The 288358-nt window shown below is 43.1% G+C and overlaps 1 protein-coding gene across 2 annotated transcripts; it reads left to right on the forward strand.

Moving 5' to 3' along the window:
- Positions 1-50710: 50710 nt before the first annotated feature.
- On the forward strand, positions 50711-162117 carry MDFIC2 (MyoD family inhibitor domain containing 2; the record flags this gene model as incomplete). Of its 2 annotated transcripts, none has more annotated exons than XM_081159997.1 (3): positions 50711-50798; positions 154830-155081; positions 161858-162117. In XM_081159997.1, 3 exons carry the CDS (start codon positions 50711-50713, stop codon positions 162115-162117), a joined length of 600 nt encoding a protein of 199 aa, XP_081016123.1. The 2 variants fall into 2 exon arrangements, with proteins under 2 accessions (XP_081016123.1, XP_081016124.1); XM_081159998.1 differs by having other exon boundaries at positions 154860-155081.
- Positions 162118-288358: the final 126241 nt, after the last annotated feature.

A 288358-nucleotide genomic window follows, 5' to 3' on the forward strand; every position in this document is an offset into this window, starting at 1 on the left:
TCAATTAAAAGACACTTTGGAAAAAGGCAAAAACACTAAAAAAAGAGACCGTCCCAGGTGTTCGGGGGAGGCAGTGGGGGTTGCACAGCACCGGGTGTTTTCAGGCTGGCACACTCTTCTGTGTGGCACGGTGATGGCAGGTGGGTAACACATTGCATTTTTCAGAACATAGAAATTTACAGAATGGAGAATGATATTTGATACATGCTAATAAAGAAAACACTGAGGTCAGGACATCACAGAATAGAATGAAGAATGTAACAGAACAATCTGGGTGCATTATAAATGTTTAAAAACTTGCTGAGGAGGTTGGGGGAAGGTGTTGATCTAGGTAACAGGAAATGAGTAAACTCTTCAAGATGAAAGACAAGAGAAACCGTACGTAAGCTCTACGCTCTAGTTGATTCCGTTATTTTCTACAGGGCTGTGGCAAACAATTCTGAGACCTTATGTTTACTGGAATTAACAATAAAGTAAATTAAATGGATAGCAAATGGTAGGTATCAGTTGTCTCTCTGTTAAATGGGGGTTTTAGAGATAAGAGAGGGGAGGAGGCTTTAATGATATAGTTGGACAGAGTAGTATGAATTTGTGTTAGTCTAATATAGATACAGGTAGTCACATGTAGAAATGTTTTATGTGTCTATATATACATACAGGTTTTAGTACACACACATATGAGGCAATACCCCAATAGCATTGACCACAGCTAGCACCCATTATTTTGGTTTTCAATATCATTCTCCGATTAAAGGAACCAGCAATCCTGTCAGGAATAGTTGATTCTAGAACTTGGATGGTAAACATACAAAAATACAACCAGGAGCATCTTGTAATGTTAGAAAATAAAAAAAGTGCTAAAAAACCCCCCACAAACCTACGTTGGTGGAGTTAACAGAAAGAGCTTCCAATGACCAAAGCAACGAAATAAGTAAAGTCATATTAGATTGTAGCCCAAAATGTAAAAGAGATATTATTGAGCCACACTGTTATAAACAAATCCTTAAACATGTAAATAAATGCATAAATAGGGAGAACAGCCAAGAGTACAGTGTGAAAGGGAGTAAGAGGAATACTTAAGCTAACAGTCACCACTTCCATCAGGTGAGCAAGGTCAACATCAATCTGTTGATCGTATGTACCCTTGACATGATGTGATAAAAATGGCACTTTACCCCTGTGATCTTCCTCCCCAAACCCACAGCCCTAGGCTGCTCATGAGAAAATTATCAGACAAATTCCAACTGTGGAACATTCTATAAAATACTTGACCAAGTATTCCTTAGAACTGTTGAAGTCATTAAAAATGAGAAAAATCTGAGAAATCGTTACACTCAAGAAATGCTTAAGGAGACACAAGGACTAAACATGACGTCCTGGATCAAATCCTGGAACATCAGGGACATTATGTCCAAACCAAAGAGATCTTAATAAAGTGTGCACTTAAGTTAATGACAATGTGTCAAGTTTGTTCATTAATTGTGACAAATGTACCATACTCATGAATGATGCTAATAATGGGGAAAACTGAGTGTGGGGTATTGGAAAGTGTAACATCTTTGCAATTTTTCCATAAATTTAAAACTGCTCTAAAATAAAAGTTCATCTAAAAATTATTGTAAAGGAAAAATAATCAGATGATAGAATTTTTAACATGTGCACAAGACATAAATAGACATTACACTGAGGAGGATACACAAATGGCAAATAAGCACATAAAAAGATGTTCAGGCCCATCTGTTTGGGAAATGCAAAATAAATCCACAATGGGATGTAACTACACACTTCTCAGAACGGCCGAGAGAAACAGCACTGACAGCACCCGACGCGAGTGAGGATACGGAGACTGGGGCTCTCGTACGTCACCGGTGGGAATGTAAAACGCTACAGCCACTCTGCTCAACGGTGGCAGCTTCTTAGAAAACTAAATATGCAATTAACATAAAACACGGCAATTGCACTCTTGGGCATTTATTTATCTGGGAGAAATGAAATTTTATGTTCATATCAAAACTGTACGTGGATGATTTTAGCAGCTTTATTTATAATAGCTAAAAACCAGAAACAAAGCAGATGTCCTTCAGCAGGCAAATGGTTCAACAAACTGTGGTACATCTATACCACTAAATGCTACAGAGCAATAAAAGAGAAAGAACTATTGATGCATGCAGCAACTTGGATGACATCCCAAAGGTAATGCTGAGTCAAAAAAGCCACTTTCAATAGGTCACATACCCTGTAACTTCATTTGGACAGCATTCTACTAACGACAGAATTCTGGAGGACAGCAGCAGTTAGCGGTTGCCAGGGCCAGGTCCGCACGGTGGGTGTAGGTCAGCAATGAGGCGGGTGTGGCTATGAAAGGCCGCAGGAAGGGCCTCTGTGGGGCTGGAAGCTTTCGGTATCTTCACTGCATCGACGCCCACGCCTTGGGCAGTGTTGCATGATAGTTCGCGAGGCTTTATCATTGAGGGTGTCTGGGTACCAGGGGCACAGGCTCTGCATACCATTTCTTTCTTTTTTAAAATTTATTGCTGGAAGTATTACAGATGTCCCCCCTCATTGATCTTTGTATTATTTCTTACAGCTGCATGTGAATCTATAATTATCTCAAAATGAAAGGCTTAGTTTAATACCAAAAACCCCACAAAGTTACAAGAGAAATAAATATAAAGTTGGAAGGATTCCAAGGGAGATACCACTGTGGAAAACATGGTAAGATACGTGGAGATGAGAGAGAAAACAAACAAAATTAGCTATAGGTTTAAAAATAATAGCTACAGCCTAGCTGGTTGGCTCATGGTTAGACCATGGGCCATGGACTGAAAGGTCCCGGGTTCGATTCTGGCCAAGGGCAAGTACCTCTGTTGCAGGCTCGATCCCAGGCCCTGCTTGGGAGGAGTGCAAGAGGCAACCCATTGATGTGTGTCTCTCACATCAATGTTTCTCTCTCTCTCTCTGTCTTTCTCTCTCTCTCTGAATAGCAATGGGAAAAAAATCCTCGGTTGAGGATTAACAATAACAATAATAATAATAATAATAATAGCTATAGAATGCACAAAAAGGAGATGCAACATCTCTATTTCTAGAGCCCCCAGAAGAAGATCAGAATTGAGAAGTCGATGCACATGTCTTTAATGTTTGATGCAAGAACCATGTCCTGCATAGAATGAGACTTGGATCGCCCCAAGAGAGGGTGCACCCCGGACACAGAAAACGGCCTAGGAACAGCCAACACCAAGACACGTCTTTGAAAACTTTTTGAAGGTAGAATTTAAAAAAGGAAAGAATCACTCTGGTTTGTCTCAGTGGTTAGAGTGTCGACCTGCAGACCGAAGGGCCGAGGGTTTGTTCTGGCCAAGGCGCGTGCCTGGGCTGCGGGCTCCCCGGGCCAGGCCAGGCGCGGGAGGCAGCCGGTGCGTGTCTCTCACGTCAACGTTTCTCTCCCTCCTGCTCCCCTCCACTCTCTCTGAAACAATCAATGGAAAACTATCTTCGGGTGAGGATTAGCTAACTAACTAACTAACTAACTAGCTAATGATTTAAAAACCAAAAGGATCTTGGGCACACAGTTTTGAACATTCAAGGCCTCAGAGATGATTCTCCCTCCCCATGAGCCCTTGTCGATGAAGCCACCAGAAGGCAGGCGTCCTCTAGTGAAGAGACAAGGTGAAAATTATGGGAAAGAAAGGGGTGGGGATGAAGGTATAGGCCTAACAGCACAAATGAATGGAAACAAATGTGGAAATTAAACACAAAGGCTGTATGTTCTCAAATGTAAGAATGATAGAAATAACAAATATAGGAAGGAAAGGGGGAAGGAGGAATGAAAATATCAACCGATAGGACCTCAAGAAAATTAAAAGTATTTATATATTTTTAACAACCCATAGCCAAACTAAACAAAAAAAGGGAGAAATGTGTTTGCAGCTCATGCTATATTAAATGTTTTTTTAAATTTTTATTGAATTTATTGGAGTGGCATGGATAATAAAATTATATAGGTTTCAGGTGTACAATTCTATAATACACCATTTGTATATTGTATTGTGTGCTCACCACTCGTCACCTCTCCTCCCAACACCTCTTACCCCTCCTTTACCCGATTCTACATCCCCCACCCCCATTTCCCTCTAGTAATCACCACACTGTTGTCTGTGAGATTTTTTCCTTTGTTTAATCCCTTCACCTTTTTCACCCAGCCCCCCAGCCCCCCTCCCCTCTGACAGCCGTCAATCTGTTCTCTGTATCTATGAGTCTGTCTCTGTTTTGTTCCTTAGATTCCACATATAAGTGAGATCATACGGCACTTGTCTTTCTCTGACGGGCTTATCTCACTCAGCATAATACTCTCCAGGTCCATCCACGCTGTTGAAAAGGGTAAGCTTTCCGCCCAGCTGGGCGTGGCTCAGCGCTTGGGCACCGACCTAGGATCCAGGAGATGGCAGTTTGATTCCTGGGCCGGGCACATGCCCGGGTTGTGGGCTTGATCCCCGGTGGGGGGCGTGCAGGCGGCAGCCGATCAATGACTCTCTCATCATTGATGTTTCTCTCTCTCTCTCTCTCCCTTTCTCTTCCTCTCTCTGAAATCAATGAAAATATATTTAGAAAAAAGAAAAAGGTAAGATTTCCTTCTTTTTTAAGGTCAAGTAGTACTCCATGGTGTGAATGTCCCACAGCTTTTTTATCCACTCATCTACTGATGGGCACTTGGGCTGCTTCCAAATCTTGGCTATTGTAAATAGCACTGCAATGAATATAAAGATGCATATAATCTTTCAAATCAGTGTTTCAGGATTCTTTGGATATATTCCCAGAAGTGGAATCAATGGATCATTAAGGCAGTTCCATTTTTAATTTTTTGAGATAATTTCATACTGCATTCCTCAGTGGCTACACCAATCTGAATTCCACCAACAATGCACAAGGGCAAGAAAATGTTAAAATTTCAACAAATATGTGAGAATAAGTCACAAACAGACAATCCCTCTATCCACACACAAGCACACAATGCAATAATGCAATTTAAAAATGCCAGCTTTTAAAAAATGATAAATTATACATGTTAATGAGGGTCAATGAAATGGATACGCCCAAACAGTGCTTGTGGCATTGCAAATTAAAATGATTCTTTGAAAGGCAATGTATCAAATGAAAAAAAAAAACTTGCACTAAGACCTTCGAATGTTCATACAAAAAAATGTGCATACACGTAGACCAGTGACTCTTCTGGGCATCTATACAAAGATAATTCCAAGCTGGGAAAAGACATAAAAGAATGTTATGATTTATTGAATACAGTGTGCCCTTCATTCTATTAAGTTTTACTACATGTTTTAATTGTCATTCCTCGGTGGTACTATAATAAGTACTATAAAAAGATACGTAACAATGAAGAAATGCTTATGAAAAAATGTAAGAGACAAAGCAGAATGTAGCAAACATATACAGATATATTCTATGATTGCTGCTACATAAAACACCTAACAAAGGACCAGGTAGTGCTAAAACTCTGGAATATGGGCACCAAAAACCTTGCAGAGTCTTCTTTATAAAGCTCCAATAATGTCTTTTAAAAGATAGGAGGGGGAGAGGGAGAGAGAAAGGAAGAGAGATACATACAACTTGACTAAATGCTTGTAATTCAGAAAAACATACGTCAGAACCTTTATAGGTTTCTTTGAATTACTGGCCTAACGCAGAGGTAGAAACCGGGGTCCACTTCACCACGTGACATTCCTTCGTTGGCATTCTGCAGTTAATGTACCCTCTCCTTATCTCTCCTTTCTACTCTTTCTTTCCGATTTATTATTTTACTCTTTCAATCCTGTTTGTCTCCCGCGTGGTCTGTGCTTTAGTCTGTACGCCTGGTGGCCGGCTGCCCCGGCATTACCTGGAGCGCGCTGGTGCTCCTGGGGACACCGGGCTCTGCCCAGGCCTAGAGGTGTCAGGTGCAGGAATCAGCATCCAACACGGTTCCCGGGCGCTTCCTGCTCACTGCACTTTGAGAGCAACTGTAGAACCTACCATGTAACACTTGCGACTGAAGTAGCCATTGGAAGAAAGAGATTAAGGACAGATGGCACAGAGCTTCCCTGCGTCTCCATCTCCAGATTTGCTCCATGGATCAGGGTAAGCACACTGGGTTAAATACAGAGTCCTTCAGATACAATCTGTGGGTAAAAATCAAAAAGCAATGCAAGCAAGTCATGGACTCAGAGAAATCACACACACACACGCACACACACACACACACACGTACCCAATTTTTACCAAGTCCAGGGATTTTCAAACATTACCAGCTAAGTGGTCTTTTTCCCCTAGCCCTCACTTCAACCAGACTAGCTTTTCTGCCTTTATCTGTTTCTCACTTAGTACTCCATGAAATATTTCAAATACAATTTTCTGCATCTCAAGGAAAAGGTGTAAAGCATTGGCACGGTGCTGCCATGCCCTCTTAAACTGATTTACCATCCCCACGGCACACAGAAGCAGAAGGTTTTTGAAATTGAAGATGAATCCCCATTGAAAAATCCAAACATCTTGGACTTTATGTGTTAGATAAATTAATTTCTAATATTTGATCTTGGATTTGATCTGTGAGGTCAACCGATTTCTACCTTTTCTAATGTTTGATACAAAAGAGTCAATCTAAATATTATATCCCCAAGTGAGGATCATCCGATTTCTTTAGTTAATTTAAAGAATCCTGCCTTTTCACGACTGTACATAACAGGCATTTAACGTGGACCTATAAATGCTGGTTTACATCTCTGTATCTCCTCCAGGCAACAGCCAAGGTGGAATTGTTCATCTTGTGAAATCCCGGCATAACAGGGACATTAAAATGATTGCACGAATCTAATTATAGAGTGAAACAGTCAGTGCCCTGCTCTAGATGTTTCTATACTGTCTTCAGAACATATTAGTAAATGTTGCCCATTTAAGTGACTTATTTTCTGGCTTTTTGATCTTCGTTTGTGGTGAAATGTTGGAGGAAAGATGCTGCCTGCCGCGGGGTTCAGGTTGGAGAGGGCTCTATACTGTGGCGCCACAGTCACAATATTCCACAGAGATGCTGTTCCGGCGCAGTCTGAAATGTGACAGCCTGCGTAAATGTGCTGGTGACGCTAAAAATACATGGATAAGCGATGCACGGAATACGCACAACTCCGTGTTTATATGGTACCTGCGTGTAGACGGCAGGACTCTGTTGCGCGTTTGCCAGGAAAGGGAGGCGCGGGCACATGTCTCGTGAGTCTGGGGGGCTCTGCCCGGGGCAGACGCTGCAGAGCCAGGGAGGCCGCTGGCTGGGAGCAGGCCCTTCCCGGCTGCTCTGGCTGTGCCAGGGCCTTTCCCCAGAACACGTCTCTGGAAACAGCAACAGAGAGGCCCGCAGACAGCTGAAATTTATCCAAAGGGAATGAAAATGTTTCCCATAGTATTTCAGTATTGTGTAGGATTTCTTATAATTCTTTGAAAATTGGTAGTGTAGAAATGTTATACATGGTATTTCAGTTAGAAGAACCTCAGCACCTACCCTAATTCGCCAAGGACTTAAGGACCTGGGAGCCCTGCTAATTCCTCGTCTGTAACCAGGACAGTGACCCCAAGGAGGCGACGAGAGATGATGTAGCTGCTGCCGCCTGTGTCTGATGCTTTGTCCTGAGAGCGAAAAGCTGGAATTAGAGTCCTGATTTCAGCACTTGATGCCTGTGACCTTGGGCCTCTGAGCCCAAGCTTTTCTGTCCGTAAAACGGGTTTGATTAAGTTCCCACCTCATGGTGCAGCGTTTGGAAACTAAATGATATAAAGCTGGTAAGTGCTCAGCACAGTGACAAAGCTCTTTCAAAGGCAGTGCATTGGAGCTAGTCCTTGTATTTATGGTCCCCTAATATTTCTCCTTTGAGTAAAAGAGAGATTACTTCTTTACTTAGAGTAAAATTAGACTAAATGCATTTAATATCCTCACTCTGAAATATGAATGCATAATTTCAAAAAGCTTAGTGGACACAAACTTTCCCAAAATTCTGGATCCCGTTTATATTATGGAGTTTTCTCATCCCTCACTCTGAGAAGTCTCAGGTGGTGTAGCCCACTCAGACTTCCGTGGTTAAGAGTTCATCTCATGACCCTCGAACGGTAAATCACATTCCTTGTCTACCACCCACGCTGCCTTCGGAGCTTCATTTCCCAGAGCAGCGAGAACGTGCGGGCCGTGTGACCGCGGGGCAGGGAACAGGGCGCGTTCACTGTGGGGAAATGAAGCTTCTGCAGTTGCTGTACTTTCCCCCTCTCTCTCAGTGTGAAGCATGGAACTGCCATTTTTTTTAAATAGGAAAATGACTTACCTATAAAATTACTAACTTTTACTGCAAAAGAACCAGCATCCATGTCAACTTGATTAGCATTGTTTCCAAAAAGGTCCTCTCTTTATTGTATATCTGAGTCGTAATGTTCAATGGTGCAGAGTCCACACCTTGAATTTGGAAAACTTGGCTTTTTACAAGTTTAACATTGCAGAACCTCATCCAGGTGAGGGACGAAAATGACCACAGTGTGGGGACAGAAAGGGCCTTTGGCTCCTGTTCTTCCTATTGAGCCTGCGATTTGCATCACCCTCTGCCCTCTCCCTTCTCTACCCCGCTTGTTCGTGTCCTGTATGGACGCGACCTAGAGGGATACATACGGTGAAGGAAATAAAGACTCAGACTCTGAGCAGCGAATGTGTGTTCCGCTGACTAGCTCCAGTTCCTCAGATAAAGGATCTGATCCTTGTAGTAAAAATATTCCATAGAAAGACTGTTCAGGTGCGAGTCCCACGGTGCCAATCAGCCCCAGCTCCACCTGTTCGGCAGCAGCTCTCTCGTCTCCCGACCCCGATGGCCCCACAAGCATAGAGGTAAGTATACGCTAAACTAGTACGTTGTCAGGTCTGGTATACACAAGCCTTACTCTCTCTAAAGTATTTTCCTCTAAATATCTCAAGAAATATATTCTTACTAAGTACACAGAAGCAGAATCTTTTATCAGAATTAGTAATAAATGAGAAACCTAAATATTTTAAACAATTAAATGAATATTCTTAAAGGTGGTGGTTTAGCTTACAAAGCAGAGAAGAGGCTCACTATAGTTTTAAATAATAGCAATATAATTTTAATAAGGCTGTAGTTTTTATTAGGTACATTTAAACACTCTTCTAGTCTCTCATATCATACTCAGCAGTTAAGCAGCTTTATTTGTAAGCTTTTTTAACCACCTAATTTAACTTTAGGTATATCTTTTAGTTTAACTAAAGCATTCCTTTCTTTCAGTAATAGTCAATTGTTTTCAGTTCACCTGTTATGTATAATTGTGTGGTTTTTTTGATCATCCCAAACTCAGCTATTTTTCATGGCTAATTAAATCAACACTTGACCACTGCATTTAATGCTTACCTCAGTTTTATTTCTAATCTTGCATATCTGGGCTTCTGCACAAAATCTGCCTTGAAAAAAACTGCACACAAGTTACATGCCGCCTACAACTTGTAGTAGAGGCTAAGTGTATATATCAGGAATTCCAGCAGAGGGCAGTCAAGCAAGAATAATCACGTTAGCAAGAGGAGAAATTGATGATGATGTTTCCTGATATTTTTTCAAATCAAATTAACATCAGTGTATGTGTGTGTGAGTGAATATGCGTGTTGGGGGCTGGGGGCGGGTGGAACAAATGTATCCTTGGTGAGCCAACTCATTTCTCACTTAACCTCTTTCTCGGCTGAATAAGAGCCACTGTGTGCACAAGATAAGAGACAAGATATTTTCAAAACACTCCCAGTATTAAAACCAAAGCCATAAATTCTGTTACAACAACTGACATTTTTATCGCTCTACTTTGGCTTCTTTTACATTTTATGGATTTAAGAATAACTTCACATCATTGAGAAAATAATCGAACTTTTGAAGAATATTATTTCTTCCCAAGAAATTATTGAAATAACACATTTAATTAAAAAGTAACAATAGAAGCAAAAATAAGTTGGCTTCAGTTTTCACAAGAAAAAAAATTAAAAGATATAGTCGCTATCCCTATTTAGGAGATAGGAGGTGGAATTTTTTATCCACAAAATGCTCAGTTATAACACAATTAACAGACAGCTCCTCCCTGCATTCCTGGCCAGTGCATTCTCAATTACTTCCCATCTATGCCTTTCCAAGAAGGCCTTCCACACAAACTATTAGCGTTGCACCAGGAGTCATGTGGCCAGAGATATGGATGTTCGGTTGCTTTTACGCTTATGTGCAGTGCTGTGCTGGCAAATGTTTAAAAATCACCTCTCCAGGAAGAAAAAGCCCTCAATGTAGATTTGCCAATTTCCATGGTGTAAATACTCCCACCTGATTGATTTCAAACTACCAACATAAAGTCAGTGGCCACGGAGCTGGGAAGAGATGCGTAGTAGCACACGATTAGATCACATTTCCAAACTAGAGATACAGGAGACATAAATAACGTTGAGAGTAAATGCAATCAAGTAATTGGGGACTGATGAGCTTTGAATATTTATTACCTTTGTTTTTAATATAATGTATTTAATTGTAAGTTTGTATAATTTAATTTTTAATAATGGCTATGTTTAACAACTGACTCACAGAATTACTGAAAATTTAACAATCAGCTCCTGGCAGCTGGTATGAACCTACTCCAGCACTCCATGAACACCAGACCTTTGGTTCTTTCAGCTAAGAGAAGCATAAGGAACAAGCGTGAATCAAGAGAGACTCAGTGTCCTTTCCACTAGATGACCCGTCCTCCTTACACACCCGTCCTTTAGCCAGGGAAACCCTACCCCTGACGGACTGTGCTCTACTTAAAAATTTAGTTTTTCTCCTGCTAGATGCATATTTTCATATTTAATAATTCATATGCCACCTTCAGGGTTTTTCCTGTCATTTTTGTGAATATCTACTATCACTCAGCTCAATAAAAATCAACTCAACTTTTAAAATTTAAATAACTTTATTTAAAAGGAAAAACAACACATCCCTAAAGGAAAGTCATTATCATGTTTATAAACAGACATTAACCCTACAAATAAATGATGAAAGCAAACTGTTAGTAAAGTCTAGCTAGATACTACTGCTTAGTGAAAGCTCTATATACCTGAGGTCTGATCTCTTTTTGTCAAAAAGTTACTCTAGCAAGTTTTAATAGGTGTTAAAAACATATTAATACTCATTGAGACTTTCTCCTTGACACCATAAAAAAATCTGAAGCTGAATTAAGCTCACCATGTAATTCAATGTTGTTTGTTTTCATGTTCACATCCATGTACATAAACTCCTGTAGAATGTACCCTAAAGTTGTTTGCCTTCCATTAGGGGTGCATATTCCTAGTTCTGAAAACTATAATCGTCCTACCAGAATATAAGTTTTCTTCACCAGATTTCAGGTTCTTTCAATTCTGCTTCAAAAATTAGTGTCTTTGTGTAATTTGGGCAAATTACTTAATCTCTGCTAATCCTGCATTTCCCACTCAGTTATTATAAAGATTAAAAGCACTTGCTTGGGATAAAGTTAAATGCACAAAAACAATAGCTACACTTACTGTTCTGGGTGGAGTTACGATGTTTTGTAAGCTTAGCCATGTGGTTTCCCAGCCCACAGCAAATCAGACACATTAAGTTAGAAACAGAGAAGCACTACCCAGGATCAGGACATTTAGGGCACAAAGAAATGTCAGTTAATTGAGCATCGTTCATGAAAAACAAAACAAAAACATTTAAATACAAACAAGAAGAGAATCATGAACAGGACTTTTAAAAGCAAAGAGCAGTGAGGTGATAGTGAGCCCAGAGCAAGGAGCTGATGCCTCTCAGCAGATCTTGAGGATGCCTTTAAACAACTGGGGCTGTAGCCAGGACTCAGGGATATCAAGGAAAGCTGACAATATGCTCAGTTATCTGTATTTAGTGGGCTGGTTACAGCACATTTTGGAAATCTTATGCACATATTTAAATTTATTAAAATTGGTCTATGTATGTAAAGTTGTTTTATATATATACATATAAAAGCTGATGATTTTGTTTTGTACACTAAAACAAGATTGGAAAACTATGCACTAAAACTTTAATATTTATTTCTGGATTTGGGATTATGGGTGTTTTTTTATGTTCTTTTGTGTGATAATTTCAAAATTTTCTAAAAAGAACATGTGCTTTTCTATGCTCCATGAAAAAAAATGTATATTATAAACAAAATCGTTTTAAAGGAAAACACTTGAGTTCAGAAACTTTTGTTCAAAATTACATCTGCTTCCATTAATTTCGCTGATAGAGTCATTATTGTTAGACTTTCAATCAAGTGTTAGTAATCCAGATTCATAAAAATGTAAGGAACACATCATTTCAGAACTGTTTCCATTGGTGAACATATAATTAAACTTTTTATGATTTTAACAAATCTATATGTGTCATTCTTTGCTAAGCACTTTTCTGTTCAGGTTCACATAAAACATGTGAATAATTATAAATCAAATGTAACAAGGAAACCTGGGTTACACAACTCAAAAGACTGTTGAAAGGTCAAATAAAATTGTGCTGTGGTTGTGATTTATAAACACTATCATAAAACAATGCCAGTTATTGGTGTTATCATATATTTGGCTTAGTTCTAAAACTCTCCAATTTTAATATTTGGATTTGTGACTGTGTTCTGAATAGATGATATGGTCAGATAAAGCTCCTTACATAAGTGTAGTGTTAATAATATTTTATTTAGCTTTTGTAATGTCCAGAAAAGCCCAAATCCTATAATTGAGCTAAAAAGTAAAAATAACATAGACAGTCCCAGTCAAGATAAAGGAGTAGGTGAATGCTGTGCTTGCTTCCTCTCATGACCACATTGAAATTACAACTAAATTATAGAACAATCAACCTGGAGAGTAGATGAATAGAAGTCATATAATTAAGGATATAAAGAAGAAGCCTCATCCAGACTGGTAGGAGGGGCAGAGATGCAAAACTGGCTGGCCCCACACCCATGTGTGGAAATTGGGAGAATCGGAAGGGATAGCTCAGCTGCAGAGCAAGGGGTCCCAGCCTCATACTGACCTCCCCTGCTCAGAGCACCAGTGCCAGGATGAGTTGGCCCTACAACATCTGGCTGTGAAAATCAGTCAGGATTGCATACATCCAGGTAAGATGGAAGGTTGCAGGAGACCTCTTAAAGAGCCCGCACACAGACTTACACACAGACATCACACTGGGCTCTGGAGAAGGGATGGCCCACCGGTGTACACCAGGGACATACAGGGAGAAACTGACTTGTGTGGCTTTAGGGTGAGGGCCTGAGGGACAGACTCCATTGTCCCTGTGTTGAGCTTTCTTCTCATACAGCAGGAAAGGGGTGCCATCTTTCCTGCGTTGAGCGCTCCCCTTAATCAGGGGCAGGCAGGCACTAAATCTGACTCTGCATTACCATGGTGAACAACATTTGTCCCACCCTGAAGATTGTGAGATCCCAACCTACCCAACTCGTGTATTTCCAAGGCTCTTTCAGTGGCTGAGCTTTACAGGCAGGAGGCAGGTGGCAGCAGGCCTCAGGGTGCCCTGTGCCTTTTGCTTACCTGCCCTAGGCCTGGACAGGAGGCTGCTGACGTCAGTTCACAGCATGGCCTCTCCCACATGCCTCCAGGCCCAAGACAGGCAGCTACCAACTGCATACTGCTTTGTAGCTCTTATTAGCTAGCCCCAGGTCAGTCAAAGACAGTAGTTGACCTTTGTCTATCCTGGAGCTTCTTGCAAAAGGACCCAGAACTAACACACCTGGTCACCAGCTTCAGAATACAACAGAGCACCATCCAATTAGCTCCCCAAGTGGCACACCCAAAGGGTGGTCTTGGCAGGAATCAGAGCTGATTAGATTAAGCAGAGAATCAAATTACTGATTTGGAAGACAAGGTAGCAGAAAACACCCAATCAGAAAAGAAAAAGAATGAATAAAAAAACAAATGAGGATAGTTTAAGGGGCCTCCTGTACAACATCAAGAATAACAACATTTGCATCACAAGGAGAAGAGAAAAAGCAAAGGATTGAGAACCTACTTGAAGAAATAATGACTAAAAAGGCTCCTAACCAGGCAAAGAAATAGACAAATAAGTCTAGGAAGCACAGAGTTCCAAACAGGATGAACCCAAAGAGGCCCAGGCTGAGACTCACCATAATTAAAGTGCCAAAGGTTAAAGACAAAACAAGAATCTTAAAAGCAGCAAGAGAAAGGCAGTTAGTTACCAATAAGGGAGCTCCCATAAGACTGTCAGATGATTTCTCAACAGAAACTTTTCAGGCCAGAAGGCACATAATATTCAAAGTGATGAAAAGCAAGAAAATCTACAGCCAAGACTACTCTACCCAGCAAGGCTATCATTTGATAAGTTTGTCCTGATAGTGAAAAACTGGGGAATTAGAGGAATTTAAAACTGAAGGAAAGATAAAGAGCTTCCTAGAAAAGAAAAAGCTAAAGGAGGTCATCACCGCCAAACCAGTGTTACAAGAAATGTAAAAAGGAAGTCTTTAAGGAGAAGGAAAAAAAATCCACAAATAGGAATAATAAGTGGCAATAACTATGTACCTATTGATAATTACATTAAATGTAAATGGATTAAACGCTCAAATCAAAGGACAATGGGTAGCTGATTCCATAAGAAAACAAGACTAATACATGTGTTGTCTACAAGGGATCCACTTCAGATCTAAAGACACACATACAGACTAAAAGTAAAGGGATGGAAAAAGATATTTCATGCAAATAGAAATTTAAAAAAGTTGGGGTAGCAATACTTATATCAGACAAAATAGACTTTAAAGCAAAGTATATAATAAGAACACTTTATGATAGAGCAATCAATCTGAAAATAGGATATAACCCTTGCAAACATTTATGCACCCAACATAGGAGCACCTAAATATATAAAGCAAATAGTGATGAGACATAAAGGGATAGATCAACAGTAATAAAGTCATAGAGGATGACTTTAAAACCCATTGACACCCAGCCTGTGTGGCACAGTGGCTGAGCACTGACCTATGATTCAGGAGATCTTGGTTTGATTTTGGGTCAGGGCACATGCCCAGGTTGTGGGCTCGATCCCTAGCAGGGGGCATGGCACGTAGGAGGTGGCCAATCAATGACTCTCTCTCATCATTGACATTTCTATCTCTCTCTCCTCCTTCCTCTCTCTGAAATAAATTTAAAAAAATATTAAAACAAAAACAAAACCCATTGATGTCAATGGATAGATCTTCCTTAAATAACACATTAGGCCAGATGTATTTAATAGGTATTTTTAGAACTTTAACCTCAAAGCAGCATAATATACATTTTTTTCAAGTGCCCATGAAACATTTTTTAGGATATCTACATTAGGCCACGCAAGTCTCAGTATACTTAAGAATATTGAAATCATATCAAGCATCTTCTCCAACCACAATGGTATGAAAATAGTAATAAATTACATACACAAAAAGAAAAATACACAAACACATGGGGTCTCTGTAACATGATGCTAAACAATGAATGGGATAACAATGGGGTCAAGAAAGAAAAGATACCTTGAGACAAATGAAAATGAAAACACAGTGACCCAAACACTATGGGACACAGTGAAAGCAGCACTAAGAGGGAAATTTATCTCAATACAGGCCTATTATGTAAGTCTCTTCCTCAGCTGGGTCTCAGTTGGTAATTTCAGGTGAATGTTCCCCAATGTAGTTGTATTTCTGTTGTAGGCTGTGGGAACAGCTCTGGGTGTTAGTCCAGTGGGGTCAGACAGGACTGGGTTCAGCAACCTCGGTACTTGAGTTCTGGAGAGGAAAGAATTCAGAGCCAAGACCCAAACTGTAAGAGAACATTTATTTGGTAAATCACAGAGGGAGAAAAAGTAATTCCTAGAAGAAATGGGCTTAGGAAACAAGTTACAAAGGCAAAGGAAGGGGCCTTGGTGCTTGGAAGCGAGGAAGCTAATGGTAACTCTCAGTGTGGGGCGGGGGGGGGGGGGGGGTGTGTGAAGTGGGGTGGGCAGGGCATGTGGAGGAAGGGAAAGACAAGGCTCAATCCCTGGAGGGAGAGCGCTGGGTCCGCTCTCCTAAGGATTTTGAGGGTGGAGATTTTAGGGGAGGTCCCAGGGGGAGACTTTAATAGAATATTTAGCAGCTTTCCAGGTGTGTCCCTTCAGCATTGTGGTCCCCACTGATTGATTGGTCTGCGCCGGGGCAGGGGGTCATCATCCAATGCAGCTGGTCCTGAGGGCAGCAGTGGCTGGTTTTGTTGCTTTTCTGGGCCTGGAGCTGAAACATGACTGAGGCCTAAATGTCATCTTTAGGGAGGAAAGGTCAGGGGGTCCCAACCACGTGACCAGGGATATGCTAAGGGAGGAAAGACCACCCTGGGGGCGAGGTCCCACCCTACAATTGTCCTTTGCTAGGCATCCAAGCTCTCCACCCTGATGACCTTCTGTACCTGGCCTCGCCCTTGCTCTGCTCATGTTTACCTAAAGGCCTATCACATTTCCAGTCTGGCCCTGGGAGGAGGTGCAGGAAAGGTCTGCCTATTCGGCCGCCATCTTCTCCCACATTTGTTCTTAATACCTTTTTCTTTTAGTGTTTGTTGGGTGCATGCACAAAAGGAGGGTGCATTTGCAAAGGCAATTATGCATTATTATGGAATAGCTTAGCAGGCCTCCTGAGTAAACTCATGCATAATTTGTTTGTGCATAATATACAGTCTACAGTACTTTACCTACCCCTGCCTGGGGGAGGAACCCCTGGGGGCTTCATGCTCATATTGTTTCTTCTATGTTAAATGACCTCTTCTCCCACCCCCACCTCCACCCCATCTCCCTACAGCCAAATCCAAACTCTTTTTCAAGCTCATGTGCCCCTCCTCCCCTCAGACATTACCAATAGCCCTCTTATTAGTTACACTGTGGGTGAGAAAATACTTGTAAACATATTTATTCTGTTAGATTGTACCTGTCAGGGAGTAAACAACCAATGTGTTGTCCCTGCTTACACTTTTTGCTCCAATGGTGCTCTGCTTTCTGAAAACTGCTATCCCATGCCACTCCTCCATCTCTCAGCACAAGATCTCACGGAAGCAAATAAAATATGCTCCAGCCTTTAGGCGTGCCTGCAAGTGACGGCTCCTGGGGAAGCGGCGATTGGCCTGCGATGGGCGTGTGACCTTCCCCTCTGTAACAGACTGAAAGAGTGGGGGAGAGACTGATTGCTTCACTACCCTGACCACGTATCTCAGACAGTAAGATCTAACCTTGAAAGTGAATCATATTATTTATTACCTGAAATCCTTGTCGTTCCCATTTTCTTCGGAGGGGAAACCAGTTCTTATGTGGCCTCCAAGGTTTTACGTGAACTGTGGCCCTGGTCCCTCCATGGTTTCAATCCTCATGGACAGACCCCAGCATACTGGCTTTCTCCCTGTTCCACCACACCCTTGGCACACTCCCCCTCCGCCCATGACACTCCTCCCCGGATGCCTAAGTGGCCAGATCTCACGTTGCTTCCAGCCAATCTGCAAATGTCATCCTGTCAATAAGGCCTCTTGTGACAGTCTGTCTAAAACCGCAAGTCCCCTCCGCTCTCCCAGCGCACTCAGTCCCCTCAGCCTATTCTAATCCTGTTACCTTGAGCCCCGGCGCTGCTGGCATCCTGCTCACCTCCTCGGTGATGCTGGGCGCTTACTGTCGTCTGTGTGCGTGGGGACAGCAGAGGGCAGGGGTTAGTCGCTCCGTCCTTGCTGTTTGCATTAAATGCCGAGAGAGCGGGGCTTTCAGTGATGAGCACTCGATAAACATTGTTGGGTGAGGAAACGGGCAGTTATTTTCCAGTATGTGGGCAGGAAGCAGAAAAGGCAGTACTGAAGCTACAGACAAGCACAAAGTATATATAAAGAGGAGAGTCAGAGAGGATGGGCGGAGGAAGAAGCTGCCCTCCTTTAGCGCCCCAGTTCATGGCTCCGCAGCCTCCCGAAGCTCCTCCACCCTTACGCTTATTGTATAACACACTCCTGTAAACTCATTTTTCTCTATTTTTGTCAGTTCCAAAAAATTACTATGGCTTGATCTACAAGTCTAGTGAACACATTTAAGTAGGCAAAAGCCAAGTTTGCTTATTTCTTTCTTTTAACCACCCTCCCTTGTTTTGTCACAATGCTTTGCATACAATGGATGTGTTTATGTTAAATGAATAAATGCAACTTTGTTTAAATGACATCTAGCCTACTAAGCTATTTGCTTCACATAAGAAGTCTTGCATTGCCATCGCTTCCGGTTAGAAATCCAGACTGGTGATGTATTTGCTTGCCTGTGTTATCTTATCCCGGTTTGCTGTTAAATGAATGTCTGTACACTGCAGGTCAGTGTTTGTGGATCTTATTGTAATGTGTTGCAATCCACCTAATGGCCCAATTCATGTTTTGGGTGTTGATGTCTATTTCTATTCTGCTTAGATCTGTAATCAATATACCATCAGTGTGTCATCAGCACATGTCTTTGTGTAATGGTTATGAATTAATTTCATTGCAAGATCTACTTGTGCATTCCTGAAAGGAGTTAGCAACTCAACGCTAACGCATGACACCTCAGAGACCATTATTTCACCCTTGAAAAAGGGATATTCCACAACTGGATCACAGTTACCCAAAACACCACCTGCACATTTATAATGTCCAAGTTTGTTCTTGAAAACAAAGACTGTAATACATATTTTGTAAGAATTTTAGAATTAAAAATTATATTATAAAAAGGTAATTGTTACGTAGTCCATCAAAAAGGAGAACTTGGAATATTGAACCAACTTTCATTTCCTCCCTAGGAATTCCCATTGAAGAAAATTTTTGTCTTTAAATAAATATATGAGACAACTTTTCCTCTTTTTGCAATGTACCTTGTACAGAGAAAAGTTTAAATGTAGTTGTGCTGATAGTTTCTGAATAAAAAAGACTCCAGAGAAAACATAAGAGAGAATGTGTAAAAGATCTTTCGTATTTTTCTGTTATATTCTAGGACTTTTTGATTTTCTGATGTTAAAAAGTGTTAAAGGGAAGAAATAAAATTGTCTTTATTCACAGATCACAGACTATCTAGAAAATCCCAAAGACTCTACCAAAACACTTCTGGAATGAATAAACGAGCATAGCCAGATTGTAGAATACAAGATATAATATATTAAAATCACTTGCTTTCATAGAAAAAGCAATGGTTTTCAAAAATAGGAATTAAAAATTATTAAAACACTAAAATTTATATTTATAATAGCACCAAAATTAAAATACTGAGGTACAAATCTAACAATATGTACAGCCCTCTATGTGTAGAAAATGACAGTGAAAGAAATCAAAGAGCTAAATAAATTAAAAGGCATTCTATGTAATTCATTAGGAGACACTGTTAATTCTTCCAACATGATGTGAAGATTCAACATAATTCCAATCAAAATTACAACAAGATACCTTGTAGTTATTGACACGAGCTCTAAGGTTTATATGGAAAGGCAAATACCTCCAGTAGCTAACAACACTGAAGGATAACAAAACTGGAGGACTCACGCTATCCAGTTTCAAGACAGTTCAAAACTACAGCAATCAAGAGCTGGTGTGCTTGTGAGGGAACAGCACATGGACCAACGGAACAGAGTAGAGAACCCGGGAGTAGACTCACACAAATACAGTCAATTGATATCGACAAAGGAGCAAAGGCAATTCAGTGGAGAAAAGATGGTCTTCTCAGCAATGGTCTTGGGAAAACTGGATATTCATATGCAAATAAATAAATCCTGGCACAGCCTTTCATCATAGTTTACTCAAAATGTATTATAAACTTTAATGTAAAATGCAAGAATATAAAACTTCTAGAAGAGAACATAGGAGAAAAACCTGTTGCCCTGGGTGTGATGATGAGTTTTTGTTCACAACCTCAAGAGCTAAAACCTGCCGGCTGCTGTGGCTCAGCGGCTGAGCGTGAACCCGCGGACCTGGAGGCCCAGGTTTGATCCCCGGGCAGGGCACTGCCCCGGCGGCAGGCGCATTCTCCAGCAGGGCGTGCGGCCGCAGCCAGTTGGTGTTTCCCTCTCATCATTGACGTTTCTCTCTCCCTCTCCTTCTCTCTGAAATCAATAAAAACATGTTTTTTAGATAAAGCTAAAAACCTTATTCATAAATGGGCAAATGATCTGAAAAGATACTCCACCACAGAAAATACGCAGATGGAAAATAAACATATGAGAATATGCGCATCATTTTTATTACGGATATACAAATTAAAACACAGTAACCACAGTAAAAGACCTCACACCTACTAGAATGGCTAAAATCGAAAACCCTGACAATACCGATCGCCTGTGAGAAGGCAGAGCCGACAGACTCATGTCGCTGTGGGTCAGAGGACAAAATCGTTAAATACACACTTGCTGGCAGTCGGCAGTTTATCCCAAAGCTAAACAAGGTTTATCACATGATCCAGGAATTGGGCTCCTGGTATTTACCGAACTGATTTGAAATGGATGCCACATAACCCTGTGCAACAGAAACTCACAATGTTTCTAGAAGTTTTAGTCATAATCACCAAAACCGAGAGTTCTTCAGCCGGTGAAGGGATAGTCAAACTGTGGCACACGCGTCTAATGGAGCGCCGATTGTTACGGAGAGACGTGAGCTGCCAAGCAGCGGAGCGAGGGATGGGCAGTAAATGCCGGCGCGAGCCGGAGGAAGCCAGCGGCAGGCTGCAGCTAGGCCACGCTGCGGCGCGACCCGGGAGCGCAAGGCGCGCGGGGCCGCAGCTGCCGGGGTTCTGAGGTGAGGGGGTTCGCTAAACGGGAACGGCACAGAGGGCTTTAGGGCAGTGAAACTACTCTGTATGATGCTGCGACGGTGGATAATAACCTCACGTATTTCTCAAAATCCAAGAAATCTATAGCACAAGAAGTACACTTTAATGAATGGAAACTTTTAAAAATCTGGGAGTTCAGAGAATCAAAGAATGAAATGCGAAATGTGACAAAACTGTTTGGGTTACATACGTCTAAGCAATTTCGCTGATGGGGGTCAGGAAGAAAGGTGCTGACCTAAGTAACACTAGAAATAACTGGACTCTGTAAAACTAGAGGCAAAAAGAACCGCACGTAGGCCCTGAACTGCACTGAGAGTGCGGGTTATAGCTTTGAAAGCCACCGTGCGAGGCGTGCACTATGTTCTGCAAACAACGAAGTAACAATGGGTGACAGACATTAAGAACCAGGTTTCTCACTGTGGAAACAGAAGGTTACAGGTAAGCAAGGGGAGAAAGTCGATACGATCCCTGTGATAACGGGTTAGAGTTGGAGAAATGAGTGTGAAATGAAGTTTAACTTAATAGAGTACAGGATGCTACACGTAGAAATGTTTATAGGCACAGGTACCTACAAGAGTTAGTATACACACCTATTTCCTCGCTGTGCCCGCTGAGGCCGGGAAGCAGGCACCCCAGTGCTTGGTTCAGCAAGCACACTTAGCACCCAGGGCTTGGCTTCTATACTGTCCTGTAATAAAAGGACCCAGAGACCCTTGAAAAATGGTGCATTCCAGGGCTGGGTGAGCAAATGTTGCAGATGAGCCTGGGGCATGTTGTAGAGCCAGAAAGTGAGGAAGTGCTCAGTGACCCCTGGGATGGAGGTGTGTCAGAGGGACACGGGAACCAGCTGGCAGAGCTCCTCGTAGCCAACCATGGGGCAGTTTGAACAGCAAAATAAATAAACTAGTGCTGGTTTATAATCTAAAGAATTAAATAAATATTCATGGGTACAAATAAATAAATAAATAAATAGGTGGGCAGAAGAGATAAATCCCACGTGCAGGAGGTGGAGTCTTTCTACCCTTTAAGTGTGAGCTGGTCACAGCGGTTTCCTTTCAGAGAGCACAGTAAGGACAGGTGGGTAAAAAGAATAGCCCTAGGCTGGAAACTTGGCAGACGTTACCTAAGTCAGGTAACCAAGGGAAACAACCATGGCGAGCCATTCGGGGAGTGCCTGCCCTTTATGTGATGTGATGAGAATCACCCTTCACCTCTGTGGTCTTCCTCCCCAAAGCCCACAACCTCAGTCTACTTATGAGAGACACATCAAAGAAATCTCCATTGAAGGGCATATAATACACCCAACCAGTGCTCCTTAAACTTACCAAGGTCATCAAAAGCAAAGCAAGTCTGAGACAGTCCCAGCCAAGTGGACCGTAAGGAGGCCTGATAATGAAATGTAAAGTGGTGGCCTGATGGGCCCTGGAGCATTGAGAAGGACACGGGGTGAAAACTACGAAACCTGAACAAAGTATAAACTTCAGTTAATAATAACGTACTGATACGGGTGCATTAATTGTGACAGTGATAAGTGCCATACTAATACAAGGTGCTACTAGTACAGGAAACTGTGAGATATTTGGGAACTTTATACTATCTTCTCTCTTTTTTTGAAACCTAACACTGTTCTAAAATAAAAAGCTATTTCTAAAAGTAATAAGGAATTGGCTTCAAGTACAAAACTGTTTTCCTTAAAAGAGTATCACACCCAGTTCTTTCTTGCTTGGCACTTGTAACCCTTCAGAGCATTTTACACCCCCTGCTAACTCTCAGTAACTACTGCTCGTGTTTGCCAAATGCTGAATAGTTTGAACCACAGTGTAACAAGAACAAGCCACCTCTTCACTCCTAACTGCTGCATTGGCCAAAGGAAAAGGGGATGGGAGGAAAGTCTGAAGATGAAAGGGACAGAGGAAAAGAAACTCACGTACATTTATGCTGGAGGTTCTAGGTTGCCGCAGGGACCTCACGCAGTGGCTAGCTGGCCTCAGCCATGGCCGCATACCAGTGCCCAAGGCGGCATTTCTGGAAGGGTTCACGGCTCATCACCTCCCTGCTACGTTCTTCAGGAGAGTTCTACAGGGCACTGAGGTGCCTTTGGGAAATGTAGCTTGCATATATCCATTGATCAATCGATTTAGTGAAAGAGAGGTGGCTTTTGGTTCCTTGGAAGTTAATCAGACACTAAGATGAATACTTTTGAGAGGACAGTGTAAAGTCAACCACGCCTGTGTGCACCACAGCTGTATCTCAGCTCAAAACTTCCATCCATTATTCACGAATTCTAGGCAAGCTAAGCCATTATGCCGAGGTATTTTAAAAATTTTCCACTTAATAGCAAGCAATGTCTAATATGACAGCAGGTGTTTATTGCAGCTACTGACGACGTGAGTTTGAAGTGAGTCACAGGAGGTTTCTTATTATAGACATATATGATCTCAGTTTTTGCACAAAAAAACAACGTGCTTTCTGTCATCACTCTATCTGCCTCCAACAAACTGACCCTGAACACCCAATGGGAATAGTGTTTTATAACCAGAAATGGCATAAACAGAATAAAGCATTTCTATTAAATGGTATATTTCAGAATATGCTTTGCTGGTATGGCTCTAAAAGTGTTTGTTTTCCTTGAAATAACCCAACAAAAGGTCTTTTTTGGGATTTAGAACAAGGACAGTTTTACATCAAGTGTCCAATGGCCACGTATGCAAATGTTTGCTTTGGAGTTGACACTTCTGCTAGTTTACAGGGATGTCCATCAGCTGCTTTACGTATTGCTGACGTATCACAAACAGGGCACGTGCCGGCATCAGTAAGGCAACAGTTTAAAGTGCCTGTCACTGGGGCGCCTGCCACCTTTGGGCGCTGTCTCCATAGGGGACATTCCACGCTCGCGGCGCCCTTCAAGGCCGTTCTCTCTGTCCCCCTTTCTGACAGCCCTGCTTTGCGGCTCTGTCCTGCACGCCGCCGGGCACTGTGCCTCCAGCCGTCACGCCCACAGCCCGGGCAGGAGAGAGTGGAGACCAGGCGTCTGCCTCTTGGGCTCGGGTTCCTGGGGGACGGAGCCCCTCTGAGCGGCCGCCTCTGCAGCTCAGCACAGGCCATCCCTTACTCTGGGCCCGGCAGCGGTCAAGGGGCCTGAGATGGTTTCATCGCGACTTGTTTTGACCAAGCAGGGTTTGTCCTGGGGGCTGGGGGGTCCTCCCCGAGACGAAGCACCTTTCCCTCCCTCGAGGGCCCGGGCCCCAGGTGGAAGTGAGGGTGGCGCTGGGCGCCCCGAAGCAGGCCCGCAGCATGGTTCTGGGCACGCCCCAGCTCCACCGGGGCCTCTCCTGGGCCGACTGCAGGGGCCAGGCTGAGAGGGAGTGACCTGGAGGCCTCTCCTCCCCTCCCGCAGCTTCCAGAGCCGGTATCCCAGAGCACCGGGGAGAGGTCTGCCCAAAGGGCGTGGTGACGGCGATGGTGACCATGAGGACAGGAATGGCAACAAGTGAGCCACATAGGACACTTCGCAGGTACACACAGCCACATGGTGACTGCACAGTCATCCTGAAAGAGAGATGTCAGCATCATGCACATTTAACAGAAGAGGGAGCAGACTCAGAGCTTGATTAGCTTGTTCAAGATCACTGTCAGGTGTCCCCAAACCACGGGAGGTTCAGTGATGTGCCAGGAGGACTCACAGGACTCAGCACATAGTCGTAGGACAGTGATTTTCACAGTGGAGAGATGCAAAGCAAAACCAGCAAGGAAAATGCACAAATGTGGAGGAAACCAGGTGCCAGCTTCGGAGATTGTGTCCCAGTGAAATGCCACGGCTCGCGTTTCATTCCCTGAGCAGCACTGTGACAACACCTGCGAAATGCTGTCTCCAGGGAGTTCACTGGGGATCCCTGCCCAGGGTTTCCCTGGGGGCTGGTTACGCAGGCGGCCGATGCCCAGCACACACCAACATTCCGACTCCCTGCAGGAAAGCAGGTGGCCAGTGAAAACCCCATTGTTTATACAAACAATCTAGGCCAGCCAGGCACTTCAGCGAGGAGGGGTGGTGGGCCAGCGCCCCCGTGCGAGCTCCCACACAGCAGTCACAGGCGCCCGTCCCCACAGGACCTCTGCGGGCAGCAGTGCCAGCCTGCTGCTAGCTCTTGTCTGCACACACCTAGGCTGTGAAAAACCTGGACTCCAACCTGGGCCTTCTGGTTCCATATCCCGTCACCCCCTCTTTCTCTTTTCAAATACAATAAAGGGAACGTATAACAGTAAAAAGAAAGGGGTAGATATAGGAATATCTGTATCTAATTATGACTATGAGAAAGTTGGGGATCAGAGGGTTCCTTACATCTTGCCCAAGATCAAAAAGTAACCTTTGTGAGGGAGCTACGGAACTGGGATTCTAACACAGACTTCACCCAAGAACGTCGAATTTTCTCCATTAAAACACGCTGCTTGCCCTGGCCGGTGTTCTCAGTGGTTAGAGAGTCAGCCTGGGCACAGAAGAGTCTTGGGTTCAATTTCTGGTCAAGGGCAGATTTCCTCCCTGGCGTCGGTCAGGGCAAGTGTGGGAGGCAACCAATCTATGTGTCTCTCTCACATCGATGTTTCTCTCTCTCCCTTCCTTCCACTCTGCCTAAAAATCAATGGAAAAATATCCTCTGAGGAGGGTTAAAAAAACAAACAAGAAAAAATACACTGCTTTATGAAATTGATCATGTGATAAATATATTTAAAATATATTATAAATTTTTATTAATAAGTATAAAATACATGAATGTAATGTTTACACATTGGGAGGTATACAAGCAGAAGGGTTTTATACTTTAACTATAATTTTTGGTATCTACAAATTAATACATTTCAAAATAGCTAGAGAAATAAAGTAAAATTGAATTTTAAATAAAAACAAGGCAAAAAGATTGATTTAAAGCTATAGTATGCAATGTGATATACTGAAAAAATATAAAAGCAAAACTAATTACTAAATAAAAGATTGCATGGTAAATGTTACTGTTTTGAATTTTATTTGTGTAAATTTTCATTGAGTACATGAGGAGTGGAATTCCATTTAAAGAATCATATTTTAAGATCAGTTTATGAGCTGCACACTCATTATTTGAGTTAGCATACAAATCCATATGCTAGCAGGAATAGAGGTACCTTCAAATATCAGCTATGGCATATGGTTATGCCAAGAGATGACAAAACCTCCCTAAACAAAGCTAGCAAAGTGTCTATCATCACTTTAAGAAATCACAATAAAGTTTGGACGTGCAAGATGTCGAGCACTGACTTATTCATATCCTCTGCTGGCTGCTCTTCCCTGGGGAAAGCTAACAGCTGAAATGCGGCCACAGCGCGGAACAGACAGCAGGGCCGACGAGCACTTACCAGGAGCGGCGGGCTCGCACAGGAGTCCGCGTCCTGCGTGGTCCCCACTCCTGCCGCACAGCAACAACCATTTTACATTACGCACCTAAGAGCAAGGGACATAGAATTCCCTCTTAAGTTTAGATATTATTATTTATTCTAATTTTCTGTGACGTGAAGACTATCCCTGGCGGTGGTCGGGGAATAGTTAGCAATAGAGGAAATGTTTTCTCTTGGTAAGGACTCTAGTCTTCAGTGAGATCTCTCCCTCTCCCTCCCTCTTCCTTCCTCTCCCTCCCCCTCCCCCCCCTCACTCACACACACACACACACACACACACACACACACACACACGAGCACCCAAGCACACAGCAACATCAACAATGAAACTGTGCATTACATTGAACTCCTACAACAAAACATTTGAAAGGAGAGGTGATGAGCCTCTTTAGAGAACGGATTTGTTAGGTGTGGGAATCGAAAAAAATGAAATGCTGCTCATCAACTTCCAAATTCTTCTGACAAGTCCCACCTCAGGTATCACACTCACGTGGTTTATTTATGTTTTACAAGACCGATGGAGAGCAAAGGCCACTCATAAGTGCATGTCCATACCAATCAAAGGAATCAGAAAATGTTGGTTTCCTGAAGCTTAACCTTTTCTGACTCTCACAAGTTTCTCCCATGAACCTCATGATTGACAGATATGTCTGTGAGTGGGAAAGGGAGACTCTGATAACAAAAAACTCCAAGAAGGAAGTAAATTCTTGTTTAACTTTAGAGATGCCCACTGCTGCTCTGGTTACTTTCATCTTATAATTGTCAGCACAGAGTACTTGTGAAGCACTCAGTTTCCAAAGAAACTACAATAAAATTGTAGAAAGCCATCAAATTGGTCTTGCCTTCAAACATTCAGACTCTACTTACTTTTTTATTTCATATAATTTACCATGCAGGTCTCAGATACGCAAAGCAGATGGTCTCTATTTCCAAGTTAAAGCCACATTATATACCTATCAATGAGTCAAGCTGTAGGGTTGGAAGATGCCCAAGCTCCCATGTTTTCTGGGTGCTCAGTGCTACTTTGTATAGTGATTCTTTCAATACAAAAATACCTTAATTGGGGGGCTAGTAATTTCAAATGTGAGGTTCCTTTCTTAGGAAGAACGTTCACTCTTGCTGGTAATGTCAGTTTCTGACATCAGCCTGAAACTGCGATTATTCTAGAAGGATGCGTAGTCTGTGGCACCCTCCAGTCGCTGAGTTCCCTTCTGCTTTCCAAGACGGAGGTCCCTGTTCTGGTACAATTATAATAACAATGGGAAGGATCAGTGTGAGACTTACAGCACTTTTCAAATCTATTATTTGAGGAGTTTGAAGACTTAGTTCTTCACTCTCAGAATGGTCCATTCTAAGTGAGCTCTTTCTCTCAGAAATACTGTGCAGTATCAAAACAATACTTCAATAAATTTTGATGAAAACCTTAAATATAATCATGTGCTGGTCAAAGAGACAATAGCTAAGCATATGTATTTTGTTCTGTTTCACAGCCATTCCCAAGCAAAGCAAAACAACGTTTAGAGATTGGAGGAATCCAGGAGCTGGTCACAGCGCTGCACCAGGCACTGGGTATATACTGTGTGTAGGATGTTGTGAGTGAAAATACTAAATCATTCACACCGCGATCTCCAGGACCTTGCAGTTTAGTTGGAGATGAGATGTAAGCACTGGTGAGAAAATAACGCCCACTGTCTTCTTACCTGAAGAACGTGTCAATGTCCGTTCTCCATACGAGTAAACTGTGGCTCCCCACCCAAAATGACTTACTTATGGGCGAGGCACTGACGGTAGATTCCAGGGCGGCCGGGAACCAAATCTGCTTTCCCTCTTTACGTTACACTGGCTCCGATGAGTAAGATCAGGAGCAGTTAGGTCCTCACTTAACATCCTCAGCAGGTCCTTGGAAACTGTGACTTTAAGCAAAATGACATGTGAGGAAACCAGTTTCACCCGAGGCTAATTGCTATAAATGAGTTAAGTTTTTACGACATATTTCTGGTCACAAAAACATCACCAAACTTTTAAATAAAGACCCAAAAGACATCTAATATTAAACATTGAAATAAATGTATAAAAACAAGTAAGAGATTTATTTTCCCACCCGTTTATTCCAGTTCAGGGTTGCGGGTGGCCAGAGCCTATCCCAGCAGCTCAGGGCACCGGGCAGGACCCCCTGGGACAGGAGGCCCCTCCAGCGCAGCCACTCGCACACTCAACTCAGACGGGGACACGGGGGCGCCCGCTAACCTGATGTGCGCAGCTCTGGGACGTGGAAGGAAACCAGAGTCTCTTCGAAACACATGGGAGAGCCCTGGCTGGGCGGGTGGCTCAGCTGGTTGGAGAGTCATCCTGTACACCAGGAGGTTGTGGGTTCAAATCCCCTGTTGGGGCGCATACAGCAGGCAACTGATGGATGTTTTTCACTCATATCTCTGTTTCTCTCTCTCCCTTCCACTCTCTAAAAAACAGAAAAATTTAAAAACAAACGTGGGAGAAGAAGCAAACTACGCGGCCTGTGCCCCCTCAGCCTCGCTGGGAATGGCTTTTTGTTCTCATCAAAGTTATAATGAAAAGATGTTTAATGAAATGAGGTTATTTGAGGGCTTGATGTCCTAAATTTATGTCACCAGAAAGGACACAATTAAGTGACAAACAAATGGTAAACGTGCAAAGCTCTCCGAAGAAGGAACGGTTGTAGGGAGACAGAGGCATTGTGGTTTCCTTCCATCAGAATCAATGGGGACAATGCCCCCGGCTAACGGAGGCCCTGCAAGTGTTAAATTAGAAAGTGCTTAAAACACTGACTACGCTCTTAGTGCGTAGTATATGCTTAGTTTTATTTAGTTAGTTTTGTTGCTTTATTTGCTGCCACCCCCGGGGACACGAGTTGAGATGAGATAAAGAGGGCCAGGTTACATCCCCTTTCTTCAACTTATTGGCAGGGTAGCTCTGGGAAAGTTTTTCAAATCTCAGTTTCTTTACCTATAAATGGGGGAACAATGTTTAGTGTGCAAGCTGCTTCCAGGGAACACTGAATGAAACGCAGTTTTCACGCATAGGGCTTAGCACGACGCTGGACATACAATGAGGCCTTCGGCGAAGGGGAAGCTCGTTCAGAGCCCTGCGATGTGAGGAAGAGCAAGCGGGAAGGGAGGCGCGGCCGTCCACCCGCCTTCCTCTCCTCCAGGCCTGTGCTGGCCAAACACTCCCTTGGGCTCGCACTCCCGATGGACATACACTTATTCACATATTGCATCCATATACCTCCATCATCAGCTAATATCTCAAGGCATTCTATCCCCAAGAGGGAGTTCTATCATTAATAAGGAAATATGAATCCGTATTTTAAATTGTCTTCCTGAGAATTCGGAGTTTATCTGGCTGGTCCATGTTGAATTGGTTGGATGAGTGGCATCTCTGCCCTCCAGCGAGGCTGGCAGAGCTCAAGCACTGGCTGACAGGACACTGACGTCACTATACCAGCTTCAAGGACTGTGGTTTTAACAGAAATCTGTCTAAGCATATTTTAGCATTAGTTTCAAAACATTAATCTATATAATGTATAAATCCACTTAACCAAGCTCAGGTAACCTTCAATATCCCAAGTATTCTAAGAGCAGTTGACCTGTTGAGGGTGACTTGTTTGCAGATCCCCAGCATAGAATTCCCCCCGTGTGTGATCTGTGACCATCAGAAAAATGGACCAGGAGAAAGCCATTGTCAATCAACATGTAGAATATCGCAAAGCTCAATTTCTCTGATTTATAGATAATTTCCAAGAGTTTCTGCCCATGCTCCACTGGCTTACCATGGAGACCGCCCCTGTGGAAACCCAAATCTGTGAAGGGTGTTTGATCAGACTTGAGGCATAATGAAAAGGGGGTGCGGAGTGCTATCAGCAGCCACGCATAAGGCAGTTTGGAAACTTGAAAGAATGAACACGCAGACCAGCCATTAGACCAACTCAGACTCTAGGTTCTGTATAAAAGTTTGTACATAAAAGTTTGAAAGGAATATAATAAAGTGAAGAGCCAGGTGGCTCCCATCTGTCCCCCAGTCACCCTGTGCAGAGGTGATGTCTTCTTGCACAGCATCAGGGTGGCTGTAGCGGTTCCAGGATGCCATGGGATGTCCATGGGATGGTTTCCAGTGAAGAAAATAGCTGAAGTTTCCACATGTAACTCTTTAAAAATAGGCTTCAGCATACAAGTCTTTTTTACACAATTTTTCATTATATATTTTAAATTATGTTTTTATTTATTTATTTATTTTTAATGATTTATTTTTAATTTACTGGCTGACTCAGTCACAGGATGCCGTTTGGGTGCCAGGAGGATGGGATGGGAAAGGGTGGCATTTCAGTCCCCAAGTGGAAACAGGCTCCGTGAGCAGGAAGGAGGGGCGGCCACTGGCGACTGGTTAGCAGTATCTGAGCAAGAAGGTACAGGACCATCGTCCCAGTCACAACAGGAAAAAATGCCCATTTCCCAAAAATAGAATGTAGAGGAATTTGTGGCCATGAAGGACAGCCTGAGTGAGGATGACAAAGGACTGAAAGTGTTCGAGTTCTCAAGCTGAGTGGTCAAGAAAATGTAATAACAAGGAGATGGCAGAGAACTCAGGGAGACCCACTATTTCTAGGAATATTATTAATCATAACAGCCTCACTTAACAGGTAGTAAGAAATTACACAGTGCCACTTGCTGTGCGAAGACCCTCACTGTCTCATTTCTTTCTCACTCTTACCCTTTCGATGATGTATTTTAAGGAACTCCTTCCCAGAGGAGGCAATGAGCTCACTTTGGGGGACAGTTGGTCTGAAGTGGCTGCTGGACACCCACGAGGAGGTGCCCAGGGCTCATTCAGAAGGGGCTTAACCCAGGTTGAGGGCCAAGGAGGGAAACAGAGTGATTTCTACATCGTGAATGAATTCTACAGGAGTCAGGCTATTTATGGGAGAGTTTTAGTGAAGAGAAAACACAACACAAATCGGAAGTGAGCTTCTGGTGGCAGCTTTATTTTGAACCTGCATGTTAGATTAAAGACAGCCGCCGCCAAGTGTCTGCCTCTCCGACTTACATCGCCGCGTCCTTCACTTTGTGCCTTTGTCCAGTGAAAGAGAGCAGCACTGAAAGGACTCACATCCCCCGAACAATGGAGCTTTTCATTTCCAGATCCTTCGTGAGATCTATCGAGGCTGAATTCACAAATGCCACACTCTCCTTTGTCTGCACAAACAGCAGTGACATAGTCATCTAATTGTGAACTTACTGAGCCAAGCCTCATGAGATTTCCCCCAAATCTCACACGAATACCATTTTGTTCCATTAACTTTTATAATCTCCTGGCACTTGATCAACTCTGAATTGTGCCATTAACTGAATATGACAGTCTTCTGTGAATAGAAACAGATGGGACCTGTTCCCCTAATGCCTCAATAACAGCACCAAGGAAGGGCAGGGATGAAAATTACCTGACAGTTTTTAGAAACAAAAACAACTGTGTTTTATTCTATAATCTATATAAACAAGCTGCTTCGGGAAGTTTAATAAGTGAATTCTATATTTTACAATGATGAAATGTACTTTTCTGGCAAGACCTGAGTGTGCAGACTCGGTTGCTTTATTTCCACCAGCAGCGCCTGAATGTGCGCCTTGTCCGCCCGAGGCAGCGAGGCCGAGGCCCGGGGGAGGCCGAGGCTCGCTGGGCTGGGCGAGCCGGGCTGCGGGCCGGGTGGAACCGGGGCTCGGGCATCAGCAGACTCAGAGCCTCGTCCCGATGAGAAGGGGCAGGAAAGGCCTTGCTGCCGAGGCCCGCAGGGAAGCTGTGCGTGAGCCCCCCGCCCTGTCAGATCACCCGCCAGTGCCAATGCCTTCGCGGGACAGGGCCCGAGGCTGCGGCTGGGCAAAGCCCGAGGGCTGTGGGCCGCAGGAAGTCGTGCATCGCAGAGCGAGTAGAGGAGCCCTGGAAATACACAGAACCACAGGAGTTACTGTGACGGGACAGGCGGCTCGGCGGCACATGTGCACATCCTCGGAGCTCGTGCTTTGAGATGCTTTGCTGTGTTTAAGACCACAAACTTCACTGTTTGGATTTTCATTTTCTCAAGTTTCATATCACCATGCGATAGTTATGCATATTATTATCAATAGAAATAAAACTAAATTAGGATATGTAAAATTTTACCTCCTCTCAATTTAAAAGTACTGATGCTTTGTTTTCACTCATAAGTACATAAAATCATATATAATGAATTGTCTATAATTCATTTTTAGTCATGCCAATAATTCAGATTCTGCACAATAAATGTCTTTTTATAGTATTTTTATACAAATTTAAATCATTTGTTTAGATTTTATTTAGAATGTTTTATGGAGATGTGGAGGAGTTACAGGATTCAATTCACTAGATTTACTATTATTTTTATATTTAATTAAAAACACAAAATCTTTTCTTCCTCACAATTGGCATCGCTGACTCAAAGAGCAGGATATTACAGCACATAATTATCAGGTACAAGATATAAACAACAATTTCTAAGTGGGATGAAAACATCATGCATGAAAGAATGAATGAACAGATAAATAAGCAAATGCTATAATGCAGGAAACGAATGTTGATTTTTCCCCTCCTTTGATTATTTCCTGGCATTTTCTCTTACCTATAAAAGACCTTGGGAAACCTAAATGCTTTATTCCATAGCATTGTGTAAAGGCAAATACAGATATATCACAAAGATAGAGATTGTCTGAATGTGCTATTTAATGTCACTTGTTTATTTCACTTTTCATGTACGTCAGATTACTGATGCATTCTCAAAGTTCTATAACTAACTATGGAAAAAGGCATGTGGGTTTCCAAAGATTTAGATCAACTGTCAGTTCATCATTAAGATTTTTACATCATTTAACATTTAAAAAACTGTAAAATCACATTTATACATATAAATATTATTAGTTATTCGTTTTATCACTTTTGAAGTTGCTCTTAAAGTTTTGATTTTTTTTATGAATTAAGCTTGTGTTCAGTTAATATAGATTAGAGGATTTATATACTTATTTACAGATTATTTTCTTTTTCAAGACAGAGTGAGTAGTCCTTTTTCACACTGGAATCAAGTATATAGCTTTTTATATAGGCTTCAATTGTGTCTTTTTTCTGAACTTTTATAATTTAAATGTCCAGTTACTTTTTATTGCATATCAAATTATTTCAGGTTCTACCAATACTTGATCGGTGTATGAATTATATCTAGGTGTTTTTGATAATTTGCAAAGTACAAGGATGAAAGTCTGTACTAAAATATTTTTTATTATTCAATTAAACCTTTTATTTTAATGACATTTGAGAAACTTCAAGTAAGCAAACCATGAGACACATGGTTTTATTAATTCTATTAAAAATTTAAAATAAAGTAAAATTTAAAGAATCTTTTAACATGTGATTTTCCTTTAATCCCAAATAATGTGTCTAAATTTAGATGTGCTAAATTTCATATTATCATTTTTCTCTCATAAGCAATGTTTTCTAGTTTTTCCAGCATATCAAAATCACTTATTTTTTTTCTTAAAACAAAACTTTTTGTGTGTAAGTTGTTTTTTCAATGATATAAGCCCATGGATTTTCTCTATGATGCAATACTTTAACAATAATTTTGCACAAAATCTTACTGAAGCTCAGTGTGTAGGATCAAGTTACTCTTAATTGATTAATGCAACCAGACATAAATTGAGTTACAAACCTCTCTTACAGTATTCCCAATTCAATAGGGTTTAGAAAAATTGAGTACAGGAACAGCAGAACAAGGTACAGAGATCTTCCTGCCCTACACAGCCTCCCCCATGGTCAACAGCCCCCAGCAGCCGGTACATTTGTTCCAGCGGATGAACCGACCCTGGCGGCAGCAGCAGCCAAAGCCCGCCCTTGGCACAGGTTCGCTCTGGGTGTCGTGCGTCACACGGGGCTAGGCAAGTGTTTATAAACGTGGCTGTCATTACGGTCACACAGAGCATTTCCACTGCTCCAAAAATTCTCTGTGCTCTACTCACCCCCCTCACCCCTGGCAATCACTGATCTTTTTACTGTCTCCACAGTTGTGCCTTTTCCAGAAAGTCCAGTGGTTAGAGTCACAGAATACGGGCCTTTCGGGTGGGCTTGGGCCTGCAAGCGCGCTGGGGTCGCCGCCCCCGGGGTGGCCTGAGCTCGCCGCCCTAATCCCGACTCCGTGAGCGAGGGGCTGGGACCGGGTGCCATGGAGAAAAGCACACACACTACTGGTCGTGTTTCTGCCCGCGTATTTGTCATGATGGTCTGCTGGAGACAAATCCTCTTTGCTTTTGTATGTCTGAAAAAGTCTTTATTTTACCTTCATTTTTGAAAACTGTTTTTGCCAGGAACAGAATTCGAGGTCGACTTCTTGCTTTCCCCGTTTACGCTCGTTGCACCTCTGCCTCCTCGCTTGCCTTACTTCTGCTGAGATGGTGCCTGTAATCCTGTCATTTACCTACTTTACTCGATTTGTAATGTGTCCTTTGCTCCCAGATACCTTTCAGATTTTCTTTCAAAACTAGTTTTAAGTAATTTGACGAGCTTTAGTATAGTTTCCCTTCTGTTTCTTGTGCTTGCGATTTATTAATCTTCTTCAAACTGGGTATATAATTTTCATGAAATTTGGAAATTTTATTTCCAAAAACTTGGATTTCCAGCCACATTTCTTTGAAATATTTTTCTGCCTCTCTACTTCTCCATCTTCTCTGAGACTCAGTTGTACGTAGATTGTGCTGATCAAGTTTTTCAAAGCTCACTGATACCCGGTCGTAGTCTTCCCCAGTCAATTCCTTGTGTTTTATTTTGGGTAATTTCTATTGCTATGTCTTCAGAGTTACTGGTCTTTTCTTCTTGGATTTTAATGCCTTTTAAACCTATTCAGTGTAAATTTTTTCATCTCTAGAAGTTCACGTTTTGATACCTTGCGTGTCACTGAAACGCATGCTTTCCCCTGTGGAGCATATGAGGTACAGTTCTAATGCCTGCGCTGAAGGTTTTATCTTCTAATTCCATTTCCTGTGGCATTTCTGGGTCTGTTTCTAATAATTCATTTTTTTCTTATTACAGATCATGTTTTCTTGCTTCTTTATTTGCCGGGCAATTTTTTATTGGATCTCTGGTATTGTAGGGGGTAGAGACGTTGATCATGTTCTGACGGTGATTGTGGAAGGGGGAGGGCACCGAATAAGAATAGGACCATAGTTTAATGATGATTCACCTTACTAACTATGGAGAAGAAGTTTTCCTACAGATCTTGGGAAACTGGAGGACGTGCTGCAAGGAGAAAAACAGAGCTATAAAAAGATAAGACACCTTGGGCCTGGATAGGTCCATTGCTCAGAAAAGAAAATGCATTTCAAGAATGAAGGACAGGATGCACTTTGATTTGGTTGCTGTGCCTGGAGCCTGACCCCCCGCTGGGAGTTTACCTCAGGAATGCCGACCATTCTCAGGTCCTAGGAACTGACAGAACTGGGTGTTAACACTATTGAAAATTGACTACCTGTTATTGGAGATCCTGGAAGGAGACACACAGACCTTGGGCCCTGCAACCCCCTCTCTCCCTCTCCCCCCACCACATGCAGCCCTACATAACCAGCCAGGTAATAGGGGAAGGGCAGAGCAGATTTTATGAAATCCCTCTGCTCTCCCATTTTGCCAGCAATAATGAAATAAATGCTCATATTTGATTCAATCTTGTCGCTGCTTAATTGGCCGAAGTAGCGACAGGCAGCCCGAACCAACTGTGCCCCGTTTCAGTATTGCCTCTTACATTGTTGAGTGCTGGGGACTCTTTATTCCTTTAGTATTCTTCATCTTTGTTCTGGACGCAATTAATTTACTTGGAAACAATTTGATCCTTTTGCGAGGCTGAGGACTTACGCGAGGCCCGTGTGTTCTTTCCACTCTGGCTGCTGGGGACATAAACCTCCCTGGCCCTGCATGAGCGCCAGGCCCTGACTGCTCGGCCTGAACCTTCCCGAAGGTCCCCCCCTGGCTCTGACAGCTTTCCGCACATGTCAGCCCTGGGCAGAGGTGGCTGAAACTCAGAGAGTTAAGTTTCTCTGCGCGTGGCCTTCTCCCCAGTACTCTGCATATGGGTTCTATCTGTTTGGGCTTCCCCGACTTCTGAACCCTGTCTCCTCAACTCTGAAAGACTCCTAGGCTCTGTACAGGTTTCTCCACCCTGCACTGAACTTTTAAAATTCTTCTCGGCAGCCAGCTGGGGCAGCGAGAGTGCTCCTCTTGTTTGTTTCCCTCCGTCAGGGTCACTGTCCTGTGCTGGCCACTGCAAGTGTCTGGCTGCTGCCGTTTGTGTTTGTCTAGAGTTACTTTCAGTTGTTTAAGGTGAGAGGGTAAATATGGTTCTTATTCCCGTATGCCTAGAAGTGGAATTCCTTTATAATATACTTGATGAATGTTAATACTAATACTAGTTTAAATCATCATCATCAAAAATGTGCAATGATGCCTAAAAATAGTAAAACGACTTTCATCCATGACTGTCTTGCCATCGTGACATAAACTACATGTTCATGAAATAGCCCCTTACGGGGTAGTTGAATAATGAGAGTAAAGGAAAGGCAGGGAATCTGAACGGGGCAAAATTGTCCAAACTTGGATAAGATGCGGAGGAAGAAGGCATGAGAGGGTGACACCTCTGGCATAAGTCTTTAGCTCTCCCATTGTCTCCTGAGACCCTGAGGCAACCAGTGCACTGAGCTGCTTGCCCAACGGCCATGCACTTCTGCAGGTCAACTCAGAAGGAAAGCTTGTTTTCCCTCAGGGAGGCAGGGGAAACTGCAGAACAGTAGCCACCAACATTTATATAGTATTTACTATGCTCTAGTAATTGTTCTAAGCCCTTAATAGTTGGTAATCATTTCACCCTTCAGTGACACCGTGAGATGAATACTGCTGCTAATCTCCATTTAATAGATGAGGAACCTGCAGCACCGGGTGGGGGATTAACTTACCAAGTCCGGTAACAAGTAAGCGGCGTAGCTGGATATCAAACTCATCATTTGGGGGCTACACTAAAGATCCCCACTAATTGTAAATGTTACACACCACGGGTAGATAAGAAAAACAAAAAGAATAACATAAAGGAAAACACACAAAAACAGAAGGAAGGAAGGATAGTAGGAAGTCAGAGAGAGAAGGAAAACCAGGGCCAAAGGAAGAAAGGAGAGAGAGGAAGAGAGCATTTTAGAAACGAGATTAGAAATCTAGAGAATTCAGAAACGCTCTGCAGTTATGCTGATCCCAAGAAGACCAGGCTGTGGTTGAGCTCAACTCAGTTTTGCTACTATTTGGAGACTGGTACTAGGAAAGCAAGTGTGAAAAGGTATACAAAAAAATGTTGTAACAATTGACTAGGTTGTAAATATGTGAAGGAAACAGGTCTATGAGAGGAAAGATGTCTATACAGATCTAGAAGAAAGGAAATCAATAGTATCTAGCATCTCTGCCCATCCAGGCTACGGCAAGGCAGCAATGGTAGCCTGGTCTGATTCTGGGTAAAAGAACTGAAGGCTGGCACAGACGGCTACGTGCCCTTAATGGTACTTCAGTGAGGTTTGCTGAAGCTGAACTCACTATTCATTTCTTCATTCACTCATCCAGCCCCTCCAGATTCTTGTTACCTAAGGTATGGTCTGTGGAGCAGCAGCATGGCCATTGCGTGGACCCTGTTAGAAATGCAGACTCTCAGCCCTACCCCAGAACTCCTGGATGACAAATTGCATTTTAACAAGGTGATTTGGCAGGCATATAAAATATTAGCACCTGGGGAGGAAGGTCTCTGTCCATCCCCTTTACCACTCTATTCCCAGGGCCTAGTCCAGGTCTGCACGTAACAAATGCTCACCACACTTTTTCTCTGAATGAGTAGGTTGTGACTACTATGAGTCCCACTTCAAGTTTGAAAACCAACCTTGGTTTCTTTCTCGACTACCTCAACTCGTAGCTCTTCCCTGCTAAAATCCTACAGTTACTGAATGTGTATATCAGCTGTTACTACCTAATATGATGCCATGTTTGTCTAGTTACCTTTCCATGTGCATGTGCCATTGTATGTATGAAACCTCTCCAACTAAAGTGAAACCTCCCTGATGGTAGGGGTTACTTATACTTCCGCTAAGGTAGCCTGTTAAATAGCTGCTTATGCTCAAAGCCACGTAGAGCACGCATACCATGCAGGTTACCTTATAGCAAACCAGAAAGGCCTGCACCCTGCAGGGCATAGCAATAAAGTACGAGCTTAAATGCTTAGCTGACCTGGGCTCATTTCTAGCTCCCACTATTTCTTAGTGTTAAATGCATTAGAGAGTTAAGCCTTCTGAGCTTCAGGCTTCCACCTTTAGGATGGAGATAATGGTACATTTCCGAGTGTAAATCTCCCATATATGTGCACATACGTGAAGCAGGGAGGGCTGCCACTCACCAGTTACCCTTATTCTACCTTTGGAGCTTTTACTCCAGATATGAAATAATAATTCAGGAAGGTATTATTATCCCATAAGCCAGGAAAGAACATTAAATATTTTTGTTTTGGTCAGGTAGAGGCAAGAAAGATAGGAGGCTACCATTTTGTCTGGTCACCTGTTTTTCGTAGAGTTTAAATGCATAGTTCAGACAAGGCTTCCTTCACTTTTACAGAGACTTGATTTACAACACGATGTACTTACCCATTTTCCTCAAGTGCTGGCCCTTTGTTTTTATAAAAATGTATTTACAAAGGTTAAAGGTTGATGTTGTGGAGGGCTGGTATTCATCGGAAGGGTGGTGCTCGTTGGAAGGGTGGTGCTCGTTGGAAGGGTGGTCCTCGTTGGAAGGGTGGTGCTCACTGGAAGGATGATGCTCGTTGGAAGGGTGGTGCTCATTGGAAGGGTGATGCTCATTGGAAGGGTGGTGCTCGTTGGAAGGATGGTGCTCGTTGGAAGGGTGGTGTTCGTTGGAAGGGTAGTGCTCATTGGAAGGGTCGTCCTCGTTGGAAGGGTGGTCCTCACTGGAAGGATGATGCTCGTTGGAAGGGTGGTGCTCATTGGAAGGGTGATGCTCATTGGAAGGGTGGTGCTCGTTGGAAGGATGGTGCTCGTTGGAAGGGTGGTGTTCGTTGGAAGGGTAGTGCTCATTGGAAGGGTCGTCCTCGTTGGAAGGGTGGTCCTCACTGGAAGGATGATGCTCGTTGGAAGGGTGGTGCTCATTGGAAGGGTGGTCCTCACTGGAAGGATGATGCTCGTTGGAAGGGTGGTGCTCATTGGAAGGGTGGTGCTCGTTGGAAGGGTGGTCCTCACTGGAAGGATGGTGCTTGTTGGAAGGATGGTGTTGTAAATAGAATAGACAGTAGAATTTGAAATGAGCAAATCACAAAGAAGGACATGTCTCAGAATTTCTCTCCATATAACAGGACTACATTACTATTCCAATAAAATATTTTAATATATTTTCCCCTCTTGGAGTATCAATCAAGTGGAGACTCTTTGAAGTTGATTATTTCCTCCTTTGAAATGTAAGTGAGCACTTGAAAGTGCAGCCTATTCAATCTTTCTGCAGTAACTTTTATCAGTTAATCAGATCCACACCTGGCTGAGATACACACGGCCCACATGGTGAGACAACGGGAATTCAAAGGAAATACAGGAACCAGGTGAAGTACACTCAGTGGGTCTCAGCGAGGCAACTCATTTGGGGCAGGTAATTCCTTTATTGTGCAGGGTCCTCTTTGCGTAACAGGATGTTTGGTGCCCGAGGCTCCTGTTCGCAGTCATTACGGCAACCCAAGGGCTCCTTTTGAGAACCACTGCTTGTTTCCCAGAGAGAAAATCAGTGCATCAAAAATTAAACTTGATGATGATGATGGCGATGATGATGATGATGATGTCTGGGCTGTCCCTGCGGCAGCTAGTGTGCCACTGACATATCTCGTCTACATGTGAACAGCTGAGTTAAGATACAAGAGAAAGGTGTGCTCTGCTCTGAGCCTCATTTCCCCCATTTCGCTCAAGGCTAACCTGGGTCTCGCCCCGGTGCCTTTCTTCCCGACTACGTTCCCTTTGTTTCCATTCACACGTCCCCGTCTAACTTCTAACGAAGTGGGAGGAGGAATGGAGAGAGGAGAAACGTTCCCTCACGCGGCCTTTCCCAACCATTCGCTTACAGTTCAGGATCCTCGGAAAAGAGCTGGGGATGAATTACTCTGCATATCAGCAAACATTTTTCTTCATTACATTCTTATTATCACATCCCATGGATGCATTTAATTTTGACTGCTTAAATGGGTTTTTAAGTTACATTAACTTTGTACTTGGATAGCACTTAGAAATGATGAGTCGAATGTTAAATGACTGAGCCTATCGGAATATATTGCAGTGCTTTCCAAAGTGTGTTTTGTAAACCACTAGCTCCAGGACTATGTTAACAGGCACTGCCTAGGAAATGGTTCAGTGGTCCAGCAAGCGGGGAGGCGGCACTGAACAAATGACTGCAGTTTATGGCTTTACAGGGCCTTTACTGCGTGCGTGTGGTAGGACCCCAGAGCAGTGTGGGGACATGCTCGGTGTTTCCTAAGTGTATTTGACCATGGAGTCGCGTTCCCACCAATTCCTAGAGCTATAATCAAGAAACAAGTGATTCCAGTCTCCGTACCACTTGTGGGTTATGAGCCGCCGAGCTGGTTCCGACGGCGGGCAGCCTGCGGATGAGTGACGTCCACAGTGCCCCGTCCTCAGCGGCCTGCGCAGCTCCTGCGGACTCAGCCTGCGGCTTCAGTTCATCTCATGCTGAAGGTCTCCGTCTTTTCCCGCTGCCTTCTGTTTTCCAGCATTACCGTCTTTTCCAAGGAACCTGCCTTCTCATGATCTGCCGGAAGCTGGGCAGCTTCAGTTTTGTCTTTTTTGCTCCCAGCAACGTGTCAGCCTTAATTTGCTCTCGGACCCACTTGTTTGTCTTTCCGGTGGTCCAAGGAACCCAGAGAGCTCTCCTCCAGCCCCGTGTTTCCAATGAATCATTTATTTTCAGCAGCTTTCTTCCGCCCAGCTCCCCCCACAGCTGGGAATGCGGGCTGTGGATTACCTTCGTCTCAGTCTCTCGGGGCATGGTTTTGCTCTTGGTGCCCTTTCCCAGTTGGTCCATTGCTGCCCTGCTGCGTCTCGGCCTTCTGATCTCTGGGTGCCATGCCACCTCAGCTGTGCGGATACAGTTTCAGGCCCTCGAGCCCTGCGCTGAAGGACTGCGGGGCTGGTGACATTTACACGGTGGCCGGTGAATGGTCCTCTCCGTGAGCCAGGTTCCTTCAGAAACGCAGAACCACTAGGAGGTTTGTACATTAAGGGATGTTACAGGGATTTAACTTACACAGTTTTGGGAGGAGCTGGTTAGTGCCAGTAAAGCTGTTATTTTTTCTTCAGAGGCTGGCCTTCGGGTTGGCAGAGCAGGGCCTCGGCAAGGCCAGGACACACGTAAAGGGGGGCGACAAGGACACGCTGAGCCACGAGCGTGAGCGGGACCAGGAGTCTGGCCTGGAACCAGCGTGCTCACTGCCTCGGGCCCTGAGGGGGTGCCCTGCACCATACACAGATCACACCCCGAGTGGGAGACGGGGGAGTGGCGCCGGCGGACAGGGACCCAGGGCGGGAGCCCAGCCTTCCCGGCCCGGGGGGGGGGGGGGGGGGGGGGCTCAGGTCACCCACGTCCCGCACCGCTCGCTGCGAGCTCCGGACCCTGCCACTTAGCATGAACCGCGCGCTTTCCTGATCTTGCCTCCCAGCTTTCTCAGTAACAAAACATCTTGGGGTAATCTTCCCTTTTTAACTGGAAACAAGATGTCTGAGGGCAGGGACAGCTTTTCTTTTTCTCTCATGTCCTGTGCGACTTAGAGAGTCACAGTCCAAGAGAAGTAATCTGCTACTTTTCATTGATCGAAATGGCAAAGAAAATAGCATTTTCAATCTCATTTGTGGAGGAGGAATGTCCCCTTTTATTATGGTCACTGTGCCCGTCTGTCCCGCGGACCGTCGTGTGTTGAAGCTCTGCCCCTGAGACACCCCCCGTCTGGAGGAACCCACCTCCCCGCAGGATTCTACACTAGTAAGCGGCCCTCTCGGGCACCACGGTGTTGCCCGCGTGGGGCCTGATTTTAACTTTGTTAATCCTCCAGTTTAGGAAAATACTGATTTCCTTTTCCAGTCAGTCTCGATGGCTCTTCAGAGAATTGCCTTATCTCAGATAACATCAAGTAAAACAGCTTACGGCTCTTTATTTGCTTCATAGTCTGTTAAAGGCTGTGAGGACACCATTTGTGAACAGCTGATGAAATGTTAGAATTTCTCTTTGTACCTAAAAGTCCTGTTAAACTGAAATTGTATTTGAAGTTCACCGTATTTAAATGTCCTGCCTTAGGAGTGGCCCGTGAGAGGTGGTGTCAGGGAAAGACTGATCAAGATAACATATTTCTTCTCTTTCTCTCCTGGGTTTAAAAACACATATTCTGATTGATGTCGGTAGAAGACCAAACACTGTATGAGAGAAACTGTGGTTTTCTGTCCTACTTGGCAGAGGAGATCTTGGAACTATGAAAGCAAAGACACAGCCAAGAAGATGGCAAAGAACTGGACAATTAGGAAACTAAAACAGGAGGACAGTAGCTGCACGTGGTCAAAACACGCCACTCCCCTGAGAGAGGGACATTTCCAGATGTTCATATTTGGGGTAATTTACTGCCATATTTTATTGATTGAGGAGAACTTTGTTTTGACCATCACAATACCTCCATCAATAAAATCTATTAGTTTACATAATTATTTTAAACAATATTAAGAATTTAGTGAAAGGTATTGCACTGTAAGAACCCAATAAATCAATACCTTATTAATAAATAATTTTAAAGTACTTTTAATACAAACTCAGTAAACAGTCTATATTGCTAAAATCACTACCATGCAAACAGTTCACAATATCTAGGTTTTGAGTGAGAAAGCAAGGCTGCTATTTTGGTAATTTATTTTTAAAATAAAATAAGTTCAACTTGCAAATGTACTAAAAGTTTAACATCTTTAAAAATAGCCCAAATTTATAGGAAGACAGTATGCCTCTTCATCTCCACAACCCAGTTTTGAGAGGTTAAGGGGAGTATCTAGTTTATTGTTTTGAATTTTATAAGCCTTTTTTCCCCCCTTTATAGGGTTTTCCAGCAGGTTTTAGTTAAGCAAAGACTTCATAGTAGTCAAATATATAAAGACCAGACCATTGTAAACTGTCTGGATGTCAACAGTCCTTTAAAGGTAAAGTTGTGTATTCTAGGATAAGATTAATTTTATAAGTCAATTAATACTATTCTTAAAACTATTTCCTAAGCACAGTTTTATTTATTTTAAGGTTTTCTTATTTTCACCTTAAATTTTTTAATTGGATGAATACTGAAGCCACAAAAAAGTAAAATCATGAACTTGTATACAAGTGTTTATAATAGCTTTATTTATAATAGCCATAATGGAAAGCCACTCAAATATCCCTCCATGAGGGACTGGACAGACACATCGTGGTGCTGTTAATCTAAAACTAAAAGGCTTTCCAAAGGGGCAACAGCCATTTACTGTTGATTGAAGAACAGCTATTCAGGAAGCCTGATTCCAACAGAAGCCCAAATAATGTCCCAACTGGGAGACCAAGGCAGGGAACCTTTGTGAGAAAGGGAAGGGAACAATTACATCAACAGAAGGAAGGCATTTCTATTGGTGCAGAAAAGCTTACATGAGGACGCTAATTTTAAACAATGGTTTTACCTTACAACCCAGTAGTGATTAGCCTGGGAGTCATAATATCTGCTTTCTTGTTATTTTGCAAACAATTCTTTGGGACACAATGTTGGTTTAGGCCCAGTCCAAAGGTTATTTTGCCCTGTTTTAACATCCAGAGGTTTAAGGCGTAAGACAAGCAAGGCAGTTCCTCTGGCACAGCAGCTCTCACTCCACTTATAGGGGCTTCATTTATTATTCATGTGCACATACAACAGGATGCAAAGAGATATGTAAATCAGTGACATACAATATGGATACATTGCAACATTACTATGCTGAATGGAAGAATTTAGCAAAAAAGGATACATAGTATATAATTCCATTTATATTTAACTCTAAAAAATACAAACTAACTTATAGGGAATGACAATAAGTGTTTTTCTGGATATGAGGGTGCAGGGGGTTTGGATTACAAAGGTATGAGGAAACTTTTATGGTTATGGAGGTGTGTGTTGATTATAGTGACAGTTACATCGTCAAAACTGATCGGATTTCATGCTTTAAATATGTGTCATTTGTTGTATTTCAACTATGCCTCAATAAATTTGAAAACAAACCATTCATAACAAACATAATTGCTGTCTTAACTGAGTATTTGTTATATACTCAGGCTCTTTCCCAAGCCCTTTACATTAACTCACATTTAACTCACCCCCACCCCCAACAACCAAAGTAATACCATTATTAGTATCTCTACTTTATGGCTAAGAAACTAGAACAGATGAGTTCCTCACTTTGCTCTCCCCTAATTGCCCAGTTTCTCCACTTTTCCATAACTCAAACTGGCCACCCTAGATGACTTAGACAAACCTAGCTGACTTAAGCTGATAAATCCTACTGACTGGACCTCAATTCAGAATTTGGGGAGAGAGAATATTGAATTGGCCAGCTTAAATCATCTATTTCCAATGCATTCTGTTATGGCCAAGGAACAGGGTCACCTGGTGGTGCAGGAACCACCCCTATGAGTGATGTTCATCAATATCTAAGAGGGAAGCAATTCTAAATAGGACTCCTAAAGTGTTGACTACATTGAACTCATGTTATGGGTTCCGGGAGAGTTGAGGGAATGAAAGTATAGAGAAAGGTCATGTGTTCAGATCAACAAAATATGTAATGTTTTTATTTCTCCATAACTGATATTAACTTAACATCTGAGCCCACTCATCTGCTGATGGTGGAAAACTTGCATATTCAAGTTCACTCAGTCTCTTCCTGCTTCAAAGAGAGGTATTCAGGCTACATACAACCCCCTCTTGTTTTCCCTTGGGTAGAAAAGCTAGTGCATGGTAATCCTCTGTCATTGCTGGTCTTCGCTTAGGGAGAGCGCTTCCTGGAGCCTTTGGGGATCATTTCTTTCTCCACTCTTTCTTCTCCCAAAGCCAGTGGCCACTCCATTGGCTCCAGCGGGTATTGTCTATGCAGCATCCACGAATGGCATCTCTTTTTGTCACAAAGAGCCTTGTTCTTGTTTGCTGGCCCTCAGCACTTCTCTCAAACTTAGAGAAGTTTGGGACTCTCCCTAGGTGTCCTCAGAATACATTGTATTATGCAAATACTCGAGTCTTTCCACCTAGTCTTTCCATCTGCTGTTGGTACTTAGATATCATGTTAGATGCAGAGATTTCCTCTAAATCTTAAAAACCACTGAGGTACTTATAGGAATCTGGGCAAAGATCTATTCTTCTCCAGTATCCCCCAGATTGTCCAGGGGTCTCACCCTCCCAACCTTTCCAGGATCATCTAAAACAATAATGCACTAAGTTCCTGATCCAACCAGAGTGAGGATTTACCACTGAGCACTGTGAGCATGCAGTTGAGACCTATGAAAGAATATGTCTGGGCCATAATGACCAGATGCACGAGATACATCATACAACTAAGAGGAAAAATAAAATTAACTCAACCTCAACAAAACATAAAACAAGCCTGACAGGATCCAGAGGATATATTAGTAATTTAACTGTTTGTTAGAGAAAAAAAATTCAACACCCTTTAAAATAATGCAACATAGTTCAGACTCTTTATAATATATCATCCAAAATTATTAGTATGCAATAAGAAATTATTAAATATGTGAAGAATCAAGAAAATGTAAGCCATCCAAGAAAGCAAGCAGTCAATAGAAGACCCAGATATAGAAGTTTTGGGGCAATGACTTTAAACTAGCTATAATAAAAATGATAAAGAAAATAAAGGAACAGACGGTGACAATAAAAGAGAGATGGATTTTATCTGCAAAAAAGTAGGAACTATTAGAAAGAACCAAATGTAATGTAAAATTTGTAACTGGAAGTATATTTAAAACGAAAAAATAAAAGATTGCCTTAATAGTATATTGGAGACTATAGATGAAAGAGTTAGTGACTGACCTTGAAGGCAAATCTACAGAAATTATTTAATCTGAACAAAAGCAAGAAGGGGCTGACAAAAATTAATGAGCCTCTGTGACCTGTGTGAAAATATTAACTGGTCCAACATATGTATAATTGGAATGCTAGAGGGAGAGAAGAGAAGGGAGCAGAAAACATATTAGAAGAAATAATGGACCAAAATGTTCTGAATTTAGTGGAAAACATCAATTGCAGAACTTACAGTCCCACCAAAACTTAAGCAGAATAAAATACACAGGAAACTACTTCTAAATGCGTTATAGTTGAGTTGCTAAAATCCAAAGGGGAAAAATTAAAGTGACCGAAGAGGGTGGGAAATGCATGTTAAATATAGGAGGAAAATTAGAGGAATAATGACAAAAGGAAGGAAGGAAGGAAGGAAGGAAGGAAGGAAGGAAGGAAGGAAGGAAGGAAGGAAGGAAGGAAGGGAGGAAAAAAAACCTTTCCATCAAGAATTCTATATTCAGCGTAAATATCCTTTACAAATGAGAGTGAACTAAAGACATTTTTAGATAAACAAAAGCTGGAAGAGTTTGTAACCAGCAAACCGGAACTTCAAGTGCCCATTAGTAGATGAGTAGATAAAAAGATGTGATACATTTACACCATGGAATACTACGCAGCTGTAAAAAAGAAGGATCCCTTACCCTTTGAGACAGCATGAGGGACCTGGAGAGTATTATGCTAAGTGAAATAAGCCAGGCAGAGAAAGACAAGTGTCACATGATCTCACTTATATGTGGAATCTAATGAACAAAACAAACCAATGAACAAAATAGATCCAGAGACATGGAAGCATGGAACAGACTGAGGGATCTCAGAGGGAAGGCGGGAGGGGGAGTGGGAAGAGGTTAACCAAAGAATTTATATGCAGAGATGCATAACCCATGGGCACAGACAATAGTGGGGTGAAGCCTTGGGGTGGAGGGGATGGAAGGGGTCAATGGGGGAAAAGGGGGACATCTGTAATACTTTTAACAATAAAGATGAATTTTATTTATTTATTTTTTAATGTTTTTCTTGATTTCAGAGAGAGAGGGAGGGAGGGAGAGGGAGAGACAGAGAGAAACATCAGTGATGAGAGAAAGTCACTGATCAGCTGCCTCCTGCAGGGCCCACACTGGGGATGGAGCCCTCAACCCAGGCACGTGCCCTGACCGGGAATCAAACCACGATCTCTTGGATCCTAGGTCGATGCTCAACTGCTGAGGCACGCTGGTTGGACTCTAGATCAGATTTTTATTTGGAACTAGATATATTGATGTGTGAGTCAAAATAAAAGGACTAGGTTATAAAATAAGAGTATATTCAAACTATCTTCATTTAGACAAGAAAACAAAAACAGAATTTATGAGGAAATCTGAGCCTGGAGGCCACATCCCAGGGTCTGCATTGTTTAACTCATTGTTTAAATGGATACAATGAACATAATTTAGACAGGGAATTCTTTTTAAAATGTGTTTATTCTCCTTGGGTTCTAGTCAGACCAGCCTGACTTCTGAGTCACAGCCTGGCCCGTGACTTTCCAGCTGTACTTTGGGCTGTCTATTGTTTCTCCGTCTGCTCTGCCTGGGCTTCATCAGACTTGGTTTCTCCTTGCCTCTTACCATCACTTGTGGTTTATTTCATTCATTCCAAGTCCCAGTCCAGCTCAAAGACTAAAACCCCAGTGTAAAGCAGACTCCGTCACCCGGGTGGAGACTGTGCAGCCCACGTGCCTCCTAGGTGGATGAGTTGCTGGATTAAAGGTTGGCATTTGTATGGAGCACACCCAATGCAACGTCCAGTGAAGGCACGGGTCATATGCAGTTGATGCAAGAGGAAGTTCTTGGTGCCTGTTCTTATCATTTTTATTGATGAAGTAGATGAAAAAGATTGAATCTGCTGCTTAACATCTACAGTTCTCACAAAGAGTGACCGCAAATACAAAGACAGGAACAGAATTAAAAATGAGCTGTCTAAATTAAAAAACATTGCTCTTCAAAATGAAAGAAAAATCCATATAGAAAATTTAAGTAATGTCACACACTCTGTTTAAAAAAAAGATGACAGACCCCGAATGGAGCAACTTGTGTTAAGCTCACATCACCAAACCAAGACTTAAAACCAAAGTTAATCACAGTTTTAATCTCTCCCAGGAGTGGACTTGAAACCAGTTCCTCTGAAATCTCCTGGTGAGGCACCTGCCTGTAGACGCCTGCCGTCCCCAGTGGAAGCTCACCTTGCCTGGAACAGCCTCGTCTTTGCCAGCAGTCAGGTGTACCCCACCACTTTGGGACAAAGGATAGCACCATGGTTTTTGATATGTTGGTTCTGTTTAACTATTATTAATTGTTTTGTGACCAGATCCTACACTGAGCAAGATGCATGAAATGCGGAGGTAGAGGCCAAGCCCTCGGGGTTTAAAGTCCCGTCAGGAAGGTGGGACAGGCTCACATAAGACCAAAGCTCAGAGGCCTCCCCAGGAGTCCCAGTGGGCCAGGGAAGGGAGTGACCGTTTCTAGATGGGAGACCCACCAAGGCTTCCCGGTGGGTGCAGGTGAAACTTGAGGAAACATTCCTGTTAATAACAGAAGCAGGAACATTCAAGTGATGGAGCATTATGACTAGGTTCACATGAAAGGGCAGGCACCTCAGGGTAATCGTAACTTTCAGCCACAGTTTGAAAATCATGTTATAAAATCTAACCATTCAAGGTCTTCCTTAGCTGCCCAAGGAATCTGAAATTTATCTTACTGATAGTAGGATACAACGAAAGTTATCTCAGTATGAAAACTGGCTGATCAAGGTAGTTTTTAGAGACAATGAAACTGGGAGCAAAGTACCAGGTGGAATGGATGCGAGGAAATCAGAGGATAGATGGTTGTTCAGGTGGAGACACTGGAGAAGGCAAACACCGCGGCCGAATAAAGATGCTATTCCACGGGGAAAAGCAGGACCGCGCTTAGAGGGGCCGGATCCCCGTCACGCTACTCAGGGCCAGGCCTCCGGTCCTCACCTTCTGTTGAAAACAGCATTAGCTTTGACTGAGAATCTAATGACAAACTTCTTTGCAATGTTATTTCAAATCCTTTTTGGAACATCTGCAGACTCTCAAAAGAACCTGATCTGTTTTCTTATTTCCTATAAAATATTAGAAAAACCTGTTTTTCAAAATGTCTGCTGCAGGATGAGCCTGTAGAGAATAACGCTTGAGAGGTTCCCTTTCCTTTCCTTTTAACCCGAATGGTGTCTGTATATTTTCCACACATTTTCCATCACCCATCAATATTAACCCTAAGCGGTGAATGGCAGGTGTGGAAGGAAGGGGACTGAAGAGGCTCCGTCAATTTGAAAATGGTTCATTATTTCCCCCAATTCTGCAGAGTGTCATTTTAAATCCGCGCTGGCCTGAGAAGGCTTGCATTGTTTGGAACCACAGGCTTTATATTACCTTAAAAAAAAGCTCTCAGCCACAAGTTGGATGCTTTTGGCAGCATTACAGACGTAGCACCACCCGGCAGGGAGTGCGTTTGCTTCCTTGCTCCTCTGGCAGGGAGCGGAATGCTGGGCGTCCAGAGGCAGGGAGGAAGGCTGCCCCGCACCGCTCGCCCCGCCGCGCCCGCCCGCCCGGGCCTGCTCTTCGCGAACACAGGTGAGCACTGAGGTGCGGGCGCGGGCGCGGGCTCGGGAGGGGCCGAGCGGGCGCCTGAGGGCAGGCGGGCAGACCTCCGCCCAGAGCCGCCGCCTGGGCCAGGGCGCTCATTCAACCCAGGACAGTGCTGAAAAGGTTATTTTATGTTTTATTATTATGTTTATCTTTGTATATCACTTTGCAACATGCTTTTCTACAGACTACTAAAAAACATTAAAACAGCAACAGAATGTTTGTTTTTCAAATCTGTGGCCAGCTGTTAATCTTTATTCTTTCATATTCATAAATTATAAAATCATAGCGCTCTTTCCTGCTGGAAAATGTAATATTGCATAAAGTTTAGTTTCAATGTTAATGCTTCACAATATTACAAATGGATAAAATGGAAGACAGCATTAGACAGTGAACCGCAAAACTGTAGAGAAAACATTTTCCTGTAATATGGCAGCAGTCTCTACTATAAAGCTCCACGTCACAAGTTTAGGTTCTTAATAAATTTTGTATATCACAAATTTTGTTTCCTCTTAGATGTCAGAAACTGAGCTGGAAAAGATAAAAGTAAGAACAGCTGAGCATTTCGAAAATGATAAAAATAACATTTCTTGGTTGAAGGAAGGTAAGCCCTCTTGCTGTTGATTTTCTGTGAATGTGAAAATTGTGGTTTTGTTTATAAGCAAGAGAGAGTGTGGGAGGTGGAAAAATGCCTCAGCAATTCAAATAATATTAGTCCTTCTGATTTTTTAAAGTTTGTCTTCTCTGACCTGAGTGTAGTTTGAAGATGTTTAGTATGAAAGCTCTCTGTGCCCCTTGGCAGGAAGCACAGGCTGTTTTGTGGGAGAGAATGTACAGTTTCAACTTATGTGTATTCTCTGTGAGGTTCTGGTTGAGCTGTAGCATTTTCCCTTTAGCCAAGGAGACTGAATACTTTGAGGACGAGTGTTTTGTAAATAATAATCACAGAAAGGAAGGTGTGCTGTGGGAAGTGATGTCTATAAATAGTCTTGCCATTCACTGCAGTCAGAGCCACCTTCCCGGGAGAGAGCGGCCGGCCAGGGCACAGCGAGCGCAGGCCGGCCCTGAAATACACGTGAGGTCGATCAGGCTCCCAGGAGGCTGCAAATTCGTGCACCTTTGAAAATGTACGCTCATGATTATTGACTAGAAGGTTTGGTTTTATGATCCTTTCATTTTATGAACATCTTAATGTTTCTTAAAGTAAACTGACTTGATATTTTATCAAAATAGCTGTGTCTTTTATACTGTCTCATAAATTTATTCTATTGTAAAGTAACAGCTTTTAAGTAGTTGCCATTCCTCAAAATTGTATTATGAGGTCACGGGAAACTTTAATATATGTATCAAGTAAGTTCTACAACATCGAAACAATAATAATAACATCAGCCACGCTGACCATGTGCGGCGATGATTATGCTGAGTCATCATAACAGCCTGTGCAACAGTAATTATTCCTGATTTTCAGATGAGAAAACAGAGTCACAAAGGGTTGAATTAAGTGGCTAAAATGATAAGATTAGGAAGTGTGGCAGAGCTGGGATTTGATCCCGGAGTGGGTGACTCCACAGCATATGAATTTAGCCACTACCTTATACAATGTTTCAAAGAAAAGATGTTTAAATGACTTGTCAGAGCATAATCTGTGCTCAAAAGTTTCCCTACAGTGTTTAAATCAACACTTTACCTTCACACATACCCTCCCATCCACTCTTATCCCCCATCCTGTCCTGCCCCCACTTTTATTTTTAAAAACGTGTTTACTTTTTTTTAAGATCCTTCCTTCTACCCCATGGCCTAGTGATCAAAATTAATAGTGGGAGCTGGTCTCTGCCTGAGATTCTATTTCAGGAGAAAAGTTGGTGTGGACATGAAGTATGATCAGAATCATTTCCTTCAAAAGCCACAGGCAAGAAAATTCTCTAACTTCTCCTTATTAAAAGATTTTTAAATAGAACATTTAAAAAAACACTGAAGTAAAAAATTGAACTTGGATCAGAGATTTCCCTTTGCATTTCTCGCAGACTCCAGATCCGTAAAGACAAGGCATTCACTGCTACTTACAGTGATGTTTATATTATTTATTTTTGCTATAATTATTTCATTCTACAGCCTAATAGAGAAACTGATGAAATTGATAGGCCAGCCAAGTGTTTACTGAAGTACTTTCTTTTTTTAAAAAAATTGTGTCCATTAAGTACAGTTTAGGCATTAAATTCTTGTAATCTACAAACTCTATAATTTCCCAGGTGACCTGTTTTATCCCATTTGGACACTTCATTTAAGCTACACACAAATTATGTTTACTGTATTTCACGAAAGGAAACTGAGCCAGGTTCTAGATGGCAACATCTTAATAGGCAGTTATCAGAATGAGCTAGTTTTCAAACATGAATCTCTCTTTTTTAATGTTAAGGAAAAATACATGTGTTGGTTTATTAATTTTTTTTAAGGCAACTGGTGCACTGGGAAGAGCCGAGTGTTTGAGGTTAGGCAGGTGCGATTCTGAAACCTCAGGTCAGCTGCTTACTAGCTGGGTTATGACTGGCTTGTTACTGAGCCTCCCGAGCCTCAGAGGCCTCAGCTGGGGATGCTAATGCCTGCTTTGTGTGATTATGGAGATGAGATTTCGTTATTTCTGTGTGTTCCCCCTCTTTAAAGCATGATTCAAAATAATATAGTTATATTTTCTGAGATTCTCATTCACATTTTGAATAATTATTAATAGTACGAGCATTCTACATTTTTATGGCATTTTATATGAATTCCATCATTTGGTTCCTACAACAACTTGATATGCAGTAGCATTGACTTCATTTTATAGATTAAAGGACTGAGGTTCAGATTGACTCTGAATCTTGCTCAAATTTGCAGAGCTGTTAAGTGGCAAATTGAATCTTGAACCCAGGTCTTCCAGTTCCAAATTCTGTTCTTTGCATTAAACCACTTTATCACAGTGACTTTTCCAATGGTTATTAATCAACCCTCCCCCCCAAAAAATAAAATAGATCCTTTAAATTTGCTCAAAATTTTTTTTCATGAATGACAAAAGTAGTTGCTTCTCATATCACAATGTGTCTTTCCTCCGTCTGCAACTCTGGCCGAATGCTCCCCATTGTTAACATACAGAGCACATAGCAATGCCTCGCTTACTAGGGTTCAAGCAAGGCGCTCGCTGGGTAATGTGCACAGAGCCCCGGGGGGCCCTGACCTCGGTGAGCCTACGGCCAGGGAGTTACCACCCTCACTCCGACCCGTGCTGAGGGCCTTGCCACCTGTCACCCTCAAACGCTCATTCAGCTTTCCCACTGCAAGTCACACTGTCAGCCCCGGGGCTCCTGCAGACGAGGCACAGGAGGGGCAGGAGGGGCAGGAGAGCGGAAGCAGCCCTGCGCCGGGCTGGCCCTCAGTGCCCTGCGTTTGCTGAGGTGCGGCCCTCACCACCTCGCTCTCCAGCCGGGCGGGGCGCTGGGCACAGCCGCACCCAGAGCTATTATCAACAATCAGGGTGAACGGTGTCTGAGAAACACGCGGGCCCGAAATGCACTCCTTGGGAACTTAATTGAATCCAGCCTCGTCGTCTTCAAGCCGTCAGGCGATGCTGTGTCACTGTTAGCCCCGTTGCCTTTACATTCTCACCCTGTCGGACTTCAGATCTGTCACTTTCGTCCCAACGTAAGGCAGCCGGGAGGGTGCGATGGAGCCAGGAACGAGTGCTTAAGCACCAGACAGGTAATTATGAGTAAGATATCCAGGGGTCATACCTGGGGAAACCCCGTCTTCAGATAATCAGGGACACAAAATATGATTTTGGAATATGAACCAGGCAAGATGAGCTGCATCGTGCGATTCCGGACCACGGTGGGCTAGAAAGGCCGGTTCTGAAGGCGCTGGCCCTCCACCTGCACAGGAGGAGAGGGGAGGGGGCGTGGGAGTAAGGTCATCAGGGACTCGGGTGCCTGCGTTGGTGCTGGGGACCTGGGCCGCTGGCTTGCTATTTGTGTGGATTAACACAGAGCGAGAGTGACACGCAGACTGAGACGCGGGTTCTGGACTCGCTGCAGCACCGAGGGCAGGGCTGACCGATCGGAGCATGCTTAGGGCGTATAAATTCGTAACTAGATCGCAGAGCGGCATGGGGCAGGCAGGGGAAAGGCGAGGCAGAGGGGTGCTGATGGCGAAGACGGAAACTAATTCAGTAGCCCAGGCGAGAACACATGCCCTGGACAAGTCGTAACAAGGAGAGGAGGGAAAGAGCCCAAATGTGAAAAGCTTTGTGAAGGGAAAACTGACATAGCAGAGAGACTGGGGGACAGGACAGGTGGCATCAGGTGGCATCAGGTGGCACGCAATGCCCGTGAGGCCAGGGAGCGCTCGGGTGAGCTCCGCAGCCCCTGCCGCCCGCCCCACCTGGCGTGGCAGAGAAGCACCGGGAGGGGGGCTGGAGCCTTTAAGTTGCTCTATTTGTAGTTTAAAATCAGAGCATCACCTGTGCTTGACTGCCCACAATTCCTTACAATGTCTCCTGATTTTTCAGGAGAAGCTGGAAATCTGGATTTCCATGTGCAATCTCCTAATTTCTAGAAGCTAAGTAATAACAACAATAATGAAGCACCATGCAGAAGAGATAAAGCTGGGCTCTGTGACTCAGGCCAGGGGCTACCAGGTCGTAACTTCTGTTCTAAAAACTTGTATCCGTAAACAAAGCCTACTACAATTTCCCCAAAATGGGGTTTCCATAAAAACTGCTTCATTGGCAAACACACAGGCACACACACACACATGCACACACATATACACACATACATATACACACATATTTATATGTATGTACAAAGTCAGGTCAACTGTTCAACTTTTAAAAATGTGAAGTTAAGAGCACTGAAGTGAGGCTGTCCTGAAATCGCCTATAGTTGTTTGGATGAAGCTCCCCTTGTGGTTGGAATAGCAGAGGGACAAACAAAATAACCCCGGTTACAAGTGTGCCCTCAGTGTTTCTAATCATCTCATCAGGTGTTGACTCCGCCCGGTCACTGCCGAGCCGGGTGGGCATTGATGGGAAAATTCACACGTAGGCAGGAGGAGTGATTTAAAAGAAAGGAGACGGGGGCGATGAACCAGTTTTCCGCTCACCTTCCAAAAATGCCAGGGAGAGAAAAGCTTGGATGTTGAGAATTGTGTAATCATTTTGAACTAAATATAAGCAGTCATATGATGACTACAGTCTTTGGTGATTTCAAAATCACTATTTAAATACATTTTGGAGGAAGCTCTCTAAATTTATTTAGTATTATCATAGAGAAGTTGGGTCACCAATGACTTGGCATCTTGAATACATTGGTTGTCACTTAATCAGAATTAATACATATTAGGAATTGATATATCACGATACTGGAAAACAGCCTAGACGTCCCAAAAACCATGTTCCAAAAATTATCTTCCTAATAAAATGCAAAACCTCAAATCTGTAATATAGGAATCTCATCTCATTCCTGATCATTGCAAGTGAGGTGGAGAAAGTGAGAATCTTCTACTAATATTCACAAATTCACCGAACTTTCTTAATTCTCAGTGAATGAAATTTTCTTCGTTTGCTCAAACATAACTTCAGATTATAAGCACTAAAACAATTCCAAAACATATATTTTATTCAATTTAGTAACCATTTGATGAGGCTCCTCTTGAACTCACAGACAACATACTAAGCAAAGAAACAAAGATGTCAAACAATGAAAAGGCCATTTCTGCCCTCAAGGAACTCGTGTATTTAAGTGCTTTATAATAATGACTGGATATTAATCCATGCTAATTCTTTCACTCAGACACTTCTCATTTTTAAAAGGGCTCCTTTTTCTGACTAGCTTAAAAATTAAGCCAGGCTAATGCTTATTTTAAATTGGTAATTTCCACAAATAGCATATCTTGAGATTCCTGTTGTTATGTATACACAGGAGACAGGATAAATCGCTCTTACCTCATGGGTCTTCATTAACTCGTGAAAATGTTACCTAATAACCAACATGCAGGTGAGGGAAGAGTAACAGCCAAAGAGGGTGCTATCTTCTGTTTACACTAGTCAAGAGAAGGAACTAGGTGGGAAAATATGCCTTCGCAAACCACAAACAAGTAAACAAGTAGAACAAGGTACTTTTACAAGAGCAGTGTTTTGGAAGCTTTGCAAGAATCTGGAAAGAGCCTTCCAACAGGGAGAAGAGCTTGTGCGAAGATGGGGTGCTCAGAGTTCAGAGCGGCTGGGAAGGAAGGGAGGAAGCCGCCTCCCTTGGAAACACGTCGGACGCCCTTGCTGGCCTCAGGAATTTCGATGATTTTTCCTAACTGGGGATGGAAGCCACTGGAGATCCTAAGACAATGTGAGCAACCACTTCTATGCATGAGGTCAAGAGTACACAGAAATAAAACAGCAGACAGTGCAGCTGAGCAACGAAAGGTGGTAACTGAAATAGGATAAAATCGTGAAAGGGAAAGAGGGGAAGCAGGATGTGGGCCCTATTTTAGCGGTAGAGGCAACCGAGCTGGCTGGTGCCGTGGGCGGGAAGAAACGAGGCGAGGCTGCCTCCCGGCTGGAGGCCCGAGGCGCTGCGTGACAGTGACGGTGACGGTGACGGTGACGGTGACAGTGAATGGAGGGTGGGAAACTGGCTGGGGCTCAGGGCGTCAGATCTGGGGGAGTCGGGTTAGGTGTGAAATGCCCAAGAGGCATCCCCGATGCAGGTTACCAACAAAGCATAGCATATATGAGGTCAGATACTGACAAGGAAGATCTGCTTGAGATTTGGTTAGACCTGAAGATTGAGAAGACATTTGTTGATGGAGAGTAAAGTCAGTGAAATAAAATTTCACATAGAAGGAATGGGGCAGGAGAAAACATGTCATGTTTCAAAAAGTGAATGAAAATAAGAGTGGCTGGAGCATCTTGGCCAAAAGAAGGTTAGCATTCAAAGAGTACAGGGAGTTTGCCCAGGAATAGAGCCAAGAACCATTCATAGACTTAGGTCAGCATTTTGGATTCCAATAAACACTTTACCCTGGAAATGCCTACTAAAGATATATTTTACATTGCAGTAAAATATATCTGACTATATTTTATTTTTAAAAGAATATAAGATTAAGGACTATCAGAGGATAATACACTACGATCAAAATTTAATAATTATAAAACAAAGCTTTAATAGTTTGTATTAGGTTCTGAGGAACAGAATCAACAGATGGATAGATGGATGGATAGATAGATGATAGATAGATAGATAGATACATAGATAGATAGATAGATAGATAGATAGATAGATAGATAGATAGATAGATGATAGATAGATAGATAGATGATAGATAGATAAATGGATAGATAGATAGGTAGATAGATATAGATAGATAGATAGATAGATAGATAGATGATAGATAGATAGATAGATAGATAGATAGATAGATAGATAGATAGATAGATAGATAGATAATAGACAGAAGATTTATTATGAGTGACTGGCTCACACATTTATGGAAGCCGAGAAGTTCCATAGTCTGCTGTCTGCAAGCTGGAGGCTCGAGAAAGCCAGTGGTCTAGATCCAGTCAAGCCCAATTTCTGAGAGCCAATGGCATAAGTCCTGCTTCAAGTAAGACAAAAAAACCCAGGGGTGCTGATGTCCAAGGGCAGGAGAAGATGGATGTCCTAGCTCAAGTGGAGAGAGCACATTTGTCCTTCCTCTATCTTTTTGCTCTATTTAGCCCCTAACAGATTGGATGACGCCCGCCCACATTGGTGATTTGGTGAAAGTGATTTTTAAAAATCAGACTACCGATTCAAATGCTAATATATTTCTGAAACACCCTCATGGACATAGTCAGAAATAATGTTTTTACCAGCTACCTGGGTATCCCTTAGTGGAATCAAGTTGAGATATAAAATTAATCTTCACATAGCTCTTGAAAGGAAAGTAACAGACACTGATTCTAGCTAAATTAATGAGTAGAGGAATGTATTGGATGGCTTGGAGGTGGCTCACAGTCAAGAAGAAAAATTCAGGTCCAGAGAGACAGAAACTAATCTAGCTCTGGGGCTCCAAATAGCCAGATAACAAATATATTCGGGTCACCACTCCTAGAACAAATTAGCTCCACATACTTTTTCTGTCCTCTCATCTCCTATAGTCAAGACTCCAAACCCCAAAGAAGAAGGCTTAATAGCTTTGGTGATTTGCCCCGGGGAGGCAGGGCGGGAACCTTGGCTGAGAGCACCACGAGGCTACCTGAAGCGTGGGAGACGCTGCTTCCGCAGGAATCCAGGGCTCTAGCCCCAGAACGCAGGGAAAACAGATGCTGTACGGCCCCCAAATACTGTCTACTCTAAAAGCCAATACTCATGGCCAAATTTTCAGTGCTATCCTCCGTAGAGGATGTTTTCTTAGAGCCTGACATGTGTTGTTGACGGAGTGCTGAACACTTCAGGAAGGAGAGTACTTAGTTTAAATGTATTGCCCTTTTACTGAAGTTCAAATGTCAGAATCATTATGATTCTCTGATAACCTTATTTTATGTTTAGAAAGATCAGTAAAATATGAGGTTTTCTGTGTTCTCATAGGTCAACAAATTAAATTCCAGTGGCACAGCCTACAGCTGACGATTGAAATTTCTTTCCAACTAGGCCTATAAAGTAGTAAGTTCATTTCTTATAAAATTATGACATTGATCCCAATGGAATGGAAGGCCTAGAAGATGCCATGTCAGCCTTGAGACTATGGCCCGATGAATTAATCAGTGCAAAGTCCCGGCAAGTTGTTAAACAGCAGATTTAAAGACTCTCTTTCAATGATGATAGAGCAGTACATCAAATCCAGAATGGTCTTAGCTCACCATATTAATCGCAGTTTTATGAACTCGGAGTGAAGCGATCTGTAGAGACTGGGAACCAGCGTCTCCTGTCTCAACAGCAGACGGAAGCGGGAGAGAACTAGAAGCTTCAAGAGATTTACTCCCTTGAGTTGAGATCTTTCCGTGGACCCATTCGTTTCCCTGTCGCACCAGCTGCTGATGCCACAGGCTTAACATGAGTGTGAAGGGCCGTCGCGAGCGAGCGAGGCCCCTGTGTCTGTGCGTCAGGAACGAGGCCCTTCCATTGCTTGGGAATGCTCCGAAGAGATACTTCACTTTTATATGATTATGGCCCATTCCTTTCAGCTTGGGAACAGCATTTAGAGGGAATGCCCTCTAATAAAATGCACCTACGCGAGGTGCCCAGGGGCCCGCTAGTTAAAAGGGCTGTGCTGGGCCCACGGAGACGTGGCCCTGCAGCGAGGGGCGCCTGCGGGGAGGCAGGGCCAGGGCCACAGCCGGGCGCCACCGCGGCTTCGCCAGCCTGTGACTTCAAGGAAAATAGAGGACCGTGCCCAGAAAGGCGTCAGACCATTCTTCCCCCTGCGCCGAATATTCATACCAACACGGATTTGAAAAGAAATGGCTGTATTACAGAAGGTGAGACAGATGCTTCGTGATGTCTCAAGCAGCAGGCAACAGGAGAGGAAAAGCTGCACTTTAGCTCTTCCTTCACTTACCAGTTTTACTTTCTGTTTTATATTTAGAATATTCAGCATTGTAGATATGAAATCAAATTTCTACTAGAGTTAGCAAAAGATATATGCGAGTACTAAAACATCTTGAATATAGTTTTCATACAAATATAAAAAGTTTATATAAATATAATCTTCTGGAGAATTAAAAAGTAAATCAAAAGTTATATTCAGACCACAATTAATAAAAAAGAAGAGATTCCACTCTATGCATGTCTTACCTCTAATTTCTTGGACTAATATATAACACATCAAATTGATATGGTAAACCATTCATAACACAGGAAGCATTCGTTTTATAAAATAATATAAAATTAAGTAAACCAAATCAACAAATGTTCGGATTTCTCACAAGGCACAGACTTACACAAATAATATACTGTGACTCTCATGCCCAAGGAATTTATAATTCAGTTGGGGAAACAAAATAACAGCAACACATCCTGTTTGCCACACGATTCAGACAAGAGCAAGCTCTTAAGCTATATTTGAAACAGAGTAGAATATACACAACCAATTTGGATGGAATTGTTTTCAGTATCAGATCTTACCCACCAAACCATATGGATACACCCAATTTCTTAGATAGATGCAGATTTCTTTTCAGATTAAATCAGAGCTTGTTGGTTTGTGTTGTTTTTAATGAATTTAGCAGATTTGGGCTAAAACTACTATTCTAAAGAATCACTTGAAAACAGCAGGATTCATTTAAAAATATTAACTTAGATTTCTTACATATCTTAAAAGCTCTCTCGTGTAAATGTTTTTTAATTTATTACTCAGCCTTTGTTTTTCTTTTTTAAAAAAGGAAAACAAATTATGTCTTCATTTTAAAATGAGAAAAAACTATAGCATAAAAAGATAGAGATTCTTAATAGATAGTAAGGGACTTCACTTTTCCAAGGGAAATTTTTAAGTGAATAATTTAGTAAAGAGGGAAAATTGCACCAAAGACAAACAAAAAGTAACAAAACTTGGTGGCACAGTATATTTATAGATCATGAATACTTTGGAGTGTCCAAATTCAGTATGATGTTAAAACTGTAAATTCTGTAGGTCACTGTCCGTTAGTTAAGAAGCCACTTTCAGGCCTCTGAATTCTCAGTGACGTTTTCAAGCCTGGGTTCTGCGTGTTCTCTAATAGAAAGCTGAATTCTTAGCTTCAGTGTTACTTAAGGAAATTAGTCCCATTTGGGTCTCTCCTGGATATAATGAGCCAAAATAACTTGTTTCCATCATTTTGGAGACCAAACTAGTAATGCTAATTAGGAATCAATTTTAATTTTCACAAACACTAAACAGGAAAAAGTCGCATGGTTAAAAATATATAAAATGCACACCTGTATTATACATGTAACCATGTTGCTGGAATAAAACATTCGATTCCACCCTTCTCGCTGGCCTGCCAACCGTATCATACGTTTACTGACAACCTTCTGTTCGTAAGACAACATAGTTTCTATAAGACAGTCACACATAACACTCAAGGTACCTGCAATCAGCCTCTGTGTGACGTTGCTGGGGGAGGTGGTAGTTAAGGAAAGTTTACCAGAAGCCAATAGATTAAGAAGGAGAAACGTTAAGTATTAGATTGTTCATCGCAAGGGTGTATCTGGCTTGTTTAACTCCATATTTTTGACTATTTAGATAGCCACTGGGGGATAGCAGATGCTCAAAAATGATATAAATAAATGAATGAATACAGAAATAAGTATTGAGGATGATGTGAATGCAGAGGTAGGGAAGAACATACCTAGAATTCAGAAAAATTGGGAATTTAGTTGGGCTATAAATCATGAGTAGAACTTCAATAGGCAGTCACATTACAAACTGATGAAATGTGATGATCTATGGTGGAGACGGAGAAGTCTGGGGTGTTCAGAGAACAGGAGTTATGTTTGGCTGGAGAATAAGAAACAGACCTCGGCCTGGCCGGCATGGCTCAGTGGTTGAGCGTCAACCTATGAACCAGGAGGTCGCAGTTCGATTCCTGACCAGGACACGTGCCGGGGTTGCGGGCTCGATCCCCAGTGGGGGGCTTGCAGGAGGCAGCTGATGGATGACTCTCTCACCATGGATGTTTCTATCCCTCTCTCCCTCTCCCTTCCTCTCTCTGAAATCAATAAAAAACAAACAAACATTTTTTTTAAAAAGAAAAAAGACATAAGCCTTGGCTATACTATCAGCGGCTTTTAATACCAGGCCTAAGAGCTTCAACCAACTGTCCTAGGACAAAGGGGAGCCATCAGATCCACCCAGGGTCAGGAGGGGAGATGTGTGCTTCAGCAAACATCTGTGATTTGAGAATTTTGTGAAGATGAATTGGGAGGTAAAATAGAGGTGAAGGGGGAAATAGAGTGACTAGTTAGAAGCTTTTTGCATCCATGGATGAGAAAGAATGATTTCTGAATTGGGATAATAGTTGCCAGGGCACTGGAAACAAAGAGGCTGGCACCTAAGACAGTGCTGATCCCAAGGCCTTGACCATAGACTGGATGTTAAGGGGTAAAGGAGAGAAAGAGTTGTTGGGGATTAAAGAAAACCTCTAGATTAAAACAGAAAGTGTGTGTGTGTGTGTGTGTGTGTGTGTCCTTATATAAGTAATCTGTTTAGAAAAATTTAAAAATGCAGGTGGAAAAAATTACTACAAATCCCCACACCTAGAGATAGCCACTGTACATCCTGTATGTTTCATACTTGTGTATCAATGTGTGTACGTGTATTTGTACACACACATGTGATTTATTAATTTTAATAAAATCTGTTTATACAATATATTTAATAATGCATTTTCTGTACTCATAAATTAATGCAAATACCTTTCCTGGTTAATAAATATAGATTTATAGCATTATTTCAATTGTTATACACATAGTATTACACTATTAAAGTCATAAAATATATGTAACCCATCCCCTATTTTTGGATATTCAGGTTGTTTCAAATTTTTGCTTTTAAAACTCAGAGAAATTAGATTGGCGTTTCCTCTAAGCAGACCAACCCAGCGCCCCAGGCGGTGTCCTCTTACCGGCCGTTGGCTCGGGCGGTGATTTACAGCCGCGGCACCGCAGTGCCTTCTTCCGTTTCATAAAGGCGCTGTGCAGAAAGCCCTACCGTGTTCTTCTACCGAAAAGAAAGTAAAGCGCAGAGAAGTTTAGGTAATTTGGTCCCAGTCAACGGATAATAGACGATAGGGCCAGGTGGAAGTCAGGTATTCTGACCCGCATCCGGTGCACTTTGATCATAGGCTCTGCTTTGACACATTCTTGAAGGTACATAAACAGTAACCCCTAATCTGCTCTCATTTTGACAATTAAAATGGGAGGCTGACAGAGTTCGGGACGTTATGCAGATGCTGCCTCTTTAAACCTATTGCTCATCCCGTTGGATTCTCTGAACAGTGTCGCCTGGGAAGGGGGACATTGGTGTGACACCAGGGGAAGACTCAAAAGCCAGTCTGTCTACAGATTGCAGCGATCGAATAGTTCAGAATGAATTACAACTTCATAATATTGCTACATTCATATTTAAGAGGTAAAAATTGGAGATCAGCTCCCATGATATCCATTCATTTAAGACACAGCGAGTTATAAGGATTAATCATTTAATATCTTCCCGTTGAAGTTGGCTAACTAAACAAAACCAAGGCTGATGGAGGGGGAGGGGGAATATTATTTTGTTTGCTGATCTCTGTGAAACAAGCACTTGAAGATAAAACGTATCATATCAGAGTGTGTGTCGGGGCGGGGGGGAGGAATAATTCCAGCGGCAGAGTGAACTGTGATCGGATTAAGAGGCGGCAGTATATTTTTGCATGGCTAATAAGCCGGTCAGAAACCTGCAGACCTAAGGACATTTGGATGCCAACTCTAAGTTTAATCTTCCGATATCCCTATCTGGTCACACCATCTCCCCAGCAAGCAAATTACATTGCACAGCCTTGCTTTCCAGTGTTCAGCAAGCAGCACCCCACTGTCAACCTTAGATGTGACCTTGATTGTCCTTGTTACATTTAGAATTTTTAAAAATGTGTCTCCTTAAATCTTTAAACAGTAGGATTTAGCAAAGAATAAAGACACTCTGTACAAGCCTTTTTTAAAAGCCAGAAACAAACAGCATCTTTCAGGTAGTGCTGTGGGCACTGCACCACTGCGCTTCTCAATCCGGAGTTCAATTCAGTTGCACTTCGGTGATCAGAAGACTATGAGTTTATAACAATAATATTTTTAATTAAAATTATAAAGCTATATTTAGGTAATCAAATGATGCTTTACAAATTACCTGATTTCTTAACATCTGCCACTCAAAAGGAAATAACAATTAAAAATGCTTAAGGAAGGAGTTTAAAAAACTAAGTCAAATATTTTTCCACCCTCCAAGAAGAAATTTAGTGCAGCTCAAAAAATTATGATTGCACAAGTATACTGTTGCTCCACAAGGCACCCAGCCATATGGAATAATAAGCGTCCATATTTCTGTCTAACCAGTTGAAACGACAGAGATTGCATGACTTTGGCATTAGTAGTAAGAGAAACTAGATAAATAACTTTGGAGTTAAACAGAGGTATAGTTTAATTACAGCTTTCTAGTGGTTCAAATATCAAATATCTAAACTGTTAATTTCCACCAAGACCTCCAGTCTTTCTGTGGTCCGTAGCAATTACCTTACCACCTCTATTTCAACTTTCCCTAGCATATTTAAGTAAACCGTAGGCTCTTTGATTGTTTTGCTTTGTTTTTGTAAGTATTCATTTTACAATAACTAATTACCTAGAGCCAGGCAAAATAATTTGTACAATTATTAAAATTGTCCAATGTGAAATTCAACAAGCAGAGAATTATGCTTAAATATAAATTTAGTTTGTTTTCTTTTTTAAAGTAAACAACATTCAGAGAGAAATAGGTTTCTATCATTTCAGAAAAACCTTCTGATAAGAAATAATATATACTCTGTCAGTCAATCAACCAACAGTAGCAAAGCTGTAATAGGCTGTGCAGGATATTGGACCAGGTCCTGGCAATGGACTGGACCAGAAAGCCAGATCACACAGTACTTACTGATTAGCTTGTGCAAGAAGCTACTCTAAGGACAATGGGAAAATTAAATGGCATTAAGCACAGAGAAGCCACTATTAGGATCTGCCTTTTAAAAGAACACTCTGGCCGTGGGGATTGAAGAGAACGTGGGCTGGTGGGACGCAGGGAGCGGGGCTCGCAGTAGCTGAAGTGAGGCTTACGAGGGTGACACCGCAAGTGGGAAGAGAAACCCTGAGCTTTCATTGAAAAGAGAGTTGTCAGGACTCCCTGGCACGTTGGTTACGGGGATGAAGGAGACAGAGATTCAAGGACAGCGTCCAGCCTGCTGGGTAAACGATCCAGCTCTCTCCCTCTCCTTCCCTCTCTCTGAAATCAATAAAGATATCTAAAAAAAAAAATCAAATTAAACAACTGAAAATTAAAAAAAAAAAGATATATATTTTTTAAAAATGTCAGAGAGTATACTGCCTATGTTTTTTTCTAGAATTTTTATGGCTTTGGGTCTTATATTTAAGTCTTTAATCCATTTTGAGTTTATTTTTGTATATGGTGTAAAAATGTGGTCTAGTTTTATTTTTTTGCATGTATCTGTCCAGTTTTCCCAACACAATTTATTCAATAGAGTATCTTTACGCCATTGTATATTCTTGCCTCCTTTGTCATAGATTAATTAATCATATAGGCATGGGTTTATTCTGGGCTCTCTATTCGTTCCATTGATCGATATATCTGTGTTTATGTCAGTACCATGTTGTTTTGATTACTATGGCCTTGTAGTATAGTTTGATATCAGCTAGTGTGGTCCCTCCAACTTTGTTCTTCTTTTTCAAGTTTGCTTTGACTATTTGAGGTCTTTTGTGGTTCCATATAAATTTTAAGATTATTTGTTATAGTTCTGCTAAAAATCTCATTGGTATTTTGATAGGAATTGCATTGAATCTGTAGATTGCTTTGGGTGGTGTGGACACTTTAATGATGCTAATTTTTCCTATCCATGAACATGGTATATGCTTCCACTTACTTGTATCTTCTTCATTTCTTACTTCAGTGTGTTATAGTTTTCCAAGTACAGGTCTTTTACATCCTTGATTAAATTTATGCCTAAGTATTTTTTGTGCAATTGTAAATGGGATTTTGTTTTTAATTTCTCTTTCTGATTGTTGGCTATTGGTGTATGAAAATGCAGCCAATTTCTGAACATTAATTTTGTATCCTGCTTCTTTAGTGAATTCACTTGTCAGTTCTAATATTTTTTGATGAAATCTTTAGAGCTATCATGTTATCTGAAAATAATAATGCTTTTCTTTCTTCCTTTCCAACTTGGATGCCTTTTATTTCTTCTTCTTGCCGGATTGCTGTGGCTAGGTCTTCTAATACCATTTAGAATAAGAGTGGTGAAAGCAGACATGCCTGTCTTGTTCCTGATCTTAAGGGAAACACTTTTAGTTTTTGCCCATTGAGTATGATGTTAGCTGTGGGTTTGTCATATATGGTCTTTATGATGTTGAGGTATGATCCCTCTGTTCCCACTTTGCTGTGAGTTTTTATCATAAATGGGTGCTGAATTTTGTCAAATGTGTTTTCGGTATCTATTGAAATGATTGTGTGATTTTTATCCTTCACTTTGTTTATGTGATGTGTCACATTAATTGATTTGTGGATATTGAGCCAACCTTGTATTCCATGAAAAAATCTCACTTGATCATGGTGTGTGATCTTTTTAATATATTGCTGGATTTGGTTTGCTAATAATTTGTTGAGGATTTTTGCATCTTTGTTCAACAGGGATAGCAAAATGCAACGTATTCACTGTGGATTAAAAGATACAGAACTTTAAATATTTTTATTGCTCTGTTTATGTCATTGAGAATAATGCTGGCAAGAACCAAGTCTTTGGAAGCACAGTGATCTGTATTTAAATCAGGATTTGCTACTAATTAAAAATTGGTCTTAGTCAAAAGTTAACATCATTGAGCTCTGATTAACAAAGCTACAAATCAAAAATAATAAAGGCTGCTGTAGCAGACACAGCTGATTGCCTACTCGTCATCTATTCCTCTTTCTTCTTAAGGAACCTTAATTTTCATCAGAAACCCACCTATTTCAATGCAACCATGCATTTCTAGGAAGGCTGGTTCTATCATCAGTCCCAGCAGTGGGGATAATTCTGATTGATTTAACTCAATTATAGTGGTCCCATTGCCATTGCCAGTGTTCAATTTAGATGAGTTTCTGAAATAATTCAGGACAATGTGACAGGAGGGATTATAGGCTGGGAACTTTCAATAAAGGTTTTTATTTTGTTTTATTTTGTTTGGGGGAAGGTGGGTTGGTTGGTTGCTTGTGTGTGTATGTGAGTGTGTGGTTTTTTATTTTTGTGTTTTAGCTTCTAAGAGAGTTCACAAGAAAATATTCTTTCCTCTTTTGGACACTGTCAAGTCTTTATGTGATATTTGAAAGTGGAGAAACCATCTTATTATCATAAAGGAAAGCAGACTGCTAACAAAGCCACACACCTAACCTAGAACAACACAGAGAAAAAATGGAAAAAGATGTGTGTTCTTATAAGTGTTGTTGAGGCACTGATTTGATCAATCCTGTAGCCATCCTACTTCTGAAATTAACATGTGAAATATAAACTACCTTATTTTTAAGCCAGCTTGGAATTCTGTTATTTGCAACTGAAAGCTGCTTTGCAGAATGAGCAATGATAAGTGAAAAGTACTGAACACCCAATAATGACTACTATTAATTTACCTTTTTTCTCATAGTCACTTTTTAGTCTTCTCTTTTTACCTGACCATTTGAAGCCATCAGGAAGTGTGTGGTTTCTTATTTCCTTCTGTATTTTCCCATACACCTAGAGCAGTGATTGTCAGCAGTAAGTGCTCATAAACTTTGTCAAATAGAAACAAAATTGAATCCAAGCCTCTTCATGTGCTATAAGGTCTGTTAATGAGCTCGAGCGGCCAGATTTCATTAGCAAGAAGAAAGAATGTTTTATAAAGAATAGTATGAGCAAAATCAATGTAATTTTCATTCTAAAGAATGATATATTTCTCATTTTAAAGTAAAAAATGTATTTCTATGAACTGAATTTTAAATGCTAGGTTGATATTATTTTGAACAAATGACATTTTTAAAGCACTAAAAAAGAATCTAAAATGACAAAAACTTAAAACATGACAGTATCTTTGTAAGATCACTCTTTGTCCTTAACAAAAGTTGATGAATATTGAAAATTCATTGACTGTTGACTAAAGTACCATCCTTAAACGTACATGCATATTTCTGAGTGGGCGCTTAAGCCTTTTATGTTTGTATGCTCCCTCTTTCATCAGATAATTTTGCTCTTTCTCTGACTCCAAAAGTCTTTTTAGGGCCCAATGTTTAATACAAAAATAAAAAAAGTGATGAGATAGGAAGTGGCACAGTTATTTTCACCAATTAGCAAATGTAACCAGGCTCGTAAAAAGGGTATTTGTGTCTTTCTTTTCAGTAAGGTCAGGTAGCTATTTACCTGTTTTTATTTTTAGCTTAAGATTCTCTGGATGAATATTAATGTTATATAGAAATTCCTATTGCTGTGAAGTTGAGTGTTGTGTTGAAAAGAGAAACTGGGAAGAAAAACAGAAGACCTACAAGTAAGTTTCATTTAGGGACAAAAACCAAGCTAACACCATTTTCTATCACCAGAGCAGAGAAGTGTTTTGTTTCCACTAATCTCTAACTAATATCACAATAGTAGTTTTGAAAATAACTGTGCTTTTGTGAATAACAGAAATCATGATTATTTTAATATAGCATTACGATCATCACCGATATCTCAAGATACTGTTTATTCTTACCTCATCATTAGTCATTCAATAGCTAGATCTTATTTAATTTATTGATAAAGGTGAACATATATTATTATAACAAGATTTTTTAAATAGTTTGATAAATGTATGTAACTGGTTTCCTTATGCTCCTGTACATTTAATTTTGTGCATTTAAAATATTCCGTGGCAAAAAAAAAAAAAAAAAAGAGTTAAGGACCCTTCAACTGAGGAATGCAAATGAGCCAAACACTTCCAGAAATCTAAAAGGGGGGGGGGCTGGGTCGGCTACCACTAAGCCTCTGCCCCTACCAAAATATAATATGCTACTTATGTCATGTCGAACAGCAAAAATTCAAGTCCTGTAATTGCACTACCAAAAAACAGTTTTACTTCTTTTGAAAAAGATAAATGCTTAAATTTTTAGTAATCAATTTTGCATGTTTTCTTGTTAGACTATTTTGAATCTTTTTTTAAAGTTTAAGTATAGTTGGTATACAATATTCTGTTAGTTTCAGGTATAAGATATAGTGATGTAACATTTTTATATTTTGTAATGTGACCATAAATATCTTAAACTTATTTTGAAAAAGTTGATTATATAGGATTTATATCCACTAGGGTAATTCTACCTTCAAAAAAATTAAAACAAAAGTGCTATGAACAAATTTAAATTCCATTGTGTAATCATGGAAAGGTATTCTTTCCTTTATTTAGAAAATTATAGATGATAGATAGATGATAGATGATAGATAGATAGATAGATAGATAGATAGATAGATGATAGAGAGATAGATGATAGATGATAGAAAGGTGTGTATAGAGATACATATGTAATACATATATCATCAAATACATAGTCTTAAACATCTGTACATTATTAAAGAGAACATTTTATAGACTATTATACAGAAAATGAATTTTGATTTTTTATCAAATTATTAGATACTTTAAAAGGCTTATGGCTCAAAGAGAAAAATTCATCCCAATACAAATACTCTTAAAATCTTTTTTTTTTTTTTTAATATATCTTTATTGATTTCAGAGAGAGGAAGGGAGAGGGAGAGAGAGAGAGAGAAACATCAATGATGAGAGAGTCATTGATCGGCTGCAGCCCGCAACCCGGGCATGTGCCCTGACCGGGAATCGAACCCTGATCGCCTGGATCCTAGGTCGACGCTCAACTGCTGAGCCACGCCCGGCCAGGCCAAAATACTGTTAAAACAAAGTAAAAATACACACAGATACAAAGTACTCTCACATAAAAAAATCACATTTATGAACTTTTTTCTCTCAGTGTTTCTCAAACTAAAGGAGCCAGACACACAGTTTGAATCCACCTCGCGATAGCTTCCAGACTGGCCCTTACTAGTGGTGACAGTGATTAGCTGTGAGCTGCAGTAAGCGAGCTGTGCGCCTGGCACAGTGTCTGACGCTGTAACTATCAAGAGGAGCAAGGCAAGTGCAGTAACAACACTCAGAGGCTCCAGGCTACTAAGGTAGATATTACATATCACAAATAATGGTTACATACGATTATTCTCAATATTGTGAAAGAAAATCTTAGGGTGTAGTATTTCAATTCTTACAACTTTATGAGGTAGGTATTATTATCTTCATTTTGTAAGAAAATAAACTTGAATTCAGAGACGTGGAGTCACATACCTCTTGTCATGAGGGGCCACAGAATGCTACCAGTGTAAAAGGAGAGTTTAAAATATGCAAAATTAATCATAAAGTAATAGCATTTCATACATTAATGTTCGCCTTCTTGAGGGAAGAGGTAAACATTACATAAATGTTTATTAATCTTTAAAACAATTATGTCTTGTATATGATAGGTAAAAGTTAACAAATGAGTGACTCAATAAAATAAAACATCGGACAAAATTTAAGTAGGAGGCGAAGGGTGGGTGAACCGAAAGTATTACATTCTGCCAGGAAGCCAAAGACAAGATCTGCAGAGTACCCATCTTGCAAGAAGGTTAAGTTCATCCTTGAGTTAAAAAAAAATTACTATTTTGGTGAGTGATGTTCATAATAGAAAAGGCTGTGCATACGTGGGGTGGGGATGTATGGGAAATCTCTGCACCTCCCTCTCAATATTGTTGTAAACCTAAATCTGCTCTAAAATAATTGTCTTTAAAAAATTTTTAAAAATAAATAATAAAGACAAGGGAAGTCATGTATTATTCAATAGTTGATGAGACCTACTATATGGGTAACAAATACATTGCATATTTTTAAATATAATAGCTTTATTGAGACATAATTCACATACCACACAATTAATCCATGTTAAGTGTACAACTCCGTGACCTTTATATATTTTTATTGACATATAATCAACACACAATATCCCATTAGTCTCAGGTGCACGTCATGGTGATAGTTACACACTTTACAGAGCAATCCCCACAGGAAGCCCGGCTGGCATCTGCCACAGTTACCGCGGCGCCGTTGCCTGTGTCCCCGGGCTGCGCATCTCCACGGCCTGTGGGTTTCATACCTGGGACGGACGTTGCGCCTTGAGCCACTGGTTCCAGCCTGCTCCCGGCGGCGCGCGCTCAGGAGGCTCCTGCGTGGGCCGAGCGGCCCGCTGCCGTCGGCCCGGCGCTCCCAGCGCGGGCCCAGGGCACCGTCCCGGAGCCTCAGAGGGGGCGGGGAGCGCGCCGCCCCGCGAGCACAGAGCGAGCTGCGCCGCGGCGCCGTGGGCCCGGGGAGCGAGGTGGGAGCGCCCGTGGAGAAGCAGCGACTCCGCCCCGCAGCTGCCGCCGCCGCGAGGCCGGTGCAGACACGCACGCTGCCCAGCCTCCGGCGCCGCCCCGCAGCCGACATGTGTGCATTCACTGAATATGCTCAGAATCCATGCGATGGCTGCCATTATTATCCCACTTTACAGATGAGGAAACTGAGCTTTCCATAAGGCAACTGGCCCAAGATCAGCATGTGGTCGGGTGGGGAAGCCGGGTGTAAACGCCAGGCGTCTTAGATGTCAATTATTAAAATATGTGGAAGAACACGTTTTGCACTAGGTGTGTTTCCTACGAGGTGAGTAGATGAGTCCAGTGCGCTGGCTGGTGCCCTCGGTGGCTGGAGCATCGGCTCACCTACCGAGCCCCGTCTGATCCCCGGTCAAGGGCAGGACCGGGTGGCAGGGCGGACCTGGCCCCGGCGGGGAGCGCAGGAGGCAGCCCCTGTGTCTCTTTCACGTCGATGTTCTCCCCCCCCCCCCCCTCCAAACCAACAAACAAGCAAAGGACGAGCCCTGGGAAGGCGCCCGTCAGGGAGGGTTAACAGTGTAACAGGCGTTGGCACTTGGCCCTATTTGCCTGAACCTTTTTTCCTTTGTAAGAAATTAATATCACACACTCGTTATTCTCTCTTTCTCTATGAAACTCAGGTTTTAACTCGAAACCCCTTGAAATTTAGTCCCCCAGCCCCGCCCTCACTGTGGTCCTCTGGGTGGGGACGTGACGGTGGCAAAGCGACAGGGACTGAGGCTGCAGGAGACGCGGCCTCGAACTCGCGATGTTTGTGTCTCGGTGGCGAACGGCAGGAAGCGGCCAACACGCGTCTAGCCCGTCTGGTGATGACAGTGCTCAGGCGGCCGGGTGTAAGCCCGGGTCGGGAGGCCTCCCTGCTTAGGTGACACCCAGAGGCACCGGGTGAAGCGAGGGGAGAGCAGTGTTTGCACCCCGAGGGGGAGCATCGGCCTGGAGAGAGCAGCTGCGGGGTCTGAGCCCGGGGGGCGCAGAGGTCGGGGTCTGGAGCGGGGAGGGTTCGGAATTTAATCAGAGGGGCAGGGCAATCATTAGCATGGGTAAGTAACATGATACGATCGACAAAATTTCGGTTGCATGGATAGGATTGGGGCCGTTTGGGGATTTGGTGGGAGAAGACGGCTTCCCGAGGCGCCTGCCCAGGGGCGCCCTTCCAGGCCGAGACGCAGGGCGCAGTGCACGGGGCGCTAGAGTGGGTCAAGGAGCCACCCACACTGGCATCCCCCAAAAGCTTTTACAGCAAATATTTAATGAGGTCCCCGTAAGACGTGCTGAACCAGAATTTTTGTGATTGGGGCCAAGGAATGAGCATTTGAGCAAGGTGCACAAGATGCCTTACATACGGCAAGGACTCTGAACAGCTGCAGGAGCCAGGGAACGCGCCGCAGAGGAGAGAGTCCCTGAACTGAGTTCAAGACAAGAAAGAGCTGACCGCAGGGGAGGGGCAGAGAGCACGACGGTGGGGATCCCTCAGGGAGAGGAGCCGCCAGGGGTAAGTGCCTAGAGACATAAAAACATCTTGATTCCTGCATTTGATTTGATGTAACTGGAGCAGTTTTTCTTTTGAACTTTCCCCCTGTGCCAGGCATATAAGTGTCCCAGTTTATCAGCCCAGTTACTGTGAGAGCCTCTAGGGAGGTAAGGGCCAGAGACTGGTGGCGGGCCCATGGTTCCCCGCTAGTAAATGGTAGGGGCCGAATTCAAGCACGTGGTTCAACGCGGAATCGGGTGATCTTAACCACCGGACTGAGGAGAGTCCCGCACTGAAGCTCCAGAGGCAACAGGGCAGATCAGGACGGGCCCGAGTGCCTTCCTCCAAGCCAGGGAGCTTGGACTTGACGCATAACCCCGAGCGGGTTCCCTGAAGAAGTGTATGCGGGGCAGAGGCCGGGCAGGACCCCAGGAGAGGCAGGAGAGCAAAGAGGGCCTTCCCGCAGCTGCAGGGAGCCGAGCCTGAGGCAGAGGCGACAGTGTGGCCGCCGGTGAGAGGTGCGCCCGAGGGTGGGGACAGTGTGGCCACCTGTGAGAGGTGCGCCCGAGGGTGGGGACAGTGTGGACGCCCTGTGAGAGGTTCGCCCGAGGGTGGGGACAGTGTGGATACCCTGTGAGAGGTGCACCCGAGGGTGGGGACAGTGTGGAAGCCTGTGAGAGGTGCGCCCGAGGGTGGGGACAGTGTGGACACCGTGTGAGAGGTGCGCCCGAGGGTGGGGACAGTGTGGACACCGTGTGAGAGGTGCGCCCGAGGGTGGGGACAGTGTGGACACCTTGTGAGAGGTGCGCCCGAGGGTGGGGACAGTGTGGACACCGTGTGAGAGGTGCGCCCGAGGGTGGGGACAGTGTGGACACCCTGTGAGAGGTGCGCCCGAGGGTGGGGACAGTGTGGCGGCCTGTGAGAGGTGCGCCCGAGGGTGGGGACAGTGTGGACACCGTGTGAGAGGTGCGCCCGAGGGTGGGGACAGTGTGGCGGCCTGTGAGAGGTGCGCCCGAGGGTGGGGACAGTGTGGCCGCCTGTGAGAGGTGCGCCCAAGGGTGGAGAAGGTGGAGAAAGAGGGGAAGTGCAACAGGCTGAACACAGCAGGGCCTCATCCCTGAACCTGTGCACGTTACCTTGTAAGAAGAAGGGCTTTGCAGCCCTGGCCAGCACGGCTCCGTGGTTAGAGGGTCTGCCCATTTACCGAAGGGCCCTGGGTTTGACTCCCGCCCCCGGTTGGAGTGCTCTCTCAGCACTCCCTTCCTCTCTCTCTCTCTCTCCCCTTCCCACCCTCCCTCTGAAAAACCAATGGAAAAAATATCCTCAGGTGATGATTAACAACAACGACGAAAAGGATCTTTGCAGATATGATTAAGTTAAGGATACTGAGTGTGGAGATGAACTTGGCTTACCTAGGTGGGCCCTAAACTCAATCATTAGTGTCCTTGTAAGAGAGAGGCAGAGGGAGATGTGACACACAGAGGAGGCGTTGTGGCCATGGAGACAGAGATGGGAGGGAAGTGGTCACGGGTTACGACACGCTGGAGCCACCAGAAGCTAAAAGAAGCCAGGGGTGGAAGCTCCCCAGAGCCTCCAGTGAGTACAGCCCTGTGGACACCTTGACGTTACAATAAACCTGACTTCAGACTAAGTCTGGAAAGAAAGGATGCAAAGCAATGAGATGTGATGTATTATGATGCCCTACTATGTGGGCACCACTCCACAAAGAACCACATCACCACACAGCAGGTTGGCTGGCAGGTGGAGTTGTGCAGCCCCAGAGACTTCTGAAGAAACAGTGCTCTAGAGCAGCCATAAAAGGAAAGTGGGTGAGGGATTACCTGCTGACTGCGTCATCCAGTCCCTTGGAGACTATTCAGGAAACTCCATTCCACACCCCGTGGTGTGCATTTCAGGTAAATGCAGAAATGCAGGAGCTACTCAGTGCACTAGGACTCGGCATGCGTTGTGAGGGACCCATGCAAATCTGAACCTTCAGCTCTGATTCTGTTCGGATTGGGAACTCACCAAGGACGCCAGTAAAGGTGATGGTGGGGTAATGCACTTGGCAAGAACATTATCCAGGGAACCCGAGGAGGGGCACGAGAATTGCAACCAAAATGGGAGATAATGATGAAATTATATACTCAGGAATGTGTAGTAGGAAAGTCAAGAGGACTTCCTGACAATCTGTGTATAAAATTGTAGTTAATCAAATGAGCATTGGAGTCAAACAAGTGTGGCCTTCACTCTACCATCCCCTCTATATGTGATCAAGGATAATTTGATTTCTCAGAGTCTCAGTTTCTTCCTTCTGTAAAATGGAAAAATAATGTCACTTTCAATGGTTCTGTGAAAGATTGTGTGTAAAGCATCTGTCACAGTGTTTGGCACACAGCACAAAGAAAGAGGTGGAACGGTACTCACTGTTGGCTCCATTGCTTGGAGCAAAGAAGCAGGGAAAAGAGCAGAGGAGGACACGCAGGAGTCCTGCTGGGGCAACTGAGAGGAGATGGGGGGGGGGAAAACTCCACAAAGTAGAAAGTGAGAGCTGCTGGCATCCATATAGAGACAAATTTTCTCAGAGCAGCTTCACTGTTTTGCTTGGCCACTGAGACCACTAGGAAGACAAGAAAGGACATGCTTATTGGGCCTCAGCTGTGTCCAAGACACTAGCTTGTTACTCTACATGCACTATTTCACTTGTCTGTATAATAACCCTTTAATTTGGGGTGTTTTACTATGTTATACAGAACCAGAATCTGAGACATAGGGAACAGGAGTAACTTTACCAGGGCCACTCAATTATGAATTGGTAGATAGTGATATCCACCAAAATCCCTGATTCCAAAACTGCTATTCTCACTACCTCCCCATGGCCCGTCATATTCTTCACACATGCTTAAGTGTACATAGGAAACATTCCAAACACAAGTATAGTATTCTTGGGTTTTCTGTACATGCAGCATATAAAGACATTTATTAAAATGATATTGCAACTGACAATATCAAGTACTGACGACACAGGGCAACTGGAAACCTCATAGGCTGATAAATGGATGTACAGATGGGAGCAATTTTGAAAAAGTGATAAGCGGTATCTGACTAAAGCTAAAATATACCCATTCTGCCACCCAGAAATTCTACTCCTAGGTTTATGCCCAATAGCAATGATTGTGTATGTCTCTTGTACAAAACATGCATAACAGTATTCAAAGCAGCTTTATTCAAAACAGCAATTACTGGAAACAACCTCAATGTCCCCCAACAATAAAATGAGCAAATAAACTGTGTCCTGCAATGGAACGCAACACAGCAATGAAAAAGAATGAAGTACTGGTACATATAAAAACATGAATAAGTCTTATGGACATGGTGTTGAGCAAATAGATATAAAAATACACATTGTATGATTCCATTTGTATAAAGAACAGACAAAAGTAATCTGTAGTAATAGAAGTTAGAATCGTAGTTACTCTTGGGGCAAAGGTTCTGGGAAGGGGGCACAAAGGAGCTCTCTGGGTGCTGAAAGTGTTCTATGTCTTGATGGCTAGTGGTTACACGGGTGTGTACACAAAAAATTAAATCAATCTGTACACTTAGGATTTGTGTCCTTCATTCTATATAAGTTATATCTCAATAAAAATTTAAAATATGAGGGAGCCAATAAAATCTGGCCAATACGTGCTCAGTTGTCAACCTCTGGTTAAAGCTGAGTTCCATCTAATCAAATTCATCTCGTCATTTCATCCCCTGCACCTGGCGCATAGTAGGACTCAAGAAGTATTTATGTAACAAATGAGCACATGTCTAAGACATTAAGCAAGTTTCCACCGGTCTTTAAGTGCACCTCTTTCTTTTCCTCAGGTGAGCCATTGGCCGTGGTGGCATTGGTTCTGCCCCTGGGAAGAGGGTGGGCCATCCCCATACCTGGCCACATTTTCATTAGAAGAAATAAACTCTGAACCAAGCCGCCGTGTTGTCGTAGGACGCAGCAGCGTCGCTCGCGTTAGGCCAGTTTCCCACTTACGACAGCGGTAACAGCACCGAAAGCCAATGAAAGCGGTCTGTTCGTTCAGAGATCGGCTTTTATGCTTTATTTTAAATATTATCAAATGAATCAAGAGCCGTCATTATAGTGTCTAAAAAGCCTTCATACGTTGTAAGCAAACAGTGTGACTTTGACAAATACCTATTACTGTGCCTGCATGAGACCAGTGCCGGGAGAAAAAGTCAAATAGCTGCTATTTCCGTTTACATAAGTCATTAGGTCCTGTTGGTTAGTTTCAGAATAAACACAATGGATTCATATGTAAAATGATATACAATTGCTTTCAGCAGTTCCAGCGTTTTTAACGTCTTATTTCCAGGCAGTGGAAGACATGAGCAGCTTAGTGTTTATTCAAAGCTTCTCAGCATATGAGCCTATGAGGAAAGTTGTATAAGATGCTGGGGCTCAGCTACTGCTTCTCGTGTCTCATTTAAAGGACATTTCAATGATTTCCATTCCACTCATTTCGGACTTGGTGGTTGCTCATGCCTGCCATGCCCAAGATGACTTGTTTTGTACAAAGTTTCTTAAGAAAAAAATAAATCCAGTGAAATCCAAGACATGTTTGCCTTGTTAATGTGAAGATGTCTTCTGGATTACAGTTGAAAACAGAAAGTTTCTGGAGGGTAATTTGACAAAATTACAACCTACTAGGTCAGGGGCTGGCGCACTTGTCTATAATGAGCCAGCTAGTAAGTACCCTGGGCTCTGCAGGCAGTGCAGTCTCCATCGAAACGACCCAGCTCCGCCACTGCACCGTGAGCCCATAGGCAACAAGTGAACTAGAGTGTGGCTGTGTTCCCATACAACTCATTCATTAAAAAACAAGTGGCCCGGCCCGGTGTGGCTCAGCGGTTGAGCGTCGACCTAGGATCCAGGCGATTGGGGTCGATTCCCGGTCGGGGCACATGCCCGGGTTGCGGGCTGCAGCTGATCAATGACTCTCATCATTGATGTTTCTCTCTCTCCCGCCCTCTCCCTTCCTCTCTCTGAAATCAATAAAGATATATTTAAAAAACAAAACAAAAAACAAGTGAAAGGCGTTGGGCTGTATTTGACCAGGGCCGTAGCTCACCACCCTCTGCAGTGGACTAGCAGAGCCACTGGGCAGGACCGCACCCGCGTTTTCCCTCATGGCACCCCCAGGGTACAGGCTAAGGGGCTGGTAAATACAGGGTGGGACAAAAGTAGGTTTACAGTATTCGTATGGAAAATAATACAGTAATTAATAAATAATTATACAAGAAGAAACTCTGTTTCACACACTCACAACTGTAAACCTACATTTGCATTTGCCCTCCCCTGTATTTCCTAAATAAATAGTGAATGAATCATAATCCTTAACACTGCATGTAATTAATTAGCCAGCCACCACTAGGCTCTACCCTAAGAAAATAATCAGAGATAAATGCAAATATTTTCTATGAGTACTTGTCACAATATTTGTTTTTAAATGTAAGACAATATAAGTAGCATAAATGTCCAGCAATAGGAGATGAAGAAAGTGTATATTAATAAGATGGAATGTTAATCACTCATTAAAAATGATACTATGTGATGTTGGAAGAATAATATGTAGCACTTTGAAAAATCTTTAAATGTATTAAGTAAAAATTTGTATTAGAAACAAGTATTTTCCAACGAACAAGTATTTAATGAACACCTACCACACACCACACATCGTTTCCAGACACTGAAGTGCAGCAGGAACAAAATAGGAAAACTCCCCCTCAAAGCTCATACCCTACTATCTTAAGTATTAAGATAAAGGGTACTGTATATAAATGTTGTTTTAAAGTTTGAAAAGTTCATCAAAATGTTGTTTTAAATTTATTGTGGGAGAGTGAAATCATGGGTAATTTTATCTGTCATTTTAGTTAAGGATATTGGAGCTGGTTGCATGCTCGATCCCTGGCCCCGGTCAGGGGTGTGGGAGGCAAGCAGATGATGTGTTTCTCTCCCACTGATGTCTCTCTCTCGGTCTCTCTCTCTCTGTCTCTCTCTCGGTCTCTCTCTCTCTATGTCTGTCTCTCTCTGAAAAGCTATGGAAAAAATATCCTCGGGTGAGGATTTAAAAAAGAATATTAAAGCTGATTAGTTAACATGAATTGCATCAATAATGAATAATCTGATTTTAAGTAATTACTGCCTAATTAAATACTCACAGGGTAAAAAATGGGCTTTAGAATATTTTAATAGAAAATTTTTTATTTCAAATGAAATTTATATCATTTATTAGGTTCTCAAGTAACACTTTTTGTGTCATATTTTTATAATACATATATATTTATGCCATACATGCTATCTATATGACACATATACATGCTGACACTGCTCTAAGTACTTAACCAATATTAACTTATTAAGCCCTGCAGCACGAGGTAAGTAGTATCAGTATCCCTGATTTACAGATGGGAAGCCTGAGGTAGAGATGGGTAAGCGACATGCCTGAGGTCACAAAGCTATCCAAGGGCAAGGCCAGAGCATGAACCCAAGCTGTGCAGTTCTAGGGCCTGTGTCTTGAATCTTGATTAATTCTATTTGGAAGCACAATATATAAAACAGATAATAATTTGTTAATATGAACTTTTTGAAGTTAAAATTTCTAACATTTATGTAAATATAAGGTCAGCGAGGAAGGCGAGGGGCGTGGCTGAGAAGTGTAGGAACTTTGGTTGGAACTTGTGAGTGGCAGCTGCCGGCGTGGCCCTGAAGAGCCGGCGGGTTCTGCAGTCTGCTCTGGAGGGCAAAGGCCTGGGGTTTATTCCCACATATCAGAAACTTCAAATGCTAACATATTTTATTCCCCCCATTTAACTCATTTTGCAAAACTGGTAAAAGTCTTTAACAAACATAATTCAGATCTTTCAGGAAGAATGGTAAGAAATTGGGATTTGAAGTTAAATCACTAGCAACATCTAATAATTTTTATAACATCTCTTAATGCATATTTAATTTGGACACTTTGACAAAATTTTCAGCCAGTTTCATATTAATTGTTTGCAGGAAATATTTTTCAAATGTATCTTATACATAAGTTGATAAACAATGTCAATTAAAAATTATATATCAGTACTTATTTGTGTCAAATATTTACTCTCTATTTCAAAAGAGTTATGTTTATTTTGTTAAAATGATTTCAAACCTTGTTTCACTTTCATCAATCATAATTTATCTGTAACTAAAACCACCAAATATTATAATCTGAATTGCCTAATTAAACTCCCTGGGAGTAAAATAAACAGCCCCCCCATTCAAGGGCCAATAAATTTTGGTATCGAAAGCAAATGCTGGCCCTCAATGAAAAAGTCACCCTTTCAAACCTATGATCACTGGGTAGTGGCCGCCACCGGCAGAGTCCATAGAGAAGGACGGCATGTGTGTGGCAGGCATTCCTATGCCTGGCCTTTCCCCTCCAACACTGTCAAAATGCTCATATAAAGCAAAAACAATACCCTGCACTTCTTTTTAAAAAATATTTTCATAACTCAGACATTACACAAAGATTGGCTTTTTCCCAATTAGATGATATTACTGAATTACCTGCAGTTTACTGTTTTATGGAGGGTTATTTCGGAGCATCTCCCAGGTGATGATCCTAAAATACTCCCCGGGAGAGACAATTCTGTGATCTCACCCTGAAGCTTTTAAGACTTCCCTTTGGATTAACGGTCTTAGCGTCTCGTTTTGAAGAAGAAAAAAGAGGTGATAAGTACTCTATAAACACATATTTTCTTTAGAGTCATCTTCAGAGAAATTGTTGAGTCGAGTAAGTTTTAATGAACCGGCGGGGCTTAGCACACTTGTGATTCTGCCTGTGGGAGCAGCGGGAAGCCTCACGCAGCCTTTCATGTCTCCCCGACCCGGGAAGTCTCAGGCTTGGCAGCCCTCTCGGGACCTTCCGCATCCTCCTCGCACAGGCAGATTTTCTCAGACAAGGCCCGGGTCTCCGGTTAGATTTCCTTCGACAGCAGTAGGCAGGGGTGTGAGGAGGGCGCTCGGAGGCAGTGAGGACCGATGCTGTCCGACCTGGACGGAGGCCCAAAGGCACCAGTGAGACGGCACCTGCCCACAAGGGCTCTTCAGGGAGTTTCTGCAGAAGGTCACTCGCCAGCTGTCTCTTCGGTTATTTATTTCCATGATCTTCTCTGCTCTCCTTCGTTTCCTTTTCTTCCCAAAATCTTGCCCAAAGAAAATTCTAACTCAGTGACATGGGGGATATTAATTTATGCTTTTCAATAAGAACTTGGAGGAAAGCTTGGAAGAATTTAGAGGAAAGATAATAGGGTTCCTGCGTTCCAGCAACGTTACATACTCTACCTAAGCTCATAATTTAAAATTTGCTGAGCACTTACCATATCTGACTCAGCAATTACACCCCCAGGTATTTATTTACCCAAGAGAAATGAAGACATATGTCCACAGAAGGGCCTACACATGAACGCTCATAGTGGCTTTCCTCGTATTAGCCCAAAACAGGAAACATTCACATTTCCATCAGAGGAAAATAAACGAACTGTGGTTTGTTCATACAATGGTTTAGGCCTCAGCATTACAAATGAATGAACTCAACAATGTGGATGAAACTCAGAAACATGCTGAGTGAAAGAAAGCAGATGCAGAAGAGAACACACTGGATGGCTCCATTTATATGAAATATGAGCAAAAGAAAATATAATCTATAGTGAAGAAAGCAGATTAGTGGTTCTCTGTGCTGGCTGAAGAAGGTCATGGTGACTGTTGAGGGGCAGGAGGGACCTTTTGGCAAGATGGAAATGTGCACATTTTGGTCATGGTAGTGTTTTCATTTAACCAAGACTCCACGATACATTTAGAATAGGTACATTATATTGTATGAAAATTATACTTCAAAAAATTTGACCAAAAAATGTGCTGAGTAACCTTGGGCTTGTGATGGGGATTGTCATTACTCTTTTTAAAAATTATTCATTTATTTATTTTCAATTACAGTTGATAGTCAATATTATATTAGTTTCAGGTGTATAGCATAGTGGTTAGACATTTATATGACTTACAAAGTGATCCCCCAATAAATCTACTACCCCCCTGACACCATACATAGTTATTACAATATTATTGACCATATTCCCTGTGCTATACTTCACATCCCCATGACTATTTTGTAACTGCCAATTTGTACTTTTTAATCTCTTCACTTTTCTCAACTATAAAATGAACATAATGGACAAAGCCAGAATTTGCAAACTGGTGACCCGTGGATCACATTTGGTCAACATTTGCAAGTCCAACACAACAACATTCATGCAATGCAGTACTTGTTAAATATTTAAATTAATTACCAATATATTTTTTAAATATTTTTTTATTTTTCAATTAAAGTAGACATTTAATATTACATTAGTTAAGGTGTACACCCCAGTAATTAGACATTATATAACTTACTAAATGATCATCCCTATAAATCTTGTACCCATCTGACACCATACATAGTTATTAGAATATTATTGAGTATAGTCCTTATGCTGTACTTTTTTTTTAAATCCTCACCTGAGGATATTTTTTCCATTGCTTTGCAGAGAGTGTGGAAGGAAAAGAGAGAGAAAAAACATCAATGTGAGAGAGACACATTGATTGGTTGCCTCCTCTGCAGCTGAGGTACTTGGTACATGCCCTTGGGTAGAATCAAACCTAGGACCCTTCAGTCCATGGGCCAATGTTCTGACCACTGAGCCAAACCAGGTAGGACCCTATGCTGTACTTTACATCCCCATGACTATTCTGTAACTACCAATTCGTATTTCTTAAGGCCTTCAGCTTTTTCACCCATCCCCCCAACACTCCTCCCATCTGGCAACAAAATGTTCTCTGTATTTAAGTCTGTTTCTGTTCTGCTTGTTTTGTTTTGGGTTTTTTTGTTTGTTTGTTTGTTTTAGATTCAATTGTTGATAGATATATATTTATTGCCATTTTATTGTTTATTTTTGACCCTTTATTTTTCTTCTTAAAGAAGACCCTTTACCATTTCATGTAATACTGGTTTTGTGGAGATGAACTCATTTAGCTTTTACTTGTCTGGGAAGCTCTTTATATGTTATTCAATTCTAAGTGATAGCTTTGCTGGGTAGAGTAATGTTGGTTGTAGGGCCTTGCTTTCATCACTTTGAATATTACTTGCCAATCCATTCTGGCCTCCAAAATTTCTGTTGAGAAATCAGATAACAGTTTTATGGGAACTCTCTTGTAGGTAACTAATTGCTTTTCTCTTGCTGCTTTTAAGATTCTCTCTTTGTCTTTAACCTTCTGCATTTTAATTATGATGTGTCTTGGTGTGGGCCTATTTGGGTTTGTCTTATTTGGAAGTCTCTGAGCTTCCTGGACCTGTATGTTTATTTCGTTCACCAGGTTAGAAAAGTTTCCCATCATTATTTTTTTCAAATAGGTTTTTGATTCCTTGCTCTCTCTCTTCTCCTTCTGGCACCCCATGATGCAAATGTTGGTGTGCTTGAAGTTGTCCCAGAGTCTCCTTATACTTTCTTTTTCTTCTTCTTTTTTTTTTTTTTTTGGATTTTTTTTTTTTCTATTTTGCTATTTTGATTGTGTGTTTTGTTGCTTCCTTATATTCCAAATTGCTGGTTTGATCCTCAGGTTTGTCTACTCTACTGTTGATTCCCTGTAAATTATTCTTCATTTCAGTTAGTGTAAACTTCATTCCTGGCTGATTCTTTTTTATGGTTTCCATTTCCCTTTTTTTATGCTATTGTAGTTTTCTCTAAGTTCATCTACTCTTCCCCTAAATTCCTTGAGCATCCTTATATCAGTGTTTTGAACTCTGCATCTAGTAGATTGCTTGTCTCCATTTTGTTTAGTGCTTTTCCTGGAGATTTCTCCTTTTCTTTCATTTGGAACATGTTCCTTTGCCTCCTCATTTTGGAAGCTTCCCTGTGTTTGTTTCTATGTCTCCTGGGCTTGGTAGGGTGGCCTAATGTAGTAGGTGTCCTGTAGGGTCCAGTGGCACAACCTTCCCATTCACCTTAGCTGGGCACTCTAGGTGCACCCACCATGTGGCTGTGTATACCCTCCTCTTGTACTGGAGCCTCGGTTACTGTTGGCACATCAATGGGAGAGATTTAGCCCCAGGCCAGTAAACTGCAAGGACTCGCTACAACCACCCTAGAGAATCAGCTGTGCAGAGTCCCACCCCACAGAGCAGGACTTACTTCAGTGGTGCTCTGGTGCCTGCTGAATCTGCCCCTTGAATGTGTCATTTGTGGAGGAGGTTGGGTGGTGCGTTGACGTAGTCTGAAGCTGTCCACCTGGTTCACTGGCTTTGGGGCCTCCTGGGAGGTGCAGACCAGGTCAGCCACCATTTATATTCTGCTTTGAGCCACCCAGCTTTATCTACAAAGCGATTTGCAGATGGCTGCTACTAGTGCTGGGCTGGAGGTGACCAGGAGAGGCCAAACTATGAACCAAGGCCAGATGTCCTTAGTGCCAGGCCTCAGGTCACTTAGTGAGAGATATGGGGCAGGCTGAGGCCAGATACTGCTTGTTTGAGAGATTTTAGGAAAGTATGAAACATGAGGCAAGAGAGGCACTTTGTATGAAAAAGCCACTGGAAACAGCTTGAATGGTGTCGGGTCCCAGGGAATCACCAGGGTGGGTTGAACACTGTTATCAGACTCTGTGGGGGAAGGGCCCAGAAAAAGATAAATGGCCTCTGCCAGCACTCCTGTCTGGGAGAAAGCTGTCCCTTCAGTTCTTGCCCCTACACCAGACAATTGAGCTCCTCCCCATATGTCTCTGTACCTTTTGATCTGCTGTCCCAGTGCTAGAGTTCAGAGACAGTGAGTCCAAGGAAGTCTGTGTGTGGGCCCTTTAAGAGGAACTGCTTGGGACTTTAGCAGCCTCAGTTTTGCTCAGCCTCAATCCCTGATGGCCTTTACAGTCAGAAGTTATGGGAACTTCTCTTCCTGGCATTGGAACCCTAGGTTGGGGGACCTGGTATGGAGCTGGGACCCCTCACTCTTCAGGGGGACCTCTGCAGCTAAGATATCCCTCCTGGTTTTTATCTGCCACACCTCAGTGCGGGACCAGCCCTTTTGTATCTCTGTCCCTCCTACTAGTCTCGATGCTGCTTCTTCTTTAAATCCTTAGTTGTAGGACTTCCATTCAGCTAGATTACAGGTGGTTTTGAATGATGAGTTGTTCTGTAGTTTAGTTGTCATTTTGATGTAGTTGTGGGAGGATTCAAGTGCCATATTTACCTATGCCACCATCTTGACCATAAGCTTTAATTACCAATATTTAAAAATCAGAAAATTTTCAGAGAAATGCCAAACTCCTGACGTCTCTTGAAAAGCAAATATCTGAGGATACTTAATCTGCATCCCAAATGGCATCAATTAAATGGAACCAACTAACCACAGCCCATGTGTTCATGCATAATGCTCTTCAGTTCCCCTTGCTTCCTACCAGCAGTTTCAACATTTACATACCTGCCTAGTCCATGGTCATTTTCAGTTTGGAAATCGTAAGGTAGATCAATGATCAGTAACTTGGATCCTCAAGATGTAAACAACTTCCAAGCTTTGACAAATGACCTATGTTCTCATTAGGAATGAAATTTTTATGTACTAAAATCAGTCCTGCCAAGTCATTCCCTCATGTATATACATAGAGAACGCACTGGCAAGCTGTGAAATTCCAGCCAGAGTTTTGCAAACACTGGAGTAGGACTAAGGAAACAGTCACACCTGCAGTAGAGAAAGCTTCAGTAATTCAAATAACCCTGACTTAGACTACGATAGAGAGCCACTGATCAACACCTGAATGAAACATACCACTTAGCCCTGAAGCGGATCTGTGTTTATATGTGATTGCTCTGTGTTCTTTTTTTGTTTATCATTTTGGGCTCAGGATTATATATTGTTTAGAAAATTATTTTGGAAACTTATTTTCGATGCTTTAAAATATTTTATAAAAAGTTGGAATTAGCTATACCTTAGAAGTTTGAAAGGACTCGTTAATAAAATCAACTGGTAATTGAGACTTCAACTGCTTTTTCCAAAGTTGTTAGTGTATTCTGCTTGTTTTTGTAGTCCAAATTTAAATATAATCTAACATTTCTAACTTATTTGAATAATTCTGTGGTTTTCATTATTTGATTTCTGAGAGCTTTATCTTTATTCTTGGTATTTTTCCTTCCCTAGAGAAAAATAAACTCTTGGGTTTACTTTACTTTGTTTACTTATCTTTGTTTACTTATTCTTGTTTAATTCTTATTTCTGCTTTAATTTCTTTTTTCTTCTCTTTTTCTTAAGATCATTATTTTTCAGTTTTCTTGAGTTGAATACTTATTTCAGTTATTGTCACTTAAGAATAGTAATTTTCCTAAGTTCATATTTGACTCATGCTTTAAGTTTGTATATTTTAGAACTATTATCTTTGTTTTCTAACTACAATATAATTTTGGTTTGATTTCTTCTTTGTCTTAATAGGACTTTAGAGAAAAATATTCATTTGGTTAGGCATTTCTTTTAAAATTATCATCAATTTCTAAACTTATGTCACCATAGTAAATATGGCCTGTCCACTTTCTGCTTTTTGGAACTTATTGGTATTTTCTTATGCCCTCGCATGTTATAATTATGTTTAATTTTTGAAAATATTGAATGTGGCCTGGCCGGGCGTGACTCAGTGGTTGAGCGTTGACCCAGGATCCAGGCGATCAGGGTTCGATTCCCGGTCAGGGCACATGCCCGGGTTGCGGGCTCGATCCCCAGTCAGGGGCGTGCAGGAGGCAGCCGATCCATGGCTCTCTCATCATTGATGTTTCTATCTCTTTATCTCTCTCCTTTCCTCTCTCTGAAATCAATAAAGATATATCTAAAATATATATATATTGAATGTGAATATTTCACATAAATATTCATAGATGTTTAAAAAGGGTAGGTGTTTTCTGATATAATTCTGCCTGTTGACTTTGTTATTCCAGTCTTTATTTCTTCATTTGTAAATATATGCAAACTTTTAAAACATTTGACAACTTGGTAAAGGGATATCAAGGTATCTTCTACCACAGCAGCGTTTTCTCAGCTTCTTTCTCTATTTGATCTTTGTGATACACATGGAGCTGGAGCCTCACTTTAGTTCAAAGGATAAGACTGTATTTCTGTTGTTCGCTATTAACAATGGGCATACGCAAGTGTTGCAGAAAAATAATTCTCACAAATATTTGGTGATAATAGTTTAAGTTCTTTTATAAATGAAAAATATCTTTGAAGCAAATAACCCCATTAAAGTGCCTACTTAATTGAGGTACTTCTCTAAAGGAGTAGCCAGGAGCAATAGTCTTTATTCACCAGCTGAAAAATGGGGGGTGGGGAGGTGGATACTGAGTTTAATGTTTTGAAAAAGAATGCTCAAAAATTAGAGCTAATACCCAAATCCCAAGTCTACTTTTGAGAATAGATTAGTACTCATGTCAGATTCCCATTTTTACTTAACAGAACTCACTTCCTAAAAAACAACTTAGCTTTCACCTAGGGAGGGTCTTTATCTTAAATTGTCTGCTATGCAGCTGTCATAAAAATATTATTTTTAACAACGTGTATTAGGGAGTAGAGTTCACAATCCTACAAAGTTAGAATACATTATTTTAGAACAGGATAGAATTACCTTCACAATACTTACATGTATCCATTGTTTCTTAGTTTTCCTTCCACTACTGACAAAAATGAAGCTTCCTTCCCTATCTGAGAAATAAGGAAAAATTAGGTATAAGAATCATTGTATAATTTATCTGAAAAAAATTATAAAAATAGAAGCTTAACACTCCCTTCTCTACTGTCCACTCCCCCAGTCAGCAATTTTGAGGAGTAACCCAACTTAATTAATTGACACAACATTGCTCAGAAGGAAGTTGGAATTGCTCATTCATGAGAACTTGATTAAGGAAAACCATGAGAGGCAAAAGCTGGCCGTGTCCAACTAGTATGTCCTTATGTGAAGGTTCCTCAGCCAGCAAAGCTCCAGTAACCTTACCCCATCGCCAGACCTCGCCTCCTATGAAGACGGGTGCACAGGCTCAATGTTCTCAAACCTCTACTATAGCGATTTTCGACATATTCATGCACCACCTGGACTGATACTTACTAATTTGCTTGAAAACTGATTCATGTTTCAAAAATTAACTAGATGTATTTTAAAGAAAACTATGTATATTCAAGATCAGTAAAACAGCAGTTATAGTTGCCATAAAATGTTTAGATTAAAAAAACAATTACAGTTTAAACAAAATGTCTTTCAATTTTACAAATTAAAAATTTGACAGTGAGTATAACCAATCAAAAATAAGTAATAAAAGATTGAATCAATTTACAAAACTGTATAGCTAAAAATGACTTCCTCAATGAAAAGAACAGAAATGTTTATAAATGTTTTGTAATAAAGAGACATTCTGTTTAAGATTACTTAATTGAAGAAAAATATTTAAAGACCAAAATAATGTAAGAAACTTTGGTTCAATAAACTTTTGGTTCAAAGGACAGAGATCTCACATTCTTTTTTCTTCTGAAAATACCTATTCATTTAGAAGGTCCAAAAGACATTATGGAAAATGTTACTAATCCACCTAATGTGGCCATTCAGTTTGGGAAAAATATGAATGAAACATCTTGATCATGTCTTTCCAGTGTCTCCACGTAATCTACCAAAAGTCTCCATGGAGCTCTTCAGATGGGTTTCAAATAAGGCTGTTCAGAGAAGGGAAAAAGCTTTCGATATTTGTTTATTGGTTAATGGATGGATGAATTTTATATAATCATTTTCAGGACTCTTGGGTACTGCCTCTGATGCAGGATGAAAAAATAATAATGCTATCATTTACTAGATACCCATTAGATATAAAGAACTGTGTTTAAACACACCTCACTTCAATCTCATTCACATCAACTCATTTAAATCTCACGATAACTGTGGGAGATTGTTATCCCACTACATACTTCAGTAGATTGAGTCCAAGATTTGCCTAAGGACATGTAACTCATGACAATTATTTTAACTCCAGATCTATGCTCTTAACTTCTGCCCTCCACTGAATTGCATTTCAAAGTTTCAGTTCCTCCTGAGTCTTCCCAAGCCCTTGGAAACAAAGAAATGAATAAACATACTTACGGGCCTTCTGAGGTACAGGGACCCAGGAACTGCTGTTTCCACTTCTTTTTTTTAAATCTTCACTTGAGGATATGTTTTTATTGATTTTTAGAGAGATTGGAGAAAGAGAAGCCTCAATGTGAGAGAGGAACATTGATCTGTTGCCTCCCATCCGAGCCCCAGCCGGGGATCAAACCCACAACCTAAGTATGTGCCCTGACCAGAATCTAACCCACAGCCTTTTGGTCCATGGGGTGATGCTCCAACCAATTAAGCCACCTAGCCAGGGCTCTGTCCATTTTTCATAGCCACACCTCACCCCAAAAGTCATAAAATTGGGAAAGTTAGACATGGGCTGTGTGGCTAAGCACAGTGTTGAGATGGGATGGCATTAGGTAGGACTGGGGTGAGTGGGGGTGGGGTGGGTGTTCATCAAAGTCCCCAAATCAAAAGAGATGTCCCGATTCCTTGTCATTTCTTCCTTCCATCTGCTCTAAAACCTACACCCTATCTTTGCCTTGCCTATTCTCAGTGAAAAGCATATCACCTTTTAGGGAATACTTCATTAGGTTAGTTTTCCCTCCTTCTTCATGTGGATGATTCTTATTAATCCTGTATATCCCCACTTAGCTATGACTTTCCCAGAATCCTAACCTACTTTATTTTATCCTTTGATACACAGTCCCCAAGAGCTCCCATAGCTCCTTGTATTTTCTTTGTCATAAGATTGGTCACAGTGCTATTACTCCTGCTTACTGTTTACCCAAGAACACTAAGGGCATGGAACCAAAATAAGCTCAATTAAGGAGACAACTAGTATTCCCCTGACAATACCAAGGCCTTTTAGAGGTCCAGGGAAGTCATGAGAGGCTCAAGCCATTTTTCCTGAGGCAAGCTGTATATATTTTTATAAAATGAAGAAATACCAAGACCTTGTTGCAAAATCTATGCTATATTTTAAATATTTATATTTTAATCATTTCCAAAGTAATTTTCTTTTTTTTGCAAAAAAATATAAAATGCAAAATGGTTGGGCTCATGACAAGACAATTATAGAATATAAAAAATATTCATAGTAAACTTACTGCTTCCAGCCATCAGGGCACAGGAGGATCTGCGTCATCCTCCTACCTCACATTAACAACTAGAACACTGGAAAGAATGTAGGAAATAACTCCCTTAGATATTGGATTACAGGACTTGCAGGACTGTTCCTTGAGGAAAAGGAAACAAAGAAGGTGAGTCCTTCCATCACCTAGGCCTTCTGCTTAGAAGTAGTTTCTGAACTGTGATATAAAACAGAGGAACCCAGGTGAAGCCAGGCAATGTCACTGAGCTGAGGAAACAGGGTTGGAGACTGGGAGGCAGAGAGGAATCAAATTTTCAAGGCAGAGAGCCGGGAGAAGGAAGCTACATAGAATATATTTGAAAAATTTGTCTAGAAACCCCTGAGGCTTTGGCTGAATATCATCTATATATGTAGGATGAAACCCTGTGAGGCCAAGCGTGACAAACTCTCTTGGAAATAACAATTACCAGAGATTTGTAAGCCAAATTCTTTCCAGAAATTACTTGAGGCTGAGAATTACTTGAATTCCCACCAGCCAGAGTGGAGAAAACCCTGAGATGACAGGGACATTCAGGAGAGAGCTCAGAAGGGCCACAACTTAAAAGGGCTAAGTTAGTCCTACAGTAAATATCAATATAGGCCCAGACTAAAAGAGCTTAAACGTAAAAGAATTATGCTGATCACAATTAACATAATTGCAACTAAAATGAGCCTAACACACTTAAAGGAATATAAAAGTATACAGCACTCAAAAACATAAAATTTACAATGTCCAGCTTAAAATAAAAACTATTAGCCATATGAAGAATTAGAAAATGTGATCCATAACCAAAAGAAAAAAAAAACCTCAGTTGATTAATAACAGAACCATAAATGACAAATAAGATGCAATTTGCAGTCAAGGGTGCTAACAAATTATTATATATTTGACTCATGTGCTCCAAGATGTAAAGAAAAACACAAATGCAATTAGGAGAGACATGAATTACAAAGAAACAAACCAAAGGAAATTTTTAGGGGTGAAAAATACAGTACCTAAAATAAAATTTTCATGATGTAAATACAGAAGATTAGACACTGGAGATAAAAAGAGCAGCAAACTTGAAGATACAGCAACAGAAACTATCTAAAGCAAAGCCCAGGGAAAAAAATTGTAAAAGAAAACAGCTTCATTGACCCGTAGGACAATATCAAGCAGTCTAACCTAAGTGTAATTGGAGTTACACTTAGAGGAGTATGGGAGATAAAAAACCATATTTGAAGAAATAATGACTAAAGATTTTCCAAATCTGATAAAAGTATAAAGTCACAGATCCAAGAATCTTGACTAACGCCAAGCAGGATAGACACAGTGCACGGACAGACCCTAAAGTCCAGCTCTGGGCCACTAGTGTGAAACTGCACAGTGTGTGTCTACTTGTATTGAGCCTCACAGTACTTGTTTGTGTATTTACATATAAACTTATTCAGATAACTTTTGAATTACTTGATTTTGACAGTAAATAAAGCTCACCTGAAATGGCCGCGCAGTTCCCCTAAGTCACCTCCTGTGGTAACTGTCGGCATTTACTGAAGGTGGCCTTTCCTCATTTCCACAGAGGGAGACATTGAAAATGATTCTATATCTCTTAAAGAGCTTTTATCAAAGTCTTGTCCAGTATGCTTTTCAACAACCTAAATATAAATAGCTACTTAATTTCCACTTAATTTTTCCCCTCATCACAATTTATCAGATAATATCTAAACAATGCATCATTTCCCATTTTGCTTTACTTCCAGGACTCTAAGAGCTAAACTTTTACTCTAGTCCTGGCCCGTGTGACTCAGTTGGCTGGGCACCCTCCCCTGCGCTGGACGGTTGCTGGGTGGATTCCAGTCAGGGCACATGCCCAGGTTGTGGGCATGCAGGAGGCAGCCAATTGATGTCTTGCTCTCACATAGATGTTTCTCTCTCTCTCACTCTCCCCCTCTCTCTAAAAATCAATTAAAAAATCTTTAAAAAAATTTTTTTTGCTCTAAACCCCAGCACTTAAGTAACCTGTAGAACTATTATCCATTTCCATCCTTTCCTGATATGGCTCTTGTTCTTTCATTTTTATTTCATGATTCTATTGAAAGTAGAAATTGTTAAAAGTAAAGAAAGCTCATTTAACACGACTTTATGTAAACAATTTTTATTCATTGACCTGCTCTGTGTACCAAAGTCTGTGCTGAGGGCTGCATATAGCATCTCATTAATCCTCATGGCAACACTGTAGGTGGCATTCCTTTTGTTATCCACATGAAGAAAATTATGCCTTTGAGAGGGTGGATACTTTCCAAGGTCACAGGGCTCAAACTTATGTTTATCTGACTCCAATGCTCGTGATTTTAATCACTGTCTCATCAGGTCTCTGTACATTCCAGGTTCCTGCCTATATAGGGTATGAAAGTCTCTCCCTGCTTGATCTAAGGGAGACAAGGGAATGGGACCCAAGACTGGAACAGAGACACTGTTAGCTGATTCTTCCAAAGTGGGGAAAGGTTGGGACCCCTGAAGAATCATCTTAATATGGAGTTGTTGTATCATACCAGAAGTGAAGTTGGTGGAATGCTTCATATTTCATTGACTCAACTATGCAGTCATAAAAATAAGTCAGTTCAGCAAAATTGTTGAGTCTTCTTTTAGGAGGTTGTGATGCAGATGGGCTCCCAAAGTGAGGCCTCAATTGTGTAAACAAGCAATCAGGTATTTAATAATGGATATGCCTTTGAAAACAGAAGGAAAAACAAAGGTTAATGATCAGAGCAAATTCTAAACTAGTTTCTGAGTTTGCAAGACTGTCAGTCAAGAAGATTTTTAGATGTAAGACTTAAAGTTTCTTTAGCTTGAATGAAAGCAAGCGGTGACAATCAGATCTATTTTATCTGCAGTTTACTTCTCTTGGGTGGTGAAATCAGGTGCTCAGGTAAAGTCTGTATGGCTTACACTGCAACAGTAGTTCTAATAATTCCAAGGCAAAGGATGGGAGAAAAAGAAAAAATTAGTTTGGAAGAAAACTAAAAAAATTTAGGATCTAATTCAGTTTGAAAAATAAAACTTTGAGTAGAGTCCAATATTCATAACTGTGTATTGTAGACGGTGTTGAAACACAATTTCCCCCTCTTAAATCACCTTCATTTTTATCAAAGAGCCAAATCAACACTATTTACTGCATTCAGTCAGTTTCAATTTGGCCTCATTATTTGCATAAACACAAGAATTTTAACTGATCATATTGGATCTTTTAAATCTGCTTTGCTAGAATCTCATAAGGAATCTCCAGACTGAGCTTTAATTAGCTCCACGATGCAAAGAAGCCAAGCCACACAGTTGCCATCAAGTTTTGCCTGCAATACTTGTAGATTTGGGTGAATTCCTCAAGTTCTCAAGTCTCCCCAAAATGTCTTGAGGTTCTTTTTTGCCATCTCCCAGGAAAGCAACCTTCGTTCCTTACCTGGAAAGACTGCCATGAACCATGTAAGTAACCAAGATACCAGGGCATTTCTCCAAGGGGCCTTATCAGCCTCAGTCTTCATTCCTTAAAGCTTTCTGGTGACATCCAGAGTCCAGGCATATCTCTCTTGATCATGACTTTCCAGTCAAGGTCTTGGTTAATAAAACCACAATTGGTAACTGGTTTTATGTTTAAAGAGAACAGATTCTAACTGGATTAATGCAAACAAGCATATGGCCATGAAAATAATAATATTCACTCATTAAGAATTGCCAAATTTGCCCTAGCCAGTTTGCCTCAGTGGTTAGAGTGTCAGCCCGCAGACTGAAGAATACCGGGTTCGATTCCAGCCAAGGGCATGTACCTTGGTTGCAGGCTCAACGCCTGGCCCGGTCTGCTTAAAAGAAGAGGCAACCAATTGATGTACCTCTCTCACATCAATGCTTATCGCTCTCTCGCTCTCTCTCTCCCTTCCACTCTCTCTGAAAAGTAATGGAAAAAATATCCTCAGGTGAGGATTTTTTAAAAAATTGCCAAATTCTGGAGATTTTGGTAGGGAGAAATATATAAATGCTTCAATACTGCTTGCAAATATGTTACATCTTTAGAAAGATCCATGAAAAGGACTCTGGCTTACTCTAAATTATAGGTTTCTAAGCTGGTCATATCTTTGAACTAGATAAAGATTAATAGAACTCTAAGGAATAACAAGATTCATGAAAATACTGGATACAGGGTAAAGAAAAATTGATTATATGGGACTGACTAAACTAAGGATAATTATTATTCTTATGACTGTTCAAAATATTGCTGATTTTTAAATCTTTTTTTTTCCAGATATAAGAAAATGTTTGCTTGTTTGTTTTTTCTTTAAAGGGATCCATCTCAAAGAGTTTTATTCCTTACCACAAGGAAACTAATAGTTACAATTATTTTAACCTTGTTGGTTCCTGCTCCATTATTACTATTTATACAAAAAAAGAGTAGGTAGTATTATTACACCTGTAAATTGATTCAGTTCTAAGGTGGGGGGAGGGAGGTAGAATCTGATTTTAAATTACACATTTTAAAATGTTTCCTGTTTCTCCATGTAATTAAGATTTTTTTAAATAAAATGTTCAGGATCTGCAATTCACATATAACCAAGGAATTAAAGCATTTTCCAAAGTAACAGAAGGTTCTATCAATTGGTATGTATTACTCCCCAGTTCCCAATGTCCAGAGGGTACATAAAGCATAGTTGAGGAATAGGCTTGTTTATATAATCCTGAGTGACAGAAAGAACATGCTCATTGCATACCTGCGCACTACGAACCAAATATATAGAGTAGCCCAGACTCATTTTTGGTCCTTTTATTTGTGTACTTATAATACCTATAAAATTATAAAATATTTTTCATAGTCATTCTATTTTATAAAAGACTTTATCAGTCATTAGTACAATTTACTTTTGATCCTGTAGTTTACTACTATTTTAAATTCCCTTTACATTTGTTTTAAAAACATACATCAAAATAACAGCCTTTATACCAAAGGATTGGCCTTGTGAAAGAACTTTACTGTTTGCTGCTTTCATTCAGTGAATGACGCACTTTTAATTGGCCCATAACTTACACCTGACCTTCTCTCTTCCTCAGGCTATGTCCCCACTCATACTAAAAACTATTAAAAACTTACAGGAAACAGTCTTAATAACCATCAGATTATTACTGTCAAAAGCATATATTCCAAAAATAATGAGTATTGCAAATAATAAGCTCTCACTTTTAAAATGAAAATGGGGGTGTTATCTATGCATAAATCAGGAATAGAGGAATACACAAGAAGCTGTCCACAACTTAACGATGGGGAGGTTATTGGGCATACCCATTGAGGTGGAGCGGGGGAGTCATGAGAGTACTTCTCATTTTCATTTTATAATCTCAAGAAAAAGACTACCTTTTTCTATCACTGTGACAAACTTAACTTCTTTTTTCCTATGTCCATGAATTCTCTCTTTTCCCTTTTTTGCTCAATCCCTCCACCAACCAACCACCACCTGGCCACCCCCCCCACCCCCACAGCTGCCTGCCTGCTCTCTATCTATGAATCTGTCTCTGTTTTGCTGTGTAGTTCAGTATGTTCATTAGAATCCACATATGAGTGAAACCATCTGGTACTTGTCTTTCTCCGACTGGCTTTCCAAAGTGGCTGCACCACTCTGCATTCCCACCAATAGGGCAGGAGCGTTCCCTTTTCTCTGGGTCCCCATCAACTTGTCTTGTTTGTTGATGGAGCCATTCTGACAGGGGTGAGGTGAGACCTCATTGTGGTTTTAATTTGCATTTCTCTGGTGATTAATGACGTTGAGCATTTTTTCATATGTCTATTGGCCATCTGTATGTCCTTTTTGGAGAAGTGTCTATTCAGGTCTTTAGCCCGTTTTTTAATTGGGTTGTTTGTTTTTGTGGTGTTGTTTTATAAATTCTTTATAAATTTTGGATATTAACCCCTTACCAGATATATCCTCGGCAAGTATGTTCTCCCATAGAGTGGGTAGCCTTTTCATTTTGTTGATGGTTTTCTTTGCTATGCAAAAACTCTTTAGTTTGATGTAGTCCCATTTGTTTCACTTTTTTGCACAAGTCTGTCCAATTTTCCAACATTTATTGAATAGGCTATCTTTAGTCCATTGTATACTTTTGCCCCCTTTGTCAAACAGTAATTGACTATAAAAGTGTGGGTTTTCTGGGCTCTCTAATCTGTTCCACTGATCTATATGTCTGATTTTATGCCAGTATTATGCTGTTTTGATTACTATGGCTTTGTAGTATAGTTTTGTATCATGTGTTCATGATTCCTCCAACCTTATTCTTCTTTCTCAAGATTGCTGTTGCTCTTCAGGTGGGGGTCCTTTGAATTTCTTGATAATCCTCATTTCACAAAGAAGATTGCTTTCCACTTTTTGGTTTCTAAGTGCAGCTACCCCTGTCACCTCACCATTAGGGAAAATAAACTTGTATTTATTGTTCCAAACCCTGCTAAGTAAAAATTAATTTTCCTTAATGTTTAGTGGAAGGAAAACACTACAAAAGTCTAGTTTTGCTTTTATATTCTTTGTATCTAAGATGAATCATGTTATTTCAGTTTGTAATAATGTAAAACTTATATAAAATAATTGACAATAATTGTACAGTTGAATTAAAGTGAGAAATTTTAGAATATTTCAGGTTGAGATTTTTTTTTAAATATACCTTTATTGATTTCAGATAGAGGGAAGGAAAGGGAGAGAGAGAGACAGAAACATCAATGATGAGAGAGTCATTGATCGAGCCCGCAACCCGGGCATGTGCCCTGACCAGGAATTGAACCCTGATCGCTTGGATCCCAGGTCGACACTCAACTGTTGAGCCATGCCCAGCCAGGCAGGATGAGATTTTAAAAAATATATTATTTTAACTAGTCTTAAAAATGACTTTAATATATCTATTAAAATTCAACAAAGCTGAAATACATACTTTACAGCTGTTAAAATCATAAAATTGACACTAATGTTTTATCATCACTATTTAGCATTTATTTTATAATAGAAATTAGGTTTTGTTATGTACAATTACCAAAATAATTTAATGTTCAGAAAAAATATTAAAAATATAAATATGCCTCCTAAATACCTGTGATTTAAATCAAACTATACAGATTCATAATTAATAATATATTTGCATTTGTTAGCACTTTTTAAAAATTCTGCTGAACTAGCTATATTATACCAATGACCATAATAGAAAAGCTTCTGGATTTGGTTTTGTTTTGTTCTGTTTTTAGATGTGATTGTATAATTTTAATATATTTAAATATTTTTATCTCCTGGAACAGAATTTCTTCTTTTAGTTTTATCTGATGCAAAAATTTCAAACTTCTCTAAATGGGTCATGGTCTTGTTAGATGTTTTATGTTATCTTGATTTTCTGTTTGTTTTTTTTCCTCCTTAGCTCTTCTTATTACAGTCTAAAATACTTTTCATTGTACTTGTTTAGGTTTTTATGGTCTCATGAACTAAAATGTTAATTCCATGAAGATTTGTTTGTTTTGTTTACTCTTGTATCTACAGAAACCAGAACAGTTCCTGGTACATAATATGTGTTCAAATATATTATTTTTAATAAGTAAAAGGCAATGCAGTGCCTGAATGACACAACCAGTTGGAGCCAAATAGCTCTGTCCTGTAAATGGGGCACATATTCCCTAGTTTACAAGAGATGTCTCATTCCTGTTACCTGGACCACTTTATTCATTTATGTTCTCTGCCTGGCTTTGTTTAACTTTTGAGATTTTAACCCTTGAATCATGATTCTAACATATCTTAAGTGAAACACTTAGATCAAGAATCCATTTGACAGATATTACTATAATAGATTATATCCTCAATTGAGACTCATGAACCCCACCACCACCCACTGCAATAAGGCCATACATTGATGCAAGCGCAGTAGCGCCTGTGAAAGGTTTATGGGACACTGGTGTGCTCCACCATGCTCCAGGGAAAATCACAGCATATAATTCATATGCTTTAAGCCTGAATGACATATAGGGTAAGAATCCAAACTATGTGTACCTCCATTTCAAAATTGTTTTAAGTTTGCAAAATCCTTCTATTTTGTCCTATTTTGTTCTATTTCACCACGTAACAAGTTAGTGCATTGATCAATTACACATAACTCGTAATTTTATTGAGGCCTTTAACATTTATATGAGCTGAAGCTGCAGCTTCAAAGACTTAGTTAAGGACAGAGGAGCTGTTGTCCTTTGGATCAGAGCCTCCTCACTATGCAGACTGTTGTTTTGAAGACTCGGGCTAAGGTACTGGAATTGCGCACACTGTATTGCCATAACAATATTGTGTGAAGGACTGCCTTAAATTTCAGTGGCAAATGACAGTGAGCATTTATTTCTTGCTTCATATCTATGAGTCAGCGGCAGTTTGGTTCCTATAGGTTGGATGCAGCAGGGCTTAGCTCAAAAGTGCAGAGTCCGTCCAGGTCTGCCCTGTACATCTCCCGTTCTTGAACCAGCAGCTATTTAAGCCTATTATTCAGAGTGCAAAAGGCAGAAGCCCATATTGCAAGTACATTGCTCTCCTCATAGTCTTTGGTCAAGTCACAACACTAAACTCTCCAAAAAGAAGCAGGGGTAGACATACTACCCACCCTGAGCCAGAGCAAGGATGTGCAGGTAAAATGGTATTTCGGGAAGTATGCAGTCATAAAAAAATCAGATGGGGCCCTTTTCATGGCAAAGGTGAACCAGCAACACAGACTCTGAAGAGTGAGACTGTGGTAAAGCACTTTACCCTCTGGACATGAAGTTCTAAGAGCCCGGATGTTAGAATTGAACTTACAAAGCTCTGGCATCTCAAAGGCTTGAGACAGCAATAACCACAGAGCCTGAGGAGTCACTTCGTCTCCAAAGATGCGGGCAGAAGCCACCCTTTTGCAATTTCTCTAATGGAATCACAATTAACCACAGGCTTGCTGGGGAATTGGCTCCAGTGGGTATTAGAAGTTTGGCTTAATGAAAACAGTTCAATAGTGTGCAGCATATTTCCTAGGTCTCTCATGAAAGGTATTTAAATGGTGATTTCACAAAATATTACTTTTAATCAAATCACTTCGGTACCTGTCATATTTTATCGTTTGTCTTTAAATAGATGAAATATTATCAAAGATCACTTTTTCAGCCAAATGTGCTATATAGTTTTGATGAAGTTTTCTTATTATTTGACAAACTGCCCATTAAACCTGGCTTCCACTAAAAAGAACAGTGTGCTGAAGAAGAAATACATATGTTTATGTCTATAAATCCAAAGGGAACACAATATTTTCTTGGTCCCAAACTGAAAGATTCTTCCAGGACAAACAAAGGGTTGCCAGTGGAAACTCTGGATACTAGTATTTCAAGTGTTCTGGGGAAGCTGGAAACTTTTGTGAAATAAAAACATACAGTAATTTCAAATTACACACTTCACAGAACAAACTTCTGCCAAACTGGCTGCCCAGAGATTATTTTTCCGCCTAAATAGTTTAATGGCTTTTCTTTTAAGTATTAGTTGAAAATATTTACCTACAAGCTCAAAGGAATGTCCTGGAGTTGATTAAAATTTGGTTGGAAACATTCTAAGTTTTTAAAAAATGATTCATTATGAAGAAAAGTACAGAATGTTTTCTTGTCACTAACAATAAAATCTGAAACATAAAATGTGGCCTCTTCTCTATTACCTAAAAAATGCCATTGACAACAATAAAGTTACAAGTCACTTACAAATGATGTACTAAGAGTAGAATTAATAAATACAATGAGAGAGATTTATGGCTTTAGCTACACAAGATGAAAGAATTAAGAGGCCCAACTCCAGAAACTGAGTGAAAGTGTCAAAACTCCAAATTCTTCAAAATATTTATTAAACAGACAAAAATAACTAGCAACAGATTGAAAAGGCAATCCCTTGGCTTAAGCCACTAAGTAGAAGAGAGGGTATAAAAGTTGCACAACCTGACCACTCCCTTTGTTTAAAAACAACCATTTAATAAACAACTTGAAGCCAGAAACTCTCTCTTGATTTTCAACCAAAACAGCTCAACATCAGCTGGACTAGTGGACCTGATTATGTGCTAGAACACAGGCCACTTGGCATGCTGTTCATTTTCTTGCCAGAAATTCCCTCACCCCCCTCAAGAATGTTTTTTATTAGAGTTAGCAAATAAAGGAATTTTAGTTTTTATTTTATGACCACTTGCATCAGTGGTTACAATTTGAAATAACTACTGTATCTTAGCAACTCTAATCTTAACAAAATAAACACAGCAAGGAGCAAACGGGCTTCATACCACACTAGCATCTCATCAACATTCAGAGAAGAGAGGGGGGAGCGGAGGATGGCTCTCATGGTGCTGGAGCGCTGGGCCTGACAGCTGTCCCAGAGCCAAACTATGACATGGCTCCCCACTTCACAGCAGGGGCACCTGCAGTGACATGTTTTAGGGAAAAGTACCCTTGGTCCTAAAAGGGCAGACATGAGGGAGGAAGGGAAAAGGCTGCCTTTTTGAAAAAAGAAAGATGTGAGGGGGAAGAGGGAAATTTCATTATTGTTTTGCTGTGTTTTTCTCCCGGGACACGGTGGTCGCAATGTGACTTTTCTCCTAGGTTGCATGGAAACCAGGCTCATGCTTGCACAGCCTGATAAGCTCCTTCCCTCAGACACTAAAGTCTGGTGTAGCTCCAAATGAGGACTGAAATAAGAAAAAGGGTATGGAATAGATCTCTAGTGAATGAATTAGCAAGTCTACTTCTGTCCTCTCAAACTGGTTAGAAAATATAAAAGACAAAAAGCTATTGAAATCTATTTCATACCCCTGGATAGATTGCTGAAAGCGTTCTTGACGTGGAATTAAATTCTTGTTCACCATGGTCCAAACACCCATATCAGTCTGAAATCAACCCGAGGCTATGCAATTGAAAAGAAAGATCAGGGATTCTGTGGTTAGACAGACTTCACTAGGGACCATTATGCCATCATTTCCTAGCTCTGTGAACTTATAATATTACATTTAACATCTCTGAGCTTCAGCTTCTTTTCAGCCAAATGGGATAAAACTCCCTAAGGAAAAAGATGGCGGTAAAGTTGTCAATTGGAATAATGTATGTAAAGCTCCCTCGCCCATTTCCTTGTAAGTAGATTTACCATCAACAAAGTTAATTCACTTCCCTTTTCTTGATTTCCTTTCATCTGAGTCATGTAGACCACTGTCAGCAAACACGTCACACTATTCAACAATCTACAGCAATCTACTCAACACTAGCCTGTTGGATACTAACCAGGTTTATCACCATGCCCCAGGATATTTAGCTGTTGAGTTCTTTGGTTCATTGACTGTTGAATCTGTTTTATCCTGTCCATCTCCAATTATAAATTGATATCCTGTTTAAGGCTTCATTAACTCTTGCTTGATTGCAAGAGCCCAACGGTGCTCATCTAACCTAATCTTGGCCTTGCAATCTGCTGCCAGCATTCTCTTTCTAAATTTGACCAGGTATTCCTCTGCTTTAAATTCTCTTTTCTATGATATATGAGGCCTCCAATTTCTGGGCTATCCCTATTTCTCAAGTCTCATTTCCTGGAATTCTTCTTACCCTGAACCCTATACTCCAGTCAAATCAGTCAGCTTCTAATGCTGCTGCATTACTCAACACTTTGGCAATTCTTAAACCATATACATAAAATGCTGTTTTGCCCAGTTGATAAAATCATTCAGAACTCAACTAAGGTATTCTCTCTCCAGTGAAGACATTTCTGCAATCTCTTTAGAAGGTTGATAATATTTTATACAGGACCATGTCAGTACAATATACTATGCTTCATAGCACTTAATTACAATGCATTGCAATAATTATTTCCTTGTGTGTCTCCTTCACTAGACCATGAGTCAGAGAGTTGGAGACCTCACGTCACAGATTATGTTTGAGTATTCCCATTGACTGGCACAGTCTCTGAATGTATTAGGTGCTCAAAAAATGTTAGCCCATCTCCTTTACCGATCTCCCTCCTACCTTCCAAATAATAAAAGATGAATTAAATGGACTTGTTTTGACTTGCATTTTGATCAGATTAAATGAAAATTTTACTTCATTTAAGCAACTCTCTGCCACAGAAACTTATACTTCAGTAGAAAAATAATTTGATGTTATTTTTGTGCTTAATGAATACTTCTGATTTTTGTTTTCTTGATTACCAAAATCCTATTTCGTGGTTTGTAACCTTAGATCTCCTTTAAGCCTTTATATTACTCTGCTGCTTGCTGCTCTCACCCCATACATATCTCGCTTTATATTTCCTTAGAAAATGCCCATAGTATGCATACAATTGAAACAAAACCAACAATGATGATGGCGATAAAAATATTTACCATTTGCTATTAAAGTCATAAAATTCTGAGTTTTAAAGATATACAATGTTATATATTAAAATTCTAACACAATGGAGTTGCAGTTTGAGTCTGTAGTTCAAAAGTTGGTATAGTACTTAAGATTAAAACTTTATATATTTGAAACCCCCCAAGAAAATTCTTAACTCATTCATATAATAGCTAACATACATTACATAGTAAAGAATACCTATGGGAGTTCTAGTCAAGATGATGGAGTAGGTAAATGCTGTGCTCACCTCCTTCCATGACCACATTAAAACTACAACTAAATTTTAGAACCATCAACCTGGAGAACCTGAGCACTAGCTGAACAGTAGTCCTGTAACAGGATTTACAGAGAAAGCCACAGGACCAGTAGGAGCAAAAGAGATGGGAAACAAGGTGGCACCCATCCACGTGTGGTGGTTGAGAATCTGGAGAGACATCTTAGCTGCAGAGGTCCCCCATGAGTAGCAAGGGGTCCCAGCCCCATGGTGGGCTCCCCAGCCCACAGCACCAGTACTAGAGAGAGGAGCCCCACATCTGGCTGTGAAGATCAGCAGGAATTCTGTCTATATGGATGAGACAGAGGGCTGCTAAAAACCCAGGCATCCTCTTAAAGAGCCCAGGCACAGACTCACTCACTTGCAAGTACTCACCTGGGCTCCAGCAGAAAAACAACAGTTGCGGGGGCGGGGACCCAAACACATACAGGGAGAAACTGAGCTGTGTGGATCCAGGACACAGGCTGGAGGGACAACCTCCATTGTCCCTATGTTGATCCCTGCCCTCATATGGCCAAATCTGAATCTGCCAAATCTGAATCTGCATTAGCTTGGTAAATACCACTCACCCAATCACTCAGGTGACTCCCTGAGACCCCACCTTTCAGTACCACCTTATAGGAGGCCGGTAGGAGGCCGGCAGCAGGCCTCAGGGTACCCTTTTGCTGAGTGGTTCTAGGCCCAGTACTGGTATCAGGTGGGCTCAATTCACAGTGTGACCACTCACACACACACCCAGGCCCAGCATAGGTAACTACCAACTGTGGATCACTTTGTCACTCCTACAAGGTAGCCCAGGGCCAGTCACACTCAGTTGTTTACCTTGCCTGCACTAGAGCCTCTCCCAAGAAGGCCCAGACGAATGCACTCAATGGCCGGCTTCAGACCACAACAGAGCACCACTAAATTAGCTTCACAAGTTGCATGCCCAAAATGTGGTCTCAGCAGGCACCAGAGCCCGCTGGGGCAAATCTTGCTCCCTGGGGTCAGGGCCTATACAGCAGCTCATACGATGTGGTCACAGTCAATCTTCATAGCCAGTCAGCCTGAGGGTCAATCCCACTGATGTGCCAACAGCAACAAAGCTCAACTACAATAGGAAGACATGAACAACTCACACAAGGGACACTCCTAGAGCATCCAGCTCAGGTAACCAGGGAGACTGTGCCACTGGGCCCCACAGGTCACCCGATACATAAGGTCACCTTGCCAAGACTGGAAGATACAGGAAATCTACTAATATATAGAAACAAACACAGAGAGGCAGCCAAAAGGAGGAGAAAAAGAAACATGTCCCAAATGAAAAAAAGGGACAAAACTATAGAAAAAGCACTAAACAAAATAGAGGCAAGCAATCTATCAGATGCAGAGTTCAAAACACTGGTTACAAGGATGCTCAAGGAACTTAGTGAGAATTTCAATAAAGATACAGTAAGCATAAAAAAGGACATAAAAATCATAATAAAGAATCAATCAGAAATGAAGAATACAATAACTGAAATGAAGAATATACTAGCAGAGATCCATAGATTAGATGAAGTAGAGGATTGAATAGTGATTTGGAAGGCAAGGTAGCAGAAGACACCCAAACCAAACTGCAAAAATAATTTTTTTTTAAAAAAGTATAGTTTAAGGGATCTCTGGGACAACATCAAGCATAACAACATTTGCATCATAGGGGTACCAGAACCAGAAGAAGAAGAGCAAGAGATTGAGAACCTATTTGAAAAAATAATGACTAAAACTTCTTTAACTTGGCAAAGGAAATACAAGTCCAAGAAGCAGGGTCCCAAACAATATAAATCCAAAGAGACCTGCACCAAGATACATCATAATTAAAATGAAAAAGATTAAAGACAAAGAAAGAATCTCAAAAACAGCAAGAGAAAAGCAATTAGTTACCTATAAGGGAGCTCCCGATAAGACTGTCTGCTGATCTCTCAACAGAAGCTTTGCAGGCCAGAAGAGACTGGCACAAAATACTCAAAGTGATAAAAAGCAAGGACCTACAACCAAAACTATTCTATCCAGCAAGGCTATCATTTAAAATGAAGGGGAGATAAATAGCCAAGAAAAAGCTAAATAAGTTCATCATGACCAAACCAGCATGACAAGGAATGTTAAAGGGACTTCTTTAAGAAGGAAAATATAAAAGAACATAAATATGACTATAACTACATACTTGTCAATAACCACTTCAAATGTAAATAGATTAAGTGCTCTAATAAAAAAATATAGGGCTGCTGAATGGATAAGAAAATAAGACGCATGTATATAGTGTCTACAAGAAACGCACTTCAGATCCAAAGACCAAACCAGACTGAAAGTAAAGGAACGTAAGAAGATATTTCATGCAAACAGAAACAAAACAAAAAAAGCTGGGGTAGCAATACTTATATCACACAAAATAGATTAAAACAAAAGCTATAATAAAAGACAAGGACACTTCATAATGATAAAAGGATCAATCCAAAAAGAGGATATGATCCTTGTAAACATCTGTGCATCCCACATAAGAGCACTTAAAGATGCAAAGCAAATACTGACAGATGTAAAGGAAGAAATTGACAGTAATGCAGTCTTACTCAGGGACTGTAACACCCCATTGTCATCAATGGATAGATCCAAGCAGAAAACCAACAAGGAAACAGTAGCATGAAATGACACATTAGACCAGATTTATTTATTTATTTATTTATTTATTTATTTATTTATTTATTTATTGTTATTGATTTTAGAGAGAGGAAGGGAAAGAAAGAAAGAGAGACAGAGAGAGAAAAACACTGATCTGTTGCCTCCCACATGTGCCCCAACCAAGGATTGAACCTGCAACCTGGGTATGTGCCCTGACTGGGAATTGAACCTGTCACCTTTTGGTGTACAAGACAGCACTCCAACCAACTGAGCCACACCAGACAGGGCTAGACCAGGTAGACTTAATTGATATTTTTAGATCATTTCACCCCCAAACAGCAGAATAAACATTCTTTTCAAGTACACATGAAACCAGCATTATTTACAATAGCCAATATATAGAAGCAACCTAAGTGCCCATCAATGGACAATTGAATAAAGATATAGTATATATACAATGGAATATTGCTCAGCCATAAAAAAGAATGAACTCTTGCAATTTGCAACAACATGGATGGACTTAGAGAGTATTAAGCTAAATGAAATAAGTCAGACAGAAAAAGACAAATACCATATGTTTTCACTTATATGTGGAATCTAAAGAATGAAAGAAATGAACAAACAAAATAGAAACAGACTCATGGATACAGAGAACAGACTGAGGGTTACCACAGGAGAGGGTTTGGGCAGCTGCGTGAAAAAGGTGAAAGGATTAAAAAGCACAAATTGGTAGTTACAAAATAGTCATGGGGATATAAAGTGCAGCATATGGAAAATAGTCACTAATACTGTAATAACTATGTATGGTGCCAGGTGGGTAGTAGACTTATTGGTGATATCACTTTGTAAAGTATATAAAAGTCTAACCACTATGCTGTATGTTTGAAACTAATATAAATAATATTGAATGTCAACTGTAATTGAAAAATTTTTTTAAAGAGATAGAAAAAAACAGAATACATGTGAGGTGCTCAAGAATACAGTTAAATATTTTAAGTTAAATGTTCCTATAACAACTTTCCTGGTGGGCTTAAAGAATAATACTTCACTAATTGCCCCATCTTCAGGAGAGCCACCCTCAACCATCCAGACTTAACCTAGTCCCACCCTCATTAGAAATACTGCCAGAGAAATACTGCTCTACCTTACTGCTAAGATGGTGTAAAATTTCACCCTGTACATGCTGACAAATATCTCGAAATAGAAACTACAGAGGGAACATCATCAATATGTCTGAAAAAGAAGTGAAATGACAAAAAGTTAGAAAAAGGAAGAGAAAATAAATTGAATTGTCAGAGAACAAATTCATTCAAGCAACATGAATTGAGCCCCTACCATCTACTTGGCACAGCATCTGGCACTCAGGGAAAAAAACTTTAAAAAAATTCCCTGTCCTTCCAGGGTAGTCAGGGAGACAGACACCCATCAATTATTATGATATGAACTGAGCTTTACATTGTTCAAGAATATTCTGTTGAGGACCTAAAATCATGAAGTACTGAGCAAAGAGTCATGTTTAAATATAATACTATAAGTTATTATTCTATGAGAAGGAAAAAAGATTTACAAATTTTAAGATGGTAAGGTTGTTTCAAGGTTAACAAAAATTAAAGTTCTATTGTTTGGTCTTTAAAAACTTTCTACATCCCAATTATAATCTACTTTCTAAACAGTACCCAAAACCGTGCTTTTACCATTAGGATTGCCCGATTAAATACAGATGCCCAGTTAAATTTATATGTCAGATAAATAATGCGTAAGTTTTGGTATTAAGTATTTCCACATACCCCATGGGACATACTCATACTAAAACTTAGGCAGTGTTTATATGAAATTCAAATTTTCCTGAGCATCCTGTATTTTAATTTGCTAGATCTGGCAATGCTCTTTACAGTGGTGCCTGTCCCATCATCGACGCCCGCTGAGGCACTGCTGTGGCTTTAAGGGACACCAGGGAGGGCCTAATGACAGGCACCAAGCCACCCGCTGGCCTGTGTCTACCCCAACACTGGACTTCAAGCACGGAGACTTAGACAACTGTGTTCCCAGCTTACTTTCCCCAACTGCTTCTGGTTCATCTCACAAGTAACACAGTGTGACCTTTACTCTTTCTTCCTCCTGAAAAAAAACACATTTTCCAAAGGGGTAAAAATATCAAAAATTAAAAATGACTATGAACTGTTCCAGAATCTGGAGGCTGTCAATACTTTATGCTTTTAAGTAGTTGCCATGGTTCACCCCAGAAGCATCTGCATATTTTTGTGGGCTTTTTCATGGTGTGTAGTGAACTTTGATATCTTTTGGGAATAAAAGAACTCTCTGTCTATCTACACATATATATTTAACAATGCAAGTTATTGTTACAGACTGTAGGCTGTTGTCAATTTCAGCTCCCTGTCACATCAAAAGAACAGAGCAGGCAGGAAGAGCAAGAGGATGATCTAACGTGCCTACGCTAATAACAAAGCCAGTGTCCTAAATTGGCGATGGCAGCCCTCTTCTGCAGGGGTTGTTTTTAACACCATAAGTAGACATTTAAAAAAACTGGATGGTGACAGGAAGAGTACATTTTAAATTGTCAACCTTCATGATGTCCTTTTGAAGAATAGCAATTACATAACCAGGGAGCTTCATTTTGCATTTGGGAAAAAATATATATATATACATATACATATATATATAGAGAGAGCACTTTGCAGTGTTATGCAAGACTCCATATTCTGAATTCTTTATACAAATTATTTTTTCCTATAGTCTTTTTTCCCCTTTATTACCGAATTACTAGTTAAGGTTGGCATCAATATTGAGTAAGTAGCACAGAATTACAGCTGTTTTCTATGTAAATTATTAACAAGTGTATTTAAAGGGCCATTGACCATATGCCATCTTTTTAATCACATTCAGAGTCCAGTGGTAACGTCACCTGGGTCACGCTTCTCTTCACCTTCATGGCATTGAAAGAGGTTGTTAATATTCTAACATTTTGTTAAAGTTTAAGTCACTTCCTCCTAGGCAATGAGAGAGGAAAATGCTATCCAAAAAGTAATTTTATGTCACCAAAACATCATTTAATCTTTTTTCTAATTCTCATCTCCCTTTGAAATAATTTTAGAAAAAAACTCTTTAAAAAATGCAGACAATGCCAAGAGAAATGCATTACAAGTACCTGAAATAGTTAATGTATTTTCTAAATGAATGATTTAAAATAGCTATTAAAGGAGAGGAAATGAGCTTAGGTTTCTAGTAATGACTTCTCCTCTTCAAAATGAAATCTGTAAATCCCTGATCATAACTCCCAGTCCCCACAGGGCGTGAAGCTCTGGGACCAGGGCTCACTGGCTCCATGTCTAATAGTGCCCGATCAGTAACATGATTTTTATTTATGTAATTTGGAAGAATATTCAAAACTTATAGTCCTGGAGACAGTTTATGAATGAATTTCCTTTTTAAAGTTCATTATTCTAGAAATCAACTTTTCCACCCAAATTGTAAGCAGAGCACACAGGAATGTAAGCGAAGCATGGCATGGGCCTACAGAGACATATGTATATGCATGCACACAGGCGCAAAATAGAAGTGCCATTTTATTCAGAGCAGCATAACGCTCAGCCTGTGATTGCTAATAAAAGTGCATTTCTAACCATCACGTTTGAGTCTATTATTCTAAGTTAATTGCATTTGCCCTAAAGAGACATGCGGCTGGCTGTCAGCCTGTTTGTGTCAGTTCCATTTTACTCGTCAGTCAATCTTGTCTCCTCTTCTTTTTCCATCCCATACATTGATCAGATAGATTTTTTAGCATACCTCCGCGGCTTTCACGGTGTTCAAAAAATAAAAATAATTTTATTATCATCAGATGCATTTGATTACTTCATTCATTTGCCTGTTATCTTAATTGCTATTTCAGGAGCAAATAGATGCCCTTTTGATAGGCCCGTAATTTTGCCATTAAATATAATAGATGCTTAAAGAGGCGTTTCGCAAAAGTTAAACATAAGAAAGTGTACACTGGGTGGGTGGTGGCCCGCCTGCTCTTAGTTGGGGCAGGGCTGCTCCTCACGGAGAGCATCGGTTCTTTACTGGAGCGCATCACCGAGCAGAAAGCATCCTGTTAAAAGCTGGCCTCTCGAGAGAGTGCTCTCAGGTGGCGAGTGGATTAAAGAAACAAATGGGCACCGTGTTCCCACTTGAGCCAAAGCAAGCCAGTGGGAGCAGAGGAGCAGGGGGTTAGGGTAGAAAAGCAGTTGAGGTGGGAGATCGGAGAAGAATGAGCCCTCCTTATGCGAGTGGAGGTGCGCGGAGGGGATAAAAGGCACAGCGGGGTGAGGGGATAATTAGCAGATCAGAGGCAAAGCAGTTAAGAGGCGACCCTTACCTCCTCTATTACTCAGCCTAAGAAACCACAGACAATTATGTCAGTATTTTCTCCAGGGATGTGGGACACAGTTCCTCCACGCGCCCCCCAAGGCACAAGCTCCCTGGCTTTGCCACTGTCCACGGGGCCCAGTGCTTTGTGTGGAAATTCCTGTGCCAGCCAGCCGCCCCTCCAGCCTCGCCGCTGCTCAGCGACTCTCAGGAGGGCCGACGCCACCCCAGGGCACCGTCGGAAAGCTGGAGGCCGTGGGGAGGTGCTGCTGGTCGGTGAGCAGGGGACAGGGCTGCAGGCCCCACACGCACAGGTCAGCCCTCCACGAGGCTCACCCAGCCCAAATGGCGGCAGCGCTGCAGTTAAGGAGCCGGCTCCAGACGGATGACTGACGTGCACTTACAGCGAAAAACAGACCCTGCCCCAGTGCTGAGAACAGACCCTGCCCCAGCCTCAGAACAGACCCTGCCCCAGCCTCAGAACAGACCCTGCCCCAGCCTCAGAACAGACCCTGCCCCAGCGCTCAGAACAGACCCTGCCCCAGTGCTGAGAACAGACCCTGCCCCAGCCTCAGAACAGACCCTGCCCCAGCCTCAGAACAGACCCTGCCCCAGCGCTTGGAACAGACCCTGCCCCAGCCTCAGAACAGACCCTGCCCCAGCCTCAGAACAGACCCTGCCCCAGTGCTGAGAACAGACCCTGCCCCAGCCTCAGAACAGACCCTGCCCCAGCCTCAGAACAGACCCTGCCCCAGCCTCAGAACAGACCCTGCCCCAGCGCTCAGAACAGACCCTGCCCCAGCCTCAGAACAGACCCTGCCCCAGCCTCAGAACAGACCCTGCCCCAGTGCTGAGAACAGACCCTGCCCCAGCGCTCAGAACAGACCCTGCCCCAGCCTCAGAACAGACCCTGCCCCAGCCTCAGAACAGACCCTGCCCCAGCCTCAGAACAGACCCTGCCCCAGTGCTGAGAACATACCCTGCCCCAGCCTCAGAACAGACCCTGCCCCAGGCTGAGAACAGACCCTGCCCCAGCCTCAGAACAGACCCTGCCCCAGGCTGAGAACAGACCCTGCCCCAGCCTCAGAACAGACCCTGCCCCAGCGCTGAGAACAGACCCTGCCCCAGCCTCAGAACAGACCCTGCCCCAGCCTCAGAACAGACCCTGCCCCAGCCTCAGAACAGACCCTGCCCCAGCCTCAGCGGCAGGGCCGGAGCCAGGCCTGAGCAGCGCTGAGACGGAGACTGGGGTGCCGCGGCCAACGGGACTCCACACTCGCCTGTCAAATAACCGGGGCCCCAGGAACAGTCGGAGAAACACAACCCCAAATTTGAGGAGAACAAAGAAAAATGAAAATCACTGCTTGAGAGAAGACCTCCAAGACAAACCAACTGAAAAATTCCCAATAAAAAGACTCAGCAAGAAAAATTGTCTCATGGCCCCTAATCCTCAACAGACCTTAAAAGATGTTCATGAGCCAAAGACTTATGTCTGCAGATGACAAAAGACAGAAAACAATATAGTCTAGAGAAGGATTATTGTTAAAAGGCAGCAGAAAGAGAAAACAGATTCTGCAATTAGAGCTCCTGAAATAATAACCAGAAATGTGATAAAAACCAAGTCACAATAACTGTTACAGCTTTCTGCTCTTGGGAAATTAATATTTAGTTTAGGCTTGGGGCAATATTTTTAAAACCTTTTTTTGGAGGATGCTTTATACCCCACCTAACAAGACACCCCCGCCACCAAACCACGCCCTGGCACAGATGGCCAAGACATTGCTTTTTCAAATACTCCATATTTCCACAGCCACCCACCAGACAAAAATTAGATTACCAGTGCTTGTGTAAACTTTCCAATCTCTGACACAATAAGATTCCAGAAAATGTACGTGCCCAGCTAAAAGCAGCATTATACATAATGTACTGTAATTCCAACAGACAAGTTGCTATCTTTCGTAGATATACACATTTTCCATGCCAAACACACGAACGTCAATACATTTTTCTCAAGTTAAAATGGAAACCATTTAACAGATATAATGGGCACAATGACTTTCATTCTGCATTACTAATGCAGCGGAGGAGACAAGCTTGGCAAGGATTGCAATGAGACCAAAGATTTAAAAAACAGGAATCAACTTAGAGTTATCATTGCTGTCCAAGCTATACTCCCAAAGCACGGTCAAAGAACCCGAGGGCCACTGAGATTTCATATGCTCAGAAGTCTAATTTCACATAATCAAATTTCTACTGATGAGAAAATAAAAAAATGGACAAAATAGTAGTTGTGTTTTTGCAAAAAGATCAAGAGAATGTCACCCGGCCGGCAGGGCTCAGTGGTTGAGTCTATGAACCAGGCTCAACCTATGAACCAGGAGGTGACAGTTCCATTCCTGTCCAGGCACATGCCCTGATTGTGGGCTCCATCCACAGTAGGGGCGAGCAGGAGGCAGCCGATCAATGACTCTCTCATCATTGATGTTTCTCTCTCTCCCTCTCCTTTCCTTTCTCTGAAATCAATTCAAAAGATATATTTTTTTAAAAAGATCAAGAGAGTGTAACTGTGTCACCATGTGTTTTTCCCCCATTTCTAAAGAGAAGTTATCATGGACAACTTGATTTTAGGGGAGATTAATTAAATGATTATGTAAAAGAAAATTAGGAAGATAATACATAAGCCCAAATTCTCAGCCTCTAATTTCACCACTGGAAAAACATATTTGTCACTCCTCCTTTCCATTACTCGTAAAAATGTCAAAAGTAGCAATACATGTCACTGGCTCTTGCCCTTACTTCAAGTCTCTCCAGCATCTAGGAGATGCTTCAGTCATTGCACTCCAAAGAACTTTTTTTTTTTTTTTTGGTGCTATCTACTAGATTTAGGTAATTAAAAAGCCTTAAACAAGTATTATATTTTGTTTTGTTTTTTGAGCACAGGGTTATTGGAATTAAGCTGACCTATCTCCACTACTCACAAACTTGGGCAAATAACTTTACCAGACTTTCAGTTTCTCCATCTGTAAAATGGGTATAATAAAAATAAAGGGCCTAACAATTCCTAGTATAAAGCCCATTACATTTTAGCTACAGTTGTTCTCTCCATTATATTTACAAAGGGGATATAAGCATCTTTTAGTATTAGGCTCCAACGTAATTCGTACATGCATGTACAGAGACAAGATTTAGAAACCAATTGGAGGAAGAGCTCTGACTCTTCATAGTGTTTATCATCAGTTCCAGCCATGATTTGCCTTTGTTTGATTTTATTTTTCCCCTTAGAAAATAAAAACACATCTCTACCTAGTGAAATTTTAAAAGTGGAAATATGACAATATTCAGGAAGATCAGGCCTAGCTAGTCTTTCAAAATATGTCCACTCCTAGCAACTGATGGCTTTTTTGGCTAATGTGCCAAGTGTGGTTCCTCATCTAATGACAGAAGTCAGATCCACAGTCAGTCTCACACCCGAAAAGCGCTGTGACAGCAAATTGGTTACAAGGTATAAAAATGGTGGACACACAAAAATGAAGAATATCTTCAACTGTGAAAGGTCAAGATGAGTGAGTAGGCTATTAACTTGGATCATTTTTCAAATTATGAATCAACTTTTATGAGAAATATTTAATATTTTCAAACTGCTTACCAAGATCCTAACTCTGTCATCTTACAGGCCTGTACTACTAAAATTTTAAGAACACCACTTAATATTTTAATTGTTAAATTACAGCGACACGCCCTGGAGTATAAAAATATCTCAACATTGTAGCTTGTTTCTGTCTTCTCAAGGGGAACAAATGTTTCAAAATGAGGGGTTTCTAAGGTGTACATGCTTAGCCAGATGAAAAGTAAACGGGATCGTCGCGATAGCCATAGAAAGAGAGACAGATTAAGTACTTATAATTAAAGCTTGAGGAATGAAAGAATTCACACTTTCTTAGAGCTATTATTTCAGACAGTCTGGTGTCAGAATTAAAAGCCAACCAGTGCATCTGTTTATATTGCCAAGGATTTTCACAGAAGAAGGGCTAGGAAACACATATTTTTTAATTAGGGTCCAAATTCCAAAGAGCACCAAAAAATAGTATGTCAAAAATATATGTTCTTGTGATTTGTATTGTCCAATGTTTAAACAAAGACAAAAAATTACGTTTCTTACTTCTTCACAAACACAAGTGAAAGGATTTAAAAAATGTAATTCTGTTGCTTTGGCCACAGACTCCTTTTTTGTTTCCCTGCTTGCTTCTGGCTTCGCTGCTGCTTCTCTTTCCCGGGATGAAATAACACAGGAAAAGCCGATTAAGGAAGGCTTCATTCACACAGAAGGTTCACCAGACTGGCTCAGCTATCAAGCCTTAAAAGCTGAATTACAACGGCCACCTAAAATGACCATTTACACTTTAAGAATACATCTCCTGTTTTTAAAATTTGAATTAACTCTTTGCTTGTCTTAAGCTTTGAATTAAAGGAAAGTCGTTTTTAAAACTCATGCTGATAATATAGAACATTGTAGTACTCAAATCTATCAACCTATTTTTACTGTTCATCTGCAATGTTAGAGGTATTTTCTGCAATTTCAAAGATTACTTTTCTGTTCAGTTGAAAAAAACACACAAAACAACATAAAAATATAGTGTTCCCTACACAAAAGTGAACAGACTCCATTCAGTTATTTATTGTTCATCTATTATTTGCCAGCCTGTGGGCTTGTTGTGGGGGAATACTGAGCTGAATGAGTCATCACTGCTGCTTGTAATCTCCACTAAGGGAAGTACAGGGTTCTAGCAAAGTACCTACCAAGAGCAGAGTAGCGAAAAAGACTTGACAGAGGATCCATCCTCGTGCCTTTTATTTGGTGGAGGAGGAAACTAGGATCTGGAAAGCTGAGCTCCAAGGTCACAGAGCTCTTTAGCGAAACAATCATAGGACTGGAGTCTCCACATTCAAATCTCATGTCTCTAAATAGTATGATACTTCTTCCCAGAAAATGATTGGGGTTTTTTCCCCCAGAAAACAATCATCACCAAGCTATGAATGTCAAGACAGTTGACTAAGAGCTGAGAACAGAACACCGGGTCAATATTCATCTCAATTACACCGCAGTAGGACGGCGGAGAGGGGGGTTCTAGAAGTCAGGCCCAACTGAATCCTAACCTTGAATCTACTGCACCTAACCAGCTCCGTGAGGCTGGGCAAGAGTGGAGCTCTGAAGATCACTCGGATTACTGAAAATCTTTTAGTTAAGATAATAATATCTCCACGACAGGTATAAATTTCATAAAATCATTTAATTGAGTAGGGGCTCAATATATACAATCCTGTTTCTTCTTCTCTCTGATATAAAATGAATAGAGCTGAAGACAGACCAGGCCGGCAGAAATCTCCCCTCACCTCTTGTATTTCTTACCAGTCTCCGTGGCATGAGCTGCGGCCTCCGACTTGAAGGCGTTCCACGGATCCCTCTGGCATACTGTGCCTTCGCAGGATGAAACACTTCCACTCTGAGCATTCTGGGAGCTAGAAACCAGAGGCTAAGCAATTACATTTAGAGATTTTCTTTCTTTTTTTCAGAGAATTTCATCAGCTTACAACCTCTAAGAAGAGATGGGGAGTATACAGAATCAGACGGAATGTTTGAAACAAATCAGAGCTCGTGTACAATTCCGCAGGCCTCCTTCGGGTGCAGACCCCAGAGACCCGCGGGGCGGAGGGAAGGGGAATCTGGACTCCCTGTCTCGGGCGTCCGGCCGCGGACCAGCTTCAGGAGCGGGTGGACCCAGGCCCCTAACGACACCTTCGGTGCCTCCTCTGCTCCGCCTGGCGGCTGTGTGCTCGGCTTTCGCACACGGGCCCTCACCCCGCACGCCGACCGCAGGCTCGGGGTGCGGCCGCCCCGCCGGGCACCCCAGGGCCCGGGCACCCCAGGGCCGGCGCCGCGCTGCGGGCAGGGCGCACGCAGGAGGAACGCCCCTGGAAAATGGGGTTCTCGTTCCTGAGAAAAGCGGGGAGAGGATCCTAGACAGGCCAAAAACAAAACAAAACAAAACTAATTCTGTTTCCGGCCCTGATTTTAGGACTGTGCGGCTCAGCTCAGAATCCCTGGCAGGCCTGGCGGGTGCCTATCGTTGCAATAGCTTCCCGGGCACTGCGGAGCCAGGGCAGCGGGAGGCACCCACCCCGGCGGTGCCCGCAGCACCGCGGCCGGCGCCGAGCCCGCGCGTCCCCGCCCGTGAGGCCCGCGCTCGCCCGCAGGCGCCCGGCGTGCGGGAGCATCGCGTCAGACGAGGCAGGGTGGGAGTCCCGCGCGCGTCTCCGCAGCGCGTGGGCTCGGTTCGCCCGTGCGGGAGCCTGAGCGGAGCTGTGGGAACACCCTCGCCTCTGCCCGCCTCGGGGGGCCCGGGCGAGAACCCGCTGCGGGCGGCTCGGGGACGGAGGCGCTTCCCCGGGGAGCAGAAGAGCAGCCGCGCGGGCGCCTCTCGGGACTTCGCACGCGGTGGCCCACTGGGCGCACGCGGGGGCGGCTGGCGCGCGTCCCGCAGCCCCGGGACCCGCCGCGCCCCGGCCTCCCACGCGCTCGCGAGAATGAAGACGCAGGTCTCCCGGCAGCGCACAGGGCGGGCGCAGGGCGCAGGCCGGGAGGGCGCGCGGCGGGGGGGCGCGCGGCGGGGGGGCGCGCGGCGGGAGGGCGCGCGGCGGGAGGGCGCGCGGCGGGAGGGCGCGCGGCGGGGGCCCCGCGGGCGCAGGGCGCGGGCGGCGGGCGCGGAGGCGGCGCTGCTCCCAGCGGTGTCTGCGGCGGCTCCCTGCCCACAGCTGCTCGCGGGCTGCCGGCTTACCCGGAGGGACGGGGCGCGGAAGGACGCCTTCTAGTAAAATAACCGTCGAATCCCTGGGTCACTGCAGGACAAGGGGTGTGACCCACCAGAACGTAGCCTTATTACTATTTTTGCTGTTCAGTGGGGCAGGCAGCGAAGACCTTGAGCTACACAGTAGGAAGAGGTGGGGTTAACTTAGAACCAACAAAAACAGGCAGGCAGAGCGCTTGGAGGCCGGTCACGCGCGCACGGGATGGGTACGTGTACGTGTACATAAACCAGTACTTGAGAAACGTATTTTATATGAGCTTATTCCAAGTGTGCATACGTAATGCAAGTATATGAAAGTGAATATACAATTGGTATTTATGTAAATGATACTAAGAGAGGGAAAGAAGACTAGTTCTTTTTAAATACAGGGAGTTTAAGGTACGAAAGAGATGTCATGAGGATGTTCTTTTGAGAAGTGCCTCAAGGGCAGCAAGCCTGGACCTAAAGGTCACAAAGAGCTGGGTGGGATTTCAGTGCAGATTGGGCCCCGGGCTTCTGGGGAAGGCGGTTGAAGAAACAATGAGGTCAAAAGGTCATCAGGGCCTAAATGGTCAGCAAGGGAAAGAGCAGGAGAGCCCCAGTGAGGCTTTTGGAAAGATCATTCCTTTAAGAGAAGGGAAACAGTACATTCACTCATTCATTTAAAACTAATATTTTCCAAGACCCCTGAGCCAAACATTGTAGGTTTTGAGGACGGAATGGAATGGCAGAAAAAAATAGCAGGGGTCACTGCCCATAGGGAGCTTATATCCACTGCAACGAATTCACCCATTAATGTTAACTGAGCTTTTATTGTCTTTTCAATGGTGTTTAAGTGTCACATCAACCTTTGGAACACTGCTATTACCACCTTCCTTCTATGAGTGAAGAGCAAGGCCGAGGGAGGTGGCAAGTTTCCCTAAGTCATACAGCTGTAAAGTGGCAGGGGCTTCATTTGAACCCCAAGTTTATCTGCCAGCACAACTCATAAATACATTAACACTGCTTCCTGAAAAACAGCCAGCCAAGGGGTCATAAAAGACACATCAGAATAGCAGAAAACCCAGAAGTCTGCATTGAAGACGTCCGGGATAGTCATGGGCCTGACCAGCCACACATCATGGAGGAAACTGATTAAAGGTCACTGATTTGCTGCTTAGAAAGTCAGGTGTTCATTTGTTTAGTCACTCAACACGTACTTACTAAGCACCTAGTATGTGGTACCACATAAACTTTGGAAGATCAGCTTTATGTGTGTGGGGATACAAGCCATTCGTGAAGGATTAAGGAGCGGTAAATAATGAAACTGTGTTACGGACTCCTCTGAGGAACTGGGCAGTGGAAAAATTCACAGAAGAATTTTAGGCTATGGTACCCGTAAACATGCATGCAGAGGGCGGAAAGCGTCAGTAGAGCGAGACTGAAAATACAGGGAAAGGGGATGGTGGTGCAGAGACGCCCCTGTGGCTGGTCAAGGAGACAGGGATGCAAACCCTTGATGCTGAGGTTCATCTTTAAAAGGGGGGGGGCCCTTTTCCTCCAACAGGAAATAGGAGAAAATATACAGGAGCAGAGACATTTTGCAGTAAAATGCAATCACGGGAAACTATACCAATACAATTTTATTTGTGCCCTTTGGACAATGGTTCACATTTTGGCTACACGTTGTAATAGTCATGGCAATTGTTGTGAGTTGTGATGCTCAGACTGCGTGCTCCAGGACAGTTAAATAAGAAGAAACAGTTCAGGTTTCTTAGGCTGAGGATGTTCACGGCAAGCTTTGGGGAGAAGCTGGCAAGATTTGATGGACTAGTTTGGAAAATGGGGAGTCTTCACATGTGAGAACAACTTGGGCAAAATATGAAAACCTAGGAACCAATAAAGAAATTGATTTCAATACAACAAAAAGCAAAGAAGAATTGGGGAAGAAAACAGGAAGTTAGTCTGTGGGAAGGTCACAAAGGATGCTTATAAATTCCCAAAGTGCTGCAAAATAGATATATGTGCACCCCATTACTTATACCGTAAGCTGTAGGAAGTGCAGGATCTTATTAGTGTTGTTCACTTTTGCATTTCCAGTCCTATGGAAGCCCATGGTAAAGACAGGGTAAAGTCAGAGGGTGTTCAATAAACATTTGTTGAATAAATTACTTAATAAATAAACAAATGCGTAATTTATATGTCTAGGATCCTTGAGAAAAGCAGAATGTCTCATACCCAATCCCACGTCACTCACTAGAAATACTTTTCCACATCTTACTCACATTTACCTGGGCCTCCGCTGGCTTCATTGGATACGACTCCAATCTCTTTTTTCTTAATACCATCAGTAACAGATCATGTGTGTAATACATGTTTACTGAAATTTGACAGAAGTCAGACAACGACAGAGAGAGGGCTTTACCATCCAAGCACTAGTTAGCAAGTGATTTGAAATTAAAGGCCCTGGCTGGGTAGCTCAGCTGGTTAGAGTGTTGTCCAGATTGCAGGGTCCATCTCTGGTCAAGGGCACATACAAAACTCACCCAATGAAGGCATAAATAAGTGGAACAAGAAATCGATCTTTCTCTCTTTCTCCCTTCTTCTCTCTTGCTGAAAATCAATAATTTTTTTAAATTGAACATTAGATAGCCATGTTGTTAACTGTGTCACTTGGCCTTTCTCATTGGCCATTACTCCATGCCAGCCCCTGGCTTCTGGCCATCTCGCTACCCTCCTATTTCCCTCAAGCTTCACCAGTACCACCCGAACCACAGGTTTCAGCTTTTCTTTATGCAGAGCGCTTTAACGATGACTATCTCCTAGGCCAAGGTTTGGGGAAAACAAACTTTCCCGGAAAGAGGCCCCATCCCTTTTAGGGCTCCAAACATTTATAGTCAATTATGATTCTAAATGTCAATTTTTTTCTTTCTCACTACACAAAGAAATGAATCACCCAGGGAGACAAATGGAAAATCTCTGACCCAGTAGTCACAAGTGAGGCCCCCATGAGGAAATAAACACTCATTACTAGAAGTCCATACCCCCATTAGGGACTCTCAAAACCAATGTCATTGTCTTAGAATGTCATGGCTGAATCCAGCCACATGAGTGGTGGAGCGAGTACAGTGGACACTCACTAAGCATGAGGATAAAGGGTGAAGGAGATGCTCTCTGGGACTTCAGACCTTATCATAATGGCGTCAATAGCTACTTTGTGTGTCCAAAGACGTTTCAAAGTATTAGCGTTTCACATGCTGCACATCCTCAGAAAGCAGACCAAGATTTATTCTTCCCAGCGTGTCGACTAGATGCAGTGGGGCCCCCTCTAGGTGAAACCCTGGGAACTTGGAAGTCGCATCCCCCAGGTCATTGTCAGAATGGGGGGGAGGGTTGGGGGGAGGGGGGACATCTGTAATACTTTCAACAATAAAGATAAATTTAAAAAAATAAAGTGAGCCTGGCCAGTTGAATGTACTTATTAATGATTAGGGGAGCAGGGAGGAAGGAGTAGACAGTAAGGGGTCTCACAGTGCTAATAGCTGTAAGAGAACAGGACTGTTATTTGGTGCAGCATCGGATTTGGAAGGGAAAGAGACACACTAACAGTCACACATGCGCGCAGATCTTCCAGAGGAGGAGAATTGAGTCTATTTTTGTGACTTCTGGTCCAAGTAATTTCATTGCCATCAAGGGAGAGGACTGGGAACTCCTCTCCTTGCTGCTCTCTCTCTGGTTACTGTGTTTCACTGATTAAGCAAATCAACCTTAATCCATACCTAACTAGAAAAGGACTCTGCAAGGTTTAGTTAAGCAGCGTCCAAACAATTACAGTCTGTTCTCAGAGCCCATGGACAGGTAATCACCCAGCACCACTTTTGGAGTTTGGATCCTTTGTTTTCTGGGTTTGAGAGGTACAGTGGTGGAGCTTGGATCCTTTGTTCTGTGGGTTTGAGGGGTGCAGTGGTGGAGTTTGGATTCTTTGTTCTGTGGTTTGAGGGCTGCGGTGTGTGGAGTTTGGATCCTTTGTTCTGTGGGTTTGAGGGGTGCGGTGGTAGAGTTTGGATCCTTTGTTCTGTGGTTTGAGGGGTGCAGGTGAGGCTCTTTAGGAGGGAGCTCCTGCGGAGCCTCCTCTCAGGAAGGCCCGGGAGCTCCGGGAGAGCCGAGCGCACACAAAGGGAGAGGGTGGCTCTGCCCTGACAGCTGGGTCCCGGGAGGGCGGCTGCTGTCTGGCGGGCCCTCTGGGTGCAGGAGGCCGGGCAGGGCCTCTCCCCGGCGACAGGAGCAGCCGCCTTCCTGTGCGCCGCTTGGGGTTGGTACCGCTGTTTCCTTCAATGAAACCGCTTTCACTTGCCAATTTGGAGCTTGTCAGGCAATCATATTTCTCAGGCGTGATATACTTACTTAAAAGCCCCTGTGTGTTTTAATACATTTACAGTTGATAACAATGAGACTCTTTTGTCAGAAATGGTAAAAAGGTATTTGTTCCAAATGCAGAGCAAGGGCAGGATAGCAGCCCAGAGTTCCTGCGCTCTTGGCTGATACTCCTGGAGGGTCACCCAGCCCCAGCCAGTGGAGAAAAGCAGTGAAATGCAACGAGGGTGTAGTCTTTTTATTAGAGTTGGCCTTCACTGGTTTAGCAAAGGCCTTTGTTTGGTGAGATCCCCTCCTCCCACCTGGGGGGAGGGAGATAACACAAGCCAGGTGGGTGGGCCTGAAGGGTCCTCATATTTAAATAGATATTTGGTCCTTGAGTTCATCATTCTCTTCGAATTTCAAGTAGGTGAGATATTTGAATGGGATGCATTGTTTCACAGGTAAACCACCACTTAGGGGAGGTATCCACCTAAAAACCAGAAGCCTTGGCTCATAAATTACAGCTTGCTGTTGTCACAGGTCAACTTCTATCAAGAAGAGAGAGATTTCAATTTCAAGAGAGATTTTAGTTGTTATTTCAAATGTCCATTTGGCTAGAGTTAAAAAAAAAAAAAAAAGTGTATATATGTGAGTCATCTATTATTGACCTAATGGTAACAAGCTGATACAGGTTTTGAGAAACAACTAATAGTTCTAGTGGTCAAAAACAAGGGTTAGATATCAGCCCAAAAAGAAATACATATTTTTATGAATGAACATACTGGTCACAAAAATTTCTGTTGTTATATACAACAGGGGAAATGGACCCCCTACATTCTTCTGCCTAATAAAGGGAACTATACTGGGTATTGTTAAACTATGTTTACCTTTTTGAAAGAAATAATATGAGATACTAGTTGTTTGACACATACTATAGTATCTACCGGTAGCGGGGAAATATACAGATGCCTCTCATGTCTAAGAGCATGGATTCAAATAGTAGCTACACTATTGTTAATTCTGTGATCTTAAGTAAATGTTTTCAGCGCTCTGAGCCCCAATTTCTTTTTTCTTTTTTTTTGTTTATTTGAATATTGTTGAAAATATTACAGATGTACTCTTTTTACCCCCATTGATTCCCTCCAACCCACCCCCACCCCACCCCCAGGCCTTCTCCAGACCAGTGTCTGTGTTCATGGGTTATGCTTATAAACATATAAGGTCTTTGATTAATGTCCCCTGCCCACCCCACCTCCACCTTCCTTCTGAGATCCCTCAGTCTATTCCATGCTTCTGTATCTCTGGATCCAGTTCATCAATTTATCTTGTTTATTAGATTCCACATATCAGTGAGATCATGTGGAACTTGTCTTTCTCTGACTGGCTTATTTCACTTAGCATAATACGTTCTAGTTCCCTCCATACTATGCCAAAGGATAAAAGATCCTTCTTTTTTACAGCTGCGTAGTATTCCATGGTGTAAATGTGCGAGAGCTGCTTTATCCCCTCATCTACTGATGGGCACTTGGGCTGTTTCCAGATCTTAGCTATTGTAAACTGCGCTGCTATGAACATAGGGGTGCATATATTCTTTCTGATTGATGTTTCAGGATTCTTAGGGTATATTCCCAGAAGTGGGATCACTGGGTCAAATGGCAGGTCAATGTTTAATCTTTTGAGGAAGCTCCATACAGCTTTCCATAGTGGCTGCACCAGTCTGCATTCCCACCAGAAGTGTACTTTCCTCCACATCCTCGCCAACACTTGTCATTTGTTGATTTGTTGATGGAGCCATTCTGACAGGTGTGAAGTGAGACCTCATTGTGGTTTTAATCTGCATCTCTCTGATGATTAGTGAGGTTGAGCATTTTCTCATGTGTCTCTTGCCCATCTGTATGTCGTCTTTGGAGAAGTGTCTATTTAGGTATTTTACCCATTTTTGAATTGGATTGTTTGTCTTTTATTAAGTTGTATGAGTTCCTTATATATTTTGGATATTAACTCCTTATCAGATGTGTCATTGGTAAATATGTTCTCCCATACATTTTGTTGATGGTTTCTTTTGCTGGGCAGAAGCTTCTTATTTTGATGTCGTCCCATTTGTTTATTTTCTCCTTAATATCTCTTGCCCTAGGAGATGTATCAGCAAAAATATTGCTACAAGAGATGTCTGAGATTTTGCTGCTTATGTTTTCCTCTAGGATTTTTATGGTTTCATGTCTTACATTTAAGTCTTTTATCCATTTTGAATTTATTCCTGTGTATGGTGTAAGTTGGTGGTCTAGTTTCATTTTTTTGCATATACCTGTCCGATTTTCCAAACACCATTTATTGAAGAGACTGTCTTTGTTCCATTGTATGCTCTTGCCTCCTTTGTCAAATAGTAATTGACCATAATGAAGTGGGTAAATTTCTGGGTTCTCTGCTCTGTTCCACTGATCTATATGTCTGTTCTTATGCCAGTACCAGGCTGTTTTGATTACAGTGGCTTTGTAGTATAATTTGATATCTGGTATTGTGATCCCTCCAACTTTGTTCTTCTTTCTCAAGATTGCCATGGCTATTCAGGGTGTTTTGTGGTTCCATATAAATTTTTGAAGTGTTTATTCTAGATCTGTGAAATATGCAGTTGGTATTTCAATAGGGATTGCATTAAATCTATAGATTGCTTTGGATAGTATGAACTTTTTAATGATGTTAATTTTTTCAATCCATGAACATGCTGTATTTTCCCACTTGTTTATATCTTCCTCTATTTCTTTTTTCAATGTCCTGTAGTTTTCCAAGTAAAGGTCTTTTACACCTTTGGTTAAGTTTATTCCTAGGTATCTTATTTTTTTAGTTGCAGTGGTAAATGGGATTGTTTATTTAGTTTCTCTTTTTGAGAGTTCATTATTGGTGTATAAAAATGACATCGATTTCTGGGTGTTAATTTTGTATCCTGCTACCTTGCCGAATTCATTTATTAAATCTAGCAGTTTTTTGGTGGAGTCTTTAGGATTTTCTATGTACAATATCATGTCATCTGCAAATAATGACAGTTTTGTTTCCTCCTTTCCAATTTGAATGCCTTTTATGTTTTCTTCTTGTCTGATCACTGTGGGTGGCTAGGACTTCCAGTACTATGTTGAATAAGAGTGATGAAAGCGGATACCCCGATCTTGTTCCTGTTCTTAGGAGAAATGATTTTAGTTTTTGCCCATTGAGTATGATGTTAGCTGTAGGTTTGTCATATGTAGCCTTTATTATGTTGAGGTATGATCACTCTATTCCCACTTTGCTGAGAGTTTTTATTAAAAATGGGTGTTGGATTTTATCAAATGCTTTTTCTGCATCTATTGATATGATCATGTGATTTTTGTCTTTCAGTTTGTTTATGTGATGTATCACATTTATTGATTTGTGAATATTCTATCAGTCTTGCATCCCTGGAATAAATCTCATTTGGTCATGGTGTACCATCTTTTTAATATATTGCTGGATCTGATTTGCTAATATTTTGTTGAGGATTTTAGCATCTATGTTCATCAGGGATATTGGCCTGTAATTCTTTTTCTTTGTAGTGTCTATGTGGTTTTGGAATTAGGCTAATGGTGGCCTCATAAAAAGAGTTTGGAAGTGTTCCTTCCTCTTGGACTTTTTGAAATAGTTTGAGGAGTGTAGGTGTTAATTCTTTGAATGTTTGGTAAAACTCCCCTGTGAAGCCATCCTGTCCAGGGCTTTTGTGTACTGGGAGCCCTTTGATTACTGCTTCCACTTCATCAGCAGTTATCAGCCTATTCAGGCTTTCTGACTCTTCCTGATTGAGTTTTGGAAGGTTGTCTTTTTCTAGGAATTTGTCCATTTCGTCCAGGTTGTCCAGCCAGGTGGCATATAGTTGTTCATAGTATTTTCATACAATCCTTTGTATTTCTCTTGGTTCAGTTGCTATTTCACTTCTTTCATTTCTGATTTTGTTTATTTGGGTCCTCTGTGTTTCTTGATGAGTCTGGCTAAAGGCTCATCAAACTTGTTTATCTTTTCAAAGAACCAGCTCTTGGTTTCACTGATCTTTTGTTTTGTTTCGTTTTGTTTTTTTAGTCTCTATGTCATTAATTTCTGCTCTGATCTTTATTATTTCCTTCTACTTACTCTGGACTTTTCTTGTTGTTCTCTTTCTAAGTCTTTAAGTTGTAGGATTAGAGAGTCTATTAGAAGTTTTTCTCATTTTTTGAAGTAGGCTTGTAGTGCTATGAACTTCCCTCTCAGGACTGCTTTCATTGTGTCCCATAGATTTGGAGTTGTTGTGTGTTCATTTTCATTTGTTTCCAGGAAGTTTTTTACTTCCTTCTTGATCTCTTTGGTAACCTATTCATTGTTTAAAAACATGCTTTTTAGCCTCCATGTGTTTGAATGTTTTTTAGTGTTTTTATTATGGTTGATTCCTAATTTCATGCCATTGTGGTCCGAGAAGATGCTTGATATGATTTCAGTCTTCTTGAACTTGTAGAGAGTTGTTTTGTGTCCCAATATATGGTCTATCTTTGAGAATGTCCCGTGTGCACTTGAGAAGAATGTGTATTCTGCAGCTATCTGTAGAATGTGTATTTTGCAAGTAGAATGTTCTGTAAATATCAATTAAATCCATCTGATATAGTGTGTCATGTAGGGTCAATGTTTCCTTGTTGATTTTTTGTCTGGAAGACCTAGCCAGTGAAGTCAGTGGGGTGTTAAAGTCCCCTAGTATGACTGTATTGCTGTCAATCTCACCCTTAAAGTTCTATAGAAGTTTTTTTTATAAATTTAGGTGCTCCTATGTTGGATGCACATATGTTTATCAGGGTTATATTCCCTTGTTGGATTGATCCCCTTAGTATTATGTAGTGACCTTTCTTGTCTCTGGTTATGGTCTTCATTTTGAAGTTTATTTTGTCCAATATGAGTATTACTACTCTAGCTCTTTTTTAACTTCCATTTGCATAGAAAATTTTTTTCCATCCCTTCACTCTCATCCTGTGTGCGTCTTTTGTTCTAAGGTGGGTCTCCTGTAGACAGCATATATTTGGGTCATGTTTTCTTATCCATTCAGCGACCCTCTACCTTTTTATTGGAGCATTTAATCCATTTACATTTAAGGTTATTCTTGAAAGATACTTATCTACTGCATTTTATTTCTTTATGCCTATGTTTCTCATTCTCTCTATTTCTACTTCTAATTATAGCCGTCCCTTTAACATTTCCTGCAATGCTGGTTTTATAGTGATAAAGTCCTTTAACCTTTTTTTTTTGTCTAGGAAGCTATTTATTTCACCATGTAACTTGAATGATAATCTTGCTGGATAGAGTAGTCTTGGATTCAGATCCTTGTTTTGTATTACCTTGACTACTTCACGCCATTCCCTTCTGGCCTTTAGAGTTTCTGATGAGAAGTCAGATGACAGACTTATGGGGGCTCCTTTGTAGGTAACAGATTGATTTTCTCTAGCTTCCTTTAAGATTCTCTCTTTGTCTTGAATTCTTGGTGTTTTAATTATGATGCGTCTGGGCATGGGCCTCTTTGGATTCTTCTTGCTTGGGACTCTCTGTGCCTTCTGAACTTGTGTGACTTTTTCCTTGACCAGGTTAGGGAAGTTTTCCACCATTATTTCATCAAACAGGTTCTCTAAACCCAGCTTACTTTTGATCTCTTCTGGCACTCCTATGATGTGAATATTGTTACAGTTTATGTTGTCCCACAGCTCCCTTAGACTGTCCTCCTGTTTTTTAATTGTTTTTTCTTTGTGGATCTCTGATTGAGTGATTTTTTTCTACCCTGTCTTCTAATTCACTGATCCAGTCATCAGCTTCCTCTAATCTGCTGTTTATTCCTTCCAATGTATTCTTTATTTATGCTGTGTCATTCTTAATTTCCTTCATAGTTTTCTTATCCTTTTTCATGCTGTTGAGCATCCTTACAATTAGTATTCTGAACTCTATAACTGATAGATTGCTTATCTCCATTTCATTTAGCTCTTCTTCTGGAGACTTCTCTTGTTCTTTCATTTGGGGCTTGTTTTTTGGTCTCCCAATTTTGGCTACCTTTTGGGTTTGTTTCTAATTATTAGGTAGATCTGCTAGGATTCTCAGTCTTTTTGGAGGGTCCCTGGTACAGGCCAATGTCAGATGCAGTTTGTGCCTGGCCCTGAGTACCCTGTTTGGAGCTATCAACAACCCTAGGCTTGATGTCTCCTCTGCTGGGCCTGGGTGCATTTGGACAGGACCAAGATGCACATAAAAGTCTGCTTTTCCAAGGCCTGGGTCCAGAAGCAGATCAAAGACTCAAAGCACTCTGAGCTCTGCCTCTGCCTGCAAGCTGATTTATCTGATTCTCTTAATGAGCCTCAGGCTGTAGAAGCTCCACAGGGTGGGGCAGCTGCTTGTTATCAATCTCTTAACAAGCCTCAGATTGTAGAAACTCCTCTGGGCAGGGCAAGAGGCTTTCCAGCAGGGTGGGGCAATTGCTTCCCCCTCTCCGGCAAAAGCCGAAAATTTTCTGCCCAAGAAAGATGTCCCCCCCACAAGTCCGGGGGAATGTCTGGGGACAGGAATCCAGATGGGCACCCCTGATCTCATTTTCCAGAGCCCACAATCCCAGAGTATCCCCTCATAGCTCCAGTCCACTCCACTCCTCCTCCACTGGAGCTCAAGGTGAGTGGCTGCACACAAAACTTTGTGTTGGCTCTTTAAGAGGGTGCCTGCAGTTCCAGCCACCTCTCCCTGGCAGACAGAAATCCTGCTGCTTTTCACAGCTGATGTTACGTGGGCACATTTCTAAGTTCTGGTGCTCTGGGCTGGGAAGCCCAGCCTGGGGTTTAGGCCCCAAAGTCCTCAGTGAGAACCCCCCAAAGCTGAGATCTCCCTCTGGACCTTCAGCTGCTGCCTGTGGGAGCCCAGCCAGCCCTCTCACATCCGCACTCCCTACCAGTCTCTGTGCAGTCTCCACTTTTCCTCCTTGGTTATGAGGGTGCTCTCCAGCTTGTCTTCAGTTGTTTTTCAGGATGGTTTTTCTATGTTTTAGTTATAAATCCAGATGGATCCCGGGAGAGTGTCAGTGTAGCTTCCACTCAGTCTGCTGCCATCTTGGATCTTCACCCCTGAGCCCCAATTTCTTAACCACTATAGTAGAGATGGCAGTAATACTGTCTACTTCATGGCATTTTTTATAGGATTAAATTAGATAATAAATATATTGTCCTTTGTACAAATCTAGAATTCAATAAAATATTCATATTTTTCTATAATAAATATTGTAATGTATTTGTTGGTTAACTCAAATATGAAATGTATTCCATATTATCATATTATTAGCCAGGTTTATTAACAGTAGCTGCTGTGAAAAACCCTCAGGTTGCAGTGGCCTAACTTAATAGAAGTTCATTCTTGGCCATGCAAAGCTCAATGCACATAGATATTTCTGAATTCCTCTTGGACTCAGGGATCCAAGATTTATTTTTTAATCGATTTTTTTTTGAAAGAGAGAAACATTGATTTGTTGTTCCACTTACATAAGCATTCATTGGTTGATGCTTGTATGTGTCCTGACCCGGGATCGAACCTGCAACCTTGGTGTATTGGTACAGTGTTCTAGCCAATTCAGTTAACTGCCCAGGGAGGGATACAGCTTTGTTTCCTCCTGTGCCCCTGCCACCCCCAGGGTGCTCCTTGGAGTCTTCTATTGCATTCTTTGCTGAAAGCTGTCAGTTAAGTGAAGAACAATATGAGGAGACCCATGTGGCACATTTTAGGGAGTGAGGGACATCACATTTCTGCCCACATACCTTTGGCCAGAACCATTTGTGTGACCCCACCTCAACACAAGAGGGGGAAATGCAGTTGACCTGTGGTCCAGAGAGAGGAAGGTTGGCTCAGTATGCACCCAGCCAGTTCGTCACCAACATAAATCTTTGTGAGCTAAAGATAGTGCAGTTGAGGGTATTTTCCTTAGCCCAATTTGAAGCAGTGGATACACCAATATGTGCCAATACAGAGCTTCCTGAATATCTAATGTCCTGGTCATGTGCATGGGCCCTGGTGACCACTGAATTCTTCTACGCACTCACCTTCCTTGGCTATTTCTGTGTTTTTCTTCTACACCCTAACTGCTCCTGCTCATCCTCCTCTCATTCCTCTTCTAACGTATATACCAGGTGCTATAATTGAAAAAAATTTTCACAGAAAGTTTTATACTTTTCACAAAAGAAAATGTGCCTCTTTCCTGCTCTTCCTCTAGATTCAGCCCTTGATTGATCTTCTCTGGGAAGACCTGTGGAGCCTGAGCTGTTGCGCTCACTGCTGTCCCGATAACTCTGTCATGGTGCTTGTCACGTGGAATTCTCCGTGTCTTCTCACTGGGCTCTGCTATTGGACTAGAAGCTACTCAAAAACTGACTTAGGACTTTTATCCAAATTTCTCCTTAGTACAGTGTCTGCTGCAGAGTAGACACTCACTACCATTCAGTGAATTTCAAATTTCAAGGTGTAATGTAGGTGTACATCCTAGTCAGTAAAGAAAACCAAAATACAAATGAAACTTGAGTGCTATCTGTCAAAGAACAAATGATTCATTAAAAAATTAATGGGAGGGACATATTTTTCATTATAAAAGTATAAAACTTTTAAATTTTCAACATTTAGCACCATCCTTTGAAAAAGTAAACAACCTTGACTGTTTACCAGTAAATTGACTTTGGAAACATTTTCCTTTCCTACACATGCTCATTTATGAGGACAGGGAGATATAAAGGACAACACCCTAGAGCCAGCACATGGGATCCCTTTCCCACACTGCTGTACTACATTGAAAAAAAGAGACCCTCTCTGGCCACTGTTGGTGAGAGAGCATTTTTTTTGGCAGCCTAGCATCAGTTAAAAGGCAGACAGCTTCTTCTGAGAGGGAGGAAAGAATCCTCATGCTGAAGATGGATTACTTTTCAAATTCAGTTTTGATAAGAGAAAATACATTTTTGTCAAGACTTTTTCATTCACAGCAAAACACAAAATAATATAGTGTTATATCTTATTCAGTATTTTTACATTATTGTAATATTTTATTATCATAGATATTGACTTCTAAGAAATATATTTATTTATATCAGAACTTCTAAAACTTAGAGGTCGTAAAGATTGTTAGTATCTTATTCAGTTCAAAATACTGAGATATTTAGGACACATTATTGTAATAATAGTGGTGGCTAATTCGTTTTTTTAAATTTATCTTTTTTGTTGAAAGCATTATAGGTGTCCAATTTTTTTCCCTATTAACCCTCTCCACCTTGCTCCTACCCTTTCCCAGGCCTTCACCCCATTATTGTCTGTGTCCATGGGTTATTCATAAATGCCTATATCTTCTTTGATTAATCTCTTCCTACCCTCCTTCCCTCTTCCCTCTGAGATACAACAGTCTGTTTCATGCTTCAATGTCTCTGGGTCTATTTTGCTTGTCAGTTTCTTCTGTTCATTAGCTTTTTCTTAAAGAAGACCCTTCAACATTTCAGGTAGTACTGGTTTGGTTGTGATGAACTCTTTTAGCTTTTTCTTATCCGTGAAGCTCTTCATCTGACTTTCAGTTTTAAATAATAGCTTTTCTGGGTAGAGTAATCTTGGTTGTAGGTCCTTGCTTTTCATCACTTTGAATATTTCTTGCCACTCCCTTCTGGCCTGCAAGGTTTCTGTTGAGAAATCAGCTGACAGTTGTATTGGTGCTCTCTTGTAGGTACCTAATTGCTTTTCTCTTGCTGCTTTTAAGATTCTCTCTTTGTCTTTAATCTTTGGCATTTTAATTATGATGTGTCTTGCTGTGGGCCTCTGGATTCCTCTTGTTTGGGACTCTGTGCTTCCTGGATTTGTAAGTCTATTTCTTTCACCAAGTAGGGGAAATTTTCTGTCATTATTTTTTCAAATAGGTTTTCAATTTCTTGCTCTCTTTCTTCTCCGTCTGGTATCCCCATAATATGAATGTTGGGCTGCTTGAAGTTGTCCCAGAGACTCCTTACAAGATCTTCATATTTCTGGATTCATTTTTCTTTTTGCTCTTCTGATTGGGTGTTTTTTGCTTCCTCATGTTCCAAATTGCTTATTTGATTCTTGGCATCCTCTACAGTTAATTCCTTGTAAATTATTCTTCATTTCAGTTAATGTAGTCTTCCTTTCTGACTGGTTCTTTATTATGTCATTGATGATCTCACTAGTTTCCTTAATAGCCTTACTAAGATCCTTGAGCATCCTTATAACCATTGTTTTGAGCTCTATATCTCATAGCTTTCTTGGCTCCATTTCATTTGGTTCTTTTTCTGGAGATTACTTCTGTTCTTTTATTTGTGACATGCTTCTTTGCCTCCATGTTTTGGCTGCTTCCTGGTGTTTGTTTCTATGTATTAGGTAGAGATACTAAGTCTCCTGTAATTGGTAGAGTGGCTTTGTGTAGTAGGTGTTCTGTAGGGCCCAGTGGCTCAGTCTCCCCTGTCACTTGAGTTTGGCCTTCTAGGTGTTCCCCTGTGTGGGATGTGTGCACTGCCTTATTGTAGTTGAGCCTTGGTTGCTGTTGGCGTCACTGGGAAGAATTGACCCCCAGGCCAATTGGCTGTGAAAACCAGCTGCAACTACAGCTGAAGAACTGCTATGCTGGAGACTCCCCTGTAGAGCAGGATTACTTCGCTGTAACTTTGGTATTCACCTAGTGTGCCCTTTGAGTGTGTCACTCATGGATGTGGTAGAGTTGTAATCCAATGTGGTTGAAGCTGACCACTGGATACACTGAAGTCCAGCCAGAATGGGACCACCACACCGAAGAGGGCAGGGAGGCGCTACAGAGGTATCGAGAAGCCCTCCTCTGGGGCATCTGAGCAGGAGCCAGAGGCCCACCAATATGTCTAAAGTCGCCAATGTAACCCAACGACCAGATGAATGCCCGGGAGATTTCTACGAGTGACTGTGTGAGGCATACCGAATTTATAGGCCATTTGACCCCGAGGGGCCCCTGGAAAAGGGAGTGCCCCAACAGAAAGAAGAAGAGGCAGATCCAGGGTGCTCCTCAGCCTGAGACTCCCGCCCCAACTGTCCTCAGCCTGGCGGGCAGACCGAGCGGCTAAGGAAGCAGCCCAGGGTGCAAGTGCCCCAGCCGCCGCTTCAGCTCTAGAAGGAGCCGTGTTAGATCTCAGCCCTATGCAATCGGACTATACTTCTGAGGAACAAAAGTGGGCGATCCAGACGGGGTGTACTCAGACTACGACTGGCATCTGGGAACTGCCAGATGGGCGGCTGTATGTGCCCCAGACCCAGGTGAGCAATCTAGTGAGGCAATGCCACACCCTGACTCATCTAGGGAAAACATCCCTGAGGCCTTGCTAAAGAAATATCACTACTTCCCCAACCTGGCCAGCATATGCGCTACAACTGTGGCCCGGTGTACAACCTGCGTGCGGAACTACGCTGCTCCACACCCACAAAGGACCTTCGGCATTCAACACGGGGCAGCAGCCCTTTGAGGACCTGCAGGTCGACTTCAAGGAAATCAAGCCAAGCCGGGGTTACAAGTACTTGCTAGTCCTTGTCTGCACCTTTTCGGGGTGGGTAGAGGCTTTCCCCACCCGAACTGAGAAAAGCCGAGAGGTAGTAAAAGCCCTTTTAAGAGAAATAATTCCCCGCTTTGGACTGCCGACCTCCATCGGCCGTGATAATGGGCCAGCCTTTGTCGCCAAAGTCATCCAGGAGCTAGCAAGGCAACTAAGAATAACCTGGAGGTTACACCTGGCGTACAGACCTCATAGCTCAGGGAATGTGGAGAGGATGAATCGAACTCTGAAGGAGACACTAGCAGAATTCCATCAAGAGACTAACCTGCCATGGCCTGATTTACTCCCCTTAGCTTTGTTCAGGGTTTGAAATGCTCCTAACTCCACGGGCTACACACCCTTCGAGCTCGTGTATGGGCGACCACCAGCGATATTGCCCATCCTGAGGGGAGAACTACGAGTAATCGGGGAAGCCAGTCAGACTAGGTATCTCCAGAAACTGGGGAAGACACTAGAACAGGTACACAAGGCCGGACTAGGCCCAGACCCAGTCCCTAGAGGGGGGCCAGTGCACCCTTTTAGGCGGGGAGATTACGTGTGGGTTAAGGACTGGAGGAAGGAGCCACTCCAGCCGGCTTGGACCGGACCCCACTTAGTCATATTAACAACCCCTACTGCCCTCAAGATTGCAGGAGCAGCGCCCTGGGTCCATCACACCTGAGTCAAGAGGGCAGCCGATCCTGAGGTCAACGGAGAACCTGAGGACCGGCCCCAGCCGCGGCTACCCTCCCTGAAGCTAAGGAAAGGACCGACCCATGAATGGATCATTGTCCAGCATGGCACCTCGCAGCTGCCAGGCTCCTCGCCACAATCTTCAGAGTAGGACTGGCGGCGACGGCACCTCAGGACTGGAACCTGTGGGGGCGGGTAGCCCTTGGGGGACTATACCTCAGTTTTGCTTGTTTGTGTGGGTATATAGTTTGCTTCCTGTAAGTGCCCCTGCCATTATCACAGTGCCCCGGTGCCAGTGCAGCACCCCGAGAGAGAGAATAAGACTCTCGGCTGTAGTATCGTATGTAGTTGAGGGAAGCCCCTTTCCTATAGCACTGACACGCCACCAGACTGTGCAAAACCAAACAGGCTCAGTGTACCTGGAGTAATAAGGTCTACTGGACAGGGGTTATGCAGGGAACTAGGGGCTACCAGGCTCACAAGTGCCGAGGATATGGACCACCCGGGCGGCAGGCATGTTGGGACCTAATACGGCCATTAAGTAACATGAATCATGAGGAATTAAAAGGAAGCACACAGAGAGGCAGAGAGGAGGCTAGGAACTGGAATTGGGGCCTAGACACCCAGACCTGGGTCCAGTGGCTCGTTCCGTTAATCGGGCCCGTTCTCATCATCCTAATAGGAATATCTATCAGGCCGTATATAATTAGGACGGCCATCCGGGTCCTAGAAACCACCGTTACCAGGACCACCGCCGAGATTCTAGCCCTTCAGCATGTCCACTATCATGGACTCCGGGAAACTGAAGACCCGGAGGACAAGGACATGGATCATGATGCAATAATTGCTGCAGCAACAATAGCATCAGAGGGGGGAAATGAGGCAGGACCCGCCGCCATTTTAGGAAGACTCCCCATCTCAGGTCTCAGATGACCTGCCTGAATGTATATGTAACCCTATCTGACCTCTGTAACCCCGCCCACTATTTTCTCGCCACAAGCAGGCCCGACCTCCGACCCTATAAAGCTGACCCAAGCCCTTTGTTCGGGGCCCAGAATTTGGAGACGGCCTCCTCTGGGCCCGCATGCGTGAATAAAGGTCTCCTTTCGCCTCCTCCGGTGGACGGCCTGAGTCTTTTCCGCTACAATTGTGTTTAGTCCATAGGGTAAAGGTGTGGACTTACATAAGCTTATACAGTAAAAGTTTTATAGAACATCGTCTAGCATATATATGTTCAACTTTCTTACCTCTGCTACCTCCCATTCGTCTAACTTTAATCTGTCTCCTACCCTTACCCATCTATTGAAATTGTTCTAGCAAATGTCACCAAAATGCCAAGCTCAGTGGTTTGTTTCCCATCCTGAAGTATCCTTGCCTTCTTTGTAGCATTTAATCTTTTTAGTTGTACTCTCTTCCCTCTTTTTTTTAATGTTCTCATCTCTTAGATAGGATAAGAGGTACAGACCAGTTAAGAGAAACTGATAACATAGCAGCCCAGGTTAATAAACAAAAAAACAAAAAAACCAACAACAGTGTGAGAAAGCTGTAATTGGTTTACAGCTTAATTTGAAGGAGAGCAGAAACAGTATAAAAATGACTAAGATCCAGTCTATATTCCCTGTAATTCTTCCATTATATTGGAATTTCTAACGCAAAAATATGATATTGATTTATTCCTGCTTTAACCCTTTATTTCAGTGTCTTAAACAGGAGCTCAGGAAACTTGGATATACTTTGGGGGGGGGGCCTGTATCCTATTTCTGATATGGTTCATTTTTCCAAGGAGAGAACCTACATATTTTCTCAGATACCTTTCCCCTGAAATCAAGAACTAGTGCTCCGGTGGTTACAGCTTAAAACCTTTAGCTGAGACACAAAGCTTCCCCTCAGCTCCCCTGGCACCTGCGCTCCCCTCTCCCTGTCCACACCGTGTTCCTAGCAGGCTCTGCTGAGTTCCGCTTTCCTGCATCCATAGTTTACAACCTTTCTTCTTCCTGGAATATTCCTGCTTTGATTTTTTACCTGGCAATTGAATACAAATTATTTGAGGTCCTGTGAAAATTTTCTCTCTCAGACATCTTTCTTCATTACTCCAAGCATAATTGGAAATTCCTAACGTGCACCCACAGAACGGTGTGCATCACCTCTACTGTCATTTTTCATGTGCTATTCAAGCTGTCTGAGTGCCTGTCACCCCACCGAAGAGTAAACTCGGGAGGCAGGGGCCAGGCCTTGTTTATTATTGTGAGTCTACCAGCAGTCAGCATGCCGCTGGGCGTATGCACTGAGTGCGTGTGTTTCCTGCCTGCGTGCGCAAATTACCGATTATCCTCTTGCTTCACATTCATCCGTTGGGGAGGGTGCGTATCGTATGGTGTTTTCTGAGGAATCTTTTTAAAAAAATAAATGTTGGTGAATCCACATGACTACTATATACTCTTCCATACAGAGATGAATTCAGAAATAATGTGCTGTTTCACACTTTTTCTAAATTGTTTTAAATCATGTAAGTATCAAATCAAAAAACAATTTGATAGCTGGTGATAGAACAAAAGTTTGATACCATGATTTTTAAGTCCTAGGAGGCCAGCACTCTTTCCACTAACATTTTATCTAGATGGGTCTCATTGCAAAGTTATTTCAACAATAATACCAACATTATATCTCACACTGAAATACAGAATTACTACAGTAAAAACCACATAAAGAGGGAGAAACTGAGGCAGAAACACATGGCACTTTTTAAAAGACATAAATCTAAAGTACTTATTACTAAAATATATTTTCAATCCATTGTTTTATCTTTGTGGATTTAAGAAACACAAAACCTCTTTTGATCTAAAATAGAAACAAAATTTTCTCACAAATGTGTATAAAGCAGTTGGAATTAGGCATGCTTCTGGCATCTTCACTTTACACAGAGAAAGGATTTTGAAGCAGGGAGAAAATATATACTGTATACACTGACTCTTGACACACCATTGCTTTCTTAAACTAGAATAATAAAAATTTGCAAATGAACAAAAGAGTGGGAGGTAGATATCTGATTTACAATGTTTTTGAGATAAAGAACACTATAAAAAAGATCCACGTGAATAATGAAGCATTGTTAACTGAGTCATGACATTTCTATTCCAGTGACTTGAGCAGCAGCACCGCAAATGAGCACCTTGTGCCACCTTCAAAGTGGGAGGAAGACATATAATTACAATTCTTACACTGACAAGGATTCAAGAGAATCTGGGGAAAAGTTTATTGAAAAACATATTGACATATCACTATTATAAATTACTTTCTCTTATTGAACCAAAAAACCCTCTTTTGTTGGCTATCTCATCATGGCACAAAGGCTGCTTCGTGAAAGACATACTTGCCTTGAAAATCCTTTCTTACATTGAAAAATATCTACCATATATTTATTCTGTAACTTTCTCAACAGGCAAGATGTATTAGAGAAATATATTTTCAAAATAGTTTTAATCTCCATTGTCTTGATCACACATATCAACATTGTCATATCATTTCTCAAAAACCCTCATGGAAACCTTGTATTTAGTCAAAACTAAGGAGTCTATTTTAGCACCTTTTGTGAAAGTAAAAGAAGATGTAATAGTATGCTTTCGTTTAACATACATTTTCATCCATCTCCTTTCTTTGTTGGATGATTAAGGAGGGAAAAAACCTTAAAAAATATAGTGATGTGACCATCTGCAATGTTTTAATAAAGAACAGAATTGGAAATGGCATTTGCTGAGTGAACTTCAAAATGAATGAAAAACCCCCACCAACAATAAAGGGGTGACATCTCGGAGGGTCCGCTCGCAAGAGCAGAAGGAGCTCGCCCCTGACCCGCCTCTGCCTCGGCACCGGGAAGGCCCAGGGCCGCTGGAAGGTCACACTGAGCGGCGTGGAGCGGATTCGCGCCGAGTTCACGCGTCCTCGGCAGGGTGCCCGCCTCCCTTCAGAGAGCCACTCACTAAGTGCTGCCAGCAACGAAGCCAAGCGTTGTCCTTCATCAAAAGCGCCACCTTTTATGGGACATCTAGAGCCCATCCAAAGGGCTTCCCGAAAAGGTGACAGAAAGCAAAATGACTGAGCCACTGGAGGCAGCTGCCCCTGGAGTCCTTGCTACACGGGCGCCAGGCCGGCATGGGCCCTGCCGTGCGCTGGCAGGACCGAGGCGACGGCCACCAGCCTGCCTGTGCAGAGCCCTTCCCCGGGACTTCGAGTCGGTAGGCGAAAGGCCTGCTTACAAACTTGGAAAAAGGATATTTTGGCTCTTTCTTGCAGTTTACTAATCCAGTTTCATCCACAATCATTTCTCTCCATCTGTTGCTGATGAAGGTACACACGAGGACCTGGTTTTTCACTAACCTGGTGTTTTCTATGAGGTCGGTTGTGATAAAAAGTGAAGGCTGAGGTACACGGGGAAATACATAAAGACTACAGCTCCGCACCCCTGTATATCCGACGCACACAGCACGTCAGGCTGCAGTCAAGGAGGAAGGAAAGCCGCGGCTGGGGAAGCACAGTGCAGAAGTCAGGTTGGTGAAGGGTGGCACAGAGCTCGGAAAGGGAAGCAAACGTCAGGTCTAAAGGACAAAGTCACCCTGGAGGAAAAGCCACGAGGGGCCGGAAACAATTCACATTTGCATCTGAATTGAATCAGCGTCTGCAGCTTGGCTGTTGATCCCCTTCTGAAGTAGAAAGCTCTCAAAATTGGGTCGTATGTTGGGAAAAGTAATCTCTCAAACTTGAGTTTTGGAAATGAATCTTGCACAGGGCACCAGGAAGCAGCCCTGAGGACTCATTAGGAAGCCCAGAGTTGCAAGAAATTGTCAATAGATTTCTCGTTTTCTAGAGGGAGAGAGCTTTTATCTTTCTGAGTTGCGGCATTCTTCTAGTTTTCTTGAAATCTAGTAAAATAACTTTTACTAGGAAAGGAAAAGATGGAATCATTTCTAATTCTACCTCAAACTTATTTTTAGCATATATGGACCCGAAGTCCTGGACAGAGCATTGTATAGGGCTTCTCACTTACAGACTGGGTCTGAGTCTTCACTGTGTGACCTTGAGCAAGTCGCTTCATTGCTCTGAGCTTTAGTTGCCTCATGGCTTATAATGGGTGCAAAATAAATAAAAACTTTGAACAAAGTGCTGTTTTCACATATTGCCATCCTGCTGCGAATAGCCAGACTGAAAGGGAATCATCTGAAGCAGGTGCCAGAAGTTTGGCCAGAACATACCCCAGTTTTTCCATCGCTCCCTGATTAATAGACAGATTTTCAGCCCCCAGATACGAATCCATGGATGCAGAAGACTGACTTACGCTATACAGATCTTTGACTACATGGGGCTGGCATCCTTAATCCCCTCATTGTTCAAAGGTCATCTGCAATGTATTTGAAATTAGAAGTCAGCCCCTAAATGAGACTTACATAACCAGAAACTCTGGGAGCCTAACATACTCACTCCGGGTGATTCTGATGAATGCTGGCGTTTGAGAACCACTGTCCTGGGTAGTATAAAACAAACTCTAGGTAGGCTCACACCAACATTGTGTAAACTAGGCCAGCTGGTTGCAACAAGCCCATCACCTATAAAGGTCGACCTCTCAGAGAGATCTTGACAATAGCAAGTTACTTCCTTTAAACACCAGCAGCATCTTCTGAAGCCTTATGCGGCTCTCCTATAGAGAGGGGAAAATACTCTTTCTAGTCTGCCACCATTATTGAATTGGAATCATCTGGTATATTTATACTTGTTTGTATCACCAAGGGATAACTTCAAACAAAATATGGCTGGTTCATTTCAGGCTTAAATATTCCATTAGCTAAGTGGTAAGGAAGTTCATATAACCCAGGACGCCCTCTGGCTCCATCTTAAGTATTATTCCTTTGGAGTTTCTGTCACTGTTTTCAACCTTTTGAGCTTCTGCAAATGTATTTGGCATTCAATTAAATTGAGATTAATCCAAAACAGATGTCGCTGTACTAAAGAAGTGCATTTTTGAAACCCTACCCTCTGAAGTACTAAATTATAAGCACATAGACACAAACAAATCCATAAATATCAATTATTTAAAATGATTTTAAATGCATAGTTTTATATAATTCATTTGAAAAAAAATACAAATGCCAATGAGCTCTTAACAATGAGCTAAAATGACTAGTTTTCTCTTCATGGCAACATAAAACCACTTCCATAAGCTGAGAACCTAGAATATCAAAGAGGCTTCATCTCTGGTTGCCAAGAACAACTCCAAATTGTACCCACACCTCCGACTCTCCATTCTGTTGACTGTTCTCCTCCTGAAGATCTCAGCTGTCTAGAGAAAGAGACCAGCAGGACTTCTTTGCCTGTAGGATGGGAGGGAGAGCGTGTGAGACATAAAAGCACCTTGAAAAATCTAAGCTACAAAGGGTGAATGAAGTAACGGTTAATGTTGTTGTTCTTGACCTAGTGGGACAGAGCTAGAGCACTCGCCGACTACACCCGGGATTTCACCCAGGCACAATTGTTCTTTTTCTATGACAACTAATTGATAGTGTCTTAAAAGGGAATCAGGTGGCTAGACTACCCAACTGAGGGGATGCAAACCAAACACTCATCGTCTAGTTCAGTAATGCCCAGTAAATAGAAAACACCTCGGCAACGACGGCTGGGCATGATCACATACATCAGGGTCCCAGGGACTGGGGCAAGAACCAAACCCACTCATCTCCCGTCACATAAGGGCCGCCTCATTGCCCTTCCTCACCTTTCATTTTTTTAATCCTCACCTGCCTCACCTGAGGACATGCTTAGAGAGAGAAAGGGGGGAGAGAGGAAAACTTCAGTGTGAGAGAGAAACATCACTGGTTGCCTTCCATATGCTCCCTGACCAGGATCAAAGCCACAGCCCGGGCATGGGCCCTAAACAGTAATCAAACCGGCAACCCTTTGGTGTATAGAGCGACGCTCAGCCAGCTGAGCCACTCGGCCACACTGGCTCTCCCTTCATTTGCCCTGGGCCTCACTGGGGAAATCCGACCAGCCCTTAGTCATCAAGGAGAACCACACGGTACAGAAATCAGGTTACAGATCCACAGAAGGATGCCTGTGGGCAAGCTATCTGGTAACGTTTGTCTCCTTTACATAGGCCATAAAGTCCCCAAAGACACAACTATGCCTCACTCATCTTTGTATCTCTTGCACATATTATAGTGGTTCAGGGAAACAACTATAGCTTTCAAACGCCTAAGTTCAAATTCTTCCTCTAGCCTCTGCTAACCTAAGAGTACAATGCGTAAGGCACGCTCCTTCCTCTCTGAGCTGCAATTTCTCGCTAGGAAAACGGAACTTACGGTGCCTTTCTCATTGGGTTCTTGTGAGGATTAAATGAGAATTCACTTAGAGCACTTAGCCACAGATTCTCATAGTGTGAAGAGAGTGTTAGCTGTCATTATTTTTGTTATTATAGCAGGTGCTAAACAAGTGAATGAATGGAGGCATGGGTGTGTGAGAGACGAAGCTGACCTCTAAGGCTTACTCCACATCTGAAATTCTATAGTTACCGGAGAAGTTCATATCTGAAAACACCGCAGCAGCACTGGGTGTCTGTGTTTTGAATGCAGCGTAACATAGAAGGAGGCACATGGGACCGGAGGCCCGAGAACCAGAACTGAAGCGTGTCTTTCCCCCTGCAGCAGGCGGATGGGTGTCTGCAGCCGGTCAGGCCCGTGCTGAGCTCGGATTTCCACGGCACGGCCCCTTCCTCGCAGGGAAAGGCCCCTAGGACCGCACATCGGGGCGGCAGAGACGGGAGGAGGCCTCCCGCTGGGGGCTGGATGGCCATGAGGGTGGGAGCCGGGCTTTACCCCTTTCCGCACTCCCGATGCCTTGCAGGGTTTCCAAGCACAGAAAGTAGCAGTTGACAAATATTTGTTGAATAAATAAAGTATGATTTCTGGCAAGTCGTGAGTGATGGCCAGGAGTCCAGTGAGGTAAGACAGGACGAAGGGGCCCGAAGCAGAAAGAGTGGCCCTTGTCAGGCTGCCACAGAGCTGAGAGGGGCAAAGGGTGAGGAGGGAGCTGCGGGAGGGGAGGAGGTGCCGCCCACGAGGCGGGGCGCGAACACCTGTGCCAATGGGAAGCTGGGAGCCAGCCGGCGATCGACTATCCTAACGCGGTGACCTCTGCCCTCTCCTCACCCGTCTGGCATCACCCCCACAGCTGGGGGCTGGGCTCCTCACCCAAATACTCCAGCTCCAGGGGCTTCCTCAGAGCCCCTAATTCTCTCTCTCTCCTTTCCTTCTGAAAATATTTTACAGAATCATTAAGAATCCAGACATATAATACTTGCTTTCATCATTCCTTTTATTAAACAAAATCAATACAATAATTTCAAAGAATAAAATTATCAGTGTAGGCGGACGACCACCTTAGCCACCAGCACTTCTGTTTGTCTGGCTCTCTAATCCATAGCATCACCTGAGCTCTTCATAGCACCCACTTTAAAGATTTCTATTTTTAATCTGTCATTTTGAAAAGGAAGATTTCTTCACTGTAGAAATATATCTTACTTAGCTTTATGAAGGCCTTTTGTATTAAAATGCTCATTTAAGAAAACCTGAAAGATTCAGGAAATTTGGAAAACTCCTGCTCATTAAGAACACTTGGAAAATTCAGAGAACTCTTTTGTGAGTAGAGTTTTTATCAGAAAATCTTCATTACGTGTAATTTCCAGGTTATTGCCTTAAAGAAGAACAAAAATTCATAATAAAAAGGTTTCCTTATACATTACACCCAGGTACCATCCTTCAAGGACACCCAGCCCTCTAGGCGCTTCCCGGTTTCTGGCTGTCACCTCCAACCAGAGTGGGTTTTGAACACGGAAATTCACCCCAAGGCTTCACTGTAACCCATTTTGCACCAGCCGGAGGTCCCTTGGGACAGTTATTCCTTCCTGGCCACAGCCTGTCAAAACTTGATTTCCTAATTTGTTTTGCTTTTTCAATAAGTAAAAATATGTCTTTAAATAATTTTTCAAGAAAGGATATTTTTAAGAGTAGTATATTTTCTTCTGACAATGTATGATAAGGATATCTTACTGTCCCTTCACACAGAAAAGCTGATTGAGCATAAATTATCAAGGAATATTCTTATTTCCTCAAAATTTTAAGAACATTGCACCCGTTTCTGGTGCTTAGTTTTGTGCGAGAACAATTTGAGGCCAACCTCAGGGCAGTTCTTTCTTACACTATCAAGTTTTGCTTGTCTGAGTGCTTGAAAAAGATCTTTATTTTTATAATTCAAAACACTCTCCAGGATTGCAGTCTCTTTTTACTAAATTTTAGACAGTGAGGTTCATACTCAGGCCTATGCTTCAGGATTATCTTTAAACAAAGGTTACTTATGTTTCAATTGACTTAATTTTCTCTTTAGGAAACTCCACTTCTTGGGTGAGACCTGTGTGCTCTGGTCTCTGTGCCCAGCATCCTTTTTATTATTTTCACTTTAATCCTTTGTCCTTGACTTTTTAACCATGGGTAAGTTTTTCATATTTGCACTCTATATTATGATTTGTGTCTCCTGCAGTGCCCAATTCTGTGTTTCACTGCCCCTGGTGCAGAGTGTAACTGTGATCACAATGTTCACTGCTTCAGAATCTCTCTTATTTCCCCATGTCCCTGTGGATCTAGTCTGTAGGCCTTCATTTCAATTTGTTTCTCCTTAAGTTTATCTTCTCTTTTCCTCACAAAGTTCTTCATGCAGCATAATTAAAACCTCAAACAATTTTTGAAATTCTTCTTCTGTTTTTATAACAAATCATATCTTGTTTGTTAGGGTGACAAAAAACTGTATTTCTCTGGTCAGATCAAAAAGCACACCTCTTCAAGAGAGAAGGCACCCAGTTTTCTGGTTGACACAAAATATTGATTTCTGAACCAGGAACAGGGGAAACGAAGGCTGTTCATTTCACTCTCCGCAGAGCTAGCCGATCAGATTCTTCTGCTCAGTCTAATGGGTTGACAGAGAGTAAATTTCCCCAGGACTCTCAACCCATGTTTTCTGGACTATGAACACTATTTCTTTCTCTGTATTGTCAGTGTTTTAGAAGGAAGCTAGAAGAAAGTGCATCAAGGATTGCTATGAAGGCTATTTTAAACTTGGAAACCTTCACTGCAATGACTATTTGGCTTGGAAAATAATTTTATATGCCTTATCATTATTAACATATAAAACAAACAAATACTCTTTTTTAAAGGAGCCTTTTATTTTCTTATAATGGCCCAAACACTTCATAGAATTGTCCTGTTATTTCAAGGCCTGAAATTTTAACCTAATTTTGTGCTCACTTGTTTTAACACTCAAAAATGTATTCAGAACAGTCCACCTTGACATGCTCGAATGCTGAATATTTTATGCCTGGGCAAAGAGTGAACGGCAGGGCTTTCGCCAGCACAGTCCGTGCACTTGAGTATGGGTTACCGAAAATGCCGGAGAATGCTTTTTCTATTTATTGTTATAGCTCAAATCCTTGTGTCCCTAGTAGGCTTTAAGTGACATAAATATGCATTTCCATCTGCACATCCTTGTCAGGAATAGTTCTGCTGGGAGGTGTTATGCCACCCAAGTACTCCAGAATAGAGTCTGTTAATCTTGTTACCACTATAGAAATTCAGAGGAAAAGTCTACTCAGGCCACTACTGCAGCTGCTGTGGCTGGAACTGCTCCAGCAACCACGCCCTGGGTGCCAAAAAGAAGCCTAAGAAAGTCGAATTTCCTCCAGGTGGGGAGAGATGTAGAGAGCTGACCTCAGTCTATTACTTAGGCCAGCGGTGCCCAGAGTTTACACTGCAAACCTTCATTAGGAAAAAAGGGGGAAAATAGCAAACCCACCTTATGTATCTATATACCTGCATACACACGTGTGCACACGCACAGTAGATACCTATGCTGCCAGGTTAATTATTATATACATCAGAAAAGGTACAAAAATAGCTGTATTAGCATTTAAAAAGAATAACTATAGTGGTCCTAACCCCATTAAATAGATTTATACGAAAACAACAACTGTTGTAGAGGATGCAGGGAAAGGGGAGCCCCCCTGCACCGCTGGTGTGAGTGCAGACGGGTGCAGCCCCCGTGGGAAGCAGTGTGGAGGTTCCTCAAACAATTGAAAATGGAGCAGTCGTATGACCCAGCAATTCCACTTCTGGGAATTTATCCGAAGGAACTCGAAACACTAATTTGAAAGAATATATGCACCCCTATGTTCATTGCAGTATTATTTACAATAGCCAAGATTTGGAAGCAGCCTAAGTTCCCCTCAGTAGATGAGTGGGTAAAAAGCTATGGGACACTCACACCATGGAATACCACGCAGCTGTAAGAAAGGAGAAAATCTTACCCTCTGCGACAGCATGGAGGGACCTGGAGAACATTACGCTAAGTGAAATAAGCCAGGCAGGGAAAGAAAGTATCACATGATCTCACTCATATATGGAATCTAGTGAACAAAATAAGCTGATGAACAAAATAGATCCAGACTCATAGAGAACAAGCTAAAGTTCTCGGGGGGGGGGGGGAAGCGGGAGAGGGGGAATGGAGGGATTGAGCAAAAATGTAAAAAAAGAGAAAGAACTCATGGACATGGGCAAAAATAGATAAATAAATAAGATAGATGATAGATTAGATAGATGAGATAGATAGATAGATAGATAGATAGATAGATAGATAGATAGATAGATGATAGATAGATGATAGAGGGATAGATAGATGATAGATAGATGATAGAGGGATAGATAGATGATAGATAGATGATAGATTGACTTGGACCTCCCCTAGGCATGTGTATGCCACTTTGAAGGCCACGGGGCTAAACGTCCACCAGGTGGGCCACCAGGAAAACAGATCTTAAACCACAAATTGGGCCTTGATAGGCTCCATGACACGTTGGGCACACGCATTGGGCAAACAGGTGTTGTGAGTAAGCCTGTGATTTGTTTCTCCACACAGTCCCTCCTGTTACCTTTTGCCCTTCCTTATAGTGTGTCTTGATTTCTGTCATCTCCAGGACCTCTGTATAGATCATACCCCATCTTACATTTAGACAGGCATGTAGTGGATGACACTCACTATCAAGGCATAGAAGCTGGCAGGGAGCCTCCATGGTCTGTCAGCACCCTCATGATGCCAAGGCAAGACCCAACTAAATAACCCCCATCCAATCATCAATCATCCAGTAAGTGTTTTTCTATAAGAATTTATTTATCTATAAACACAGACTAAGTGTCTTTAACTGCTTAACTTTATATGATGCAGGAGATCACAGAATTACCAATGAACCTAGTTGTGGCACAAAAATTCCCCAGTAAGGCAGTAAATATGAATAAAAACCTTCTACCTCTATAATAGTGAAAGGCTATCTTTTCAGACATAGAAAATTGGAGACTTGAATCAAAGTTCCTTTTAAATTGATAAAAATGTTATTATATTGGTAAAACCTAGAATTGGCCAGAGAACAGTGGACAGACTTCTCCCGGCCACTGTTGATGTGGGTATAAATTGACACTTCCTGGAAGGCAGTGAGTAAATTACATTAAGAGCTTTAGAAATTTGGCCATTAACTCAACAAGTCCTTCCCTATGAATTCAACCTACAAAAGCAAATAGATATATGAAAAGATTCATGAAAATAATGTTTAAAGGCATTTATAATAACATTTGGAAACAATCTATATTTTTCTTGAATGGAGGAATTATTAAATAATTTATAATACATCATGCAAAAAGTGTTGTTCATTCTTTGATTTCTTATTTGTTAAGTGCCTACTACGTCCAGGCACTCTTTAGGAATTAATTAATACAGAAAAACTTTCATAAAGGTGAAATTTTAGTCAAGGGTAGAAGAGGCATATCCTCCATAATCAAGTAAATAAATACATGAAGAAACATTTCAGGACACTGAAGGCACTGTGAAGACCATGAAACAGTGATGGGAGGGAAGGCGCGGATGAGGGCTTGGGACCACTTTCTATAAGGATCTCGCACCTCAGCACTGTTGACATTGGAAACCACGTTCTCTTTGTGGGGGTGGCAGGGGGCTCCTGTGCACTGCAGGATGCTCAGCAACATCCCTAGCCTCTACTCACTGACTGCACCCACCCAAGTCATGACAATAAAAAATGTCTCTAGCTATTGCCAAATGTCCTGTGGGGGCAAACTCCACCCTGACTGAGAACCAGTTTTAGACTTAGTGTAAAGGAAAGTTTCTCTGAGAAGGTGAAATTGGGGCTGAGACCCAAGTCTGTTTTTTAATAACCTTTAAGATGTAGGGAAATGCTCAAGATATAATAATATGATAAAATATAACATATTCAATGAAATCCCAATATTACTTTTCTTTTTAAATCTCTGTCTAGACAAACATTACAGCATGGTGGTTGGGGCATCAACCTAGAGCCAGGCTGTCTTGGTTAAATCTCCTCTCCTCTGTTGACTAGTTATGTGACCTTGGGTGTATTACTTCACATTTCTGTGCTCTTGGGGCCTCACCCACAAAGTGCAGATGACAAGTAGTACCCAGCAGGTAGGGTTCTGGGAGCACTAAATGAATTAATACATGCCAAGGTCATAAAAGAGTGAGTGACACATCCTGGAAGCACTGAATATATCATATATATGGTGCATATGTTTATATACATGGAATATATACACTGTAATAGAATTAGAGCGAGTGAAATCTTCAAAGTACCATATATAGTATATGAATAAAGGCTTTCTACCTCTATGATAGTGAAAGAATAGCTTTCATTATGATATATATTATATAAATAATATAATCTAATGTTAATATGTGCATATATGTATATATATTCCATTTTATATATATGCATATATATATACATATACATATATATCCCAGATTTGGTTTTTTTGTGAGACAAATACAATTATGTGCTAATAATGGAAGAATTATAGGATATTTTATTTTCTTTTTGTCTTTTTATATTCTTCACAGTTTTACAGATACAAATGCAAATGTTGCTTTCAAATTAAAGTAAAAAAATCAGTGTGTATTTTAGCACAATAGAGAAAATTTTTAGACTTTCACCAGGATCAACTGGCATATCGAGAGGGAGGGAGGAAGGCCCTGGAGATGTGCGCAGAAAACCTGTCCCCGGGAACATGAGTCAACTGTCACCTAACAGCCAAGACACCCCACGTGCAATCTGCCAGTCAGTTGCCGTCTCCCAGAATTTATCTAACGCTCGCTTCCTGCCAGACGCCGTGCTGGGGGCCGGGGAATCGGCGAGCGGAGCGCGCGTTTCCTCGGGAGCCCGGCGCAGAGCAGAGCGGAGGGGACAGCCACCGACCACGCGACAGGGACCGCAGTGGCCGCAGGCTCCTTCCTGCCGGGTGGGGCGCTGGGCAAGCTTGCCCGGTGCAGGCCCCGCGCTGGACTGGGAGGCGCGAGCTTGGAAAACGCGCCAGGAGGGGCTCTGGTTTTGAGCAGACGCATAAAGTGCCTCCTAATGAAATACCAGCAGGATCAGCCCACCCGGAGGAGAGGAAGGAAAGTCAAGGGGACAAAGGAGATCTGCTTCAGAAAGCATCTTGGTGTCGGACCAGAGCGCCTGGTTTCATGCGGCGCCGTGTGGGTGCGACCTTGGCGGGCGCAGCACTCAGGAGGCCTGGGTTCAAGTACCAGCTCTGCCTCTTCCCCGCTGCTGACCTTGGGCGCACCCCGAGGCTGACCCCCACGCTCTTTCTCGTTCGCGTCACAGTTATAATAATGCTCTGCGAAACGGTTCCGAGCCTCAAACGAGATAATGCGAGTAAGAGACTTTAAGTGACGTTAAAATAGTTGGGATGAATAAATTGTCATGGTTTTAACATAATAGAGAATATTTTGAATAATTATAGTTTAGTTTTTAACATTTATATTTAAACACTGACAGTTAAAAAATCAACGGTATATGTAACACCAATTATGCCTGAGTTTATGGCCTGATTGGCTTCATTTATTTTTTCAGAGCCCTAAATGTATTCCTAATCCAAGTGCATCAGGCTATAAAAACAGCTAACCAATTTTTTTCTGAGATAACATGATCTTTATTTCTTGAGACACTTTGTACAAACATTAAACTGAAGGTAACTGCGTAAAAATGAAATGGAGGCTCATAATTGCAAACGGCTTCCGTGTCTGCGGAAGATTTACCCGCCTCCCAGGACCGAATGGCTCCGGTGGCAGTCGGATGGGCCATAAACGCGCATCGCTCAGCCGGGGTCCGTCTGCGCGGGGCGGGGCGCGGGGCGGGGGCGCGGGAGCCGGCGGGAGGGGGCCCCGGGGGCTGCGCGCAGGGCCCCGGGGGCTCCGCCGGGCTCCCCTAGTGTTTCCTGCGGCTCAATCCCTCCCCTCGGGACGCCCGGGGCGCCTGCTTCTGGAGAAATGAGATTTTTCGCTTTCTCTCTTTGTTTAAAGGACAGGCTTCCTGAGGCCGACGGAAAGGCTTACAGTGTCCCCGTCCTGGCTTTTGATAAACATTTCGTCCAATGTTTGTGTTTTTTCTTTTTTCTAATCCTCACCAGAGGATATTTTTTCCAGTGCTTTTCAGGGGGACTGTGAAGGGGGAGAGAGAAACGTCGATGGGAGAGGGGCGCCCCAGTGCCTCCCGCACGCCCCCCGCCGGCGGGGAGGATCCTGCGCCCCGGCCCTGCGCCCGCGCCCTCCCTGAGCCGCGGGCTCCTCCAGCGCCCTGAAGGCGGCTGCGGCTGAGTCCCCGCAGAGACCACTCAAAGCAGCTGAACGCGAGCCTCCGGGACGCCTCCCGCCGGAGCTGGCATTTGAAGGTTAAAGAAAACACGCCCAGTGCAGTTATCTTACCTATCCCTCTCTCCCCACCAAAAAACAGATTTAATGGACCCAAGATTTTGTTTTATTTAAACAAACAAAACAAAACTTACCGGCTATAGCAATGGAACACTCCTGAATTAGTTATTTCCACTCATTTTAAAAAGGTAAGAATATTTTAGGAAGACTTCATCCCTCAGCTTGAGAAAATTATCCCACTTAGCTTTGAAAAAGAAAATGTTGGGGTTTGGGTGTTTTTTTAAAAAGCCACACAGCCCCCTTGAGCGTGCTGTTCGGGCCCCAGGACGCCGGGCCTGCCTACCTGTGCTCTGCCTTGAGCCAGCTCTCAGCTCTGCTCAGTGCAAGAGCGAGCGTGTCACAGCACCGCTTTCCTGAGTGTGTCGTGCTGGTGGGAATACTGTCCATGGATCCTAACAATAACAGCAAGAAAGTCATTTCCGACATGTGTGTGCACCTTACAAACTTTACATACACAAGAAAGCACGTTTTTCCCTCTAGTGTCCCTCCAACTAGCTACTTTCACTAGCCACACTTATTAGTTAATGGTTTGGTGGCACATTCCTTGAAAGGCTACCTATCCGCTTTAATCTGATTTCCACCATGGATAATTACGGTGTTAATCCTAAACCAAAGTACAGAGAAAATATAATTCACCATTATAGCTCTAAAAATGGCCTACACGTTTGAAATACTAACTCACCTTAAACACTTTGGTCTAGTATTAACATCAGAGTCATCCTTTCTTAAAAGCTTATCTAAGCATTTTATATAGGCTTCTGGAGTTCACCATTCACAAGAAAACCATAACAAAAAGTTACCTTTTTAATTTTTTAAATTCTTGCTGGAGGCTACATTTATTGACTTCCGAGGGAGGGGAAGAGAAAGAGAGGTGGGGCAAACCAGGGCTTTTCAAGCCCAGGAGGCTGGAGCTGCTACTGTGGTCGGAAGTCTCAGCACCACTCGAGCCAGCGCACCGCTGGGGCTCCCCACGCGGGCAGGGCTGCTGGCTGACCCACGGCAGAGAGGTTCGGGGGTCAACTTCACAAAGAAATTATTAAGTGGTGAGTGCGAACAGATAACAGTCTTCAAGTGTAGGGTGCAAAGAAAGAAACTAAGGAGACAAAGTCTTGAGAAATAAATATATTGAAGAGCTGGAGGGGAAAAAAGCAACCAATAACAGAGCCAAGGCAGGTTAGTCAAAGAATTAAACCGAGAGAGAGAGAGAGAGAGAGAGAGAGAGAGAGAGAGAGAGAGAGAGAGAGGGAGAGAGAGAGAGAGACAGAGACAGAGAGAGAAAGAGAGAGAGAGAAAGGAAAAAAAGGGAAGGGAAGGGAAGGGGAGGGGAGGGGAGGGGAGGGGAGGGGAGGGGAGGGGAGGGGAGGGGAGGGGAGGGGAGGGGAGGGGAGGGAAGAATAGAGTTAGAGGAGATGGGGAGGGGAGAGCTACTTATTCTTAATTTGAATGTGTATACAGACATATACACAAACATGGACATTTGTACTCAATGAACACATGGGTGTAAAAATTAAAAAGTCATATTTAGTGAGCAAAAATAAAAATCTTCACTATGTTTCCTTGATAACTTAAAGTAAATTAATTAATCATTCCTGTCACATTGATTCACTTATTGCATGTGGATACTCAATAAATGTTAATTGAATTGAATTAAATTAATAGCATTTGCTCGATGATAATAAAAATTAACTCTGTCTTTTCTGATATTTAACTGTATGCCCATTGGTTCTGAAATTACTTCTAGCTCAAACATAAATTTTCTATTTTACTGACTTTTAAGATACACTTAAGTTTTTCCCCTAAGAAATATAGTTGAGCTTCTACTTTTTGTCCTAACTTTGGTGGGGTTTTTTCCGTTGAAAAAAATTATTTTTCCTACGTTAATGTCAAGACCTATCTATAACATCCCAAATATAGTTTCACATGTTCCTTATTTAATTCCAAAATAGTTTTCTCTGCAGAATATGTGATCCCACTTTTTATGTGTTTCTCCTTTTAGCTTATGCTACTCTATAATACTTTGGGTTCAATGTCAAATAACATCATAAAAGAGGAAATCTGGGGAAATTATTGTTAGCATTTCACCTATAAAAGATGGAAGATGTCAGTAACATTCACCCCAAAACTGTGACTCACTTCAGATGTCAGATTCTGGGCTAAACAGACTGGGCTCTGACACGGGTGTATGTCAGATGATTTTCTAATGAGCGACAGATAGTTCCCACTAGGAAACGAAAAAAATAAAAATATAAACAGAGATATAGAATTAAAATAACTTTATGAATGGCAGTTTAAGTTCTCCATAAAATTCTCTCAGTACAAGCCCAGTATCTCCAAATGGTTGCTTAATGTAGCACACCACTTAGATTCAAAATGCTATACTTAAAATTGTCACAAAATTAAAAAGAGAATCGTGTACCACTTGGCTATATACCGTCTCTTCTGCATATTCTTATATTTCAGTAACCTCTATCCAACTTTTTTTTGTTACTGAATTACTTTGTGCAAAAGCAATTTGAATTCCATGCAGCCTGACTACGTGTGGTAATTTGAACTGATTGTTAATTAATTCTGTAAGTAAAGAGCTGCTACAGTCTCCATACTTATGATGTTTCGTTATCTATCCTCTCTGTCTGAGCTGCTCTTTACTGTGCAGTGTAAAGTGCTGTGCCTGAGGGGCAGGATTCCCTGAGTGCAAGAAGGTAGCTTTGCTTTGCTAAAACTGTTCCAGAAGAAGTGTCAGTCAAGGTGCTTGCAGGGCTTCAGGTGACAAATCATTGGATTTAGGGTGAAGAGGGTTTTGCTGATGTGCAGTCTTTACAGCTAGGAAGCAGAAACAAAAGCTACAAACAAATCAGAGCAAAGCTTTTGGAATCCACCAGGCCTGGGTTCAAATCCCAGTTCCACCATTTGCTACCGAAGACTCTTTGGGCAACTTATAAACTCTCTAAGCCTTGGTTACACTCATTTTTCTGTTAACTGGTGACACCAATTTGTACATGTCACATCTGTACAGAAAGGCTAACAATATCTACCTCCTAGAGTTTTTGTTAAGGTATACTTACAGTTGTTCATATAGAAAATACTATAATAATAAATAACAATACAAGAAAAAACTGTGTTTCACATACTCACAACTGTAAGCCTACTTTTGCCCCACCCTGTATAAGTGGTAACAGAGACCTTGACATAAATGCATGCAACTGTGTGTGTGTGTGTGTGTGTGTGTGTGTGTGTGTGTGTGTGTGTGAGAAAGCAGTGGTTTGGTTTTCAATTTGGGCGATTTGCCCCAGAGAGAATATTTGGCAATATCTAAAGACATTTTTGTTTGTCAAAACCTAGGGTGATGGGTGTTACTGGCACCCAGGAGGTAGAGGACAGGAATTCTGCTAAACTCCTTACAGTCTCCCCATGACTAACAGTTATCTGGCCCAAAACATCAATATTGCTCTAAGTGCTCTAAGGCATAATTTACATGGCTATGTTTGTAATATTAGCTAGTTACTGGACACTTTGGTACCCAAGTAAGAAAAATAAAGTATTTTTTATCATAATCATCATTATATCATTAATTTGGTGAATCCCTTTTGGGTTAAAGGAAGCCAAGAGGTTCCCAATCTGCTGAGCTAATTCTCTATTCAATATTACATTAATTAATATCAACAATAGTTGTTTTCCTGAACCCTTATTTCTGCCAGTGCTTTTTAGGATGAATGAAACTGCAACTAAGAGATATAAAGCCAGCAGCATAAGGGGTAGGGAATAAAAATTAAACATTGTTGAAAGCCAAGGCTGTTTGGAGGCTCAGAAAGAAACAAAACTGGCCTAAGACAATTGTGTGTACCATACTGTCAGTTCCCATGCCAGTTAGAGCCTCTGGAGAGCAACCAGCTCGACTGGTTTCTGAAAATCACTCGCGCACAGATCAGCGGCTCCTTCCTTCCCCTTTCTCCACTCTCACAAGCTGAGGGCCCCGTGGCAGTGGTTTCCAAACTTGTCTGCATGTTGCAATCACCGGGGGAGCTTCAAAAATCCCACAGGGACTGTGATCTAGTCTGTTGGGTAGGGTGGAGGGGAGGAGTCGCCTGAGCTTTAAAAAAATTCCAAATTTTTAAAGGGTTTCCCAGATGATTTTGCTCCGAAGTCCAGTCTGGGAATCACTGCCCTAGGAGGCAGGAACAAGCATGGATCTTCATCTGCCTCAAACGAAGAAGTAGCTTTTGCGAGAGTGATGAATGTGGACTTGGCAAGAGTGTTTCTTGCTCTGAGCTGTGCGAGCAGCGTAAAATCAAACCCAAAGGCCGATTGTATTATTTATTTCAGTCACTCAATGAGCGTTATTAACTCAATCAGGCATCGGGCCAGCAGTGGAAATGTGATTCTCCAGAATTCATCTTCATCACCCCAAAAAAATACCATCAAATCATCAGAACCATTGCTTGTTGAGCTCTTAAGATGTCCCCGGAAGTCAGCCCGGCCACGTGTTTGAGAAGGTCCCAGGGTGCCGCTGTTCAATGGGTGCACATAAGCCATAAATTAACTGCACCCCCAGCCTGGTTCTCTCTGTAATACGACTTCACAGTGTGTCTTTCTCATGCTCTCTTCAGTCTGTAACTTAAACAGCTGTTTTTGCTGACTTGTTTGATGCTGGGAAAGCCAGGAACGATGCCTGTCTTGGTCACCACTATATCCCCAGTGCCAACCCCCTGCTTATTACTTTGCTGACCCACAGTCATTACTGGGAATAAATGAACAAGTACTGGAGTTAAAATTCATGAAGCACCTGGCCTTCTCTATACCTTTGCTAACCACAACCTCAATCAAGATTCTTTGCTAAAGGTTCTCCGAACTCCTCTAATAATTGTGCAGGTGATTATGTGGAAATACAGCATATGATCAAGAAGCACCCCCCCCCCACACACCTGAACAGAGACCTAACAAGACCTAACAGCAAAGGACAGGGTGGCAACTTAGCTTGTGTGAGTGCAGAGGTAGAAACAAGCTTGTAGACTATTGATTTAAAACCACTGTCCTGCACAGGGTTTTAGAAGCAGATCACATGCTACTCCTGAGAGGTACTGCCCAGCATTGAAGACCCTTGACCGCCTCCAGATCCATAAGGCACTGTGACAGGAAGCTGACGACATACTACAAGCTCCTGTTGATCCACATGAATGAATTCCTTGATTAGTCCTGCCCATCATTAAAAACCCACAGTGGAAATAAGGGTTACAAATTCCTATGATAGCTAAAACTTGCACTGTGTAAAATTGTATAATTTTTGCACTCTTTTATTATTACCTGGATTTTCATTCAATATTTTCCTGCTCAAAAATGCTTCACCCTTTTGGGGGGGATTTATTTTAAAAAAAATTTTTTTTCAGTTACAGTTTATGTTCAATATTATTTTATTATTCAGTATTAGTTTAAGGTGTACAGCATAGTGGTTAGACAAGCATGTACTTTACAGACGGTCTACCTAATGTTTTCAGTACCCACCTGGCACCGTAGGTATTTATTACAATATTATTGACTATATTCCTTATGCTGTATTTTACATCCCTGTGACTATTTTGTAACTACCAATTCTTTTTAAAAAGACTTTTTTCTTATAAAACTCTAGAACGTAAAATGTTCTGCCAATGTCCGTTCTTAGATCTCTAGATTGTATCAATTAGCAGGTTTGTGTATGTGTTTTCTTTTCTATCTAGATATGCAACTCACAAATGAAAAACATGCCGAAGAGAAACCCATTAATGCTATCGTTATAAATTCAGTATCCGAATTCAGCATCACAGATGGGCCAGCCAAGGAAACTTCCACTGAGAAAAAACTGTCAGAATCCACCACCTCACTGCCCTCCCTTGAAGAATGTCAAACGAAATTTTCTTACCTCCAAACCGATGCTTCAGTTCATCAGAGAGACACTGATGGTATGTTTCTCAGAATCAACCCATCTCTAAAGAAAGCTCCCCAACCCCCAATCCCTATAAAAGTACCACATATGCTGTTAGGGAAAAAAAGCTTTATGAATATTAAACAGGAAGACTTTGATTTGCAAGCCCTGGTGAATGACACACGTCAAGGTCACTTTGCAGTTACAAGGTGCTTGGCAGATCGTTTGCTCTCTAAGATGGGAATCAGAGGCAATTGGTTTTAAAGAGCTGGTGTGAGGTATAATCATCTTTGCTGTGGGGCTATGAAGCAGTAAAGAAAAGCGGCAACTTTCCTTTTTCAGACCTGGGGATGTGTAGGTGGAGAGGAGAAGGCAGAGGGGAATGGTATTGAAATGCTGGGAAAGTATAAATATGGACTATATAAAATATCGAGATGCTGACATTGGCAACCTGTGAAAGGGGTGTGTTCCTTTAGGTAATATCACTTCCTAAGCATTCTGATCAGTGCAAACCTGCACCAAACCATTCCTGTATGTCACAAAAAGGCACATTCCATTTGCAAAGACAATTTCACATTGATTTGGAGCTTAACAATCAGCATAGTCAAGCTCAAAGTCATGGACTCTGCACCAAGCACATACAGAATCCCATCAGTTTAACTCCTGGCTCTGAAATTTATTAACTGTATAAAACTGGTTTTTTTACCATCTCTGAACCTTAGTCTCTGGGTTATATGGTGGGGCTCGTCACACCCCACCAGGAGTTTGGAAGGTCGCTGAAATAGCAGATACACAGTAGCCAGTAGAGAATCTGCTACCTACTGTACGTTCAGCTTTCGTTTTTATAATGATTGCAGGTTTAGAAAGTAAGGGGAGAGGAGATCTCTAACGCGCTATTCCGCGGTGTGTTGTGCAGACGTCGTCTGGGCGCTGCCGGCAGCTGCCCGCGGTCGCCGGGGGGCGGTGGGAATGGTGAGGAACCGGGCCCGAGCCCGGCCGCTGCGCGGGAAGCGCAGGCCCGCCCGCCGGCTGGGCGCCCGGCTCCCTGAGCCCCTGCGTGTTCACAGCAGGCGTTGCTTCCAGAGGCTCTGGGCGGCTTTAGGCGGCAGGGGCCGGGTCATGGCCCGGAGTCCACGGGAGCCCGCGTTCCCGGAGCTTTAGCGCCTGATGCAAACGCGAGCGCAGGCGGCACAGCAGAGGCCTCGCACCTCAGACAGCGTCAGGGACGCAGGGCCTCCTGCGCCGGTCCCGCGTCTGGTCCGCGCGCTGGCCCGGCACGGGCGGGGGCCCGCGTGGCCCGCACGGCCCCCGACGCCCGCGGGAGGCCCGCGGCTGTCCCAGGCGCGCCCGCCCACGGCCCCGGGAGACGCGCGGCCGCTTCCCAGCCGCCGGGGGAGCCGCCAGCGCTCGGCTCCCGTCGGAAAAACCCTCCGTCAAGATCAGAGCTTTTGGTACCTGGGCAAAAAGAGTAGAAAACACAGACTACGGGCCGCGAATGGTGATAAAAAAAAAAACACAAAAAACTCTCATTACCCTAAAGGACAAACATCAAAGAATCAAGAGTTAAGTCAGGCTCACTTCATCTTGGAGACTTTTTTATCGTAATTAATTTAAGAATGCAGACACCGGGAGCTGGGGTCATTGTCGGACTGAGATAAATACAGAAATATCTTTCAGAAACAGCAGGGGAAACAGACGGGAAGGGAGAAGACTGCTTCCACTTTCATGTAGCTTATGGCTAATTTATTTTCAAGCGTAGAAACGTGCTTAGGCCCGGTGCTTAATTGCTAATATCCATTATTTATGCGCATTGCCGGCGGCCAGGCGAGCCCCGCCCCTCCCCCGGCGCCGCCCGACGGCCGGTGTCCCCGCACCGCGGCCGGTGGCCCGGGACTGGGGGAGGCCGGGCTCCCCTGCTCCGCTTCTGTTTCCACGTCCGACCGCAGGGGCCTCCCTGCCGGGAGGAGAGCAGGGGACCCGCGGTGCCAGGAAACAGGCTCCCTAGAAGGAATCCTGAGAACACACCTAATTGATGTATAATTTTGAATTTGAGATGTCTCATCCAGGTGGAAGAGAAAATCATAAATACAAGACACCTCAAAAGAACAGTCTTAATTACACCATGGACTACTGAATAAAATGATTACATTTTCCCACAGCAAATTTCGTACAATTAAATGCAGTAGTGTCACCTCATAAAATGTTTCAATTTTATAATTATTTCAGTTCATTTGCTCAGAAAAAAACATAAGCACAGATTTACTAAGTATCACCCAAACCCAGTCATTATAGTTCTAAAGAACTGACTGGAATGTTAGTCGTGCTTGTCTGAACCTAAATGGATCTTGACATATTTAAGTAGCTATGAAAATTGATAACATCAGGGATGATACCCCGGCTGGGAGAAGGCATTCAGTTGTACTTATTTATTCACATTCTACGTTACAGACATTGAAAAAACACACAAAACTTAATTCGGGGGGAGTGGGAACCAATTTTTATACTTTTGACCAAAACCCTTTAGTCTTCAGTCAGAGACATCCTGTCGCGAGTCTCCCGATTGTGCCAAACTCTCGGCAACAGGGCGCTGAACTATCCGGGTGCTGGAGCACTGGGTCCGAACCCGCTCCTTCTGCCTTTCTGCTGACTTTGTTTTGGGGGGAAGAAGGGTGATTGTTGTTTATCTGGGGTCCCTTCTGGAAGGGCCCTGTTCTTGCTGTTGTGGATCATGATTCTCAAAGCAGCAGGAGGTGGGCAGCTGGCAGCTCAGGCTGCCCCGTGACCCTGCCGCCCCTCGGTGGCCAGCCTGGGAGCTGCGGGGCAGACTCGGGCGCACGGGGCCGTGACCCTGAGGCCGACGTGTGGAAACTCCTTGTATTGTGGCCTTTTCCACTATGATTAAACGTGCTCCTTTCCACGGGGCGGGCTCTGCCTCTTAGCCAGCCAGTCCCCAGCTGTGCGCTTCGCACCCGTGGGGCCCGTGTTCCTCCTCCTGCTCTCAGGGTGTCACTGAGCCTGGGTGTCCTGAAGGGGTCCTAGAGGAGGGCAAAGGAAATGTCACAACCCTCACAGGGTTTTGTCGTGGCTTCTTTCACTCACAGCCGAGTACCAGCATTGGCCCTGTGGCCTGCTGCTCTCGGACTCACCTTAAAGCCTTACTCCAGGTTTGAAAAGGTAAGAAGCGGGGCGGTGAGATGGGTGCTCGAACTGCAGTGATGGAGCCCCTGCCAGGATACCAGGTGGCTCAACAGCGGGAGTAACACACAGAGAGGGTGTCATAAAGGTAGTGGGGGGGGCGAATAAGGGACCGAGGCCCCCCAGAAGTCTGCAATGACGTGAAGGCTCTGCCACCTCTTCCCTTGGTTCGTCCCAGCCAAGAGCACTGGCATTAGCTCGCAGGCCATGAGTGCCTAACCAGCACCGCCCAGGGCGCTAGTAAGTACCATTACAAGAACTGCAGAGAGGGGGGCATTAAGAAGGGGAGAAAGCCCGGGGAAGCTGCCACCACTGCCTGGCAGCACTAGGAGCAGCGCGAGAGCCGAGAGCGGAGAGACAGCCAGGCCTTCACTTCCTCCCACCTCCCATTTCCCACCACTGCCCCCTCTCCGGACACTTTATTTACCCCTTATTGCCCATTTAGTCATTCATTCAGCAAGAGACGGGGCTTTGTTGTAACTTAGGTTCTAGTAGGACAGAGCGTAATTAACAAACTAAGTAGTTTAATATTGTGTTTAGTGCTCTGAAGAAGAAATAAATCAGGGTGCTATGAGAGCTGCAGCAAGGATGTGATTTGGAGAGAGGGTGTTTTAAGCTAAAGACTCAAAGGTTGGGTGGGAATTAGGTCAGGTTGTGAAGAAAGAATGTGCAGCACAAGCCAAAGGCACAGCCTGTGCAAAGGCCCTGAGTTAGGTGCACCCCAGGAACTAAAATTGAGCCAGTGGGCTGAGGTGCCAGGAGTAAGGAGGGGGTAGGACTGGAGACAGGGAAGCAGTCAGGAACCTGCTCACGCAGGAGCTTGCCCGCTGTGGCAAGGATTTGGGACCTTAGAGAAAGGGTGAGTTCTTCTAATTTATGACTAGACATAGAACGGCCGATGAATTCGAGGTGCGCTCACGTGGAAGCAGTGTCCTTGACAGGAGGCTCTTGCTGCTGACGGCTGGCGGTGGCTAGCACTAAGGATGCGGGCAGAGGCTTATGGGTTTCAAATCAAAATCTGAGATAGAATCAGGACTCAGCGAAGACTCGGATGCGAGACTATGACGGGGAAGAAGAAAGTGACAAGAATGAGTCCCAGGCCCCTCCTGAATTCATCTGCATGCTCAGGAGCCATGCACCAGAGACAGCTGGAGGGGGGGCAGGTTTGCGGACAGGCAGAGAGGGGTCCGCGGTACAGTTGGCCTTGGTCAGGGCGAGATGTTTTGAAGAGACTGCGTACGGGATGTGACGTAGGCCGCTGGCTACACAGCATCTTCCTCAGATGGGCTGAGAGAAGGGGTGGTAATCATGTACTAGGACTTTGAATAGCATGCTTATTAAACATTAAAGCCCCAATAAATAGCATAGGTAAAGAAAATACATCCATCAACAGAAGGGGAAGTCCAACTCTGTTTCCAAACAGTTGCAAATTTTCCTCTGAACTGCTTATGTTACTTTTGTGCAAAAAAAAAAAAAAAAAAAAAGACTATATGCAAAACAGTTCAGCCTGCTAGTGTAGAATTGTTTAATATGCATTTTAGGAAAAGTGTAGCACACACTTGAACATGGGGAAAGATCTGTTTTCAATAAGGCTCTACCTTTTATAACAAAATACAAAGACTGACTTAGAAGAAACAGGCTCTATGCTTAAGTGCAAAATAGAAGGTGGAAGGAAACAAATGCTAATTTGGCCAAAGGATTAGGCAAAAACATTTGTGTGTGTGTAAATAAAATCTATGGTAGACATCAGACGTGGAGACCTCCAGCTCTGCCAACTTGCAGAGACCTGGGCACTTGGAATTGAACTGAAAGGTTAAATGCCCTCAGGAAATTATAAGGCCACTTCACAGAACAAGTTCTTCATCCTTTGATGGGAAACACTAGCTGCTACCCTGACACGTCACCCTGCACTGAGCCTGACTTACCTCCAAACTAACCTTTGAAGGTCTCCTCTCCAAAAGGCAGGACCTAGTGGGGTCATTTTCAGTTGTCATGCCCTGAGGAGTCAGGGAGCATCTGCTAGGAGAAGTCCCTGTGAGCAGCTCTGCAGCTGTAGCAGCAGGCTTGGCACTGGGCAAACTTGATGAGGTTTTATGCCCCAGATCTTTCACCACCGACGCCCTGTTCAGAAACGCCTACGCAAAATAGAGCTACATACGGCACTAACTTACTCCTAAACTTTTGTGGGTGGCTTGCAGTGGCTTATGAGGTATGGGTGAGTTGGCCACATGCTAGAAACAGGCTCTCGGTGAATAAAAATAAGCCAGTCTGGCAAAACGACGAGACATACCGTAGAGGTGCTGTGGACCATGCCGCCTGCACTATAAATATTGAGTAAGGCCCCAGCGCCCGCAACAGTACATGGCCCTGAAGACGGTCACAGAGCCCGGTGTCGTCCTGCCTCCGCCGGCTGGGAGGGAGGGTGGGCGGGACGATTTCTGTCTACCCTCAGGCGGGATGCACTTTGAACGTTTATATAGCTTAGGAAGTGTCTTTTAAAAGAAATTAAAATGGCTTTCTTTAAAACATTTGTTCCCTTTTAGAGAAAGTTTCTGTGTTCTTCCTTCTCTCTTAAAGATTAACAAGTATATGAACGTTAAAAGAAAACTTTCTCTGGAAAATTTATTAAAATTAAATGAATGGTGTTCTAAGGCTATGGCGCTCACGCAGGAGTGGCTGACAGCAAACCTTCCTGCCGGCGCACAGCCTCAGTCAACTAAAGTCTGAAAACAAAAGCTGTTAACATTCTTCTTGGGAAAAAATAAATCCTTATCAAGCCAGTCTAACTTTAATGGACTGATAAGCCTATCAGGAATGGAAAATTTCCCCCCAATTTAAGCTAGAATGTTACTTTCAACCATCAACAACTTTCAAGATACTGATTTTAATTAACAAATACCTCATGTGAACACTTACGTAGGTTTTCACAAAACCCTCACGTTTTTGAGACTTTTTAACTAAAAAGAAAAGTTATAATTTTAACAAGAGAACTGCTACATCTTCTAACTAATTCCCTTTATGAAAACAAAGAATATAATAATCTCTAACCCATCACAGCTGTTTGGCTAGAATTACCAATTACCTCCAAGGCCTTGGAGATACTTTTCAGAGTTTTACGAGTCTGCATAGTAAAATTTAAACCAATGTTTTTAAAAGGGATTGATCAGATTCATACCCTTTTAGGAGTAGGCTGACGTGTTCTTCTCCCATGAATGTAAAACCAGGGCTTCGCCCAACTCGAGGAGGAGGAGACAGGGTAACTGTACCAGGTACCGGAAAGCTATGATGACCGTTTTTGCTAGTAGGTTTTGAAACATGCTTTTCACAACGTTCAAACGCGGTGTGGCAAGTTTGGGGACCCACATCAGACAAGCACGAAGGCCCATGACGGGAACCCAGAAACGCGCGCGTGGGTGCCGCCGTCCCTGCCCCGGGCACCCCCTGCGGGGCCCTGCGCCTGACAGGCGCCCCAGCACCGGGCCGGGGGCGCGGCACCCACACGGGGCTCGGGCGGAAGCCGTCGCGGGGCGGAGGGGGCGCCCGCGGGCGGGGGGGGGGGCGCCGCTGGCCCGCCGGCCGCCCGGGGCCGCGCTCTAACTGCCCTTCTTCCTCCCGCAGAGGAGTGCGCCTCCCTGGTGCTCACCTGCCTGTTCTGCCAGTTCTGGGACTGCCTCCTGATGCTCCCCGACGCCTGCGAGGCCGCGTGCGCCGACGCGTGCTGCCCCTCGCACAGGTACCACCACGCGGCCGACGAGGGCCACGCGCGCAGCGACTGCAACTGCAGCTGCGACGTGGACTGCAGCCTCTTTGAGTCCTGCCACGAGACGGGCGAGTGTCTGGAGCTGGCCATGGAGATTTCAGAAATCTGCTACCGCTAGCGCGAGGCTCGGGCCGGCCCGGCCGCGGGGCCCGGGAAGACGGACGTCCCGGCGCCGGGGTGCGGGCGCGCGCGGTCCTGAGCGCCGCGGGCCCCTCGCTCCGCACCTGCCCCACACAGTCCTGAGCGCCGCGGGCCCCTCGCTCCGCACCTGCCCCACACAGTCCTGAGCGCCGCGGGCCCCTCGCTCCGCACCTGCCCGCGCGCGGTCCTGAGCGCCGCGGGCCCCTCGCTCCGCACCTGCCCGCGCACGGTCCTGAGCGCTGCGGGCCCTTCAGTCCCCACCTGCCCGCGCACGGTCCCGAGCGCCCCGGGCCCCTCGCTCCGCACCTGCCCGCACACGGTCCTGAGCGCCCCGGGCCCTTCCCTCCGCACCTGCCCGCACACGGTCCTGAGCGCCCCGGGCCCCTCGCTCCGCACCTGCCCGCACACGGTCCTGAGCGCCCCGGGCCCTTCCCTCCGCACCTGCCCGCACACGGTCCTGAGCGCCCCGGGCCCTTCCCTCCGCACCTGCCCGCGCACGGTCCCGAGCGCCCCGGGCCCTTCCCTCCCCACCTGCCCGCACACGGTCCTGAGCGCCCCGGGCCCTTCCCTCCCCACCTGCCCGCACACGGTCCTGAGCGCCCCGGGCCCTTCCCTCCCCACCTGCCCGCGCATAGTTCTCAGCGCCCCGGGCCCCTCGCTCCGCACCTGCCCGGGAAAGCTGTGTTGTCAACTCAATGGTGGTGTTCTAAGTTTCACAACCGCATGGCTCGCTGAAAAATTAGATCTCGATCACATGTGCTGAACAAATCTTAACTGCCATAGGTACAAGATACTTCTCAACCGCACGCCAGCGCGCTGACCTCGTCCCGCACTGGTTGACTTGCCGCACGAACTCCGCTTCATTCACAGATTCAGGACAAATTAGCGCGTTCCTTGTAACTGACGTATATTAGCTCATCTTTCTAATGGACTCATGCATAAACATTATGCATTGTTGGTTATTATTAATAATGTATTGTATAACATCATTTTGTAATTAAAAATTTATTTATACAGTCTCTTAAAATTCACTTATATGTACAGTTTAGGTAGGAAAGGGAATTAAATAAATTAGAAACCATGTTCCTGTAATTACAGGAGATGTCTTTAAGACATCTCCAGTGAATTCTGAGTAGGATGTACTTGGAAGGAGGCCTATAACTCTGGACAGCATTACTATATGTCTGTGACTATGTCATAACCGCTTATGCGTATTCTTAATTTGTTGTGGAGAGACTCTTCTTTATCTAATGAGCATAAATTGGAATTATGAGCAAGTTTCAAGAAAATGACCCCAGATAATCAATTCCCCATTTTCCTCCTTTCTGTTTGTCAGGCACAATAGGCAACAGGATATTAAAACAGAGCCAGTTCATTTGCTGAGCTCTCCAAGGAAGCACCCGCGCAGGCTCTCACTCCGCTCGCGCTCCCGCACAGCATGTGCTTTCCAAGCCGCCGTTTTTTTCTTCTTCTGATAATTAAAGTAATAAAGAATTATGTTGAGCACTTCCTCGTACCTACAAATTTTTTTTAAAGATTTCATATAGCCTTGGCCAGTGTGGCTCAGTTGGTTACATGTTCTCCCATGCACTGAAAGGTTGAGGGTTTGAATCTTGATCAGGGCACATGCCCAGGGTTTGGCTCAGTCCCCAGCAGGGGGCGTGCAGGAGGCAGCCAATCCATGTTCCCTGCTCACATCCATGTTTCTACCTCTCTCTCCCTCTCCCCTCCCCTCTCTCTAAAACATCAATTAAAAATCATTTTTTAAAAAGATTTTATATAAATTAGAAAGTAATTTTCAACTCAACCAAATTAAAACAACAATTTTAGGGAAAAGCACATCTAGGCTGAAGTTGCGCCGGACTCATATCGCTTTCCGTAGGCGTGACATTGCTCATTAATTGTGCTTACACATTCCCATGGAGATACTGCAGTATATTCCTTGAATATAAAAAGCACAATATTTCAATAACCAAATGAAGAACACAACAGTGGGTGGAGAGTCACGGAAACTTTTCGCAATCTAGGCAAACCACAAAAAACTTCAAAGTACCTGCTTTTGCTTGACAGGTATTTTCAAGCAAAAGCAACATTAATTTGGTTTCCATAGTAAACTAACACATTTTTCTACTCTGCAGTAAATCCTTCCAAACACTGAAAACTCTTAATCTTTAAAAAATATTTTTAGGCTGCCTGTAGAGGTATTTAACAGCCCTTGTTTGCTCTGGCTCCTGCTGGCTTCCGTGCTGTGTGGCTGTCATGTCTTCGCGAAGCTGGGAGCGCGGCCTGCCTCGCGCTCCTTGGGAAACACCAGCCCCTCTGCCCGCCAGAAGGCCCCGAACGGTTCTAGATGCGTAGCACGTGCAGCTCACTGCGGGGAGGGGCGATTCCTAGGACAGGGAGGGAACCTCACGCCGCTCTTATCCCATTCCTCATTCTCCGTAAGAGAAAAGAGAGGCCCCAAGAACCGACTCCCCAAGGCCATGCAGCCAGTGAACGGCAGGGGCAGGAACTCCGACTGGGGGTTAATTTTCTAACTACGTGCACCACTCCACAATTCTCTACGTTCCAGTGCAGCCGGTCCACCGTGGTACAGTTGCTCCAATTGTTCAAATATCAAAATACCACCAACTGGCTCAGAAGCAGTTGCCCCCTTGAACCTCAGTGCTTGCCCCACTCCCCCGGCCAGCCTGGCCCCTCTCCAAGCACCCACCCACCTCCTCACGGGCCAGGCACTGAGAGCAGAAGACTTGTACCTGCAGGAGGTCTTGGGGATCCTGTCCCAATAATATGGTCCTCGGAGTCATTGATCGGGTCATACGAATTGTTGAGTAGTTTGACCACTCTCCCCTTATTCTTTCCAGCCTACATACCCTCAAACTGTACAAAGCTTATGCATTTCAAATGGGAATTGAATGCTTGTCAATTAGAGGCATAAAAATCACTAGGTCTTAGTTTATGATGTGGTCAGAATACGACAAGATCTTTCTGTGGCCTCTCTTTCCACGGTCTGTTAACTTGTCCCCATTTCAGAATTCGCCCTGCTACAGCAGAAAGTGTGAAATTCCTTTTCTTTATAACCAATAATAAAACATCATCCGTTTTGCAAACATGAATGGCTCTTACAATTGAATTCTTACACAATAAAACATACGAGGCTGGGAAACGCTGCAGAGGTAAGACGGATGGAAAAGAAATGTGGTTATTGATTAAATACAAATATCAGAGCCTGAGAAGGATCAGTTTTTCTGCAATGATGAAGGCCTGTGATTACAAATAAAGATAATGTTTTTCTTTAAGGTGCGCTTCTTAGGGAAAGAGTGATCCTATTTAAGGAAAACCCTGAATAAGAGAGATTTGAGGAGACACAATTTTTATAGAGAATTGAGAACAGAGATTTTTCCCACAGCAATATAACCAGATAGGTACATTGTCTGCTTTGCTCAACGGATTTTTATAAAACCGTTGCTTCTCTAAAAGCCTACAAAATATGGGAAGCAGTGAAGAGACTGATTCCATTTAACTTGCTAATAAAATTTTCCCACCACATAAGCTGATAGGCCTACAGACTTAATTATCAATGCCAGACAATCAAGGGTAATAAAGCAAAAGCCACTTCAGTTTTCTCCATGGGAGTATGAAAACCTATTGAGGCAGAGAAAGTTTACAAACAGGAAATACCACATAGAGGCACGTAGCATTTTCTCAAGGACAAATGTGTAGGTGGAAAGGCTTGGAGAGCAGAATTCACGGTCATGCCTGAAGCTTCTCCTTCTTCCAGATGGGGCAAGGGGTTGATACTGACACTTCAGTGAGGTGGTTGGACTAGAAGGGTTTGCCCATTAAATGCTAACTTCACCCAGATGGCTGCTCGCACTTGGTTTAGTGACATATTAGGTATTCTTTGGGGATGTCTGAGTTAAACCTGAGCAGTTGCCATGTAGAGCCTATGTGAGCTGCGTAGAAAGGCAAGTGAACAGGGAATGGTTTTCTAGTGATTATAATCCACATGGGATTAAAATCGTATTATTGGGCTCCCTTCCATAGGTCTAGACAGCTCCTGACATTACTGGGAAGGAGCCCAGAGTGTGTGGAGGAGGTGGGAATGCAGGTGGGACAGGACCTGCATCATATTTGGACAAAAGGGCCACTTCTGGTCTACCACGGTGACAAGCTTCACAATCCTGCTTTACCACTACAGCAGAGGTTCCCAATTAGAGGTGATTTTGCCTTCCTCAGGAGACAACTGTCAATGTCTGGAAACATATTTGGTTGTCACAGTGGAGAAGGGACAGGTGGCACTGGTATCCAGTGAACAGAAGCCAGGAATGCAACAAAACATCCTTCAACACACAGGACAACCTCCCACATCAAAGAAGCATCAGCCCAAATGTAGATGGTGCCAGGGTTGCAAAAGTGATTCTCTCAGTCTCACTAACTATCACGAAACTCACCTTAAAAAAATGCTGGAAATAGGGTTGCCAGACAAAAACAGAATGCCCAGTTAGTTTTGAATTTTAAGTAGGCAACATATAATATTTTATTATAATCACGTCCCAAATATTACATGTGACATACTATAAAAATTCAAATTTACTATCTGAAATTCAAATTTAGCTGGATGTCCTGTTTCTGTTTGTTAAATCTAGCAGTTCTGGTTCGAAAGCTCCACATTTTGAGAGGGATCTACAGAAGTGATGATTTTCTGTTCCCTCCCTGGCTCCAAGAGAGAAGAAGCTGTTTACCTCTTTGGTCAGAGGCCAGTACATTCACTGGGCCACATTTTACTATGTGGGATAGGGGAGCCTGGCTAGAAGGTCAGCTCCAAAGCAGGATGCTTGTCTTTTCCCTTTGCCCAGGTTTGCAGAGGGCCTACGGCCTTGAACTGAGCTGGCCATGCCTCATTTTCTCTGCTTCACATATCTCCTGGCAGCTGAGGAGGCACCTCAGCCAAGGGCTCTCTTGATTCAAGAGGTAGGAAGCAGAACTTCTCACATAAGCCTGGAGATCTGAACCACATTTTCTAAATCAGTCTTGGCCAGCAAGACCCATCTTGAGAGGTGCCTCCAGAGTCCCTCCTGCACAGGGCACCCAGCCAGCCCCAATCAGCATTCCATAGAGGTTCGAGGAACAGGAATTGTTTTTAATCAGTCAACAACACTGGAGTCCAACAAATGCATTCTGATACTTAGACCTTTTATCTCAAAAGCTATGCAGAAACCAAGGTCACGGTAACCTCTTTTATGGTTTATTGTTTCTCAAATGTACTTAGAGTGAATTTACAAAGCCACAGCTTATTTTGTGGATGCAGAGCTTTCACTAGGTTCAGCTCTCTCTGGCATCCTCTTTGTTTCCTCTTTCAGCACTTTCTGCCTATGGATCCTCATTTAATATCAAGTTCCTGTAAATTAAAAAAAAAAATTAAATAAGAATATTGAACAAGATTCCCCCAGTAGTTAAGCCACTCATCATTTGTAATTCGGGCTCTTCAGAAAGCTGCACTAATGTTTCAAATCCTTGCTGTGCGGCTTTGCAATACAAGTGCAGGTCCCGGGGAGGCCAGAAGGCAGGGCGGAGCCAGTGCCGGCACTTTGCCTTTGCTACAAGCAGATGACTGTAATGTGGGTGTAATGTAGGTGGGGAGCACCTAGCCCCAGGAGGCAAGGTGAAGATGGGCCTGTGCTTAAGGGCCTCAGCAGACCCACGCCTCAGGACATGATCTTTAGCTCACTTTTTTGATGACTCTAATTCTAAGCATAAATTCATAGCAGTTTCACAATACATTTTAGCAATGTATTAGAAATAATTTTGAGAACAAAAGTGTCTGTGCAGCACCCAAAATCATACTGCCTGCTATCAATGGTACTTGTATAACATACTGGGAAACACTATGTTAAATGAAAGCAAAAATGAGACCAATTAGGTGACCGATTAGTAGGTTATTGCCCAATTCCAGGTAAGACCTAGTAGAAGCGTAGCCTAATGTGGTGGTTGTGAAATGAGGGGTTATGGGGGAAGAGAAGAGACAAGAGCCATGCCTAGAAAGGGCCTTGAATGCTAGTTAGCGATGTGTTTAGGAGCAGATGGAAAGCCACTGAGGAATGTCAGGGGATTGCATGATTGAAGTGGTGTGGGAGCAAGGCTGGCTGCGCAGCAGTGTGCAGGACAATTGGAGCAGGGGGAGACTGCAGACTGAGGAAGGAGCAATGGCAGTAAGGCCTGGGGTGATGAAGGCCCCAGATAGGATGGTGACAGGGAAGACAGAAGGGAAGAGATGGGTGAGAAAGAAATTAGGAAAAGACCATCAGTCCTTTCTCAAACTCTTCTTAGTTTAAGATTCTAATATTCCCTTCTGTGCATCACATCTATGAGTCATGAAGCCATTATTTTCATTAGGGAAGGGATGGATTGGGGAGAGGGGAGTTCTATTCCAAGTGGAAAGTCAAGGTATAGTTTTAGCTACATTAAGCCAGCCTGCTGCTGCTCTGCACACTGATGTAATTCCAACATAAAACATAATCAATAATATTCCAGGGGAACAAATCCAATTCTTGGTCATATAAATTTTCATATAAGTCCATCACAATTCATTCCCAAAACATCTCATTCTCTTTGAAAGCTGGAGCAGCAGCAGCAAGTGATCAAAAAGAGTAGTTTAAAATTGCTCCGGAATTTCCAGAGACGCTAAATCTAACCTGCCTACGGAGCAAGACCAATCCCCCAAACTTTAAATCACAGGTAAAGAATTTTATGTTTTAAAAGATATATTCCTCAAAGTTTATCACAGTGTATTAAAGTCAAATGTGAGTTATTACTTACCAAATCTGGAGCTGATGTCTCCCCTTCATTACCCTAGGTAGGCGAGAGTCAGTATCCTCCAACCAACATATTTTTTACCTTTTCATCTGCCTCTTGCTATTTACAATAGAGTGAAAATAATAGCCCAGGAGTGACTGCAGTGTTGGCCGCGGTGCAGATCCCACCTGACGGCAGCCTAAACTGTAGTCCAGGCCCCTGGCATTCCCGCTGCTGGAGGGGGGTAATGGAAACTGACTGGACTGGTCCTGGAGGAATAATCAGTGAGAACTCATCCGACGCGCTTGCCACACGTTCGCACTGGCCTGGAATCAGTGTGCACATCCCTGGTCCTGCCTGCAGTGTGCGCCTCTCTGCCCTGGCTGGGGCCTTCTGCGTGGGGGAGACAGCAACGTCCTAAACAGGCTGCTCTGTGAACCCCAAGGTGAGTAGAAATGTTATAACTAATACCATCTGTACAGAAACGCCTGTCGATCATTCTGGTCTTATCCGTGTACACACAGCAGTTATTAGTGCTTCAGGATTCCCCCTAGAGGCCCAGGAAGGTGGGAGAGCGCAGGGTGTCCTTTGGTTTAAAGCTTTCTCAGGAGGCTCACCCTTCTTTGTGGTGGGGGCAGAATGTTACGGAGGCACTCGAATTAGGGGACCTCCCAAATGCCCACCATCCCAAACAGCCTCCCTTCGGGTCTTCAGGGTTTGGGCCTATTAGGAGACTCCTGCTCTGGTATGACGCAAGCATATCTCACGAAAGGCTTTACGTTAGCCATGTAATAGCTGAGAAGAAGGTTGAAGTCTAAAGACAGACATGAGTTCAAATCCCACCTCCACTCTTTACTAGCTAAATATATTGAGTTAGTAACTAAATTTCTCTGAGCCTCAGATTCCTCATCAATAAAATGTGGTTAATAATATCTACCCTATTGTGAGGAATAAAAGATAAAAAGCTTCATGTAGGGTTAGTGCATGCAGTACACTCACTAAGTTGCAGGTATGATTATCATGGGTATAGCTACCCAGTTCTTTGTTTCTACAACACATGAGAGATATCTACGTTTCATTCTGCAATACCTCATATACCTATTGTTGAGACTTGTTTATACACCTGCCTTTCATTATTCCCTGGTTACTCTTCCAGAACACGAGCAATTCCCATATCTAATTCCCATATCTCCTTTCACTTTTCATTTTTCATTTATTTATTAAAAATTTTTAATGTTGACATTATTGCAAGTGTCCCCTTCACCCCCCATTTGACTACCTCCACCCACCACCACCTCCTCCTCCCTTGGCCTTCACCCCACTACTGTCAGTGTCCACTGGCTATGCATACATATTCTTTAGCTAATCCCTTCACCTTCTTTATCCAGTCACCCCAAACCCCCTCTCCTTGGGCAATGGCCTGTCTGTTCCATGCATCCATGCTTCTGGTTCCATTTTGTTCGTCAGTTTATTTTGTTCATTAGATTCCACATATGAGTGAGATCTCATGGTATTTGTCTTTCTCTGCCTGGCTTATTTCTCTTAGCATAATAATCTCCAGGTCCGTCCATACTGTTGCAAAGAGTAAGAGATCCTTCTTTCTACAGCTGCGTAGTATTCCATGGTGTGAATGTCCCACAGCTTTTTTACCCACTCATCTACTGATGGGCACTTGGGCTGTTTCCAGATCTTGACTATTGTAAATAATGCTACTATGAACATAGTGGTGCACATATTCTTTCTGATTAACGTTTCAGTATCCTTAGGATATATTCCCAGAAGAGGGATCACTGGGTCAAAAGGCAGCTCCATTTTTAACTTATTGAGGAACCTCCACACTGTTTTCCACAGTGGCTGCCCCAGTCTGCATTCCTACCAGCAGTGTACCAGGGCCCCCCTCTCTCCACATCCTTGGCAGCACTTGTCATTTGATGATTTATTGGTGGGAGCCATTTTAACAAGTATGAGGTGATATCTTATTGTGGTTTTAATTTGCATCTCTCTGATGATTAAGGACCTTGAACATCTTTTCATATGTCTCCTGGCCATCTGTATGTCCTCTTTGGAGAAGTGTTTATTCAGGTCCTTTTCCCCATTTTTTAATTGGGTTGTCTGTCTTCCTGGTGTTGAATTGTATAAGTTCTTTATATATTTTGGACATTAGAGCCGTATCAGATGTATCATTGGCAAATAGGTTCTCCCACACAGTGGGTTCTCTTTTGATTTTGTTGATGGTTTCTTTTGCTGTGCAAAAGCTTTTTAGCTTGATATAGTCCCATTTGTATATATTTTCTTGAGTTTTCCTTGCCCTTCAAGACATATCAACAAAAATATTGCTGCAAGAGGTATCTGAGCTTTTGCTGCATATGGCTTCTTCTAGGATTTTTATGGTTTCATGATTTACATTTAAGTATTTTATCCATGTTGAGTTCATTTTTGTATGGTATAAGTTGGTGGTCTGGTTTCATTCTTTTACATGTACCTGTGCAATTTTCCCAACACCATTTATTGAAGAGACTGTCTTTATTATGTTCTTGCTACCTTTGTAAAATATTAATTGACCATAAAGGTGTGGGTTGATTTTTGGGTTCTCTGTTCTGTTCTACTGGTCTGTGTGCGGGTTCTTACACAAGTACCAGGCTGTTTTGATTACAGTGGCTTTGTAGTATAACTTGATATCTAGTGTTGTGGTTCCATATAAATTTCAGAATATTTTTTCTAGACCTGGGAAATATGCTATTGGTATTTTAATAGGAATTGGGTTGAATCTATAAATTGCTATGGGTAGTATGGACATTTTAATAATGTTACTCCTTCCAATCCATGAATATGGTATATGCTTCCACCTATTTGTATCTTCCTTTATTTCTCTCTTCAGTGTCCTATAGTTTTCTGAGTACAGGTCTTTACCTCTTACGTTAAATTTATTCCTAGGTACGTTTCATTTACTTATTTATTTTTGCAGTAGTAAATGGGATTGTTTCTTAGTTTCTCTTTCTGATAGTTCATTATTGGTGTATAAAAGTGCCATCGATTTCTGGATATTGATTTGGCATCCAGCTACTTTTGCAAATTCATTTTTAAATCTATTAGTTTTTTGGTGGAGTCTTTAGGGTTTTCTATGCACAATATCATGTCATCTGCAAATAATGAGTTTTCTTCCTCCTTTCCATTTTGGATGCCTTTTATGTCTTCTTTTTGTTAGATGACTATGGCTAGAACTACCAGTACTATGTTGAATAAGAGTGGTGAGAGTGGACATCCCTGTCTTGTTCCTGTTCTTAGGGGAAACACTTTTAGTTTTTGCCCATTGAGTATGATATTGGCTAAATGTTTTTCATATATGGCCTTAATTATGTTGAGTTATGATCCTCCTATCCCCACTTTGGTGAGAGTTTTTATCATAAGTGGATGCTGGATTTTATAGAATGCTTTTTTGCATCTACTATATGATCATGTGATTTTTATCTTTCATTGTGTTTATGTGATGTATCACATTTATTGATTTGTGAATATTATATCAACCTTGCATCCCTGGAATAAATCCCACTTGGTCATGGTGTGTGTTTTTTTAATGTATTGCTAGATCAGATTTGCTAATATTTTGTTGAGGATTTTAGCATCTATGTTCATCAGGGATATTAGCCTATAATTTTCTTTCTTTGTTGTGTCTTTATCTGGTTTTGGTATTAGGATAATATGGCCTCATAAAAAGAGCTTCGAAGTTTTCCCTCCTCTTGAATTTTTTGGAATAGTTCGAAGAGGATAGGTATTAGCTCTTCTTTGAATGTTTGATAAAATTCACCTGTGAAGCCATCCTGTCCAGGACTTTTGTTTGCTGGGAGATTTTTGATTACTGCTTGGATTTCATTAGCTATTATTAGTTCTATGTCATTTACTTCTGCTCTGATCTTTATTATTTCCTTCCTTCTGCTTACTCTGGGCTTTTCCTACTGTTCTTTTTCCAATTCTTTTAGGTATAGGATTAGCTTGTTTACTAGAGGTTTTTCTTGCTTCTTGAGGTAGGCCTTTAATGTTATAAACTTCCCTCTAAGGACTGCTTTCACTGTGTTATGTGTTCATTTTCATATTTTTCCAGGTAAATTTTGATTTCTTCCTTGATCTCATTGCTAACTCATTTATTGTTTAATAACATGCTATTTAGCCTCCATGAATTTCAATATTTTTGAGCTTTTTTATCATGGTTGATTTCTAGTTTCATGACATTGTGATCTGAGAAGATGCTTGATATGATTTCAAACTTCTTGACTTTGTTAAGACTTATTTTGTGTCCTAACATGTGGTCTCTCTTTCCAAATGTTCCATGTGTACTTGAGAAGAATGTATATTCTACTGCTTTGGGATGAAATGTTCTGTAAATATCAATTAAATCCTCCTGATCCAGTGTATCATTTAAGGTTGTTGTTTCCTTGTTGATTTTTTGTCTGGAAGATCTATCCATTGATGACAGTAAGGTATTAAAGTGCCCTACTATGATATATTTAATTGCTCCTATATTGGGTGCATATATGTTAATCAGGGTTGTATGCTCTTGTTGGATCTACACTTTTATTATTATGTAATGATCTTCTTTGTCTCTTTTATGGCCTTTGTTTTAAAGTCTATTTTGTCAGAGATAAGTATTACTACCCTAGCTTTTTTTCATTTCCATTTGCTCAGAATAATTTTTCTATCCCTTCACTTTCAGCCTGTGTGTATCTTTTGATCTGACGTGAGAATATTCAAGTGATGATGGAGTGAGGGGTCTCACAGTCACATTGCAAGCTCTAGGCAGAGGTGGGTCAGGACTGTGGTGTCATCTACTTAAATGTCCCATGGAAAAGTTTAAAACAGCAGTTAGAAGTTGACATTAGGTGGTATGTTCTGGATCTGCCAAACTTGATTCTTTTACTCACCATGAAAATGAAATTTTCAAAAAAATAAGTGCCAGAGGCAACCCAGGGGCCACTCGTGCTATCTGTTGCCCTTGGAAGCTTATACAATATGTAGATATTCTCTGCAAAGTTTTCAACCCTCTTCTATAAATGAGTGGGAAACTTCAATCATTGAAGAGGTCTAGGTCTTTGAATGTGGTATGACCCTAGAATTACAGGGCAGAAAAAACAGAATAGGCACTCACAGCAACCGCTGAGCACCTGAGTGAAACCTTCAGGTGGACGTTCAGTCAGGGAATGGGTTTTCAACCTTTTTACTATGTTGCCTGAAGTTAGATCTGTACTATGAATGGAATTTTACCAATTAAGGCTTTCTTTAGGATGAGGCAGATTCACATTTTTGTGGGGTTTGATGCTTAAAACTTGGGAAAATTGCCTGGCCAGCATGCTCAGCAGATGCATGTTGACCTATGGTCCCGGAGATTGTGGTTGGATTCCCGGTCAAGGCACATGACTGGGTTGTGGGATTGATCCCCCGTTGGGGCTGTGCAGGAGGCAGCCGATCAATGACTCTCTCATCATTGATGTTTCTATCTCTCTCCTTCTCCCTTCTTTTCCCTGAAATCAATAAAGATATATATTTTTAAAAACAGCAAAACTTGGGAAATCTTTTTAAGAAACAAAATTAAATTTTGTAAAAACATATTAACATGTTGAAAGGGATTCAACACAAGAGAAGACCCCAGAAGCTTAATTTTCAGTAATTTCGAGGTAGACTACTTCTGTTTAGGTTACAATAGGACAAGATTTTCTGCAGTCTATCCATGGAGATCTAGACATCTAAAGACAACCAATTTTACACCTAATCAGAAAGGGCTGTGCAGGGGGCTTTGCCTACACTGGCACTGTCCTTTGTGTTGGCAGCTCTGTCTTGCAGGAAAAGGGCACAGCAAACTTGGCCCATCATGTTTCAGAACAGTGCACAATGCATTAGACTTTTGACAACTCGAGAAGTAAAATATGGTGGCCAGGAGGTATCTCAGGCTCCATTTCAAGATTCTTTCCAAGGGTTCCCCATAAAGGTGACATAACTGCACGTAGTTATTCCAGCGAGTGCTTACAACTAAATTATTCACTGGGAGTTGAGACTCTAAATTTCAGTTTCCACTCATCTACTGTTTTCATTTTTTCTTTTACATCTTAATTTATGGTTGTCTAAAAATCTAATTAGTTATTAATCTTTAGGAATTATGTCCAATAAGCATGATAAGAAACCAAAGAGGACTAAAGAGAGGGAGAAAGAAGTAGAGTTAACAGTAGAAAGTTCCCTCCTGGTGAACTTCTCTGTAAGTGGCGGCTTAGCCACAATTACCCTAAATACAATTTCAAAGTAAGACCCTTCTTAAGCTAAGCAATAGTATTCCAGCATTTCCTGCTATAATATTATTTCTTCTTGGACACTCATAGGGCATATTAAAGGCTCTGATAAGTTCTGCAGTAAAAATAACCTGTACTTATTTTTAAGTGTTTAACACAGCATTTCTCAAACATACATTAACTAAAGAAACCTGTCTATCAACAGGCAAATACAATTGAGTTATTGGTTTAAGCCCTTATTTCACATTTTTAGAGCATCACAGATGATGCACTTCCTTGGGCATAATTCTTTTATATAGTTGCACAAGGCAGTTTTTCAGAGAAAATGAAATGACCCTCCCCATCTCTGCAACTACACTGCTGCAAATAGGAATGTGCACCAACATGGAGCACCCATCTGCTTTAGCTCACAGAATGAGATTTGGCAATCTTTTCAGCATGACATCCAAAAGAAGATTTTGATTCTGCCCCGGGAGGTAGTGACACATTCCCTCTTATCTTTCTTTGTTCCATGGCATGCAACTTGCTCTCTCTTTCTCTGTCTCCATCCCTCTCAATAATATCTGTGCTCTTATTTTTTTCTTTAACTGATCTCAATTTGAGAATCAGAAAATGCTCATTTATTAATTGATGTAGTTCATGCATGTAGAACAGAGTCACGACTTTGTGGTTCTCATTCACATTGTGAGTTCAAGGCGGCTCTACCTTTTCGTCGCGGCAGGAGACATGGGTATATGCTGGGCTTCAGAGAAAGCTGCTCCCCAAATCCTGAAGCTGTAGCTTCCATATTAACGAATTAGTGGGGAGAGACGTTCAGCGGATATTCAACAGTTCCTCTGTCTGAAAAACAAAGGTGTGGCCTCTGAGAAACACCCTGTCCCTGGGGTGTCAGGACGACCTTTAACTCCATTCCAGGACACGTCATTTTATAAGAGAATAAGAAGCGGGTGTAACATTTACTCTAGGAATGTGGAATATTTTGCTCTTTGCTGTCCCTGAAAACGTTTTTAAAAAGAACCAGACAAATAAACCCGTAATGCACATTCATGATAATAATCTCTTTGGGCCAGTCACTGAAATTTCCTGAGCCTCGCTCTGCTCACCTGGAACCAGGAGGTCGAGCTCGGACCACGAGCCGCAGTGAAGGGAAACTGGGAAGGGACCTGGGGAGCCTTCGGGAGAGGGGCTGGCACTCAGCAGGTGTGCGCCACAAGACAGTTATTGTTTAAACCCCAAGGCCTGAGCAGGACTCAGTTACCTGCTTTTCCCTAACCCCTCTGAGTCAGAGGGAGGTCTTTCATTCAAATTTCAGCTCTGGTTAACTCTTTCGTTAGCCGTTTGCTTTTGCATTATCAATGTATAGTTACCAAAAATCTAGTCAGTCATTAGTCTTTTGAAATGAAGAGCCGTAGTCACGATAAGGAACCGAAAGTGGCTATGGAGGGGTAACAAATAGGTTGATGTTAAATAGTTAAACGTTCATTCATAACAAACTTGCATGTAGGTGGGAACTAAACCACAGTTGCCCCTAATTAGGGAGAAATTTACATCTCTAAGCATGAATCTGCCATTTCCATTACTTGAAACTGTTAGATTTATGTTTGAGTAAAACTGAGCTAAATTGGGCTAAAGTCACATTTGGGGGCTCACTGTAAATTAGCCTGTGAAATCATTGAGATTGGGGTGAAATTTCCCAAAGGTTAGTCGTCGCCGGGAAAGAACAGGCCAACAGCTCCCGAGAGTTAGCTCCACCCGCTCCAATCTGTTCCTTCTGGTCCAACGTGAAGGCGAGCTCTCCCTCCCGACTGCTCCCGAGCAGCCCCGCCGCGGAGCCGCTCCGAGGCCAGCTGCAGCGCCGAGCCTTTCTCGGAGCCCGCGGCTTCAAACAAACGACTGGGCAGAAGCCAGGATCTATATGGGCTCGCGGAGACTGTAAAACATTTGGTGCCGAGTGGAAAAAGACGCCTGCGAGCTCTGCCAGACGTTTTCAGCTTTCTTGCACCTGTGCCAAGTGTTTCTCAGCTCCTCTACCCCCTTCTTCCGAGGGTGGGGCGAGGACTGGAGGGAGAGATACGCCAGCTTTCTGAGGGCATATCCCTTAGGAGCCGAAAAACTTGTTACCACCATTACACACTTGCTTCCTGCCCAGGCCCCTTCGGAAGGCAAAATTAGGACCTCCAGCCAGACTTGGCACCGGGCTCCTGGGCACCGAGCCCTCTGTCGAGCATCTCATCCCCTCGTACTCCCCGTGGGTTCTGGAACCCCCTTCCCAGCCCGGCCGGGTCTGCCTGAAATCTCCCTCCTGAACTCTCAGCTGAATCACCGCTGCCCATCACCAGCACCGAATTGCTGATTATTTCAAGGAAATAATTTGCACATTGAGACAGTTTGTAACATGCAAAAATATGTGTGGAAGAAAGTATATGTTTCTTAAAGGAAGAACACCCAAAATGTTTTCAGATGAAAGTGTGGAAATGTCTAAACATAGATGACATGCAGATCATGAGAAAGTCAGCTTCAAATTATCCTGGAAACTTGCGATACTGTTTTCAAAGACGGAGGACTCGGGAAGGGAGGCCCTCCTCAGATCCCGCACAATAGCACCGAATAAATACGAAGAGCCCTGCGATGGCGTGCGTTTATTCCCATGTATTATCTCAGTTAATGCGGCAGCCCCAGGAGGTGAGGGCTCCTCCGTTCCCATTTACAGATAAGGGAACCGAGCGTTAAGATCATCATGTAAGATCAAGTCACACTCCTCGGAAGCAGAGCTCAGGCCTGATCATTAATCTCTTTGCTCTGAGCTCACAAACGCTGCTAGGCTGGCCACCGCCTTCTCTAGGAGAAGCCCCTTCAGCTCTTAGGGTTGTGATATAAGAAAAGTCACACTTGGAGCTTCATTCCTTTGGCTTAAACCTTGGATCTCTGTTAAGATATCAATGTCCTCTCAAGACAAAATATCCAGTTTCATCAGCCACCTGGCCTGAATAGAAATGAGCAAGTTGGATACTTCTCTCTGGGCAGGTCCCACCAGGTAGAGCGGAAGCACCGCTGGGCTGCCACAGATGTGGATGGAACAGGGGACAGCAGCTGCTGCCGGGGAGATGGTGCTGAAGAAGTCTCTAAAAATGTAAACTGAAACTTGTCACTTCCTTGCTTAATACCTCCAATATCTGCCCATTGTTCCCCTGACAAATTCTAAGCACCTCGCTGGGACTTGCACCATGAGCTTGCACAAAGCTTCCAGCCTCGGCAGGGACCACAGCCAGCTCCCCAATTTAAGGAGCTCTTTCTACCCCAGGCCATTTGCTTTTAGTGTCCCTTCATCTGGCTAGCTCCAATTCACCTTCAGGTGACAGATTTCAGTCTCTTTCCCCTTGAAACCTTAATTTCAATTAGGAGGCCTTTGTTTCCCCTTCCTTCGTGGCACTGAATTAGATTTGTAACTTTATTGCCAGGGCAGGAACAGTAAGTCTTTTATACACCACTCCATGCCACGTAACTATCATAGTTCCTGGTACACACTAAGCACGGATTTAATATTCTGTGGAAGAGTGAATGGGTCAGGGCAGCCCAGTCTACCTTGCACTCCCTGGCTGTAAATGGGGAACAGCACATCTGGAAGTTCAGCCAAGAACCTGAACAATTGCTTGATTGGACACTAATGCGATTCAGAGAGATTTTTGCCCCTGTAGGCATGTAAAATGTATATAAAAGGGACTCTGACCTGTAAAAAGGTTTCAGGTTCTAGATATCTATTTTCTAAAGGCCTCTGTACATATATATTAATATGTATATAGGTGTTATATATATATTTGTAATTATCAACCTGATTATTATAATTTTGTTATAATTATTATAATTTTGTTATAATTATTATTTTGTTATTAGAATAGCCCCCATTGGCCTGAAAAGTTGTTATGTGCTAGGCACTGGCCTAAGCAATTTATATTAATTATTTAGTTCAATTTTCATAAAAAAACACACACCTTAAAAGGTATCGCTGCCCTCATTTTACATATGAAGAATTAGGGCTTAGAGCAATTAAGATATCTGACTGAGTTTTCTTAGATCCAGGATTAAAATTTAAGTTTATTTAAAGCCATTTATCCTCAAAGACAATTGACTTCTAATTTATTATTCCATCACTCAAAAACCAAAAATATAAAAAAACAAAACTCCCTCCTTTATGCACCTTTTCTATTCTTGCACACACACACACACACACACACACACACACACACACACACACTCCAAGCGTAAGTAAAACAACAAACATCTCTTTCATGGAGAGAGAAGAAAAGAGCAGCAGGAGAATGAAGGCTGGGACTCATAGGGCTGCTGAGACTGTCCCCTGAGCGTCACCTCGGCACATGTCCACCCACTCAAGAACCTTCCTTAGGAGTTGTTTTCCCTGAAAAACTCCTGGACATAGCAAGCTTATCCTTGCAGTCCAAGGGCTCAAGCAGAAGTCGTGCCCCGGTTCAGGCAGAACAGAAGGTGTTCCACCACCCGGGGAGCCACTTCACAAACTCTCCAGTCTCTTCCTGCCCAGGGCACAGTCATTGTCACATTCAAGTAGAGACCTATTAAAAGCAAACCCTGAGCTTATAGGTAAGGAACCTAGTGATACTGGCCTCCAGCAAGCGAACAGGCCTCAGTAAAACAAGGTCGTGGTCACCACTGGGGCAGCCGATGTGGTGTTCTGTTGGGCACCATGGGCGGAGGGCAGCTGAGGAGATGAGATGCCAGGCCACGCTTGCCCTCAGCCACTGCCGCTCTGCCTCCTCTGCCTCAGGTGTTGGTCCCACTAAGACTTCATTTACGCTAATGTGACATTCATTCAACACACACCACAAAATAGTTATTGAGCACTATGCTTCAGGCAATGTTCAAGTTCCTACAAATTTCACTCCCTACAAGAGGAGCAGGGGGTTCGGGGCGAGAGGGAGCGAGAAGGAAAGAGACAGCGAGCTCCCGGAGGAGCTGACCCTCCTGTGCCTCAGTTGCCCACTGTTACAGGGGAGATGACTTCCCTGCCTCCTTTGTGAGGTTGTTGAGATGTGTAATGTCAGAGGGAAATGCAAGATGAAACTGCTCTACCCACTGCAAAGTTCTTATTATTGATCCACAAGCAACTCAAAAATCACTCTTCCTGGGAGGCATCTAGTCATTTCTCACGACCCAGTCCAGGGACACGTGTCAGTGCCTCGCCAGTGGTGTTCGCAGAGCTGGAGACCCGGGCGCGCGTTGCCTGCACAGGGCCTGCCCCACTTGTGACACGCTCGTCCCGTCTCAATTTAATGTATTTTCTTGGGTTGCAGTGACTCTTCCACCAGCAGGCAGAGGTGCATTAGTGGGAGATTTATGCTAATATCTCAGCAGTGGAAATCATGAGCTCACTATATTCTCATTCAGGCTGAGACAAGTAGGCAGGGCCTGTCCTTTAACAGGATTTCCAGGAAGGGCACTGCAGCCTAAGAAACGCTGATTTGCTGGCATTTCTATATTCCAGGAAGACGGCGTCTGAAGTGGAGCAGCGCCTAGAGCAGAAAATTGTTTTAATGCCCCCGCCCCTCTGCATATCTCCTGCTAAGAGAAGAGCAGAAAGTACCACTGGCTACACAAATGCTGACACTGGAGAGGAGCTGGAGCCCTTTGTAAAGAGCCTCCTAAGACAATAAGATGCCCCTCGGGGACGGGCGCTCTGCATCCGCAGCAGCTGCCTGGAGGAGGCCCTGCCAGCAGGCGCCCCTGCCAACTGGTTCGCCTCGCTAACTATAACGCTCCGCTTGCGGGGAGTGTTTATAGATATATACGGACAGCACACATCTCTCCGCGAGTACATATAGAGACCTCCCAACTGTGTATTTTGCAGACATACAAACACTCACATATATTGTCCATATGTTCAGACAGTTTTTAAGTTGTAGCATGAACAGATAAGGATATCTTTACACTAAAAGTTGCTTAAGGCACCATAGTGGACACTCCAGAGCATTATTTCAAAGACAAGCAGAAGTGGGTTTGAATTCCAGCCTTAACCTTTTCTAGCTGTGTGACTCCTTCCACAGAAATAAAAATAATACTGGCACCTACCTCACAGGGATGGGGTCCTGCATATAAACCACTTGGCACAGTGTCTGTTGCAAGGTAAATTCTGGATGAACGTTACCGTTGTTGACACTAGATACCACCCTGGCCGAGTGGCTCAGCTGATTAGAGCGCCATCCCGACACACCAAGGTTGAGGGTTTGACCCGGGCCAGGGCACATACAAGAATCAACCAATGATGCCTAAATAAGTAGAACAACAAATCGATGTTGCTCTCTCTCAAGTCAACCAATTGATCAATAAAAATACTAAATACCATACCAGGTGTGACCATCCAAAGTCCTTCAGAACAAAGAGAGGCCAAAGCAAATGGCAAGATACCGTACAGTGACACCCAGGGACTTCAACTGCTAATGTCCCTTTGCCATCTCCCACCATGCCCCAGGCACCCACCCATGATTTTACCTACCTGGTCGTCGCTCTCTCCCTTCACTAAACTGACCCCCTGGAAGTCAGAAACAGTGTATCTTTCATCTGTTTTCCCGGCTCTGGGCCAGAGACCAGCTCATTGTAGGTGCTCAGTAAATACTGATTGAGAAAACGATTATGGACGGATGATGCGCCTGTGCAAAAACACCTGCAAGCGGGAAGTGCAGGGTGAGGGAGCTGACAAATGTAAGTTATCACAGCAGCACTGATCTTTCAAGTGGAGAAGTCCAGATAAAGCCAAGGAGTATTACACAAAGGACATCTTTTCTTTAGACATTTTCTTTCACTGAGACTATATAGAGATATATGTTTTCACTAATCATTTAGGATAACACCAAAGGACAAGCAGATGTTTGTTAAAGTCCTGAATCGTTTTTCTTGCACGTATCACCCGCTCCCTGCATAATCTAAAGCTGTCAGCCTGAGTTCTTAGCAAAGCTTTATAGACCCTTTAACAAAACCTGGGTGAGACGAAATCTTCTAGATATTTATGACACTCAAACCCCTAGCCTGTCATAGTCTTTTTGTCCACCTAATTGGAGAGAAATTTTAAATTTAAGCCCTTATCAAGTCTTTCCATAATATACAACTTAGTTTTCAGAAAAAAAAAATTATCTTTTCACACTCTTATTTTATCAGTTTACATAATATTGAATTTGTTATGTATAAAATAAGTACCTTAGGCATTAATAGATTTGGCAATGTAGTCTACTGACTTTTGACTTTCGTTGGTACACAAATCAAATGATAGATATACTAGAGTAGTTTTGTTACGATAAGTGATCATAGTATGTTTTCCAGAAGAAACAGAGAATTATTAATCTGGAAGGTTTCTTAAGAGGCGGGTCAGATATGAAAGCTTTTATTGAATTATTTATAGAACAAATCATAAAACATCTGTTTTGGGAGGGTTGAAGAAAGAAAATTCCTAATTTCACAGTACAAAAACATTTTTTTAAATCATGTCAGGCCACGATATTGATGAAAAATTCTTAAGGCTAAACTCTCAAGTGGTGATATCATCACATACACATTGTCCATGTTACTGCAGAAGCTGGCCCTGCTTTCCCTCCTCCCCTAATGACTTGACACAACCAAGACTTTCGGGGTAAAAGTTGGTAGGACAGCCTCAACTAAAATCGGGACCCCGCAGGCCTGCAAAGGGATGTCTCACACCCTACCGCTCCACATCAGCTACTCCTAACAAGGTTACGAGTTAACTAACTTTAACTAGAGACCCCAAGAGGAAGAGGTGGTTGGTTACTGACTCCAACGGGAAGAGATGAACCTCGCCCTCTAAACAACAAGCTGCTGCTTTCCTGCTCCAGCAACAAGCCCAGGTCATGGGAACACCACAGCTCGGCCAAAGAGAAACCATTATTACCTGAACTCCTTTCCTGCGATGAACTTTCCGTTTTCTCTGATGACTTCTGTGTCCCACCCCCCTTTGTATAAAAACCTTCCAACTTGTGTAGCCCCTCAGAATATCTCCCTGCTTGCTAGGTAAGATGCTGCCCAATTTTTTTAAATCTTTAAGAAAGCCAGTTGGATTTTCAAATTTACATAGTTAAGTTTTGTTTATTAATACAGCACATCTCCACTGGCCATCTGTATGCCTTCCTTAGAAAAGTTTCTATACAGGTCCTCTGCCCATGTTGAATTGGATTGTTTTTGTTCTTGTTGTTGAGTTTTATTCTTTGAATATTAGTCCTTATTGGAAATACCATTTGCAAACATCTTCTCCCATTCAGCTGAATATAAACTAGTGCTACAACATGGATCTAGAGAGTATTAAGCTAAGTATAATAAGTCAGACAGAAAGGGGCAAAAACTATATGAATATATGTGGACTATAGCCCAGTCAGGCGTGGCTCAGTGGTTGAGTGTCGACCTGGGATCCAGGTGATCGGGGCTTGGTCCCCAGTGCGGGGCATGCAGGGGGCAGCCGATCAGTGACTCTCTCATCACTGGTGTTTCTCTCTCTCTCCCTCTTCCTTCCTCTCTCTGAAATCAATAAAGATATATATTTTTAAAATAAATAAATAAAAAAAGAAAGAAAAAGAAAAGAATATATGTGGACTATAAAGCGAAGAGTAACAAATGAACTAACAAAACAAACTCATAGACACAGACAACACTGTGGTGGCTCCCAGAGGGGAGGGGGGAGAGAAGGGGGGAGAGGGAGGGCGAAGCGGGAGAAGGGGAGCAGTGCATGGTACAAAAAACCCAGAGCGCTCAGTAGAGGGTACAGAGTGAAATGATAACGCTGTACACCTGAAAATTATCCAGTGTTATCCAGTTACGTAACCAATGTTACCCCAATCAGTTTAGTAAAAAGAAGACAATCCTTTCTCCAATGTTTTGCAATGCCACTTTTTAAATAAATCAAGTATCTATCAAAAACATTTTTCCTCGCCTGGCCAGTGCGGCACGGTTGGCCAAGTCTCCTCCTGTGCACCAAAAAGTCCCTGGTTCCATTCGCAGTCAGGGACCAGGCCCAGGCGTGGTCCCCGGTCGGGGTGCGTACGGCAGGCAGCCGATCAATGTTTCTCACATCGATGTTTCTCTCTCTCCCTCTCCCTTCTTCTCTCTTTAAAATCAATTTTTAAAAAAATGATAACTCATCTTTTGAGTTTCCCCTGAACAGTCAGAATTCTACCAAATGGTCTCCTGTAAGTATAACCCTGTGAATTGCAAATGGTTTGAAGACCCCTATGTCCCCAACCCTACCTCCCGGATTTGTCTAGTCCTAAATTCCACCAAAGGAAATATGTTAAGGCATGATGAAAACAACAATACATGTATTTTACATTCCATTTGTAAATATTTTTTGTCTTGGTGAATTTGGTGAACTCAAATTCTTACCTGAAGTGTGAATCATAACGGTGAAGATGTTATCTGTATGGCGATTTTGAGTCTTGGAGCAGGATAAAATGCACTCTGAAATGGCAAGCAATATGAAGTTAAGCATAAGTGCTATGCACAAGGGTGTTTGGGGCCCGGTGTAGAGAGCAACCATGGATGATCAGAACACCCAGCTTCAAACTAGCTTCCTACTAGAGGGACCCAGGATCCAGCTTTTTGCCAACACCAGAAAGGAGTTTCTCATTATGATGCAATATCATTCAAGTCATTCCAAGTCATTATCAGGAATTCATTATGCAGTCATTTGGCAGAGTTTCTGTAGAAGACTGCAGAGGGAGTAGGGTAAGAGAAAGGATAAATCCAATTCCTTGGACAATAGCTGTGAAGTATCAGCCTTTATTTATTTATCTTTATTTATTTAGTCATTCGTTCATCCATTTATTTTAGCACCCTAGATTTGCAGACCTGGGTCAGCTCCCAAACATTCAGTTCCCTAAGGTGAACATTACGAGCTGTCCACCCAGATTTCTTCCTTTTGCCTCTCTCCTGGGGCCCTAATTTCAGTCTCGCACCTCTTGTCTCTCATACAATTCACGCGATTCATGGGGCTCAGGAGAAGCTTCGGGGCAGGGCCTGAGGAAAACATGCTGATCAGTGTGCGTTCCTCTGTGACTCTAATTGGCCCAGGGCGGCCAGGTGACTAAATTCACCCAGTCAGGCTGAAAGGAAGGACTTCCATTTTCGTCTAAAGGGAGAGGTGACAGTCTTTCTCACTGTGGTTCGGCATGAATAAGGAAGGAAGTCGTCGTGGTTTGCATGGCAGCCAGCGGATGGCCGTGATTAAATCAGCGTCATATCTATTGACAGACAGGATGAAAAGAACGAAGGTCCCTAGCATTGTTAACCACTGGGTCAGTCCAGGAACGAATCTGGTCATCTTCAGGCTTTCTGTTAGGTGAGATAACAAAGGCCTTATACTTAGCCAATTAGACACCAGCTTTTTTGATATTAAAGAAAAACGACTGCATTGAGTGTCCATATTGATTTTATCATATATTTCAATTAAAAAAATTAGAATGAATATGGGGGGGGGGAGAGTGTAGTACTTAAAAGAATTAGGAAATAAGCTATAATATAAAAATGTTACAATTGGCTTGGTTCATGATTTTGAAATTAGAGTGTCCCCTTAGGATTTATGATCTGTAATTAGAGGTGGTTACAATTCAGTGTCTACTCTTTCTTAGGCAGCAGCCTAAAAACACCCTAGACCTCACTGCTACTAATTGAGTAGATAATTGAAAGGACAGAGGGTGAACCTTTTCTGGGTTTTTCATTTGTAGGTGTATGAATACAGTAACACGAGCGTCTACAAGAAAAGTAGATATGCTATTAAGAAGAGATGAAAAGAAAATTCTGTTTAGAAAAATCTCTAACTCGCATAATAGTTTTTCTTACAGTTAAGGGCTATTTACCTAAATCTCGAGTTATTCAGCAGTTGCATCCATTTCCAGGATCCATTATCTCCGCATTACATCTTGCTTCCCTCTCCTCTGTGTCTTGCTGTAAGTTCTATTTAGGTTTGACTCAAAGCCTGGGTTTCAGATACAACTGCTTCATAAAGCAATTAAAACTGTCCTGGACACAAGCAGCAGTGTGGAGGAGGCCTGGGTGTGGGGTGGAGGGGATCAGTGGGGGAAAAGGGACGGCTGCAATACTTTCAACAATAAAGATAGATTAGAAAATCTTTTTCTTCTCTATTCAACCACTTAAACTATTTAAAACATACTTAAAAAGATATAAAAATATGATTACAGTTACCAGCTAGACTTCTTCCAAAAAGTAAACCAACGCAGTGTCTTAGCACAAACCATTTACCTTCTCGCCATGCTCCATACCATCTTCCTAAACACTCAGGTGCGACAGTGCTTGGTTTAAGGCTGAGAACAAATATAAATCAATCCAATCACCCAAAAATATGAAATTCAATTTAAAATGGCACCTATTTATGACCTAGAAATGTGTGAGAGGTTAGACTGGGTGGGATACTCCATAAAAAGAATCCCAAATCATCAAAGGAAGGGTGCTACTTAGGGTTCTCACCGTGACTGACTTTCCTGGGGAATTTCAATTTTGTTCATTTGTGGTGGTTGTAGCCAGTCATCCTGCATCCCCCAGCTGCAGACACGTGAAACTGTTACGGGCTATGATGCAGCCAGATTATTTCACCACACCTTCAAATGCATGAAACTGGTTCTTATCTTCACTCCAGCGGCTACACGTCCTTCATTCCCATGTGCGCCTGTAAGGCTTTTTCATCATTGTCTCAAAGGAAAGGCTTGAGGGGGGAAAAAAGAAAATATCACCTGGAGGAGAAACTTTGTGAGTATTAGGGATAATCCTGTTTTCTATTCTCTTCAGAGAGTGAAATTAAACAGAGATATAGTTTTTACCTGGTGAAAGTGACTAACAAGACAAAGAAAACACATTAGGCATCATTTTAAGAAGTATTAAAGTTTGTCATTTCGGTGCATGATCATTGTAAGCAATGAACAGCTCAGAGAAAAATGTTCTAAAACGTTTCTGCAGGAATCATCCAGTTTGAGCAGATGTAGCTCCTGCCATTTAGTGAGGTGCACACAGCAGTAGTGGTGGGGCAGAGGTGTCCAGGACAGTAAGGCCTGAACAGGTGACACAAGTTATGACATACATTTGCTTTTATAGTTAAAGGGGATTTTGTTTTCCACCGCTGTGAGAAATTGGGGCAAATTTTACACCATTCCTTCAACTGTTCAGAAGCCATGTTTTAAAATGGATTTTTAAAAGGAACAGCAAATAGTAGGCATTTGATAAATGTTTTTAAGGATTAAACTGCATTAATTAGTGCACAGTACACAGGCCATGCGACGAAAGGAACCGAGACTATTTTAAAGGTAATTCATGCTGAAAAATAAATGGCCGAAGAAACAGTAGCTTGTATGACAACCTATTAAACACTCAATGCATTAATACAATAGGGCAATAATATCTCTATCACTAGAAATTTAGACGGCTTCTATTTATCCAAGAAGAATGCCATAGTCCGTCAGTGCTACGCACGCCAGCAATAATTTACAGGCCCTCCAGTCCCTGCGCAGCCCTGGCCCACTGGCTGCGAAGGTCCCAGCACCCTGGGAGGGGTGGCCCAGCACGATGACAGTTCAGGAGCCTACTACGAGGCAAAATTAACTAACAGTAGGAAATTCGTAGAAAAATAAAAGTTCCAATAAAGGGAAAAAGTAACAAGTATAAAACGAATATTTGACCTTAACTGATGTTTTTTAAAGATAAACAGGTAAATAACTACTATGGAAAATACATCTCCCTAATATCGTTTCCATCTTTAAATGAAGATGCCCAGCGGAAGCCCTAAATTCCCAGGCTCTCTCTCCACGGTAGCCGGCCACACGGATTCTGTCCGATCAGCCCGGGGAACGTCACCGTTACCGGGGATGGCAGCCCCGGCAGCAGCAAGGCCCTTGCCCTTGGCCCGCCCTCCTTTCTTGTATTTAAGCCACTGTCATTTGAGGGCTTTTTAACCTGCAGCCAAACCCAACATTGACCCAAACATGGAACTGACACATCTCATGAGCAATTTCTTGGTATTGAATAGAATGTCTCTTCAACCCACAGGGAGACAAACCAGCACGTGTAAGGACCCAGTGTAGCGAACTCTCCCCCTCTCAGCAACACGGGGGAGCTGGCAGCAGCAGTTCCTTAGCGGCAAAGAATTTCCAAGGGCTTAAAAATGAAGCTTTGTTTTCTCTTTCTCATGGATGCAGGTGGGACCATAAACTCTTTCTAGCATGACGAAGAGAACTGGCCGACGAGAGACTGCACACACACACACGCACACACACGCACGCACACGCACACACACGCACGCACATGCACACACATGCACACACAGTGCTAATGAAACAGGGTAATAACTTGTGGGGAAAATCTGTAAATCTGTGTGAGCTCCAGTAACTAACTAGCCTAGAAGGAATTTAAAAATATTTTACCTGGCCTGTCGTTACCTATTGAATAAAGGCAAAATATGTAAAAAATAAAACTCAATTGAGCAAAGCTTTATAGAAAGTTTTCTGTAATAGGAACCATATTTCTAATGGATCGGGTCGACTGTCTAGAGTCAATCATTGTCATTTAGAAAGGATCTCCTGGTCAGATTCTTTCCAGAGACAAAATGATGGAGTCACTGTTCACTTTTTAAACCACTTATCATCACAAACCAAGTCACTTCCAATACAGGCTGAAAATACAGAGCCTGCAACTTGAAGCTTCTCCAGCTTAGTTCTGTGTCTCTCGTTGTCTAACATGCCAAGTGTCTTCCCGAAACCCGGGGCAGGGTGGGAGTCATCCATTTTGAATATCCTGCGATTCTTACTTTAATTTCCTGGGATAATAACTATATTCTTTGAAAGAACAAGAAGGTTTAAAGAACCAGAACACATTTTAAATACATCATATGAAGTTATAAGAGAAGAATGTAAACATTGCTCGTGTGTTTTTTAATGAAGCTCATTCATATTTGAATAAAAACCTGGACGTAAAACTTGATTGTGCCTTTTAAGTTACACCACTGTCCATAGTGTTTCTTGTGTGCTTTTTTTGGGGGGGAATTATTTTAGCCAAAACTAATACTTGGATTTTCCATTTTCTACAGCATACATTTTAAACATGTTTTTTAATTTATAGCATTATACTGTATATAAAACCTGCAAATGCTCTGAACAATATGGGTTTGATGTGCCCACAGATTTTTTAAAATTTACGTTCGTTGTATCTTGCACGAGAAACGTACGGCGACAAAGTGAAGCTTCAGACCAACTTCCAGGCCCGGCTCCTGGGCCCCACCGTGAAGGCGTGAGCCGGCCCGCCTCTGACACGGGACATGCAGATTTCACTCCTGAAACGACACGGTCGCCGTGTCCTGAGAGAATGTGCTCCCGGTGTGTGGAGCACAGCCCGAGGAAAAGCACTGCGTGGAGCATTTTTAGTGTGTTTTCTGGACAGAGGAAAGCAGGCGGCTGTTTCTGGAAGGCTTTCAGGGCATTAAAATGCTGCCGAGCCAAACTCGGTCCTCCAATAATTTTCCTTAAAGTCACTTGAGTCCATATGTTTCTAGAAGCTGAATTTATTTCATTGCATTTCAAGGTCTAATCTTGCTGTTATTACACAGACAGAATCTCCATGAAATTGAAATTTTGTTTGTGTAAGAAAGTGTACTTGAATATTTCCTGAAGCAAAATGTGGTCAAAGGCTGTGGAGAACTAGGGTTAGTGCGAAATAAACTGCAAATCTCCAAACAGCTCTGCACTTGTTAATTTTTCATACAAGGTTTCTCGTTTCACTTGAAACTGCCAAAAGACTTCTGAAAACACAGAAAGTAATATTTAGATAATTTTTATTTATAATTGTCTTTTAAAAAATTAACAATGTCCTTTACAATTTTCTTATTTAAAAAAGTTATCTCTATTTAGCTAGTGAATAAAATGTAAATGTTTATGTTAAGTACCATAAATAAAAAAATTTTTAAAGGAAAATTCTACACTCTAAGTCATTCTGCTTAAAATTGTTATTTTTGAAAGTCTGGTTGCCAATTTAACACCATATGGCCATTAATTGTGCAGTATAAAGTAAAATATTATGTGATTTTTCTGTATAATTAATGAATCTTAAATTCAAGAATTTAAAAGAGACAAAAAATTATTACACCAGATCCCAGACATTCACGAACCTCTAGATAATATCACAAATCTTTCAAAATCTCCGAACATTTGTCATTTTTCCTGTAAAGCTATATTCATCTTTATACCAAAAGTACCTGTTTAATTTTTCAGATAATAAGGGGAAAAATCCTTCTACATCTGCACAAAATATGTCTATCCTCATTAGGTCCATTTGCTCAATTAAATTCAAGTTTCTCTGTCCAAAAGGCATAAATCTGGGTATTGATTTAACTATAAAATCGTGAAACTCCCGGTAGTCTTCTAAAACTTGGATGCACATATAAGCTTTTAAAATATCAAGTTATTCCAGTATTTAATACACATAACTGTTTCCAGAGGGCTAAAGGCAGTAAGGCACAGCTGCCCACTCGGTCTGCGGAGCTGCAACCAGCCTGCAAGCCAGTACCTTGCTACTTTCTGGGTTGTGTTTTTTTTAAGTGTTCGCTTCTATTTTATTCAGCATGAGTTTGATAGCTTCTGAACATGAACCGTATCACCAGCAGCCAAAATCAATAACCTATCTAATCAAGGCCCTATAAACTAACAACAGGCCTCGGTGCTCTGTTCCTATAAAATGCAGTTCATTCTAAGTCTTTCCTTCCAAACCCGTCTAACTCTAAATTTATTATCCTCTTCTGACAAGGTTAGAGCATTGTCTACCCAGAGTTCTGGAAAGACCCTTTGGGGGAGCAATCAATTACCTCTTGAAAAAGGAAAAGAGAAAAAAGGAAAGAAAAGAAAAGAAAAGGCCTCTCTCAACTCCCCTTGAAACCTTTCTATTCAGCTTCAGTTTCCTATGGCGAGCAAGGAATCTTCACCAAGAAGCCCTCATGCAGCAACTGGCTACTTCTTTTTAAATGAAAGACATGCCTCTAGTGTGAGTTGCACAATACAAAAAGGAGATGCTGAAGCAATATTTCCCTAAATCCATACCAAACAAGTACAAACACATCCCCAAGCCCATGACGTCTGAAGCGCAGGCCACCAGCTCTCCTTCCAGAAGCCTCATGGGCTCAGTCCCCTGGAAGCTGCGTCTCACACCGGCCCCTGATGTCCGGCCATTAAACGCATGTGTGCAAAACTGCTTTTCATGACAGTAATTTTTCTTTTATATTTTGGTTTAAGGAGTCTTTCTTCCAGCTAGATCCTGAGCTCTTTTTAGACAGGGACCTCCATGTCCTCCCCTTGTGCTACAGGTTTCTCTTATGAGGGCGATTTTAGCCTTGTCGGTGATGAGTACACAGCTTTGAACGGATGGAAACTAGAAGGCAGCTGGAGAGCTTGAATCGAGTGCCAGCAAAGGCCTTGATGTGAGTCCCACTCATAGCCCATTGATTCTTCATGAAATAGAGTCAACCCCCTTAGAATAGTACCAGCAATTAAAAGTCACTATAAGCATAATAAATTAGAAATGTGCTAATAAATTGATGGGTTAGCAGAAACGATACGATAGCATCTAGTGGGAGCACTCCTAAGTGGGCCGAATGTTGGAAAAGAGAGGCCATAAATAAGTGTTGCTCTGGAGCATTAGTGCTGCCGTTGGCTTCCCGTGCTGTTTAACTGCGGTCTTTTCTGCACTCATTGATCACCTGCTTGTACTTTTAGGATCTACTGAAGGCCCCGCATTTCAAAGAGCTAATCTCTTCTGCTGCTTGGTTTACTGGCTTTGCAGCACCCTCCACTCTGCCAGGAAGGCCCGCGCAGCGGGAGGTTCAGCACCGTCCACTTTACAGGCCAGGAGCTTTCCTGCCGGGTAAGCGCCACGTGCTGCTCCCCTTAAAGGTGCCCCTTCTGACCCGTGCTACACAGGGGCGCGGATAATCCTCTTCCGTCACCCCTTCTCCCCGTAATTCCCTTTGACCAAGAACACAGTCGTTCGGGACAGCAGCTGGGGGAGAGGGCATCTGTGTCCGGGAAACAGTGAGGCTTACTGCTCTGTATGGAGGGCGAGCCTGTGCCCTGAACACTCCGAGCAGCTAACTAATGCTCCAGCCAGGCCCTCGGGGGGACCAGGACAGCATGGGGGGCCATCTTGGCCCTGGGTTCGGAATGTGAGTCTTTCACGGACTCTCTCATCTTTGAAGACAGAAACAATGCTTTCTCCTTGACTCCGTAAAGCTGCTTCTGCGGGGATGGCCTTGTCCCGGCGAGGGCAGCAATCTGAGGCTGAAAACCAGCGCCCTTTTCCCACTTACACGTAGTCCAAAGTCAGTAGCTTTAGCCCCTCTCACTGCCATGTGTTCGAGTGATCCCTCGAGCTCGGTGGTAAGATGACATTAGCACCACGTGCAGCGGCCACAGGCCTCCGGCGCCAAGCCTGGGCTGCAGCCGCCCCAGCGCAGCCGTCGCCATGAACGAGTCAGCAGCCCGAGGCCACGGTGCCGCCCTGCTGGTGCCCGCCTGGTCCTGCGGTGCCTGTGTGTTCCCCTAACTCCTTATGCCGGCAAGAAAGCTGGTGCATTTTGTCGACCAAATATCAAGAGCAATAGGTCCCCACTAGGAGAACATTTGGGGTTTCCTAAGGGGAGCTTGAAAGGAGTGCTCTGGGCATGCTTTTCTCCTCTCAGTCGGTGTTTTCACAGGCATTTCACTAGATTTGTGTTGTTTAAAAACACAAGGAATTGCTCACATCAAAAAGCTATGAAGATATAAGCTCAATCACATTTTGAAAAATATGCATCAAGAATGTTCTTTTTTTTCATTTGTAACATTATTTCATAAGAAGATCATCTTTTAGAAGCTGCTAGAATTCTGTTCAAGGGCTAGTTAAGTGCAAAAATAGGTATATTTTTGTACCAATTACTATGTAGTAAATAACAAGCCATCTATGTTTCCATCAATTTACTTATTTAATATTTGCTAGCTAACTACAGTTTAATATGCAAGTATGTAAAACTGCACTGTCCAATATGGTAGCCTCCAGCCACATGTAACCACTGAGTACTTAAAATATGGCTATTCCAAACTGAGATATAATGTAAGTGTTAAATACACATAGGATTTCAGACTAAGTACAAAAAAAGAATGTTTATATCGGTGACATGAAAATGATAATATTTTGAAAAAGGTGGCTTGAATAAAATATATTATTTAATTTTTTTACCTTCTTAATGTAACTATTAGAAACTTCTAGATTACATATACAGTTTGCATTAGAGGTTCTCTTTATGTTTCTGTTGGACAGTTCTCATATAGAGATAAAGATAGTTCAGAATTCAAGTAAAACAAATAATATCAATAAAATACGATGATTTTTAGCCTACTCGTCTCCAATACTCTCTTTCCCTAGAGGGGAAGGGAGAGAAGATCTGTGAAGACATTTATTGTACAAATTTATAAACCTCAATGATATAGCATTTACTAAATTTTTGTTCTAGGCCAGTATTCAGGGTTAAAGATGCTAAAAGAAAATTACCACTTCTTAAGCTGACACAGCTGATTTTGACAAGTTTGAAATAGAAGGAAACTTCCTTAATGTGATAAAAGGCATCTATAAAAAACCTACAACAAACATCATACTTGATGGTGAAAGGCTGAAGGAGGCCTCCTAAGACTGAGAACAAAGTACAAATGCCTTCTCAACATTTATTTCAAGTGTTGTACTGGAAGTTCTAGCCAGTGCAATTAGTCAAGAAAATGAAATAAAAGGCATCCATGTTGGACAGAATTAAAACTGTTTGTATTTGCAGATGACATGTCTTACATGCAGAAAATCTTAAGGAACATACACACACACACACACACACACAGAGGAACAAACAAGTACAATGAAGTCACAGGATATAAAATCAATATACAAAAATCAATTGTATTTCTATATGTTAGCAATGAGCAATCCAAATATAAAATTAAGAATACCTTGCACAATAGCATCAAAGGAATAAAATACACACAGAAAAAGTTCCAGAGCTGTACATTCAAAATTACAAAACATTGCTGAGGGACATTCTAAGAGATCTAAATCAGTGAAGAGATAGCCCATGTTCATGGGTTAGAATACTCAATATTGTTAAGATGACAACAATCCCCAAATTGATCTATGGATTCAATATAATCTCTTTCAAATTTCCAAGAGGTTTTTCTGTTTTGTTTTCTCAGAAATAGACAACTTGATTCCAAAATTTGTATGGAAATGGGAAATATCTGGAATATCCAAAACAACTTTGAAAAAAAAGAACATATAAGAATTTTACTTCCCAATTTTTAAATTTACTATAAAACTAGTTATCAAGACATGGTGTTGACATTAATGATAAACATATAGTTCAAAGGAACAGAGTTGAGTCCAGATATGAACTCATACGTTTATGGTGATTCAATATCAACAAACATACCAAGGAAATTCACTGGAGAAATGATGCTGGTATAATAAGCTATCCATATACAAAAGAAAGAGAGAGAAACAGAAAGAACAAAGAAAAAAAGGAAGAAAGAAGAAAAAAGGAAGGAAGGGAGGGAGGGAGGGAGGGAAGAAGCATAGTTCCTTTTAACTTTACAATATACAGAAAAAGTAACTCAAATGTAACAGCTAAAACAACACAACTTTTAGAAGAAAACAGAAAATCTGCAAGAGCTTGGAATAGGCAACAAAGATTTCTTAGTTATGACACCGAAAGTATGATCCATAAAAGAAAATAATTAATAAATTGGATTTTATTAAAATTCAAAATGTTTTCACTTGAAAAAATGAAAGGACAACAAACAGACCAGGATAAAATGTTTGTAAGACACTTATATGATAAAGAACTTATAGCCAGAGCATAGAAAGAACTCTTACATCAATAATAAGACAAACAATCCAATTAAAAAAGGGCAAAATATTTAAATAGACATTTCACAAAAGATACACAGATGGCTAATAAGAACATGAAAAGATGTTCAATATTATTAGTTATTAGAAAAATACAAATAGAAACTACAATGAGATTTTATACTCACTAGAATGGCTATAATAAAAAGACAGACAATAAATACTGGCAAAAATGTGAAGAAATTACAACCCTCATCCATTGGTGGTATAAAAGTAAAATGATACAGTCACTTTGGAACAGTCTAGAAGTTCCTCAAATGCAACATGCAGGTACCCTATGACCCAGCCATTCCACTCCTAGGCATATGCTCAAGAAAAATAAACATGTGTGTCCACACAAAGACTTGGAAATGAATGTTCTTAGAAGAATTATTTATAAGAACCAAAAACTGCAAACAACCTTAGTGTCCATCAACTGGTGTATGAATAAGCTAAGCGTCTATCCTACAACGGAATACTATTCACCAATAACAAGGAAAGGACTGTGGACTGTGTCATAATAGTGATGAACCTCAAGCACACTATGCTCAGTGAAAGTCTGACACAGAAGACCACATGGTATATAATTGTATTATATGACTCCACTTACATGAAATGTCCAGAAAGGACAACACTATAAAAAAGGAAAGTAGATTAGTGTTGCTGGGTATAGGAGTGGGGGGGGGGGGGGGTTAGAGTTGAAGCAGAAGGATTAACAATAAATAAATGCCACCATATTGGGATGACAAAATGTTCTAAAACTGGTTTATAGTGATGATTGCATGATTTGCTAAGTTTACTAAAAAAATTTGGAATTGTACAATTGAAAAGGGTGAATTAGCAGATTTGCCAAATATAGTTCTAAAAGAACAACTTACAATCTGGCAATTAGGACCCTACAAAGTCTGGTTTCATCCTATCTAGACACAAAAACTATAAGGTATAAAACTGTAGACTCTGGAGTCAAGCAGATGCAGCTTCACATCAGGCTCTGCCTCTCAGATTTACACCGTCTTCTGCAAAGTTGGGCTAATAATGGTGTCTCCTTGCGAGATCACCTTGAGGATTGGAGAAGGCAGCTAGCCGAGCGAAGTCAGGCATGGAGTAAGTGCTCATTGATTGGTAGCTAGAATTATTACCTACATTTCCAAATTACTTCCAAGCTTTTCCAAATGAGTTTGGCTGAGCTCTTTTGGTTAAGTTTCTGCCCCTAGACAATAGCCTGGCATTATGTTCACTAACCGTCCCTACCCCTCCTGCCCTCCAAAATCACTACTCTTCAATCTCCACGAGTCCCTTCCGAGCAGCCCATTTCACAAGGCATGCTTCTCTTCAAAGTTTTTTTGAAAATTACTGCACACAAGGATCCCACGTTATTGTCATCTCCCTTTTCTTGAGTGTATAGCTTGACTCATGTGCTACCATGGAGATGTCAAATCACGGCGCTCTTGCCTGCAGAGTTCAGATGTAAGTTCAAAACCCTTCTTTACTACCATTCCAGGTAGCCAGAGTGGTACGCATTTGACAGTTATTTACTACCCCTGTATCTAGATTAAGTCTTTACAGGAATACATCTGCATCAAGAAATGCTCAACGGTTGTGGAATAAATAAATCAAAATGTTTAGGAAAAGGTAAAAGTCCTATAAAATACATTTTAAAAATTTACCCAAGTTATTCTCTGGCTGCTAGACAAAGAGGCCTAAACCTGTATCTTCTTACCCCGCTCTCTAAAGGATTAAGTACCCAAGAAATGAACTCAGTAGGAATAGACAGGAAGATAAGCTTAGGTGTGTCAAACACCTAACTTGTAAAGAAATTCTGAAGCCTTTGTTCTCGAACTCTCTCAATACACTGCAAACATTTGGAAGCACTTTTGTGAATGATGCAATGCATTACTTAAGTCACGATTAGTCTTCCTCATTAACAACTTAACAATTCTACCTCTTAAAATAGAAACATACACTGTAAGAAATTTCCCCCTTATTTTACCTCCTACAGGTTTTTCAAATAAAAGATCAGACATTTTCCAGAAATTTAGACATCAAAATTTCAACCAAAAGACTTATCTTTATCAAAGGAACTAACTGCTCTCGCTAAGATTTTCCCCCCATTGCTTTTCAGAGAAATTGGAAGGGAGAGAGAGATTGAAAAACATCGATGTGCCTCCTGCACAGGCCCCGACGGGGCCCAGGATCAACCTTGCAACCCAGGTCCTTGCCCTTGGCCGGCATGGAACCCAGGACGCTTCAGTCCACAGGCTGACACGCTCACCACTGAGTCAAACCAGCCAGGGCTGGATTCTTCTTCTTCAGACGACTTCTAAATTGCCTCCTTTCTCTTATCAGCATACACCAGATAACGACCTACATCATTCCATTTTTGTCACTTTTGATAGGATCTTCACTTTTCTACTTTATTTATTAATCTTGATTCTATCAAAATATCGGTTATTGGAAAATTTGATACACTTCACTGGTGGCCCTGGTTGGAGGTTGGGAGCAGCATTTTTCTGGCCTTGTGTCAACACTGTGTGACCTTAGATGAGAGTATCTTAAAAATACAGTGAGCCCGGCCGGGCGTGGCTCAGGGGTTGAGCGTCGACCTAGGATCCAAGCAATCAGGGTTCGATTCCCGGTCAGGGCACATGCCCGGGTTGTGGGCTCGATCAATGACTCTCTCATCACTGATGTTTCTATCTCTCTCTCTCCCTCTCCTTTCCTCTCTCTGAAATCAATAAAGATATATTTAAAAAATAATAATAATAATAATACAGTGAGATCAAAGTGCCCCACCCACTTACCTCAAAGGCATGTTGAGAAAAAGACTGAGACTCCAAGTGGGAAAATACATCAGGGACTTGGGATGCAATTCAAATTCATCACTATGCTCACTGCACCTCTTCCTCGGCCCGGAAGGGGTGGACCCACCAGAGACAGATCCCCATTTGTCCCCTGAAGTTCAGAGGTGGTACCGGTTAGTAGATTTCATCTTTTAAAAATAAATTCATTAAGTAGAGGAACCGCCTTCATAAATTAAACTTGGGTCCTTCTGTTTGGAAGGAGGCAGAGATTTGCCACAGAAGGTTTATTTTGAGTCTTGGCTCCAATACTTAAAGCTTTGAGCGAATCACTCCCACTCTGGTCAGTGTCTTTATCTGTAAAAAGGGAGTGAGGAGCAAAGGTTATAAAGCCCTTCAGTGCTGCTCAGATGTAAATGCTTATTAAATATTTAGTAACTCCGTTTGGAAAGGATGTGTGTTCAATATCAGAGGAGCTAACACCTATCGGCTCTATTGCTTGTTTTATTGTGTACTTCTGAAGGAGCTTTCCCTGCCCTCCATCCTTAGCAAGGACTGAATTTTCCAAACACAGCTTAGTTTGCAGGACAGAGATAGGAAGCGAGAGATAAGGAGACTGGTTTACAAATATACCAAAACTGAAACAAGCTTCCTTGAATATCCTGTCTGTTGTTAGAGTAGAGCAGAGAGAAAGGGGTAAAAAGAAAGCTTCATTATTGCCCAAGCCTATTTGACTCTTGCAAAGCTAATTAAACATGTCTTGAGTGTATAAAATATATCATCCCCAGATAACAGCATACTGTTAAGTTCTTCATCTTATTAAGAGCTTGCATTAATGCTTCTTCAACATAAATTTTGAACCCAGACAGGTACTATTTGAGAGGCCTCACAATCGGAATGACCTAAATCAAGGAGACAGAGGCAGAGACAGGTCACCAGTGCCCGTCTCAGCCAGAAGAGGCATGAGCATCCCATCCTCCCTCTCTGTCCCGTTCTGCTGTGCCCGCACCCCCTTCCCAAACGGCCCCTCCTCAGGCCTGCTGGGGCCCGAGGCCCGGAGCTCCACACTGACACCAGGGGCTGTCGCAGCCCAGAGGAACAGGCCTCAGCCCCTGAGGCAGAGGGCCGATGCCCCCAGAGACCTTCCCCCTTCATGTCTACAGATGAGGAAATCGAGGCCCTGATGCGAGACCTGAGATTATAGGTACTGATGCGTAGTATAGCATTTTGAGAGAAAATAAAGTTAATATAAGTAAGATACACACCAAAACTTATTTGAGCACTAAAAATAAAAATAAATACAATTTTCAAAAGTAAACAACAGATTTTATCACTTGCTCTGATTGGCCCATGCCTCTCATACTTTCTCTTACCTCCTCGACTGGGGTAAAACACCGTCTGGCTCCTGCCGTTACCCCTACACCTTAGGTACAGTCTCTCCAACACATTATTATCTCCTGCCTATATTCAAACCCCCTCTTTTGTGTGAACCTTCCACCTGTGGGGCACCCCCTCTCCATAAGGTCAAAGATGAAGCCAAAGTCAACAAGAGCAACACAGCTCAACATCAGATTCACGAGATGACTGGCAACCTAGAACTTGACCAGATTAACCTTCCTAAACAAGCTCTGCTTATGTAACTTCCCGGAACTTCCGAGACTTCCTCCACTATTAACGAAATCAAGGCCAAACTTCCTCAAGGAGCCTAGAGTTCAGGTCATTCATTCAGGTACCAGGCTCACTGTCTATTATTTCCCTGTGCTCTATGGGGGATTCTCAACTCGACTATATATGAGAGAAAACATCATGTTACAGTGACTAAGAGCAAAGCCTCTGGAACCAGAGAGCCTGAGCATAAAACTTAAATAATCACAGGCAAGTTACTTAACCTTGCTGTGCCTCAGTTTACTCTCTATAAAAGGAGGGGAATAACAGGCCACCTTTGTAGGGATAGTGTAAGCATTAAGTAAACAAGTACATGCCGAGCATATGGAACTTTTTATTAGCATACTTGAAAATGTAGGACAGTGATTTGCCTATAACAATAATTTTTTCTGATTTAAATTTAATTGAATGTTTCTTAAATAGTCCTTAAAAATGTGTTAAAAAAAAAAAAAAAGTTCGTTCCAAGGAGTTTGGGAATCACAAAGTCTTCACCATGTATTACTGAGAATAAACATCTTGATAAAAGTCGCAGGATGAATGAAAGGTCAAGACATGTGCTGAGTAAAGTAAGTCAGACACAGAGGACAAGTTCTGTGTGATGGAGATGCGGCACCCTGAGTAGTCAAACTCATAAACAGAAAGCGGCAAAGCGGTCGCCAGGGCTGAGGGAGGCGGACCGAGGAGTCGTTTATGGCGACAGGGTTTCTGTTTGGGACGAAGGAAGAGCTGTGGGGGTGGCGGTGGGGACGGCTGTGCAATATGAGTGCACTTCATGCCACTGCTCTACACACTTAAAATGGTTAAAATGGTAAATTTTGTATTATGATATTTAACCACAAAAAAAAGGTTAAGAGTTTTTAAAAAGTCACAGGAATATAGAATGTACACTGTTTTCCTTGATTATAAGATTCCCTTCGATCTATTAGAAACCAGCTTATATTCTTTCTTCTCTTTTATGTTCCCCAGATGAAGGCCAATTTTAATAGCTTTTTAAAAAATTTATGACCTCACTTTTAATAGGTACAATGGGAAACTGACCCAACCACAAAAATATTCCTCAATGATATCCTTTGCAGTGAATTGGAGCTAGAGAAAATGCCCTGTGACTTGCAGGTTTTCCCCCAAAAAGAAAATCCTGAGCATTGATGGGAAAATTTTCTCTGACATTGTGAAGTATTTGTGGAGCTGACATTTGATTGATACTGTGGCAGCTTTTTCAAACCTCATATACTGTCAGTGCAACCCTATTAAAGACTGCTCTTGACTTTGTAAAGTCATTCAAAAACAAAAACTGGGGGTGGAGTGAGGATTAAAAAATACTTCATTGACATCCCAAGGGCACTTATATTGACAGAATAATGGTCCTTACTTTGGGATCATTTCCTTGAGAAGAAAAAATATATATATACACACACATGTATATTTCCAGGAACAATGTGTCGCCTCCGCAACTCCTTCAGGTCCATTTAAGTGCGGATGGGATGACTGCCCGCATACATTTACGCACCGTGTGAGACACTTCCACTGAAATTCAATTGTGACTGTGAATGCTTAGACCAGATAGAATTTTAACATTTTCTGCTACTGGAGTGGGAAGACCAAATAGCTATTTCAAATTCACATTTCCCTTTCCGATTGATCGCGGCACTCCCCCTGGAAGGCCCCCTTGCTGCAACGGCTCTGACGTTCCAATTCATTTTTGCTGGAAAAGTCTAAACATACCTTCTACTCTGCGACTCACTGTGGTTCCCCTAAGGGTATTTTGGTGTTGAAGTAAGTCACTGAGTAGCAGACCGATAGCTTTTTGTCTTCCAAAGCTCATTGACTAAGAAAATAATACACATAAAGGCAGCCTATTCCAACACTATCCCAAGGGGGAAATCGTCTATTGCCACCCATTTCCAGTGATGGGGTAGAGAGGGTTAGAGAACAAAACACCTTGGGGGGTCTACAAAAGATAATGCCAATACTCTGGTTTGATGAAAAATGTAAAAGAAAAAAATCATGACAATTGTGTATCTTTAGGAAATAATAGTAGAAGGTACCCACTGTCACTTCTGATTAGAAGAGAGTTGGAAAAAGAGACCCATTGGTAATAGGTATTTCACTGAATTTGTAATGTTGCTTTACTAAGTGAACGCCCAAAAATGAAAGGGCATCAAAATGACACTTTCTTATTCCGAGAACACAGCCTGCCCATACTGTGAAGGACTGTCAGTGCTCAAAACCGTTTATTTGAAATGGCGACTTTAAATCTTCCCCTGAAGTGTTTGAGGACATTTTTTTCTTCGTGCAATTGCGAGCTAACTGTTCAATGTCAATATAGAAATATTGTGAAATTTGAAGGATAAACATATTTCTGTGTCAGGTGCCATAACTGTATCTTATTTTATAAATACTTCCATTTTCACCTGAGTGAAAGCAGCATAATTAGGAGAAAGGCCCAAGAAGCAAGGAATTCCATTTCTGTTTACAGTTTTATAAACACAGCTAGCTGTACTTGCACTGCTACAACCCACAGCTGTAAAATGTCCTTAACACTATTTGTTAATAATATGGTTTCATTTAAAGTTTATTTCCTCTGTATATCTATTTGTTTTTTAAAAACACACAACAAAACTTATTTCTATCTATTGCAGAGAAACTGATAAATAGCTCACTGATGTCCTCAAAGGCAAAACTTGTAGGGCTTCGAGTTTAAAATGACAATAACGTCGGCAAGTAAATAAAACACTGAGTAGGGGCCGGGGAGAAGGCGTTTACGTGATTGGATGATGGGATTAGAGCAATTTTGTCTTAGATTTCTCTTACTTTAATAGTATATTCTGAAGTAAAGCTTAAAAATAACAATACCCTGCATTTATTTGGTGTTTTATCATTTGCCAAGTGCTTTAATATGTCTGTATTTTCCAAAGACAGCATCAAGATGGGCAGAGCAACGACCGTCGATCCCTTTTCATGGTGGAGAAAGATGAAGGCCTCAGAGATGGAGAGGAAGGAGGGAAGTGAACACCCCAGGGCACCCCAGCTCAGGTAAGGACCCCCGTGAACGATCCAGCACGAGCCCCGTGCGAAGCGGCCCCGGAGCGGCAGGCCCTCGGCCCACAGCGGGCAGCTGCCAGCAGCCAGCGTCCCCCAGCCCCAGGCCAGCTTCGGGGAGCAGCACCCAGGGGCGCCGGCACCCGGGCACGCCCCTCCTCACAGCTCTGAGCTCCCTGTCCCTTGGCGTCCCTCCTCCGGGCTTCTGCGCTTGAGAACCTCAGTTTCCTCCCTTTGTTCCTGCAGCTTCAGGCATGGGAGCTGCTTCTGGCAGTTCTCTTGCCTTAGTTTCCCCATTTTGATTTGGGGTCCTCTCAGTACCTGCTCAACCAGTTCCCTCTGTGGAACCCTCTGTGTTGAAATCGTGAAAGGGGGCCTGCTTTCCCGACTGGACCCTGATGCAGACGTGTTAACCATAGAGAAGAAGCTCTTCTGGGTACATATCCGTCAATCCTGTAATGCAGGTTACATTTTCGAGTCTTGCCAGACTCAAGAAATGACTCATCCACACACTTCCCGGTTCTTGGAGACCCGCTGTGCGCAGCCTTCAGGGCAGCAGCCGGCCCCTGGGCTCCCCCTGGCCCCCGCGCTGCAGTGCTAAGTGGCCACAGAGCTGCTCTTCTCGGACACTGCGGAGGAGGCCTACCCGCCGCTGGAAGGGACACGCTGCTTCTGCATGCAGCTTACTCACAATTACCTCTAATACTGCACGCGGGGTCTCGCAGGGGCGCAAGCGAACAGTCAGGTTTTCTGGAACAGTAAAACGAACCCTGCTAATGTAATACACTTTTAAACATAAGGCGCTGGGGCCAAGTTCAGAAACAAACCAGATACGGATCAACTTTTCTAAGCTCCAGCTTGGTTTATATTCTGCAGTGTTTAACTAACATCCTATTTCTAAAGATTTCAAGAGGTACATGATTGTTGGACAAGAACTCATTCTAGCAAAATAATATTCTGATGAGTTAAGTGTAAATGATTCAGAAACATTCTAAATATATTTCCCTTGAAACATACAGGGATTTCAAAGTTAATGGAAAAAGTGCTGGCAACTCACATTTAGAGTTTTTATTGAAACCAGGATGTTTGAATAAACATTAGACATTCAACTAACTCAAACTGAAATGGGTTCACCAACCCTTAATTATAACAGTGCTTTAAATGACGAGGGAACAGGTCACATGCAAGTTTCAGACAGAAAGCGGGACTTGGCAGACATACTTCTGTTTCGAGAAACCTCTGCAGTCATATTATGGCAACCAATTGAGATATTAAAACAGACAGTGAAGCTTTAAACTCAGTCTGGCAAGCACCATGAGAAATAACTACCAATTGGAAACTTTAAAAAAATAAGAAGAAAGAAAAAGAGGGTCAGGAGTGTAATGATTCGGTTTTGAAAAGACGTTAGAGCAGGACTCAAGTTAAGAAGAGTGTGCCTTCCTTAACGGCGAACAGTAAGGGCATCCATAAGAAACTGAAGAGTGGGATGTGCTTGGGCTCCTCTGTCCATTCTGGGCATTGTAATTGGAGCTGAAAATCAAAATAGCTTGTAAGTGGGAAATGAACAGACTTGTGGTGAAATTTGATTTCTCTGATGCCCAGTGCTTGAATTAGGCTAGCAGTGGGCCACGTGGGGCCTCCGCGGCCAGGCGGTTAGTTTAAGACAGCACCATGTGAATTCCCAACGGCTTGAAAATCACTTCTGGGCTTGTCCAGAGCCCTGCTTATAATAAATCAGAACAAAGCTCACTGTGCCGTGCTGCTAAATCTTACCACCATCAGCCAACCTTAGCTTGTATCAGAATTACTTGGAAGGACTGTTAAAATACAAATTACTGGGCATCTTAGCCAGAATTTCTGATTCGATGGGTGTGGGTCTGGGCCCTCGAATTTCGATTTCTAACAGGCCCCCCGGCACAGCTGCTGCTGGCCTGGGCTATTCTCAGAGCACTACTGGCTTATGCACGGCAGCTGAGCACTGGCCCAGGCCACCACTCGCTCTAGAGGCGAGCTTGCAAGTGCTTCCGTTAGCGCCCCAGAAAAGGGCTGCAGGGCTTCTCGCTCTACTTGTCCCCAAAAAGACCAGGCCTGCTTAAGGAATTTTTGGAATATAAATAGATAAACATTTTTACAACAAAAATCATCATAAATACTTTAAAAATTAGATATGGCACACCTACAAAAGGAGTTTTTAAGCCCGGCCGGGCGTGGCTCAACGGTTGAGCATCGACCTAGGATCCAGGCGACAGGGGTTCGATTCCCGGTCAGGGCACATGACCGGGTTGTGGGCTTGATCCCCAGTCAGGGGCCTGCAGGAAGCAGCTGATCAATGACTCTCATTATTGATGTTTCTATCTTTCTCTCTCCCTCTCCTTTCCTCTCTCTGAAATCAATAAAGATATATTTTTTTTTAAAAAAGGAGTTTTTAAATAAACTGAAATTCTTTTTATCCTACTTAATCTCCTATTGAGAGATAATTTTCATAAGTGAAGATTAGTCTGATAGCCCTGGCTGGGTAGCTTAGCCGGTTGGAGCATTGTCCCGATAGGCCAAGGTTGCGGGTTTGATCCCTGGTCAGGGCACACACAAGAGGCATAATTAAGTGGAACAACAAATCAGTGTTTTGGTTTCTTTCTCCCTCTCTCTTTCCTTTCCTTTCCTCTCTCTCTAAAAGGTCAACTGCTGGCCAGCTTAGCTCAGCGATTGAGCATTGACCTATGATCCAGATCACGGTTTGATTCCCCATCAGGGCACGTGCCGGGGTTGCGGGCTCGATCCCCAGTGGGGGGCGTGCAGGAGGCAGCCGATCAGTGACTCTCTCATCATTGATTTTCTCTCTCTCTCTCTCTCTCTGAAATCAATAAAGACATATTTAAAAAAAAAACAAAAAAACAAAAAAGATTAATCTGACAGTTCAGGGTCCAAAATTGATTGATCTCTAAAATATACCTGTTCCAAACGCACCTGCTCCCTGTGAGAGGCAAACTGACGTGCGGTTTAGCCAAGCTGCGTTGTTCCTCACCTTGCAGCAGTAGAAACATGTCACCCCGCTGGCACTCGGTTATTTCACAGAATCTCAAATGGATTGATCTTGAAAGTTTAATAGAACATCACCTTTTCTTCAGGAATCACTTCTACAAGCTCGCTGGCAAGACTTTCCATCCTTTGCTTGAAGGTCTCCAAGAACAGGAAACCAACTACCTTTCATGGCAAAACACCCTTCCCTTTTTAGGGTGAAAGAAAATGGTGCAGGCTCCACACCAGGCTTCTGCACCTGCATGAAATGCACATTTACTCCCAACAAAGGCCTTTGCATTACGCGGGTCTCCAGGGCCTTCTGCCGGCTCTGCTGTTGTAACGTCCAGTACCTTTGTATGTGTCTGGCATGTTGTTCCCACCTCTGTTCTGAGTTTTTAGAATTAATCTGCCATAAAATTCACTTTTTTGATGTACGCTTCTGTGAATTTTAGCACAGGTATAGATTTGCGTAACCACCACCACAATCAAGATGCAGGACAATATCAAAACTACAGGAAATTCCTGCGTGCTCTTCTTTATAATGATACCCTTTCCCCACCCCAACCCTGGCACCGCTCATCTATTCTCCATCACTACATTCTTGTCTAGTCAACAGTATTATAAATGGAATTATACAGTATGTGATCTTTTGAGACTGATTACTTTCACTGGGCGTATATAATGCTTTGAGATTTATGCAAGTTGTATCACGTATTGGTAGTTTGTACTTTATATTGCTGAATATTCCATTGTATGAAGTTACCATAGTTCATTTACCCATTCACCTGTGGAAAAACATTTGGACTATTTCCAGTTCAGTGTGATTATGAATAGATCTGCTTTAAAAACTTACAAAAAGTGTTTTGTGTGAACATTTGGTTTCATTTCTCTAAGGTAGCAGGAGATTGAAAGATTATATAGTAAGTACATATTTAACTTTATAAGAAACCACTGACCTGTTTCTCAGTGACTTTATCACTTTGCATTTCTATCAGCTGTACTTGAGAATTCCAGTTGTTCTATATTCTCACCAGTATTTTTAATTTTATAATTAAAATTATATATAATTATATAGTTTTATATAAAATTATATATATAATTTTAATTACAAATATATAAATATATTTATATACTAGTGTATAATATTTTAATTATAAATATAATTTATAATATAACCAGTACACTTAATTTTAGTCTAATAAGTACATGATGGTATCTCATCTTGGGTTTTATTTGCATTTACTTAATGGCTAATGATAATAAATACTTTTTCATCTGCTTTTTACCTTCTGTATATGCTCTTTGGTGAATTGTCTGTTCAAGTTTTTGTCCATTTTTAAATTTCTCACTGGTGAGCTTTGAGAGTTCTTTATATAGTCAGGCTACAAGTTCTTCAATGAATATGTAACTTAAAGCTATTATATCCGAGGCCGTAGCTTGAATTTTCATTCTTAGCAATGCCTTTTACAGACCAAAATATTTTAATGTTGATAATACCTAATACCTATTTTTTCCATTTTTTGGACTCTTTCAGTGTCATGTCTAACCCCAGACCAGAAAGTTTTCTTCTGTTTTCTAATTTTACATGTAGATCTATGATCCACTTGGAGTCATTCTTTCCATAAGATGTGAGTTTTAGATCAAGGTTTATGCTTTTGCATATGGATGTTGTGTTGTGCTAACACCCTTTGTTGAAAAGACAGGCATTTTCCCCAAAGAATTACTTTTACACCTCAAAAAACCCCACAATTAGCATACTTGTGCAGATCTATTAGTGGACTCTATTCCATTCATTCCATTCATAGTAAGTCTTAAAATTAGGTAGAGGGATTCTTCCAAGTTTATTTCTTTTTCAAAATTGTTTTTGTCTATTCTAGACCCTTTGTTTTTCCATAAAAATTTTAGAATAAGTTTTCTATATCTACAAAAAACTCAGACTGGATTTTCTAATAGAATTGTGTTCAATCTATAGATCAGCTAGGAAAGAATGGACATATTTACTTTGGATTGGAAGGCTATATGTTGGGGGGTTTGATCCAGTGTTTAAAAATGAACATGGCGCCTGGGCGGGCGTGGCTCAGCGGTTGAGCGTCGACCTAGGATCCAGGCGTCGGGGTTCGATTCCCGGTCAGGGCACATGCCCGGGTTGCGGGCTCGATCAATAGCTCTCTCATCAATGATGTTTCTATCTCTCTCTCTCCCTCTCCTGTCCTCTCTCTGAAATCAATAAAGATACATTTTTTTAAAAAATGAACATGGCACATATCTCCATTTGTTTAGCTCATCTTAATTGATTTCATTGGTGTTTTGTAATTTTCAGCATACAGATCCTACAGATGTTTTGTTCAGATTTGCACCCAAATATTTCACTTTGTGGCAGCTATTGTAGATAGTAATTTTAAAATGCTGGTTTCCTATTTTTTATTGATAGTGTCTAGAAATACTATTGATTTTTGTGTTGCTCTCATATCCTACATCTTTTCTAAACCCACTTACTTCTTCTGGTAATATTTTTGATATCCTTTGGGATTTCCTACATAGATAAATACACCACCTGTGAGCAGGTGACAGTTCTGTTGTTTTCTTTCTGGTGTGCGTGCCCCTTGCTGCTTGGCCGTGTCCAGTCATCCTGGCCAGGACTTCAGCATGAGGCTGAGTAAGGCTGAGGGAGTGGGCTCCTCCCTTGTTCTCTGTCGTAAGGGGGAATCGTTCTTCTTCAAGATGGGCTGTTAGAGATGAGATCATACACGTTCAGGGTGGGATGGCTGCAGTCCTTCTATTTCTCTCTGGGACACTTCCCATATTCCTAACTTGCTTTATAATAAATTTTAAAATATGTAAAGATGATCTGACCAAACTGAAAAAAAAAAAAGATAGGGTGTTAATATGATGTTAGCTGTAGGTCTTTTATAAATTCTCTTCACCAGATTGAGGAAGTTCCCTTTTATTCCTAGTTTGTTAGTCGATTTTAATTAAGACCTTTTTTCTGCATCAACTGATATATTCATATGTGCTTTCTTATTTAGACTATAAACATGGTAGACTACATGCATTGATTTTTAAACATTGAAGTCCCAAAATAAAACCTTACTTGGTCATGAAGTATTAATTTTTTTTTATCTTTGATTAGCTAAACTTCTCTGAGGATTCTGTATCTATATTCATGAAAAATATTTGTGTCTGCTTGTCTTTTATTTTGTGTTTTGTTTGGTTTGAGTACTGGGGTAATTCTGGTGTCATAAAATATGCTGAGAGGTGTTCTCTTTTCTCAAAGATATTGAGTGTAATTGGCATTACTTCTTTAAATGTTTGGTAGAACTAGCCAGTGAAATCATCTGGACCTACAGACTTCTTTTTCAGAGGGCTTTAAATTATAAAATCAATTTCTTAATAGTATATAAGACTATTCAGGTTATCTACTTTGTATTGGGTGATATTCATAATTTGTAGGGTTTTCTTGAAATGGTCTATTAAGTTGTTGAATTTACGTGCTTTGAGTTGCTCAGAGTAGTCCCTCTTGTCCTAGTGTCCTTTAATGTCTGTAGTGATAGTCTTTTATTCCTGATATTGAGAATGTCTTTCCTCTTTTTCTTTGTCAGTCATGTTAAAAGATTATCAATTTTTTTTATCTTTTCAAAGAATCATCTTTTATTGAATTTATTGTTTTTTATTTTAAATTTTACCGATGCATTTATTATTTCCTTCTCTCTCCTTGAGTTAGGATAATTGTTTTCTTTTTCATAGTTTCTTAAGGCAGAAGCTTAGATTATTTATTTGAGCTCTTTCTTCTTTTAATATAGGCATTTAATGCTATAAATTTTCACTTACTGCTTTAGCTACAACTCACACATTTTGTTATGCTATGTTATTATTTTTGTTTAGTTCAAAATATATTCCAATTTCTCTTGCAATTTCTTCTTGGAGCCCATAGATTACCTCGAAGTGCAGAGCTTAATTTCCAAGTGTTTAGAGCTTTCTCTCTTATCTCTCTCATATTGGTTTCTAGTATAATACATTATGGTCACGTTATAGTAATAGATTTTATATTAACATCAAATTATTTTGTATGATTTCAATTATTTTAATCGTGCCAAGGCATGTTTTACCACCAAGGCTATGACCTCTCTTGGGTAAGCTCCATGTAAAGTGCAGGATTCCTTAGAGGGAAATGTGAATCCAAATAAACAAGCAAACAAATAAATAGTTAAATTCCAACTGATAAAAATGAAAATACAAAAAGAATAAGATTAGAAAGTATGTTATTTATTAATTTAGGTCAGAAAAGCTTTCAAAACAAACTGGACATTGTGCACTGCAGTCCTAAGGCCTTCTATAGTTTTCTCAGTTGTGGGTAGAAAGGGGAGAGAAAATTATTTTATATTTAGCAGCTTGGTGTTTTCATTACAGATTTAACATTAAAAGTTTAATGTAAAGGCCAATTTGCCAATTTGCTGCCTGTCCCTGTGAATGGCTGTATTAATAAATAATGCACATTGTTTAATGAGAAAAGTGGCGGTCAAGGTAAAATTGCACAACATTTTAATGGGGCGCCTTTACAAAAGGTCACTGCCCTTTCTAAACATTTTTTGATGATCTCTTCTCCCCAGGAAAGCTGTTTTTAAATATACACGCTCAGCATACCATTACTCTAGCAGCTTAAGAATATCTAAGCCCACTGAGAGAAATCCCAAGTTGCCTTCAGAATCGCTTAGCAGCAGCTAGAATGAGGCCCCACTTCTCCCGCACTAGAAAGGCTGCGAATGAAGGGGCTGGCCCGCCTGCTGCTCCTGAAAGGGCGGGAGAGGCGGCGTCCTGGCGGGATGGCAAAGAGAAGTGCTACGTCGAAGAAACGCTGAGGAGGCTCGGGAAGGAATTATTCACAGAGGTGTGGGCAGGGCGCAGGGACCCACGCGGGAGTGCTGGCCCCCGCCTGCCACAGCAAGGGGCTCGCTCTTCGCCCGGGGAGCAAGGGAAGGAAGTGCTTTCCGAAGGGTCCCCTGAGAGCTGGGGCCCAGGCGGGCTCCCGGCCCACCCAGCCCGTCTCACCTCCCTCTCCTCTCATTCTTTAGCCCCTGCCGTTGGCCAAAGGCAACAGAATGTGATTTGATCCAAGAAGCCAGCTTTCCCGGGCCCAGATTAGGGTAGAAAAGAGTGGACACGGGATTGGGGGGGGACTGAAAGCACTAGTGGGCACGTGAAGTGAAGCGTTCCTGCTGGGCTCCTGTGACCGAAACAATCCACCGCCACCCCAGTCTCACCCACTTACTGGTTCCACTCATTAAGAAGCCATTGCTGCCTCGCAGGTGTGATTTCTTCCTCTGAAATTTAAGCCTTCGATTCTCCTGCGCCCACTGAAAGGCCGGTGCTGCGTATTAGAATCCGAGCCCAGGAGCTTCGTCCTGTGGAGCATTATGTCAGTTCCTTCCTAACAGGCCGCAGGAGCTCTGCTTGCACTCCGCCGTCATCTTAACTGACGGGGCTTGGAGCTGGGGCTGCAAAGGGTCAAGCAGCGAGCCTGAAACTGAAGCCCCAGAAGCGTATCTGCTCAGGCAACTTGAAAAGTAGCTCAATGTCCCAATGACTTAAAGTGCTTGAGGCGTTAAGTGGTTCCTTCAGGAGGCGCACCAAGATGATTCTGAGCCCTTGTCTTTTTTTATCGTCACTTGATCACAATTCCTCTAATGAGATGAAGGGCTTCTTCTCCATTAAATAGGACTCAAGCATGCTTAAAGCAATTGAATTATGTTTCTTTTGCACAGGTACTTCACAGATTTCCTACCTTTTAAATCCCTCAGGCTTTGCTGGGGCAGGAACCCAGTGGTGGTGTTCACGACTGAAGCTAGGATTTCCCACGGTGCTTGGCATGCAGTCCGTATGCTGTGGGTATTTTTAATAAATTCACAGGTGAAGAGGACAGGCAACATGGTACCAAGAACACTGCACTCTGACCAGGACTTACCCTAAGTCTGGCTCTGCCATTTTAGCTGTGTGGCGTCTTCAGGGAGATCACTTAACTGCTTTGAGTCTCAGTCTCATCTGCCATAAAATAAGGGTAAAACCAACCCCACGTGGGGTTGCCAAAGCATCATGGGAAATAATGCGTTTGAAACCGGAGCTTGCAAGGCATTCTAAAACATATACTATTTTTACTACTGAAATTGTTTCTCAAACCCAAAAACCTATAGGGCTTTTATATTACTACAGACTTTAAAGCACCAACAAAAATGTTATTTTCTTCTAGAGAGAAGACTGAAAGGAAACAACAGCAAAACAGAAAAAGCTTTGTGATGACCTACAACCAACCTTTTTTTACATTTGAACTTCAGTCCAAACACAAATTCCTGTATCTATTAAATTAATGGTTACACATGTCTTTGACTCAGCGACTCTACTTTTGGGACTGTCTGTAGAAACAACTATGTATGAGGACAGCAATGTTTACTATGACAGAAACAACTGGACACAACCTGAATATCTGTCAATAAACTATATAATGTGTATAAATTACATATATCTGCACTATAAGCTACACTGTACCATACAGTAACCAGCACATGTGGGTACAGAACACTTGAAATGTGACTAGTCCAAGTCCAGGTGTGCTGTGAGTGCAAAATATACCCTGACTATCAAAGACTTAGTGTGAAATAAGCATGTAAATGTCTCATTAATGATTTTTATATTAATTAAATGCTGAAATGATCAGGAACAAGGCAACATGATCCCTAGTAAAGTGCCAATGGCATTCTTATCAGAATTAGAAAAACCAATCTTGAAGTTTATGTGAAATCCCCAGAGACTCAAATAGGCACAGAAATCTTGAGAAAGAACAAAGCTGGAGGTATCATATTACCTGATTTCAAACTATACCACAAAGCTACGGTAATCAAAACTATATGGTACTGGCATAAACACACACACATAGACCAGTGGTATAGAATAGAGAGCCCAGAAATAAATCCTCACTTAAATGGTCAATTAAACTGTGACAAAGGAGCCCTAGCCAGTGTGCTCAGTGGTTAGAGCGTCAGCCCACAGACTAAAGGGTTCTGAGTTCGATTCCAGCCAAGGCACATACCTCGGTTGTAGGCTTGATCCCTGGAGCTGTCTTATGACCCATTATTCCACTTCTGGGTGTTTATCCAAAGAAAAGAAAAACACTAATTTGAAAAGTTATATGCACCCCTATGTTCATTGCAGCACTACTAGTAACAGCCAAGATATGGAAGCAACCCAAGTGTCTATCAATAGATAAATGGTTAAAGAAACTGATATATTTACAATGGAATATTATTCAGCAATAAAAATAAAGGAAATTTTGCAGTTTACAAAAACACTGATGAACCTAGAGGGTATTGTGTCATGTGGAATAAGCCAGACAGAGAAGGACATATGCCATTTGATCTCACTTATATGCAGAATCTAAAGAAACAAAATGAAAAAAAAAAACAAAACAAAACGGAGACAGACCCACAGACACTAGAGAACAAGCAGATGGCTGCCAAAGGGGAGGGGGAGGGGAGATGGAAATTACAAAATTAAATACAAAATTCTGAAATATCTCAGATGTATTGACTTAACTAAAACATTATTAACTTGCTTTTCCTATTTCTTTTTACTTTTTTAAAAAGCAGCCACTAGAAAAGTTACATTTGTGGTTTGCATTGTATTGCTATTGGACAGAGTGCAATGGATCCAGAATTGGCAAGCTCACTCTGTAAAGGGCAGATAGTAAATATTTTAGGTTTTGTGGCCATTGATTTTTACAACTACTCAGCTGAGTTGAAACAGTATATAAACAAAATGAGCATAACTGTGTCCCAATAAGACTTTATCTATGAACACTGAAATCTAAATTTCATATAATTTTCACACATCAGGAAATATTATTCTCTTTTGATCTTTTCCAACTATTTAAAAATGTAAAAACCATTCTTAGCTCACAGACCATACAAAAACAGGTGGCAGGACAAATTTAGCCCACAAGCCATAGTTTGCAAATGCCTGCTTTAGACTACTAAGCAGCACTGAAAAGAATGGATTGGATCTATATGCTCTGTATATACAGTGTCTAAGTTAGAACAGCCTATTTCAGAATAACATGTAGACCAGTATTTCGTGTTGGTAAAACAGAAAATGCATTATGTCATTATGTTTACCAAATTTATATGACCAGTGGGCTATGGACTGATATACACCCAACTGTTACCATTGCACATAAGACTGGGGGCAAAGAAGGAGACATGTGTCTATGTCACGTTTTCCCTGATTTCTGTAATCATGTATGGCTCATGGCCTAGACTTGGAAGTCACACACCCACAATATTCTGTTAGTTTACAGGCCAGTTCTATTCAATATAAGAGGGGACTATACAGGATTCAGGAAGCAAGAATCATTGGGTACCATCTTGCAGGCTGGCTATCACACAGTAGCCAAAAATATGTACAGAGATGACTGTGGGCACAGCCTAAATCCATCTATTAGCTGTGTCTTAGGAGTGGAAATCTGATTTAAACACTCTAATTTTGTATGTAGCTGTATTGCAGGAAAAGAAAAACTTTACATTATATTAAAAGCATACTTAAAGTTATATAACTTGCCAAATATATGACAATCAACAAATCAGTGCTTTTAAAACACTTAGAGAACACAGGGTATTTTATACAAGCAAATTACCTATCTGTGTGAGCCACATGCACAAGAATAAATGCAAGAAGTAAGGCACTAGGTGGGGAAAAGTTATATTGTAAAAATTACTGGCTTTAGCTTATTATTTTCTTGACAAAGTGGTATAGTATAAAAAGTACAAAAATTCATCTGGTAAAAAGCAGGTTATTATTCAGTAAGTAGAATATATTTTGGAAAAGACATATGTATGCGCAGAGCAAAGCCGCCAGCATTAACAGTGTGTCTGGGGCTGGGTTGGGCAAGGCTGCTCTCCTTCTGGCTTACATGTTTTATCTACGATATCCCGAGAACGTGCATCCATCACTCTTATAATTAGAAAAAACTCACGTAAAAATGCTCATAGTCTGTTTTCCTGATGTGCGCTATTTCTGTTCCCTAAATTGCATTCTGAAGAATTTTACTTGAGATCCATAAATCATTCTTACAAACCAAGAAAGGATAGGTTAGCTATTCTAACATTTATCCCTGAGGCTATTAGGAGCTAATTGTGAATAGGTGAAATACAAGGCAAATTTCATTCACATCACCTTACTTATGCTCAGCAAGGTCAAAGGTAAAGGTTTTGTCTCTTTCTGGTCTATAAAATATGAATTGCTATTTTCAAAGTACATCCACAGTGGTAATAGCTATTCCCATTAGTCAGTCATATAACCTTATGAAATATTGACATGATAAAACAAAGCAACTGAGAAAAAAACAACAGAGCTCACGTTTTATTGACAAATAAATGCACAGACTTAAATTGTCTCTTACCACCTTTATACCTGATTGACATGTTATTCAGAAAAAAAAGATAAGCTGGCCACAATCAATGATTTCAAAATGATTCTTTAGTGCTCCATCAGAAAAAAAATACAAATTCAGTCCAATCATAATTCATATTTGGGTTCATGCAGCCTTGACAGTTACATTTTATGGCAAAATGTACTTTAATTTTACATTCAAACCTTTTCCCAGCTTTTCTTAGATAATTCACTTTTTAATTTATGATACTTCCTTGCTCAATTCAAGCTCCATTCACTTTTAGATACTTTGGAAAGATAAATAACTGACATACTCTGTCATTCACGAGTAATGTACTACCTATAACTTAATAAAAAAACAGGCGGCCAAAGAGATATATTTGTTTTAGAAATAAATATGTATCATATGTATAAGTAATAAAATAACAGTAAATTAGAAATATGTCATAAAAATGCTTTTCTATTTTACTGAGCTTAAAATATATACAATATATTGTTCGGTCATATACATTTTAAGAATGAAATACCTTAGTTGTGGCTTATGTGGAATGTAACTATGTTCGAATATAAAGCATGCAAATTAAATAATATATTTACATCTTATTACAGACAGCTACTTTCAGCATATATCCATTGGCAAACATTTAAGTTTTTTGGTAAAGTATTATGTTGTTAAAACTCCCACCACCTAAACGTATGAAAAGCAAAGCTATCTCCATGTAGCACTTAAAACCTTTCTCCAATGTACGGGTCATGACATAATGAATACTCTTTATAAAAACAGTAGCAATAATCATTTATTGAGGGCTTCCCATGTGCCAGGAACACTTCTGGCGTCTTCACGCACATTCTTACTGAATTTAATCTTGCAACCTCCTAGCGAGGAGGGAATACTGTGTCCACTCTAGAGAGGAGGGAATTCGCGTCGCCCGAGCGCGAAGCCCGGCGCCTTCCTCTGCTCCACAGAAGGTTGCTGCAGGGCCCGCGTCGGCCCTGGGCTCCTTTGTCACAGCCACTCACGCGGGGTCTCAGGAGCTCCGCTCCCCGCGCGGGGACTCGCCAGCCCGGGGCCCGCAGCCTCTCCAGCCCGGGGCCCGCAGCCCGGCAGCCCGGGGCCGCCCCCCCAAGCCCGCCCTTGAAGAGCCCCCGAAGCTGCGGGGCCCCCGCTCGTCCTCCAGGTCTGGCCGTAGGCAGAGCGCTCACGAGCCGGGCAGGAACCGCGGGCTCTATGACCTCGAATTCCCCCAGCGCTGGCCTTGCTTCTAACGATGGGAATGAGACAATGTAACAGAAGGAAACAGTGAACTCCAAGGCGCCTTTCCAGCCCCCGTCCCGCCCGTGGCGCTGCCTGACGGGCCCTGTCACCCCCGCCGGGCGGAAAGAGCTCTCCGCTGGCCCGAGGCCTGTGAGCAGACCTCAGGGGGCCCTTCTCCAAGTCCCTGCCCCTGCGGGAGGGGCGCAGGGAGGCGCGGCCGCTTCCCTCTGGCATCGCGTACCTGGTCAGAAACAGGTTTCCCCGCTGAGACGGAGGCGCCCATGGGAATGGCTCCGAGAACACATGCAAAGGGCCTGGGTTCCAACCTCTACGTTCCCTGTTAAGCGAAATAACGGATCTCCTATACTTTTTAAACTGGTTCCAGTCATTTTTGTTACTTCTGTCCAAAGCACCCTACTTTATACCAGTGGTTACTAAATAATGGTTACATTTTTTTTTTAAATCCTCACTGGAGGATATTTTTTTCCATTGCTTTTTATAGAGAGTGCAAAGGAGAGGGGGAGAGAGAAACATGGATGTGAGAGACACATTCATTGGCTGCCTCCTGCATGTGTCCCGACCCTGGCTGGGGATCGAGCCTGCAACCGAGGCACATGCCCTTCATGGGAATCAGACCTGGGCCCTTCAGTCTGAGGGCCGATGCTCTAACCGCTGAGCCAAACTGACCAGGGCAATGGTTATATTCTTGAGCATTCTAGATCCTTAATTGACCAGTGTTCTAGTTACTGCAGGCGCCCCAACACATGCCTCTCCCATGTGTCTCGGGCTCCCTCACACGTGTTTCCTGGGCTCCAAAGCAAGCAGGGGAGGAAGAAGCCACATCACCTCCTGTGAACCAGCCTCGGAAATCACCCAGCGTCACTTCTGTTATTTTCTCTTGGTTGAATTAGAAAAGTTTAAAGGTGAGAGAAAGAGGACCTCACCTATTGGTGGAACTGTCTGCATCATATGGCAAAGACAGCACCTGGGATGGGATATATAGAGATACGGCCGCTGTGGAAAATGCCGTCCGCTCCAGGGAGCTTGGAGAGGTGTTTGATTAGGAGTAAAATAGACCAGAGCCATTAAGCAGTCAGTTCAAAATCATTGACTCGAATGCACTGGCTGGTTGAAGCCCTGAGTCTGAGCACTGGCTGGGTCATCCAGAACAAAATTCTTTTCCTGTGTATGCCCAGTATTGTTATTCATGTTTAAAAAGTATTATTATTTATAAAAGAGATTTTCAATATACCTGATTTCTAAAATGTTTTCTATGTGAAATATTCTATAACTGATTTATGTTAAAATATGCACAAATATTTTCCACCCGTTGTTCTCTGTGCAATCTTTGTTACATAACTTTACTTAAACAACTAAACAAAAGTGTCCTGATTTGTGAAATGAGTATAACAGTATTTGCCTCTTAAGGTCATTATGGGAGTGAAATGATATACCTAAAAGCTTAGAGCACACCTGAAATAAAGTAAGTAGTTAACAAACATAGCCTAGTATTTAATAGAGTATTCAGTCAGATTTTGACAACCATACTAGTTTGACCATTTGGGAAGCATATACATTATGAAAGAGGCTACTTTTACTAAAATATTAGCCAATATATGTATAACTCCAGTCTCAAATAAATGTAAATAGAAATTTTTCTTTTCTGTTATTTTTAATAGAAACTATTTATTGGTACCAGGCCTGGTGTTAAAGATTTACATGCATTTGATATTAACATAAACCTTATAAGTAGTTTTTAGAACTAAAAATTATTACCTTTACCTGCCCTGTAACATTACTTTCTATACTGCTATAAATTCCCTACATTTTTAATGCTTTACACGTTCCTGCACTACCAGATATGCCAAACAAAAATGTTTAAAAGATACTGAGGGTTATTAAGAGATATCATTAATAATAAATCACAATGTTAATTTCATGCCCCAAATGCCTCTTCTCTTGCTTCTGATTGAAAAGAATTCCTTGCCTGGCCCTCTTAGCCTCGTGTTCCCCCGAGCACAGCCAGGGAAGGCAAACTTTCATGTGAGGCTTTCTAAATCGAGAGAAAAGATTCCTAAAAACAGAGGGACACAGAAAAATCTCCTAATGATATGATAGCCTTATTCCAACTCTCATCTTTTGAATTGTTTTTTAAAATGTGAAATGGTTTTAAAAATTAAACTTTTTAATCCCTGGAATTTTCAGAGCTAATGATTGAGAATCACCAAGAAGGATCCATGAAGCATTTTCCATATATATGCAGCCTTGAAATTCATTTTTATTTTTCTTGCTGTTCTATGTTCACTGGAATACAATTCAGAGGCTGTTGGGACGGACTTACCAGCAATTCACATAATCCGCCAGGCAGCTGGAGAAGCGGAAGTTCCACTTTGGAAAGAGGATACAGGGCACTGAGCGCCGGCAGACAGCAGCCGCGGCGCCCCGACGGCAGTGTCAGCAGGAAGACAGGCCGCCCGCCAGCTGGGCACAGGAGGGGAGCCCCAAAATACGTTTTTCTCATTTTATGCTATTTTATTTAATGCTACAAATTTCTGCAGGCCATTCAATTCATTCATGTGAACTTACAACGCCTGTTCCAGGGAACCCCCATGCTGGCCCTGAGCAGGCCTTGTTCTGAGTGCGACTCCTCATCTGTAAAATGCGGGCGTGGACTGATTCTGGGGTGGCACATAGGTTTCATCCGGACTGGCCAATGCTGATCATAGTAGTTAGCTTTCACCCTTTTTACTTTATTTTTTAAATTTTTTCATGCTTTTTTATTGATTTTAGAGAAAAAGGAAGGGAGAGGGAGGAAGAAAGAGAAGCATCGATATGAGAGAAACATCAGTTGGTTGCCTCCCTCATATGCCCAGACCGGGGACCCAACCTGAAACCTAGGTATGTGCCCTGCCCAGGAATCAAACCCATGACCTTTCAGTGCACAGGACAATGCTCCAACCAACTGAGCCACACCAGCCAGAGCTCACCCTTTTTATTAATAATAATTTTTAAGTGATTGTGAAACCTTATATTCCATGCGCGGTTTGTCAGGAAACCACCCAGGTCTGCCTTGGGTTCAGGTGGACAAAGTGGCAGCATATGGCTTCTTTTCCAGCCTCCTACCCTAGGGCCTCCTTTGGTTCTGGAAGTTTCTGAGGCTGAAAGTTCTGGAAGTTTCTGATACACCCATGAACCACTCTTCCTGGGACGCTATCCCACTATCTTCCCCAGAAGGGGAAGTGAGAGGAGACTGGAAGTTAAAAATAATAACAATAGTGGCCATAAAGCTTTGGCTATAAACATTTTATTCTTCCTTTTGGTATAGAAACGACATCGTATATGGTTACTTGTGAAATTTTGTATTAGACGCCAAATTCTCCCAGACGGTCTTCAGCAGGACAGACTTCATTATTTGAAGCACTCATCCACATACGTATAACACATGCTATCCATCTTTGACATTCCAAACTGTCCCACTGAATTTTACTTGATTAAAACTGTAATATTTTTAGCCTTGCTCAGCTTTTCACAATTGATCTTGCCATAGAAAGCAGTAAGTCCAAATAACAGAAAGAAATTATTCAAGTGTTTTTAAATTTTAAAAAAAATTATATGAAATTTCCTTTTGATATATCATTTTTATAGTAAAACACACTTAATAAAATGTCTATTTTACTTGCTTTTAGGCAAATTTCACAGGTAGTTGGACCCTGGACTTTGGCAGATATAGGGCTTTACCAGTGTCGTGAAGGAATGCTCAGTGTCAGGTAAAAAGGCTCCCAAGTAGCGCTAGAAGACGTGGGTGTTGCTTTGTATAGGGGACTCTCCAGGGCCTGCTGGATGAAGATTTTCAAAGTATACATTTCTTGCCCAAATGGTGCAGCTCTGTGGCCAGCCACGCCTCTGCCTGCGGGCTCTTCACCGGTTCCTTCACCCCGCGCTCACACGCTCCCTGCTCCGGGCCAAGCGCCTGGGTGGAGAATTGAAGGAAACACATCCCTCGCCCTGGTCACTCGCCCAGCACGCGCGTCCGCGGGGCTAGGTTTATGCCGTGTGCTGGAGACGGTGCTGGACAAGACACGATTCAGGCAAGACACAAACAACCCCGGCGATGAAGCCAAGAGATGGAGAAAGTTCAGCAAACTGAAGCCAAGAGTGTGTGGCTTGAACAGGGCGTCCAGGCACACGGGGAATCCCAGCCCCCAGACGCCCCCCATGCTGCCCAGAGGTAACAGCATTGCCTGCCTTCCCACGGGGTGCCAGGGCTGTGCAGTGTGTCACTTCATCCTCACAGAGGAGGATTCCACTCATTCTGGCATCATCTTGCAATTGTTTTGGAAAGAGAAGCTTCAGAGGCCGTCCAGAAGCTCCAGGTTTTCTCTTTTGCTCATCCCTTACCCGGACATCCAGCCCTCCCCTGCACATATTCAGATCTCTGAGAAGACAACCCCATAAACTTAGAGGCTTTCAAATCCCTGGCTCAGGTTCCTGCCCAGATGACATGTGAGCAGTTGATACACTGTGACCTGTCACCGGAACACTGGCTTCCAAGGCCGGCAGAGCACCAGAACCACATGCAGGTAACTGAAAACTAACGTGTCCCGGCAAAGAAAGATCCAGCATAGTGGTTTGCAAAGCACAGGGCCCAGGCCAGCAGCACCAGCTGCATCTGGGCCCCATCCCAGACCCGCTGAACCAGAAAGTCTGGGGTGCGGCTCAGTCATCTGCTCTGACAGGCCCTCTGGGTGACCCTGAGGCAATAACCATTGATCTCCAAGTTATGGGGTGGGTGCTAGGAATTATTTTTAAGCACCTCTGGTAATTTTGAAGACTAATGAGTTTGGGAATCAAGAAGAAAGCATTCTTTACAGCTCAAAACTTTATTTGGAATGTCCCATGGAGGTGAGATAAATAATGTACAAAACAAAATATTGGAAAAGAATCTTGGGGACAAATAAAGGCAGAGAAATTTGGCAGAGGATTCAGACTGAAAGTGTCGCTGTTAATTGCAGTACATTCAGAAGTATTATAGACAGACAAGCATGGTGGTTCCCGGAGGGGCGGGGTGAGGGAGGTAGAAATGGGTAACGGAGGTCAACGCATGACAACGAAAGGAGACTGAGGAGCTGGCGAGCACACAGTGCAATGCACAGCTCATGGATCACACAGAGCTCTGCGCTCGGAACCTATATGATTTTATTAGCCAGTGCTACCCCAATAGATGGAATAAAATTTTAAAAATAAAGTTACTCCATATGATTTATTTAAAAACATTTATTTTGCAAGATAATCTTATTTTGAGACCTAGAAACCTACTCTTTTAAAGCTTTCTATTCTAAAACCATGATTGTTAAAGGAAAACAGTTTAAAGAAAGGATGCCTAAAATACATTAAAAATGTCCTATTGCCAGGGCTTTTGATCTTGAATTAAAATGTATGGCATTAGTTTTTCTATTTAATTTAATGTTAGTTTAAATTATTACTGTGTTTTCAAGTGTCTGTAATATGATCATATCTTTGTTAATTAGGAATACCTATGTTCTTTAGTAATTAAAAATTTATAGGAAAGAGGTGAGATCTAGAAAGATCACCACATTCTTACAGGCTGCATACATATGACCTGTGAAAATAAAATTCTCCATGGCTCAGACTTTCTACTTGTTGATGGCAAAGTAAATGTCCTGAGAAGCACTCTAGGAGGATACACTCTGGGACCCACTAGGCACTTGTTAAATCCCAGGCTGTGGAGACCCTGGTCAAGACAAGGTCCCTCTGAGTCTTTTATGAGATGAGTGCCATGTGTCCACTGTGCCACGTGAGTTACATGCCTAATCGCCTCTCTCCAAAAGCCCGCTGTGAGTGTGGGAGCACTGCGATCACAGGTGGGGCTGACTCAGCTGCCGGGCGGCTACCTCCAGTCCCGTCCCCTGCCTGTCACTGCCCGGCCTCCTGCAGGCCCAGCCCAGGTCACGGTCGCAGGAACACAGCGGCACCTGCCGGCTGGGGAAACGCAGCGCTGCGGGGCGGTTGCCTGGACGGACTGGAGACGTCGGAGGCCTAGGTGCTGAAGAGCCGGCCTACAGGAAATTCAGAAACCGTGCTCAGCTGAAAAGTAGGCCTAAGAAAGTCCAATGAAGTTTTCTTTTTCTCGTGGCGATGACTCCGATGCTTTGTTAAAAGATCAAATGTAAAAACGCTCTGAAGTCAATGCTGATTGCTCTGGCTTCACTTGAGGCGCTGAAACCGTGCAGGTGGCGCAGCCCAGCGCAGGCCTGTCGCCTGTCGCCTGTCGCCTGTCGCCTGTCGCCTGTCGCCTGTCGCCTGTCGCGGGCTCCTTCCCAGGCCTTTCGCGCTGGGCTCGCTGGAGGCAGAGCAGGAGGCAGGGGTCTCCCAGGGGTCCCACCTCACCCTGGGCGCCAGACTGGCCAGAGCCGCCCGTGTCCTGGCCGCTCTCCTGGAGTCTGACGGTCCTGGCACCGCCCAGGCTCAGCCACCGCAGGACAGGAGCCCGGCCTGGAAGCACCGCCGCCTCCGCACCGCGCGGCATGGCCCGGGGGGGGGGGGGGGGGGGGGCGGGGGGCGCAGGGCAGGCTCCCGGCGGCCACCGCGCCCCAGGGGAGGGCACGGCGGGCTCCCCGCGGCCACCGCGCCCCGGGGGGGGGGGCGGGGAGGGCGGGGGGGGGGAGGGCAGGGCGGGCTCCCCGCGGCCACCGCGCCCGGGGGGGGGGGGGGGGGGAGGGCAGGGCGGGCTCCCGGCGGCCACAGAGCCCGGGGGGGGGGCAGGGCGGGCTCGGGGCAGCCACCGCGCCCCGGGGGGGGGGCAGGGCAGGCTCCCGGCAGCCAGCGCGCCCGCGGGCCACGAAGAAGAGGAGGCCGGGCTTAGAAAGACCAGAAGGTAAGCGGCCCGCGCGCCCGGGCTCCCGCTCCAGCTCGGGGCTCGGGGCTCGGGGCTCCATCTCGGGGCTCGGGGCTCAGGCGGCGCAGCCCTCCCCGCATCCGCTCTCCTGGACCTGGGGTCTGCGGGCACTGCCCGCCCGCGCCCCAGCGGGATGCCCGATGCCACGCGGCCTGGCCTCCTGAGCTCCCCTCCCGACGCTTCCACGGGGCGTGTCTCAGTGACAAGTGCGGGCAAAACCAGCGAAGACCTACAAGCGACTCCCTTACCTCTGAACTGCCTGCTTCACACTTTGTGGGCACAGATACGCTTTTGATGTGTTAACTGGAAAAACCTGCCTCGGAAAGAACACGGCTCCCGTCACCGGGGGCAGAGAGCCGCGGGCCCGCTGCAGGAGTCACCCCCGCAGCCCGGGCTCGCCTGTGGGCCTATCGAGGCCTCCATCTGATGCAGGAAATTAAAAAAAATAATAATAAATCCGCTCACTGGACATTTATTAAAGGAATCAAACTATTTACATTTAAAGTAATTAAAATGGATATTTTAACAATTCAGTATTTTCACAAGATTGTTTTATTAGTTAAATATATATATTTGTATATCCACGTGCATGCTTCTCTGACCACAGAAACGCCCACATACAGAGAGTAAAGGTGACATGTAGGTAACGTGTCTACACAAAACGTAAAAGCATGTATATTTTTCTCGCTACAACAGGAATCTTTTAATTCATTTTAATGTTTTTTCTTAATGTAACTTTCATTTTAATATTCCATATAAACTTGAATCTTCTAAATATTTCTGTAATTAGCTTAAACAAGGCCCTCCCAGGCAATGGATGTCTTCATGGCTCTTAGGGTCTACTGAATATCGCTCCCAGCTTTATCCTAATATACGTGCTTTGCTTGACTTCATATCTTTACAGACTGATTATAAAGTATGTGTTCTATGTGCTTTTGCACTCAGCTCTAACTGTTGTATTGCATGGAGTTTAATCACCTTTTTCTAAGTAAGTGTCCTATATGTATTAAGAGTGGGGTTTTTATTTCTTTTTTTACAAAATTCCAGTAGCATGAACATGAGGAAAAAAGAAATTTATTAAAGTATGCACAGGAAAAAACTAAGCAAAGCTCGAAATCATCCGCATGTTAAAATGAATGTATCTCATATTTCCAAGTCACAGTGCCAGATTATAAGATAGAGCCTCAGGCTTGGGACTTCAAATCTTAGCCATATCAGTCAAGAGTTGTACAACCTAAGGCAAGTTATTTAACTTCCCTGAGCTTCAGTTTCTTCATCTGTAAAATAGGGAATTATCTGCTTTACAAGGGTTGTTTAGATAAAAAATAAAAAGCGTCCCACAGTAAAATAAACTCAAACAGTGTTGCTCTGAACAATTCATTCCACACTGAGTAACACAGAACAGGTTGTGAACACAACACAGTTTCTCAGACCCTTAATGTGAACATGTGTCTTTTTAATTGCAAATATAATTCAATATTTAGAATTCTACAGAATTATTTGACCTCAAACCCTTTTATGATGAGAATTTCTGGAAATTAGTATTTCTCAAAACACAGTTTGAAAGGAGAGGGGAGAGCTAAGGGGCATCTCAGCTCAACAGAAACCCTTTATGTGTACTTGGACTTGTTTCCCTAAAGGCAACGTAATGAACTGGGAAACTACCAGGTAGTTCAAGTCATGGCTGCCTCAACTGCAAAGTGGCTTTCATGGCCAGAATTGACAAGTGTACTTTTACTGTGTCCACTGAGAAGAGATTCTCTGGAAAACAAATTATTAAGTAAATAAATTCATAGGAACATTTTTTTAAGCCTTGCCTGAGGATATTTTTTTATTGATTTTTAGAGAGAGAGAAAGGGAGAGACAGAGGAGGCGGGGAACATCGATGTGAGAGAGAAATATCGATCGGTTGCCTGCCATACTGGGATCCATCCCAAAACCTAGGTATGCGCCTTGACTGGCAACCAAACCCGCAACCTTTCAGTGCACAGGATGACACTCCAAACGACTGAGCCACCGGTGGTGGCTAATTTCTTTCCTTTCTGAAAATTCTATCCTCTGAAATGTCCAGTACTTTCAAAGGACCTGATAAATAATGCCCAGGTCATTGGAATTTAAAACACACGAGACACTTAACCTATTTTAAACCATCATGAAAGTCCTATTTCCACTCAAACATGGGAAGATCACGTTTTCAGCTACCAACCAAGGAAAAATCCTTCAGACAATAATAACCTCTTAATTGAAGACTTCTCTTAAAATTATTTTTATAGAAAAATGTGGGTGTTATACTCCTGAAAAACAAAATTACTTTAATGAAGCAGTTCAAAATCAGGGCAGGGAAAGAGCAAAGAGTTTTCTTGAGGTTCTGGTGACAGTTTACATAAAAAGATGTTTTATTTTCTCTTTGCAGGGTGTACACCATCATTTTGTCTTATTTCTGACATTCAGTTCATCATCTTAGCATCTTTGTGGGAAACAAAAAAGCAATTAAGTTTTCTGCTCTTTATTCTTAGGGAGACAGAGATTTTGCTTTCCCTCAAAATCTTAATGATGAGGCAGACCTGGTCAAGCACCAAATGCATGGGTTTTAAAATGCAATAAAGATAGAGCTTCAATAATTTTCAATTACAGTTATTCTGCAATGTTAGCGAATCTCATCTAAAAAGTAAATTAGTCATTGACTAGGAAATGGGAAAGCTTTGGGATTGTGTGCCTCTCCCATTTAAAGTTTCACTATGATTCTCCTTGATAAGGTCCTTTTAAAAGATTATATATTTTATACTTTGTTTCTGTCCCTTTTCTTCATTCAAGATGCTGTTTCTACTTTTTAATATACTTTTCTAACAAAACACAGTAGTTACGGAGCAGCCATTCAGAGGGATCTATTCAGAATAAGTATTCATTCACTAGCTGCCAGAAATACTGATAATATATGATATTTTTTGTTTAGTTTTAAGAATACATTTTTCATTTTAAGCAAATGAAACTTAGAACCAAATAAAAAAAACCTGTCATTGGCTTTCATGAGAAAATTGGTAGGAAAAAGTCTTTCGTGTTGCCTTTGCATTAGCAAATCTTGTCTTTCATGTAAATAAATAGATCATTTATGGAAAAGTGCATAGAATATAGTAAAAGTTTAGAATCCCAGAAAATATTTTAAATCAAAGTAAAATATAACAAAATGAAAAAAGGGCAATGCAGATAATTCTTTAATGCAGAGAAGCATTGCCCTCTCATAGGACTCGAGAGCAAGTCATTTTCTATGTTCCCCTTGCAAGAATTTCCAATATTTGTGTTCAGATAAATGTTAGATTCTTTATAATCTGCCTCCAAGCTCTCCTTTCTCTTGACATGAATTTAGTTACCTTTGTTAATCTTCTTGCTTTAAAAATCAAAGAGAGTGTCACAAATTTAACTTGCTGATTAGATCTGTGCAAAACTCTTTGCAAGGAAACTCTTGACTAGAAAACTTTGCATTTAAAATTCTAGAATATGTTCCACAAGATTTATGGGAAGTGTTCTTGAGTTCAAAAATGCATAAATCTGAACTTTTCATCCACTGAATATCACCAATTTGTGCCACAAACCCAAGCCAACCCGTTTGAGATGGCAATGCTATGGGAAATTTGACACCTGACAAATTTAGTGTTTTCTGCTCAATATTATTTTAAGTTAATGGGTCTTTTGTTTGTTTGTTTGTTTGTTTTCAAATCTTGTTTAAGGGAAGCATTTGTTTATACACTTCAATGAGAAACTAGATTAGGGCAAGAATGAGTTAATTCCAGGGTCTGTAGATACTGTTTCAGCTGGAATAAGAAATCCCTTATAACTGCCTCCACCTACTAAGTTTACTTATTCTATTTATAAAGTGCTTTGGGTTCATTAAGATAGCAAATACTTTATGACAAAACAAAAGAAATAGAATCTGTACTTTCCCTTAATCTGCATCTCTCAGCACTACCTCTCTAGATAAGATATGGATGCTGTATCGCACTAGCTTAATTTAATTTACATACTGAATATATATTTAGGTGGATATCAATACATGAATAGTGCATAAATTATTTTATAAAATAATTCATGAAGAATCTTTGCAATGTTAACTTTTATTTTAGAACCCTATTTGAAAGGCTCTTTGCTGAGGAAATTAAGATAGACTAACAGTGATTACTGGTCCTAACAGTGATGTAAGGTCCTAAGGGTCTGAGAGACATGAGTTCAAATTCTGACTCAACCAATTTCCAGGAAGCTTTAACTTAACATCTCTAGACTTTTGCTTCCTTTTTATGGAAATGGAGATAATAATAGTAGCTACCTTTTAGATTATTGAGATTACTAAATGAGACAAACACAGCTAAAGACCTCAGACCTGTAGCTGGCGTACTTAATGAATTTGAGCTAATAAATAGTGAATTACTGTAATGAATCATCAGAAGTAATAAGGTATCTTTTGCAATCTTGTCAAAGTTTACCTGGGTCAACAGAAATTATGATCAGATATAAAACTTAATCTTCTTCAAATCCAGCGTTGTGTACTTCGTTCCTCAATTTTCTGTATAATTTGCATGGCCCTGTTCTTTGTCACTCGCTCTCTCCTTAGCTCGAGGGAGATACTGACACAAATTTCTTTGATATGACAAGATTATTGTTAGTGACTATAAAAATGCTCAGCAAAAAACATAAAAATAAAGCACTACCTGCCAACGATAAAGAAAGAATGTGCTAAAGGAAGCTGTATCATAAACAGAACTTGAATATGTATTTAAGCCTCCACTTGAATAATTAACATTTTTATAAACAGTACTTTGAACTCCATTTTATTCTTGAGTCCCTATGGAATACTTTTTTATAACACAGATTCATTGTCTATCATTTGTACTTGGTCTCTATTGAAGGTCTTTTCTTAAAAATCTTTTGCAATATTTTGATTTCTCAAAATGTCTACTTTTCCCTGACTTCATTTTTTGGTCTGGAGATATGAGTGAGAACGGACTAAACAGGCACCGAGGAGCACTCAGATATACGCATTACTTGTTAAATGACCTCTGTCCACTTCAGCTTAAATAAATCTCTTGACAAATGAGTGACTAAGAAGGTTACTGAAAGTGCCTTTCATTCAAGTGTTTTGATTCTATTTGCATAAACAATGTATGAGTATTTCCCTTTCAATATTTATTTATATTTTACTCTATTTACAAAGAGGTTTAGTTGGAGGAAGAATATTGCCCAATATTTTCTACCTGAAGCCAAAAGGAACATCCAGCTAAGCATACAGGCTCCTGATATCCTGTCAGTTCCTCAAGAGAAATTAAGGCAAGAAACACAGGGTGACATGCTTGCTGTAAAGCTCAGCAAGATGTAAAGTAAGAACTGGATTTAAACATTCTCATTATGAACACACACAAGCAGACCTGTACACAGCAGATAGGCTCAGGTGGCTCACAGGCTACGCAAGCTCCAATCCCCCTTCCCACAAGCTCCTCTGGCTCTGGTGGGCATAAAATTGAGATGGATGAATTGGCACCTTCACTTTCATCCACTTGTCAACTGCAACCTCATCAGGGAGCCCTGTTGTCTTAGTCTGCTCAGGCTACTGTAACAAAACACCATAGACAGAGCGGCTTTAAAACAGACCTTCATTTCCCACACGCTGGCAGGTTGAGTTCCTGGTGAGGATCCTCTTTCTGGCCTGCAGATGCCAGCTTCTCACCATGTGCTCACAGGCACGGAGAGAAAGCTTCTAAGGTCACTAATCCTATCATGGGGGCCCCACCCTCAGGACCTCATCAAAACATAATTGTCTCCCAAAGGCCCCATCTCCAAATCCCATGACATTTTGTGCTTGGGAGGAGGGGTAGGGCTTAAACATATACATTTTGGAGGGCACCAACATTCAGCCCGTAACACCTGTTTCAGTGTGTCAGTGACCCATATCTGACCCCCAAAACTCACAGCGGGAAATAACACTTGCAGGGATGATTGTGCTAGATCTACTCCCATAGGCCAGCTCTCTCTTCATCATTTCATTAGTGGTGGGGAAAATATAGTGAATTCTTCAGACAAATATGTAGTAAGATTTGATTGTCCACATTTTTCAAAGCCATCTAAATTTGCCTCTGTAAATGTATTGATTTTATATCATTGCAAATTTGTGTGTAGTTACACGAATATCACCTGGCCTATTATTTCTCTGGCTTTTAAGAATTATGTGCATGATCAACAGCCTAATAACATGGGAAAATTGATTTAGGAAAAACAAGAAAATAGGTTTATGTCATAGCATTATAATAGCTAATTAAGGCTTTCATGCCTTTTAAATTTCTATTTAATTTTGGGTGTGGTAAAACTACGTAATTAAAATAACTATGCCACATGCTGTTGTGTGTGTCCATTTTGTTCTGAAAGAGGTCTGTCTGTCCTTTCATGTGCTTTATTCCCAGCCATCCGAGAACTAATTCTGTGGCAAACACGGATCAGCGATTCTTTTTTCTTACTTTCTTTTTCGCTCAAGCCCTCTACCCCATTTCAGCACGTCTGGAAGCTGATATTACAAAGCATTAAAACACTTGGAATCCTCCATCGGCCATGTTCAATTGTTATTTCTTGCTCACAGAAGGCACTCGATACTCCAGAAATGTGCATGTGATTTTGTCTGTCATGAGAAGGAAGTTTTAGTGGCTTCACTAGGGCTCTGAAGAGGTGAAATAAACCAAGTTCATTATATCTGTAGGAGCCTTTCCAGTTAAGGTCAGTGTTTTGAAAGAGTATATAACTAGCATTTTTAAACCCATGTAAATATCAGAATGTAAGCTGGCAAATTTATCCATTTATATTAACTGTGGTTATTAAAACATTTGAATTTATTTCTGGTCTAACACCTGGTACCATTTTGCACCAACACGCTCACCTCACTCCACACCCCAAAGCGTTATTTCAAGGCCTAGTTTAGCTGCTACCTTCTCCAAGAAGACACTCTGGGCTCTGCCATCAGATGAGCTCTCTCTCTCTTTCCTTTGAATCCAATTAACATTTAATTTGAGCCTTTTTAAATATCATTTTAAATAGTCTCCACCTTACGCTGGTTTTCATGTGTATGCAATGTGTGACTCACCGGCCCACCCGACCCACAAAGTAGTCTAAGCTTCTCAGTGGCAGGTCTGTGCTTTATTTGACGTCCTACTTGCACACGGCCATCAAGACAACGCATTGCACATAATGGGCAGCCAACTCTTGCAGAAGCTGCCCTGTCTGCAGCTCAGGCTAGGTAAGTGAGCTGAGGATGTCGCTCAGATTGGAAGTAATATTTGCAATTCAATGTGAGCTCTTCATAAAATAACTTTTATTAGCCAAGGACTTTTGTGAATCATTAACAGGTAGCAACAATACTAGGGATTAATTTTAATAATACTTCTGTTATAAAATTCAAAGACTAGCTCAACCAAAACATGTATATCCAGACAAGTGCACCTGTCGATAATCACAATGACCACAGCTGAATTTTAAGACGTCTCCAATGTGGTCCAAAGTCTGCAAGGTTCAGCCTAGGAGCTGGTGAGAAATGCAGAATCTCAGGGTGCCCTCCAGGCCTGTGAATAGGATCTGCATTTTAACAAATATACAAAATAGAAGTCTAAAAGCGCCGGCTTAAATGCTTAAATGGAGGTTTATTAAAATTTTAAAATCCACTTATTTCCATTTATTTGGATACATGGGCATACCATAAATACTTGTTCAGTATATGTAGTAGAATTTAAAGTCAAGAAGTTAATTGCATATTTTATAAGCACAAAATAAAAAAAATTAAATTACCGTATCAGATCACCTGTCTTACGTTTTGCCTGCGGGCTGCAAAGGCCGCCGAGGGCGGGCGTGGGTGGGTGGAGCACCGGCCCTGCCCGGAGGGAAAACGCTGCAGGGCGACGCCCCCACGCAGCGAGCGGGCGCCTCCCGGTGCGGCTCAGGACGCCCACGGTGTCCGATTCGAGTCTCCCCGGGGAGGGCGCGTCTCCGTGACCCCGAGGACGGGCCCAGAAGACCCTGAGAGAGTAGAGAGTGGGTCTCCCCGCCACGCTGACACCCTAATTATGGCTTTTGCGCTCTTGATGTTCTGACACGTAAACAGCTAGAAATTTGCTTTCTCCTTTTGTGCACTTGCGAGTGGGGATGTCATCAAGTTTCATCGAGAGTTAAATGGGGTCCAGTTTGCTAAACATGCCTCCTGCAGAAGGAGGTATGTGTGCTCCCCACGCGGGAGCGGCCACGCAGGCCTCGTACAGGCGGGACACGCCCACGGGCGGCACCGGCCTGCGGCAGTAACCGGTCCGAGCGCTGGGCGCTCGCTGCGGGCGGGACGCGGAGCCGCCCACGCGCGCACCCGCTGGAGACCATGGACACGGAGCCACCCACGCTGCGCGCTCCCTGGAGGCGGCGGACACGGAGACGGCCACGCTGCGCACTCCCTGGAGGCGGCGGACGCAGAGCCGCCCACGCGCGCTCGCTGGAGACCGCGGACATGGAGACGGCCACGCGCGCGCTCGCTGGAGACCCCGGACGCGGAGCCGCCCACGCTGCGCACTCCCTGGAGGCGGCGGACACGGAGCCGCCCACGCGCGCACCCGCTGGAGACCATGGACACGAAGCCACCCACGCTGCGCGCTCCCTGGAGGCGGCGGACACGGAGACGGCCACGCGCGCGCTCGCTGGAGACCCCGGACGCGGAGCCGCCCACGCGCGCCAGGCTCGTCCTTCCCGAGCCAGAGCCCCGTCACGCCCGCCTCCCAAACAAAGGCAGGCAGGCTGGTGGCAGAAGCAGTTGCCATTTTATGTCCCCCTTGCTTTTAACCAAGTGTGCGTGACCTTTTCTGTTTAACGTGGAAAAGCAGCGTGGCTTCGTCACGGAAGCGCCTGGTGCTTGCACCTTGTCGCTGCTTTTCGCTGGGGTTGCCTGTCCCTCGGTTCTGTCAAGAACCCCCCCCCCAGTAGGGTCCTAGACCCAGTGACAAACTTGGACAAGCGCTGTTGCCCTGTTGGTAGACGTGCTTCCATTTCCTTCTCCGGTGTGGATTCGTTTATCCTACTGCCCTCCCCGAGTCTACACAAAAATACCATTCTCTTCATTTATTTTTAAAATGTGTTACTGATTTTCAGAGGGGGGGGAAGGGAGAGAGAGAGAGACATCGATGATGAGAGAGCCATTGATCGACCCGCACCCGGGGCATGTGCCCTGACCGGGAATCGAACCCCGATCGCCTGGATCCTAGGTCCACGCTCAACCGCTGAGCCACGCCCGGCCGGGCCACAGATACTATTTTAAATGCTCATCGTGTGGAGAAGGCCACCAGGAACCTGTGTGAGAAGCCTCTGCCGCCCAGCAGTTCAGCGGAAGGGAGCAGTTGGTAAGACTATTGCCCACTGGGACCCCATGTCTGAAAAACAGGAGCCGGGAAGGCAGTGAACCTCAAACTTTCCAGCCCACCCACAGATGAAGTCAGGCACCCAAGGCCTTGGCATTCAGCTCCTCTGCAAGGCCCCAGAAGCACAACTTTGTGAAATCTCTTGTTGTGTCCAAAACCTCATAGCAATTTTGCTCTTAAAATATCTGCTTATTTTAAAGACTTTAAAAAACATTTTAAGCTCTTGCCACGTAGTACAATCGGCAGTCTTTGAAGGTTCCCGTGCTTTTGAGTACATTGTAACCCAGCTCTTCTTAACTTGGGGGTCCTCACACCATCCCCTCCATATTGAACATACTTAAGCTTTACATATTATCCAGGGCTTTACTCCATCAGCATCATCAAAACGTTAACACTCAACATAAATAGAATATCCACTGTCAGTCCTAGGTAAATCCTTTGAACACAAAACCTCATTTAGTAGTTAAAATACCCCTGTAAGCAGCACTCAGTAGTCCCAATGTAAGATGTGGAAGCTGAGGCTTAGAAATTAACTAAGAACAAGTGGTTGGTATTACAACACACACACAAAAATAAGTTTTTGCTGATGAGTATGATATACTACCTATTTACATTTGTTTTATTTTATTTTATTTTTCAGTTACAGTACTTTAAATATTATTTTGTATTAGTTTCAGGTGTACAGCATAATAGACCAACATATACTTTACAAAGTGTTCCCCTCAATATTTCCAGTACCCACCTGGCACCATATGTAGTTATTACAATATTACTGACTATATTCCCTATATTCCCCATGACTATTTTGTAAATGCCAATTTGTACTTCTCAATCCCTTCACCTTTGTCACCCAGCACCCCCTCCAACCCTCCTCTCTGGCAGCCCTCAGTATAATCTCTGTATCTATGAGTCTGTTTCTATTTTGTTTGTTCCTTTATTTTGCTCTTTAGATTCCACATATAAGTAAAATCATGTATTTGTCTCTCTCTGTCTGACTTATTTCACTTAGCATAATATCCTCTAGGTCCGTCCATGCTGTCGCAAATGATAGGAGTTCATAATTTTTATGGCCAAGTAGTATTCCATTGCATATACATACCACATTTTTTATTCACTCTTGTATTGATGGACACTTGGGCTGCTTCCAAATCTTGGCTTTTGTAAATAACAGTGAAATGAACATAGGGGTGCATATCTTCTTTTCAATTAGTGTTTTTGGGGTTTCTTCAGATATATTCCCAAAGGTGGAATTGCTGGGTCATAATGCAGTTACATTTTTAATTTTTTGAGCACTCTCCAAAATGTTTTCCATAGAGGCTGCATCAGTCTGTAATCCCCACAATCATATTTGATTTTCACTCGACCTGTGGGGACTTTATCAGACTCTCACATTCAAAAGAGGAAACTAAGACTCTCCGTTTAACATCACACGGCTAATAAACAGAGGGACAACCAACTCAAGAGCTAACTCTGAGCCTTTGGGTTTCCTGTTCTACCACTGGTGCTCTTGCCATTTCCAGCTCTACATTGCTAGGAATCTACAGTAGAAAAAGCTTAAATCAACCAAAGAAAATGAAGAAACTTAGAGTCTTTATTGTCATGCAAAATCTCAGAATGAAGGCCAAGACATAAAAATTCAGTGACATGAATTATGAAGGAATTAGAAATTCCAGTAGTAACTATTGCAATTTAATAATCTAATTTTTCTGTAAGAATGAATGATAGTTACAGGTAATTACAGCAACCTCTTAATTTCTAATACTGTTTTTCAAGTGCATTTTCTTAAAGATTAGGTGCCTTTTTTTAGTTGCCAGTAACAAAGCAGTTGTGTAAGATTTTGCCATGGCACGTGCTATCTTCAGAGCTGTCCGAAACAGGGGTGGGCTATCTTGTATAGCAGTAAGTTTTCTGTCCCTAAGGGAGTTCAAGTAGCAACTAGGTGACACTTGTGGAGGATATATAACAAAAGAGATTCAAAATATTTTAGGGTGATAGACTTTTTGAGAATGTCATAACAACCATGGACATTTTCTCCACAAAAATATATAAATGTGAAAAATTTTGCAAATGCTGGGGTAAAAAGCTCTGCTCTGCCATGTCTATGTGGCAGGAAACCACGAGGCTTGGGATGAATTCCATACGTTGAGGTGCCGATAACAACATGTAAACTAGGGAGCTTTTTCATGAGCTTTGTCCCATCTCCCTCCCTCAACCTGGTTTCCAAATGCACATGGAAAAAAGTGGTTGCAACCTGGCATATTTTGTTTGGCCTACAGTTAGCTTTCTTTTTCTTTTTTTTATTTGTTAAATCAAGAGTTCTCACATAAAAATTCAGAGATCTAGCTTCTGATGGAAAAATTGGAGGCTCAGGTAACCATGGGCCTGCATTCTAGGGGATGCCAACTTGCTGAAGTTGAGTGGAGGCCACAGACCACACCTTTAGATGGGGCAGTGCCAGTTTGCCATGCCCATGAGGCGCACGAGTGCCACACTCAGCCTGCTCCTCTCATTTATGTTTCCTATTTCACTACACATTTGAGTTTGCAATCCCTGAAGCAGAAGAATGGATTTTGGTAAAAAAAAATTCCATATTGGCTGTCAAAGGGGCTGAAATACTTCTGTCTGGCCATAGTCTCTCTCAATAGAGAGGCACACAATATGTCAGGGAGGGAAAAGGTGAGCTCGGGGCCAACTCTAATACAAGAGCAGGGAAACCTATGCCTTTTGCAGTCAGAACCAAATGCACCCATTGACTTTGACACGCTCGTTTTCTCCTGATGACTACAAAGAGAGACTCAAGTAGCTGGCATTTAGAGACCAGACACAAGATGCGGTCCTCTGAACCAGGGTCTCATTCTCCAAGCCCATCGATTGTGAACTTGAACTTGGAACTGCTTGCACAGCAATAGAGGATTCTCCCTCCTTTGCCCTGTTCTCATTGTAGACTGGGGCCTTCAACTCCCTGGCCCAGGAGGGAAGAAGCACCCGAGAAGGAGGAAGGGAGCTGAAATGCAGATGCTTCTCCCCCAGCCTCCATCCAGCTACATACCGGGATCCCCCCCCAAAATCCCAGGAGCATATAGAGAAATGACTACAGGTGGTCCTCAAATCTCGCAGAACCCACACTTCAGCACATTACACCTGGACGCTTTTAGCATAGTGTTTGGATGCCCGATCCAGGTGTTTTTACACCAATAGGTGACCAGGCATTTCCAGCAGCTTCCTGGTGGCTTTGTCACATTTCATCTGACAAGCAGCGTATGGCCATTGATTTAAAATTTGTATTGGCTCCTACCTTATTATGACTAACAGAGAAGAGCAGGAAAAGGTGATATGTTATTTCTAGTAATAAAATTTGTAGATCTTATAAATTTAATCCATGCAAGACAAAGATGGGATCACTAAACATCTTGAAAAGAGAAAGATTTCATCTCAATTGAATGCTCATTGAACTTAAGCTGTATGTTAACTGTGAAGGGAAAGACTTGATCACAGAATACATAGGAAATACTGAAAATATACCAAAGAGAGAAAACAGTAGATGTAACTTTATTTCTGAAAGTCCGGCATTGGAATCCTGCCAAGTCTTCCTACCTTGTGTTAAAAGCCTCCTACTTGTAAGCAGTATTCGACTTTCTCCATTGTTTATGTTTGCAGCAGGCCATGTATGTGAAGTCAGGGAATTGTCATTTTACTTTTGTTGGTGATTGACGTTGCAGCTTTATTCAAGCCACGTAACCTTTTCTAGTCTGTTTCCTCACCTGTCAAGTGAGGAATTCTACTTTCCCAGAGATACCTGATGGACAAAATGCAATACTAGACATCAGGATGCTTGGAAAAGATAAAATTCTCTTGAGATGAACGGTGTTACTAAGATACGAGTGTGGCTGTGGCCCTGCCAGTGGCTCGGTCAGTTGGAGCAGCGACCCCTGCACCGAAAGGGGGCGGGTTCTGTTCCTGGTCGGGGCACGCTCCTAGGCTGCAAGTTTGATCCCGGTCAGGGCGTGTGTGGGACGCGACCACTCGATGCTTCTCTCTCACATCGATGTTCCTCTCTCTCTCAAAATAAAAAAAAAGATATGAGTGTGGTTGTACAGATAATGCTTATTGTGTCCTAAAACACATAACTCATAAACAAGAAGTTACATTTTTTCTCAAAGACATTAAAAAATCAAATTACATCTTTATTTTATCTTACTCTATAATCTTTTAAAAAGATTTTTTAAAGTAATTTTTTTCATTATGAATGCTCTTAATATTTTTCCAGGTAAAATAATCAACGTGCAATTTAGAAGAATATAAATCTTTAAATACTGTGTTGGTTTCCTTCTTCCATCCTGTCATTTGTTACTATAACATTTATAGCTTTAAATACCAGTGGCATCTTATTTATAGCAACATTGGATAGCACGACTCATTCATCTATTTAAGAAAGGCAATTTGGAGGCGAGGTCGCTACAGTGAGGGCAATTTGTCATTAACAGCAACTCTAATTAAACAGCCTCATCTCCACATTATTACACCATCTTGGGTGTTCTCCCTAAGACTAAATATCTTTTAAACCACAATAATCCACCAGATCGAAAATTCAGCTGCTTATGAAAGTGAGAAAAGAGTGATTTACATGTTACACTTTCAAAGCTTCATCAAAGCTGTAATAATTTTGTTGGGTAAACAGTGTGATTCTGGAGATTAATAAGAATGTCTACATATGAACAATACGTGCCCTGAGGAGAGTGTTATCTAACGAGGAGCTGAGAAACCCTGTTGGGCAAATAACCTGCGGACTAAAGTGTGTGTGATCAGACAGGAAATTAAATATTGAAATGCGTAAATAGTACACAGTTTGGTATGTTGGTTTCCTCCGCCTTCCCTGTGTTACTCCCAGCTTGGAACGAACAAACGCCGGACGCGTCCTGCTCGCCTCCAGGACGGGGAGCTGAGAGGGCTGAGGCGTCGCGGCCCCGGGGCCCAGTGGGCAGGGAGGGAGCTCTATTTGGATAAGATGGAAGGAAATAGTCCTGAGATTTTTTTCTATATTTCCAAAACCTACATCTGGGGCTTTTTTATTTCAAGTGGATAACTGCCCTCGAAAACTGGAATAAAATGCTGCTAGTCCCAAAAACTATGATGATACGGAACTGAACAGAAATACTGCCAAGACTATATTAATCAGAATGTTTACATAGGACCTGGATTCTGTATCCGAGCCTTGGTAGAAAATTGCTTCAAAAGGTCATCTCACCACCCATTTCTGGCGGGCCATTCAGGAAAACTGCATCAGCGCCAAATGTGTGGGTGGCAACACCCATCGGACATTATTTTCTCCTTCAGAACAGTTATTTCTGGGAGGAGAGAAGCTGGCAAGTCCTCCCAAGTCTGCGCAGGAAGGTAGGCAAGCACAGAGAAGAGGCACGAGGAACGGAGGGGCAGCAAAGGCCCGAAGGACTGGGTTGTGAAAGGGCGACCAAGGTCAGTGAGGCAGGCCACAGGCAGGCGCTCCGCGCAGAGTGAAGGGCAGGAGCTGCGGAGATGAGGCACATGGGCCACAACTAAACAGGACGCACGGAACGTTTAGAAATAGGACTGCAGGAGAAACTGAGGCCAACTTACCCACGTCTGTATTTGCCATGCTAAGAATTTTAGATTTTAACCTGAAGGCAATAAAGAACAAGCTTGAAAAAAATATGAGTAATATTAGTAAGACATTACTTGATGAATGGTTGGTATCCTGAACATATAAAGGAACTTACAAATCAATAAAAAGATAACCAGGGTGAAAAATGGAAAACAAAATATACAGACAGGCAATTTCCAGAAGACAAACCCTGAAAGACCACAGAACATTTTAAAATATATTTGGTGTTAGTAGTAATCAGGGAAATTATATTAAAACACAACAAGGTACCATTTTAGTCCCATCAGATACCAAACTCTGACAATAACAACTGTAATGAAAATGTGGGGCAGCCAGGACCTCACACACAGGTAAAGAGGAAAAAGGGACAATCACTTTAGAGAAAAAATTGGGAATAATTAATACAAGTATAAGACACCAATCCCCTTTTATTCAACAATTCTGCTCCTGGTAATAGACCTTAGAAAGCAGTTCCAATGTATATATAAGTATATGTGGTAAGAACCTTTATAGTAGTAGTATTTATATTTGAAAAAATATAAATTACTATCAACAGAAAATACCTCCAAAATATGTGGTATATTCACAGAGTGAAACATTAAATTACACTGAAAATAAACTAGAGCCACACATATCAAGGGTGCATCTCCTAAATACAATGCTGAGCAAAGAAAAAGCTAGTTTCTGAACTTGCTTATGCACGATGTAAACCTTACCGTGCCAGTCATACAGAGTTTTAAAACACTCAGCATGGTAGTCCACGTTGCTTGGAGACACACAAATACACAGTACAATGGAAGAACGACCTGGGAAACGTGAGTGATCACGTCACACTCAAGAGAAGGGTGTTTGACCAGGCAGGGCAAAGGCCCCAGGAGCGTCCGCTCATGCTGGTAATATTTTTCTTCTACAGAAGGGTTGTAGGGATATGAGAGCTCATTATCATATTATTTGTGCATTTTTATATGTCCAAAACACTTCAAAGTAAAATTTTAAAAATAAAAAAGAGAACTTAGATAGCAGTAAGGACATGGAGCAGGGTGAGAGAGAGAAGGGGAGAGGCAGGGGACGGTGAAACCAATTTTAATTTGCGGAGACTCCTGCCGTTAAAGAAATGATGCATGTTCCCTGGCTGGGTGGCTCAGCTGGTTGGATGTTGCCTCAATATGCCAAGGTTGTGGGTTCGATCCCCTGTCAGGGCACATACAAGAATCAACCAGCAAATGTCCAAGTGAGTAGAACAACAAATCGATGTTTCTCTCTTTGTCTCAAATCAATCAATCGATAAAAGGAAGTAATACACAATCCCTACGTTTTCTAAGAAAGATTGGACAAGAGGATGACTTTACCTGGACTTTAATCTCAAAATTGACTGCAAGAATTCTATTTCTAAAAAACCCAAAAATGGATAATTTGGGCAAAAGGGACACAAACTTAAAGCTGGAGAACACAGACTCCACTCTCACTCAAAAGTAATAGTTCCCTGCAGGGAGAAAAAAGCTAATTTAACCTTTTAGCCCGTTACTCCATATTTATTATGTGGTGATAGCGATGCAGAGGATGTTGCGCGGATTAATAAATTCATTTCTCAAGCTTTGTAGATAAACTGTGCTCCGTGAATGCTGTATTTAAGAACTCTGGAGTGGTTTGTTTATTGTGGTCCGCTCAGTCACTCCTTAAGCTTTATCTCCCAATGCGGGTCTTTTAAACGATTGCTGGTAACCCCTGAGACTTGTGCATTTTAAGCATGGTTCACAATGAACATGTGACCAGATATATGTCACATAGGAGAAAGGCAAAAACATAATCCCTAAGATGTTAATGACACAAATTGTATTTGGGGTTTCAATTTGCCGCACTAACTCCGAACACTTTAGAATAAAGTGTCTGCAAAACAAAGACATCCTGATGTGGGGTCTATTAGGGATAAGCTAGGGCTCGGGCTGTAGGGCAGCAAATCAAGCCGTAAAGCTAAATGGAAATATACGGATGCTGCTCTTTATAAAGAGAATTGAAGAAGTTTCTGTGCGCGGTTTCCCCGAAGCAGCTAAGGGCCTTACCGCCCCTCGGCGCCCCCTGCGCAGCTTCCCCTCGGGGGGCACAGGCCTGGAGCCGGCCACGGGCGACGCACAGGACTCGCGGCCTGGAGGCAGCCCTGGGTGCTGCGGAGGGTCCCCTTCCCTCCGCTCGGCTTCGCCCTTTCCCGACCTGACCCACGGCTCTGGCCGCTGTGCGGTGATTTCGCATCAGGGCGTCACCACACTCAGTGCCAGAGGTGGGCTCCTCACCTTTGTATAACAGCTGCATTAAAACAGTGCCTGGGGTAGCAACTGAGCAGCCGAAGAATGTAGTGTATGTGTCCCCAGTTGATCCTCACAACCCCCTGAACTATTATTGTCCACACTTTGTAAGTGAGGAAACCGAGACCAAGCGAAACTGAGTGACTGGCCAGCTCCCTCCTCCCGGGCAAAGCAGAGCGGGGTGTTGAATCTACTTTTTAACCACGATGCTATAATCAAACTGACACATGCAAAATGCACACTGTGATGAGTTCTATGAAGAAAAGGTATGTGAACTGAAGAGGTCTAAAATAGGGGATTTAACCAGCCAAGGAGTAAGAGACGTGTGCATTGAAGTTGGAAAGATGAGTGTGAGTTTATTAGAGAGACAGGCACTCCAGGGGCCAAGACTAGCAAATGCCAGGTCCCCGTGGCAGGAAGGAACAGCTCAGGCAGGCAGGGTGAAGTGAGACCGCCAGGGGAAGGCTGAGACCTTGAGGGGAGGCTGGGGATATCGGAGGCCCCAGCAGCACGGGGCACTGTGGGCCACAATGGGTGCGAGGCACTGGAGGTGTTCAATGGGGAGGGGCGACGCAGGAGGCCCACCAGGTCGTATTTGCATTTTGAGGCTATCACTCTGGAGTATAGCAGATTGAAAGGATCTAGAGCAGATGCCTGAGGCTACTCAACTAGTTCAGGCAGGAGATAATGTGGGTGCTGGAGAAGCAGGCACATCGAGAGGAAATGATTCGACTGTGGGGGGTGGGCACACAGTGCAATATGCGTGTATCAGTAGAGATGTACACTCGAAACCTAGAAGATCCTGTTAACCAATACATTTAATTTTCAAAAGGAATATTTAGGAGATGGACATCAACAGAGAAGAAATAGGGGAAGTGAGGAAAAGATTAAAAATGATCTCTCCTAGGTTCCAGTATGCGTAGCTTGGATCTTACACAGCAGTACCAATGTGACGCAGGCTGATGGCTACACTATTTCCAGTCAAAGTTACTGCCTCAGGAAAGTTGGTCCCTGGAGTCAGGTTTGTGGTTTCCCCACATGTCAGAGCATAAAGCATGGGAAACTTACTACAGAAGGGTCGGGGTGGCAAAACACCCCCAAGGCACCAAGGGCTTCGATTGAGGATGTCAATCACTCATTTAATTAATTAATTTTTAAAATATGTTTTTATTAATTTTAGAGAGAGGAGAAGGGAGAGGGAGAGAGAGAAACATTGATGTGAGAGAAAAACATCAATCTTCTGCCTTCCGCATGCACCCTGACTGGGGATTGAACCTGCAACCTGGGCAAGTGCTCTGATCAGGAATCACACTGGTGACCTTTTGATGCCTAGGACAACACTCAACCAACTGAGCCACACTGGCCAGGGCAGGACTTCAATCACTCATTTAAAAATCAAATAGCTCTGGTTTCAGAGAACATGTTTTAAGTGGATGAGTTAATACAGTTTTGCTCCAGGCATCATTTCAAACACTCTCTGCAGAGTATTTCTGAGGCTTAGTTTGCATCTCTAAACTGAAGATCCAGAAAGATCTGCCCACTCCACCCACCTCGTGGCTGCATGGAATTTCACAAACCCAGCTCCCTCCTCCCACAGCTGTCCAAGGCTCCTCTGTGCGCCACACCCAACCCCGCCCCTACATCCAGTTGGCAGGACACCCCTGCGTGTCATTCAGAGAGGAGCCCGGAGCACACCCTATAAATAAGAAGTGAACTTAGAGGGCAGTTTCCTTCATGCAGAAGATGGTTATAGCACAGGTCTAACATAGAGCCTGTTACCTTGTCTCCAAACAACCAAGCCATCCACAATCCAAACCAATGGCAGTCTTAGGTAACACAAACTTCTGGAGTCTTACGGCCAGCCCAGAGCCTTTCTCCAGCTCCTATTTCATTTTTGTTAGCCTCAATTTCCGTATCTCCACAATGGGTATAATAATAGTTACCCATAAAGCTGGTGTGAGAATTAAATGAAGTAATCCATGAAGGTTTGACACATTTCTTGACACAAGTGTGTATTTTATACATGTTCATTATTGTGATTACAACTGTCCCATGAGCTTCAGAAAAGAAGCTTTCCCTTCCAGGGAAGAGGCAAATGCTTGCACGAGGAGATCGGTAAAGAAACTCTGACATGGCCCTGACCACTCACCGCCCAGTGTTTCCACTGCTCCAGTCCCAGGAGAGCCTCCAGGGAGCTGTGGCACAAATCTGCAGAAGAAAATTTGAAGGACACAAATCTGGTGGAAAAAAAACATGAGACAACACATCCAGAGACTCTCATCCAAGAACTTTATAAAACAAATCACTAAACTTGTCTGTCTCAGGCCTCCTTCCACAAAAGAAAGGAGTCACAATCTCACCTATACACAAAAGCACATTGGCACTTAGGAGAGGAAAAGAAAAGAGGCTAAATGAACAGGCCCCTAAAAACAAAAGCAAGCAGCTCAGTGTACGTTAAGCACCTGATATCTGCTCAGCAATATGACGAGTGCCGAGCAGGACGCAGGACGCAGGAGTCCACGCAAGGTTCCAGCGTGGGCCACGGAGGGCGGCTGTTCTGAGGGTGAGGCAGCGAGCGGCGGTTTTGAAGCTAAACAATGACATAGTGAAAATCATTCCCGGGCTTTAGAGCAATGAGAGAACAAGAAGAAGAAAGCTTTACAGAGGAAAGAGGCACGGGCTGCTCAAGAGAGATGATGAAATGGAAAATAGAGGCTCTTCCAGGGGAAACAACCCAGCTGGCGATCCAAAGGTGGGGATGGGCAAGGCCAGTCTGGAGGACGGCGAGGTGGGCCTTATGCTGGTAAAAATGCACCTATAGCTTGAAGCAGCATAACCTTTGAAAACATCATCTAATTATGCTTTTGTTTCATTACTTGATTTCAGAGTAGGTATTATTTTGCACATGGGCAAACTGAGATCAAGAGAGGTTCATTTTCAGGGCAAAGCCAAGCAGCAGAGTGGAGACCCGGGTCTAGGGCCCGACTTCACTTCCTTATTTCTAGACTCATCTGAGATACTATGGCCTCGGGCTCAATGAGGAAAATGTGAAAACTCTAATTTCTTACTTCTTCCATGAACTGAAAGAAGGCAGCAGGGGCCCCAGAATGCAGGCGACTGGAATGCAACAGTAGGGTTCATGTCCCCTTTATTACTGAGAGAACAGCCTTGGCCTGCGAGCCCTGCGCCTGCACTGCCCCGGCCATCCCGAGTGCACGCCTCTGACTGCGAGAACACGGTTTAGAGCGCTGAAGGATGCTCTGCATCTGCGACGTGCTTGTCCTCCGAGCCTCTGGTTTTCCAGGACATCGCCGAATGTTTGCCTGCCGCTCCTGGTTGACGCAGCTGGCAGACCTTCCCCGCCCTTCAGCATTGTCCAGTATCGAAGGTGCTTATTTCCAAGATGCTTTATAAACAGACTTGGAAGGCAGCTGCTCAAGGTGCCCCAGCAGGATTCTGCGAAATCAGTGAACAACAGGAACTCAGTCTCTGTCAGTAATGTTCTATTTAAAATTAGCCATGTGCCGTAAGACTTGATAACAATTGCTCTGGCTTTAGCTGGGAGATGTGCCCAGGTGATACCCAACCTCTAGGCGGGCCCTGCAAACTGAATGAATCCCACTCCTCTAAAATCACTGTGCACTTGTTTTAATTGAAAGCTCTATGGCTGAGCCGAGAGATCCGAGAAATACAAATGCATTAGTGTGAAAGGCGGCTGCGACCTGTGCCCGAGGGCTTCACACACGCAATTATTTAGGGTCCCATCTCCCAAGTGCCTTAAAATGGTTGAAAATTATGCAGGCTGGGCCATGTTGCAGCCTCATCAAAAATAGACTTGTACATTTTCCCCCCTGAGGTTACGTGTTAGGTCACCCGACACAAGGAACAATACGTAAAGCCATCCAAAGCGTCGATTCACCCCATTTGTATGTGGTCTGTGATGGATGGATGAGCAGAGATTAAGTGAGACTCCTTTCTCAGGGGCTAACATAAGTTACAGTTGCACTTACATGTCAAGCCTAAGTATAATATTAACATATACATTGATCCTGTGTTTCTAGAAGGGGGAGACGGATTTCTAATAACGTGCTGTTGCATACAAAATGTATCTAAGTAAATAATTATTTTTAAACCTAAGATTTAGGCAGCCTTAGTATTCCACATTATGCTAATGTTTGACAATTACTGACTGTGGGTATGAGCCAGTGTTTTTCTTTTTTTTAGTTTAATTTAAAGCAATTTGACACGGAAAGGTTATTACTTTAGTTGCCAATAAAAGCTGTACTTTTAACATAAGTGTACAGTAGGCCCCAGGGTATGTGACTATTATCTGTTCTGCAATTATGTGGTGTTCTACATAAATGTTTTTTGACAAAAACTTAGAAATATCAAAAGTACTAACTTAGATACAATATAAAAGTTGAATAGAAAGAGAACAGAAAACCCGATTATTTTAGGCACAACATGGGTTGAGGTTTCCTCCTAGAGGTTATATTGGGAACAGCACCAGCTGGCTTTGAATAAATTAATTCAAACTATATCTTAAAAACACACACTTAGCAACCAGAATATCGATTTTATGAACATTCTGTCTTGAGATGCAGTTGTTCAATTTCACAAGCTAAATGCCATTAGCAGGAAGAGCAAGTCTCTGAACCAATTAACCTATTTTCTGGAGTTGCTGGGCCACCCAACTAAAAAGAGCATTTCTCCAATGGTATTTGCCATCCTAAGCTTCCCTACTTCTCAGGGAAAAGAAAATAATTTGTTGCCAGTAATTGGGTAATCTCAACATTTTCTCTTCCTTTGGTCTTTTAGGAAGACAGGACTTTAAAAAACAAAAATAAAATAATATTTTGTTCTTAAAAAGACAGAAGGCAGTCCTGTGCCAGCTCCCCTCCCCTCACCTTTATACATTTATCTCTGAGGCTTTCATATTTAACTAATGGGGGAAAGTCAAGCAAAAAAGGGTAGAAAAGAATTTAATCAATAGCTCTGTCAATTTTTCATTATTATGGGATACTCCCTTCCTATAATAAGAAATCACTCAAGAAAAGTAAGGCCAGCAAAGACAGGGACATTCACCCAGCCATCTGCTTAATAGGCACATTTAATCTATCAACGAAGGTCTGAGAAGGGCCCCCGAGAGACATGGGGCTGGGAAAAGCAGGATCTGACACTCTGCCTATGGGACCCACCCATGGGAGCAAGAGTTGCACCCAGACAAATATTTTTTAAATCCTGTGTAAATTATGATTATTAACATTACATTTCTTGACGACTTAGCCCTGACCTAAATACCTTAAAAGCATCAAAATATCTGTCAAAATAAACCCAAGGGGCAGGGGCCGTTCTTACGGGCCTGCCCTACGTGAGAGGGGGGCCCCCTGAGCGAGGCTCGTGCTGGGCGTGCAATCCCGGCCTGCCTGCCTCCCACGCCTGCCGAGGGCACGGAAGCAGTTAGCAGCACAGGTTTCCTGTGTTTAAGTCTTAACTTCATCATTTTCAAGATAAATAACTTCAGCTAAACTGTTTCCCCTCTGTTGGACTGAAAAGTTGCCAGTTCAATGCCCGGTCAGGGCATATGCCCGGGGTGTGGGCTCAGTCCCTGGTAAGGGGCGTGCAGGAGGCAGGAAATCGATGTTTCCCTCTCACATTCATGTTTCTCTCTCTCCCTCTCCCTTCCTTTCTCTCTAAAAAGAAATAAAAATATTTAAAATAAACTAATGTTTATTTGAGATAGGATTCTGGTCTGGGAATTGGTAACCCTGAAAGACAGCTTACAGTCCAAAGTGAGGAAGCCAAGGTCAGCGGGTAGGAAGTTGGGCTTGACCAAATTGTACAAACTCGGGGACTATCCTTCTGTCTTTCCACCAGTGGCCACTGTGAACATTTCTGAGAAACAGAACGTGGCAGAGATTCAGACAGGAGGAGAGCTTCAATATGGTGAACCCAGAGAGCCCTCCAGGAGAAACCCAAAGGCCGATTAAAGATTCCTGAAGTCCAGAGATGGGATCTTTCAGGCGCAGAGACAGAGCAGCTGTATGTTCATCAGCTTCTCCGTCAGATAGTCGTGAGCTTAAATGGGGCCTGAGCCAGGAGCTCTCTCACCTTAGGCAAGCTGCTTTACCTTTCCTAAGCATCAGTGTTCTGCAGGATTGTCATGGGGATTAAACAAATGAGCCCTGCATGTGTGAAGCACCAAGGATACTACTTTGCACATGGGAAATGCTATCAGAACTAATCATAATCACTACAAGAGCCAGAGAAGGACATTTTTAAAAATTTAAGAACAATACAGCCCAGGACTTGGAGGCCTGAATTTATGGAATTGTAAGAAACTGTTTCTAGAAGGAACAGAAAATATCACCAGGCCAGGCTGAAGTCAGAGCTCCCTATTCTAGCATCCAATCCAGACAGGGATAAATGTGGCAAGAGAAACCAGGGCAGCATGCCCAGTAAGCTTTACCCGGCAAGCCAAGAGGTAGCGAGGCCTCAACTGTGTTAGGGTGCGACTCTGGGCAGGACAAGCTCAGGTCTTTGTCTTTGTATTTACTTTATTTCACTTTAGTTCCTGAGAAATAGATTTTTTTGAAAACACTCAAATTTGTCTTGGTTTAAATAAGGGAAAGAATCCTCACACTTGAGGCATAAGATAAAGGCACTGGTGCGCCCACAGAGGATATCTGCGAGTCCACAAAATAGAGTTGTCAAGTGAAGCCGTAACACATGGAGATGCGGGGAGACAGGAGGAAAGTGCAGTCCCTGAGCCAGTCTCAGGGGAGCATTTGCTTTGTCGGCACCAAAGTTTGCTTCCTTCAATGTTTTTCTTAGAGATAAGAGAGTGACCTTTTGTTGAAATGACCTGCCACGTCCCACAAGAATTTCTTGAAGGTTTTTGGAAATAATACAGCTGGCATGATAAACTCTTACTTAAAAAGGGATGCTTTTAAGAAACTTAGAGTCAATTTTTGACATTCACAGCAACCTAAAGCTCTTAATATTTTTCTTCCTTAAAATTTAAACAGGAGGCCTGGAGCCATAGACTGTGTTTGTGGTTTCACAAGGTGATTCGTTTACTATTTCTATAAAGGCCCCTCTCGGTCCAGCATCAGAGAACTTGCCCGATGGCTGTGCCTCTCATGTTTCTGCTCCCCTTGTTTGCTGGAGCTGGATTGGGAAATTGATAGTATCTGCGTCATGACTTTGGGGGGAACTGATGTGACATAATTGTTTGGAGTTCAATTAGGTCCTTTAACAATGATTATGGTATTATGCTTGTTAAAATATTAAAATGTATCATTTTACTCTTCCAAATTAGGAAGAAATATGAAATTTATTTATAAAATTTGAGAGAGGTAGGAATTAGGATGAGGGAGATGACTGACTTCGTTCAGTGTTTCAGGAATTGAAGGTAAACATGTAATAGAGAACACAATCAAGGTAGGAAACCAATCCAAGTCTAATCAGCAACATTGCCCCAAATGGAGGGAACGTAGCAAAGGACACGCGCCTTGAAACTTAACAAATGCTCAAGCCTCATATACTGTGTCCTCTTACATTTCATGCTCGGAGGAACCCTAGACGTCCTGCATGGCTTTTCAACAAGTTAGCCCTCACCGACAAGAAGGTTTTAAGAAGATAACTATTAGCTGTTCCTTGCTGACAAAAAGCTTTTAATTAGGAGGTTTAGTGATAACTCAGTCATTTACCCTGAATGTGGGGATGTTCAGACCAGCACAGTGGAAAGGGTGGGTGCTCCCTGGTTTGATTTGGGAGGCATCTGAAACCATGCCCCCTCCGAAAGGTGACCTCTTGACGTCCTCGTGAGATATGGTAGCTGGCGCTCTGGCCACCGCTCCCCCTCCTCCCGACATCGCCCGCGCACCCTTACTCCTTCCTGAGGCGGGTGTCTCACTCCCACGCACACACTTGTCCAGGAGGGATGAACATGTAGCTCGTTGTTACAGATTCATTAATTTATCAATTTCATTAGTTGGTTACCTCTACTACAACTCAATTTCTACCTGTAAATTGAGGATAATAATTGTGCTTACCTCATAGAATTTTGGTGAATTAAGTAAAATAGTACACGTAATGTGTGTGGAACTCAGGGAGCACTAGTTGAGGTTGGCCAGCTTTGTGGTTGCTATTGTTTGTAAGTGATAAGATGGAAGCCTGGTGGTTCTGAGCGGAGTGGAGACTCGGAGTTAACAGGGAAGGAGGTTCTGTAAGGCGGGAGCCGCTCCCTGAGCCGCACAGCACGAGGGGGCCAGGGAAGGGGCGGACCCGAGGGGCCTCGGCCTCCTTTTCTGTTGCTCTGCTTCTGAACAAATGTATCTTCTCCAATCCCAATATATCCTCTGTGATGGGGGAAGGAAAATAACCTCTTCAAATTTCATTAAATGGTTCACAGGCCACTTTTTTCCCTTCTAAGTAGAACCAGGCTGCATGATTTAAACGCTCCTAATGAAAGATTTTCTCAGCTCTGTTAATTAGTGTCAATTGCAATGGTGGTTTCTGTTTCAAATCCATTCTTCTTTGCCACTTTACCCTTACATGATTACAGAAAAGGCTGTCGCAAGCAAGGGGTAACCCCACTAAGTCATCCCCAGGCAAGTGGTTTGGGTGAATTGCTGAGGGCTCCACTGAGGTTTGTTTATTAACCTCATACTGAAGACACAAAAACACGAGAAACTGGCACATAATGAACAACCTGATGCGAAAGTGTCAAGATGGAAGGGTGTGAGGGGAGGAGAAATGCGTTTAAAGTGCATGTGCTCGCACATCTCATAGCAAACTGCAAGGCTGTGGCTGGGAATTCAGTTACGCCTGAATTACTGAAATGGCAAATAAGATACCCACGTAAACATCACTCATCTCCACTCATTCATTCATTCAGACCAGAGAGAGAGAGAGCTCCTACTTGGGATACAGCTTGTAGTTTCACTAGAAAGACAGACATCCAAGATGATAGATAGATAGATGATAGTTAGATAGATAGATAGATGATAGATAGATGATAGATGATAGATAGATAGATAGATAGATAGATAGATAGATAGATAGATAGATAGATAGATGATAGATAGATGATAGATAGGTGATAGATGACTGGGTAATAAATAAGAATTTAAATAAAGATGAGATGACATTTCATAATGGGGGACTGATTTATTCAGGAAAGGAAGGTTATTTTCTAAAATGACATGTAGAACTAAAATCTGAGTGGTATGTAGCAGTTAGCCAGGGAAAGATGAAAGATCTGGGGGAAGAAGGCAGCAAGAAGGGCGTCTCCGCTGCATTGAAGCAGATGTCTTCCTTGATACCTGCAACACCAAGGTGCAGCCAAGGAAACCCAGCAGTTGTGGGAGGACAGCTCATAACCGAGTCCCGATCCTGTCTTGGACGTAGGGCACAGCAAGATGTGAAGACTAGAAGGTGGGATGAGGTGGGCAAGACAGTGTCCACTCTTGCCTCAGTTGCTAGAAGTCGTGGCTGTAGGCAACATAAACTCTGAGGATGAGAACCACTGTCCAGAGTTCTCAGCTTAAACACGAAGAGAAATGACCCGCAGCACTTGCTGTAAAGACAGGGAGCTGATGTGTAAACTTTAAGCTTCAGAGTAATGATATCCCTCCACAGTGTTTATGTTGTAGTCACATGTGACTTCAGAATGAAAACCAAATGGCAGACAAGAAAAGCTTTTCGAGACAACACATTATGGCAAATAATTACAATCTTGAGCTCTGTAGTAAAAGTGAATGCTTCTTCTTCCTGTAAGCTGTGTGTCCCTGAGCAGTTCCGTAGGTCAACAAAGGCCTTTGAGGTCCTTGACTTGACCTAGGGGATTGCAAGGAAGGTTATTTCAGCTCTCTCTACTGGGCACTCACTTGGCCAGCACTTTACAAAATCAAGAGTTCATAACTAAACACAGGTCCCAGAGTCAGGCTGTTTGGGTTTGAAACTTAGCTCCTACACTTGACAGCCAATGTGATCTTGAGTAAGTTATCTAACCTCTTAGCCTCAGTTTCTCCACCTGAGAAACAGTACCTCCCTCATAGAGATGTCAGGGAGATTAAATGATATCCATCAAACCAGCACATGGTAGATGCCAGAACAGAGTTTCCCACTAGGAGGGTGATGTTCTCATCCTTCCACACCCCACAAAGCGTCCTGTTTTACAAATGAGGTTCAGAGAAAATAAGAAATCTGCCAAAAAATGCAGTTAAATTAAGGGCGAGCTGGGATTCAAACATGGGTTTGTATTGCTCCACATTTTCCCACTGTTCTCTGCAAGTATTTGCAAGTGTGTCTAAAGGCAAGGCAAGGACAAGAAACCAAGGTGGCTCGAGGACCAAGGTGGCTCGAGGGCCCATTTTCTTAAGAAGACAGGTTGAGAATTTACCAGCAAAGATCCCTCCCCAAACCACAGTGCACGCCAACTTGTAGCCCAACCCTCTTTACCCTCTGGTTCCCCTTTAAATGTCACTGTGCAGCGATGCTCCCTGCCCACAGCTCTGTGCCCCGGCCCTCGTCAGTTCCTCCTGCAAATGCTCCTGAAGAGACCAGATCTTTTTTACTAAGATGCAGTCACAGGAAAAGAGCCACATAGGAAACATGTTTTGCTCTGTGATTTCTGTGGCAAAGATGCACTTCTGTGGGGTAGTGCGCAAGCAGCCACAGACACTTCATAAAGGAAAGATAGAGCTGTTTCAATAAAAGTTTTATTTACAGAAACAGGCCGTAGGTCAGATTGAGCCCATAGGTTGTATTTTGCCAACGTCCAGTACAGGTGTTATTTATTTACGTAATAGATAACGCCTGCTATCTAGTTATCGAGCAGGGCCCCACGAGGGTCACGCAAGAGAAGTGCCCAGATGGAGAATTTGAGGAGACGCTGCTGTGCCCACAGCGCCTCTCTTGCCTCATCCTGGGCCTGGCCCTGTTACTGCATCACCTGAGCCAGGTTTATGGGTGTATTGATCAGGGTTCAGTATTCAGCACTGAACCACTAGAGCAGGAAGGGATTTAACATATGGAATTAAGAGCTTGCAAAATTGTTGGCAGGGCTCAAGAAGCAGGTAAGGTAAGGCAAGCACCCTACTGGGGGAGCACTGCCTTCTGCCTCACTCAACACACTGGGGACTCGGGAAGCGGCCCACACGACTGCTGTATTAAAGACACAGCGACATGCCTGGCGGGTGTGGCTCATTGGTTGAGCATTGACCCATGAACCAGGAGGTCATGGTTTGATGTCCGGTCAGAGCACATGCCTGGGTTTAAGGCATGATCCCCAGTAGCGGGGTGTTGGGAGGAAGCCGATAGATGATTCTCTCTCATCATTGATGTTTCTATCTCTCCCTCTCCCTTCCTCTCTCTGAAATCAATAAAAACATATTTAAAAAAGAAAAAAGACACAGTGACATAAGCATGATCCAGGGTCAGGGGCACCACCACTGTCACTTGACCCCCAGGAAGTTGGTGAAGAGCCACTACAACACTGTGGCAGACAAACCCAACATCTCAGGCCCATGTCTGCCAGGAGCCTCAGAAAATCATCCCTGCCTTGCTTCCACCTTCCAAATAGCACCTCATGCACCTGTGTGAACCTGCTTTTCTTCCAGAACCCTAGCTGCAAGAGAGTCTGTGAATTGTAGAAATTAGCTACCCAAGCAATGACACAATGAGACACCTGCTAAGTGACAATTGACCATATTCATCATAGTGGGCACCCGAGGAAATATATTATTTGACAAGAGCTTAATACCTGCCCAACAGACACAAGACTTTCCTGTGACAAATCCAGTTCCAGTCAGAAGTTCTTGCTAGTAAAAGAAGCACCATTCCTGCCTGACCCCCCAACCACCACACACACACACGCCTAGAGCACATCTAGAGCGTGTACTGGGATTGCTGATAGGGATCCCAAGTTTATAGCTGAGGGCTAGCAGACGAACGTGTGAGAAGCAGGAGAATTCCAAAGGGATGGAGGATCGGGTCAGGGCAGACCGACTGGTCACGGCTGGTGGAAGAAGGAATACAATCAGGAGGCCTATAGGACAATGCAATGCTGGCAGTTGCTAAGGAGGCAATGCAAAAGGGAAGCTGAGAAAATGTCTTACATGGGTCATTTGTCTTAAGGGGACCACTGCTTTGTTACCACCATCAGTAATCATTAGTAATAGATTTACTAATGAAGAAAAAACACTGGCATCACTCAATGAGGTCCGAGATGTGCGCAATTAATACTCAGCATGTTACAAATACACAGTGCTCTAGAGACTGCGATTTGTAATCATTTCCATGAAAAAACTTATGAATCAATACAAATATGGAGCTATTTCCTTTCAAAAAATGTTTTGCATTATGATATATAAACATGTTACAATATGTGATTATGAACTGTAGCAATGAAAGACTCTTGGATCCACCATGTAAACTGAAGCTGCCTGAGTGTGTTTCCTATGATATTTCTGACTTCTCTTCTTTCATTATCCCCAAATTTCTGATTTTTATTCCCTTGCATGAAAAGTGTATAGTTTTATCATACATGCAACCTTAAATTATTTCAAGTTTACACACCCCAGTTTATTTCTGATTGATAGTAATTAGTGTTATTGCTAACATATGATTTTCAAAAGCTATTTATCAAAATTAAACAGTGAACAGAAGTCTTGGGAATTTCAAAAGAAGGAAGGAAAAAAGAAAAGCAGGTATCTTCCATGAATGCTTAATTCACCTTATAATTTGAGCAAGTTTTCAGCTAAAAAAAGAGTTTAGTCCTAAAATCCTTTTATACATGCTAGCCTACTAACACAGTGGCTAATTTTCACTGTTTTCACAATGGTGAGCCAGTCACAGAGTTAATGAAATTAAGCTGCCTTCATTTCTCTCAGCCCCCTACCAAGAAGAGCTGGAATGTCCAGAATGCTGTGCAAATGCGTGATTGGTTTCAGGATTTCTGCTGTCGCTGATTTGTCACACAGCCTCTTAACAACAAATTTGTATTTTGCAAAATGTATAATATTTTTTAGCCCCTGAACAAATATATTTACATAACTGTGTCTAACGAGAAATTACATTTAACTTCTCAGAAATGACAATAACTAAACCTGAACTGCCAATTCTACTTCATTAGTGTGGTAGAAATGCATTCCAAATGTTAATAAAAATTCCAACATGCTGATAAATTAGAGCTTCTAAGGAGCATGTGACACCTTGGTTAATATATTCAACCTCAATTATATTTCTCTTCAGCACCCTGTTATCTGGAACCTTTGCTGGCAATCAGAGGTGCTGTTTTTCAGCGGCCAATTTTCTAGATAATGTAGCTTATCAACACTGTGGGTAAACTTGCCAATGGAATCAGGCTGCACTGAGCCACACACGCGCTAATTGCATCCCTTTTTTATGCATATTTACAGACTGTCACTTCAAAGAAATCAGTGGCCCATTGAGGCACCCAGTTAGCTGGAAGAATTGCCTCTTGCAAATGAAAATTAGCAAACAAGCTAGTGATAAATATGAAATGAACAAAGTATAAAAATACTGTTTTGTTCTGAAACTTCCTTGTCATCCTAATTTATACCCCCAAATAGGAGTTTTGAACATAGAATTTGCCTTTTGTTTCAAATGAAGACAGAAAGAATTCTTCCCTAAACCCACTAACTAGGTAAAAGCCTATTAGCTTTCCCCTCCTCTCCCACGCCACCCCCACCCCAAATTTCTACTCCCATAAACGGATTATTAAATCCCGTATTATATTTGCTTTGGAGTTTGAATAGACAAATGACATGTTAACACTTCAGATACAATTAACCCTGGGAACTTAATTAAGTTCTTCTGACTTTAAGGAAGCACATTTCAAAATAACGTTTTTAAACTCTCAAGTTTGCTCAAGACAAGCTCTGCTCCCCTCTCAAGTATCCCGAGTTCTCCGTGAGAGCAGAAAGCCGTGCCTGCCAGCCCAGGGCGTCCTGAGCCTGCTGTAATTTGACTAACCCAGAGCGAGTATAAAAAGGACAAGTACCGAAAAATTACAACAGTGAAAAGAAAACCATTTTCCAAACACCGGCCACATGTATCAGAGAGAATGGCTGTACAGCTATGTCCCGAGAGCTGCGCAGGGCGGACATGGGGGGCTGTGTCTCCTCTGGGCCCCCGAGTTTGTGAAATGACAGTGAACTCTAGCACCGGGACAATGTTTTAAAGGGAACACTAGGTTTTGGAAAGCATTGTCATTCTAATATAAGCAGGTCATTTTAATGTAAGCAGGTCATTTTAATATAATTTAAAATGAACTGCATACCAATTAAACTATAAATACTTTTAAAGGTCTTCTGCCAAACTGAGCAATTTAGAGTGGCAAAACTCAGCAACTAGAAGCACTTAACGGCTTAGCTTGCAGCCGAGGCTGGTGACGCTTTGTTTGGTTTGGAGTCCTGCGCGTGACTCCTTCTCTGTGCCACAGTGTCCTCAGACCCCTAAATTCCTCGTCACTTCCCTTAGATATACAATGTCATTTGAGAGTTTTTGATTTTTTTTTACAGAGCACTGGCAACAACATAAATATTGGTACAAACACTGGGAAAACATTGCTGTTTTAAGAAACACTACACCTACATGCCGACTGCTCACTCCTTACATGGGAAAAGCAGGGCTCTGTAGTAAATTAGTGCTCATCTGTGTGTACTAATTTAGACAATTGTTTTATATCACTTTCCAAATCGAAATGTAATTGCGTGTTTATGTGTCTGTCTCCCTGCCGGGACTGGGAACTCCTTGAAGACAGGAATCCAGTTTTCTGGAAGGAGTAAGACATAAACCGGCCGCCATACAGGAGTTTGTGGTCTATGGGGAGGCGGGGGCAGGCTACCCTGAACCGGGGAGAGAACAAAGAGCTACAGGATCCAAAGAAGAGACCGGTTTATTCTGCCCAGGGGCACGGGGAAGAAATCACACAATCAATAACCCTGGAATCAGATCTGAAAAGATAAGTAACATCTCAATCCAGCAGGGAGCGGCGTCCCAGGCACACGGCGGGCGCAGGCAGGGGAGGGACGGTCCGGTCGTGGAGGGGCTCTGGGCGAGCACATTCGCCCGCACAGGGTCTGTCTGCCATGCAGCAGGGCTGAGTCCACAAGACACAGAAAATCTTACCACATCACTCCCTGCGGATGCCCTGAGGAGTGTGTCTCAGCCACTCCTGAATCAAAGGAAATACTAATAAATGCCCCTGTCTTCTTAAGGGGTTCATTGAAATTGAGCTAAATCTTTAGCCTTCAAAATGTTGGGAGAAAGACAGCAATTGTATGCTAAGTGGCAGAACCTTTAAAGGTTTATCTAAACACAGAGTTGCAAATGGTTCTTAATTTTAACGCTCAAAAAACCTGCTTTGGTAAAATGGGCAAGAAAACCTAACCAAAGATGGGTTGCATAATATGAAAGCTAGTCAGTTATTTTCAGAGAAATTTTTATTGATTATTACATCATTCACTATTTCCTAGCTGTTTTATAATATAGGCATTGCTCCTAAACATAAAGGGCAAATAATAATAATAGTAATAATAATAAAAATATAGTAGCAGCTAACAATTTTAGCATGCCCACTACCTGCCTGGATCTGAACCAGGGACAGTACTTGCGTATACCATCTAATAATCCTTACAGCATTCCTGTTTTTTATAAAAGCAGAAACTGACGTAATTCCTCTTGGCCCAGGCTGTTCACTAGTTAATGGCAGAGCCAGGAGTCCAATCTGTGTCACCCTCCCAAGCCTATAGCTGTAACCACTATAATATTATGTCTCTTTCTAAATTACGTTAGACTGTTTTCCTTTTAAAAAGGAGCTTGGCTGAATTCTGTTTGGAAAAGAGAGCTTCACAGGGAAGGAGAAGACAAAGAGGGAAGGAAAGAGAAGGAGGGAGGTGAGGGGGAGAAGCGGGGGGGAGAGGGCCCTGGCCCCTGCAACACTCAGGCTCCCCACCTTCACCTTCCTTACACTCTTTCCCTGCGTTCTCTCCGTAGGTTGTGAGCTCCTTGAGGGCAGGAACTATTCCTGCCTTCACCTCTGTGTCCCCTCAGGCCAGCATAGGACCTGCAAAAAGTGGGCACTCAATCAATGAGCAAATGAAATACGACTATATTTTCTTTCTTGTCATGGCTTGAATATTTCACTTTTCAGCTAGTTGTTGTCATGTTCTTTACAGCTTCAAAAAGAAATGTGTCTCTGCCTGAGTCGGCAAGGACAGGACGATTCCGTTGCACTGTCCTTGTGCATTGGTGGTCACAAGTCGCTGAGGTCTGGAAAATGCCATTTTGCTGTAACCCAGCATGGCCACTGGAGTCCCAAACTCTAAATCTGTCCTCACGTTCTGTTCATCTCCAACTGCACACTTGGCAAATTTAACTTTTTTAAATGAAATTCCCTGTAAGGAAATTTGAGGATACTAATTTTACCAGAAACCCCACCATTCCCAACATTCCACAAAGGTCAAAGATCATTTCAACTGTTTTTTGTAACCTAAATAGCTTACACTTACCTCAGTAAGAAAGATTTTCGCGGGGCCCTAGTGGCCCGGTTGGTTGAGCGTCACCTTGTGCCCTGAAAGGTTGCCGGTTCGATTCCCCGTCAGGGCACATGCCTGTGTCAGGCTCGACCCTAGGTCTGGGCATGTGTAGAAGGCAGCCCATCGGAGGAACATCGGTCTCTCTCTCTCTCTCTCTCCCCCTTCGTCTCTCTAAACTCTTGGGTGAGGATTTTAAAAAAAAGAATAATTTTCGATAGACTTACTGCCCCATTTCACACTGTCAATAAAAAAAATCAGACGTTTCAGTATTTAAACATTTGTTCTACATTCAAATTTGTAAAAATACATATTATTTCGTAAGCTGGCATAACCTGTCAGCTGCAATGCGTGTCGAGCACGTGGCCCTCTGTTTACTTCGCTCACACCTCATCAGGCACCTGTTTTACACTGACATCTGTATTAAAAGGCTTTACTTCTTTTCTATTTTCTCCTTCGCTGTTCAGTTTTTTCCCTTTTCTCTCTTTTCCTAAGCCCTTTGCTTTTTGGATTACAGCTGCAGTTTTTATCTTTATTCTTGGATTCTCCCTTCCCTCACTGGTCAGAGGAGTCTGCTTTGTGTGAAAATTATTCAGAGACCCACGGAATGAAGTTTGAACACAAAATAAACTCCAGCCAAGGGGAAAACCCCCAGAAACATGTTATTTGAAGAGGATGGCGTTGGAATTTTGCTGAGCTCAGGGCAGAACAAACAGAACTGGAACTAAACTGACAACAGAAATACTCTGGGCGCAAATAGCCAAGCTGGTAGTCAGAGCAGCATGTGCTCTGCTCCCCCTGAGGAAGCGAGAGCCCTGAGCCGCACGGAGTGTTTGATCTGGGAATTCTTGTGCTCAACCCAGTGGAAACCTGGGACAACTTGAATAAAATGTGAAAATGCAAAGACTTTGCTGAAAGAAAGAATGAGAAGGAGAGAGAGAGAGAGAACTTTGAAAGTTTTAAAAAATCGGTAAAATGTAATTTGTTCTGTATATTTTTGACACAAGTCACCCTATAATTGCCGTTTCCGCAAAGTGTCTCAATTATGATAGTACAATGTGGCTGTTTAAATGCCTATACGTTTGTCTGATGAAGAAAAAAGCCACACCATTGTCTGTTAAGTGTCATGAAGCCCTTTCTTTAACTGCAGAGGGCTTGGACAGACTCGGGAAATACTTCAGCTGGAAAAGAAACGTTAAAAGCTACCCTTCAAGCTATTGGAAAACCTATTATCAAATGTTAAAACCTTTAAAAAAAAAAATCCACGAGTGTCCTTAGCATGATTACATATCTTTGTTTAGCAAAGGTTGATCACCATTGATAACCAAAGACGAAATAACAATGGGGGCAATCCAACTGCCAATTAGGAACCCTGACGCTTCAATTGAGAAACTCGAGGGAGCAGGTATCTGATTACATACATTCTCTCAACGCTGGAGCACATTTACTCACAGAAAATGCAGTCGGTGCCTCTCTTTATCGCATCTCTAAGTCAGCACTGCGGACGCTGCTGGCTGTCACCGCGTGTGAGAGCCTGAGGGGCCGACGGAAACTGCTAACTTCTTTCAGAAGAAAACAGTGTGGAAAATGTACACAGTGTGTGCGCCTACTCGACAACCTTTCCCTTACTTCCCTCGGTTCATAGAACATAATGAGAATTAATTAGCACATTCCTAAATCATTAGCCCCAATTTTCCCTCTAATGTGTGCATCTATGCATAGCTGAAGAGTTCGTAAGAAAGGAGGCAGAAACCAGAAAGCTGAGGTCACAGGCAGAGGCGCAGATGTGCGTAAGTGGATGCTCTGTGATTGTCTCTGTGATGCATAATTACAAACGATTTTAGTTCAGCCCCTTCACTGTGAGCTATCCCTTTTCTTCTGTTCTAAATACAGTACCAACAAGCCCCCCAGATTCATCTCTTACAGACTTTGAAGATTTAAAAATTTCTCCAAATGCCACATGTCAGTCAAAAAAGAAAATGATTGGCTTTTAAAATTATAATGTAAGGTGCATTGACTAGAAGATATGTTTTCATTAAAATTTAACCCCCTTTTAAGCTCATGTGTGTGGGACTTTTGGGAACATACTGGAAATTTGGGTTTTTACCTCTATGTGCTCAGAAAAGAGAGCTATAAAATAAAAAGTCCAGATTGACACCGAGCCATGTTAACTGGTGCAGGGCCAGGTCCTTCAGGAGTCTCCTCGGTGTGGCACTGGTGGCCCCTTGTCTGAAACACACAGGAAATTCAGGAGCCTGAGGCTTCTGCCTGCAGGTGTTCAGGAATTCAGCGGAACAGGTAAGCTTTAAGTCACACGTGCGTGGGGATCTTATTCTTTCAATCGAATCATTTTATATACACTTCAGGGGATCATTTTCTAAAAAGTGTAATCTTTTTCTACGATGAAAAGTCATTCTTGCATCCTGGTAATACCCCACTAAAACATAAACTATTTTAAAAGAGTAGAATATTCAGCAAAGTAACCCCTGAAACATAACAATGTCGTACAGCGAGACAATTGATCAAAACATTTTATTTTCCTTTCTCCTTTATTCCAGCATTAAAAAGGATTATTTCTTGGTGGGTACATGTGATAAAATTCCATAGAACTATTCAAAACCACAGGGCCTCGCCTCGCTAGTGCGATGCTGCGGGTCGGCCCGCCGCGCCCGCGAAGTCAGTGCGCCCCGGCGGGCGGGGGCGACCTGGCCCTGCGCCCTCGGGCTTCCTCCGCCTCCCCAGCTTCAGAGCAAACAGAATGCCCCGGGTCCGAGCTCCAGGCGTGGCGCTGGGCACTGCGCCGCGGGGCGGACTCCGCCCGCGCCCCGAGGCCGGCCGGGCGCCCCCCGTTCTCCGGCGCCTCCGCTCTCCCGGCCGGAGACTCTGCACCTGCCCCTCCCCGGCGAAGGCCATGTTCGCGTCCTGTCTCATCGAAGTAAAGTTTAGCGCCCAAGGGCTTACGTTCAAATTGCTGCTCTGACGCTGCGCGGCCTTAGTCAAAGTGCTTACGTCTGCGAGCCTCAGTTTGCTGACCTGTAAAATGGGAGAACGGCGTCTCGGATGCTGGCGAGGATTCCGTCAGGCGGCGGGGCGGACGCCGTGCCGCGGGGCTGTGGCTGGGCCGCGCCCCAGGGTGCGTCTGCCAAGGCGAGGGCCCAGCGGACAGGGCGGGCCGCGCGGAGCCTCCCGCCGGCCGGCCCTCGGTCCCCCAGCCCGGCCAGAGGGGCGACGCCGCCGGCGCTGCGCTGACCCCGGGCCCGGCTTTCCCTGCAGGTCCGTCTGTCCGGCTGCGGGCAGGTCCCGGAGGAGCCAGGCAGGACCGCCGGCTTCCTCTCTCCTGCCCGGATCCAGCACATTGGATGCTCCGTAAATATTTGTTAAATTGTAAGTTTTCCAAAGCTAACAGTTGAAAAATAAAACATCAGAACTGACACTTTGAACCACATCCCAGAGGATCGTGGGAGAGGAAAAGACGGGGCGCAGCCACTGGGGCCGAAGGCTCCGCTTTCACCCCGAGACCGCGCGCCAGCGTCCAGGCGCCGACTCCGCGCAGGGCCTCCGAGGGGCGCCGCGCGCTCGGGCCGCGGGCCCCACGGGCCTCCCCACGCGCCCCTCCCGGCTCGGGCCGCGGGCCCCACGGGCCTCCCCACGCGCCCCTCCCGGCTCGGGCCGCGGGCCCCACGGGCCTCCCCACGCGCCCCTCCCGGCTCGGGCCGCGGGCCCCACGGGCCTCCCCACGCGCCCCTCCCGGCTCGGGCCGCGGGCCCACGGGCCTCCCCACGCGCCCCTCCCGGCTCGGGCCGCGGGCCCCACGGGCCTCCCCACGCGCCCCTCCCGGCTCGGGCCGCGGGCCCCACGGGCCTCCCCACGCGCCCCTCCCGGCTCGGGCCGCGGGCCCCACGGGCCTCCCCACGCGCCCCTCCCGGCTCGGGCCGCGGGCCCACGGGCCTCCCCACGCGCCCCTCCCGGCTCGGGCCGCGGGCCCCACGGGCCTCCCCACGCGCCCCTCCCGGCTCGGGCCGCGGGCCTACGGGCCTCCCCACGCGCCCCTCCCGGCTCGGGCCGCGGGCCCCACGGGCCTCCCCACGCGGTGCGTCCTCGGAGGCCTGCGCTGCGCGGCTGGGGAGGGGCTGGGCTTCTGCCCGGGTGCCGCTGACCGCGACCTGAGGGCCTCGCAGGTGACTCACCGCCCAGCCCGGCGGTATTACTCCGAAGCCACGCGTGCCAGGAGGACACGCTCCTCTCCCCGCCCCGCGCCCGCCCACGCCGCCCGCCGGGCACAGAGGGTGGTCTCTCCGCCGACTGTCTGGCGCGGGGTCCGAGTCGGTGGCGGACCCACCGCCTCCCGTGGGGTTCCTGCTGAGCTCTCCGCTCCAGCGCGCTCGGGGCCGCGGTCGGCGCTGCTCGGTGGGTCGGCCCGGACCTGCTCCTCGCGCCGGATCCTGCCGTTTCCAGCGTGCGCGAGCCGCGGGAGCGCAACCCCACGGCGGCCTCGCCGGCGCCCGCCCCTCCCTCGAGCCAGGGAGCCCCGTCCCGTCGGTCCCCTTCTCCTTCCGAAGCGCCCGTCGGCGCGGCAGCCACGTCGGGGACCGGAGGCTGGACCGCGGGCGGCCGCCCTGCAGGGGGCGAGCGCGGGGTGTCAGGCCGTCGGGGGCCACGGGGCTTCCTCAGGGGGCCAGGGAGGGGTGGTCTCCCCCAAAGAAGTCACCTCCGCGCCTCAGCCACCCCTCTCCTTGGCCGGGCGCGCGAAGCCCGTCACTGGGGTCCCCGGGGACGGCCTGGTGCTCGGCTCTGAGCCCCCGACGCTCACAAACCCCTGGAGCAGCCGGCTTCCCGCGGCGGGCCCGCCACCCCTCGGGGCCCGGGCCCGCGCCCCCCGCGCCCCCCACCGCACCAGCGCCGGGTAAAAAGCATCTCACGCCCTTCCAGCGGGATCAGTCCGCCAGCACCGGGCTGCGAGTCACCGCCGCGCCCTCCACGGCCCGCTCGGGCGCCAGGCACCTTCATCTCTGAAAGTTTATCTCCTTTACCGCTGGGCATGTGTTTCCCTAAAAGTTAATTTATTTGGGAATTATCCAGATAGCCCTCCCTTCTTTAGTTCCCAACGCGTGAGGAGATAGAATTCTGTTACCCGTGACAGTCAGCGCGGCTGTCCCAGCAAAGAAACACAATACCCACTGTTACCCTTTCCTTGACTCTCACACCCTCGTAATTTAGGATCAATATATATCCATTTAAAATAAAGAAAATTAAATTTATTTGTAATATTCCTCTTCGTTATATTATCTAAATGTAAGCATGTACCACTTTCCCAATTAAAAATGTTCTTTACAATATATTTTATTAAATGCTACATAATATATATAATTTCTTTTAAAATAGAAAATCCCATAAGGAAGCCTCCCCTCCCTGAAACTTGGGCCAAGTTTTTTTTGCTTTGTGGTGTGGTGTTTTTGGAAGTGGGGGGAGCTGCTTTTTCAGTTTTCCTGACCATCCTGTAGTCTTATTATTAGAGTACAATCTAGTCAGTAATTGGCTACTAAAAAGTGTTTTACTGAATATGTAAAATGAGAAAGAAGGGGGAAAAACATGAACAAAAAATGTCCTCTAAGTTTTCCTACACATATCCTATAATTTTCCAGTTGGCTTAACCACTCAACATATTTAAATAACCAACTAACATATTTATTTAACATTCGGCAGATGGACATGATGGGAACATCATGATTTTCAGATGTACTCTTATAACTGCAAGGTTCTCTTTGCGCCAGGATCAAACAGTTCTTAAGGTAAAGCGGCCCCTGCCTGCTGTTTCTTCAATGTTGGATCAACTCTCAACCCAAACGTGTCCACTCAGATTAATTTAAATCCCTGACATTACAGCGGAAATCAAATCATTCTCTTCAATCTATTTTTTACCCGAAGCATAAAGGAGACTATTTTACATGTTAATAGTAATCTGATGTGGTTGTATAAACCTGATATAAATACGATACTCTGTTTGGAAATGATGCTAATTTAGTTTAAAATGGAGATTACATTTCAACTTGTAAAAGAGCAGGGTGGAGTATCAGCATTCATGGCTGTTATATAATTTCCCTTTACACTACGCAAGTGTTACTCCAAATCTTTTCTGAGCCTCTTTGTCCAAAGATTTCCCATTCTTCCTATAAGAAACAGGGCTGCTCTATTTCACTGTAAGTTAAACAGGTGGCACAGACCCTTGAAAAAAGATTAACAACAACATTATAAATGCATTTTTGAAGAAACATTTAAAGTTACAATGTAATAAACTGAACAGAATGTCATAAGAATGTCAAACTGGGCACAGTAAAAATAAATGTTATTCCCAAGGAAAATAAAAAGTCTGCATATTTATGTAACATTCAGCAGATGGACGTGATATTAATATATGGTTTTCAGTTGTACTTTTATAGCTACTAGATTTTCTTGCCTAACTTGGCAACCCGAGGCACCATTTGAGTTTTGGATTTGGACAATACTGCAACAGATGTCCAGACCAATAAAATAAATTCCTTAAGGGCTATGCTTAATTTGTGTAATTGATCAATTTTGGTTACATGGGCCTCAGCTCACCAGCATATAACTGCCTTCCACAAAAGCTTTACAGCTGGGATTTCGTTCCATATGTTACCGGGCTTTATGGACTCTCTCTTTGACAGAGAGAGCAGGGCCTGTGGTGACACCTGTTGGCAACCAGTGGCAAAAAACAACAACTGACGGCGTGGACGGTTCTGGGCGGTTTCTTAGCCTCGGCACTGTTGACAGCTTGGGCCAGTTCTGTGCTGTGGGGCGTCCTGTGCACCCTACGATGTTTAGCAGCACCCATGGCCTCCACCCACTAGATGCCGGTATCACCCTTCTCCCAACCCTCAGTGTGACCACAAAAATCTCTCTAGACAGTGCCAAATGTCCCCAGGGGAACAAAAGCTCCCCGGGTGAGAGCTAGATACTTCTGGAAGAGCCACATGTAGGAATGCCTTAAAATTCTCATTTAGTTTAAAAAAAAAATTTGCCAGATTTGAGATATAATTGACATATTGTATAAGATTATACTGTACAACCTCATGTTGTTTTACAAAAACAAAATACAAGACACTTTCCCCCTGCCTTGAAGTCTCTCAGTCTAAGAGCACTTTTGCAAGGACTCACAGGAGCTGCATCCTGGCGGGATGTCCACAGGGCCCGCGCTTCGCCACGCTCAGCACGGTGGCAAATAGGACACAGATTTTGAAACCCAACTCTGAATGTTCATCACTCACCTATTAAACTTGCCAGAGTTGCTGTGTTAATTATCTCCCCGTATCCTTGATTTAGCATCATACAGCCTGCAGCCTGTGACAGAAATTAAAGGGAGGACCAGTGACCTCTCTTGTGATTGTGCTAATAACTACAAGATAATAAATTAGTTCTCAATTTTCAGAAGACTTTACATGATTAAAAAAATGGAGCAAGCACATGATACACAAACTTGATAGAAGATGGCTCTTCAGGACCAATTTTGAGTCTTTTTTTTTTTTTAAAGTTAGTTTCCAATCGATGTAAACTGGAATTTAAGCGAACTGCAATATTATTCACCTGGCCAGCTGCAGTGCTGAAAATAATAATGAGAAGATTCCCTCAGTTTGCGGTGTATGCTGCCTATTTTATCAATAAAAGCCTCCTTGTCTGACCTTTTCGGGGACAGAGGAAACTTTGATAGCCATGTGGTGGCTCTGCACCACCACCTGTGTGTGCCACACGGGGACTTTCCCAGTCACACATACTGACTGGCAGGAGTCATACTAATGTCAGAATAAAAACATGCAAAGTAAAGTGACTCATCTCACAGAAAAGTGCCTGACCTCTTGGCGTGTTTGTGCCTCTATCAGCTTTCCCCCCGTGGCTGACAAACACCCGTCAGGGCGCAGAAGCTGGCCCGCTCTGCTGTGCGGCCTCATCCGGGCAGTGAAAGGAGCGGCTCCTGCAGCCCGCTGTGCTGGGCCCTGGGGAGGAGGAAACTACGGGAAGCCTGACACTTGCTAAGCCCGAGGATGGCGTCAACGCCGAGCTAGCCTCATGTTCTTCTATTTCCTGTTAGACTGGGTAGGCCTGCAGTTTCATTGCTCTAAAATCAGTTTTGGCTTTCAGAGGGAATGATCCCTTGAACACTGCGCCATCTTCTGGCCAAATGCTTAACTACACGTTCTTAATTAAAGTGTCAAGCCCCAGATTTCTGAGATTTGGCTCAGGACTTGGTACAGCTTACTCCTGTTTGAAGACAGTACAGTAGATAAGATGCACGGAACCTTTTTCTTCTGATCACATGAAAAGGCAGTGAGACTCTGTTTTAAGACACCTTCGTGCTTCTCAACATAAATAACTTTTTATCCCACAGATATTTGTGGAAAGTGGTGTATAAAATTGGCACTTAGAATATGTTGATTGGAGCCCAAAGAGGTGTAAAACATGATGCTGGCCCTCTGAGGCGCGTGACCGAGGCATATAGTCATGAGCTGTAAAATGGGTGGATTCTGAAGAGCTCCGATAAGAAGTGCAGTGGGAATTTGAGGAGAGATCTAGGACTGACCTTGCTGGAAAAGATTTATTATAGACTGTGGGCTCGACCCATGATGAAGAATGATGGTGTGGGTGCTAATGATGCTTAGTACCAGCCAGGCCCTGTGCGAGCCCTTGGGCAGCAGAGATCACCTTCATTAATCCTCCAAAGGGCCTCATCTTGCTGATGGCGTCCCAGCAATGGAGCCGGCGGGTGAGGACGCAGGCTCAGGTCAGCCCACTTCACAGCTCATGCTCCGCCGAACAAGCCCGCTCTGCCGTCTCCCACGACAAGGATTAGATTCCCACAAAGAATGACGGGGTTTCCGGAGAAGTAAGGTGAAGTTTAGCAAAAGGATGGGGGCCAGGTTGTGCTGTGGCAGCTCCAGAACTACCTGGAGGAAGGACTCCGGGTTCCGACCTGTTTGGGGTAAGAGAGAGCTCAGGCTTAGGAGCTTGAAGCATGCCTGCAGAGGAGGCCAGAGATTCTGCCCCAAGTGGGAGGAGTTCATGGGATCAAGGAGGAGTTCACACCTTCTCAAGACACCCTCAGCTGCTGCCACTGACAGTGTTTCCTTCTCAAAGGAAACCCGTGGGGGTTAATAGCTAACCCCTGGGGGTTCAGAGGGCAATCAGAGCAAACAGGATTCGAAAAGCAGGTTAGTAAGAGACAAACATGTTCAGAAAGTTAACAATAATATGAGGGTTCCAAAGAAATAAGTAGTAAGCAGTAGGTTAGCTCACTCATGCAATCGTTCATTCATTCAACAAAATGATTGCGTTAAAGGGCAAAGGATCTTGGGAGGTGGTAGGATTAAGTGAAGCTTTTGCAAGTCAGAGGAGGTGTGTGCATATCCACAGCAGGAGAAGGTCCAGAGGAAAGGGTGGGAGACAGATGCTGAATGAGGCTGGACTGAGGAAGCACAGATGAGGAGAGGGAGCCGAGCTGGGGAAAGAGCAGAGGGTGAGGGAGCCAGGCTCCAGAAAGGTTCCCTTCAAAGACGTGTGAATGATGCAGTCACAGCCTAAAACTGATTGCAAAGTCAGATCTGAGGCAGGTAAAGTAAATGTGGGAGGTGGGCCAGCCAGGTGAAGTCCACGGGGAGTGGTGGCGATTGAGGCAGCCTGACCCGTGTGAAGGGAGCAGCAGAGCTCAGCTCACTGCTGCCGAGCAGACATGAGAACCCAGAATTGCCAGCTGCTCTGATATTTCAGGCTAAAAGGATGGGTTTCTATGTGCAGTCTCTCAATGTATGTTGTTAGAAATTTTAAAGAATTTTAAAACACTACACGGGCCAAACAAAACACATCTGTAGTCCAGATGGGGCCTGCAGAGTGCCAGTTCAGGACGCTTGGCTTAGAAGAAAGATGTTAGCATGGTCCCCAGACTCGGTCACGGCTCCGGGCTGCTGAGCTCAGGGCGAGGCTGTCCCGACAGCGGGTCTCGCCAGCACCGTAGCCACATGCCCAAACCCAACTTCCTTTTCTTTCCCCAAACCCCGCTTCCTGCCGGGCCTATTTCTCGTGCATGCCAGTGCCACTGGTCCTAAGGCCATGGCCTCTGCAGGGCCTGACGTATGTCCTTCTTTTCCCCTGTCCTCACTGTCATCACCCCTGTGACTTCCGACCGGGACTGGGGATCACTGCCCACCTCCACTTGCTGCCTGCGCCTCTCACACACACACGGTGTTCGACTCGTTATTTCTAAAACAGGGTTTTCTCTGCCACCCACTGCAGACTCAGCCCAGAAACTTGAAGTGCTGATCCCCGCTGCGTGTTAAAATAAGTGCAGACAACTCCAGCTGACCTGTCCCTGTGACTTCACAACAAGAGTTTCTAACCCAACATTTCCTCCCTCTGTACTAGGCCCAGCCCTGCCTGCGAACTGCCCAAGTTCCCAGCCTCAGCCCACGTTTCCTGCACTGAGATCAGCGTTTCTCAGCCTCAGCACTATGGACAGTTAGGCCCACAGGCTTCTTTTGGGGCTGGGGGAGTCGCTGTCCTGTGTGAGCTGTAGGGTGTTTAGTAGCATCCCTGGTCTCTGCCCACGAGATGCCAGGATACCCTGACCTGAGCTGTGATGCCAAATAGGGATGGAAACGATGAGCCCTCATGCTGTTTCCAGGGTAACTCCTGTTCATTTGAACTCTAGATGGTCGCCAGTAGGCCGCAGGAATGTTTGCTCAGCCATAGCCCAGAGGCAGAGGAAGCTGGCCACAGTCCGCGTGTGTAAATTACACCGCTGACAACCAGTCACAGCCTCTCTAGACTTTGTCATCTCCCGCCACAGCGCTTCCTCCCAGGTCGCCCGCCGGCGCCCATGCGAGGGCGCATTCCCCTGCTCTGGGCTCGCTCACGGGCGGTGTAAGGGCTGCCTGTTCCATTTGGTCCCTCCTGTGGGCTGTGCACTTCATGAGGCACAGACTGGTGTGCTGCCTCTGACACAGGGAGGGCACTTAATGTTCTAGCAATGAGTGATAAAAGATCGCAAAACCGAGCAATTTGCTCTGCATCTAATACTCAGCAAATCCCAGCTCTCTAACGCCTTTCAGACAGACACAGCCCAAGATCAACGGTCCCCATGAAGGTATCTCTGACTCCCGCCGACTGACACTGGTCCTCCTCTTCCTGTAAATCTATGCAGCGTCTCACAGTCCTGTTACTCAGGACTCCCACGTGAGGTCTTTATTACCAACAAAATCCAAGATCCTGACGAGGGTCCGCATGTCCAGGGTTTTATTGTCACCCTTTACAGTGACTCTACAGTAGACATTTCAGTATTTGTAGGACAAATGCATAAATGATTGTCTTTCTCTAAAACAGCTGAAAAGCCCTCATAACCAAATTAAACCTTGGAAACCAAATTTTATGATCTCTGTCTAGCCCTGTCCAGTGTTGCTCAGTGGTTAGAGCGTCAGCCCAAGCACCTAAGGGTCATGGGTTTGATTCCGGGTCAAGGCCACCTACCTGGGTTGCAAATTGGATCCCTGCCCGGGTAAGGTCAGTTTGGGAGACAACCAATCGATGTTTCTCTTTCTCCCTCCCTCCCTTCCACTCTCTCTAAAAATCAATGGAAAAAATATTCTTGGGAGAAGATTAACACACACAAAAATTAATAAATATAAATAAAATGCTTACTTAATGTTCTCTTCCTGTATTTTAAAATTAAATTTTTATTGACTTAAGTTTAATTATTATTAATTTGTACGATGAACAGGTCACTTTACAAATAATGTCATTCCACAAGTTTGTGGTCTGGTGAAACGAATTCTTTGTTAGAGAAAATAGAGACCAGAAAACCTAAGCATGTCAATTAACCTCCCTGGTTCCCTCAATCCATAAAATGGGTACATTAGTATCTGCCTGCTGGCAAGGGTGGTAATAGTGCCTGTGGGCATGGGTTTGGAGACTAAATTCAAACTCAATTCAGATCTGTACCTACCTCCTGGCAGCTGTGTGTGGCTTCTTTAAAGGGCAATGAGATTGAAATGGAACCTGCCTACTGTGAGCCGTGTGAGGGTGTAATTACAGAGTCACTGGTCAGAGTAAGCGCTCAAGGGCTGCAGCTCCTCTCTTATTACAGAGAAACAAATGAGACTGTGTAATTAGAAAAGAACCATGGTCAAGAACAGAGCCTAGGGATGACCCATGTGGTGACTGTAATGATTGGAAAGTTACGTTATATGGACTGACTAATATCCACTTAAACAAAACTCTTACTTCTCAGTCTTGTGGCCACAGGGTCAGCCCTGGATTTTTATGGACTGAGACTAGAACTGTGTCCACGACATGCATCACACTTCAAAGTATCTAAACCTATAATTTTCCCCATAGCTCTTTAGGTTTTTAGGAGACCTTTTTTGTTAAATCTAGTGATTCTGCATGAAATATCTAAATGTGTTCTTAGTTAGTTGAAACTTTTACTGCACCCAAACTGAGAAACACTGAAACTCAGGTTCAAAGTTAAGTCAGGTAGAAATTCAGCTTCACAGGACGAGGCCAGAGCCCACCCCACTCCAGGACGGTGAGGCCCTGGCACAGGGCACTGGGCTGGAGGGTGTCTGCCAGCACCTCTCCTCCTGCCCCCTGCGGGCAGCTCAATGGTCTCCACTTAGGAATGTGCACTGGTCTGCCTCTTCCTCCATCTCAGAATGAAGTTCAACTACGTTCACACTTTAGATGACAGTCTTCTCAAAAGGAAAAAAACAGGAGTTATTTTGACTAATTCAGATCCAAAATTATTTTTAAATGTATATTTCACTCAACAATTACTTACCTTCAACTGAAATATCAAATAAGAGTCTCAAATTTCCCTCTCACGTTGGCTCTAAAGACCTGGATTTTGTTTGACCTTGAACAACATTTTATTCTCAAAATCCCATCAATAACGTAGAGATGAAGAGAGTATGTGCCCACTGCACGGGGGAATCTAGAACTAGATTAATAGAAATCTTGGTGAAAGGTGTTAGCAACACCGGCATTCTGTATACCTTCTGACCTGCATAGGAACGTGCTAATTGAAAGGGCAACATTTCCAATTTGTAGCAGGATTGTAGAGTGGAATCTTGCGCGTGCACACACACACGCACACACACGCTCACGTGCTCAGCCATATACATATGTATGTGCATATGTATAGCTTGGCATTTATGTGAATGTGTGATTTCAGCAGCAAATCAGCCAAAGGAAAAATTAGCTACAGTTTTTTCCAAGGGAAATAATTTTCTGTTCATGTTCTGTTATTTTCAAAAGACTCTAATGCTGTTATTTCAAAACTAAATGTCCTCAAACAAGGCAAAGACAATTCTTCCTTGAATTATGCTTGCAGATGCCAGATTTTGAGTGTTGTGTTAAAGTCCTACAAGAATAATCCAAAAATTGTTTAAGTGTATATGGAAACATTCTTTTAAAATGAATTAAAAATATTCCACCCTTTTAGGATCAGATAACCTTTAAAAAAAGATAAACATTCCCCCCCAAAAGAAAAAAGAAAGCTAGAAAGAAGGGCAAATTTAAAGAACTCACTGTCATCACCTCCCCACAAAAAATAAAAATCAGCCATAAAGTTTATTCTGCATTCTTGCTTAACTAAAATTGGGCAGGGTCTTTGTGCCACAAAATAATAGAAAGGAAGGGCTCTGGTGTAAGTTGGTGGGAGTGTTACAAAGCTATTCCCCTTTCCCTTGGCAGAGGTGTCCTGGGCGACCACATACCTAAATTCCTGCCTGCACTTTTGGGGACGCAAACAGATTAGATACTTCTTGCAGATAAATGTTTTCTCTGGATGTGGTTATTGTCATAGCTGATTGGTTGACTAATGCCATAGTATTTTTAAACTAGTTAATTTATATAGTTGAGGCTTTTATTCAATGGTGCACCACTTAAATTTGGCATCAAACTATGGCCTCCTGTCACAGGAAAAGCCTATCACCTGAGAAGGACTGAACCCGGCCTAACTCAGAGGAAAGAATGTCTGGGTCAGGGCTGTTTACCTCCTGGTGTGAATGAGAATATTTTAATTTAATAATACTATCCAACACCAACATCTAATAAAAGTACTAGATGTGAAACATAAACATTTTTATAGGTACACTATGAATTTTCATATTGTTTAACTTAATTTATTAAATAATTTTCTACCTAGACAGTATATTTCCAGTTACATTTTTAATGAAGAGAGAGAAACCACATATAAACATCAAATGGGTCTTAAAGTGATAAAAAAAGGGAAGCCTTCTCATGAAATAGACATACTCAAAACTAATAAAACATAGAAAACGTGGAAGGGACGCAACTCGTCCTAGAGCAGCCACAGCCTCTAAGGACCAGGCCAGTCCTGCGCCCCGCGCCGCCCCGCGCCGCCTCCCTCGCTCGCTGCTGCGGGGTGCCTGCTGCGGGGGGGCCTGCTGCGGGGGGGCCTGCGGCGGGGGGGCCTGCTGCGGGGGGGCCTGCTGCGGGGGGTGCCTGCTGTGGGGGTGCCTGCTGTGGGGGTGCCTGCTGCGGGGGGGGGCTGCTGCGGGGTGCCCTGCTGTGGGGGTGCCTGCTGCGGGGCCGCGGGGACCCGGCCGCCCCGACGGCGGGGCCGAGACCGGCCGAGGCGGGGGTGACGCCAGTAGCCGGGCTCGGGCCGCCTGCGCCACCTCGAGAGGCAGGGGACCGGCGGGACAGTGGGCCCCCGCGCCTGCCCAGGAGCGAGACCCTCGCGTTCGCAGGGGGCCCCGAGGCGGTGCCCGGGAGCCCGGACCCCGCGCGGGGACGGCCCGCAATCCGCGGCGGGGCGAACGCGGAGCGGGAAGGCGGGGGGAAGGTGCGGGAAACTCGACAGACGGAAGGGAACCTCCTCCCGCCGCCCGCCGAGCGTCTGGAGCGTGTGCAAAGGCCCAGCGGCCTCCGCAGAGACGCAGCTGACGCAGGCGACACTTTCCGCAAGAGCCTGGACAGGCCCGCTGATGGCCCCGGGCCTGGCCCGAGGAGGGACGCGTCTCGGAGGGCGAGGCCCCGTGCTCCAGACACATGACTGTAGGTGCAAAAGTGACCAAGTCAGCGGGCCGGCCTGCAGCTCAGCAAAAAAATGTAACACGGTGGGACCAAGGCCTGTCCCCAGCTTTACAGGCGCGGGTGCGACCCGCTGGAGCAGCGCTGCCGCCGAGCGCAGGTGCAGACGCACCGCCGGGCCCTGGGCAGCTCGTGGCCCCGCAGCTGCCGCCGAGCGCAGGTGCAGACGCACCGCCGGGCCCCGGGCAGCTCGTGGCCGGGCACCTGCAGCCGAGCGCAGGTGCAGACGCACCGCCGGGCCCCGGGCAGCTCGTGGCCGGGCACCTGCAGCCGAGCGCAGGTGCAGACGCACCGCCGGGCCCAGGGCAGCTCGTGGCCGGGCACCTGCAGCCGAGCGCAGGTGCAGACGCACCGCCGGGCCCAGGGCAGCTCGTGGCCCCGCAGCTGCCGCCGAGCGCAGGTGCAGACGCAGCTCCGGGACTCCCGGGGAAACCGGCCTCTGGCCATGGCCTGTTTTCTCAAGTGTTTATTGCGGACACTTTAAAATTATACAAATTTAAATATGCCCATATTTATCCATCACCCAGCTTCCATAATTATCAACCTGTGGTCAGTGTTGTTCCATTTGCATTCTCTGTTTCACTTACACCCAGTCCCGGCGCTAACCATGGATCGTTCTGAAGCAGATCTCAAACATTTCCTTGTCGGTAAACATTTCAGTGAAAGTTTCTAAAATATAAGGAAATTTTAGAAAATGTAACTATAATACCAACAGTACACCAAAAACGTCAATAATAATTCCTTAACATCCTCAAATGCCCAAATTTTAAAATTCCCTGACAGATATGCAACGGTGCTTTTAAAATTATAAATTTATAGTTACATTTGGAAATAGAGATATTTCAACAAAAAGTCTAGATTTCTGAGTTCTCTCTTAACCAAAATATCTGGCAACCCTGGACACACAATCATGAATAGCAGCATTGAGAAGAAATGGAGTGGCCGCCTCCCCTCTTATGCAAGTTTTGCACTTTCCAGTTCACCAGTCCTCACCACGCCCTATTGTCCTGCCCATTGCACATCAGCTGTGTGGCCCTTGGACACAATTGAGTCTGCAATTATAAATCTAAGCTAGCAGAAATTTGGGGTGATTGAAACCCACTCTTTAACTTTTGGGGTTAATGATTTCATAAGTGGCAACCACAGTCATGATATGTAGCCTCAAAGATTTGAGTAAGTCACAGATAGAACAGAAAGTCACACCCTTGAAGACAAATGGTCAAATTTGGAGGTCAAACCAAGGGCAAAACAAGAGAAGTCAGCAGACTAGGATGCCAAGAGGCGGGTGGAGGAGTTATGAGGCACAGATGGATTTGATTAGTTCAAGAACTATTTGGAGAAGCAAATATGTGCTGGGCTCTCTTCTTTGCAATGTGTTCCAAGTTCCAGAGATGGGTAATGTTGCTTTTAAAGGAGTTATGCCAAGTCCAACACTACATAAAGCCTTCCCTCCTTCCCCACTCATTTGTCAGTTTTGAAATGTGAGAATGCAAGCACAGTAGGCTAAATTCAAAGTGTAGTCACTGGGGCGAGGTATTAATGCTCTTAAACTTGAAACTAAAATTAAAATCTAAAATAAGATTTCTTACACTCACCTATATCTATGTTAACTCCTGGAATACTCAGTACTCAATGTAAGAAAATAAAATGCTATGTGTTTGACAACCAGATGCTGTTCAAAATTAAAAGAGCTTGATTTTAAGACTGGCAGAAGAGAAGACATACAATTTGCTTGCTGTGTACTCAGTAAGTTCAAAACTTAAAAAATGCAAGAAGTGTGAAGTATTAAATATTTATTTCTCAGAGTATTTTTGTGTACTCTGATATTAGTATAATAACCACTGCCCCTTATCCAAGACCCACCTGGGCTGAGAAATTAAATCCCAACACATAGCTGTACACAGCAGTCGATGCACAGGCATAGTTCCTGTTATGTTAGTGGGGCCAGAGGAAATGCGCCAATGCAAAAAACCCAGAAACTCGATATAATGGGAAATTTGGAGGGTGTATTTCTGTTGGAAGTAGGTGAATTAATTCCATCAAGATTTCACAAAATAAATATGCACCCAAGACAGAAATGCACTGAGTACATACTATTTCGTAGAAAATAACACAACACTGACACTCGCCAGTCTCCTCATGTACTGGAAACCACGAGGTAGCTCGGGACTCTGTTGGGAGCTCAGTCCAGGAAATTAGCCATCGGCCTGAGACCCACTGTTGCTCATGCTTTTAATGGGGAGATGCCTTGCCTTGCTCTCTTTTCTAGTCACTAATTCTAGTGCCTCATTACAGAGTCCACGTGACCACAGGGATATGCACCCCAGTCCCTGGGGCAAACGCGACTCGGAGCCATGCCTGCAGGTCGCACATGGAAAAGGCTGCGGGCCCAGAGCAGTGGTGAGTGTAACGGAGTCAAGAGGCCAGAACTCCAGTGCAGCCTCTGCTGTTTAACCCGTTGGATGACCTTGATCTGATCTTCAGCATGTATATCTGTAAAGAAGCATTTGTATCTGTAAAGAAGCCCCATGCGCCTACTTCACAAAATCCAAAGGCTCCAGAAGAATGGCATGTGTGGGGGGTAACGGCAACACTCTACGACCACAAGGACCGTAGGAACCGAGCGCTGTGGACTCCCTTCCTGTGTGAGAGTAACACACCTCAGTTCACACAGATTGTAACAACAGAAGCAGGCGGAAGGAGGGCTGTCATTCACCACCCCAAAATAACACCCGTTGCCACTGGACATGTAATCAGTCTAAACCAATGCTTCTTCAATGGGGGACAATTTTGCCATGACACTTAGCAATTTCTGGAGACATTTTTAGTTTTTCGCCAAGATTTCAGATGATGCCTGTTTTCATCAGTGTTTATCCAGGAGGAGCCGGACAAGGGGGGCTACTGACATTTAGTGAGCGGAGGCCAGGATGCTGCTCGACACCCGACATCCGACAGTGCACAAGTGTCCATAGTGTCAAGAATGAGAAACTCTGGTCCACCAGACATGCACATACGGGGACGTAGCATCACATGCGACATCAGTGCCAGAAGGCCACTCGCTCTAAGACGTCTTTCAGCAGACTGTGCCAGGTGGCAGGGCATTCCCAGACTCTCGCGTTTAGCCGGTGTTTACTACAACAGACAGGCAACGTACAAATGAAATTTAATACTGAAATTACCAACCTTGTCTCACAGACTGCATTTAGTGGGGCAGGTTATGATAACAGGACCCCACTTACCACTCACTCTCCCAACTCCTTCTATAGCTGCAGGACGTTGGAAGGGTGACAGGAGAGAGGGAAAGGGGATCACTTTTGCTCAAGCAGATTTAGGGGTGCTCTTCATCACTTGTTCCTACAAAATACATTTCTTGACACTGCAGTGGAGTCACAGATACTAGATTGACCATTGAGAAAACACAAGAAATTCAGATTATTCTGGGGACGTTGTTGAAGTGGAAATATTCTTGTGGGTAATAATTTTTTTGCTTTTCTTGTGACTAAGTATAGAGTTCAGAAAATAAATAAATTATATATTTTGAATTCTCTTTAATAAAAGTAAATATTACTTTTTACACAGCTAAGAAATCAAACATCAGAATTTCATCAAAATGAATTTAATAAGTTAATAGATATGGAAAGAGGTCAAATTGGAAAGACATTCCACATTTCTTTAAAATCTAAGAATATTATACAAGAGGATACCAGTGAAATGTTATCATCATCATAATCAAAATCAGATCTGCCATCTTATTTTTAGTTTAGTAATAGATAGTGCACATCTTAATATGTCTATAGATAAATTTAAACATCTTCTTTAACGGCACAAAAATATTTCATTGTACAGGTGTCTCAATTGACTTATCAATCTCCTAATGTAAATATTTATATTATTTTCCAAATTTTATTAAACAACGCTACTCTGAACATCTTCACTGTTAAATATGTAAGACATCTTGAGTTATGTTGCCAAATTGTTAGAAGTTGAGTTAGAAGTCCACCAAGTGCAGGATTCATGTCTCCACACTGTCCTCCGAAAGACGTTATGTGAAGGCCAGAGTCGGGTCAACCTTTAGAACTTGCTGTTTTCCCTTCTGGAGCCGTCTGGCTCAGCTCCTGCAAGGAATGCCGGCTGTCACTGCGGGAGGTAGGCCACAGCCTGTCCAGAGCTGCTTGAGGGGACTTCCCGGTCTGAAGCACCCAGCTGACGGCTGAGCACTGACCTGTCATTCCGGGGCAAGTTCACGAGCAGGCCCGTGGCAGGCCTGACTCGGCCGGGAGAGGAGCCCCGAGCAGCAGCTCGGCATTCCTTACAGCTCACCCAGCCGCCCCCAACTGTCTGCCAGTTCAAGTCACAGACGCAATGAATTGTTTAGCTGTTGTTCTGCAGCCCCACTCAGCCTCATCCTCCTGGTGCGTTCTCAGCAAACCCTGACGATGACAGACATACTTGAAACTTCAGGTCTTGCTTTTCTTGTCAAAAAGTCAGTCTCTATTTTTCTTCCGAGACCCGCTCTGCTGAACTGGAAGTGGTTGGCCAACCCAACCCCAAGGTCCTGGGGAGACATTCGGAATCAATTAACTGTATTTTTTAAAGTCTTTACACCAGACTCTGTGCCAGGGCCTGTGCGCCATTTACCCAAAATGTTTTTAATCATGTGGAAAGGTCCCCCAGTGTGAAGGGGGCTCCGCGCGGCCTGGACCACGGGCCCGAGCGCTGCAGTGCTCGCCTCTGGCCACTAGGGGGCCGTTTCCTGCTCCGAGAGGGAGTTGGCTGGACGGGCCTGCAGCCTGTAATACCTGCTGCCAAGTGTGAATTTATTCTTTCCCACCTTGCTAGCAATTTTTACTTCTCCAGCTTGGCACATAGAATCTTGCAAGTCTCCCTGGAAGGTGACTCATATTTAAATATGAATGGGGCAGCTGGCTTCTGTTATCTTAAAGGGTTACATTATGTCATTGCACATTTTCAACCAGGGCAAAAACAAACTGCTCTTTCCACACAGCAATTCCAGTAATATATATTTGTACAGGATCACAGGGACTTGTAAAGTGTCTGAACATTTTCCAGCTTTAAAAATTAAGACCAATGTGCTGTTCTTAATAATTCAGCAACAACAACCAAAAAGATCCCCTTGTTGCCTGTCCTGCGGTTTGGGACTTATATCTCTAAAAATAACAGGAGGCAGAGTATGACAGTGACGAGAGCAATGATAACACGTGGTGGCTCCTGCTGACCTTCCCGTACAGCAGGCACTGTGCCCGCAGCCCCGCTCGCGGTCCTGACACCCAGAGAAAGAGGCACTCTTACTGCCCTTGTCTCTGCGCGAGGACTCCAGGCTGAACGGGGGAAGGTCGGGAACTTAGGCGGTGGCAGAATCAGGGTCTGAAAGTAGGCGTTGCCCTGGTCAGTGTGTCTCAGTGGTTAGAGCGTCGGCCCGTGTGCCGAAGGGTGGCAGGTTCGATTCCTGGTCAAGGGCACATACCTGGGTTGCCAATTCATCCCCGGCCCTGGTCAGGGCCTTTGCGAGGCAACTGATGGGTGTGTCTCTCTCACAGCGAAGCTTCTCTCTCTCTGTCTCCCCCTCACTCCCTCCCTTCCTCTCTCTCTAAAAATCAATAGTAAAACCCCCCTCGGGCGAGGATTAACCTAAAAAGAAAGAAAAGGAAAGGGGGGGAGGGAAGGAGAGAGGGAAGGAGGGAGGGAGGGAGGTAGGGAGGGAGGGAGGGAGGGAGGGAGGAAGGAAGGAGCCAGCTTTAATTCCAAAGCCAGCAGAGCACCCATAGCCCTTACGATTATGCTCATGGCTGCGGCAAGCACTGTGATTAGAATAGTGACTGGCACAGAGCAAGAACTTAGTAAGAGTTAGGTATAGAGTGGCAGCAATAGTATTAATAATTGTAGGCACAGGATCCATAGTATAAGCAGTAATAATGTCGGGGACACATGGAGCAGGAGGAAGCGGGGAAGGAAGGTGAGGGCAGAGTTTCAAGTTATCAAAGAGGATATGCTACGTGAGGGCCTTCCCTGTAAAGGACACAGTTCCTCCTCAAAAACACAACCATGTATTTTTTAAGTACCTAGTAATAAACAAGTTATGAAATAATGATCTTCATGAGCCAAGGAGTATGCTAAACACTTATGTGCATTATGTAATTTAATCTTCATAACAACCGTTCAAGGTAAGTCCTATTAACCTCAGTTACAGATGAAGAAATGGAGATTCAGAGAGGTATGGTCACCTGCCCTGGACCACACAGCTGATAAGTTATGGCGCCAGGATATTGACCCTAATTTGTTTATTTACTTTATGGCCTGCCCTTTCCACTAGACTAAAAAGACTAAAAACACCATGAGGTGAGAGACCACATGTGTTCTGCCCATTACTCTATTCTCAGTGCAATAGGGAATTTTGGAACATGTGAAAAATGAATAAATAAATTCAGAGTCTAAAGTCTTTTCTCCTTCCTTCCTTCCTTCCTTCCTTCCTTCCTTCCTTCCTTCCTTCCTTCCTTCCTTCCTTCCTCACCGAGGATATTTTTCCATTAATTCTCAGAGAGGAAGGGAAGAGAGTAAGGATGGAGAGAGAGAGAAACCTTGGTGTGAGAGAGACACAGCAATTGGTTGCCTCCCGTACACGTCCCAACCAGAAATGGAACCTGCAGCCCAGGTACATGCCCTTGACCGAAATCTTTTGGTCTGAAGCACAAGCCTTTTCCACTTCAGGACACCATCTCTGAAACAGGAACAGAGGCAGGACACGCTCTGTTTACTCTCAAAGAGACACCTGAGGTTCATGCCAGCCAAACCCCAGGAATTTCAGGAAGCTCCAGGAATCTGTGGCCAAGAGGAATCGACTATATTTTAGCACCCATGATGCCTGGTAACTCCAGGTGCCCTGTGTGTGAGCTTTGTTTGCCCCCATGTCCCAAGGCTGTTTCACCTGGTTAAAGGAACACTCAGAGCCATCTGCCTTCCGCTGCCTGTCTCCTTCTGGGAACAGGTGCACAGGTTTGCACTTTGACCTTTGAGCATGAACAGTGACTTTACCCCAACACCTGACACTCAGTTTGAAGTTACTGTATCCTCATGCCCCTGGCAAAATGTTACACCAAGCCATGGGTTTGCGTGTCAATACCAGTCCAGTCCTACACGACCTCCCACTTCCCTGCTACTATCCTACCCTGAAGAGCCCTCCCACTCCTGCTAAATGCCCCAAATAATGCCATCAGATGGATAAAGACAAGAATCAATCAACCCTTAGTTCATTCACTCAACAAACACTTGCTGAGTGCCTACTACGTGTCACATATAGTCACTTTTGTAAAGGGCACAAAGTGGGAAGCAAATAAGATGAATGTCAGTAACTGCTGTTGCTGGTGACGGTCCCCACCTTTTGTGCAGGTTGGCAGGATAATGGTCCCCGAGACGTCTACATTCAGAACCTCAGCACCCTGACTATGGGTCTTACCTGGGAAAAAGGCCTTGGGAGACATGAAGGGCCTCGGGCTGGGGGTTAGCCTGGATGATCTGGCTGGGCCCAATCTAGTCATGTGACTCCTTACCAGGGCCTTTTCTTGCAGAGGTGACAGGCACAGGAAGGTGTGCTGTGGGTGACAGGTGAGGCTTTGATAAGGGAGGAAGGGCCATGGGCCGAGAAATGTGGGAGGCCTGGAAGCTGGGAAGGCAAGAAGAGAAATGGGCCCCTACAGCCTCCAGGAAGGATGCAGCCCTGGCCCCTTTCTGATTTTAGCACAGTGAGGACTAAAAGTGTAAGATAATAAATTCATATTGTTTGTGGAAATTGGTTACAACAGCAATAGGAAACCAATACTCACTAAAACCAAAAAAGACTCAGTACTCCCAGGTTTCCACATAGTAGGAAAACTGATTTTTTACACGTATTTCAAGGATAAATGACAATTTTTATGCCTAAAACTTGGAAAGTACAAGAATGTAATGAGTAATAAAACAAATATTAGTATTGGATACACTTGGTGCCAGCTGCAAAAATACCTATTGCTCATATCACATTGCAAATCTTCCAAAATCAATATGCAGCCTTAGTGGGTTGAACGAGCTCCCTCGCCATGAGGGCAGATGGCCGTCCCCACAACCAGTCAGCAGAACTCCAAAGTGCTCACCAGGATCTGTAAACATCACCTGGCTTTCATTTCTTAACTGCAAGTATTTTTATTGGTCACATTCACCTGTAAAGTTGTTCTTTCAAAAAAAAAGTTTCCATTCAGATTATTTAATCCACCGGGAAAGGAGAGAAGAAAAGGGCTGGAGTTGTGCTGAAGAAAAAAATTAATTTTCTTGCAGTGGAGGGTTTTGCTGTAATGAAACATCTTTCCCATGCAGTGGATGCTAACACCACACAACAGAATACTAATAAAGGCCTTTCATAATATCTTTCCTTCAGATTACTTGCATTTTAAAAATTGCCTTTTATATCACCCCCAAAGGATGCTTAAAAAGATAAACCACGTCTGAGCAGGGTTACCTTCTCCTTGCACTTCTGGTTGACTTAGATATGCTCTTGTGAAGCTGTCTTTAGTCTAGTCGATGAGACTCGCCAGAAGAGAGGGCCATTCATAGCTCAAAGGAATCATCATATGATTTAAAGAAGAGTCTACAGAGCCCCAGATAGTCCCGAGATAACACACATGCTCAGCAGGACCGTATTTGGGTTTAACAACTAGGAAAGAGAGTTGTGTTTAATATTTCACAAACAATATATTTGCTTTATTGCATCTAATATATGCAGTTTTAAATCCGAGCTTCTAAATGTCCTCTAATCCCTTCACGATGAAAATGGAATGCATCACACTTTTGGACCTGGAGGGGTAGGGATGTATAAATTTAAGAAAATGTGTATCTACTTTCCCTCCCTCAAAAGAGAGGGCTGGTAAGAGATGCTGATGGTGTCAGGACATTGGACTGCTGGAGAGCAGGTGTGTGCTGTTGAATGGGCCTCCAGTGAATTGGAAGCTTTTAAATAAAAGAGATTGATTCTCTTGCTTAACTAGTTATTTCAAACATGCTTTTAAAGATATTACTTACTCGTGGAAAAGATTTCCCATTTGCTTCTAAATTGCTTCTTTGGGTGATTCTTTGCCCGCAAAAATGTCTGGGGTAAAGGTGAACATTCTGTCACCGTAATTTAAAATAATATACTTAAATGTTATTTTTAAAATTATATAAAAAATGTTTAAATTTAATTAAAATTACATAACACACATTTAAAATTGTTTTACATGTTAAATTATATATTTATATGTAAAATAATTACCTGTATTTATATATTATATAGCGTATAATAATACCCTACATTGAACATCTCTTAAAAGAACTTCAATTTTTGTTTTAATCCCATGTGTGACATGATTCTTTTCCACATGATTCTACTTTGTTTATCTTGCGGCATCCTGTAAGTTATAATCAGACACCAGCGGGTGTCCTAACACCTTCCATACCTGCCCCCAGTGCTACAAAGTTATTTATTCAAAGGTTCTTCAGTTTGATCTACTGAAAGCATTTGAATTTGCATCAAAAAGACATCTTTGGTTGACACAAAGTATTTTTAGTGCAGGGAGTTCAGCATCACAGGGTAGACAGCGCTGAAGTCAGGCCATCAGGAGGTGAAGCCCAGGTCCACGCCACCTCGAGACTTAATTCCTGATTTTCACAGCCTGCGGTGTCAGGTCACAGGGAGAGCGTCTTGCAGCCCCTCGGGCATGTGCAGGGGGACAGCTTCCAGGGACAGAGGCCGTTTTGCCAATTTGCTGTCCAGAATTCAGACTAATGAGTCACAAACATGAGAATAAAGAAATTTAACACTCTTGGAATTAATGAGTTGGGTAAGGATTAGTCATTTTCAGTGCTCCTGGGTAATGCCATAAAGTAACAAAATAACACTTTAAAAAAAATACCAGCACCTTGATGTTTGAGCACTATTTCGCTCTAACCCAGTGTCCGCCAAAACTGTAATGATATCCGCCCTATGCCAAGATTTCTATAACTTTTTTTATATAAACATTTGGAACAAAAAAAGGACACCTACAAAGAGCTATGTCAGTTTTGTCCACTCCTGTAAGATTTCTGATAATCCTACAACTGCACGACCGCCATCGCCCATCCACGGTTTAAAAGCTCTGAAGCCAACGAGAAATACATAAAGAAGTGAAATATAGACAGAAAAAGTCAACATCAAAAACACATCTTTGTTGCCCCCAAATACATTTTAAGTCACTGAATGAACATCTAATTGTTAAAACCAACACAGAAGACTCAAAAAACCTTTCTCTCAATGTTCCCAACAGGACCGTGTCGTGAAACAGTTTATAAACACGAGCCAGGAATTAAAATTAAAACCTACCCCAGGTCAGACTGAGACCACTTTATAATTAGAGAAAAAGCTACTGGGCCCCAGTGGAGGCCGAGACCAGGATGGTGTCTGGAAATGTACATAAGAGCGACAAAAATAAACAACTTTCACAGCCTAGTGGCACGATTCCGTTCCCTTGTGACGGAAACACACAGGAGCCTCTAACAAGCTCCAAAAATATGTGTATGTGTATTTTAAGTAAAATGTAGCTTTCCGGCCAACCACCTTTTCTGCAGGAAATCACGAGCTAACAGAAAATGGTGCAGGATGCGGGTGGGACCCTGCAGGGACCCAGGGCGAAGAGGCCAGGCCTTTACCGAAGAGGAAGTCAAAGCGGGGTGTAAATTCTGGGGAAAGAGCTTGGGGGTCTCCCCTCTGAGGGCGGCAGGCTTTCTGGACACCAGGCTCCGGGGTGCATCCCAGGGGACCCCCAGGCCCGCACCCCCTGAACTCATGGCTTCTGAGAGGCCTAGTTCTTGACCTAAGCGCAATAGAAAGTCTTCCTTGGGGTGCACGACACACGTGGAAAAGTACAACTTCTTTTCAAAATGCCATTAGAGTATTTCATTGTGTGTGGCCACACGCCCCCGTCACTCCTGACTTACTCCGTCGAGCACGGTTTGTTTCCCCGGCAAAGCGAAGTCTCGGGGCGCGGGGCGGGGATGCGGTTTCGAGCAGTCACACCGCCGCAGCGAGCACCATCCGCGTTCCCGCGGCCCGGCCCGGGCCCCTTTCCGAGCTAACCTGTCATTGGAAAGGAGCAGCTCTGCACACGCGGGACTCCGGCACAGTTTCATGCATAATTTATTCCCTCGGCTCCACACGCGACGCGCAGCCCTTGACTTCGTCAAGGTGGATCCGCCGGCCGGAGCCGCGACGGACGCGCCCGCCGGGCCTGGGCGGGGGCGCGCGGGGCGCGGGGCGCGGGGCAACTCCCGCACCCGCCTAGCGTTTCCACACCGCGGCCTCGCAGAGGTGCTCTTGAAGAAGTCGTCCCCGCACGGAAGCCTGAAGGGAGCTGGGATCCCGTGCCACCGGCAGGAGCCCGGGCCCGGCGCCCCGCCCACTGCGCCCCCGCGGGAGGCGCGCTCGCGGTGCCCGGCGCGGGGCTCAGGGCCGCCCCGCCCCCCCCCCCAGCGCGAGCCCGGCCCGACGGCCGCGGGGTGGGCCGCAGGCTCCAGGGGGGTTGTCCCCAAGCACACACACACTCGCTTCCCCCCCCCCCGACCTGCGCCCCTGAACCCCTCCCGAGGGTCGTGGCAACCGCGTGGGAGCCGGGCCTTCGCCCAGACGGGAGACCAGCCCCGCGCCCGAGGCTGTTTCTCCGCCTCTCGCAGGCCGCGGGGGCGTCCGCCCCGTCCAGGGGCCCCCTGTTCGCGGTCACCATGTGAATGCTGCCGTGGGCCCCACGGTCCCTGTGGGCTGAGAGCCCCTCCGGCCCGGGAGGTAGTTACTAAGGGGCGCTCGTTGCAGGGCACAGGGCTGAGGCCAGGGCCCAGTCACCGTGCGTCCCACCCCATCTCCCCGACAGGCCTCACTTTTCCTTGAGAGGCAAGTTGTGAAACTAAAGCAATAATTAAATTTTAAAACCGAAACGGATACTAATTTCCCTAAATACATTAGACAAAGTGATCTGGTCCTTAACTGGAACGCTAGGCCTTTAAAATATTACCTGCCAGCAGCCACAGCTCACTTTCCAAACCCGTCCATGTTATTAGGCCGAGGAGTGCACAATGAGACGCCTTTGAAAATACCACAAAATGCTGGGGATTTTCACACAGGACACTTTGGCAAATGTCTTTAAATCCCAGCTTTCTTAGCTGGCTGCCCCCACAGTCTAGTTAGAAAAAGCCCAAAGCACAGAAATTGGAGCCTTACCAAAACTGAGCCTTACTTTTATAATTTGCCTTTAAATTTATTGCAAGGCCATGGAAATTAAATGCCTCTGGTACCATTAGAGAGGTTCCCCGAGAGGTAGCCGTCCCCTCGGTGGCCAATCAGCAGCTCTTTTATTGTCTCGAGACAGTTTCTGGGTTCGTTCCAAATGACATCTGTGGAGGCTCGAGGTGCAGCAGGTCTTCTGTTCATGGCCTTTCAGCCCAGGCACATTGATTTGCATGGTAATGATGACACCGCATTTAGAAGTGCCTTTGGCCCTGAGTTCCATTTACACACCTCCCAAGACACTGCAATTTGAGGTGACTGGAGGCAGTTGGGAATAGCATGAGCTGGACTCAAGGTGGGGTGGCAGTGGCTGCCGTCCTTGCTGTGCCCACCCTCATCACCTCCCTGCAGCAGAGCCAAGGCCGTGAGCACCACGGCGGTGGCCTCTCGTTTCAGACCCCTGGAGCAGGATCTCATGCTTCTGAGGGCAACCAAGTCTCAGCGCTTCTAGACTTCTGTTTACCAGAAGCTGAGGGTACCGCAGGGCGTTCCTTCCTGATGTCTACACCCTGCCTCCAGTTCCTCACCTCTGAGCCTGGCATCTCTGCTGAGCCTGGCGTTTTCAGCTGTCAGTTGCTTAGTCCGGGATCCTTCCCATGCTCATAAGGCTTTTTTCGTAACTGATCCCAGCATGCCTCTCCAGCCTCACCCTTTCCCAGGTCCCATAGCCCAGCCTGCTCTGACCATCTCAAGGCCTCCAAGAAGCACTCCAGGTCCACAGTCATTTTATAGCAGCTGCTCCATCCATGTGGAAGGTGACTTGCCCCTTGGCCCACACACACCCTGAACAAACTCCTACTCACATCATTCAACTCCCAGCTCAAATGTCACCTTCCATCTTCACTTGGGTTTTTCTAGAAGCAGAGCCTGACTCAAGGACTTGAGTGTAGGTGGCTTCTCTGGGAAGTGGTCACAGGAAGCAGGAGTGCAAAGTGGGGACAGTGAGGAAGGGGACAAGGGACTGTGAATGAACCTGCTATCAGATCTTGCTGGAGGCAATGTTGGGACCTCTGAAAACCACACAAGATGCTTCTCAGATGGGTTCCTTTAAAGCGGGGAAAAGGGGAACATTTATCTGTTGGCTTTCACTACCTGCATCCTTGGGAGGTTGCTCCCTGGGGCACTTCACGACCTGGGCAGCTCTGTACTGTTTCCAGGACCTGCTGCTTCAGAGAGAGCCCTCGGCCCGAAAGCTGAGGCACAGGCCACCCCTCAGTGCATCAGGGGAGCCCCTGCCTGGGCAGCTGTAGAGATGGGCAGAAGGGAGGTGACGAAAGGCCCCCCGAGCATCTGCTCCACTTTCTTTGCCAAGCTTTCCCTCACTCTTCCAGAGGCAGCTCTCCCAAAGCCCTCAGAGCCTAATCCCACTGCAGCACTTGCTCAAGTTGACTGTCGCTGTTCACTGCTCTCGCCCAAACTGGGCCTCTAGGCTGTGACCGGCTCCTGGGGGAGCAGGGGTGCGCACTAGAATTCCCCTACTGTTCCCCAAATGAATCAATGAATAAAGATGTTCCCAAGTCATTCCATGATACTAAATGCCTGATTTCACATTTTTTAATACAAATAGAAAGATAAGAGACTCATTAATATGAAGTTTAAAATCTGTAGCCCTAAGCTGTCAAGTAAATAACCAAATACTTTAGACTCAATTTAAAAGGCTAAACCAAAGTTGCTTTTTTCCTAGCCTTTGTAATTTTAAAAGTAAGAAGTAAAAAGAGACAGCAGAATCTTCTAGGCTAAAGGAATTTGAAACATATATACATAAGTCACTATTCAATACATCTTTATTAAATTTTTAAAAAATTTTGTTGCTATAAACTCAATCGATATAAACTAACCTTTAAAATAATTTAAGCAAGTGGCTATGTTTTTTTCTATTCTAGCTTTATTCAAATTCATTTGGAAGATTTTTTTATACCCTTCTCCTCCTGTTTGCTTGATATAACCTGACATAAATTCAATACAAATATTGGTGGCTGTTCGGAGACACAGCCTAGAAATGATAATTGGTGGACCACAGTAACAGTCTCATCCTAATTACAGGCAGCTCTCATTCTTAAAAGAGTCATGTTTCCAAATTTCTGTAAGTTTAAAATAGAATTCCATTTCATTGGCTGTGCCAGTTTGCATTATTTTTTTATTTTATAAAGCTTACAGCTGGGAAAAATGTGCATTGCACAAAAAACTGTGCAATGCATAACTCACAAATAAATTTTAAAGTTGGAGTAAAGTTACTGTGTAGCTGTGGTGTGGGGTGAAGTTAGGTGTGCCTGCAGCAGGGGCCTGGGGAGCACGTGCGCGTGCTGGCCTGTGCTGGGGTTCCCCGAATTCCGCAGCACTCGCAGCCACTCTGCCACTCAGACGCCAAAAACTCACAGTGTTTAAACATCTTGTCACCAACTTCTCTTGGAAAGTCAAGTCGGTTCCATTTAGCAAAGCTAACCAATTTTCCATTAGTTATGCATACACCTAAAATAAGGATTTTTTCCCTTCAAAGATGTTTGCCACCTGTTAAAGCTGATAACCAATGCCTGTACTTAGCTTTACATTTCAGTTCTTACCTAGTCTTTTTTATTTTATTTTTTTTGCCCTGTAGTATTTTACTCCCTTCTGTATATGTATAGGTACATGTATATAAAATATATATAACAGAGAATTTATAGTTTTAACAATTTATGTACAGCCTGGTGGCATCCAGTACATTCACAACGTGGAACAGTCATCACCATGACTGCCAGGACTTTTCCTCACCCCAGACAGAAACGCTGCCCCCATTAAACACCAGCCACCCCTCTCCTCTCCCTCAGTCATATAAGTGGAATCATACAATATCTGTCCTTTCGTGTCTGGCTTATTTTTCTCAGGATAAGGCTTTTAAGGTTCATACACACTGTAGCATGCAACAGAATTATGTTGCTTTTCATGGATGAATGATAGGCATTGTGTGTATAGACCATATTTTGTGTTTATTAATTCAACTGTTAAGGACAGTTGGGTTGCTTCTATCTTTTGGTCCTTGGGACTAATACTGCTGTGAACATTGTGTATAAAGTACCTGTCTGAGTTCCAGATTTCAGTTACTTTAAGTATATATCTAAGAATGTAATTGATGAATCATATGGTAATTCTATGTTTGGTTTTCGATAAACTGCCAAATGATTTTCCATAGCAGCTGCCCCATTTTACATTCCCACCAGGCATGCACAAGGGTTCTAACTTCTCCATGTCATTGGCAATAATTGTGATTTCCTAGTTCTTATAGTAGCCACCCAGTGGTCATAAAGGGGTGTCTTACTGCAGTTTTCATGTGCATTTTCTTAATGATAATAATGTTGAGCAACTTTGCATGTGCTTATTGGCAATCTGCATTTCTTTTATGAAGAAATGCCTGTGTAAGTCTTTTCCCTGTGTTTGTTGCTCTTGTTGCTGAATTGTAAGAGTTCTTTATATATTCTGCATACTAAGTCCTTATCAGATGTATGATTTGCAAATGCTTTCTCCTATTTTGTGGTTTGTCTTTTCACTCTCTTGGTAATGTCCTTTGGTGCACAAAAGTTTTTAATTTTAATGAAGTCCAATTTATCTGTTTTCTTTTGTTGCAAGTGTTTCCGGGGTCATATCCAAGAAGTCCTTGCCAAACCCAATCTCATGAAGATTTCCCCCTATGTTTTCATTTAAGAGTTTTAGAGT

This window comes from Miniopterus schreibersii, assembly GCF_964146895.1.
Source record: "Miniopterus schreibersii genome assembly, chromosome: 15".
Classification (NCBI taxonomy): Eukaryota; Metazoa; Chordata; class Mammalia; order Chiroptera; family Miniopteridae; genus Miniopterus; species Miniopterus schreibersii.